The sequence below is a fragment of the Scatophagus argus genome, chromosome 16 (assembly GCF_020382885.2).
Source record: "Scatophagus argus isolate fScaArg1 chromosome 16, fScaArg1.pri, whole genome shotgun sequence".
Lineage (NCBI taxonomy): Eukaryota > Metazoa > Chordata > Actinopteri > Scatophagidae > Scatophagus > Scatophagus argus.
Genome location: NC_058508.1, coordinates 4,926,426 through 5,141,592, shown reverse-complemented (window position 1 = coordinate 5,141,592; position 215,167 = coordinate 4,926,426). Strand labels below are relative to the sequence as shown.

General features: G+C 41.6%; 3 protein-coding genes and 1 long non-coding RNA gene across 24 annotated transcripts; 2 read left to right on the top strand and 2 right to left on the bottom strand.

Moving 5' to 3' along the window:
* The first annotated feature begins 28,135 nt into the window (after positions 1–28,135).
* On the top strand, positions 28,136–162,181 carry nfixb (nuclear factor I/Xb). 19 transcript variants are annotated; one of them, XM_046414852.1, is made up of 14 exons: positions 28,136–29,230; positions 37,763–37,846; positions 67,716–68,247; positions 131,606–131,671; positions 133,486–133,560; positions 134,146–134,266; positions 134,565–134,600; positions 135,268–135,398; positions 138,819–138,893; positions 144,671–144,799; positions 148,741–148,916; positions 150,569–150,716; positions 152,678–152,769; positions 155,884–162,181. In XM_046414852.1, exons 1-14 carry the CDS (start codon positions 29,228–29,230, stop codon positions 155,896–155,898), a joined length of 1,683 nt encoding a protein of 560 aa, XP_046270808.1. In that variant the 5' UTR covers positions 28,136–29,227; the 3' UTR covers positions 155,899–162,181. The 19 variants fall into 19 exon arrangements, with proteins under 19 accessions (XP_046270808.1, XP_046270811.1, XP_046270824.1 ...); XM_046414853.1 differs by lacking the exons at positions 28,136–29,230; positions 37,763–37,846 and adding exons at positions 41,843–42,468; positions 45,673–45,708; XM_046414855.1 differs by lacking the exon at positions 134,565–134,600 and having other exon boundaries at positions 28,141–29,230.
* Positions 162,182–165,881: 3,700 nt separating this feature from the next.
* On the bottom strand, positions 165,882–172,344 carry rad23aa (RAD23 homolog A, nucleotide excision repair protein a). The gene is made up of 9 exons (XM_046414869.1): positions 172,118–172,344; positions 171,016–171,177; positions 170,593–170,795; positions 169,771–169,814; positions 168,548–168,675; positions 167,708–167,798; positions 166,712–166,842; positions 166,309–166,470; positions 165,882–166,161 (listed from the first exon to the last, which is right to left on the bottom strand). The coding sequence occupies exons 1-9, from the start codon at positions 172,181–172,183 to the stop codon at positions 166,048–166,050; spliced, it is 1,101 nt and encodes a 366-aa protein (XP_046270825.1). The 5' UTR covers positions 172,184–172,344; the 3' UTR covers positions 165,882–166,047.
* A 17,590-nt stretch (positions 172,345–189,934) lies between these two features.
* On the bottom strand, positions 189,935–204,107 carry gng13b (guanine nucleotide binding protein (G protein), gamma 13b). Of its 3 annotated transcripts, none has more exons than XM_046416341.1 (3): positions 203,646–204,107; positions 195,652–195,778; positions 189,935–193,517 (listed from the first exon to the last, which is right to left on the bottom strand). In XM_046416341.1, exons 2-3 carry the CDS (start codon positions 195,747–195,749, stop codon positions 193,412–193,414), a joined length of 204 nt encoding a protein of 67 aa, XP_046272297.1. In that variant the 5' UTR covers positions 195,750–195,778; positions 203,646–204,107; the 3' UTR covers positions 189,935–193,411. The 3 variants fall into 3 exon arrangements, with proteins under 3 accessions (XP_046272297.1, XP_046272299.1, XP_046272298.1); XM_046416343.1 differs by lacking the exon at positions 203,646–204,107 and adding an exon at positions 198,653–199,365; XM_046416342.1 differs by lacking the exon at positions 203,646–204,107 and adding an exon at positions 198,026–198,642.
* On the top strand, positions 199,500–201,284 carry LOC124073821. The gene is made up of 3 exons (XR_006845729.1): positions 199,500–199,609; positions 200,503–200,632; positions 201,215–201,284. It is a non-coding gene; the product is annotated as an uncharacterized LOC124073821 (long non-coding RNA).
* Positions 204,108–215,167: the final 11,060 nt, after the last annotated feature.

Sequence of the window (215,167 nt, the reverse complement as noted above, 5' to 3'; positions counted from 1 at the left end):
CTAGATTACATTACTTTGCTCATCTGTTGTACCCAAAGTTTTGTTTTTAACTGGTGTTAAGCACCGTGGGAACCTGGTTCTTAAAATGAGCTTTTTAAAGTTCTTCTACCTTCTTCTTCCTCCTCCTCCTCCTTCTTCTTCTTCTTCTTCTTCTTCTTCCTCTTCTTCTTATTTTATGATATTGAAGCATCCATGCTTCAATTTAACATGGATACTGGTTGATTGACTCAAAATACATGAAGAACATAAAAGTTTTTTACTTTTTACAAATGTTTCAGTCAATTTCAGGACTATTCCTTTCAAAGTATGAGTGGTTCATTTAGGTTCGGTGTACAGGGAACTTCAGGAACTGGGCAAATGTCAAAAGGTCCATAGCTGGTAAATTAATCACTTTCGGAGTTAAGTTTTTGGATGTTTTTCACAAAATATCGCTGTTCACTTGGAAGTATTTGTGAGCAGGTGTGCAAGAAGGGGAGTTTAGACTCATTTAACACTTGTGAACATTAAAGACCACTGGGCAGGAAAATAAACTTTCTTTGGATCTTTTGTTTAAACCTCCTTATCTCCACCGCCTCTTTTTTCCACCTTCCTCAACTTTTAAATGTGATTTCTTTTTAAGAAGCGGAGATAGAACAAATGTGGTTGCTCTGGAGTGCAGCACTTACAGACACAGATGTCATTGCTTTTGTGTCGTGGGAGTGCGCAGAGCTCTCCATCGTCATTAAAGATTTAGGGTTCCCATGGCAGGGGGAGCACTAGGCTGGGGGTGGGGGTGGGCATGACAGAGGCTTAATTTGGCTTAGGAGCGATCTGGTGCCAAGTCTGGGGCTTTAGGGATCACATCAACGTCAGTCACAGGCAAATAGGCTTGTTAGCAGTTAGCCGATAAGGGGATGGTGGCAAGAAGACAGGTCTATTTCTGAGTGAGACTGTGAGTAGGTGGGATGAGTGATACACTAAAACATGGTTAGTGAAGTTATATAGAACATTCTCACCTGAATTCTTTCACTTCCTTAAATGGCATCTGTATTTCCAGATGCTTTCATTTGTATTGCCTAGTACATTTATATTGAACATATCGAATAGCTGCAGTGGGTATCTTCTGAGAGGCTTTGACATTCTCCAAGTCAGACAAGAATAGAACAACACTGTTGCCTCAGTTGTTGGCCAGAGCACATCTGGTCACTGAAAGACAGATCTTTCAGAGGAGGTTAGGCAGAGTTGTGTTGGCAAACGTGTGTGTGTGTGTGTGTGTGTGTGTTTTTAATGTATTTTTCTAGATGTTTGACCTGGGGTGATTTTAATGATGAAAATATAACTTAATGTTGGTTTGTTGACAGTATGTCACCAGGACACCTCCATTTTTGAAAATATATCATCTAGAGTTGAAATAATTAATCAATTGGTTCTTCACATTTGACAATCAATTAACTTTCTAATATTTTTTCAAATAAAAATGCCCAAATGCTCGCTTGTTCAAGTTTTGTAAATGTGAGACAAACCAAACGAAACAGCCTCTTTGCGTTATTTCCTAACATTTTATCGACCGACTAACAAATCCATCAATGAAGGAAATGATGGGCAAATAGTGAAAGTAATGGTTGGTTGCATTCCTGGTGTCATCCATGACTTTTCTGTCACGTTAATACACACCTTCTGATAACAAAAACTAAAGATGTCTTTAAAAAAAATCACCATCAGTGGCCACCAATGTGGAGCATCTAATTAAAAATTGACAACGTCTACATTCTTATAAACACATGCAAAATTCATAGTTAAATGACTGGAAGTCAGTGACCCCTGCCTCACTGCACCCATGTAATCCTGTTCATGATTTTAGAAGTGGTGTTCCAGTGCAGCTGTTTTTAGGAACTTAAGCAGTTCATCATTTTAGCTTCTGTGAACTTGGTATTGAAGATAAATAGTTATTTGTCATATGTTAATTATGTACTTACTTTCTATCCAGATTCTCGCTCTCTCACTCTCTCTCACACACAGAGCCAAGGTTTGGTGATGTCTTTCCGATGAAGCAATTTGCCAAGCCAGCATTACTATTTGTTGACACAAAGAAGAAATCATAATAAATTGAGTCTAAATGAACCACTCTTTTGTTGGCCTGCAACAATGACAGGATTTTACGCAGAATTTTGGCACCAAAAATTAGATTTGTCAGCATTTCCCCAGAATAGGGGATGAGGACAAAATCCAAATAAAAGAGAGCTGAGCCCCAAAATATCTCCATTTCCTGGTAATGACATCAGACTGTGGCTTTACTGCACAAAGTAAGAGGAAAAAAAGGACAAGAAAAAGCCTCCTTCGTAAGACGAGGCAGCGCTGGTGATAAATTACAGCTTTCTGCAGAAGTCACACATAAATGAATAATCTGAAGGCAACTAATGTTGTCCTTGGCAAGATGGCTATAAATTTCCCATAGATAGCTTAAGCTTCCTCATCAACCATATAAACTCTGCACATTTGTATGGCATTACTGATTTCTCAACTTGAGGTTCCAAAAAGGCTATCATGCACACGACACAGAAAAAGGACTGTAGTCATGTACAGATTTTTTTTTTTTTTTTTTTTTTTTTTTTTGCTGGAGTCACAGCTGTGATCACTCTCCCAGCTCTCTGCAGGCTGCTTTTTAAACACCCCAACTACCCCCCCCCCACCACACTCCACATACACACACTAATGTTAAACTTGGACTTAGCCCAATACAGAACTGCCAGTGTAAGCGGTCTTATGAAGGGGGCTGGGGTGCTGCCGTTTGGGAGGTGGATGGGCTGATATGTGTGCAAGGGAAAGCGGAGGGCAGAGGAGGATGGCGAGCTTTCAGTGGGGAGCAGCGGAGTGTTTTACGGTAATGGATGTACCACATGGAGATCCAGTGATGCACTTGGAGCACGACGGGGGAGTGGGGCGGGGTGGGGGATCTCAGTGCCCTGCTGCATTTGAGTTTATGGTAAAAAACGCAGGGGTGGCTGTGGCTTTCTAAAAGATTTATCCACCTGGCTGGAGGGGTGATGAAGAGACGAGGGGAGCAGTGTAGCCACCAGAGAGCTTTTATTTCTGCTCACTTTGCAGCAAAGAGTGCAGTAAAACACGGCAGAGTGAGACTCCCTGGACTCCAGCTGCATTTCCTGCCACATAATGGCCCTAACATTTTAACAAAATTATCTTGCATCACTAATCTTTATATCTCACATTCATGTAAACACGTGAATAGAAACTCATTCCTAGAAACGTACACTCTGGGTTTACATAAAGATTTGGCATTTGCTCCCAGTCTGTAATGGCTCTGGATTCCCATGGCAGTAAACAACTGTGCCACTGTCTGCTTCTGATACATTAAGATTTTTTCCTGCAAATCATCAAATGGTCTTGGGAATTGAACAGATTGTGGTTTATAAAAAATGATCAAATTGACAGGTTTGTAAACAACGACAACATCTCCAAAATGTTTAGTTATGATTGAGCTCATAGTTTCTCCCTTCTCCTTGGGAGTCCTCGGGCCTGTACAGCCCAGCCCAGGGTCCTAATGAGATGATGAATGGCAGCATACAGACTGATGAAGGCTCTCGATCCACTAGTGACTGCTAATTTTAAGGGGAGATTCATCAAATGCGGGCCTGCACTGAGATCCACCTTCATAAAACAGTGCTGGGGTCCAGTGAAGATGAATGGGGGTAATTATCGGCTCTACCTGTTCACAGCCATCCTCCACTTCTCTGCGACTTCCTGGGGTTCCAGGGGCTCGTAATCTGTCGGCATGATGAGCTGATGTTCAAATCAAACTCCTCTTTTTACTGATAGATCTCAATTGAGTTTGAAGTGAGAGATTATTCCACATTATACTAATGCACCCGTATTGTTGCTCTCCTCTGACACAAAATGCCTAAGTGCTACACTGAATGTCTCATTCTGCACGTTGGCACCAAATGATCTAATCACTACTTTCTCCTCTGATACAGACTTTAAGTGCTACTGCTATCACCTGGTCAACAGAGCTATTACTGTTTGCATTTCCAGTTGGCATTGTTGTAAAATGTCATGAGTGTCTATAGAATCTCTTGCCAGAAGCACTGAATAAGCTTTTATGCTGCCAAATTACTAGAGTAGTGACCACTGATAGAGCATTTAGGGGATAATATGACAGAAAATTTTACAGTGCAGGGGTTTCATTTTCCCGTTGGCGCAAAACCAGTGCCACCTTTAGAGATTTCCACCTCGGTTAGTGAAAGATTCGGCAAAAGCCACAGAGTCTGAGGACAAAACGGAACCTCTCCCGAACAGTGATCGGCCAACATATCGGAGTTTAATGTACTGTCTTTCCAGAGTGTAATGTTTTTCCAAAATCAAAAACACAAGAGTTGTAAGAGCCATAATGACAGTGTTAAGTAGTTAACTGAAAAATGTTGTAATGCCCCTTTTTGGGTTGATTGTTTGTGATGTCACAGCCTCTTGGGCGTCAGTTATGATTAAGCAGCCTAAGGAGCAACATAGTTTTTCTTTTTTTGTAACTTTGTTTTTGCTTGTTTAAGTAAAGATTTTTGAACCTGGTCAGAAGATTCATGACTACCAGTCAGTACCAGTGCTGAAGGTTTGCTTAATAGTGGTGGTAAAGAAGATTATTGGACAGATTGCTGCTACAATAGTAAAAGTGTAAGGAATGGGTTTAATTATGTGTTCTAATATAAGCTGCAGACATCAGGGTGTCTTGCTGATTAGCTTACTATCTACGGTAGTAACCAGAGAGACTTTTGACACCAATACATTTTACTTTATGGGGTTTCAGTATATGTTTACAGCAAGCCCTGTTCAAGACTCTCACATCCAGTATTTACCAACTACATGGTCTGGGATGCTATCAGTGTCCTGCCCTGCTCTTTATTCGATTATGTTTGCCAAACGCATCAGCAACCAGTCTTCATCCTAAAAGTCTTTCAAGAGTCAGCTTGAAATGTGAAAAACTCCACCAGAAACAGCATTTTTAATCCTTGTGGCTAGCATTAGCTTAATTAGCTAGTTAGCCACAGCTGATAAAATCTGCCAGTAGCAGATGTCACTTCAGTCAGCAAAACTGACCGAAATGGAAAGTCTTTTGTCTGGTTATCTGTCTGAAGTCACGAACCCATAGTTTCAAAAATACTGACTAAGAACTGTGATGGTAAATATGCCGAGATTATCACTGTAAACTGCTAATGTAAAGAGAGTTGAGTTCCTGAGGCAAACAAAATCCAAGCTACCACTTGACTTAACCCACAACATGATGATCCAGATAGCTCACAATGTATTGAAGCTGTGCAGACTATGACCACAATGTGCTGAGTCACTGCATGTACACGTTTGTAGATAGATATTACCACGTGTATAGACACACAGCTATACGTCTGTCATTTTGGAGATTTTGGGATGGGGAAATCTGCATTACAGAGGAGGAAAGAAAGAGGGCGGGAGGTGCATGTGGCACCAGCCTGGCGCAGACATCGTTCCCATTGCTCCCTTAGCTACGCCGGCGCCATCTGTCATCTGCGTGAACATCTGCAAACCCAAGGTGCCCTTGTCACCCAATGTTAGAGCAGTATGTGTGGCTTTTCCATTAGGGAAACCTGGAGTGATTCACTAGAACAAAACCTATTAAACTGGCTGGTGTAGTGGTGAATCAGCTGGGTTGCAGAGGCACATTAAATAGTAGGATTCCTCCTCAGGCAACACTGCTCGCCTGTCTACTGACTCTGGCTAGCATGACTTCTCATCTACTAACTGACTGACAATTTGGCCCGAGTCTACTGTTTCTTTATGAGCCTCGGCTCCATCGATGTAGGAAGCAGGGGTTCAGAGGGGAGCTGCTCCACAGCCTAAAATCAAGCATAATAAAAACCATCAGTTAATAAAAAAGTTTCAACTTTAAGTGTTTTTTACTGTTCGTACTCCACTGTTTGAACTGTTTTGCTTTGCTTTTCACTATTAGTAAGTTTGAGAGAGCGTGATGATTTATAATACTTCCTAAAAAGTGATAGAAATCATGACAGGTTGCAGCTTTTCCATCGTTCACAAACACACTTTGTTTTTTTTCTTTATAGGGAAGTTTAGAATGTGAGATGTGAGGAGACCGATCGTCCTGTCAGACAAAACCCCTAAAGAGTTCAGTACAGTTAGTCACAGCTGGACTTATGTGAGTTAATTACTGCTGCTGTATGGAGACACTTTATGTCCCTCTTCTTCTACTTACAGTTTTCATACTTGATTCATAGTTGTTTTGGCTGCTGCGAATATGTTCAAGTTTGCTGTCTGTTGTAGTGTAAAATGTTCTTAAATTGGTGGAAAACGTTTCTAAAAACTAGATATAAATTATCCTGACTATTGCGCTTAATGCAAAAGCCATGAATGTTGTGCAGCAATTAGCATGACATCATTATATAGACTGACTCTCAGAGCCCCTGAGCGTCCCTGCTCAACTCCTCCAGATTCTTCCTCTGTCTCTCTGATTCCACGGCAAAACAGATGGCTTCACCCCATCCCCATTTAGAATCTATCTCCTCTCTGTGCACTCGAGGTTATGACCGAAATTGAAATCATATTAGACTGCAGGAGACTTGAATAGCTGTGCTACGTTGAGCAAAATTTGTAGCTACATTTTGGCATCATCCTGATTAAAAATGAACAAAAACAGATTGAAAGTGGACTCTAATATGCTGCATCAGAGTGACTCTAGTGGAGATATTTTCAGACACGGCGAGCCAGTGGCAGATGGATTGCTGTGCTAAGACTGGACAGTGTATTATTCACCACCACAGCTCTCTAGAGAGCATCGCTGTCTATTGCATATGGTGCTGAGCTGGATTACGGCAACAAGATCACAACAATATGCTCATTGTCCACCGTGCAGGGATATAATCTCAGGGATTAGTATCTGATGAAACTGGCCATGGCCTCTCAGGATGATGCAGAGTGATATAGGAGATTTTACGCAAGCCTTCTCTGCGAGCATCCTTTATTGAGCTTCTCTGATCTTTTAGATTCCGCAGTTTTATTTCAGTTGTGCTCCTCTTTGTTTCCTGCGCGTGAAGCTGGATGCAGCAGTGGGCAAAGCTGTGCTTCCCACAGCTGCCTCTCCAAAAGAAATGGGCAAACATACACGAGCAGCATGCTCACCACCATCTGCTGCAGTGAATGAGTGAGGATGCTGCTGTCAAGTTAGTTGTGAATTCAACAGCAGCTGAGAGGACACACTGTGCCCTGACCACACAGAGTGGCACCGCCGCTGCCCGGCAGCCTGGCACAACAGACTCCATCTGACACACTGATGATCACACACACACACACACGATCAGAGCTTGTGGGCCAAAAACACAGAAACGATTTAAATGTAGTGTGAGACTGAAAACCTATTTTTAAATCTTAATTCAAAATTAATGTCAAATAATAGAATTTTCCAGAAAATAAACTACGAAATCAGTAACATATACCTAGATTTAAAGTAATGAGCTATCTGTGGCGTGAATTCCTGCCGGACCGCTACATGACTATATAAGGCTTGTGAACTTGTAACTAAGTCTCCCGTTGCTTCTTTTCTTTTTCTTTTCGTGAATGGAAAAACTGACTTACACTCTTTGTGAACAGGTTATATGTTTTGGAAAGCTTTGCAAACGCTCTGTGAGAAAATGTGCGCTTAAATAACAGAAGAAAGGAGGAATAGGTATCAAGCAGGCAGAGACACTAAGCATACAAAACAGAACCCAAACAAACACCCTGGGAGCCCAACATTCAGCACCGGCCAAGAAGTGCCCGGCGGAGAGAGCTGCCTTTGAAAAGAGCACCTGCATGCTATAAGAGTCTCCAAAACAAAAAGTCTAGCCTCAACAACTCTTTACAGCACTGACAGTCACTGTTTTTTTTTTTACTTTAATGTTCGCTTATTTGCAATTTGTCACCTGGCTTGTTTACTTTTCTTTCCGCTCATTTAGAACTCACCTTTGTCCTAACGGGCTCATTAGCAGCGGCCTCATTCCGGGAAGAAACCAGCAGGTTAAAGGCCCACATTTGTGAACCGAGCGACATGGCTCAGGCGCCGCACTTTAAATGAGGCTTGGCCCCATTTCTCACGGGGAAGCTTCAGAGAGAGGAGCCAACAATGTGTTTTCACTTTTATGTATTTTCATAAGTCATCTAGTTGGCCATTAAAGTTGATATTTTTCACAAGAAATTGCTTTTTTTTTTTTTTCCAAAAAGAAACATGCATGAGCTAAAATTAAATTCCCTTTCTCTGGGGTCGACTGTTGCACATAAGAGTTTAAGCAACATGCTGACAACACATTTCATGCAGCGGCAGGTTTGGATCATGAAACATCATTTTAAAGCCCCAGAGGTTTCCACACCTGGCAACAGCTGTCTCCATGGTCCTAGTTCCCTAATAGACAGCCCTAAAATACTGTGATGTAGTGCACAGATGGTGTAGTGTGTGTGTGCATGTATGGACTGTGAGACAGTTGGCCTCCCCAGTAGACACACACACACACACAAACACACAGTGAAATTAAATTACCACATTACAGCTAATTTTCAGGTCATTTTGAAATGAGAAAACTTGTTGTCTATATTTTTGTCTTAAAAATTCTGTTTACACTCACTGGTCCATTTTTTAAAAAATAATGTTATTTTCAGTTGTCCAATTTTATGTATAAATCAAGAGACAAGACATAACAGAATAACACTGATGGAAAAGAAAAAACATACATCATAAAAAGAAAAACAAAATACATGATAAGGAAAATGGGGGAGCTTAGCTTTACTCATAAAAAATAAAAAATGAATGAAGTAAATAGATGAAAAATAATTATTGCCAATAAACATTAAATTAGGTTCAGGTTTTAATGAGGTGGTCAAGTAAAGCCTCCCAAACATCTGAAACTCTCCTCTGTGTTACAGAGTTGAAGGGCTGTATCCATTTGAACGATAAGAAGCATTTGTTTGAAACATGAAGAGTTGGATGATTCTGATGAGAGTGCCTTTTGTTTTTGCTGCCACCATGCCCTGCATTAATACTTGTGGATGGTTGTGAAAATGGTCACAAAAGACAGAACACAACCTTCCCTAAATGAGCAAGCGACTCTTCAGCACACATAATGGTGATTCTGCATACGTTTGCACCTTAATCTGCACCTTAACTTCACCGTTCTGTTCATGCTGATGAAAGACTGCTGGACTCCATTCCAGAGCTTCCAAAACTGAGCACAGATGCGTGCAAAAATACAGTATGGCACAATTCAAAATATCACGAAGGACCGTAATTCCTGAAAGATGTGGCGCAGGTTTTATTTTCATAGAGTTTTTCTATTGTCAAACACTGAATTTGCTTCACTGTTGAAACTTTGCACTGTGCAACTGTAACGTGAGAAAAAGAAAAAATGTAATGAAAGGAAACCGTGACTGGCGTGGACTTAATATTACAGGACAAAGATAAATATTGAGAGTGAGCAGGACATTGATTGACATTTGACTTTGTAACAGTTCAGTAGAGTTTGAGGACCTCTTTACACAGAGGTTCAGGCTCAGGGTCAAGTGATCCCTCATCAGCACCAGGATGTAAGGGAAAGTTATGTGAGTGAGGAGAGGGTCTGAGTTATGTATTTTAGTTTATTAAAATGCTCAACACTTTCTTTTGTTAGCGTTTTTCTTTCTTTCTTTAGACCAACCTCTTGACTAAAAACACCATGCCCCTAATATCTCAAGACAACAATTATTAGAAAATGATAATCAGGAAAAAGAAACAGGATTGTTATATAAAAGAACTGCTAATAAACTGTAACTACAGTTGCTGAATGAGGGTAAATAAAATTAAACTATCGTTAAATTATTTTTTTTCTTTTTACAAGAAAGTTGAAGGATGACATATAAACTAAATCAGGGAAAGAGAAAATGTTAAAAGTCCGTCTTGTGTGTGTGTGTGTGTTTGCATTTACATGCACATTTAATAGCCAATATTTTCCAAAGATGACACATGAAATCAACAAATTTCCCTTTTGATTTAATTTCTCTTCATTTGTAATTTCTTCCAGGTACCTGGAAGAAATATTGTGTGCCACACATGGGGAGCGTGTCAAACTGATCTGATTGGTGGAATCGGGTGAAGGAGAGAGAGAGAGAGAGAGGTGGGTGAACCGGGACTGTGGAGACAGGAGAGGATCGGATGAGAGTAGACAGACAGGGAGGTAAAACTGAAAGCAGATGGCAGAGCTGGCACCTGTCTTACAGTAAAATCTGTTTGGAGCCGTTTTCCACATGTCTTTTTTTTTTTTTAAGAGCAAATTCTGCGTATTATGCCAAAAAAGACATACTCAGGTTTTAACCCTTTGTGACCATGCCCTCCCTTAGCTTTTCACTCATAATAGGATGCCCCCCTCTGAACGGGAGGGGATACAAAAACCCTCTCAAATCCTTCCACTCTTTCTCACCCGGGCCTTGTAAGCAAACAGAGGGGGCATTCAGAGCAGGAGAGAGTCTCATTTAAAGCGTTAATCTGTGGGCCACATGCTGCACAACAGCAGAGGACCAAATGAGCACCACAGTAACAGACCTGACAACACACACACACACACACACACACACATTCTCACTTATGGGCACATTACATAGACTTCATTCATTTCCTGGAGGAACCACCAGCTAACCATAACAATAAACATTACTTGCCTAATCCCAACCCAAAACCTAACCTCTGCCGAACCTTAAGGCAAGGCTTCACTATAATAGTCAGTGATTTATGATGTGGGGACACATAAGTAAGGCAGGTCCTCACAATGTGACAGTGTGAACAGATTTTTGCCCCCACAAATACAGGAATACGCGTCTACACACACACACAGGCTTGCCCAGGTTAAACATCGTATGTATTTGCCAAGTAAAGTGGGCTGTTCCAGGTGGCTGCATGTATAAGTTGTGATCAGTTTGAACCCTCACAGGTCACCCTCACCATAGTTTTTGAGATTTTTTATTTTTTTTTGAGAATGTTTTTCTTCCCCTGCAGACAGAAAATCAAGTACAAAGTCTTCAAACCTACATTTTGTGTAATTTTGTGTCTGTCAAAGTTATGTTATTCTAATGCTGCTGAAATGCAGACTGTTTTTGCTAAGTCTGCAGCTGCATTATGTGATAACAAAGTAACTTGGACTTTAAATATTCACTGTTGATTCAGCCATCTCAAGCAATTTCAAAGTCTGCAAGTTGAAGATTTTCAAACCTTACGAATGAATGAAAAACAGTTGTGGCCACGTAGAATTGAAAACATTTAAAAATCTATTTGAAACCAAGTATACGTGTATGTTGTGTATGAGGCTAGAACAGCTAAAATCGGCATTTGTTTGTTGAAGTTAAAAGTAATGCTGTGAAATGTATTTGTTAATGTATCATTCTAGTCTTGTTAATGTCAAGTATGGTTCATTTACCAATCAAAGAAGCCTTTACGCAAAAGTTTTCCAGTATGACTCCATGTCACAGATATTTTTCTAACAAACGAGAATTCGCTGGCGTTTTTGCTCAAGACGAAATTGAAACGATTTTAGGATCTCAGTGACTTTGAATAGCAAGGGTACAAAACAACAAATATTCAACTAATACATGATGCATGAATTTATGCAGGCTCTATCATGGATTTCTGCTGCTCGCTCTAAGAAATAATCAAGGCATTATGAGTTGATGGGATTAGTTCATTTTATGGTTGTCAGATGCTAAATGTTACTGCATGCATGACCCAGTATTTTTTGTTTATGTTAGTTTACAAGCCAGGATTTGGAGCATTACATTTTTTTTCCCCTTTTTATTTCCCATTTTGTGTCATGAACCTACCTGTGACCTGATGTTTGCATCTGACCGGCACTTTGATTAAAAAGGAGAACTGGTACTGTTCAGATCAAATAATGATTTTCTTTTTTCTTCGGGTTGATGAAACATAACGTGACATAATAGACAACAGATGGGTGAACAGTGGCATCTACAACCGAACACACAATCACAGTAACAGCTAACACATATGGACATTGCTAAGACTTAATGACAACAATAAGTAGGGCTTTTTGGGTGAGCTATGAGGATACATTATGCATGAATGAATTAATTGTGTCTATGAGTGGTACGATGTGTGTATCTCTCTGTGTGTGTGTGTGTGTGTGTGTGTGTGAGAGAGAATTTCCCATTTTTTTTCTCTAATTTGGACACATGGATTAATGTATGAATTAACTGTGAGTCAACAGCCATTAAACATTAAAGGAAGAGTTCACCCCAAAATCAAAAATAGATTTTTTTTTTTTTTTTAAATGTCGTACTGTTTAACCATCCACATTGTTTTGAGGTCAGCTGCAGAGTTTTAGAGACATTGGTCATAGACATGTCTGTCTTCTCTTGAATATGATGGAAATATATGGCACTTTGCTTGTAGCGGTCAAAGCAGCAAAAAAAAAAAGAAATGCATTTGAAAAACTCAACAGCAATGTCTGTCTTCAGATGTCATGATCCACTCACTCAAGATAATCCACGACTCCTGCTGTGAGGAGAACTACACCATCTCACCGCTCAGAAGGATCCGTGCATGTACTCTTGGAGGCCCGTGTTCGAGATAGCACAGGATCGAAACATTAATTGTGTCTTCCTTGATTGGACTGCAACATCAGTTAGCTTAATTAGCTGCCATCCATGAGCAAATGCATGCTTTCTTCTGCGCCATGATACAAAAAGGAAATAGTTTCTACACAAAAACAACAAGATCCGAATTGCTTTGTGTATCCAGGTCATGATTGCTGTTGAGTTTCTCAAATGTAATTATTTTCTTACAGGTAAGATTTGGGGGTGAACTAGAGGAAATAAACAAGAGTTTGTGATGCTAACTTCATTACACTTGAACTTGGATGACTTTTTAGTAGTTGCTGGTCCTATCATTGTTATTGATTGATTAAAGATTTGTTAGGTGGGGGGACTTTACCTTTGTTTTGGCTTCTGAAAGCAACCGTGAAAAGTTTGACAGCCACTGCATCAACTCATCATGACTCACTGAGTCATGTTTGCAGTTATTGTGCATTATTTAAGCTTGTGTTACCACAAATGCTTTAAACCTTTTCTCCATAACACCTGAGAGCTCCGTGGATGTTTGTAGTTCTCCAAACACACCAGCAGAGTGTGCCAGAGGACCCACATCTGTCTGGTCTCTATTCCATACTTTATCTGCAGCTCACAACTCTCCACACGCTCAGGTCTTAACTCCAACACAAAGGTTGCAGTGAGCCAGAGAGCCTACACCTGTCAGAGGCTGTTGTCACCCACGCCTTTCAACTCTCACCAAAACTTTTATAAACTGAAAATAGCTCCTTTCCTTCCCTCCTCTCACTTTTCTTTTTTTTTTTTCCTTTTTTTTTTTTTTTTTTTCCAAGGGAACCACAAATTGCGTCCAGATTTTCACACATAGTAACTTAGTGTTTTGGGCTATTTGGAGCCGGGACAATTACAAACAAACCTGTATTATAAGCTTTCTGCACTAATGGATCTGACTTGAGAAGACAAGAAAATAAAGCGTTTCTGTTTCCCCCCCTCGGGTTATTTTAGATTGCGGGCTCATTTTCTAATCACAGTGGCCATTCTCTAAGCATGCAGTGCATGTTTCTCAGTAATTTTCTAGCTTTAATGAAAATCTGCACACACCACTGCCCAAACATACACTGCAGATCATTCCTGATTTGCTAACCTTTGACAACATGCTGCTTTTGTGTTTGGGGATGATAAATCATGATCTGAGGAGCAATCTTTTACTTTTTGTAATGCGCTGGCAAACCTACAGATTCTGTGAAAAGGTTTAGCTTTTGTGTGCGTGAGGGTGGGGGGGGGTCTGTGAAACAGATGAAGGAGCAGGTAGAGAAGAAATCAGAAGAAAACAGATTGGAAAGTTCATGTTTATGTTGTAGCGCAGGCTGGCACTGCCCCGTGCAAGAGTTGAGCTTCCTGCTAACGCTGGTGGTGCCCAGAGGTTGTTGCCATGCAACTCAATGTGGCTCACACACACACACACACACACACACATACACATACACACACGTATACACACACAAGCACCAACAATGGTCTGCTTTATGAGGTGTCCACGGATGCCATGGTAACCTCCTCGTTCTGGGCAAGACGGGCAGAGCGGTGTGCCAAAAAAATGCCATGGTTCCTTTTTTCCCCTTTCTCAAACCACGTTGCCCAGAAACCTTTTGAAACTTAATAAGTGAAACCAGTGGGCAGACAAATTACGACGGGAGTGTGTGAGGGAGAGCAGGGGGAGAGGGTCAACTTTGGAGTTCCAGTGTATCCTGTCTCTCAAGCATAAATTTATCCTTGAGTGGAAAAATGATGCTGGGTGATCAGGAATACACAATGGGCTCTGACTATGTGAGTATGTGTACTAGAACAGATGCTATGCAAACACTTCATAGTGCGGATCAGATTTGTTCAACTGGCGCAAAAGTAAGCGTGCGCATTAGGCGTGTGTGATGTATCGGAAACTTTTCTAAGTGATGAACTTCACTACGAATGATCAGCAGCTATTCAGTGTGAGCTCTTTGACCTGTGGTGCGAGCATGCAGGAGGGAATGTGGTGCAGTTACATAACACTGGCCTTTCTACAGAGGTAGCTGGAGCAGGGGACTAAAAGAGCTCCGAAGAGGGGAGTGCGCTGCTCTGTTGGCAGAAATATTTCAGGTGCAGCAGCTCTGATGGAAAATTCAGAGTCGACGGGATGCATATGTGTGCTAGTGTGAGCACCTCGGTGTGAGAGCGAGTCCGTGAGGGGCTGTGAGTGGGGTATGCTCAATCCATTTCCATATTACCTAGGGTCATCTCGGCATTGCGCCCAGTCTGTACTTTTAGGCCCCGCTGAGGCCTGGCGAGATTAAAAACAGGACTGAACCATGACTGAAGGCAGCAATGGATGGATGGAGGAGGGTCACAAAATAGAGCCCCGTCTAGTGCTTTTAAATTCCCTCAAAATAGGGATTCATGCCAAGCGTGGCCCGTTGAGCAGACTATCACACTACAACTGGCTCTGTAATTGCCACTCGTCCTGCACAGCCTCCCCCTTTACTGCCGTCACCCACTACGCATGTAAAACACACAGACAGAGCGCAACACTCATTGCAGGATCACCATTTGGGAATACATGGGATGTTCATAGCAGTCTCCTTCACAAGCTGTCAATGCCTGTTAATGAACCCATACATAAACATACAGGTCTGCATTGTCTGCAGGCTGGCAAGGTAGACAGACAGGGCCGACAGACAGACGTTTGCAGACAGACAAAGTGGACATGGAGACAGAAATTAAAGCAGGGAGACAGATAAATAAAGACTGCAGCATCATGTGTTGGCGAGTGGACAGGCAGAGACAGGCTGGCTGATCAAATAGATACAATGCATCAGATAAAATGTGCCGTTCCATTGGATTGAACACAGAACTCAAACAAAAGGGCAAACTCAATTTTACTCTCAGACGTTCCTTTTTATTTTCTATAATAAGCATGTCTAAATAAAAATCCACAATAATGCAGCCCTCATGTGAAATGACTAACTGTTTATACCACAGAAGAAAATGACTTTCGTTTTGTTTTTATTACGTCCATGAGCAACAGATTTCCCTCTGGCTTGCATGCACACAACGAGCAGAACAGAAACACGCTGATCGGTGAAGTGAACGGTTCTGAAAACAATTTTGGTGGATGTTTTTTTTCTTTTTTCTTTTCATTTATGGAACTGAGTGTGAACAGTCCATTTTTAGTACACGAGGCCAGCCAAAAGATGCCTCGTGGTTTCGTTGTCGATCTACGACAAACCACAAAACAGGTGCAAAGCACTCAAAACACGTAGAGCGGAAAAGCATGGCAACAAAACAGAAAGTGTTTAGATTCATAAGTGAGTCCAGAATGACTTGGACATCTGTTTTTTCCCTCAATATTTTTGTGATAGAACATTTCAATATATCATATTTCAGATGTTTTCCTGAAGTTTTGTTGTTATTTTTCTTAATGGTCTAAAACTGACCTTCATGATAATACTTTTATTATCGCCACATTATTTACACAGCAAGTTCATTTGGCATTGATATAGAAAGTGTATCTGTAATGATCTGTTAAAAACTAAGCTAAAATAGAATGAGACACATTAAAGAGTAAAAGTGAATCTAATACTTTAATTTCATAAAAATCCAGTGGCGAACAGAAAAGTCTTCCGTTTTGATTTGAACATACTGAGTGCTGGAGCGGGAGCTTTTCTGGGAGTTTGTTCCAGATACTGTATTTGGAGCATAAAAAGTGAATGCTGCCTCTCTGTGTTTCATTTTGACTCTGCAGACAGTAAGCAGGCCTGTCCCAGACCATCTGAGGCATCTGGATGCTTCATAATGAGCAGCAGATCAGACATGTGTCAAAACTGCTCAGGGCTTTGGAAACCAACAGTAGTAAAGTCAACAGGAGGCCAGTGTACACACCTGAGAACTGGAGTGATGTGATCCACTTCCTTAGTCTGCCTAGATGACAGTAGGCTGATACCACGGTGGCCTTAAGGTCCATCTTGTTCATGTAATGTTGATGTAGTCGCAAGATACAAAGCTGTAAGGGTCCTAAAGATGCTGGGTGGAGAGAAGGTGGTGTTCAGTCCGTCTGACAGCCCAGACGTTCACTAAATGATCACAGTGTGTCTTCACAAGACCGCACACTTGATGTGGAGGCTTTAGCCCAACTCTCAGCCCGCATATGTCACATCTGCCCAGTAAAAATGCACATAAAAAAAACAGTCGTGTAAAATGAAATATGGTAGTGTGAAATGATCACAGCCGGAACTGATTCAAATATTTTTTTACCCCATAAAAATGTGTTAAAATAACAAATCAATAAATCTATTTGTGTAGACGTAATATTTTAAGATCAGTACTTTTTGCTTCATTATTTTGACAGCATATGTCTATTATTAGGAAGCAGGCAGGTTTCAATGAGTTACTCGGTTCAAGTGATATGACTGAGCACTATCAATGAGAAGAAAGAAGTTAGTGCAAGGGTACACATAACAAGCTTTGTTTGCCATGTTGAGTGTCCAATGAAAGCTCTGCAGTAACCTGGCTCAGACATCTGAGCTTGGCCCAGGGCCTTCTGGAAAATATATATCAGCACAGAGCACAGCTGATAGAAATTTTGACCAATATTGTGACTCATTAAGTTGTTAGGAATATACACACTGAGAAGATATGACCGTGCCACCCGTGTGCAATTCGTTACATGTGTGCGAACGCTCATAGCAGCATGTACTTCGGTATTTGGTACGGGGTTGGTGGCTCGGTAAGTCTGCACATGGCAGCCGGAGCAGTTGGACTGGCGAGGCGAGAGGCACAGCTGCTTGGAGAGGGCTCCGTGGCATTTCTGTGTCCCCTTTCACTCCAAACACACACACGCACACACACACGCACGCACACACCAGAGCATACATACAGTATATACCCACACATACACACACCCTCTCCATCACTCACACCGCAGCAGCATCCTGGTAACAGATAGCTCCTGATTGGTGACTCCATCCGTGTTTTTCCCCTCACTGACTGAGTTTTATATATTTATATTATTTATCAGCAGTCCCAGGAAGAGGATTCTGGCGTGGGAGAGGCAGCGAGGCAGTGTGTGGAATGGCGTGGGATAGGCAGAGTGACCCCGGGCTCAGGTGGCAGCTGTGTTATGACTTCTCTGCCAGGTCATGGTGGATGGTAGGATGGATGCTCCCTGTCTCTCCCTCATTCTGTGTCCATCAATCCGTCTGTCTCTTGTTCTGTTTCTGTTTTTCTGCGCTCATTTACAAGCCGTCTTGTTTTGGATGAAATATCCCTCTGCTGCAGAGTGTGGCATTATGCTGACATGTTGTGCTCGTTGCATGTTTCCACATCTGAAATGACTGCGTTCAGTCACTTGCTGAGTGTGTGTGCAAGGTGTTTGCTGCTTAAGGCCAAAGAATGGATGACTATAGATCAGTCAGTTGACTTGGTTAAGCCCTCTTGCTGAGATTATGATACGGTCATCTGAAAATGATAATGTTCACTTCTTACAGCTCGTGTAAGCCTGAATGAAGTGATGATGGTGATATACATTACAATATGTTTCCATTTTGAATTTTTCTTCAAGCTGTAATAGTGACAGAGATACTTCCTTGAAAACATACTTAGTTTTCCCTCCTAAATTCTAATCACAAGTTAATTTGGGTGATTGACTCCATCAAAGATATCTGGGGCTTATCCCAAAGGAAAGGGGAGTTTTAATTAAAACCTGTTTTTGCCACCAGAGGAAATGATTCAGAATTTTATTAAGGCCATGATACACTTCTGAGTTAACACAGACCGGCACTGTTTTAAACCTTGATGTTTTTTTACCATTAATCCTTGCCTGCTGCGTGATTCAGACATTTTTCTCAGAAATATATTCTGATGGCTTTTTGACTTGAATTAAACAGTATAACTGCAAGACAAAACATCTCAGTCCAAGTTGTGTTCACTGTAAAAAGTAGTTGCTGTGGCTGCTGTCTCCTGTGCGTTTGACCTTCAGCTTCCCTGCGACACAAACATCCACATTTTGGATCAGATCAGAGAGCTAATTTATTCCAGCTTTCACATATTGACAACATCAATCACTCCAATCTCTTGGTAGCAGTTGCGTTATTATTTCCCCTCATGTGGCGGTTGGTGTTGATCACAGAGGTGTCTCGAGGCCTGACACAGTTTGTAAACCCGAGGGTTTCTCTCAGTGCCAGCCTGCTGCGCTCACTGCTATGTAGGGCAGAGATAGACCCTCTGCCTGGGTGGGAATGGGGGGGCGAGAGAGAGAGAGAGAGAGAGAGAGAGAGAGAGATGGGGAAAAGAGAGGGGGAAAAAGGCGGGGGGGATGGCAGCCAGCATAGGGGCCCCATGCAGGGATGCAGGAGATGGAGAGCAGGGAGGAGGGGGTAGAGTGGTTCCAGGGTGCTACAGGGGGCACAGGCTGGGCATGGCTGGCAAAGGAGCATTCCCTCCGTCTGTGGACATGCAGTGTCTCAGCTCCGTGATACACAAAGCCAGGGGGTGCCGAGCAGGTTTCATGGGGATTGTTATTTTCAGAATTTTAGTTGTGTAGACTTACAATTTATTCTGATGATTTGATTGTTTTGGGGGGTTCTTTGTATTGCTGAATTTGTTGTAAGACAACGGCAAGGACACAGTAGGACCTAAACCCATTTCATCTGGCAGTAGAGTTGAGATTGTCCACATTGTAAGGTTGCCATGTAAAATAAATTGATTTAAAAGAGTACTTTAGCAATTAAGCATTGCACTTTCATTACGCTGGCGACTTTTAAAAACAATTTTATAAAAGGACCATCTAGGAGCACAGACATTCAGACTGTAAGTCTCAAGTATGAATCAGTTTCCAAAAACAATGCAACTGAACTGTGCTTTACTCACTTCTTTCAAATGCCACACTTTTTTTTTTATGAAAGTAAAGGATGCATTCATATATAGACAAATAGTTACATATAGCCTGTATAGCAGTATATTAAGAGTTTACTTGAAAACTGTATTTTTTAACTCTTTTTTATTTTTGAAACTTCTTGTGAGCTGCCATGACAAGTGAGTTTCCCAGCTGTGGGATCAATAAAGTTCATTTTATGAAATTGAAGCCAATGTAAATGACATTCCTACGACATCATCAGGGTCATTTTTACTTTAGAAAGCTCTCTGCGAGTAACAAGTAAACTGAACTTTAGGAGTGAAATTAGTGGAATCACTGTTTAAGTCCTGATGAAAATGAGTGTAAATCTATTCTTTGTCTGTAAATTTGTAAAATTTTGTTGTTTCCTTTGTGGATTATTTGTGGATAGTGATCATCAAACAGAGGTGACAGTAGAAACACCTTGGTTCATTTTTCTCCTCATCAGCCATTTCCATGGGTTTCCACCTCGGCTGCTGATATCTGATGTGTAGCATAGGTCTTATGGAGTGAGCACAAGGTTCAGCAGCTCTGGCAAAGAGAAATTTTCATTCAGTGAATGTCAAAAAAAGAAAGGAGAAAAGAGAAGTCAGAAAAAAATGACCAAAGTTTGCATAACAGATGTTTTTTCCTTTCTTCCCTGTATAATCATCTGGTGTCCAGAGGTGTAGCTCCCACTGAGTCACGTCCTCGGTGGAGTTCTGTAAATCTAGGGGGAGGGTGAGGGGTTCAGTTTTGTGATTACATACACATTGCACACCTTTAAAGCTGTCTCTGATTCTTTTAGGCGAAAATATTTCAAATTTGAGCTATTTTAGACCAAAAAAAAAGTCTATCTAGTAGTGTAAAAATGTAACGTAAAGTTTAAAATAATTCAAATAATAATGAACTTTTTTTAACACCCAGAAATTGATTTGAGTTTGGTAAGTAGCATGTCAAAAGTTTCTTGGGTGGAGCTCTGTTTGTTGCTCATTATTTTTGTATTTCTAATTTCCTGCCTACCACTCTACGCTAAACATTAAAGTCAAGTATGTGACATCTCTCCATTCTCACATCTTCTTCACAGGTTTTTGTCTCTTTACTTTCAGATGCCTGTTTCTGCCTCCCTTCCTGCCTCCCTCTCTCCCATCTTCCTTCAATCTGTCTCTCTTTCCATCCCCAGACAGACCCTCCCATCAGCACCCTCCGTCTGGCTCGTCCCCTTCCTTTTCACCCAGATGACCCCGCCATCACCCCGTTCCTTCTGTCTGTCTGGCTCTCCTTCACCCATTTGCCCCGCAACCACTGTCCATTCCTTATTCTGTCTCTGTATATGTCTGTCTCTCCCTTTCACCCCACTGTCTCTTCATCTCTGTCCTCTTTATCTGTTTCTAACAGCGTCTCTTGCTTGCTTTCTCCCTCAGTCTCTCTTTTGCTCATACTCTCCCACTGCACAGATGCCTGGCTTGGTTTGCAACAGCTGTCTCGCCATGTGCCACTACCAAGTGTTGCCTTCGATTGCAAGGCCGAGTAAGGGGGTGGTGGTGGTGGTGGTGGTTTGGGGGTGGAGGGTGCAGAGTGGATTAGTCATGAATATTCATGTTTTCTTGTATGTACTACCAAACAGAAAATGGCACCACAGAGGGAGACTCCACCCATCAAAAAAAGAGGGGGAGGGGCTGAAGGGAGGAGAAAGGATGGAGGAAACAGGGAAACAGGGATGAGGTCGAATAGGGAGAGTCAGGGAAAAGTGATGGAAGACTATGGGAAGCTGAGGCAGACGGAGACAGGGGTGGGGGACCAGACTGAGTGGCAAGGATCCATAAAATGATAGCCTGCTTCAGAAGTGTGAAAGAGGGAGTGCAGTGAGAGGAGAGCATGGGAGCTAGTGCTGGAAATTTAGGAAACAAGATGGGAACATTTTGTACTTTGAGGGCTTTGCTTAAAATCTCATGCTGCAATTAAATATGTATGAAGGAGTTGCAAACAGGCTGGTGAACAATAACAATTTATTGATAGACAACGCTAAGAGTCTGCAGCCGTAGTCGTAGTTTAAGCTACATGCTAACAGGCTCAAAATCACAATGCTAACATGATGGTTTGTAGGTATACAGTATGTTTATAATGTTGTTCACCATCTTAGTTTTGCATTTTAGCATGCTAACACATTAGCTAATTAGCACAGGTAGAGCTAAGGCTGATTGGGATGTCATTAGTTTTATATGTATTTGGTCATAAATCAAAGCATTGAACAAATTTAACCTGATGGTGACACTAAAGAAAAAGTTGGGGTTTCATCATCTGGGGACCATGAATGCAATTAATTTCAGCAATCCATCCAGTAGTTGCTGAGACATTTCAGCCAAAGTGGTGGACATTCTGACAAGCTAGAGCCATGCCACTGAAACCTTGTTGCCTACAAATTATGTTTATATACAACTAATTTGGAACAGCAAGTTGGTTTATAGGGGAAATGTAATCACTGCCCGGACTGAGTTCAGACGCAATGTTTATTTAACAGAATGAAACAATACATTTATGTGCTACACCAGAGTCACAAGGACGGTGGTTGGAGTGGATGGCAGGCGGACAAAGTGCAGGAGTCTGACAGCAGAAACCACAGCTCAAGACCTGACTCTGGACTGTGGTTGGGTTTAGGTAACAAAAGCACATTGGTTAAGGTTAAGGAAACATTGTGTTTTCGGTTCTGCAAAACACATGAAAAACGTTGTCAGTGAATATTTTACTGATATGTTCTGTATCAACATTCAACAACTCGTCATGTGCATGAATTAACAATATTTCCTTGTTATGTTAATAGAAAATGTATTAGATTTATATCTGCCCCATAAACACATTTACTGTTACAATACTTGTTACATACAAATCCAATTTCTAGGAAACTGGGCTGGCCACTAGAGAAACAAAAAATGACTAAAGACAGGTACACAAAAGTAAATCTGAAAAGCAAAGAAAAAAAAATCATACACAATGAGCAAAGTAAATGCATGCATGATGAAATGTGACTGTGGGGACATCCTGGATGAGTAAGTAAAGCGAAGGATGAAGAGCAGGAACCAGAGAGGCACAGACAGGCGGGGAAAAAGAGGGGGACGAGGAGATAGCAGATAAAAGATAGACAGTTGGGGTGAGGGGCAGCAGATCTAAGCGGACTGAGGCTCTGGTGGCTCTTCCTCTCACTTTCATGGAGAGCCAGGAAAGGAGATTATAGCAGCCCTGTTTTCTCCTATGGGTGGTGGGCGGTGGGGTGGTGGTGCTGGTGGTGGTGGTGCTGGTGGAGGTGGGGAGGGAGGGGGACGGGGGGTATCACCCTCCCTTCGTTTCCCTCCTCCCCTCAGACGATGACACTCTCTGGTGGTACCGGCTGGACCCAAACCAGAGCAAATCATATCACTGAGCTCCACTCTGCTGGGGAGGAGTGTGTGCACCAGTCATCAGGATGACAAATGGTGCAATTTGATATAGATTTTACAAAGAAGGAGGGAGGGTTTTTTTAAAAAAAAAAAAAAAAAAAGTTTTGTAATGCATCATAGTGAGTTTGCCTTTGAAGGTCGCTGTGTGGTTTTTACGCTCAACACTCGACCCCTGGCTCGTGACAGAGCCTTTGTGTTCCTTCCTGGGTGCCTCTGAAGAGATTCATTGAGGGTTTGATTTGTGTGCGTCATCCTTCACTGTGCGGTTCACCAAGAGCTTACTGCACTTGAGTAAACACCTTTCTCACACTCACACAGCCCATGCAGCCACTACACACACACACACACACACACACACGTTAGTCTACAATACACAATAATACACCCCAGCTCTCTCTTCTTTTCTCATATACACAACACATACAAACAGTGAGTTAATCAGACCTATAAACCCTCCTTGCCGGTAGAAGATAAGCGGTGTGCTGGTAGCCCTGCCCTCCTGAGAGCAGCACTCCTCTAGCGGTGCCGTGGAGCTGCCTGATAAGGCTGGGGAGTGTGGGATACCCTAAGAGATCCAGGAACACACACACACACAAACACACACTCTCCACTCTGCATCAGTTAGACCCGTCCTCTGCTGGGCCAATCAGAGGTTTGCAAGGGCCTGAGGCTCCACCAATCATCCTTCTCCATCAGCCGTTGTTAATCTCAGCGCTCAGCCTGCAGGTGGACGTTACTTGCATTCATGGATTTGCTGTGCATGTTTGTGTTTAGCAACCAGACCTCCTCAAGCTAATGCAGTCGACTGCAAGAAAAGTGATCAAACTACAGGATCTAGTTTTGCTGCCCGACAATAAAATAAAATGAGCTGTTCCTCCTGCCTACAAGATCTATTATCAAAAACTCAATCGGTGAGAAGAATCTTTGTTCTCCAGTCAGCAGGCTAAACTAAATATTCATATATCTGAAGTGAGCAACTTTAAGTCTAATCCTGCTTAGCAGTGTTTCCCTACCTTGATGTACAAAGGGCCAACACACGTTCTCAAGAGTCTTTTGGTAATTAAGGGTGGTTTCTAATCTACAGTCAACCTGTATTTCAAAGGCCCTTTGGGATTCAGTTACTTTCACAGATGAATCAGTCTATACACTGTGAAATATGGAAATACTGCATTTCAACATCAAAAATGATTTAAAGTCATGTCGTTAAAGGAACCTATAAAATGATCTGTTTCAATCAAAGGCCCAGTCTCTCTCCAGAGCCTTTCCCCCTCTGGCTCGTTCATTGTGAGCGCAGTGATAAAGTGACCGACCATTAAAATCAATGTCATATTGTGCAGGACTGTAACGTATTGAGTGTACCTTATCTCGTCTCAGTATGGTACTTATGCAGTAATGGGAACTTACAATATTCTATCCATAGTGACCTTATTTGCGACTACTGCAAATACATTTACTCATGGCATGTATTTTGGCATAATTTTGAAGCACTTGTACTCCATTTTTACTGTGTCATATTTTAGAGGGAAATATTGTACTTTCTGCTTCATTATGTTTATCTGACAGTTGTAGTTATTTTAAAAGTTTTACACACAAAACATGTGCACAGCTATACAAAAATGATGCATTGGTCTTGGTCTGTAGTTCAGATGTTCCACCTACACAAGATAAAACATTAGAAGAGCATTAAAATGCACTTTAATGTTTTCACAATAATAATAATTGTAATAATAATAATGATAAATGCAGTAATGAAGAGTCAATTTACTTTTGATAATGCATGAAGTGCATTTTGCTGATAATTCTACCTTTTTATGCTGGTAAAATTATGCTTTTAAGATTTTTGTTTGTAGCTGGGCATTTTTTCTGTGCCAATGCTATTTTTACTAGAGTAAAAGATCCCAAAGCTTTAGTTCTATTTTTTTTAACTTGATTATTTATCTTCTTAATTATCATGATATTAATCTATACTATCACAGTCTTCCCAAACGCAGTTTATGTTCATCTTAATGCACTCGATGGTATTTTACACAGTTATTGTACACCAGGGGACTGGACGGTGAGCTTAAGATGACCGTCCAACGTGGTGCTGCGTACACCTGTGTAACGCTGTCCTATAAAACGAGTTTTCTCTGGTTATTTTGTCTAACTTCCCGTGATGTCACCGACGTATTAACTTTGCTGTAATGTTTCCACTCTTCCAAACTTCACCTCGGGATTGCAGCAGTTCTTTCAGTAAGTCAGAGCAGGCGAGCAGCAGCCTATAGCTACATGTCTCCAGCGCGCCTCTAACCACCGTGACACCTCTTCGAAGTTGGCGCAGGTCATATGCGCCTTAATTCAAACCAAAAGAAACGAGAGAATGGCCGTGAGTCGGGCCGGTTCCACTGGCCGTGCCAAGGTCAGCATTCCTCGACAGGCCGTTGCCTAGTGGAACTTTTGTTTCACGGTTTGTGTAAACCTCCAGGGAGAGACGGCATATAGCAGCGAGGAGAGGAGAGACCAAAGAAAGGAGTTTGCAAATGAGCGCAAGCTGGGACGAATTTAGGCTGCGTGGTGCAGACAGGATGTATGGAAAGGTATAGACAAACCTCAGCATGTAGGGAGGTCTCTGTGTGGTCTTTAGATTCACTCACGAATAAAAGAATCACACTATAGGAACACGAAGTGGATAGTTTGGTGACCTTTCAGCCTAATGATATCAGTGACCAGTAATTGTCCGCCTCGTCCCCGTCTAACCAGGCGACTTAAGCGCGTTAAAGGTTTTGGTGATGCTGTCAGACGCCGTGACGCAGTTCAGGGTCAGTGATTTGACGCCTTGATCCTTCCGCAATTATTGTACCCAACGTGTCTGTTCAAGAAAAGATTACTGCACTGTTAAGAACATACGAGCCACATATAATCTTTCTAAACTGGCCATGTGTTAAAACGATCCCGCATTTCATTTCACATTTTTAAAACCCATTTTTTCCCCCAACAAAATAAAAGCATCGTAGAATAACGTCTGGGCAGATTAAATCAACGCAATAATGTATTTAAACAGGCCGCGAGTTCAAGGAAGTACAAAGACAGCAATTATGAGGTCAAACAACAGGTCAAGTCAAAATTAAAATGGACAAAAAGTCTGAGACAAATTCGCATCACTGTAACAAGATGTCTGTATATCTTACAGTCGTTTTATTTCAACATTTTACCTTTTCTCTTCCGTTACACAGAAATTACGTGTTGAGACTTTAATCGCTCCGCAGTTGTAAGCTTGTTTAGGTTGACAACATTTTTAAAGACAGGATGATGTTCACGGTGCACACACGCTCACTAACCCAAAGCCACTTTAACAAATGGTTGTGCTCGAACAGGCCCTAAGATAAATTACAGTGCAGACTCTGCAGTCCTGCAGGCCGCTCGCTTGAAAAGGCCACACACTTGCACACACATTAACATTTCATTTATCAGACGTATTTAAAAAACGCTTTAGTCAGCTTTAGTCCTGCTGCACTGTGACTGAAATCTGACAGAATGTGGGTCTTAAATTCGTTGTCTGATTTTATAACTTAAAAAAATCCTAAAAATCCAATAGATTGGACTGATTAAAAATTACTTCTACGTGCTTATTATTATTATTGTTTTTTAATTTTCGAATTGGGCCCATTTAAAGTCGAAAAATGTGATCAACACATTTATCCCCACCGTCACACAGCCTAGTCTACATTTAAAATATAGAAATACAGAAAGAGGAAAAAAACATTAGATTATTTCTAAGTTACAAAATACTTTCAGTCCAAATTATTTGTCAGTGTGTCGGGGATTTTATTGTTCGCTGTAAAGCCTTTAAAAATGAGGAATATTTTTTGCTTTCTTTTAAACTAACTTGAAGAAACGACGTATTAAGTATAAAAGAGGGCCTGCTGTACAAAATTAAAAGACGTAACAAGTCTGATTTATTTAATTACTCCTTAACTGGTTACTGATTATTCCTTAATGGTCTCATAAAAAAACATCAAATGTAACCCGTTTGCTAAAAACTGACAGGCTGTAGTCAAAAATGCAAAATGGAAAAATAGTTATGTTTGTATTGACAAAATTAAAACTTGAAATACTCCTGTTTTCAGTCAATAGATTCTGCATTCGTAACATTACAACGTAAATCCGATATCGTTTTTAAGCATATAAATGAAAGAGGGAATTTCATGAAGCTTCAGCCGTTTGTGTTACGGCTGTAGGTGCGGAAAACTGAGGCTCCAGTGAATTAAAACATTTAGAGATTCAAGCTGCTTCCCCCTCTCTCTGAAATATCCCAGCATGCCTCTCTGTAAGGACCAACTCTAAGTCCATAAGCTTTTTGTTTGTCTGTTTGTAAAGTGATAAAGTTGAACCAATACAGCCCAAATTGGTGGCAGGTGGGATCCATTATGACAGCGCTCATCATTTTATTGCATGACGTCTGCAGTTGCGCACTTCCGTCAAGTGCTTCGTTCCCCATAAAAGGTCAAAACGCTACTTTAGGGATTTATTCATGACTACAGTGTCTCTTGAAGGGATATCTGGTGAAATGCCATCTCAGTGTCTGGGATAAATTCAGATTTGTGGTCAGTAAAATCCGTGTTCATGAGCCATGCACCTGATCTTTCTAACTGCCCAGACTCATTGAAAAAAAGTGTTCACCTGAACAGAACAAAACGCATGATTTTCTTTTTCCTTTAATAGATTGACTGTGGTTATGATAGTGAGTGCCTGCGGTCTAAGCAGTGTGGAAGTGATGGTTGTGCGTAAAAATCAGGGAAAATATGTCAAAGGTGTTCCAGATCTCTAAAATGAGGCTCCACACATGACAGATTAACGGCTGCTGAAACTTCTCACGTTATTCCCACCACAGCCATGACATAATATAAACCTTTCCAATAATTTGCTGATAATTAAATCAACCGTTTGTCTTAGAGCTTTAACACGCCAGGGTTCGTTTAAACTTCTTTCTAAATAAAAATCCCCAAATTATTTTTGTTTATATTGTAGGTTGTTGTTGTTGTTGACTAGGTAACATTTTACCAACCTTTTAACTGGATCTGCGCCCCTGCTTTTGGCCTAAATATATAATTTGCAAAGCAACGTTTACACTTTCGTCTCCGGTTGTGTTTCACACCCTCCGAAAAAATATTTGGGTTTATCCTAACGTACAGCCGCGGCTGCCTCCCCCACCGCTCCCTAACCTCCGCTCGCTCCCGCCCTCTCTGTCGGCCCCGAGCTGCCCCTACACTTTTGCCGGTGAGAGCTACTAATCCCCTGCGTCCATGGTTTACTCTGAGCCCGTATTTAATTCCTCTAAACCCCCAGCTGCCGTCCTGGTTACTCACTGAACACGACAGCCTGTGAACCGCTCTGGTTATTAATAATTCACCAGCCCTCCGCTCCGCTTCTCCGGCCCCGGCCGCAGGACACCGCGCGTCCTCACTGGTGCGTGCACGAAGTGTTTTCACTACGCGCATTTGTTTACTAAATTTTGGCTGCTCGGTGTCTCACTCGGAAGGTACGCACATTTCACCTCCTTGTTAGCGTGTTCAGCCTAAAGGCAGTCCCGGCTGGCATTGTCCACCAAGTCCCGATAGCCTCATCAACTCTGGTGTGTCTGATGTTGCGACATCCGCACTGCCACATGGTGAGTTTTGATCGAGACACTGTTCTCTCCGCAACTTTCTCCGGACATTGAGGAACAGGTGGGGTAGCACCTCCACGTTTTCATATCAGCAAACCCGGAGCATGCACAAGGAGAAAGCGCGCTGCGTCGTCCCCTCTGCAGGACTCGGGGGCAACAGCTGATCTGGTGAGCGCGTAAGCAGAGTGCAAGCTACTTACTGTCGGTGCACAGCCAGACTCCTGCTCTGTCACTCGGGCTCAGACGGTGATTGTGTCGGTGGCGCAGAGCGCGGTGACTCGGTGGACATTACGGCACCGGGACAGACTGGAGAGAGAGCAGCACGCACTGACAGGCGAGCACAGCCTCGACACGGACGATTTTCATGGAAATATCACGAGCTGGAGGCGAACATAAACACGTAGCGTGAAGAAGTCGGGAAGCAGAAGACTTGGATTATACGGCTCTATCCTCCTTTGCCTTGACTAAGAAGAGTTGACTACAAAAAATGTTTACCGGGCAACAGGCCGTGTATTAGGGCTCTTTTGCTTCCGGTATAAGGCCCAACTGAACAAGAAACCGAGCAGTTTTCTCTCTCCCACACACTTTTTTTTGGAAGCCGAACTTTTTGAGAGTGGAAAATGGGTCTTTGAGAGTGTTGGCACATTTCCCTACACCACAATGGTACGTGCTATGTAAACCAATAATTTGCTCATTTATGCAGTCAGCTTTCAGATTCATTGTAGTTGTCCATAGATTTAATGATACGCAGAAAGAACTTTAAAGTAAAGTTTAGTGGGCTGACTTACCCACTTATAATTCTTGTGTGTGTTGCTATTTACTTATGCAGCTAATGGGTAACAGTCACCAGAGAGTGTGCCAAGTCCTTCCACCTACCTGTATATGTTTGCTCTCACAGTTAGACTCATTATGGTGCTATGGTTATTTATTTATTTAAAATATGTGTATATATATATATATATATGTATATTAATTAGGTGAATTTACCTTATTGCAGTATTGCATGTAGATTTAAAATTATGTTGCATTCAGGAGAACATAACGAACCTTATTATGGTTAAATAATATGTTGCCAAAATTTCTTTCAAACCTCCTGGCCAAATCAGTGTCCAGCCCTCTCATTTCGCTGCCCGATGCCCACTGCCTCCTGCCGTTTTATCCACATGGGGGGACACGACTCCTCTTATTGCAATGGTGTCTGATGTGGGCCTATCTGTGGACTATTTATAGGCACATATATGATACGCACTATCGCAAGTCATACACTGCAAGAGGCGTCCTACAAAAGGTTACATGGTGGCATGTGTAGAGCTCTAAGAGCCAAAATCCCACCTGAAGGCAAAGTTTAACTGAGTTTGAATATTTAGCCACGAGAGGATGAGACTTTTTTTTCAGTGTTAAGTGTTAAATTTGTGCGTAATTACGCACTGCAGTTTAGACCAATTTTGGGCAGGTGATTTATGTGTACAGTTCAGAGAAATCCTGTGACATGACAAAGCAAAAGTTTGCAAACCCTGACCTGGAAATCTGCTCACTTTCAGTATTATTTTAGGATACACCAACATTTGGAATTTTATTTGAGGTTAGAAAGGAATTGACTGCGTTTTTTCATAAGAAAATCTATTATTATTATTATTATTGTTACTATGTCTTGTTTAATCCCCATATGCCCCTGACTGTATATTTGTTTAAACTGGCAAGTGTCTTCCCTGTGAGGTTTTGAAAATATGCATTTGCATTCAGTTCTCAGAGGTTTCAAAATAAGCAATAAGAAGTCTTTTTTATACAGAATTTTGATATATAGCCTGCACATCCTTGACCCTGAGTTTTTTTGTTTTTTTTTTTTTTTTTTCTGGCATGAAATGAGTCAAGTCAGATAATAGTTAGGGGAACCTCCCACATACAACCTTGAAGCTGCTAGATACCAGGAAAGGATCTTATTTGCACATGAATATGGAAGATTATTAGTATGAATAATTATTTGTTTACCAGCATCAGCGCTGACATGGCAGCTGCCCAAGAAGCGCATCAGTAAAAATGATACAGAATTCAGGACAGGCCTCATATGGGATTATCTCGACTTGTTATTCTCCTACTTATAGCAGCAACACACCTCTTTTTTTAAGAAAAAAAAAGAAAATGCTATGTTGTGAATTTGTGCCAAGGATTTCAGTTGCATGTTAGTTTAGTCACCAGAGGGATCTGTCAATCAGTGTCAGGGTTCCTTTAGCTTCCCCCGAGGCTGATGCTCTATCTTTGACACACAAATAACACTTAAACTCTACTTTTCTGTAGAGATAATCTGTAACTGTGGTACTACAGGTTATTGATTTTCCCAGACAGGTCTGTGTTGGAAAGCAAAAATTAAATGAGACCTGTGATTAATGAAACTGTAAACACATTTGGTCTCAAATTATAGTTTACACAGATTTTACACCTCCACAATAAGCCGTATTAGTCATGTTTTAAATATATAGGCATAATAAAAGTATCCTCTGATCTCTAATAGTCGGCATATGTGTGATCTACAGTAAAGGTGCATAAAACATCTACAGGAATCACAGAGTGTAAATAAATAGCTGTTCAAATAGTTGGGGTAATTGTATCCTGTACTGTGTGTGTGTGTGTGTGTGTGTGTGTGTGCAGCCCTCCTCATGATGATCAGTCAAGTGGTTTTCCAGTCTTGTGTGATCTCCCTCTTGGCTGTTGCTGCCAGTGATGTCATCCCTCACTGTATACAGAATATTATGCTATTATGTTTGTCCTGGCCTTGACATTTTCCTGGAAAAATAAATAAAGCTTCAAACGGGCTGTGATACGTTATGTGGCGTGTAAGCTTTTGCCATAGTTTAAAGATGGAAACTCTGATATAAGCTCAAACAGCATAAATATTAGGAGTGAGCTCGGCCTCAGCCCTTTGTCAGGTTGATCGGTTTTTAAGCTGTTGTGACTATTGTAGACAGATAGAGCGGCGCAATCATGTGATGCATTCTTTCACTTAACATTCATGCTGCAATGAATGAATGAAAAGAAAAATATACAAAAAATGTCACTGCTGACTCACAGTGACACAGTGGCCCAAATTGTTTGCATTTACAGTATGTTTTTAAAAGCAAGCAGCTAGTAGAAGCAGAAAAACAAGACTAAAGGGTCACTCTGGTGCTTTAGTACTGCACTTGCATGAATTTGGGGGGACTTATGACAAACAGTTTTTATAAAAAAAGAGAATGATCAAAATCGAAGCAGCAGAGGCTGAGACTGACTTTTGAGTCAGAAAAAAGGGTCCTACAGTTCGCATAATGAAGCTGAATAGCATCATTTATGTAACCTTCCCTACCTGTTCTTTCTAGTTCCACAGATGTTTGAAACCCAGGCTTTCTGACAGATATTTGAAGGGCTTAATTCAATTATAATCCAGATGACATCACTGTGACATCATAAGGCTAATTTTTGTACACTTTAGACAAGGGATGCACTTTTACCCTTGGAGGGGCAAAACTGAAACCTAATGGTGGACAACAGGCCAAAAGCAAACACTTTGTACTATCAGGTGCAAAATGCTGTGAGGATGCCAAGTTTATTGACTGACTTCCTGTGCAAAGTGTCAGTCTGCCCACTGTGCACAGATTATGAAAAGTTATTAATAATTAGGATTCATGTATATTTAAAGGGCATTTTTACCTCACAAAACAAGAAAACTACATAACCATTATAATATATATATATATATATATATATATATATATATATATATATATATATATATATATTGTGTATGTGTATATATATATTTTTAATTACATTTGGCAAAATGAACCTTATGGCAGGCCAACTTTGGCTCACAGGCACCACTTTGGACAGCCCTGCTTTAGAAGGACAACATACTACTGTTTTCAGATGCTGAGTCGTATTCTCTATTGTGAATAAATTGACCTTTATGTGTAAAATCAGTGAAGTGCCCCTTTAATTTCTGGTTAATGTGCATGTCTATAATGACTATTTTCAATCATCATGAGTACTCCTGAAAACACATAATGGCGGACAACGTGCAGTCCAACAAAAACATTAAAGTACACAGGCTGCTCAATACTCCTCTTGTTTTATATTATTTATATTACATCAGCCCTTTTCAGGGTAACATTTGTTAAATTAAGTATGTGAGTATTCAGTCTATTTTTGCATGCATTTCAATCAGAACAGACACTCTCATGGGTACAAAAGCTGTTTTTATGAGTGGTACTTCTTCTTATGGAGCACTGAATCTTGAAAAGTATCAAAAATTACTGTGATTAACTTGTTAGTGGAGAGCACTTTGTGCCAGGTGAGAGCAGCAGGGTCCATTTTACAGCCTGTCTTTATGACTTGTCTCAGTGAGTTTCGTTCAGAGTTTCCTTTAAATAAATGACCTTGAAACAAAGCCGAGGTCTGAGGATAATTTAAGACCCCGCATCAGGTTAGATTTGTTTGCTCTGGAAGCACAACAATAATACATCTGAAGACACTGACGCGTTTCTTTAATTCGTTTTAATAAAAGCACAATGCTAAGATTTTTGAGATGGATATTTTTTGTAGTGTAAAGGAAGCCTCATTTTTTCTCATCAGGCTCGGACTGGTCACATAACACTCCTAACTCTTCCATCTCATTTCTAACCCTGCCTCAATTACTTTATCAAGAGTTAACCCTCACATTCATTGGTTTCACAAGACACCCCAGACTGCACACCAGCTGTGTAACCGAGTAATTTCAGTCTACTTAATTTGGGAAGGTGTTGGTATCTTCTGTCTTCCGAGTTTAAGTTGGAAAAAAAAAATCTAAACAACAATACATGTATTTTCTCTCCTCACTCTCCTCTTTAGGGCCTTAATGAGGAATTAGAGCCAATAGCATTATTCATTAAACAGAGCTTGCCAGCTATTTATCTCTATAACAATATTAGCATATTTGTTTAAATTTTCAACACTTTTTTTTTCTAGCATTCGTAACCAGGTTTAGCATATTTAATAATCTGGCACTGAATGCATCGTACCAAATTGAATGCTGAAAAAGAACCAGTGGCAAGCCCCAGAAACATACTAAAAACCCTTTCTCAACACATACACACACACACACACACTCCTCTAATTACTGCCTCCCCTGCTCCCTGTCTCATTCCTCACCTCCTGAGATACAGGTGTAAAATATCACATTTTTCCAGCATTTCTCCCTGAGGTGGCACTGGCTTGGACTCACACAACGTAAAATTTCCCCTTTCATATTTCCCCCCACACATTTTTTCTACAAACAAGTTCCCCCTCCCATACCTCCCTTTCTTTGATGTGCTTGCCACATCTGCACAGGTTTGTTAGCTTGTTACCAGGTGAAGAATGAGGATACAATTAAGGCTGAATGAATCGGGACTGGGTAAAATGGCTGTTGGGTTTTGCAGTCAAAGTCTCCAATGCTCTAGAAAGTGTTGAGCTCAAATGCTGCAAATATTTAGGATGCTACAGAAGGTAAAGAAGGTTGTTAATCAGTGATTGTGAGGATAGCTGCCTATCATAGCCTGGTGGGTATCCAGAAATAATGGAAACCCAGGGTTCTTTTGTGCTGATCTGTCTCTGTATATGATCAAGAGAATGAGAGAGTCAGGGAAGGTGGGAGACCATATATACATGATCTGATATGTCCAGGGCAGCCAACTTCAGCATTCCGCTTTATATCTGAATTATTTTATATACTTTGGAAAAAAGTCAGCAGTCAGATTGCAGCTGAGGTACTGCAGAGACCAAGACTTATCTTAGTATGTCCCTTTTAGCATGCCTGTGAGTGTACAATGTTCAGTCAGTGGGTTGAACAACCTTGAAAAATAAGACAACAGTTCAACATTTTGGGAGTTTCCTTCTTTGCTTTGTTTTTCAGATTGAGCTTAGCCTAGGTTAGCATAACGACTGGAAAAGGGTGGAAACAGCATACCCGGGCCTGTCCAGAGCAACAACATTTTTCTTGACTGCTTGAAGAAAACAAGCTGTGAATACAAAATAGACATGTGATCACATTTTAGGTTGATATGGCTAACATGTTTGCTAACAGTGGCTAATTTACATCCAGCAGACACAGAGCAACATTAATATTAATTTATAGTCATATTTCTATCCATCTGATGAAAAGCAGTTCAGCAGGTAGCTCTGTTTTAGACTCCACAAGCTACTGAGTGAAATCTGGCTTTTAGTTGCTGAAAGTTCCACCAAGCTAGTCGCTAACTTTGTCTGACATTTCGAGCTGGGCTGGCACTTTAAAGTGGGGTTTTAGTGTTTTGTTTTGTTTTTTTTCACTGCAAACAGCTGCCTGTTGTGATCAAAAATGTGATGAGAGCTGCGAGAGTGAAAACAGTCAATTCTGGGCCAGAAAACTAAAACAATGAGCTAAAAGAGGCTATAAAGCTCTGAGTGGGTGGTCAGAGGATAATTCTCTTTGGGTTTGCCACTGTCTTTAACATTACACATAGCCATGTAGTCCATTTTTCAGATAAAAATACTGATTATAGCTGCTTCCACCTAACTGAATAAGCTGGTTTAAAAATAATAATGATAATTTAAAAAAGCTTTTGATTCCCCCCCCAAAGGTTTGTGTAAGGAATTCGTGCGACTGAATCACAGAGTAACATACAGAGTTCTGAGGTCACAAATGGGACCACTTACTCGCAGACGTGAGATTCATATCAATGTTCTCAGCTTGCTCACGGAAAGAAAGCTTTCAGGCAAATTTCCAAAACTGTTGAATTATCTCTTTAATACATCAGACATACATAATATGGAGACTTGACCTGTTACACTGACCACAAAACCCAATGTTCTCTCCTGTTCTTTGTGATTGTTTGGAGCCATAAAGACATTCCCTGCACTCTGCATCGATAAAATCTGACAACCATTTCAGTGTTGTATTTCACTCAGTCACCAAAAAAGTCAGACATCAAATGATTTCTAGAGGTTTTTGAGTGTTAATTACATGAGACGCTGCGTCTATTCTCGCTTCGGGCTGCCCATATGGATTGGGCATATGCTGCGTATATATAGAAAATCACATATATATATAATTGATACCATGCTCCATAAAAAAAGGGGAAAAGAGGCCAGTGCTGCAGGGAGCTACATCAAACAATCAGTTTCAAACAAATGATGTCCCTCCCTGAGGGCTGGAGATAGAGAAAGATATAACACATAGATTCCAAAATCATTAACTGACCCACATTTTGATCCTTTTATTTATTACTGTTTATTCACCTCGAGCCTGAACTCCATTGTCCGTGCAGCCCAAATCATTTTTCAACTTCAAATGACTAAAACCTGTCAGAAAGAGGCAACTAGAAGTGCCAGTGTGCCTTGTTCTGTGCTGCCCTGTGATTATCAACTAAGCAAAATATATCTTTCAGCTGGTCCGGGTAGTTTAAGAGCTTAACAGAAAGCCCAGGGAGCTTGACAAGGGCACAATTTAGTGGGACAAATGGTTTCAAATGGTTTTCCTCCAGTGTTTCCCCACATATTAATGATGACAGGCCAGAGGTTGGATGCTGAGGCTGAACGCCACGGGTAGTGTTTTCTTAGTCACTTGGATGACTTGAATTCCAACTTTGTTTAACCGAGTGAACGCTTCATGTGGCCCTCGCTAAACTTGAGGCTATCCTAAACAAAACCAGTGTTAATCTTATGTTAATCAATCTGCCTGCTGGACCTTTTGCCACAGCGATCGGGTGAAATCACACACACAGATGCCCTTCCTGTGTTACAGCAAAAAGGGAAAGGGAAAAGACTCGAGCTGTAACCTCTCATTCTGAAGGATATGAATAGCCTGTGTCTCCAGCCGCAGCTTGGTTAGCCCAAGTCTGGGACTTATTATAGTGCTTATGTTTATGCATGTGTCTGTGCATGTATTTGTTCAAGTGCAATCCTGTGTTACAGTGGACGTATGTGTATTTGTGCGCATATGTAAATGCTTAAGTAACATAATGTCTGTTTGAATTCCCTAAAAAATTGTTTATCTCACATGCCAGTTTAAATAGTATAACTTTACATTTTGTTACTGGCTACGAGCAATGTTTGTTCCTGTTTTGGGTCCGTGTTTGTTTCTGCTTACGGTATGCTGAGATATGAGAACGTAAAGTTCTGGAAAATAGGATTATTCCCCGTCTTCTCCTCCATCCAGCAGCTAAACTTAAATCTCCTGGTCTAATTTTGAGTAAAACTTCCTTCCTCTAACTCACAGAACCGCTGAGTTATTTTCATTAACCTAACAATTTTTAGCCCTTGCCTAACAGGTTTAGTTGATTTCCAGAAACAGACATTCAAATTTAGCCTGGTGAAAACCAATTTGTACCAGTTTGGACTTAAAAGTAATAGCCATGGGCTCGCTAACCAGGCAGAACTCCCATCCCCGATCCAGATCCTCAGTCTGTGGTTCCCTCCCGTCCATGTCGTCTGGCCCGGCTGCCTCAATTGACAGCAGAACTGCAATGAACACTCATTCAGAGCCCAAGTCTCTGCTGGCGTGTCCCACGGCATACAAATGAACCACACTGAATAGAAACAAACACTTAGAATAAATACTTTAGCTGCGTCTATCTGTGAATGCAATGTAGGGCCTGTGGTGCAGCCAAGGGCTTGTGTTTGTACATGTGTGTGTGCTCATGTGGCAGATGCATGGCCTCTGAGTCTGTGCCGAATGTGTTTAGTATGTTAGTGTGTGTGTAAGTGTGTGTGTGTGTGAGAATGATTTATGCTCAGCGATCAATGATCAGTGCACACTGACAGAAAAGTGACCATTCAGGTGAAACAGTAAGGGCAGGAAATACCATTGTGTCAGAGTATTCTGTGTGTGTGTGTACGGCAGCTAAACACTATGCTCCCCATTTGAGTGGTGGTAACCGGCAGGCCTCAGGCCTGCACAGCATATGGGTTCAGGCCGACAGCACACATCGTGAACTCTGTGTGTGTGCGGAATTTGCAGATGAAAGACGCTGATTCTCAAGTAGTTATCATGGTGGTGGGACTTGAGGATGATTAATAAATAGATCAGTATAAGAAGCAGCAGGATGAGGAGGATTCTTACAACCAGAGTCTGTGTTTATGGCTTTATAGCCAGCTTTTCTGTATTTTCTGGAATTCCCTCAACATAAAGAAAGTGTCAACTAATGAAAAAATGACTGTTGTGTTACATTTCAGGCAACCGAAACCTTTCTGTTGAACGAAGAACCCTCCAGAGGTCCTGGGATGCCTGAATGCTTTGTAGTATCAGATTCATACAGGGTATGCATTTATTATTATTATTATTATTATTTTTATTATTTCATGTGTTGGTATTAAATGTGTTATTTAAGTCATTACTCATTACTATGACTGACAGTCTGTTTTCATGCTCTTGGTAATTGCACCGCAATCATAATGTCATTCACAGCTCCCTCTACTCAGCTGCAAACCATTACAATCATTATTTCCACACGCACATTTAAGAAAAAAGGGGGCCTTCGCAACTCCACCGAAGCGCCCTCGCCTCACGGGAGTGAAAATGATGACGATAATGTGCAGCATGCCTCGTTGTATAAGAAACCAAAGGAATTGAAAGTTTAAAGAAAGGGGGCAGCTCTTCTGAAAAAGGGAGAGAGAAATTCACCTCAAGAGCGCAGTGAACTGAATGATCGACGTGATATAAAATGGTAATAAAAACAAAGGAGCAGGGACGGGGTGGGGGGTGGGGGTCTGTGGATGACTGAAAATGTGATTGTTAATGAGGTGGGAGCCAGTTTTCTAGGCTGCAGTCTTTGTTTCCCAAAGTTAAGACTTACGCCAAGTCTCTCAGAGAATCTGGGTTGCTACAGTGTATCGTGTGTCTCGGGGTACAGAAATGAACCATTATGGCTGTAATTGAGTAGCACGGCTGCTGGAGGAGACTTTTGGAGAGGGGGAGGAGCGTCGGTGGAGCTGTATTGGATTCCAGGGGCAGCGAGTTCAAGAACATCCACAGGAGGGTGTCCACCTCCAGCTTCTCACCAGGAGGTCTGCTGTGGGGGGCTACGTCTTATATAAAGTGCATCACAGCTCCGTTCTTTCTCTGTCTTTGTGAGTGTGCGTGCATGTGTGTGTGTGTACTTGGCTCACATGTCGGTGTTTTTCTTTTTACTGCAATCTTTTCAGATCCTATATTAAAAGTGAAGAGAAATGAATTTAACACCCTGTTTTGGATCCTAAAGAGTGAGAGGTTGCAGCACCGTTGTTTGCTTTTTTTAGGCCCCAGCTTTTTTGTTTGTAATCTCTTAAAATGAAGAGCTGTCTCCTTGCATGAGGGTGTACTGTAGATATGGGTTAGAGACAGGCCTGATGATGTCAAAGTATCCAGTATTTAACAAGAAAAAAAAAAATCTCCATCTTATCAAGTCATCTCAATAATAGAATCCCCAAAACCTCATTTTCTTAAAACAAGTGACATAAGTGAGATTTTCAATCTGTTTCCAATAGAAATCAACTTGTTTCAAGAGCTTCCAAGAAGTGAATGTCTGTGTGTTGAAACAAGACAGGACAAGGCAGCTTATAGCTACAGAATGAAAAACATGAAGTGTAATTTCAGAAAATATTTAAGATGAAAAAAAGCATCCTTCACCCTGGCTATCACTTCATTCTTTTCACTCTCGTCCTCAGGTTCTCATCAGACAAATTTATATATAGACAGCACCATATGCAATATTTATATATACATATAGATCACTCTTCTGCAAATAGACATCGTATCATAGAATCATGAAATGATCATCGTATAATATCACAGAATCACATCAGAATCGCATCAAGTCAGTTCCATGTTGAACAATTTAGCCTACAGTCTCCTAAGGATAGACATCAAAGGACATTAAAGTCATTATAAAAATGCACGGCCTCATAATCACAATGCTCTAAAATCTAAAATTCACTGCAAATGAAGAAACTGTGACCAGAAACACATGAAACTAATTGATTTAGTCTGGAAAACAATAGAAATAGACCAGATTAAAGATCCCTTCCACGCTAAAAATTCTCTAATGTCTGTCTGACATGGATTTTGCTAAGAAAAAATGCATTATTACATCACCTACAGCACGCACTCCTTCTCCATCTTTAAAAATTGTAGGCTGCATGAAATTTGCAAATGTTTTTCATTTCACAAGTTTAACCTCTGGGCACAAGATGTTTCCTACTTCAGTGTAAAGTCCAGTCTCAGTGTGTGTGTGTGTGTGTGTGTGTGTGTGCGCACATCACTTACGTCTGCTCAATACTGGACCAGGATTGGCTTCCGAACCATTTGTGATGTCATAAATCGTGGTCCTGGGCTCCGCCTCTTAAACATTTACACTTTGAGCAATGAATGTGAAAATCGTGTCAGACTCTGCACACGCATCTTTCTGCACAGTGAAGCTCAGGCATTCAGCTGTAGCAACAAGAAGAAAAACACATCTTTGACTGGAGGCGGACTTTAAAGTCTGAAGTCACATGTTTAATGACTTGGTAAGAAAGAAGTCTTGTGGCCCATCTCATTTGTCTGGTCTCGACCCCCCAGGCTGGGCACCACTTCTTAAAGCACAGAATGTGCACTGTGTGTAAACTGCGGCCCACCATAGCTGACATCTGCTTGCCAAACTTTTGATCATCTCCCATGCATTGTGTGTCCTTTAACACCAGATAGACAGCCAGGTGCGGCATCATCACTTGTTATGATTGTTTTTAGGCAGACTTGCATTTCATATCATCCTTGAACAACCTCTTTTTCAGACCTAAAGCTCCCCTGAAGTAGTCCGCACGAGAATAAATTGCTCATCAACTCCTCTAATCGTTTATCAGCGAGAGCCGCGGTTTTTGTTTAATGCAACTTGTACAACAGCTTCGAGCTGGTGGGTGAAGACATTGCAGCGCTGGCCACTCTGGAGCAGTGGTAAATATGTATATTCGAAGCGTGTGAAAAAGCAGAGCCGCAGCAGACCCACCAACCGTAGCATATGGCTCTACCATGTGTTACTTAATGAGAGATTTACTCACACAGACCACTAAATGTGTGGCTCATTTAAGGAGCCACGGCAGAGGAGTGTTTGCGTGTGTTGCATGCAAGTCGACTCTATAAAGTGGGAGTGGGGGGAAGGGGGGCTGATGCCCGTGTAACCGCTCGCTGTAACCTTTTGCACTTGTGGTGCTTTTAATGACTCCAAGTGAAATGAGAGCAAAGAATATCACTTAAATGTAACATGCAGGTTTTATGAATCAATACACCTGCCTGAACGGAAACCAAAAGGTGTGTGTGTGTATGTGTGTATGTTATGTAGGGCGTGTCCGTATGTGTGTGTGTGTGTGTGTGTGTGTGTGTGTCTCATGTTAATCATGTGTCATTCTGCAGAAAGGAATGCTGGGATTCTAACCTTGTTGAGGACAGGAGGTTAGAGTTTGTGGCATACATACAGTCCTGACCACACACTTTCTCCCTCCCGGCCTGCGTCTCTGGCTCGTGTATCTGGCCATGTGCAGTAATTGGCCACACAGAGCCCAGATCTCTTTGTTTTCGCCCTGCACAGGCTTGCGGTAGACATGCACAAGCAGTAGGCCTCGTAAATCTGTGGGACTCCAGTGTCAGGCCCAAAGTTTCAGCTCCGCTTCTTTACAATGACTTCACTCCCGCCCAAATTCCCAGTGTACCACACTCGGGAGTAAGTCCAAGAGACTTTATTTTATGACTTTTATGTGATATGTGTATCACTCACTGCTGTCTGTGTGTGTGACAGACACAATTTAGTATTCTGATACTGCTCAGAGGCTGTGATTATATATGTCTGTCTTCACTGTTTGCTATTTTTCTAGTGAACGCTGCAGTGACTGTTTGGCTTGGACTCACTTCACTGGTTTTTGAGCTACAGTTGTGGGTTTCCAGACTGGGTCAAATATGGTTCAGTAAATAAATAGTCTTAACTTTACAGCCCTGATGAGATAATGCGTTGATTCAAATGCCAGCAAATGAATTTAAGTATATAATCCAGTGCAAACTTTAGCTTTTAATGCACAAGACTTAAGAGCTGAAATCCTCACATCAGGAGCTGCAACAGAATATTTCATTTTTGCAGCCAACCCAGCCAGCATAACCCTGGTTTATACATTATATACATTATTAATTATTTGGGGAGTCAAATAAGAGACGCTCATCTCTTTGGAGGATGTTCATCTCGCTGCTTCTCACAAGTTCTAAAAAGTTCGCACAGGTTCCTCTGAATATGTAAACTTTTTATTTTATTTATTTTGCCTAGCAGCTGTTACACCGCTTTGATCTTGTTCTGATGAGGCGTTTACGTGTCTCCTTCGAGTCAAAGTGGAACAGTGCAGCCACAAATACATTAAACGCAACTCGTCTACTCGATGGTTATTATTTTCGAATCTGCAACACGCAATGGACGGGTTCGTAACTCAGCAAAATCGTAACATTACCACAGAGCGCGCGGATACAGCCTATAGGCTCCGCGCTGCGCGTCACACGGCCATCAAAGATTAATAATAATAACAAAAAAAAGAAAGATCGATCTCATTTCAAAAGTCAGAAGTTCTGCCGACGTGACCTTGATGAATTTTCAGAAAAAAAAAAACGAGAAAACGAAACGCCTTCAGGGAGAATTCTTTGCATAGAGGAGAGCGATAAACGTCCTGCTGCAGGAGGAGAGGGGAGGGAGATCAAGTTTTTTCCCTGAAAGTTTGTGCAAGCTTTCACTTTCTAGGCGGGGTTACTGTAAGCTGCAGCAGCATGGAGTGAGAGAAACAGGACGGCGAGCGATTGCAATGCAGCACTATACCGAGCTTCCATCCAACTTAAATAAGCTCTCCAATTCTCCTTTCTAAAAATAACCATGTACTCCCCGTACTGCTTGACACAGGTAAATTGTCTTATCTTATTCCATTGTTTGGCTGTAGTGAGGACGCCGGTTTTTATTGCGCTGCCTCTGTCTGCTATTTTACATGTGTTTATTTGTATTGTTTGAGTGTCTTTCTGCTTTGACTCACTCTGAAACTTCACCTCCACCCTCCGTCGCTCGTCCCGCCGTTTGTGCCACAGGAAACTTTGTTGCGCGTTTCCATCGCACATGGTTTTGGAGAGAAAATGGCGCTTCTCCCGAAATGTATTTCATATAAAAAAAGAAGGAGGGGAGCCCAGCAGGAGGAGGGGAAAGCAGAGCGCAGGGACAGACGGACTGTGGACCGGAGTTTAATATTACTGCTGGAAGATTTTTCCAAGTGTCGAAGCTCTTGCAGGAGTTTTTGGCCGGTGAGAGGAGTTGCAGGAGAGCAGGGCGCACACCGCCGCCTTTAGGGCTGCTTTCATGTGGAGCTGAGACCGGGAGAAGCGAGCGTTAGAGCTGCTGCTGCTGCTCTGTGCGTGTGTGTGTGTGTGTGTGAATGAGTGTGTGTGTTATATACTGTGAAGAACAGCACACACGTCCTGAGATAGTGTTTTTTTTTTCTGGAGCTCTGCCACAGCGGTTGACTGTTTTACAAGGTTTTTTGCACATGAATGCAACACGTGTTGTAGTTACTGTACAGGTAAACAGGAGACACAGTAACTACATAGTTTTTACATGTGTTTTTCAGCCCCTGTCTTTTCATGTTGCTGTTGTTTTTCCTGACCTGAGTGTAGACAACATTGTGCTGAATGGCGTTTCATGTCATTTAGACTAGCTTAACAAAATAAATGTCACTGTTTTTTAATGCAAGATTACATCTTTTGACGTCCTGCTGCAGGTATACCCCGTTAAAACCCAGTCTTGCCTTTTGCAAATTTAAAAAAGACAAAGTGCCAGAAGCTTTTAGAAAAATTTTATTAAGTTTATTTTATTTTGTTGTTGCTGTCCGGAAACTTCCCAATATGATTGCTGAGCCTTTTCTTTTAGTGTAACATAAAACTGTGAAATAGTCTCTTCAGGTGTGAGACATCCAAAATAAATGCTGCCTTTTGACCGCTTTTGTCTCGCCCTCTAGTCATACTTGAACTTTTTTTTTTAGTAATGCTTCATCATATTAAAACCTCCATTGTTTTAATAGTTAATCCCAGTCTAAAATATCTGCTTTTACTACATGGAGAGAGAGTGAATAGAAATAATTTACAGGCTGCTTGCAGAACTTTGTTTCAGTGAGCCTCGTGCACCACAGCACTTCAGAATGTAAAATCCAACATGTGTTCCCTTTCATGCTCTTAATCTCGATTCTTTATAAGCTCAAGTGTGCTTTCGTCCAGCAAAATAAAATCCGAAATTTGGAAATCTTTAATGTTTCTGTCCGGCAGACAGAGCTGCTTTTTTCAGGTCTATAAGGTTTCTGGTTCCATCATTTCAGCCAAGCGGTGGCAACGACCAGCCCATGTGAGACAGCTGCTGGAAGTCTTACTCTTACTTGTTTATCCCTCATTGGCTTCATGTGACAGTGGACTGGCAGGGCACATTTGACGTCTAATTCATTCCTGGTTTTTGCAGTGGTTTTATTAAAAGACTTCCTCCCATCATGCGCCTCTGACGGCTGCTACCAGAGGCTGGGAGGATGTTCTCGGACTCCTCTCTCGTGCAGGCACAAGTCTGTTTTCCATTTCAAAACCTTAGCAGCTCGGACCGTAATCTTACCCTCTCGCTCACACCAAAGGGGGAAAAGAGATTTTTTAAATTATTATTATTTTCCCTGAATTCTTCATTTTGTTGAAGAAACTATTAGAGACCAATTAGCCATTTGACTATACGGGTGAAACAGACTGAATGTACCTCAGAAATGTGAAGAAAATGGAACCAGGTCATTAAACTCTGATAACAGACATCACATGCCTGTAGATTAGAATAAGCTGTGTGTATAAGATGGTTTACTTGCAGGTTTATTTTAAAAAGCTCTTCGCTCTGGGTGGTTGCTCCGGCCTGCATTTCAAAGCAGGCCTTCAGAGATGATGACTTTATCTATAAGTGATAAAAAAAAATATCTCTCGCAGCAGATAATCCTTGCACAAAAGAAGCTTTTATTTAGCTACATAAATTTCCCATAATCAACTCTAATTGGCAACAGAAGCTGGTACAGTGTAATGCTGTGCACATGTTGCACATAATGGTGACTTGCAGTGTGTCATTGGCCGGGCGGGAGGACGACAGAAGCGCGTGTGCAGCCCGGGAAAAGCCCCTCACACTCTGTTTTCTTATCGTTTTTGGAGAAATTTGTTCCCGTGTGTGTGTGTGTGTGTGTGTGTTGAGCAGAAACAACTTCCCTCTCCGTGCAAACAACACCAGCAGCCCCTCTCTCCGTTTCTCCTCTCTCTCTCTCTCTCTCTCTCTCTCTCTCTCTCACACACACACACAGGAGTCCCTCGCAGCCCCGTCTGCAGACGGAGAGGCACATTTTGTTTATTTAATTGCTGTTAATAATTAAAAATTCGAGCTTGGACAACAATTGTAAACAATCGAATGAATTATTAACTGTGATAAAAAAAAAAATTAAAAAAGCTTTGCTTGGGAGAGGCAGCGTGCTGAGATGTGACGGACGGTGCGTCATTAGGAGAGGAGAAGACGCGTGTGTGTGTGTGTGTGTGTGTGTGTGTGTGTGTTCATATCGATCTAATTCAGGTATAAAAGTCACATTTATATTCACAGACCTTGAAGTAAAACAGATCATATAAGTTCGTCAAGAGAAGTGGAAGTCAGTCCCACTGCAATGTCTCCTATTTTTCATTTCCATTCGGAGCCTCTAATTTGAGTCAAACAGACATTTTCCTGCTCCGCTTTTCTTTGACATCATTTCCTGGTCTGCCTTTACGTTGGTGACGCTGTTATTGTACGCTTTGTCCGTTTTTTGTTACTTTCTCCAAGCCTTCAGTCTCCGTGTTCCTGCAGGCCGCAATGACGCAGCACAAATCTGCACCTTCAAAACAGGCTTTTTTTTTTTATTGCATTTTTTTGTGTGTTCAGTCGTGCTGTCATGCAGCTCGTAATGTTGTCATCTCAGACTGTTTTCACTGGTGCGACATTTTAACTTATTCCTTCCCTCTGCCCCCCTTCTGCCCGCCTGGACGCTGACCCCTGCTCTCCTCGCCTCTTAACACCCTCTCAACACTAAAGTATTACCCTACTCACCTTCTAAACAATGCCTTAGTGGTAAGTCCTATTTAGTGCCTATTTATTCCGCTTTAGGTGTGTGTGTTTTCATATATTCCATCTTGAGAATTGTTTTTTTTTTTTTGTTGGGGGGGGGGGATTCTCCTGAAGGGCCGCTCACGCTGACCTGCAGCTGCAAACAGCATAAGGGCCCCGCGCAGGAAAAGAGAGAGCAAACCCTCTGATTATTTTGCACACTCACTTCATGAAAAGTTTCTCTCTGTGTGTCTCTGCAGCCTGTTATTGGCAACGTGGTCTGAGCGGACGTCACTTTCCCTCTCTGCAGTGCAGTCGAGCCGCAGCTTCGACCACCTTGTGTTTAAAATGTGTGCAAAAACAAATATCAGATCGGAGTTTTGGAAGACAGACAAAAAGTCGACATTACTTAACCTCTAAGGTAGATTTTATGAAGGCGAGATGCTTTTTCCTGACGGGGTTTTTTGATTCTGCCGTGTTTTAAACAAGGAAACAAGTTATGAATTCATTTGAAAACACCTGCGTTTCGAAAGGTCTCTCCCTCTCTCTCTTTTTATCTTAATTATAATTGCATCATGCAAGCTATTAACTCGCGCTGCGCATTTCCCTTAGGCATTTCGTCTTTTTTCATGCAGCTGCACGTCCCTGTTTGCCTCGGTGCGGGCCAATAATCGGACAGTTCACTATCCGATCTCCTTACTCCGTGACAGTCTGTGACAAATGTTTTCTTAGTCCGTCTCTAATAGTCAGGAGTCCCCTCTGTTTTCAGGTCCCCGTCTCAGCGCTCATGACTTATTGCTGTGTCCTCCCAGTCTGGAGGTTTTATCAGCTCTATATGTTGCTCCAAGAGGATGTATTGTATTTTCATTACGTCACCGTCAGTCCTTATCGCTCATTATCAGCCGTGTTTTCAAAGAAAATATCAAAGAGGAGGGAAAACATGAGGTAGTTTGTTTTATGTGATAATCTGATTAAATTCATTTCGTCAATACCGGGACTTTGAGGCTTTAACTTAACATTTACGCATATTTGGTGAGGTGGCCATTACGCACGACCACCTCTGCTCCTCTCTCTCTCTCTCTCTCTCTCTCTCTTCCCAAGGTCTGCAAAATGAGTTGGACCAGCTGTTCAGAGGATTAAAATCTGATGGAACTGCAGTCTGAATAAACAGAAAATGTTGGATTTTTTCAGAATTAAAGGCACGCACCTGCACACAGACATGCAAACATGCGCTTACAACCTTTGGTGCCATGTCTTCATGCCAATTAGGCCCCTGAGTGCTTATCACTGGAGCAGCCAGGAGTAGCCAGTTTTACCAGTTTTCTTGTTGACTGTAACTCATCTTTAAGAAAAAAAAAGAAAAGAAAAGAAAAAAAAAACATTTTCAAGCAAATCGCTGCGGTTTCATTTCAAACGCTAGCACCAAAGTCACATTGCAAAGGATTAAGAGTTGGTTTCGCTGCCTGTATTCCATTTGTCAGATAGGTATATTGAATTATGACATCACTGTGGGTTTTGGTTCAGTTGCACACAGACTGACTTGTCTTAATTCAGCTCCAGTCTAACTCCCTGATGCCAAACGGCAAGAAGTAGTTCACTTTGCGTGGATATTTGTGTTGAGAAGTGACCCAACAGCCAGTAAAGCACTCTGCTTTTGGCCAGCAGACAGAAGAATGAACTCATGGTACATTTGATTGACATGTAGGGCTGATCCATTGTGCTTGCTTGTAACTGAGTTGTGTGTGCACACGTGGAAGAGGGGAAGACAGGCAGGGAGTATAACGGGTGAAATTGAAGTCCCCGATTGGCTGCCCTGCTGTTTTGTGTTGTGCAGGCAGCACCGGATCTTTTCCCTTCATCACGGGACACCAGGCGGTCATAATGCCAGACGCTTGACTGAGACACCATGTTCCTTTTACTTATTCATTCATACCATGCAGCCAGTTACAGGCTGATCCACTGCAAAAACTGTCATTGTTTTTATAAAATGTAATGTTTTACACAGTGCATGCAAGCTTGGCTCATCTGAGGTGGCATTTTTTGTGTATTTGTGTCCTTTTTGGTTGGTGCCACCAAAGGTCACCAACCTAAAACAAGGAGGCAGCCCTACTAAGACACCCAAAGGCTTCAAATGAGAGCTTTTTGTTATCTTTGCAGCTTCAGAATTGGCAGCATGTCTTGGTTGATCTTCATTCTAACTATTTGCTGTATTTCTGAACTGAGGGGGTTATGAAGGCTTTTGTGATTAATGTCTTTGTCAGTGATATAAATTTTCTGTGTTTATTGTGAGCTGGTGATTGGGGGGGTGGGGGGGAACACCGTGTGTCAGCAGGAGTGAATTTACGGTGATTTTTTTTGCAAAGACATTCCGAGCTCTCTTTAGTGGCGAAGACAAAGACGAGATGAGCTTGGCGCATTTTGGCAGCGGGCGATATAGGTTTGAATTGAGTAGCATGTAGTTTTTATCTCGCGCTGCATGCAGAGAGAGGCAGGACCAACTGCGTCTCATTCAGTATCAGCACAGCTGTCCCAGCATCCGTGGAGAATGGATTCCTACTGCTACTGCCATGGGAGGCTCCAGCCAAGAAGAATGGGAGGATATCCAGTGTGTGCGCTTGTCTTTTAAAAGGAAGGCGAGGAGTGAGAGGAGCGAGTAATACACTGGTGTGTGTGTGTGTGATTTTGCATGTGTGTGTCATGTTGTCTCCACCCGCCTCACTTTTCCTTCCCTCATGTCACCTCTGGCACGGATTAGTCTTTGGCACAACCCTGGCGGTGCCGGCAGCCCCAGCGTGGTTCTGTGGTCGCCGATATGTTGTGCTGTTACCATAGCTACTGAATACACACACACGCACACGCATGCACACACACTGGTGCTAAATTACATAATTGAGCTAGAATATACAGAGGAACACTAAATACTTAGTGTACAATATGAAAGTGGAGAAAGGGAGGAGAGGATGGGGGGAGGTAGTCTATATGGTGGTCGTGGGGGAGGGGGGTTCTCAATTTAGAAACCACCAAGACAGAATGTGCCTTTACGAGAGTGAACCGTGAGCAGAAAACAGACATGCATCGGTGAATATTTGAGAGATTTGTCATAGCTGAATTAGACACCAGTACAGTGTGTTCTTTCCTCCTTTTTTGAGTCATAATTCTTAATAATAGTGGCCATTTGTAACGTTGTGACAACCTTTCTGACGGGGCTGCTGAGGGTATGGTTTTTGTGGTGACACACTAGTGGTGTTTGTGTGTGTGAAAGAATGAGAGAGAGAAATCTGCAATGTTTGGATATGAGAGAGGGCGTGGCACCTTAGGCCTGTACAGATACACCATGAGGCATGCACACATATTTCTTCCTCTACCCTCCTCCTCCTCCTCCACCTCCTGGCCCCCAGCTTGTTTTGAATAGAATATCTGTATCGGTGAGAGTATCAGTGATATATCGAATATCAGGCACCATTTCCGTCACACTTGGCTTAAGCTGGATAGGGCTTCAAGGGCAAAATCTTTGAACTGCAAGGTGGCGTATCATTTCAACTGATGAGTCTGTTGTTGTAATTTGAAGACCTCCTTCAGAATTATTTAAAACAGATATAAATATTCTGCTTTGAATTACATTTATGCCCGATATATTTTTTTTGTTTTACCCCACCAAAAGTCCAATTACCCTGTGAAAAAATCTTAACATGACTTCATCTCCCTCTCTCAAGGTGAATATTGAACCGTGATTGGCTCCTAGACTTGTGGTGATGTCACAGAATCCTGCTCTTGCGTCCACGCCTTGAACTAAGTTTCAACAATTTATTTGTGCCACTAGCGTGAAGCCAGTAGCACAAAACTGTCGTCGCCATGAAGTATTTCAGTCAATAAAGTCACATTGCAGATTGTAACGTGAATAACTGCTGTACATTTCTGTTTAGTTAATTTTGTTCTGTGTCTAGTGCTACAGAAGACAGGCCGAGAAATATGTCTGAGTGCGCTTTGTTCTTGCATTGAACAAATCTGAACTAATGCCAGTATCAACACATGGAGCGATTGTTGACAATAATTCATTCTCTGTTCTTTCTTTTTAACCAACGAGTATGATTTCCGTAAAGACAGGGCTGCATGACATTGACTGTCCAAGACATGTTGTGTTCCCCGAAGGTGAACGTAAAACGGTTTGAACTTGCGACCGGGCAAAACAGGGAGGGTGCAAAGCCATTGTATCGGTCCGTCACAGGTCAGGAAGAGATAGAGAGTTGTCGTTGCGGATCGCTGACGGCCCACTCAAGGTCACTTCTGTGTGGGCAATCTGGGCATGTTGTTTGGCCTGTCCTGCCAGTCTGACTGACCTACATCTCGCTGCACTGGCTAAATATATACAGTAGACCCCTCATTACAAAGCTTCCAGATTAATCTGGATGAAATCTGAGCACCGGTTCACTCTGCGTGTGTGCTTGACTGCAGCCTACTCTCCACAAGCTCGCCCAGGCTGACTTTCCATCTCAGTCAGTCTCTCACATATGCACTCTCTATCCAAAAAAAGGGGAAAAAAAAGGCAGATGCAGGCGTTCACACAAACATGCCACACGCATACATATTATCATCTTGTGAATATGACAGGAGCTGCAGCCACAAGAGGTCTACCCATTCAGAAACAAACCCTCTCTACATTTGGAGTTTACAGTGTGTTTGTTTGAATTCAAGCCTAACTACGTGTAACGCACAAGCTACATTTTGCAGTGCGTCACATAACACACCTGCACATACTTAACCACATGAGGCACAGGTGTGCATTCTTTTGGGGAAAAAAAAACACACACACACCCAGTAGGCTTATGGCTGCACTGCAACAGTAGAGTGTGTGTGCGTACATGTAGGGCAACATTTTTTTGTCTGATGTAAACCCCCAGCACTGTCAGCTGTACCCAAGTAACCCTTCACTGGTCCCCCTGTCATGTTCCAAATTTGAATTGATTTTAAATTGGAATCAAATTGTTACTCAACGCTGTTAATTTTACAAAAGTGAAAATTATTTTTAAATTTTTCATACAGTTGAGTTGTCAATGTTTTGGTTAGTTTGGTCAGGTTTGCACTTATACTGGCCACCTCTTGGAGTGTTTCAACTGTTCAGCCATTTCTCTTGGCTAGTTTAAAGATTTACTTTTAGCAAACTGTTTCGGCTGTCCATCCATCCTTTGTCGCTAGCTAGACATATTTCAACCACTTAGCTGTTGCTTTTAGCTGTTGCAGCTGTTTGGTTAGTTTTAGCTTTCCACTTCAACTGTTAATCAATTAGTTTAGTTAACTATTTACACTATTTTACTTTTATTCCAATTGTCTTTAGACTCCTCTGCTCCCTTGCTGCCTAGTTCTCAAACACTTTAAATTGCAACTGTCCAGGTTTTACTCACCAGGTGGATTTATTTATTTTTTTTGGAAATCTTATTTCATTTTTTGATTCTTAGCTACTCTCCTGTCTTTTCACATGCCATCCAGCAACTGTCGAATTAACCCCTTGGTGCACGATCTGCCTCTGGTGTGGAATTACTGATAGAGGAAGCCAGTAAACAAAGATTCAGTAATTCATCTATGGCTTTCATGTGTTCTATCCATCCATCCATCCATCCATCCTATATTTCCTGACAAAACAAACATCTCAGCACACCTGGCGAAGTCTGGAAAGCTGATTACGCTCATTTGGACACAAAGGACAAAGACTTCATTGGGCTGGAGTTGGGATGTAACAGTGGTGCTGAGGATTGTTCAGTTGTCAGAAGATGACATCACGCAGTGACGGCACTCAGTGTTGTAGGATTCATTAACTTTTCACCGCTTCTTTGGCTTTCCTTTAAGTAGAGGAGGGATAAAGAGGCATTGATTGGCTCCTTGATTGTACCTCAAATTTCCAGAGGCTTTCTTTCATCATCACGCTACATTACCTCATGCTGCAGCAGAAGCAAGATTGTTCCAAGCAGAGTCCTGGATATGAACATGCAGGAGTACAATCCATAATGGCTATTTAAAAGATAAGAGTATGAGCCCAGCAAGGAATACATCCATGACTTAAACTCCGCATCAACTTTCAGTATCCGCTTTTATTTTCTTTTGAACTTGGCTTATAGTTTCTGATTGGGCTTAATAGGCATTTATGGGGTTAATGTTCGAGAGAAAATCTTTTCCTGTCTTGGGGGTGGGTGGAGGAACGTTGACGCTTGGAGGCTTATGAACCCGCAAGTCAAACAGTAATGAAAACAGTTGTGACCTGATTTCAAGAGCCGGGGAAAACGACCTAGAGTAGATGGGGAAGGAGGATTTTAAGTTACAGACAAAGAAACACAGACAATAATATCTTAGAACGACAAAGCTTCTTCACTCTTTTGTCTTTTCCTCATCTTTTCTCGTTGCTTTCTTACTTGTGTTCCTTTTCATTTCTTCTGGCTACCTTTCCTGTCCGTCTGTGTATCTAATTCGGCCACCCTGTCCGGCAAGGAATAGCTGTCACCCCAGGGAACAAAGCCCTAGATCTTGCTCTTTGGAGCAGGAAGCTGGCACAGGGCCAAGGGTGGAAAATCTATACTCGGTTGCATAATATAACATATCTTTACCTCAGATGAACTCTGAGGAGGCCTGGCAGCTGTGAGCAAACAGAGCTGGAGGGCGGGAATTTGTGTGTTATTAACTGACTCTGTGTGGAAGTGTCTGTGTATGTGTTGGGTATGAGTGTTTCTTGTGACTTGTGTTTGCTGGCTGGTGCCGCAGGCCCGAGGCTGTTTGACAGTCAAGCAGAGTACAGTAGAGTCAAATAGACCCTTGTTGAGAGAAAAAGTTAGGACTAGAGTAGAGTTGAGTGGAGGAAGCCAAACTAGGCTCAGAGTTAGACTCAAACACAGCTCTGTGGCTTCTACTTTTGGCCCAGTCAGCCAGTAACTACTATCCCATCTACAGCTGCACCGTGCTCTGCAAGACAATTCAGATATAAACTTTCTGCTCTGTTTGGGCTCCGAGAAATAGCTGCAGGATTAGTGTGCGTTACATGGAAAGTTGTATATTTGACTGGAAAATTCAGCGCAGGATGAGGATTTCATGTCTCTCATAAAATATAAAACACAGATGGGCCAGATTTAGCTTTTCCCCCTGAGTTCATGGAGTGGGACAATTTCTGCTGCTCAGACGCTCTTTATGACAGTTTATGAATTCAGTTCCATGCTGCACTCAACTCTCTTTCTCCTGTTATTAAGACGTCTGGCTTGCCTTGATAGTTGCCGAATCAAATTCTTACAGGAGTCCTTGTTGCGATGTGATCGCCTGCAAATGTAATGGAGAAACAGTGTGCGCCACTCCTCTTTTGTGGCCACAACTCGAGAAGCTACGGCCACAAAAGAAACGAGATGTGGAAGGGACGGACCAGAGAGCGGTCGGCTGTCTGACGTGTCAAGCTGCTGTCAGTCTTTTCGGCATGCACGAAGTCTTGTGAAAAGCTTATTGAAACTAAAACTGGGCTCATTATGGTCATCATCTGGAATAAAGCAAAATCATCTTCACCACCTGTGGCAAGCTTTGGTGGAGAAAAGACTCTTGTAGGCCTTATGGATGGCATATTCACACATTTATTCTATTCATTGTTTTTTTGGTTTTGTTTTTTTTGATCCCCTTCCTTGTTTTTCCTCTCCATCTGCACACCTGAATAGATGTATTTCCAAGGCAGAGTTAGGACTCATATGGGGACCACAAATTGACTGTATATTGCAGCCAGGCTGTGGAGATTTATGATGAAAGCGAATAGGGATGGTGTGGGCGGGTATGCAGAGGTGCATATTATGGTACATTTTTATTTATTTTTTTTTATTACTTGGAGGAGCCTTGAGAATAGTGTAGAGCAGCGAAACAACAGCAGAATTATTTCCCCCTTTCATTTCAGAAAGACAGAAAGATTATAGAAAGAAATACAGTGCAAGGAGAAAAAGAAGGGACAGGAAAGAAGAGAGGGAAATGGGCGGGAATGAAAGAGGCCATAGTCGGTGTATTGTAAATACAGTAGACTGGGGAGCACTCTGTGGCCTTTTATTTTTTCTAACAGCATGATTTGTTTGATTTACTCTCTATCAATCAGCAGAGGATGTGTTTAAACGAACTTGAAGTATATTTGAGAGAGTCTCTTTATAGCTGTGGCTGTTTGTATTCTCCTTTTACTTTCCTTGGAAGCAGACCGTGATTAAAACAGATGATATAGGCGTATTGTATTTCCTAGGGGATTGGAAGGAATGCAAATGCATCATAACCATATTATACTAGTTAGGAGCGGTGCATGGTGCCAAGCCTCTGGATACAGGAGAGAGTAGACGCAGTTACACTAAAGGGAACCGAGTCCCACAAAGAGCCAGAATCCCACAACTGCAACAACATAAGAGGATATCTGACACTGTTGGACTATATTTGACATTTCATAGGATACACACAGTACCAACGTCTTTTCTGCCTAATAAGACAGGTTTTTCCTCTCAGTGCAGAAACTTATCAGAGGAAACCCCCCAGAAAAGTTCTTCTGTCTTTCTGTGTGTGGATGTGTGTCCGAGCGCCGCAGAATCCGTTTGGCATTTTTGTTGTGAGGGTAGCATGTTGCTGGTGGGACTTTGGCCTGCACAATCCCTCCTCTGTTAAAACAATGCAGCAGTTGTCCTCCCTAACCTAATTACTCCCTCCCGGGGGAGAAAGGCAACAGCACCAAATCCCATAGTTAGGAGCTCAGATCTGAGCTCTGCTGTAAGAAAAGGCCTCATTCATTTCCCTCCCTCCTTCCACCACATGCACACACACACACACACTTTCTATTTTTTGCTGCGATTGGGTTTGGTCTGATAGACACTAATTATGCTCTAATATATCCTGATATGTCTCTTGTTATCTGTTAGTCTTGTCAGTGTAACATGTTAGTATTGTTGTAAATGTATTAATGCAGAGAACATTATTACATCATCAGTGATGTTGTTTTGGTGTGAGTTTAGGGTTTACCGATGCACAAAAAAAATGGACCCTGTTTGGGTCAATATACCTGCAGGCAGCACTGGTGTAATACTGCGTCAACAGTTTTATTGTTATTCTCCCAAACTAAAATTCTGACTCATAGGTGACAAGAGTACAGAAGTGCTCTTAGTTAACAGCCGTAATTAACCCAATTGCATGAAAAGATAACACTGACACTGAACAACCCATTGTTTTGGATGTTTTTCTGCTGATGGGTAAAGTACCCTAGTATTTTTACCCGGTGTTAGTGTTATGTTTACTTTTACTGTTGGGTTATTTACCCTAACTAAAATGTGGTCATTTTAACTTAATGTTAGATACAACATGCTCAAAATGCACCCTGAAACTGTCACAAATGTATTGTTAGACATTCAAAGGACTACACTGACCTTAAATAGGGTCAATTTGGACCTGCCGATTTACAGTGTACAAATCAATAGGTTAAAAACTTAGTGCTGAATTGCTGACCCAAACTAAAAAATGCAACATGTGCTTTCCGCTTCATCTTATTATCTAATTATGTGTAAAAAAGAAATAAATTAATTAATTATTTCTTGATCGTACATTCGTCAGTGTGTAATCAAGTAATTTGAGGGAAGTGACCTTAAACATTTAGACTAAAAAAACGAATTTGTCTGTGAGGATGATTCCTTCCTCACCCTCCCTAACCTCCCCCGTCTCTCACCGCTGCTCGCCGTCACTTACTGGTACCGCTTAGGGTTTTGAAAACTTTATTACTGTGACTTCACATAAGGAAGTCCGCATAGGAAGAGGGGAAAGGGATGTGCCTTTGTGTGTGTGTGTGTGTGTGTGTGTGTGTGTAGTGACATTCACCAAAAAGAGCACACGGTGTTAAAGTCTTAATTCTACCCCACCAACCTGTTTGGTTTTGTTTATGCGTCTATCCTCTCTCGGGAAGATTAGTGCAGCCATTGTGTGGAAGCTTGAGAAATAAAGCTTGAAGTTTATATTTGGAGATTGTTGCAATGCTATGTTGTTGGTCTCGACTGTTAGGGTTTAGACATCTTTGTTTATCAGGAAAAAGAAAATTCTGTTTGTTGCCAGTGAGATCAGGCTTTCTTTTTCGAGGGGGACCTGTCCACATGTGGTGCAGCATTGATAAAATGACATTTCTGAGTAGCATTATTATTTGCATTTTCTATATGACAGATTTCAGATGGTCAGAGTGACTCTGTGGCTGTTTTTCTTCAGTCTGTTCCACACTTGGAAGTGGAAGTGTAAGACACCACATGTCCTGGTTTACTCGGGGCATATAAGGAGACAGTAGTGTTTGTGTATGTGTGTCTGGTTGTGCAGTGTTTGTCTTAGGCCGAGCTCCTTTCCTGTGGTGTGTGGGCTCGAATCTGTCCAGCTTGTGTGGACCCTGCGCCCTGTTTGTGCGACTCAACGCTCGCCCTACGGCAGAAGCGGAAGCTCTGCTTTAACGGCATTAGCAGGGCTCTTCCTTCAGCCTCCGGCCTACTGTGTTAACCCTCTCACTGTCCTCATGTTCCCCTTTTAAATTCATTCACCTACATATCTTTTGTTTCCAGTTTACAGATGTTAATTTTATGGAGGAGCCCCAACCTAAATTGAGTTGTCTCAGTTCTCTGTCTTTGTTAACTCTTTATGTGCTTCCAGACTTCTGCTCTGACCTCTGCTTATTGCTGATTTATTAACCTCTCCTCATTCAGCAGCCGTGCCAGTTTGTGAAACCTTCCCATCAGTGGCTGTCACGATTGCCTTTCTCTCACATTTTTAATTCCTTAATTCTCATTTACGCTAGCAATAATTATTAACCCCTCATTATGTTCAGCACTTCCACAGAAACCCTGTATGGGGTTACTGTGAGTTTTTTACCCCGAATTTAGACCCCAGTTGGTACTTTTTTCGGCACAAACCTAATCTTAGCAACATCAAAGTAAATGTAATGACAAATAAATATGGGAAATTCTCCCTCTATTCTTTTATTCTTACTTTCTTTTCCTTTTGCTCTCGCTGCTGTTCTTGATCTTTATTCTGTTCTTTTTTGCCAGGAGATGTCCTTCTTTATCAGGGCTCGTACAGACACATACGACCACACCTCTTTCAAATATTCGCCCCTGGTTTGTGCTTTTTGCCCATGGAGGGCACCAAACAGCGTACAGGCCTACGGGCTGCGCACTTAGCTTTTTGCTACATTCAGGAATCCATACAGACAGGACCTCCGATCATTAGGGTTTAATTAATCACTGATGGCTATGGCTTAAGCTTAAGTTACTTGGCTAATTTAAATGGAAACGTATAAAGATAAAAAAGAATATATAGACAGGAGGCCATAAGGGGGGTGTGCACAGACGTGGAGGGTGAGACAGTGGGGGTTGTGAGTTAGGGATTGCGGCAAAGCATTTGCATAAAGGGCAGGGCAGCATGCCCAATGGTGGAAAAGGTTGGCATCACGCCTTTCAGACTGGCAGAGAGGGAAGACTGGAGAGAGAGAGAGATGGGGGGGGGGGGGGGGGTGTAGTCAATAGTGCATCCCTTGTTCAGAAAGAGGAGGTCCCTAACTGTTGGCAGGAGAGCAGGCTAAATCTCTAGTTTGATTGTGTGCTAGATTGCCCCTTTATTTGTCTGATTGCAAAGCGTTCAACACTGCATTAGCAGCGGGCTTTACTTTCCTGGAGCCTTTATGCAGGAGGGAGTTTTTCTGTCTTGGCCTGCTCGGTGATTGTCACTGCACATATGTCTCTGAGTTTATACTGTGCGCAATCAGCACGTCAGGCAGCTTGAGGAAAGTTTCGGACCTGTGTTTTTTATCAAGTCCACGTTGGTCTCCACCCTTTATCCCCGAGCATCCAGCTAAGGTTAATGGCAGTGTTGATTTAGCTTGATGCCATATTCAGATCTCAACAATTTACAATTTGCACAGAGACACACAGTCAAACACAGGCTTGAAGAGAGAGACAACTGCAGAGAGAAAGCCAATGGCTTTTTTCTTTCTATGTGTGTGTGTGTGTGTGTCTTACCCTCTGTCTCTCAGAGCCACAAAACTGCTGTTCCCCTTATGCTGGCTACGGTTGTGGTGATGTCATAGTAGTATGGAGAGAAAGGGACGATTATTTAGCGTGGAACTGTTATTTCTGGCCCAGCGTCCATAAGCGCTGCATATAGAGTCTTGGCGCTCTCCACATCGCTGGCCACCCGTGGTCATTATGACCACTAAGAGTGTGATGTCTGTTAACTCACTCTCACCACAAACCTTGATAACCCTTTTAATCTGACTCTGTGGATGCTAATTTACAGTGTTGTTACTGTATACTTAAGCACAGGGATTATTATCTGGAGTGAAAAGATTTATTTCTTCAGTCAAACAAACAGATTGGAGTTAAATCTTAATGTGAAATGGAGAAGGATATAATCTCTTCCGAGAAGAAAATGCTTGGCATTTTTTCTAACAGTGATCACAGTATTTCCAAAAACACCAGTTATGTCAGGCTGAATTTTGGGAAACGTAAAATGATGCACAATACATACATACATATAACAATGTCAACATACTCCATTATAAATAAACTCCCTGCCGTCAGATAATGAATTGAAGCGTTAACTATATCTGTCAAATAGATTTTTTTCCAACTTTAATTAAAAGCAAAATTCTGAAAATGAAATATTTTTATGACACAATTAATCAACCACTTATTTCAGGACCAATCAAAAATATGTACCATATATATCATATTGCTTTAAAGGGTCAGTTCAGATTTTCTGAAGTGTGGTTGTATGAGGTTACTTATCCATAATCAGTGTATTAGCTACAGTAGATCTCTGTAGGAAATACACCCCTACCTTGGAGAAGCAGAAGGAGTACTGGAGTAGGGCGTTAAACAGTATACTGTTGTGGACATGGACCTAAAATAAGGTTATCATTATCAGTTTAAGTGCAGGTTGTATTTAGAATATTTTCACCACATTACCTAGCCTCAAACAGCTCTTTCTGACAGGAAACAGAAGTTGTTAAATCGCTCAAAGCCACCAGACTTCTTTGACAGAAACAGTAATTTTCCCTTGTAGAACACAGGTGTTGATGGTCTGTCTCTGCATTGATTGGCCAGTTTGGCAAATCTGGCATTATATTTTAGTTCTCTGTCAGAAATGGCTGTGTGAAGGCAAGGTAAAGACACGAAAATATTCTCAACATAATGTATGTTTTTTCGGTGGGCCTTTTTTTGTTGCTACCCTCATTCATGGCAGTACATTACTTAACTTCTTACTACTGCTACTGCTTCTCCAAACTGGGGGCGTGCTGACAGCCATCTTCTGTAGGTAATACACTGTGGACCACATGCAACCCCACTTCAAAAAGCCTGACTATCCCTTTAAGTTAAGTTATTCTAATGTATTATGAGATAGCTAAGGGCTTTAAGGAGTGCTCATAGTGCGCTTGTGCTCTCTCGTAAATCAGTGTGAACCCAAATGTACCTGGTGAGTGGAGGGTGGAGACAAAGCAGTAATACTACACAAAGCTCAAACCTTACAGGAGCAAGTATTCATTTGGCAAAGTTGAGCAAAATTGAGTATTAATCGTGGAGTTGGTTTTAGAGAACCGGGAGGATGTTTTGGATCTCCTTTAGCGCAACAATACTGTTTACATTTGGGTTTACCTTCAAACGGGCAACAAACACCAGAGTTCTGCTCGAGTGCACTGCTCGTCTCAGGCTTGAAAACACAATCGTGTTGTTTCAGCTCACATTGTTCTTCCAACAGTGTGTGAAAGGCTGTCTTTGGCATTTCACACTCATCTCTTTGAAAAGACGAGTAAAGCCCTACAGCTTTGTTAGGCGGCAAGTTAACACATGAACCTGAAGATCCTTTTCATTTCAGGCCGTGTTGAAATTTCTAATTCCAAGGGATCTTTTCATAAGAGGGGTTATGGTGTAACATCCCTCTGCTTTGAGCCTATTGATAAATCACTGCGCTTGTAATTCTCTGTGATGCATGTCAAACAGACTGTGTAGATCAAAGATAACGTGATCTATACAGTGCAGGCCACCAGGCGACGGCCGATCATATGCTCTTATATGATATGATATCTCACTTCTGTGATGATAAAGTGTTGCTGACGTGTTCATCAAAAATGTACCACCTTCCATCAAACCAAAATAGGAATGCAGGATCAAAGAGAATGAATTTGCTAAATGCATTCCTTTGTTGCAGGCCAGGCGCATCATGTTTACCGATTACAGAGCTGGTTCTTACCAAGGTAGAAAATTAACACCCTCCACCAGCCAGATACTGCTAAAAGCTGGCTGCGGTTTGTAAGTTTGTCTCCTCTACCAGCCACTTTGGCAGGATTATTATTTGGATCTTGGTCGACAAAACCGTGCAAAATCGACTGGTGTAGTTTTCCAACGCATGAGTTTAAATTGCCCAGTTTAAACCTAATGAGATAAGGCAACAAAAAAGGGACAAAACTTGGTCCAGTCAGTGTAGTATCACCATTACTCGGTCTGCACTAGCAGCAGTGTGAGCAGCCGTAGTCTGTTGGCTGGCACAGTGAGAAAACACTCAGTCATGACTGTTGTGGTGCTGAGTCGGCCTGCCCAGGCATGGCCAATCACTCACGTGCACACACACACACACACACACACACGTTAGAGACACAGGGCGGTTCCTTCATCCAACAGCACATTCCTTATAGACAGCGACAGGCAGCTCGGGGGTTGAGGGAAAAGTTTTCCTTCAGTGTGTGTGTATGTGTGTGTGCAACAAAAAAATTAATGTAACCTTAATTTCACATGTGAATCCAGAGATGCACGAGCCTGACATCGGCAGATCCTTATCAATTACCACATGCCATGTTAAGTTTGGGAGAAATATATGATCCTCCACTCCTCCCACACCTGCTCATCAATACTGTTATCTTCATCCAAGAAGATCTGCACGTCTCAGCATGTTGTATAGCTCCTCAAGCACGAACAAATATTATTTTATAAAATCTCTGAAGTGAATCGCAAAAAAAAAACAAAAAACAAAATAGCCTCAAGAGGTTTACCTTGATCTCATTGCTTTTGACACACAATGTCTTTCTTTTCTTCTTTAGACAACAAAGTGTTTTGTTGAATTCATGACTGTGTTGCATGATTTGAAGTGCAAGGTGAATGATCTGCTGGAACCGGACATCCATGTTCAAAAGAAAAAAATAAAACAGAGCAATATTGTAGCTGATATTGGTGTTAGGTGCAGAGGGATAAACCAGGAGCTCCAGAGGTCGGAAAGGGCCCAGTTGGTTTTGCAGTGCAGCCAGGCAGCGGAGCCCCTTTGTGGGACTGGAATGTGCCGTGCGTGCCTCTTCCTTGCCTGGTCCAGCCCCCCCCACCCCCCCACCCCGGGCACGTTAGCACGCAGCCACCGCAAATTGCTTGCAGATTTTTCACACATAGTAACGTGCTGGTTTGTAAACTGGTAGAAGTGTAACCGACACACCGGCGCTGAGCTCTGTGGATCTTTACGCATCACGGCTGCTCTGAGGGACTTTAAAACTGAATCACATGTCTCCCCGTCTAACGATTATCAGGACTGATTACTGTGTATGATAACAACGGAGAGTCTCGCAGCAGGCACTGTAGCTTGTTCTGATTACAGTACACAGTGCTGCTTTCAGTGGGATCAGGCGAAAGTTTTAGATGACACCTGCCATTTAGTAAATCTCCTAAATGGCAATTTCATAAGGCTTCAGAATTTAGTCGAAATATGAGACCAGTTTTGAGTAAAATGGGCTTTTAGCATCACTTCACACTTGAACCTCTTTGTATCTCCTAACTGTGTCTCCACCACCAGCACCTCCCTCCCCGCTCTGGCTCTGGTCTGAGCCGAGGTCAGAGGGTGTCTGCGACAGGCTCCGTCCAGGGTCAGGGACACTCAGCTGGGCAGGAGAGGACAGAGCCGAGCCCCACCAGCACAGGGCTGCGCTAATGAAGGGCCAGGCGGCTTGGAGGCCCTCGGGTTATGCAGACCGTGGTTTAATTGGTCTAATGAGATACAGCTCATCCTCTGCGAGGTCAGGTACCGCACATTGGAGCAGGACAAAACGGGGCAGAGAGGCCTACTCCTGGGTCAGGAAGAGGAAAAAACTTTTATCAGTGCCTCAGTTTGCTGAGCTTTTCTTTGGTTAGGTTACGTATTTATGAGTGATGTAGAAATCTCATATTTGTGGCATTCAGAGGGGTTGAAATAATTTTGTTAAAACTTCTAAATGTTTTCTGGGAAACAAAACATTCAAATCAAGGATTTATCTTAACAAAACAATATTTCACTTTGCCAGAGTTTTGATTATTTGGCTCGAGGATTCGGACTTTAGAGCAAAGCTCACTTTTACCTCCGTCATTTCTTGGAAAGCCAGACAAGATGGGCTGAATAGAAACTAAACGTATTCTTCTAATCACTCTAATTTTAACTATGCTTTTATGTGCTTTCATTTTACAAAGGCCTACAGTTAGAGAGACTTATTTTTTAACTTAATTTATTTGCAACATTGCAGTAAGAAACAAACACACGAAAATAGACTGAGCATGTAACATCATTTCTGCTGACTGATGTGTGACATTCATGTGGACCCCACGGTGTCTACTGAGAAACAGAATGTTCTGATCAATACGATTACATATTTATTAAATTAGATTATTTTTTCAACATCTTTCTTCAGATTGAAAAAAAAATATCAAATGTATAAGTACAGTGACTTTATTTTTAAGGCTATTTATGCAAATTTAAAACAAAATATCAAGATATTATCAAAGATGGACCCTCCTGTGTTCATCTAACTGGAGCTGAAAACGCAGAGTTTCACGGGCGCACTAATGAATCAAACTCTTTGGTTTTTCTTCAGAGTAAAGAGCCTTTTCTCTCCTCTCTGAAAGAGTTAATCTGAAGTTGGCAGCCAGCTCCACCGTCTCGGTCAGACGTGCGGAGAATAGAAAAATAAAGGACTTCAAAATCATTTCTTTTGTCTCGTCATAGGCTGTTAAAATTCAGCTGAGGGCTTCATACAGCAGATTCGGAAAGTGAAATGGACGCCGTGGCAGTGGAAGAGCTGGTTTTGGAGGGTTTTTTTTTTTTTCAGGTGAAAGCACAATATATCAAAACAGCGTATAATTTCATATTTAATTTGTTTTATTTGTGATAATATAAATACCAATCTTATTTTAAAAGTATGACAAAATAGGTGAAACCAGCCTTTAAAGCAGCAAATAGTTTATTTCCCCACATGCGCAGCGGGTCATTCAGGGCCTCACAGGAAGCTGCACCTCATTCACTCCACGCGCAACATTTTTCAGTCCATATTTAAGTCCGTTTCTGGTCTCTTCTGTCGCCATTAATTGACGTCGGGTTTTGGTGATGGCGGGGAGCAAATGTGTCGCTTGCGGGTATGCCAGTCCGTCTTTTATTTATTTATTTATTTCCAGCTTGTTTCAAATTCTTTCTGGCAGACTCCATCGGTGATGTCTTAACTCTTTTTGAAGTAGTATTTATGTTTTAAGTGCCCTATGAGAAGAAAGAGAGAGAGAGAGAGAGGAGGAAGAAGTGATGGTGCATTTTTAATAGTTTTGGCTGTGTTTTTCCGTCTTATTAACGGAGTCTGGATGATATTTGGGAGAATTAGCCAGAGAAACATGTTGCTGGAAAATAATCCTTGACTTTAATTGGGTGAATTTCGGTCTATTAGAGAAGCTCGCGCAGGGACTGTTTGTCCTTTTTAATTAATTAATTACTTCAGTTTAATGCCTGAAATGTGACCCCATAATGTTTCATGTGAAGAGCGGATGCAGATTGGTGAGAGAATTATTATTATTTTTTCCTGGGACCTTTAAGGTGGAGGTCGGTGAGGTAAAACACCGGAAACTCGTGCAGAGCTCTCGTTTGAAGGCGTTTGCTTGTTTAAAAAACAAACAAACATAAAAAAAAAACAAATCGCCGACTCCTAATTGATGAGAAGCCCGAATTAAAGGCCAAGCGCATTTGGTTTTAATTTTACCTCCAGGTAAGAAGATAAAACAACAGGCGCCTGCCGTGTTGCGTTTGTGTTGCCTTCGATAACCTCAGTAAGCGTTCAAACCCTCGGTCAGTGTGGAGCGTAGTGGAGACCAGAGTGCAGCTCACCCACGGAGACTTTGAGTGAAGGTGTCTCTCCCTCCACTTTTGGCACTTTGAAAGCATCAGCATAACAGTTATTCCTGGAAAAGGAGTATGTGGCTTCTTTCAGTCCATGGAAGGAAGAAAAAAGCATTGCTAAGGAAAGTGACTTAAACCCCCTTCTAGTCAAATTCCAGTGACATTTGAATAGTGCTTTATTTGCATTTTGGCAGGTTCACCCAGGAACGCTGAATTTCTGACTGAAAAGCAGACGCATTCAAGTGCCAGTTAAGTTTCCTGATTTTTGCAGCTAAAGCAGGTGGTGATGGAAACAGAAATATATTTAACCCTAATGCCACTTTTCTCTCTTTCTCTTTCTCACACACACGCACACACAGAGACCACAGTGAGATCTGTGGTTTCATTGGCTTCCTTTGTTGTTTTATCTAAGCATGTATCAAACGTCGATCAGTGACACACAAAGCGAGTGGCGATGAATGTGGAGGTGTTTTGTTCTTCCCTCTGTTCATTCGGCTGATGTTCACGACTTGGAAGATGAAGCTGAAATGCATTGTTGGGGTGGTGGTGGGGGGGGGGGGGGGGGGGGGTCGTGAGACTGGAGGCCATGATGTTTGTCAGTGAGAGTGGTGATGTGTGTGTGTGTGTTTGAGTGCCTCTACCTTTGTGTGCATAGTGCAGCTCAGCTTTGGTAAAATGTGAATTCAAATCAGCTCAGTCATTATTTTTAGATTTAGAGTTCCTTCTTAGAGAGTTGGCAGAGTCCGGTCGCTGCTGTTGTGGGCGCTGTGGCTGCGCCTTGTTGTTTTCTTTCAGGCCAGAAATTTATGAATTCATATAATTTGTGAAAAGACTCATTTAGAGCTGTAACTCTATATGAATTCAGTTATCAATTGCTTTCCTCATAATTACAGCAGGCTGTGGGAAATGCCTGCTACATATTTGAACATCTTGTCCTCAACAGATACTAAACTTTGCATCAAACAGAACAAAGGAAAACATCAGATCCTCTTTTTTTGAGGAAAACAGTTGCAGGTGTCAGCTTTGCACACATTCTGTGTTCGCTGACTGCATGTGATTCTAAGTGGAGCAAGTCTTTGGGTGACATTAGAGAGGTGTCGTCGCCTCGGATTGCAGCGTTGGCAGACTTGACGTGATTGTGAACGGCACATGAACTAAGGAATTGTATGATTTCCGTCCACGCTGAATTCTCCTCTTTCCTGTAGTGTTTGTTTGGCGTCGCAAGCCTCCGTTCTCCCGCTCTGTGATCCAGCAGCAGGTGCAACCCTGAATGACATGCTTCACGATGAGGCAACATGGCAACCGTCGTCGTTCACAGACCGAACGGCGGTTCCTCCCGGGAATTCAGGAGGAGAGCGAATTTGGGAGTGGGGATTTCGTGGGACACGTTTACACTGACCATTCATCTGCTGCTTGCAGTGCTGTTCAGTACAGCTGAGGCACATTCTGTTACCTCTGCCTGCTGCCTCCCTCTCTCAAATTGTGTAACCGTTTTTGTATTTTTCCTCGAAATCGTCTCGTCATTGATTTCAGTGTGTGCAGTCGGAGGAGTGTGGCTGCCTGGGTTTGTTTCTCCCTCTTTGTTTGCTGTGGTAAACCCATGAGCAGCTGCCGGCAGTGGGGTCTGGAGGGATTCTGAAGCTGTGTGTCCTCTCTTTGCCATCCTCTGCCAAGGTGGCATTATGCAAGCAGAGAGAAGGGGAGAGAGAGAGAGGAGCGCAGAGCAGGGCGGGGGTTACTGTGTGTGTGTGTGTGTGTGGGGCGTGGGGGGGGGGGGTGAGAGAGACGAGGCGATGGCGGCCATAGTAAAGATGGAGGCAGGCTGCGGGCTGCTGGGATTGGTGCAGGAGAAGCAGGAGAAGGCTCGCTCCCCTGAACTTTGCCTCCGTGTCAGAGTGGAACTTGTCGATTTGGCAAATTGTGCAGCGTCGGACAAGGCTGCTAGCTCTCTTACACTCCCACCTGCTCCCTCCTGCTCTCTCTCTCTCTCTCTCTCTCTCTCTCTCTCTCTCTCTCTCTCTCTCTCTCCCCTCTGTGCGCTCTCTCCCTCTCTCATTGCCACTACACACCACCCCCCCACCACCACCACCACCAACACCACCACCACCACTTCCACCCCTCCCCACCCTCTCCTCTTTCTCTTTTCCCTCCCTTTCAGCTCTTGAAGCTAACGCATTGGCTGGGCTACAGGCATCTTGTTGCCAAATAGGTGGGCCCTACTCGTGTTGGCAAAGACTCAAGCAATGGTTGGGGAAAGAACGCGGAGAGGACGAGAGACGGCGAGCGAGAAACAGAAAGAGAAAGAGAGAGAGTTGGAGAGAAAAGGGGAAAAAAGAAGCAGCACTCGGCTTTGCCAGCGGTCGTATGCGCTCGTCCAACATTGATTCGGCTCTCTATTTTTTTTTTTCTCCCTATTCTGTGCTCTGCTCTCCCTGGCCCCCCCATCTGTGTGTGTGTGTGTGTGTGTGTGAGCGAGCGAGTGTGTGTGTGTGTGTGAGTGTGTGTGAGTCTTGCGCCGGGCCCAGGGATCAGAACAGACACCACTACCAATTATACTTTGCCAAGGATTTTTTTTTTTCAAGGTTCATTTTTTTTTAACTTTTGGAATGCACAAAGGACTGTTTATTTTAAGTGCATCTTTCCCCGCTGTTGAACTTTTAACATTTCTATTTTTACTTGATAATTTGCTACAAGTTTTTATCTGTCTTTTTTGTCATTTTACGCTCTTGTCTTAAGAGCTGCTGGCAGTGTTTCTACTGCAGTGAATTTTCTCCTGGCTAAAATCTTTTTTTTTTTTTGTTTTGTTTTGTTTTGGTTTTAAACTTTGGCCCATTGTCTTTAGCGAGCAGCATATTCTGCTAATTATTACTTTTCTTCTTTTTTTTTTTTTCTAACAAGTTTTTTTCATCTGCTAATTCTCCACACCCTGCCAAACCAGCACTTGCTTTACATTGGGGAGCGCGGGAGGAAAAAAAAAAAAAAAGACTGGTGCAGGAGATTTTTTTTTTCACTTTAAACGCTGTGCCAAATTTATGATGAGAGTGCAAAATGGTAACTACCAGGCCGTCTGTCTTCCTCTAGCAGTGTGGTTTTCTGTGGTGATTTCTGTCTGCTTTCAGTTTGTTGTGGAAATGTGAGTCTGGTTGGAGCTCCCTTGCATGGTAGCAGAGATAGGAAATGGTATGGCTGATCTTTTAGCAGCACATTTCAACAGTGGTCTTGTGGCGGCAAAGCTTGGCGGTGGTGAGCGACCGGTGTGTGGCAACCCTGGCACAGGAGCGCTGTGGCGAGATCTGGGCTTTGTTGCCCAGAGATATGTAGTGAAGGTATTATGGTACAGCAGAATAACTTCTCTTTTCCCAGCAGAACACGGGGAGCACAACTCGGCTCAGCTTTTCAGCTGCTTTTGGATTGACATTTATGCATTTTGCATCTGTTGTCTTTAATGTTGTCTTGGATCTTAACTGTAATTAATCTTAACTCTAAAAGTGCAAATTACAGTTATGATTCTTGTTCTTTTTAATTTCTGCATATTTTTTTGTATTTTATCTGAGTGGTAATAATGATAAAATAATTAGATTAGGACATTTATTTGAATTGCTTTTTTTGGATTTTATTTAATTAAAATTTAAATTAATTTGTAATTATAGTAATTTTTATTTTACTGTCAATGCTAATATAATCACTGTATTATCAAGTATTTTGATATGTTTTCCTTATCACTCCTCTTTTTTTGTCTTTCTCTTTTTTTTAATTAAAATTTGTCTGAATGTTTTAACAGCTTTATTTTAAAGATTCATATTCTCACAAACTAAAAGCCTTCTCAGCCCCCTAACACCACATTTCTTTCTCTCTCTCCCTCTCTCCCTCCTCAGGATGAATTTCATCCCTTCATTGAGGCCCTCCTCCCCCATGTCCGTGCCTTCTCCTACACCTGGTTCAACCTGCAGGCCCGTAAGCGCAAGTACTTCAAGAAGCACGAAAAGAGGATGACCAAGGACGAGGAGCGCGCGGTGAAGGACGAGCTGCTGGGGGAGAAGCCAGAGATCAAGCAGAAATGGGCCTCGCGCCTGCTGGCCAAGCTCCGCAAGGACATCCGGCCTGAGTTTCGTGAGGACTTTGTGCTCACCATCACGGGGAAGAAGCCCCCATGCTGTGTGCTGTCCAACCCCGACCAGAAGGGCAAGATCCGCCGCATCGACTGCCTCCGCCAGGCCGACAAGGTGTGGCGACTGGACCTGGTGATGGTCATCCTGTTCAAGGGCAGCCCCCTGGAGAGCACGGACGGGGAGCGGCTCGTCAAGTCGCCCCAGTGCTCCAACCACGGCCTGTGTGTCCAGCCGCACCACATTGGAGTGACAGTGAAGGAGCTGGACCTCTACCTGGCCTACTTCGTCCACACACCAGGTATGTGGGCACGTTGACACTAGTCACCTGACTGACAAACACACGCACACACATACAGGTCAGTATGCCATGTGTCACACACACTTGAGTCACAGCTTAGACCCTTCCCTTCACTGTGTGCCCAACTAAGCTAACTCCAGGCTTTGATAAATACAGTCAGAATTACGTTATTGACCACCGATTATGACATTTAAAGGGCCAGTCTGTGCGGTATAAAATGTGTTTCAGATAGACGTTTCTATCTGGTTTAAAGAGATTCTGAGAATTTGACAGCCAGGCTTAAAACCTGTGTTTACCTAGAGATATGTTTGCTTTGGTACATTTGTTCAAGTATTTGTGTGCAAATTTGTCTAAATCCAAATGTGCATGTTTTCCGGTGCCATCGGTAAACAAAAGCATCTGCAAACCTGTTTATCTGTGTGTGCATGCATGTGCATACGTGTGTGTGTGTGTGCGTGAGGCAGCTTGTCATGTGTCTGTAATCCATGTGTATGTTACTCAGAGATTGCTGTGTATCAGTAGCAGTGTGGTGTGTGTGTAGTGGTCTGGAGAGTGCAGTGACAGCTGGCCCGGTCCCAGGTAGTTTAGGAGGCAGGGAGAGTCAGCCTGTCTGCAGCCTCAGCCGCCTCAGCCTTACACACACACACACACACACACACACACACACACACACACACACACACACTAAAGTGGACACACATAGGAGCTTTCACTCAAACACAGCTCACCCAAGCTGCCCCTTTCGTTGTTCATCAAGTGGAGACTTTTCTGTTTATGGCAGTGTGGCTCTGCCGCTGTTTGTTTATGAGATGCTTTATTTTTCCATATTTGGCACACGTGTTTCCTGCTGTGACCATAAAGTTAAAATAGAGGTGGTGAAAATATTTTAATGTTATGTGTAAACAAGCCTGCATGTATTCTGCTCTGAGGGCAATTTGACACTGTCAGATGTAATAGTCTGAATGTGCTGTTAGACCGTGCAGCTGTTGAACGATAATCAATAATTTCATTTTCTACTCCTTAGTAAGTTCAGTAATGATAATACTTTTGTGCTATTATATAGCAATACTAAAATGTTAAAGCTAAAACAATATGAATATAAATATAAATTAAAACAAAAGGATTATATTTTTTTCTAGTCAGTTTAAATTATTAAAATTCTGTATTAATTACTGCAGTCTTACTGCAGTGAACACAACTGTTTCAAATAATCCACTTTCAGTGCAAATCCAAATCACTGGCAGCGCTGCGTATTTGAGGTGTGCAGATATTGTTATTCTGTTTTAAAATGTGAAACTGAAACTAAAAAATAGAGCAGATGATGGTGCGTCTGTGACGTTGCAGGTGTCACACAAACAGAAGCTCTTATATTTGTACTTACCTGAAATGTGTCTCATACTTAGTTATTAGTGTCATATTCAGCTTTGAATGCCAGTTGTACCGCTGATACTTCATATTTTCCTCACTACCACTTAACATAGTAATGTGATATGATGTTTAAGCTTTTTCACCATTCAGTTACAGTCCACTTGCCTGTTTCCATGACCCAGGTGTTTGCAGGTAGATCAGGTGTGAACCCTGATTGTCTCATCACACACACACAGTTACAGACCCTTTATCCGCCCTTTACTATTATCCTGGGTCTCTTACCACAGACTGGCATACAGTTACAGGACCTTAATTCTTCTCCTTGGCAGGGAGGAGCAGCGTTGCTCTGTGACAGAGTACCCCTTGCCAGGCTCCTTTCAGCCCAGTGTGTAACTCTGCTTGAGTTCGCGGGGCCTCCGTGAGCGTCTCTTCCTGTTCCACAATGCGCCGTGGCGAACCGCGGCTCAGATTAGCTCCCAGCGCAGCCTGGTGCCCCCTCGGAGTAAAGCCTTTTTTTTTTTCACTCTGTGCCAGAATCCCGCAGCAGCTCACCCCACATACATACCCTAGATCAGCCTTCATCTTACCGATTTGTGTGTTTGTACAACACACTGGTGTTTCTTTTTCTATATTTGTTAACGTTTCAAATATGTTTCAAAGATCCTTTTTTTTTTTTTTTTTTTTTTGGCTGGTTGAGAGCACACCAGTCCCTTAGTTAAATCTAAGCGTTTTTTTTAAATCTTGAAAAGGCTTGCATAATATCCTAAATAAAGAATTGCCTTATTTTGTCTTTATTGCTTGTGTCTAAAAAACCCGAGTACGTTTCAAAAGCCATGTCTGCTGACAGAGTCTACTGTGGTGGGAGGGAGACGGTTTCTCATCCTGGTCCTGCCCTGGCAGCCTGTGCAGCACCTTGTAAGTGTGACTAGAATGAAACAGAGAGAACACTAGGAAACAACTCGAATAAAAAAAACCACTATCCACTTGCATCAGCTCGAATTGCTCTGTTTTCCTGGAGGCAGGCTGGGGTTAACCAGAGTTTACAGAGGACAGGCAGACAGTGGCTCCATTCTAACCTTTGGGGTGGCAGCGTTACAGTTTTATTCTTAGCTCCTCATTCCAGGGTGTCTGTGTCTTGCGGAAGCTATCAGTTGCCAGGCCTGATGATTGGACCGCGGCCGTCTCACCAGCCTGTCCCCGTCGCGGCGTTTTAGTTCTCTTGTCCCACTGATGTCACTGTCGCCAGCTGCAGGAAGGGGAGAGAGGGGGCTCTGATTTCAAACCGCGTGATTGACAGAACAGGAGACACACACACTAACCCCCTCCTCAGTTTCTGCTTCCCTACAGTACAGTATCCATCTCTGCTTTTGTCCAATTATAGACTTGGGCCCTTCCAGGCAGGGCAGCGAGAGGTGGGACAGATCGCAGCCGCTGTACTCTGATCCGCGCTTCTGCTCCTCAGCTGCAAAGAAAGGTCCCACTACTGAGCAAGCCTGATCATTTGCCTTTTGGCAAATACCTGGCTGTGTACATTACAAACAGATCATGATGTAACTGCTGCGGGCTGACGAGAGTCGGCTCCCAAAAAAAAAAAACGCTTTGTGTTTGTGTCCAATTCCGCTGCATCTTACGATGATAACGGTAAAGGCAGGGGGATGTGGAGGAAGTGAAGGAGATCCATGGAGAGAGAGAGAGAAAGGGGACCTGATCTCATCTTTGATCACATGTCTCTCAAAGTCTGGCTCGCCACTTGTGCGCTGAGGGCCTTCCTCCACCTAGAGACTCTGGATCAGGTTGTGTTTTTCAAGCGTCGTGTTCCATATTTGTCAGCCTGACGCAGCCTCATGGTTCCAAGATTAGTCATGTTTGGAGCCCGAGCCGCCTCATGCAGCTTTCATTATTTTAGCTGTTATGATAAAAAGATGTTCCAGAGAGTACAGCCTCCATATCTGTCCTCTGTGCTGGAGACAGATGGACCAGAGAACTGTCCTGGGCCAGGTCTGAAAGCCAGCTGTGTGTTTGTGTGTGCTACACTGCACCACATCTCCATGCTGCTGTTCATAAAATGTTCATTTACCCATCAGTGTGTCTGTGCTCTTAGCTCGCAACGTTACAAATGGCTAAGAGAATGTCTTTTAATAGAGGCGAACAAAGAGGAATCGACAGGGAGACAGACAGCCAGACTGAGAGACTTAACGCCTGCACACAGTGCTAATCCATCAAGCACATCTTATCTGCTTTGTCCAATATCCTGGGCTTCAAAAGGAGGTAAAGTTATCAGATGCAGTTACATAATGAAGGAGAGACCAAACAGGACAGAGTGGCTCTTGTTTTTTATGTACACACCACTATATATACATGTGTGTGGTGGTTTATAGAGGCTGTGCAAGATTATACCAGCAGTAATTCTTCCGTACAGTCAGGTTATGCTGTCCTGGTAGTTGCTGAGTGTTTGCAGAAGAAGAAAAGAGGGAATCGTAATGATTAAAAGAAAAAAAAATCCCTCTCAGTCTCTTCTTTTCCTTGGCTGAGCGTGTTGTGCAGAGCAGAGGTTTCTGGACGGAGAGCAGAATTGTGCTCCAGCGTTCTGGCACCGGTCCGTAACCCGGGCCGACAGAGAAACAGAGAGTGTCGGCGCCGAGGGAGCCGCATTCATCTGGTGTGAAAAACACTGCTGCTCCGACACTTTCAACGGAAACTTTCTTACGCTTTGTTGTCATTTGAAATAATGTGCCCAATAAAGTTTGAGCTTCGGCGAGCCCCTCTCATGGCGGGACAGCGTCAGTGACACCGTGGTGTTTTAATATGCACTGAGGCATCGGGGCCTCCAACAGCCCCAGCTTGGCCCATTTTCAGAGCCCCCAGTTTTTCCAGTTGCTTTTTTCAACGCACGCGTATGTGTGTGTGTGTGTGTGTGTGTGTGTGTGTGTGTTATAGAAGGAAGGAGAAGAAAATAGAAGAGTGGAGCGTGCGGAGTGTAAGGAATTGCTGGTAAACACATTATTCCAGTATGATCGGCCCTCCAAATAAATCGGTAAAAAGACGCAACCCATCTCTCGCAACTTTCCACCACTCCATAGGTTCGGCTGCTGAGCAGCTCTATGGACTTGGTAGAAGGCCAACCTGCTTCATATTCACTGTAATTATCCAGTTTAGTGAATAATACTAGAAAAGATACACAAAAGGCTGAGTATATGATTGAATTAGCTCTAATTTTGAAACAAAGGTCAGGTCTTAGCTTTGCAAATAGACAAATTCCTTGTACCAGAGAGTGCCTATTGTGGGCAACATGGATTAGCTTTATTTCCTAATTTCACTGTACAGTGATTTTTAATTATTTGTGTAATTAAGGTTAATAAATTAATGTTATGGTGTCTCTTTTAGCAATTTAGCAGCTCAGCACTTTTTTATATTCACTGTAGCTGACATTTAACAAACAAAAATGTTTCTGTTTCTCATGAAATTGAATTACTTAATTATGCATTAAAACATTAATGAATATAATGAACACGTGCAATAAAATAAATATGAAGGGTTTATATCTCTCGAGAGTTGCTGCATTTATTGTTTTCCTTTAAAAACAAAAACACAAAAAAACAGGAGCACAAAATAGGCCCACATTTTCCCCACAGTTTCTTTGTGCATTATTTTAACGCTGTCTCATTTCAGTGTGTGAATGTGCGTGACCAGTCCTCTCTTCCTCTGTACAGGCGCCAGGGCCCAAATCTGTGCGTCCCCTTAAAACATACGTATCCTCACGCAGGAGGGGTGACTTGGCTTCTCAGCTGCCTGAGCCGAGGGGCAAAAGAGCAGGAGGGGAGGAGAGGTGAAGACAGCACAGGAGTAGAAAGGAGAGCAAAAGAGATTGTCTTTTCCTGGGCCGCGTCCCAGCAACCAGATTCTGATCGGTCCGCCTCGCGCCTCGTTCCCTCGGTCCAGTGAAGCAGAGCACGGCGAGACTGCCCTGTAATTGGGACAGCTCTTTCCAGACGGAAAACGGGACCGGAACACCGCGACACTGCCGAGTACTGATCCCCCCGTCTTTGTGTGGATTTTTGTTTCGATTTAGACCCATCTCGAATTCAAAAAATTAGCAATTATACGCAAACAAAATCCTCTTATATAAAAAACCCCCAAATAAAATCCTTGAAATGAACACTAATAATGAATAGATGACTAAATATCTCCCTTTGATTTTTTTTTTTTCCTTTGACTTATTTATTCTCTCATTTAATAGTAATAAATGTCATTCGCTACTGTTAGGATGATATTGAGCGCCGATATGAAGTAAAAAGAAAAGCGTAGAATAAAGATGATGCAAAATGCCATGCTGAAAACAAAGAGAGAGGGAGGGCAGATATTCAGGCTAGTGGGGCTGGTTGGCAGCATTTGGCACCCAAAGCTGCAGCTCTGTTTAGAAGGTGCCAGCTTTTCAAACCGACACAGTCTCTGCCAACTTCTCTCCTTCTGATCCTTTTCTTTCTCTCTCATTTTAACATTTTTCCCCCCATATGCTTGTTTTCGCTTAACACGTCTTCCCCTTTGCGCGTAGCCTTACGCCCCTGCCACCACTCCTGTGGTTGCTTTTTCACAGCGGGTTGCCAGAAAAAGCAAGCCGAACATGTAAACGTAGGTCTTATTTTGTGGAGATGTCGGCACGTTGAATGAAATGGCTATCGTGTTACCAGACGTGCGCTTCTTGTTTTGTGTTTTTTTTTCCCTCCTTTCTCCCCCTCTTTCTCCTAAATGTTCTCCACCAGCTTTTAGCAGAGAGCGAACGTTGTCACTCGGTGTGATGGTGCTGCTGTGGATTCAGGTCCAAAACAAAATGGAGGATAAAGCGTTCCTCCTCTCCAATCAGAGAAGAGAATGATTTCTGCATGTGAAAAAAGCAAAAAACAAACAACAACAACAACAACAAAAATAATGGCAATTTAACAGTGCTGGATGATTTCTCCATTTTATATGAATTTCTGCCTTTGTATATTTTTCACTTTTGCTAAATGTCTTCAGGTGTCTTCACAGATGTCCTCATAGGCGGAGCCGGAAATGCTAGTCAGGATTAGGGACTGATGTACGTCATTCAGGGGCCCTTTGGAGACAAGAACGTTGTGCCCTGAGTGATTGGAGAAAGCGTTAAACGCTGGGTGTGGGGGTGGATGGAATTACTCAATAATGATCAGAAAATTAGAGCCATTATTGAGGGAGAGTAAACAGGCCTCTCTAAGTGTGAAAGGCCTCTATTCAGACAGGACCAGGAGCAGGACTCCTTTCTTCCTTTCATGGATCCACCCATGGCCTCGAGAGCCCCGCTTTTGTTCCCTGAAATAACAGAATGAATATATGGGGTCGCAGAGGTGGGGGTCCCGTTCCCGATACTAAGCACAGTATGGAATAAAGCTGCAGACTGTAAGGAGCACTCCATACTTATCCATACTTTATCTGTGTTATTTTGTGCTTATTTCAGTAACACATTTAGCCTCGTCTGGCTCTCCATACTTTTGAACTAACTTGTCTTATCAACAAGTTTGTTTTATGAATGTAAAAATCGTTTATGTTGCTGAATTCATGCTGAGTTCAGAAATTCTGGCAGGCTGTGTTTTAAAGTGTCTTTTGTGTGTCTACAAGTGCACCTGGGTGCCTTTTCTCTGTTATCGTCACTAGAAAAAAAAAAAAAAAAGGACTTTCTAATGCATTCTGAGAGTCAGTAGTCTGGGGAACATGGGTGTAAACTAGGCGCTAATGCGGCTACTTCTGCGTTTGTCGGCGCGAGTGTTCTAATTAATGGAAAATGGATAAATAAATAAGCTCGCCTCCTCTCTGAGCAGCTGAACAGCAAATGCGCCGCTCAGGCGGTTACAAAGAAATGAAGAGAGGGATTTACACTTTGAACAAACCATTGGAGAGAAGAAAGCAGGGAGTGTTTTTGTGTTCTGCTCTTAGATGAGGAAGATTTGACAATATGTGTAACTATGACACTGTTTGCTTTAGATATTTTAATCATGTAGAATTATACATTCAGGGTCGCCATTTTTGTGCTATTTTTTTTTTTTTGCATATCTTTCTCAGTTCATTTGGACTTTGTACAGCAGCATACCTTTACTTATCTCAGTGTTGTATTTTTATTTAATAGCTCATCCTTCTTCATTCTGGTCTCCCTCCTTCGTTCTTCCTCTGAGGACACTCTCCAGGGCAGAGCTCCGTCCAGCTCTGGGCTCCTGCTCAAAAAAATCACCAAATCACCTGACACGTTCGCTCACTTTCTCCGTCTGTTTGCTTTTCATGTGGACGGCCGGCTCCGTTTCACAGGCACAATTCTGGATGGTAATATTCTCATTATACCCGTCAACTGTCAACGCTCGGCTCTCTCGTCTATAATTTCAGACTCATTTGAATTCTTATTGGCAGCTTCGATGCATAAATTTCATAAAAGATAGAAAAACAACACCGTTTTTTTCCCCTCTCTCCCTGGTGAGCAATAGAAATATGGAGGAGATTAGGGGGAAAGAAGTTTATGGAATTGTGTTGTGTTTTTGGATTTATTCATCAGAACAACACTTGTCAAATATTATAGTTTTATACATTTCATATGTTTATATCCTGGAAAAAAAATCTGTGTCAACTTAAAGCTCACAGCAAAAATGATGCTTCAGCGTGTAAACAGCCTTACTGTATCTGAGCATTGATGGCTGTCCAGGGAGGTCGATGAACAGAGTTGCCATGGACACATGGCTTTTTTTCGTGCTCAGTGTACCTTTCCTGGGTGATATCCAAGGAGTGTCAGCGACTGGCCTGCTTGGCACAGTGAGTAGCCATGCAGTGCTGGGCCGTTTCAGTGGCACTCTGGCCCACTGTGTGGGCAACCAGAGCACAGAGCTTTGCCAGAGGAATCCACTCGGATCGCTTTCACTCTATAGAGGGCATCCCCACACTTATCCTATACAGCATAGCTGAGTGACTCTGCTTAGATAAAGTAGTGTCACAAGTAGCTTCTGTACTGACTTTATTCCACCATTCATTTTTATAGTCAGAGAGTGATTTTACCTTCTAAAGAATAATTTATATTCCTCTGAGAAAAAGGATATGAGACTTTCTTGGCATTATGGTATTCTATTTCTGGATATATAAACACTTGTCATTGGGGGTGGACCAAGTACGACATATGAAAATGTCAAATTGTAATTTTGTAGCAGATTTCTCCCTTAATGTTATTCACACATTTTATGAGGCTTAGATCGGTCCAGGGGGCTTACGTGTAAATTTTATCCTGTAAGAAGCTCTAAGTGCCCTTTGAGATTGCAGCTCAGATACTGTTTAAAAAATCAGGAGAGCCTGTGATAGAAAAGAGCCGGGAAACCAGCAAATGGCTTACCCCTTGTGTGTTGTTGACACTGGCTTTACTCCCTCCTGACTTGGGCTTGCACAGATGTCCCAGTTTCCCCCAGGGATCAATAAAGTATTCTGATTCTGATTCTGATGGTGCATAGGTAAGAATAATTAAAGATTTGCTAAATCAACCGTTATGTATGTTTTTTAATTTTATTTTGACCTTATTAAAAGCTAATATGTAGAAAAGCGTTAAAGCATCAACTTGTTCATTTGCCTCAAACTGAGACTGTGCCTTTGAAAAGGGAAACAAAATACAGAAATCATTATAATCCATTGTTGAGGAGAAGCAACTTGTTTAATGTTTGCTATGCGTTAAGTGAGTTCATGTCATTGACAGACACAGAAGGGTCTTCATGTGTGTTTAGGTTCAGTTAGAGAGGTCAGATTTCCTGTTAGAAACTCCCATAACAGAGATCCAGACGCACTCAGTTGGGATTTTGAATGGGTGCAAGTGCATAAAAAAATTCCTGTCCACAGCAATCATAGATAGAAAACAGCCATCCATTGTATCTAACAGCTGGGGTCCGTGAGACCCCACACTGAAGAAAATCTTTCTGTAACAGTTTTAGTTCAAAATCACGTTATATGCAATCCTGTCAGTGTATAATGAGGAAATGTCATGAAGTATCAAACTCACAAAACAGTGTGAAGTATATTTTTTGAGCTGCTGAAGACAATCTGGAGTGTCGAGGACCTCAAACAAAACATTAGGGTAAAGTGAAACATTGAAATATGGGAGTGACAGCTATGAGGAGGTTCACGTGGGCAAATTCAGTTCATGTAGGTGGTCTATTCAAGCCACCATGTTTTCTTCTTCATCATCTGACACTGCTCCACCCCTGCACCTACCTGTAGCCCCTGATTGCTGCCGATGGAGGAGGGAAGAGATTTGTTATTGTCACTCGCCAGTCTCTTTGAGTGCAATCTCAAAGGTACGCTCAGGGAGTGACAGGATATACTATAGTATACATACTATATATTTGCATATTAATACAACCGTTGCATGTGAGTTGGTTGATGAGTTGTTATCATTCATAAACATGAGCCTGCATCCCTTTCCTTTTTCATTTTTTCAAAGGCAATCTGTTTTTCCTCTTAAAAGATTAAGCCTGCATCCCCAGTGGCTCTCTTTAAGTGTGTGAAGTACATTTTTAGGTGTTGCTTGTGTATGTACTCCACGAGAGTGTGTGCGTGCTTCCATGCATATGCTCATGTGTGCTATAGATGCAGGCCAAGCAACAACAAACGCTGTCTGCAGTGGAGCATATGAGTGTCCTCTCTGGACTCACTGAGCAGCTGAACCCCATTCACACCTGAGGCCTGTGGGCCTTGTAGGTACACATGAAGAAAAGCGAACACATTTGCAAGCAACCAGGAACAGAAATGTACACACGTCGATATGACCCAGCTGTCCCGTGGCAGGCCTCAGAGAATTGGCAAACCAGGTCCCAGTTGGGTCCCCCTCGCTGGTCCTTGACGGGGTGCAGTCTGTCACCGCGAAAGTAAGAGTTATAAAACCACATGATTCTCACTCTTGAAATTTAATCAAAATCCTATTTTGCTCAGAAATGATCTGCAAACGATTTAAAACTTGGAAGCTGTAAGGGCTCAATATTACAGTTACACTTATTAGTGGGCATTTTCACTCCCTCTGATATTCCCTCAGCAGCAGCAATACAGCTGATCTACTCCGTTATTCACCCTTTGTGCTGTAACATTTGATTGATGTATTATTAGATGCAGACCACCCTGCTTCTGAGCCCTACTTGAATTTCCATTCTTCTGCTACTCAGCCTCAATGTCGAGGCTCTCCTCCAGCAATCCAAACATACAGGGGAGCGCGCACGGAACTAACGTAAAGACGGAAAGAGAGGAGCAGAGCGAAACTGCGTGTGTGAACGTGTGTTCTGCTTCAGTGGAACAGCGATACAGAAGGTAATCCTAGCCTCGGTGTTTATTTTAAGAGCTGATGATCTAGAGATGGCCATTAAAAGCACAGGGCAAACAATTTAAGAGCAGTAAATCTGAATGGAGGAGAGGAGTGGGTGTGGGTGGACAGGGCAGGAAGGGGGGGCGGGGTTCTTTCCTCCACACTTCTCTGTCTCGCTCTCTCCCTCCACGCAGGAAAAAAAAATATTTGAGATGACAGTGAATTAGAGCAATCTGGCCTTCATTCTGCGGTTAGATTTTTATCTGCGGTTTTGGCCCTGAGAGCATCTCTGATCCCTGCTTTCTTTTTTTCCCTGCCTACTATTTTACTGTTTCTATTCTTTTCATCTGAGTTTACTTTCCCATCTGGCCTGACTGTAAAATGGACCCTAACAAGATACTATTCACACTGAAAAATATCAGAAAAGATCCCCACTACCTGGATCCAGGGTGATTTCCCTAAACACACTGATGTGTGTGACTCCAAGGCCATGTTTTTTTGTTTTTGATACGTTTGTAGAATTCTGTTAATTTTTTTTGAAAAAATGAAACTGATTGAAACTGCAAAATCCTGGCAGCTACATAGGGAAATGTTTATGATAAGAGTCATGGTTCTCCCAGTCAAATAAAGATGGCTTGCACAGAGAGTTGCTGTTTCAGTCTTTAAGCAAACTCCAAGAGCAGCATGCATAAAATCTTCTAAGAATGTACTGTGAGTGTTTACCCTGCATGACCAATGTCACATTCAATATATCAACATCACTTTTAGGCACAAAACGGCCTTCAGTTCAGTTCAGACTTTCAAGACAAATACAAGACCATGATACACATCGGGATGTAGTGGTTCCTAGCCAGGGGTTCTTCTCCTCCAGGATACATTGAAAGACTGCAGAGTTATAGTATCTCTAATTGGCTAAAACAGATAAAAGTATGTTATTGGACAGACAGTCCAAATAGTTAGTTGAACAGAGCAGATAAATGGTGAAATGGCTTAAAGTAAAAATGATTTAAAATAATTATAAAATGCTCAAATAGTGAGCCTAAAGTAACTGATAAATGGACAAAACAGTTAGCTAGCTGTTTTGTCCATTTATTCATAACTTTTAGCCAAGAGTCATGGCCAAATGGGTGAAATAAATGGTATGCTGGATACTGGTGGAGCATTTCAGTTCATCTGCATCTATCCCCTTGCCAAATAGTTGGCTGCAACTGTTGACTGATGTTTGATTGAGGCTGTCTTTTTGGCACTGCTGCTTTCTTTTAACCCAACTTACAAAAAATTGTGGTTCCCCCCTTCTAAACTCTCACCCATATCCTTTTCATTGGGCTTTAGATGTGTGATGAAGTAATCCCAACATATTTTATATCTTAATGCAAAACAAACAAATTACACACATTCTTCCCCCATACTGATTCGTGGCAGTTGTTAACCAAATAAAGCTCCCTTTTCTCTTTTTCTCTTTCCATCTCACTTGTGGATATGTCCTGGCTAGAACTCTTAACTGAAATAGCCTCAAGCACAGAGACTCTTTTGTGGTCAGGCCTTTTTTTCCCTACAAGGTGTTTGTGAAAAAGAACAGGATTTTCTCTCCTGGGCTCAGGTCCCTCCATCGCTCCACTGCTGCCTGTCTGGCAGTCTTTGTCCATGTCTGCTCTGGTAAACAGCCGTGTCCTGCACACACTGTTTATCACACTCGAGGGTGAAACTTAGCTGATTTTATTTTGGACCTGCTCAGATTTTGCTTGGAATATATTTCAACTGTTCCTTGGCTTCATACTTTACAAGCTCATGCTTCTTTTTCTGTTCAAAACCATCTGTACATACATGCTAGCTGTATCGGACATGTCTACAACATTCGATGTGAGGACGTCTACCCAAAGCCCAGTCTGTGGCCTGTTTACTAGGCCTGCATGATATAAAGAAAATCTGTGATGGGCCATAACATTGTTTAATACTGCAGTAATGACATATGACAAAAATACTGACATGTGCATATTAGCTATACAGTTAGCTATAGCTTACTGCTTTAAAGGTACATTGCTAACATAGACCCAAACATTGAACGGCTTATGCTCACTGCATAAAGAAATGAAATAAAATTGGAATAGCCGATGGCAAGCTGGTGCTTCTGATTGGCCAAATGGTGTGAATACAGGCCCATGTATCCAGGGCCCCATCTGATGAGTCAAATGGCACGTATAAATAAAGTAAAGTTTAGTCAGTCTGTTGCAGTGTGTTTATCACATACATTCATATTGCAGTGATAATAATACTGGCAATGCTGTATACAGCAGTTGTTTCAGTGAGCGACCTAATGCTGTGTCTACCTCAGCAGGAAGATACGGTGGGCAGAAAGCTGAAGTAGGGTTGACTAATTGTAAAAACCTTTCACTCAATGCATACAAGAACAGAAGTTTTAATACCACCCTCTACTCTGTCTAGTATTGTGAGCAGGGGTTGACATTGAACTTTTTTCCAAAGATACTAACATCACACGCCAAAGTGGTCAGGAGTGACGCTGACTGTGTGCCCTGACTAATGCAAAATGTATTAGCCTGATCTTGATGCTATAAAATGTTAAACCCCAGACTTCACAGCCCAGTAGAAAACTGCTATAGAGTTACTCTCTATGGGTGGAAACCTTCACCCATGTTGAGCTTCTGGGAACACACCAATGAGGAATGACACAGCTAATGTTTGCCTTTGAGAGCTGATGGAAAACCCCTGCTGTGGCTGCAGTTTTGCATTAAATCTCTTCCTCATTTACCACACCCTATATGATAGCGACTTAACAGCGTATTCCATAGTAAGCAGGAAATTGAGATTTTGGACGCTTATCATCATTTTTGCGTCATCACTGACAGGCGCACACTCACACCAAACAGTAATTTTCACATCTATAAAATATGACGTTGCGCTGTGGGAAAGTGGACAGAACGCCAAGGGCCCTTTTTTCATTCCATTGTGGAATTTTTTAGGGCAACATGTAGTGTTTAAATTTACAATCAGCATTCAGACATTGAAATAAAATGGCAGAGAGTAAATATAGCACATTATGTAGTAAATAGGGTTTGATTTTCAACACACCATGTGTAGCTTTTGAAAGACAAATTTGTCATATTATAAACAGAAGGTTGAATTCATATTAAAGCACCCTCTGATTGCTGTAGCCTTACTTGTTGTGAAATGACCTTCAGTTAATGATGGCAAATGCTAGCAAACCTTCAATAGATATTCCTGTGTAATAAAGTTTATTTAGCCAGTTTGCTGCAGTGAAAAGGGGCTGCTGCCCCATACTCCACCAAGCCAGGGTGTGCTGTCACAGGTCTGACCCTTAATGAAAATGGATGAGAGATAGAGAAAATATTTCCAGAGACTGTCCAATGATGAGCAAGGCTGATAAATGAGCAGCCATTGATCTGTAGAGAGTATTGTAACAGTAGTTTTCTATCCAGTGTGATTGTATCATGTAATGGACTCGTTACAAAGATGGTAATCTCTTCATATACCTCTATTTATACTACTGGCTTTGATACAGGCAGCATTTTACACACACACCTTCAGGTATTTCCATACAATGTGCGCACCAGGAGGATTATTTTCCATGAAATTGTATCCTCTAGGTTGCAGATGAGGGCTGACTGGTGGCCAACACGTGATTATTTTCCTTGAGAAGTTCCTCAAGGAGGTTACAACCTTCTTTATGATAAGATCAAGGCAGAAAAGGGGGGAGCGTTGACAAGCTCTTTAAGTTTCTCTCTAAAATTCTCTTCCATTGTTGTAGTTCATTCACATGTTGCTTCACATAAACCCCCCCCCCCGCAATTCATGTGCTGAATTCCCTTTTGCAGAGGCATAATGTTAATTTTGCCTAGTTAAATGCAAGTATACCATCACCATAAAAGGCTTAGTGGTGGAAAGCTTGTTGAGTTTGTGTTAGACCAGTACTTCCCAACCCGTGGATCAGCACCCTCAAAGCAGTGCCAAGAAAATCAATAGTTGGAGTCAGATAGTAGGATCAATACTTGATTAAATGGATAAGAATGAAATAAGTATTTCTGAAGTACAAAATTTCTCTGTTGTTTTTCCCAAATCATGTTTACTTTCTCTTTAAATTTGCTCTGTAATTCTAGATAGCTTGACCTTTTTCCACATTGCCACGAGAGATCACAAATAGACATAGTGTCACTGTAATGGGTCAGAAACATAAAAGGACTGGTACTGCTGTGTCAGACATAAGTGAAAATATTTGTAGTTTGTGCTCTAACCAGTAAAGTACATATGTACTTACATTGCCTGAGTGAGTAGAGAGCATAATGTAGTCGAAATTAAAGGCTGTGTGTGCACACTTTGTGCCCTGTAGAGTGTTGCTTTGTGGTATGTATGATGTACTGTGCATGTGTCCATGCTGAGAATAATATCACTCGGTTAACTAAGCCATTTTTTAGCACTGACAGAAGGACGCACACGCGTCACGCACAAACACACACACACTCCCTCACTCAGGCGGACATGTGTTCTGCACAGCCTGTCATTACAGCAGCCTTGATGTGGTCACTGGGTGGCAATGAGGCCTCTTATTATTGTCGTTTTATGACAACTTTCACTCTCTTGCTGTATCCTCCCTCCTTCCCTGCTTCTCTCTCTCTTCTTCATCTGTACCCTGATCCTGGCTCTGCCTCCCCCCTTCTTTCCATTCCATTCCCTCTTCCCTCCGTCTCCCACCTCGTCCAAACCCACATCCATTTCTCTTGCTGTTGCAATGGGATGCGTGTTTGTTTTTAGTGTGTAAACCATCCTGACACACATCCCCAGGGCAAAGGGCGGATATAGGAGTGTTTTTTGGTGAGGGAGAGGGGGGCAGTAGACAGTTTGTTCTCCGGTTGCAGGCACTATTCCCAGCTTTGTCGATTGTGGCTGACAGTTATTGTTTTTGGTTTTTCGAATAATAGGGTTGGTAACTGCAGGGTGACATCCAGCTATGACCCGCTAATGAGCATGCTTTGAATATGTTAGTGTGTTGAGGCCTGTGTTGTAATATGTCAATTCAAAGAGACTAGTTTACCCAAGGGCTGGCGTGACATTTGCTAAAAAAATTCCCCTTTTTGCCTTCACACCTCCCCCTCTCCACCTGTCACCCTACTGTTTTGCTTTGAGGATTTATGACATCATGATTTGTTTATTATAGATTTTAATTTATTACTCTATTGACTGAAGTTGAATAAACCAGACCAAGTGAATAGCAGGCAGCCTCCCTCAGGCAAGCAGATACATTGTGAGGTGGTTGGGTTTATGTTGCCATAACAGAGATCTCTGTTAGAGTAGTACACTACCATATACATTAGAGAAAGGTAAAAATAAAATTAACTTTACATTTATGGGAGTTCATGAGACTCTGACAGTTTGAGATGATTCAATAAAGAACAAAAATGTAGAGAATTATGTACAAGGAAATTGAGGTTGCAAGTGTGCATGCACACACACACACACACACACACACATCAACACACTCACGTGCAGAACATTTTGCATGTCGGCACCTTAATTAATGAGGTGTTTGGGAGTTTGGGCCCTGCAGCTCTGTTCGGTAAATGAGTGAAGCGAGTCACCTCGGGACAGCAACAGGTAAATCCTGTTTAGATCAGCCCCAAGGCACTACTTGTTCTTTAATTTGGCTATGAACACCCTCCTCCCTCCCTTCTCTCACCCTAATCACCTCTGCACCTCCTCTTAATCTTGTGCACGCACCGTCTCTTAATTTCTTAACTTGCCTCATTCTGTCTTTATCTTTGTTCTCTTAATGTTCAACTTAACCTCTGCTTATCATGCACACAGTTAGATGCACCGTGCCCACTTTGCTATTCTCCGTCATGTTGCTAAACAGCCTGTTAGGGCGATCAAGGTGATGTGGAGCAGTGGGACAAGGTGACACTGACACTGTTATGCCAACATACAGTGACTCAGTCTGCTTGTATATTCAATGAACCGTCTTCAGGCATTGGATAGGTGTCATATTTGGTTATTGTATTAAATTAAGAGACATATAAGTACAGCATAGTCAGACGTGTGCATTTGGAGTGAGATGGAATCGCTCTCTTCTCCTGACTAGGCAGTCAGCGTGAGTCTGTAATTAGCACATCTAACTTTGTTAGCACTTAATTTCATTTTCTTTAGAAGCCCCATGACTAGTTCTGCTAACAATTCATTAGAGCAAAAGATACAGCCCACATGGGTCGCTGCCGACTCTGTGACACACAGTAGCCTGTTGCCTCTGGCTTACTGTTCCACTTGGAGCACCAGTGGGGAATTTCAACACACTGCTTCCATCTTCTCATCTCCAAAACTGTCGCACTCTGTCCAATTTCTTAAATAGCTGGTCGTAATTGTAGAATTAAATAATTAATTTTATTTAATAAAATTTAAATTTAATAAAAGCTGGTGACTTAACATTAAGTAATCCATATTTTCAGGAAAAACATAATAACGACTTTATTCTGAATTGTAGTGCTAAAATTTCCTATAACTCAAACAATAGTAGACATTCCTTAGAAAACAGAAAGATGCCACTTATCATCAATATAGAAATTGTTCTCATCATCAACTCATATTTCAGAGTTAAAGTTGATTTGTTGTGGCAGCTGCAGTGTGGCCTGTATTTTTCATTACATGTGCCTTTAGAAACCAGCCAAGCACCAATAGGATTTCATCTTTCCTTCCTGATCCATCTGTGCTCCTGGTGTGAGTATAACTTACAGTAGCTTGGAGGGTCTCCTGAGGTCAGGGAGCTGAAAATCACAAAGACATGTGGAATGCTGAAAGTTGGCCAATACAAACAGGCAGGCCTGGCTCTCCATCCGTGCAGAGCTCAACAACCACCAGCTAGCCTACCACCATCCTCTTGCTTGGCTCAGGAGCAACCAAAAGCTTCATGGAGTGCATTTTGACCACTAGGAGCTAGAAAGTATTCAAAATGAAACACCATTCTGAAATAGCCTTTTGCTTATCAATAGCTAATAGCTAACATTTAAAGCAGTTTTAATCACATGGCTTCTTGTATGTACATTAAATAGCGTTGCTTGTGTTGTTGCCGCAACAGAGAATTATAACCTGACTCTGCAGTTTCTCTCAGCTCCGTAGCTCCGTGGAGATTTTTAGGTTTTTTTTTTTTCAGATCATTTCTTTGGTTTTTACAAGCCACAACTACTGTTTTGATTCACTCTCACCACTCTCATGGCATCATTTTTCAGCCAAAGCAGACAGCTGTTTCTTCAAAAAACCTCTAAAAACCCATTGTGTACTAGCTGCTCAGCACCAAACTGCATACAGACACAATTAGTGACTAGTTAGTGAACACATTGGAGCATTTAGCAGCTAAAGGGCCGGGTATTTTCCTCAGGAGTTTGTAGAGAACAAAAACAGATCTAAAGGAAAGTGAGTATTGGACTTAAATGTTTTGAGCAGATGCAATTTGAATGATGTTTCTCTGCTGCTGGATATGCAAATTGCTATCAATGAGTTTGTCATATTAGCTTGACAAAGTGATAATATGTCATTGTCAGTTCTTTCTGCTGCCCCCACGTGGCCAAAAATGTTTAGCGTAACAATTTAGAGTAACTAGTAACGAGTAACTTAACCATATGAAATCAAATTAATTTCATTTGAATGAGAAGCTGAGATGATAATGTGCTATGCTGATATCTTTTAGCACACCTAGATTAACTGCTTTTGTCCTCCATATTTAGGTTCTGCATAATGATGTGGAACTACGCAATGTCAAAGCTAAGGGGAAAAATAATTTATCTTTAGCTAAGGCTAGTTATGGCTGTCTCACCAACCAGCTCCCAGAGAGCACAGTAAGTCCCCCTTTACTGTGTTGTGCTTTCTGATTTCTGCAAACTGATGACAGTAAGCTACTGTAATGAGTGGGACATGAGTTAGTGCAGCTACTTTATTGACTGATGAACAGATGACTCATTGTGATTGGTAACTGTTGAAAACATCAGCTTAATTTGGTGTTACACTGTCATCCATGTGGTTAGTTGCTTGATTTGTGAATTGCCTGCATACGTGTCAAAGAAAACAAACATACATTTTTAAGGTTTAGTTTACAAGACGGTTTCATGGAAGTTACAGACGACACCTTCACCCACAAAACCCAAAGGTTTGCATTTTTCAAACTAAAACAGACTTCACAAGGAGCTGACTGGGTTTTCTTCTCTCATTTACTAATCAAAACCATTATAAGCTTCACCCACAGAGGAACGATCCTCAAGGCTCGGTTTCTCTCCCCGGCACACATCCATAACAATAGAGGGCATTTTGGTCCAGCAGAACTCAGTTGGCTGCATCAAAATGAAGGGAGCAGTTAGGGTTTCACTTACAGAGTCAGAGAAAGAGAGCGAAAGGGGGGAGAGAGAGGCAAAAAGAGAAAACAAACACACAGGGATTGTTGAATTATGGGTAAAGACAGCTGAGGCTAACCAGGTTTGGTTTCCACGGTGCAGTGGGGGGCTTATTGAAAAACAAAATGTCTATGACTCAGTCCTGCTCTCAAGGAGACTCTCAGGCTGTAGACTTTCTCTCCCCAGAAATTCAACAAAAACACATGCAGTTGAATATAAAGGGGAACACCTTCAAAAACATAAAACCCCAGGGTTCAATATGGTCACGAAAATGTTCCACGTATCCTCACTGTTAATGCCAAAAAGGGAGGAGGAGGAGGAGGAGGAGGAGGTGGTGGTGGGGGTGAACGAGAGGAGGGATCTGTCCTCACATTTGCTATCAATTTAGGGCACTGAAAATAAGCACCAGGTTTCACTGGAGCCGAGTAGAACACCAGGAATGTTTTTCCATATAAAACCAAGGGAGGGAGGGAGAAATCGAGAGAAATGGGTCTGGAAAGCGAGTGAGAAAAAGAGAAATATAAGGTTAAGAAAATGGGTTGAAAAAAAAAGTGAGAGGCAAGCAAAAAAGGCAGAGGAAGAAGTTCAATAGCAGCTTGGATCCAGATGTGAAGCTGTCATGATGACCCGTATGACCCACAGATGGACAGTCTTACAACCGAACCTCAAAAAGAGTCTCATATTAAGCCTGTGTGTTCAGTTTGTGATCATGGGGATGAAGTGTTAAAGGTGGCACTCACACACAGATGGAGAGTTCTGCAAACATGTAAAAATGCACATTTATGCACATCTGTGGGCAAACAACAATAACTTGCAAACAGATGTAAAAGCTTTTCTTTTTTCTAAAAGAAAAAAAAAACACCCAACAACCTTGTTTTGTACACTTGCAGCCTTCATTTGAGCGTGTGGCGGTGTCAGTGGGCTTGGTGGAGATGGGAGACTCCCCAAGGGCTCTGATTGGCACAGCAGATGAAGGAGGTTATCTTTTGAGAAGATAATCAATAATTCTAAATTTGAGCAGCAACATGTTCCCAGTTCTGCCTGTGGCACAGTTTAAAGAGATGTAGCCGATGTTGATGTTCGACGTTACACAAGCCTGCTGCAGTGTTTGCTTCATCAGCAAGAGGTTTAGGAAATCCTGTAGTTTGGTGATTCCCCAGGGGATACTCCTGCAGATGCCAGGACGTATGAGGAAAGATTGTAGAGAAGCTCGGGTAATTTAAAGGAAAGGAATTTTGAGTTGGTTCAGAAAATATATTTACATATATAGCATATATTGATCACTATGTGTTGCTACTAAAAGTGTATAATAACTAGTTAACAAGCAAGGAAAGAAGTTTGAACAGTTAGCTAAAAGGGGCATAAATAGTTTAAATAGTTTGCTAAAAGTAAAGGATAAACTCAAATAATTAGTTAAACAATAGATCAGCCGTTGAACTGGTTAGCCTAAAGGAATAAATTAATGGTTCAAATAGGTTAGTTAGCCAAAAGTACGAAGTGAAAGTGATAGATAAATATAAAAATGGTGAAAGTCAAAAAAGAAATTCTTGAAATGGATAAATAACTGAAATAGCGATGTAAAAGCGATGGCTAAATGGTTGAAATAGCAGGTTAAAAGTAATGGATAAAACGATTTAAACCTTCTGCTTCTGTTAGTAAGTTGTTCTGTTACTAAGAAGGTAGTATGAGCCTAAACATGACCAAACCAAGCTAGACACCAACACTTCAAAAGTCTAAAAATATTCTTATAATATCCACTTTTTAAAAATGACATCTGTCAAAGTTCATTTAAATGAACACATCTGGAACAATACCGATGGTGTGTTGATGAAGCAGTACTTCACCTGACGGACTGTGGCGGTACTTCAGACAAAAAGGTTTGGGAATCGCTGCTGTTTACTGATGACGGATACATAAACAGTTTTGAGAACTCCTCCGAACTCTAGACCGATTAATATACAGACGGTTAGGAGTTTGTATACATGAGGTTGTGGGATACAGTGGTCTTCTTTCACAGCGAGTTGGACTCCAGCGACAATCTTAAGTCGAGTGGTTGACCCTCTAACAAAGCTCCTTCACCCGGCTCTTCCCACCAACAAAGTGCTGCTCTTATCCTGATAGAAACAGTTGAAAAAGACTCAGAGTAGAAACAAGGAGGGAGTTAAAGAGAAAGAAAGCGAGAGGGGAGAAAAGGGGGCTAAGAGACAGACCAGATGTGTCTTTTGTTTAGATTTGAACGGAGCGGAAAGGAAGGGTGTAGGAGTTAGGAGGCGAGCTTGCGAGGAAGAGAAAGAGAGAGGGAGAGCAAGTGGGAGTGAGTGGATTTTTCTGGAGGGGAGGACTGTAATGAAACCAAAGCATTCATAGCCGAGCGCCTGTATGTGGGGAGAGGGGGCTGTGCCATACAGTATGTGATTACCTACCAGCAAAACCACATTCATTATACTAATTGCTACAATGGTCCCGGCGGTTGGGGGCTGAAAGGGGGTGACGGCGAGAGGGGCTGCATTGTTAACATTTGTTGGGCTCATTGACTCCAGAATTCATGGTGTCTGTCATTATAGGTTGCAGGGGTATTCTCCAGGGCCTGTATTCATAGACAAACTGATAATCTAGAGGTTGTAGCTGTAGACTTGTTTCCTCTAAATCTCATAGACCCGACATCAGCATTTCCCAGGCCCTACATGCTTAATGCATGCATAACAACACGCCTCCATCCAGGCTGGCTCGCATTAACATGAGTGCGCCCGTTTAGCATGTGTTAGGCATTCAGTCCCTCGAAAAGCAGCAAGACATTAACCAAAACAGAACAGAGAGGCCAAGAATTGAATGACTGAAAGATGAGGCCTTTCCTGCATTTTGCTGCACAAAATAGCCAGGCTTCCAGCAGCTTGTGTCAATATTTCACTCTGTGTGTGTGTGTGTGTGTGTGTGTGCGTGCGTGTGTGCCCAGTGTATGCAGAGCACTCGGAGCAGATGACTGGTATGACAGTTAGAACATGTGCGATGGTGAGCACACAGAGACTCACACAGCTCAAGCTGTTAAGTGTGGAGCCCAAATCAACTCAGTTGGGGATTGTTGCCAGTTGTGATCACCAATATGGCCAGCAGTTGTTTGTGCAACATTTGCAGCACATTGCTGATTTCTTTAGCATGCCTTCACAGGAAATGAAGGACTAAGTGACTAAAATCTTTTCTCCCACCTCCCCCTCTTTCTGACCACACTTGTGCTATGTGTGTGTGTGTGTGTGTGTCTGCTCACAGCCTCTCAGCTGGACCTGCCGCAGACCCTCAGTGCAATAACACTATTACAATCATATATTGTGAGGAACAGCTCTCACCCCTTCCCTCTCCCCCCACCCTTCTCTCCCTTTCTTTCTTGTTCAGCTCCCCTATCAGTCATCCTAAAGCAATGATCTGCATCATGTGTTTTTCCTCTTTGGCTGGAGAACTGGTGCTTTTCAAATTGTGCAGAGAAACTACGAACAGGGACACAGCCCAGTAGGTGGTTGGCAGTCTTCTTTTCTTCACTCTCTACTTCTCTTTATCTGTTTTACTTAGTGCTGAAATAAATACTCAAACCCATTACTTAGAAACACAAAGCAACGTCAGAACGCTAAGAGTAAAAGTCCTGCATTCGACATCTTATTAAAGTACAGAGGTAATGTCAGTTAAACAAACTCAAGGTACTCAAGGAAGAAATTTTGTTCTAAACACATCAAAATTATACTCAAGTACACTACCTGTCTAATTGTACTTAGGTTCCACCACTGGGTTCCCTCTCCCTCTCTCTGTAGCTGTTACTGCTTCGTTGCTTCTCTCTGGGCCAGAGGAGACCCAGGAAGAGTCGGTCTGGCCAAGGTGGCTGCTGCCTGCTCACATAGCCAAAGTAAATGAGCAATCCGCCCTCAGACTGTTGGAAGTGTGTGCTGCAGTTGTAGGAGGCTAAAGATGGAAGGGAATTCCCCGATGTGTAGTGGATCAATGTTGTGCACACTTTCTGTATGTTGATGTATATTTATGTACAAGTTGCGTGTCTCTGTGTGCGCACTTTTGCAACCAGTCAAGGAGATTTACGACAGATTCCCATCAACTGTCAGGTGGTTTTTACATCGGTCAGAAATAGCCGTGAGGCTATGAGAAGAATTGGGGTATCAACTGGGCCAGGACAGGTTTGGCATGGCATCGGCGCTCTGGGTCTGTTTTCTCACTGAAGGTTGACAGCTCATGGATGATATCGCATTTCCTCATGCTGGCACATCACCCTCATCAAACTGCCTCCCCACCCACTCACCCACCGCACTGCATACTCCCTGGGTCAGAGCAGAACCACAGGGGCCTGACTAATCAGACCACACACGCTTAGGCAAACGGAGAGGAGAAAGATGGTGAGACAGGAGTGTGTTGTTTGACATCTAATGCCCTGCAGGGCAGCAAGGAGGAGAGGGCAGGAGAGGGTTTTTTGGGGTGAGTCGGTTTTCTGTACAGGGAGGAAATCGAAGAGCAAGGAGTGGGATGGCTTTCAGAGGGGAGAGGAAGAAAGAGAAAGACAGGAAAACAAATGAAGCACTGCTGGCTATGACCTTAGGGAAAGTGCAAGGCAGGAGTGATTCAGGTACAAGTAACCTCTTGAACTCCTCAAAGTCATGCAGAGCAGCCAAACGTTGTCTCCAAAGTCACAAAACTTTATTTACATTTCTTGTCAAGATCCCAAATTTTCTAAAGATGCCAAATCTGTGATGCATCCAAAGAAAACTCTTCAATCCGTGCTGAACCAAAGAGGCAGAAAGGTTAATCCGCTCAGTCTGTTTTCTTTAAGTCACTGTTGCTGTTTAATTTTTGGATCAATCAGAGCTTCATCAGGCAATAAACAAAAACAAAAATTACATGTAAACATGTCAAAATGACAGCAATACGACTGAAGTGAAAAGCCCAGGGCAGCCACACAGTGTATACGTCATATGAAAACAAACATCAGTGATCACAGATGTCCACAACAATATGACAAGCTGTCAGACTGAACCCTCAAGTAAAATGAAAAATGTTAAAGAAAAGCAACCAAAAAACTGGAGTAACAAATGAACATAATGGGTAGCTGCTTTTTTTCCACTAATATTTTCTCTCCTTTTCTGCTTTTTTCTTTGCGCTGTTCCTTATTATGTATTCTTTATCTTCTTATTTAATTTTCATATCCTTTTTAAACTCAGTTTTGTTTCGATGAGTCATTTATGATATTCTTCTTCTCTTTTTTTTTCCTCCACATTCCACTATTGTCAGTCATCAGTGATTCATAAACATGCTCACCTTAGCCGTACCCAGCGGCTTTTTAGTTCGGTCACCTGTTGCCAACATTTATGTATATACTGTATAATGTGATGTCAGTTTGTCCTGTTTTGTGCCTGACGAGGATCTGATGGGTTGAAATGTGGCACAACACCAGGGCATTAGACTCCTTATTGAATCAAAGAACAAGATTGTGATGATCTAGGCTAGAGTTTACTTGAAGCAATGGTGTAGCAAAGGTCCTGGGTTTAAATATTTCACTCAGAGTATGGCACAAGCTGGTATAGTGTGGAATATGATATTATTTTCAAAGCTAAAGCTGCTTGATAAAGTTACTTAAGGAGAAATAAAAAGGTGAAAAGCAGAAAGTGCAGACAAACCCAGTGTGGTAATGGAGCAGCAGCTTGTCCACGAGGACTTAATGTAACGTGAGGCTCTGGAGCCGTGGTTAGCAGACTCACAGAAACAGAAACAAATGGTGTGCTTGTTTAGTGAGTAGTTTTTAGTGTACATGCGTCTCTGTGACAGCGATGACAGCTGAGACTCGCCCTCCGTGCTCACTCTCTCTTTCTCTCTGTGGCATGGGGGGCTCCCATGCAGAGCGCATTTGAAGTGGCTTCTGGGAGGCCCTGGAGCGTGCCGAAAGGTCAGAGGTTACAACAACTGGGCCTCCCTGGACCTCCCCGCCCCTTCTTACCCCGTTAAACACCCAGATCGCCCCCCATATCACCCCCCACCCCACCCCTCCTGCTTTTATGTCAGGGCCACAGATCACTTCCAGATCCCCCTGACACATTAGGCAAAACTCTCGCTCACTGCTGACAACTTACCATTTGAATGTTGTGTGTTGACTCTCCCAGTATACTCACACACACACACACACACACACACACACACACACACACACACACACACCCTATACCCCACACACTGGCTGTTTCTTCATTAAATTAGAAATGCCTCTTGAAAACAGCCCCCCTTTCTGTCTCAAAGACACACGTGTCATTGTATACACACACATGAATAGGCCATTGTGTTTTTCTCAGGGTGTAACCCACAAGTGTTAACAGAACACATTCTATTACATTTTGTTTCCGTGTGTGTCTCTGTCTGCGTGCTGCGCATGTGGCTTCTCGGGAGGATGTTTTGTCCTCCTCCTCGCTAACAGAGAAGAATCTGTCGTTCGCTCAGCGAGGTGTGAAATTGCACTGTCATCCGCTTCACCTGTCAGAAGGGGGGAGGCACAGTGACTGCGATCCTTTGGAACATTTTTCCTCTCTTTTATTCTGTCACCCTCCACTGTCTTTTCCTCTGTTCTTCTGGAGATCTGTATCTTTGTTTCGCTCAGCAGCATTCGTCGTATCACCCACCATTACCACCCCTTTCCCCTCCCTCTCAGCTTAACATCTGTTTCTAGTAAGGGCCAGAGGCGGGGATGTCGAACTCTTAAAATTAATTAGCGCATTACCAAATGCTTCAGTTAGAAGAGGTCTCGCTAGACCCTGTTACTCACCCCACTCCACAACTCCTAGCTCCTCCCCGCTCCACCAAGCCTACATCTCTTCAAGTCCCAGGGGGCCGGTTTATCACCCAGGACCAATTAGAGTAGGAAGTGAGGTCGCTGACCCTCTGTCAGGCCTCATCAGCTCCCGTGTCACCTGACAGGGGCCATGCCACCACAAGGAGAGAGGGGAGGGGAGGGGAGGAGTTGGGACATCGTGAAGGAGCGTACTCCTGCACTGTGACTGCATTCTTTGTACCTGTGGAAAGCAGGGAGTGTTCATTTATTCATTTCCCCTACTTATTTAATTCTTTTCCTTGTGTGGTTGCCGGAAATATCAAAGAGATGTGTTGTTTTCAGTCTAGCAAAAGAAAAAAGACAGCTCATGTCACATACATAATGTCAATCACCTGTACTCTCAAAAAACAACAAAACCCAAAACTTAAAAATAAAATAAACACAAGCACCAGTAGCTCGGTGAGGCTGCTCTTAGCGGAGTAACATGACAAAACAATGGCTACTGTGTTCACCATTTTAGTTAATTATGTGTCACTATGCTTACACTTGCTAATTAGCACTTAACACAAAGTACACCTGACGCTGATGGGAATGCCATTAGTTTTATTTCATTGTAAACTTAAGAAGTATTCATTTTAGACCTGATGAAAACATGGGGAGATATTAATGTCTGTAAACAAATTTCTTGACAATCTATCCAATAGATAAAACCACAAACGTCATGGGAACTTGCAAAAGTCATCCTCGTGCAACATGAAAGCCTGAGCAAAAGTTTTGTGGAATTAAATTTCATCAATGACTGCCAACACCTTTTACACTGCTAGACTGAAGTGTTTACTGAAATCATGATGCTAATTAGAATCTTTTTCTTTCTTCCATCATGTTTCCGCTGCTGCCCTGCTGCTGTTCAACAACAAAAGGTAAGATACTGTTGCACTGCCTGCCTGCGTGTTTGAATGAGTGTTTCCGACCCCATTTCACATCCTTGTCTCCACACTGATGCATTTGTCCTTGCCTCTATATTCTTATTCTTATATTCTGATGGTATTCTTCCTTTATTTGTTTCAGTATCCTCATTCTAAAACAAATAAACAAAAAAAAAATTTTCCCCACCACTTTTCAAGTTCACTGAGACAGACCCATTAGTCTGTGCACTGCTGACAGCTCGGCATAGAATTTCGTTTATATTAAGTTATTCCAAACAAAGTTACGTTTACATTAAACGTTAAACCTCTTAAATCATTTGCAAAACTGATTTTTGAAAGATTTAAAGTCCCACATTGTTTGCTAGCATCCATGTTTGCTAGCCAGCAGTCTTCTTTCTTAGTGCCTTTATTGGCACATTACTACCTTTCTTTGTGTTAGCGCTGCCAATGATAAGCGGAATAGTGTGAAACAGGCTGGCAGGATGGTGGATTGCATCGCCCATGTGCTTGCCCGGGCATGCACAATACAAACAAAACGGGGGCCCATTACTACAAACATTGCTCTGTAGTGCTATTCGTTGCCAAAAACTCCACACGGCACGTTTTAAGCATAACTTATTTGCCGTAACCACGTTTCCTTTCTCTAACCCTAAGCATTCATTGCCATGTGCATACGTTGAAGTAATAAATAATTCTTAAAACGCTGACACAGATTGATGTTTTGCGGAACAGTCAGTCAGGTACATGCTGCAAGCCAAATGCTTGAAGATTTGTTAGGGAAAAGCAAAAGTTAGACAGCAACACCAGATCAACGTCTTACATGAGTTAAAGTTTGCAGTGTTTCATTGGATGCATGTAGTAACTGGAACCATTTTACAATTACTGTGAGCTAACATTTTTAATTTTGATGGGTTTTATCGCATTTTGGAACAAAGCCCTCCTATTGTCCTATATTCTGTTATAATGGATACAACACAGAAGAGTGTTTCAGGCTCCCACTCCTCCTCTCCTTCTGTCAAGTCTCGACTACAACACCTTAATTTGTTCCCAGACTACATTTTTGTCACCCTCTACACCCCCCTCCCCTTGCAATCATCCATCTCTCCGCCTCCTCCTCTTCATCCTCCACCTTTCCCCTCTCTCGCGTCCAAATTCTCCTCTTCCTACCAGCTCTATCTCCCATTACTCCAACTCCTCCCCCGTAACATTCGGCTTATCTCACCCCATCTCCCCTCTCAAGATCTCTGCTTCTTTTCTCCTCCCTCAGCTGCCTCACTTTCTACCCCTCCTCTTCCTCCCAGCCCAGTTCTGTTTGCGCCTGTTTACCTCCATCGTTCCACCAGATGGTTTGTGTTAAAACTCTACATTTGACAGCTCGGCTGATTTTTTTTTTCTTTCCTGATATTATTTTAACATCGGGGGGATTGCTCAGAACACAGAAGAAGGACAAGCAGGGGGTAAAAGGAAATTAAAATATGAGAAGCCCTGATGTATTAAAAGCAATTATTCCGTCAAGCAAAGGGCAGCAGTCATCACTGGGCCCTTTTTGGTTTGGTTCCCTGTGTTATACTTTTTTTTTTAAATGAAGAAAGGTACATACGTATAATGTAATATTGATTTAAATCACATCTGTTAGGGTGATTTCATCCACCCCCTCTCCCTCTGCTCCATGTCTTTTGGAAGAGAGAAGGGGCCAGGGCTGCCAGAAATAATTGCTTGTTTGCTGGTATTTACTTAAAATCTGTCAAAGACAGAGAGAGAAAAGGAGTGAGTGCATGAGTTTAGAAGGAGAGAAAGAGAGCCCACTTGGCCCCCACACAGATCATTATCTGCTGGTTGTCTTCATGCTGCTGATGAGGAAGTGTGTGCATATGTGTATGTCACTCTCCATGTATACTATACATATTGGTCTTTGAGTCACAGCTGAATAAGATGTTTGAGCATAGAACTAAGTAGTTCTTGGTACAGTGGTCAAGCCTTGATCCAGGACCATCATGCCAAGCTAGGCCCTTTCAGTGGCAAAGATGTGTTTTTCTATAGATACAAAGTAACTGTAAGAAATGTGGTTATACAGTAAACCTTGATTACACCAAGTGATGTGATGTGGTCTTGTTCCTTTCTCCACATGGCTTCGCACGATGGGAGCACTTGAAAAGTGGAGCACTTTGCCTGCCCGAATTTTGTTGTGCTTTTGTTGTTGTTCACTTCTGTGCTTCCACAATGTACAAGTAGACTATGTAGTTAAATGGTTTCTTAGTTGTCTGTTTTTATTTTGATAATCACTTGGATGATCTTGGCTGTTCCTGTGCCGGACTTCCTGTCCAGCTTGATCTTTTCTGTGCAGTCTGATGCGGCTATCGTCAAAAAATAGATGAGGCTTTATGTTTTAAGCAGAGCAGAGTGGAGTCCTGCTTTTGGGATGCTTCTGAAAGCAACTGTGGTGTGAAAATCTATTCCACTCTCATATATCTGGGTGGAGTGTAGCTAGAGCCCGTAGTGGACTAGATTATCTGTGGCTTTAGTTTGGAAACACGGAGAAACTCAATAATTCAAAATTACGTTCAGCTCAAATGTGTCAAGCTCAAAAAAGTAACACGCTATATCTCAGTTATTGTGGTTTATTTCTCAACACAACTTGACGGGAACTCCGTGTCATTTTTACATGCGTGTTTAAATTAAACAAACAATGTGTCAACTTGTACACTTTAAGTTAAATACGTTAATAAGTTCATAGACATTTTCTGGAATTTTGCACAGAGCGGTTTCCCTATTTCCAGTCATTGTGTTAAGCTAGACTAATCACCTCCTGTTCCTTGCTTTAGATAGGGGAGTGAATAAGTGTGTTTCCGAAATGTGGAACTTTTCCTTTCCTTTCCTAAAAGCTGGCGAGTTTGTACACGTTTGAGTCCGTTGAAATGGCTGTCCAGGACCAAATGTCAAGCCTGGCACACGTGTTTGTGTGTGTTTTGTGTGGAGAGTTGACCTCCTTATTGCTGAGTGTTTAATCTGGTGCCATAGCTGTTTGATTTCCCGTCTCCTGGCCGTCTCCTGAGCAGCATTAGTCTGATTATAGTGCTGCTTATTTGGTAGGGAGGCCCTGGTTTGCAGGCCAAATGAGCAAGGCTGCCTGACGTTCTGGCCTCTGCCAACGCACTGTTCCCAGTGTATCCCTCCTCCTCGTCCCCTCCCCTCACACTGCTGCCTTTCCCTCCTTCACTCACTTCGTTCCCTCCCCAAAGAACCACAAACAATAAACCCTCTGTTACATTTAACGTCCTCACGTGTTTCCCTTTCTCCCTCATTCCCTCCCTCCATCCCTCCCTTCTTCTGTTTCTTACTCACTTGTTGCTTTTTTTTTCTCTCCCTCTCATAACATTATAGATGTTTGGGTTCTGTCTTCAGGCCTGTTACTCATCTCTCTTGGGTGTTTGGGGTCTTTTCTGTGGGCTTGGACCATACAGTCGAACAAAGACAGCACACACACACACACACACACACACACTTGGTCAGGCCACTGCTAACTCTCCTACTCCAAGCTGATGACAGCAGTGATTAGCATCTCATAACAGCTTAAATTGTGTGGAAAGTGGGTGTGTTTGTGTGCATGTTAGTTGGTACAATACCCTGACAGTGGCATTACCACTCATCATAGCTCCACAGCTGCAGCAGCAGTGGCACCGGGACAGCAAACAGATTTGGCCTAATCTTCCCCTAATGAGATTGGTCCCTCATTCCTATGTCTTTATGGGAGCAGCAAGCTGGCAGGCAAGCAGGCTGACGCTCTGTAGTTCTTTATGGGAGAATCACCTCTAAGACGGAGCGTAGCTGATGACTAGTAGTCAGTAAATGAAACAAGCAGAGAGCGAGGAAGGCTGTAATGTAGGGAAGGAAGCTGGAGGTTTAGCAGGCTGGAGGTTTGTTAGACAAACAGTCTGTTATATGGGAGCGTAGGACGGCAGTAGTCCAGTGGGTGGATAGAGATGCAAGCAGGCAGGATATTAGTCAGGCAGCAGGTTGGGATGTTAGGCAGACAAACCGCTAATTTGCGGGATGTGGAAGACACACAGGATGGGTCTTTATCTGGTGGTCAATTAGAAAAGAGAACAGTTCGGCAAAGTACAGGTAATTCTCCTCATGGACAGCATTGCTGGTTTCTCAGAGCACTAAATCCATTCACATTTTCCATCCGGTGAATTTTATTCCACAGTATATCGATACCCAAGGTTTAACATCAAGTTAGGTTGTGATTTCAGGGTATGTATGAAAATAGGTGAAGTATGGTTTCCAAAGATTCCACAAAAGTCATGTTGGTTTTTTTTTTTTACTAATCTTGTCTGGATTGACTGGTCTTGTCTTGAGCCTCAGGTGTAATTGTATTTGCCTCTTTATCTGTGATAACAGTGTTGATGTATGGGGCCACCTGCTGGTCTGCTTTACCCTGACATATATTTACATTTACTATGTCTTACCCTATCCTTGTCCTCACCCCAGAAACTCAGAACATTTTTAGGTCTGGGCCGCACACCCGATCACGCTATCCTCACTGGACTTTGGTTTTACTGTATTTTTCTTAGTTGCCATCTCTTCTTCTGTTTTTCTTTCTCTTGCCTCTTGCTTTTGCTCTTTCTGTAACAGAAACACACACACACAGAGCAGTCATAATAGCAGGGTTAGAGTGCAGGCCGACCACTGGACAGTATTTGTACAGAATGCTGGCATATGTCAAACCTGGCTTATTGAACTTAGACCACAGCCTGAAACAGCCCACTGCTTTGCTTCGAGCAGCACAGAATTGCTCTGAGTCCACAGGAGAAATGCACAGACACACACGTTCACAGTTTTATACATGCACAGACAGTATATATATATGCATGCATACATATGCAATCACACACTCTCTCTCACACACACACGCTGACAGAGGTTATTGGGTACGTTCTCAAAAAATAATTACCTCACTTGAGCCATGAGAAGGCTTCAGGCAGAATGAAAAGCAGACAGACTGAGAGAGGGGGCGGTGGTAGGGAAAGACAAAATGTCACATGAGAGAGAGTTTGTGTGACGCATATTAATTTTCATGTAAGCTGATAGGCCCGTTGATGATCAGCTTTCATCTTGTGTACACTAATGACCTTAGCAAACGTACCTAACACATGTTGTTACACATGATTACACAGGCTGGGAGACGGTGCCTTTTTCTGCTTGGGTGTTTGACACAGACACAGTGTGTATGGATCCATTTAATTCAAGACTTCCTGGTGGAGATGTGTGCTATGAGCAGTATTGGGCACCAGCTCATTACTTAGTAATGGTACACATGATTACTTTTTCAGTGAAGTAAAGTAGTGTAAGCGATTACAATTAGAATTTCAGTGCTAACTCCATTTAAGTCACTAATCTTAGTAATGCTCCATTACTGCATGATTTTAGGGATCAGTGTGTTCACTCTCTTCAGGGGAGGTTAATGGAGACTTCTTTCATTTTGTGGACTGGATGAACTAATGAATTATGAATAATTAACTTGGTGCTGGAGATGTGTGGAGGCATGTAGCCTCTACCAAGAGAAGACAACTGCAAATCTTAGTAATAAGAAATACCTTCTGATTACTTGTCTTATTTGTCTTATTATGTTGCACTCTTAGATGGCTTGATAACATTAGCCACTGGTATACATACAGGCTGATAATAATTATTAGGCATTCAGTCATTAAATTTTTCCAAACCATGAGGTGTTTGGGTGTATTATGCCATTGGTAGCTATGTAGCCTCAAATCTTTTAGTTTCAACCATAGTGAGGAACAGACTACAGGTCTGGTCAGCACACTTCTGAACATCAGCTCACATGACGTCAAGTCTCCAGTATATGGAACCCATTACATATGTACATCGAATGTAGTTCTTGTTACGTTTTTCAAGCCACCAACTCTGGTCACGGAGAACTATTTCGGTGACGTTCATGTGCTGTCAGGCCACGATTCAGGCTCTGTTAGGCTCCACGCAGCACATGAACTATGTGTCTTTTCCATTTTTAGAGCATTTGAATGAGGTCCAGTGGTGTATTTACCTCTTAAATGTATGACATCCTTCCTTATCCTCCTTAGCCAAATTTATGAACGGACAGGCAGGATGATGTCCAAAAGATCGTCTTGTTAAAGTACTAAAGGGACACCTCATCCAGTACTATATATCGTCTTTAAGGCCTGTATATGATCCTTAAGGGATGCTTACAGCCCCACTGTGGGTGAAATTAGGCCCAGATAATCATCTCCTTCTGGGCTACAGCCACTCTCAGCATGGCCTGTTTTACACCCCATTTACCAAGAAGAGAGGGAACGACTTGCCTCAGTGACCCATTTGCTCAGAATCTATACAGGCTTTGCTGGTCGAATGGACAGTGAGAGGAGCTTTTCCTCTGCCATTCCTCAAATTAACACCTAAAATTAAGCATACGCAAATAAGCCTGTGAATGTAACAGCAAAGTGTAGGCAGAAAAGGACACAGCTGGAGTTGACCAGTAATGTCTTTTCCGATTAATAGCAGGCTTACAGTAACCGTAAGACAAAACAGAGAGACTGGAAAAAATGCTGTCCTGTCTTGGGAAGTGTCTTTTGCGGCATAACAGATTGCAAGGACTGTTCTACTCTGCTTTCTTCACTCTGTCTGGTTCCCTTTTTTTCTCAATCTATCTCCCCCCCCACCCCAATCTCCCACACTCCCCTGCTCCTCTCTAGCCGTCGTCTTTGTGTCTTAAATCTCTCTTTCCGCCTGATTTTGTCTGAAAGGTGACAGAGGAGGTTCTCGCTATAGATGAAAAGAGGCTCTCTATAGATGAAAGGAGCTGTGTAGAATCAACACATTAGACAACCTTGCTGCTACACTCCCCCTTAAACTAAGAGAATGATGCAACGCACTCTCTCACACACGCATATGTACTATAAAGGGAGACAGAACACTACGCATTAAGATATCTTACCCATGGGAGGAGAGGTACACCAATAAGTAAGGAGATGAATAGTGTTAATGCCTGTTAAACCACATATGTTAGGATCTAATGGGAATAAGCCTGGTTCTTTCCTCCCTCAAAGCCTAACATGAAATATACTTTCCTTTACATTGAGCGGAGATGTGTGTTTTTAAAGTGTGATTTGTGTGTGTGCGCCCGTGTGTGTTCATGCAACCATGCAGACATTGAGTTGTGATGATAACAGAAGGATCAGCGCAAACAGTGTGAGTCCATGTTAACCACAAGAGCAATGAGCATGCATACCATACATGTATGCAAACACACACACACACACATATACACACATACATACATACACAACTCACTGTGGTGTCCTGAGCCTGTGTGGCCCAGTGCTGGGATGTGGAGTGAAGCAGGAAATGTGTGAGCCATGAAGGCATGTGTTTATGCTGGCTGCAGTCGCCCACCACCAGCCAGAGGGAAAACAGACACCAGCACCGCTTCGTTTGCGCTCCATCTCTCTCTCTCTCCTTCTCCTCCAAACCCCTCAATGTGATCTTTTCTCACCTCTGCTTCTCCAAGATCCCATCTCTTGGACCAGTTTCCTCTTTATTTACAGCCTTTTTTTTTTGTTTCCTTCTCATTATTCTCGTCTTTACTTTTCACCACTGAAAAGTGAGTTCAAACTCTATTGTATATTTGAAAAGTGAATTCCTTTACCCACACAAAGCCAGACTTTACAGTTTAAAAAGGGACATTAGTTGTAAGAAAAATCAGTCCCAGAAACAAAAATTACAAAAAACACTCCACAGCAGCAGAAGTAAGCCCAGCGGGGATTCTCAATTGGCTAATAAAGATAAGATGTTTAGATAATGACACTTATAAATAAAAGAGTGAATACTTATTTAAAGACAAATAGTGCAGCGCTGAGGCAGTGTTAATGAAATGAAAATTTAATAACCCCAAATAAATAAAGGCTGACTTGCAGAACTTGGCTATATTACTCCCTGTGGTTGGCTTCAGCCCTGAATCAACAGTTCGCTCTCATCAAGGCAATTTTTCCTCAAGGTTTGGACAATACAGCATTTGGATGGTAAAAAGTCCCGTCACACTGTTGAATGGCTTTCAGTATTTCTCTGTTTGTTAGACAGCTACATTAACTTAATCATTGCCTGATGTTTTCTATACTCTGTGTGTGTGTGTGTGTGTGTGTGTGTGTGTACGTGCAGTGCAGTGACCCAGCAGCAATGTTAGATTGGAATCTGCTCTCTGGTAAGGATAGGTGTTACAGCACAGTGGGGCGGGCTAGTTAATGGAAACAATGGGCCTCATGTAAGAATCATATAAGGGGAAAAAACACATCAGGGTTTAAATATGATAGCAGTTTAATAAGAATAAACACATGTAAATAAAATGAATATTGTGTTCATTGTGACATATTTACAGAGAGGTTGATATTTATGATTTTATTGGTAGGTTTCTGCTCAGCAACTTAAACAATGATTTCAGTTATCCAACAACGTGACATCATCTGCTGTACCATACCTGTCTCTGTGAGGGTCACATCCCCTTGAACATGTCATGTCTAATTTATGGACTGCTTTTTAAACACATTTTTTAGCATCTAACTTCATGTCAAACCATTCAGAATCAGAATTCTTTATTTGTCACATGTGGATGTGCATCCACAGTGAAATGAAACAACAACAATCCTTTTAACAACTGTGCAAAAATACAATTGACATGTATAAATCTACACAAATAATAAGATAAAAGTTAAAAAAAATAGAATAGAATAGAATAAAGTATAAAGTATAAAGTAATTCACTCTTTATTTCTGTCAGAATATGTTCTGATGACATGGCATTGGCAAACATTCTTGATATTTTCTAATTGGTTTTTGGTGCGACTACTGTCACTGCCAAGTAATGTTTCAGGCATTTTAAACCTTTGCAGTAGAAAGAAATGACAGTAAACAAGGGAGTCGGGCCTGTTGTGGTTCGTGATTCATGCCTTTACCCCTCAATCATGGGGTCACTTTACTGTGACTCTGTTTTGCTCATCAAACATAATATCCCGAAACACTCTCAAGTATTTTTTTTTTCCCCAACTGTTTAGCTGCTGTCTTAAAACCTCTACAGCGTTCGGTCCTCTCTGTCCTATGTTGGAGCAGATGTTTGAGTTAATCGCAGCCGTTTTCTCGCCTTTTCTGTCAAGCTGTGACGTTTAGCCTGCACAGGTCTGGAGCTTATGGGGAATGCATGTTTGTTTAAGACCTCTGAAAACAAACAGAAATGCTAAATGAATAAAAATATTAAACCTTTTTCATAAATTACCGCTCTTAACTAAACATATGAAGTGAACCACATGACGTATTGTTTAAAAGCATCTATTCCAAGGCTGGATTTCAGTTATTTACTTTATTACAACTGTCAATCAAGTTTAATTTCTTCTGGAACAGAAACTAGGAGTTCCAGTTTAACTTCTCGGCATGTGGCAGTTTAAGAGGCATTGATTATGTTAATGATTACATCTCACAAATACCAGCCTTCTCTTCTTTAGTGAACCTGACTTGGAACACTCAGATGAGAAAGGCTCACAGGAAAAAAAAAGACTATCTTGATTTCAGGATAAGAACACAGACATTTCTTTCATGAGTCGACAGAACAAATTGGTTTATGAGGTGTTTGAGACTAGGAGGGATGTTTATGGGTGATGATACTGATATTAATGAGCTCTCTGGAGGGACAGGAGGTTAACACAGATTTGAACTAGACTCTCTGCTATTTTGTCTTTCAGATCTCTCCCTGTCACACACACACCACGCTTAGTTAAAAAGCAGTTTTTGGTCCGTCCATATAGTTGGGTGCCTGTGAGAGAACGTCAGAATAACACAGGAGAAATAATTAAAGTACTAAAGTTAGAGGTGAGGGGATTACGGCAGCAGTAAGGTTATTATATTTTTATTCATTCTTTTTAATGAAACTAGTGAGTAACCTTTTGGCACTTGTAGTACTTGCTGGGAGTGCAAGAAACTAACTGAGAAGTTTGATGGTCTCCTTAGCAGAAAGGAGGACTGTGGACATACTGCACAATCACTCTTTCAGTCTCTTTCAGTTCGAGAAAGTTGCCAATTTGGATCAAACATCCCCTCTGTTTTTCTCTTTTTTTGAGTGCTTTAAAGATATACAGCCCAGAAAAACAAAGCCAGCCTCTAATCCTGTACCTACCTGCTCTACCTCTCTGCCTCCCCTCTCTGTTTGATATCATCATTCATGGCAAGCTGCTGATAGTGATAGAAAATTGGTCAATACAGCAATACAGATAGAGATACGGGATCATCAGCAGCTGCGAGGGTCAGCTCAGGAGTCCAACCATGGTCAATGTCAGCGGGATCTGTGAGGCTAAGTCCTAGTGAGCGTGTGGATCCCGGTGATTGAGTGATTGAGCGATTGAGCGCTTAGTGTTTGAGCCTGCGGACAGCCCAAACAAGTTAATCCCCACCCCCACCATCACTAATACCCCCCCACCCCCACCCCCATGCCATCCCTTCGCTAACTCCAGATCTACAGCTGGGGGAGAGGAACGGAGGCAAATTTAGAGGACAGGGTTTTAGTGGGGCTGGTTGGAAAAAAAGCTCCTTAATGATTTAATCAGCGGAGATATTCATTTGCTGTAATACGAGGGTGCCCGCTCAGCTCTGTACACTCTGTGCAGAGCTCAGAAGGCCAGCAAGGTTACGCTGATGTGAACAGGAGAATTTGTGATTATGGAGCTGGATTAAAAGACGACGTTGTGCTTTTTTGATTGGGGACAGAATCTGAGCCAGGGGTCAGGCTAGCTTGTCTGGAAGTGGATGATCCTTTATGGAAAGAGGAGATCCACTTAGAGTTGCAGGCATGCAACCTAAAATATTACCACTGCTTTTTCACACAATCCACAATATCACACAATATTTTTTTTGTGTGGGCATCTTGCCGTCATTTGAATGCAGATGGTAGAGAGGTGAGAGGAAATGAGTGGAGAGAAAAGAAGGCGTCACGCAACAAAGTCCCCCCAGCTGGACTTGAACAAGGATGTTGCAATTATATGGTCAGCATCTTAGATCCCCAACCAGTCAATGTAATGACTGTGTATTGAAAACTGTACAGAATCAAAATGCTTGGTCACATTTTTAGCCTTTTTTACTTATGGGCAATGGATGGCCCCGTGCATGAAAGCAGGCGTAGAATATTGTCATTTGGCTTATCACACATGCATGGTCATGAGTGGATCATATAGCTGGTGAATAAACCATCTAAGTCTATGCGTCCTCTTCTCAGAATAGTGTGTAGGTGGTCTTTATGCTCGGCTCAGAAAGCTTATCTCCTCTGTTTCAGCTGTAAAGCCATAGCTCTTAAAGGTGCTTGTGCCTGGGAGGCCCTTCTCGTCTGACTCTGAAGACTGGAGGTTGTTACATTCGCAAAAACTGTAGACTAAATTGACTACATTGGGATTTATATTACGGGCAAATTTGTCTGAAATGAAGAAAAATGTCTAATTTAACCTAAATTGAGCAGCTTATGAAGTCTGACTGGCAGCACTGCAGTCCATGTTTTGAGATTCACATTTTGCAGTTACCCACCTAATTGCAAATGTAATTGATATCTCTAATTTAGATTTGTCTTAAGCAGAAAAATTACTAGTGACATTTTTAAATCAAATAAATGGGTTTGGCACATTGTGGCAGTGAAGGTTTTGAAATTGCTTTCAGACCATAAAAGGTAAAATGTGTAGAGCATGGTCATGGTCCACAATTTAAAGAAACATTACAGATACATTTGTAAAAACATGATGCACTGCAATTCAAAGCTCAACACAATTCTGTTGCAGTTGTTACTTGGAGGCATAGGAGCACAGAGAGGCAAAGAAAGAAAAACCGGTTGGACTTAGGCCAGACCAGGACCAGAGACATAACAGGCAAGACAGAGGGCAGAGGCCGAGACAAGTCCAAGTCTAAACAAACCACAAGTCTGAGACATCAGAGATAATGAAAAAATGTCTCAAGATCAGAGACTTGAGGGAGAGACTGGACAGTCCTGGCTCAATGCCTGTGAGGACATCTACTGGGCCAGGGTCACCAGTACAGACTATTGACTATGTAAGCAGCACATGAAGTTGAAAAGTAGAGCCCATGTGGAAAATCTCACAGGCAGTGATCATGAAATTGCCACCTGTGTTTCTTCACTGACGTTGATTTTGGCTTTTTCACCCTCATTTAGAACAGTGCTGACTTAACATTTTGATTGGAATAATCAGGGACTTCCTTCGTTCAGTGTTACTATTCCCATTCTGTGGTTCCTCTTTGACTTGGGTTTGCTAAATGAAGGAGACAGATTTTGAAAAGAACCTTGCCAACACGCTTCCTGCAGGTTTAAGGATGAGGAAGAGGTGAAAGAGGAGAAGGAAAGAAGAAGAGAAAAAGGGGAGGAGAGGAAAGACGGGGACAACTGAAATGGAAAGATCCAACTTCTCAGATAGCACCAATTACAGGAACATTCAGGAGCCAGTTTCTGCAGAAAGCATTAGCAGCTATTCCCCAGTCTTTTCCCTCTTTCTTTCCCTCGCTCACTGTGTCTTTTGCTCTTCATCGCTCCTCCATCTTTTTTTTTTCTTTCATTTTATCTTATGATCCCTGTGGGGTTACTGTTGGTGAGGTACTTCCTGCACAGAAGTTTTCCTTCAGTGTGCGAGCGCTCTCTCTTACAACACCCAGGGAGCTATGAACCAACTCTTCATTTGAGAACTCATTCCAGCTGACTTGGGGAACAGTAAGCTACAATACAGTTTTGTTTTCTTAAGCAACAATTCACTGTTAGAGTTCACTAAGCCCCACCCCCATGAATAACTATTGTAACTGTAATGCTAATATAACATATGCAGTGTACAATGGTAACGATAGTTTAGCACTAGAAATAATTTAAGTCCACGAGTTGGTTGTAAGCGCTGTTTCTGGCTGACCTTTTAATGTATGTCAAATTGCACTTAAATATACATGCAGCAGCAGCGTATTATCCTAAAATACTCAGGCCGAAGTTGTGTGTTCAGGCAAAAAGTCAGCATCCTCACCAGTCAATGATCCATACAGAAGGCATTTGATGCTAATTTATCAAAAGAAGCAATAAACAAAATGCAGGTACAGACAGTTGTTTCCTTTTGACACAATCCCTTCGGTTTCCTGCCCTGTACAGAGCTTACTGATGTGTTTGGCAAATGTCATGCTATCGCGGGTAGTGTTTGCTGGGGTTGCTGGAGGATGAACTTCCTCAATTTAATAAAGAGCAGAACAGAGCTGATTCTGATAGCATCTACTTTGGACACAGAAGGAAAATAATACACCGTGCTAGTTGTAAAAGGTATGTTATTTAAAAAGAATACTACAAATCTGTTACTTACCATTCTTTCCTGAATCAATTTACAATAATGCCATGTGTCCAGTGTTGGTGACTTGGTCCCACGTGGTGTGAACAGGCTCTTTTAATATGTTTTTTTTTGATATGTTAATTTGATCTTACTGAACGCATTAATCCAGAATTATCTTTGTACATATTTTTTTTTGTTACACCCGTTCCTCTCTATAACAGTGATTTACTGTTATATAGTAAATCACTGTTAAACATTCATAAATTATAAGTCAGCAAGTAGTTCTGTGCTTTACACGTGTTTAAATTCTTTACATTTATTACTAGAAACTCTCCTGGCTCCAATAAATGGATCTTTGGCTCACTTGACGCTCTGTCTGCTTATCATGGAATAAACTGTTTCAGCCAAAATCATCTTGCTGAGATTTCGTTTGACTTGAATGCATTTTAGAAAAAAAACCCCACATTTTGCCAAAAAAGCAAGCCATTGCTTTAGCATGTAATTCCATCTCGAGAATAGCTTCTATTACATTCAATTTTTAAATCCCACATCACAGCCATTCATTTTGCAGATTGTTCCAAAGGTTCTTGAGATCTTGTGACCTTTGACTCGAGGGATGATGGCTGCTGCAGATGTAGGACAGTGTCTCCATGGCTAATAAATCCAGGAAAAGAATCAGAGGAAGGAGAGAAGAGATGACAGAGAGAGCCCAGAAGACAGTGAGGTTCTCTGATTGCCCTTACTGTATCTTAAAGACAGCACCAGACAGTCTGTGGGACCAATACAGACCAGAGGAGGACCTTGTTAGGAGAGAGATGACTGACATGTTAGTGTTATCTTTCAAGTGATGACCTGACTCTGTTGGCTCAGCATGTTTACACATTTGGGAATACCATATCTGTGCAGGCCACAGAGGTGGTGATTAACTCTAATGACTTAAATTTTCACTTGGGTAGTGTGGTAACATAGGACAGGAGGCATTAGTGCAAGCTCAAAAGACTCATATGAACAAACCTTTGAGTCAGCAGGGATGAGAAAAACTGCCACTGTCGGCTGTGTTGAATGCCCGGTCAGAGGGCCACTCCAGCAGGCACAGTGTTAGACCAAAAATGATCATGCCACAGACAAGAGCTCATTTTGAGTTTACAAGCAAGGGAGCTACAGATCTCTTTTGCTCCTCTCTTTGTCTGCGCTGCTTACTTTTTATTTTTTCAGTCCAGCATTTTTGTGTAGGTGTGGTGAGCAGCCCACATCTGCACTTTTTTCAGACAGCGGAATTTGAAACTAAAGCAAAATATACAGGTCCTTTCATCAAGCCCTGCCACGATGAGGAGACAGAGGAGGAAAAGAGGTAGAGACAGCGAGATGACCATTAGTCTGTTCTTCTCCACTCTAATTTCACTGGAAGATAAGTGGAATCACATGTTGGCAGCAGTTCTAGGGGAAAAGACAGAGCAGAAGAAGAAGAAAAGAGAGGCAAGTTTCAAGATGATGCACAAGATGAGGAGGGACAAATCAGGGCAGACTGAGCTGATAAAAAATAATCTGGTAAAAATAATAACAGTCACACAGAGAGACATACTTTAAGAATATTTGCACTGGTTCATGTTTCAGTCAAATTTGAAACTTGAAACCTGCCTGAGATTCAAAGTCAGCTGTGTTTGCATTTGCTGTAATTTCAAGGGAAATGCTGTTTGCATCCACTTTATTTCGCATTTAGTCAGTGTGGACAAATGAGCAAATCATAGCATACAGGCTGTTATCAGGTGGATGCATGATGGCCCAAAACTGCTTTTTTACATCCAGTAGATACAGGCAACATTAGCATTCATTTTGAGTTGTACTTGTGGCCACCTAATTAATTTGAGTCCTGCATTCACCCCCGCTGTAGTTCTGTTTTGTTCTGCACAAATTGCTGAGGGATGTATTTATGGGACTACTGCTTCCAACAAATTACACAAGTTATGGGGCCGGACAATTAAGCGCCTGTCCAGATGTATGGATATAGTTGAATATATTCCTCAAACCCTCTTTTTTAAACTACTTTTATTACTTTTTGTGTGTAAATTGTGTGTTACACTATCATTGCATTCAAGAGGAGACAGAATGGATTGTTCCAAAGTTTTTGCAGTTATCCCTAATGGTATGATTTACCATGTAGAGACATCAGGGATATAACCAGCTGGAAGCTGTGACGGCAGGTTTTTTGCCCTGTCTTTAAGCATAGTGGTTTGGAACAGGTATTAACACCTTTGTCTGTAGCTGTAGTTGAAGGACATAGTGTGTGTAAGACATTTTCTAGTTCATATAATACACACGAAAGCTTTTTCAAGTTTGAGATATTCTTGAAATTTTCTCAGGCAGCTCAGGAGATTCTAACCTGTAACAAGCCTGAAATGATCAACTTTCGTAACCTATCTCTTCATCGGGCCTCTGCAGTCCATCTGTTGTCAGTTTATCCTGTGCCATGTGACACAAAACTCCACTGATCTCCTGACTTAAACACTATAGCAGCACAATCCTGCAGCTCATTTTACCTGGCATCCCCAGCCATTACACAGCAAGCGCACATTGCAGTCCCTCTTCTTGTCCCTTTCCCTTTGTTCATTGGCCTTTTCTTGAATGACAACCAGTGACAATGGCATTGTGAGTGATCTGCATGAGCAGCATTTGTCCATCCCTTCTTCAACCTACTTCTTTTCCTTCTTCTTCTTCTTCTTCTTCATCACTCATTTTCTCTATCCCTTCTTAAATTTGCGCTGCTGTCAGCCTTCTAATCCAAGGAGAAGTATAATCCAGTCTCTGGTGCCAGTGGTAATGCGGGCTTGATTTCATTATGATGTTTAATGGGCATAGCAACAGTCTGGGTAACGGGGCTTTAAGGCTATATGGGTCCTGCTTTGGAAATGATTCCCAGAGGCATTTTCTAACAATAGTTTCCTTTTCCTTCCTTCTATTCTACATGTTCTCTGTGGACTTGAATTTAGCCCAGACAGTACATCACACTTTAGCCATGTCTCGAAGAGTGGCGATGTCAGTCAGTCCTTTGGTGTACCATTTTGGGAAAATAGCACAACATCTATTCAATGATCATTCTGTTCAGGGAGATCCCCTTACTTTTCACTTAGCGCCACTATTAAGTCAGATTTTTAATTTGTCAAGTAATTTGTTTTATGGCCAATTTACCAACAAAACAAATGGCATTCCCAGTCAGTTTCGACTGTACTTTGTGTGTAGTGCTAATTAGCAGATGATTAACATGCTTGCAAGCTAAATTAAGATGGTGAGCATGGCAAGGATAGTACTTGCTTAATATCTGGTAGCATTGTCATTGTACGCATATTGCTGGCATTAGCATTTAGTTCAAAACACCACCGTACCATAATACTAGCTCACAAAGCAGTTAGCATGGCCATCTTGTTATTTGGATGAAGTTATCATTCATGTTTTTAATTTGTCATTAATGTCAAATAACCTGCTCTTCTGGATGTACTTCTTGCGCCTTCAGCTGACTTGAAAGCTTTCCTTTTGCGTTGGCAGATTCAAAGAAGATATTTAACATTTGCTTCTATTGCAGTCATATGCTTCATACCCTACTTGCCTCCAGGCGTTGCACGCTGAAAAAAGCTCCCTTTTAGCAGAAACTCCTCATGTGAGTGACTCTAAAGCCTGTTTACATCTTCAGACGATGCATTGCATCATGCACCGTGATCATAATGTTAACTGCCTTATCCGCCCCCGCACACATTTTAGATTCATACATGCAGACACACATACACACACGAACCCTTATACACAAAACAAACTTTGTGCGGAAATGAAAATGTAGTGAATTTTAAAGTGAGTTTCTTTAATGGTAGTACTTTATAATGTCTTCTCAGGCTTGGATTTCTGTTTACATGTTTAGGTCTGTTTCCTTGTGCCCCTGGAGGGTTGGGTTGGGAGATGACAGACGATGTAAGGTGGACAGATGATGAATGCAGACTAAGTTTTATTGGATTTCCTTTTTAGTCCACGGTTTTGGCCAGCGCTCTGAATTTTTCTCTCTGAATGCGTTCTGTGTCACACAAACAGCGGAATCACGGAGAAAGAGAGCAAGAAAGTGTACATCAGGGGGCCGGTGTGTCAACGAAGTACGCATCTCATTCTTTCCTCTGATTGGTCCTTATTCCTTCTTTTCTCTTTCCACAACTCCATCCATCCTCTCACACCTCCCTCATTTCCTGTCCTTTCCTCCTCTTTTCTCCCTCCACTAGCCCCCAAAGTCCCTTTTCCTTGCATATCTTCACCCCCACCCAACCCTGTATTTTTTTCTTTCCTTTTTTTCATTTGCAATTACAGTAATATGTAACATCAGGCGCGGTGAGATTTAGGGCTTTACCTTACATAACCCCAGGATTTAGCTGCAGGGTTTTAAGGCTTCTCTGAGCCGCTGAGCTGGGGCAATCGGGCCTCTTTAAAATATTTTCAAATGGCTGAAATCCCCAAAGGGCCTATGAGCATGTAGGGATAGGAAGGCTTTGAGGGTCTTGATATAACGTAACCATCATTATTTTGTATTACCATGGAGCCTGATCCATTTAAAATATAGCCTTCTCTATTCTATTCAGTGGCAGTGTTGGAGGTGGGTTAATAGATGTGGGTCAATACACACACACACACACACACACACACACACACACTTCCACTGACATATTCATGATACTCCTCCACATGCACATACAGTTATATGATGTTAATTGTCTATTTTAGGTTTACAGCAAGAGTAAGCACTCATATATGTTGTTTTTTTATGTGCCTAAATTTATGCTGTTTTCCACTAGATGAATGATCCTTAGTTTCTTTTTACCTCCTGCATACAGGTTTTTACACTCTCTCTCTCTCACACACACACACAGTCCTGCACACTTGCCAAATTGATTTGTTTCCCTTAAAGAGAGCAAGGGGGTAGTTTAGTGTTGAGTTGCAAGTCTGTGTGTGTGTGTGTATATATATATATATATATATATACTGTATGTGTATACTGTGTATACTGTATGTGTGTGTGTTTTTGTTAAGTAAAGCCCTTGGCAAATTAAATTTAATTTGATATGACTTTATATTAAACTGTAAAAGGGTAGGAGGAGGGGCTTTGGGTTTGGCCCCAGATCATCGCGCCAACCAAAGCCTGATTTTATTCCTCCTTGAGGCAGGCCAAACGGACAGGCCGTAAATTTGAAATAATGAACTGCCTGGCTCAACTTGGTGATTCGAGCAGGGAGGGAAGTGAATTGTGGAGAAGAACTGGGTACGACCTGATGGAGGAGTTAAGAGCGAAAGTGGAATAAGTGGAGAAATAACATCTACGGTTAGCGGAGTGTCGAAAAAAAAACCAACAGTTGAAGGTGGAGTGTGCAACAGAGTGCGATCTGAGGACAAGGATTTGCATGGGAAGAAGTAGAAGAGCATGTGTATGCAGAGCTGATGATGGCTTTGATGCTAAGGGATATGCTCGGAGTTATAGGATGTGTAATGTCAGCAGGGTTAATGTTAGTTTCCATGGAAAAGCCTGCTTCTTCAGCTTCTTAGGGCAAATTTTTAATTTCTCCTTGGCGCAGGTCCTGAGCCAGAGGGGGGAAAGTTTTAAGATGTAAAGCCGCTGGGATTAAGCCTGTATGAGGGGAAGACACGGGAGACGAGGCCTGGATGAGCCCCGACAGGGTCGCAGAGACTGCTGCTGACCGGGTTGCTCGATGCTTTCCCGACAGTCAACAAGGGGCTTTGCAGCAGCCCTGAAATGTTGCATGTGTCTTACTGCACACGCAAAGGAGGGATGAGGAAGGGATGAGGAGAAGATGAGGGGAAGATGAGTTGGAGATTAAAGTGAGGGATGGATGTGGAGGCTGATGGTGCTTTGGCAAAGTACAAAACTGTTCTTATATTCAGAGAGTCAGCAGTTGGACTTAATGTCTTAAGTGGAGGTTTGGCGGTTTGAACAACACAATCTTAGATGCACAATTAAAGTTGATAAACAACCTCTGAAGTTTGGTGAGATGTGACTTTTTGGGTTTACACGCAAGTTAAAGTTGAATGAAACAAGTTACTTCACAGCTTTAGTTAGTTTACGTCGACTGAAGTTTATACGACTTTTCTTTTAATGCTTTCATTTAGTCACTTCTCTATCAAGTTTTCATTCCTCATGCGTGCTGCGTTCCCTCGCTCAGCCTAAGACCTCCCTCCTGCTATTTTTCAATCCATTTTACTGGTCTTCCTGTGTTTTAACAGGCTTTTATAACCCGGCTGCAGCTGCAAAAGAGAGCAAGAGAGTTTGGTGGGGAAAGGGGTAGTTAGACAGGGAGGGAAAAAGGGAGGGAGCGGGAACTGAATCATGAAATGAGGACCATATTTCCATACTGCACTAAAATGTGGACTTTCCATTTTTGTAACTAGGGTGCTCTCTCTTTCTGTTTCTTTCCCCTCTCCTTCCTTCTCCTTCTCCCTCGCCCTCTCCGTCAGTTGAGAGCTCTGTGCAGCTGTTCGTCAGTAGTTGTCTGTTTGTTTGTCTCTGCCCGTCTACCCCCCCTCCTCCCCCCCCGCCTCCCCCTCTCTGCCTTTAGCTCATGTGAACTTTGCTTTTCGTCATGCTTTTTCCACTGCAGAGCGTCTCTGCTTTTGATTAAAGTCAAAAAAGCAGCAGATCCTTCTCTCTCTCTCTCTCTCTCTCTCTCCCAACTGTAACTAACAGAGACGCCATTTCATTTTTCTCCCCCTCGCCCCAACTTCTTTTTTCTTTCTTTCTTCTCCCTCTCTGTTCTTTCCACAGCAGTTTGTTTAGGCCACGCGGCCCTGTGAAAACTTCACTGCCAGTGTTTGTTGAGCTTTCCGGCAAGAGCATCTTGAAGTGATATGGCTTCCCCCTGTGTTATGACCATTACAAAACAACGTTTCTTTTGGTGTGATAATATTGCAGGCCACGGCCAGGCCAAAGCTCCGTGCCCTGCCTCCATCCCCTGGTCGCAGCTCCTTAGTAGTCAGCAGTGCCAGCTGTAGAAATAAAATAGAAAATAGAAGTCACTCCCTCGTAACCTCAAAAGCAGCTCCGTCCTCATCCCTAGATTCAATCTCAACCTCAGCCCGAGCACAGCTAGCTTTCGCCACAGTCTCTCCCCGCTCTCATGGCTTCGACCTCAGCATCCTTAGATCCTCTTTCCCGCCCCTGTTGCAGCCACAGCCAGACGCACTATTGCAGCTGAGTGGGCCACAAGCATCTGTTTACAGCTCTCCTTCTGCAGTGTGAGATAATGATGGCCAGATACAGCCCACAGTAAAATAAACACGCTGCCACCTCCCTCCTGCAGGCCTGAGTTAGTGCACATTCTCACTGAGGAGGGTCTGACGGTGGATCCAAACCTTAACAGAGGAGGTCTGGCTCATATTGCTTTTTAGACGTTCTTATAAATACGTTACCTTGATGGTTTTATTGGATGATTGCTCCTCTGCAAAGCCGTAGAACATTCAGAAACATGGCAGCCTCCACGGTCAAAGTCCTCAAGCTCATACAACCTTGTTTTTTTAAAATCAGAGCTGTGTGGAATAGCATGTACATCACAGTCAGACAAGAAAAGAGTGGCATGTATAGAAACAAAGAGTATGTGCTTTAACCTGCCTCATATACCAGATGGATGGGGATTATTGCATTTGATTTGGGTCAAGAAGGTTGACTGTTATGGAGAGTAAGCAAAATTGCATTTTAAATTTTTCCAATGATGAGTTGCTAGCTGCTGCTGCTTTAAAGAATCTAATACTTTGATATTCCTACATAAACATAATATGCGAACAGTCTTTGTCTACTGTTTTATATAGTACAAAATAAAAATGACATAACAGGAGCTGTGTTTTTTTTATATATATATACTAGAATATTCTATAAAAGCAGGGTGGAATATACTGTATATACATACTCTTTCCCTTCTTCCTTCTTCTTTGGGTAAAAACCTGAAGTCCGCTTCTTGGAAGTTCAAACTTAAACTCAATGGAACTTTACTCATCTTGTGATGGTACAGTAACCTTTGACCAGATAGCACTGCTAAGATATTTCTTTCATATTAGTCTTGGCTCAACCCTGGTTTGAAACTGCCTACTAGTTACTAAAAACTTAGGAAAGACTGCAGCCCAAACCAGGTGAATGTTGTTTGTAATGTTCTTGCTTACTCCACATGTAGGAATATCTGTGGTCAGTATTTACTCCAGCAGGCAGTCACATAAAACCATAAATAATTCAAAGTACTTTAACTTAACTTCAACAAGCTGCATGAAAACATCTTAACCTCTTCTTTCTTTCTAATAACAACCACTGTGTGAATGGACAATAAAACAAATCATGTTCATCTGGTCTGCCTGTTAAAGAAAGCTGTATGCATGGATTGCATGAATGTGTGTGTATGTGTGTCTGTACATAGCCTATGTTATGGCTATAAATCCAAGAGTATTTTCTCAGTGAAGCTGACAGGAGGCAGGCAGCGCAGGCGTGGTGACAGCTGAGACGGAGACCAAACCAAAGAGCGGGCTCTGGGGAGCGGGTTTGTTGTGGAGGCCTGGTCTCGACTGAAGGCAGAGCAGCCTGTCACATGTTAATCCAAGGAATACACAGGCATTTGTGTGTGCTTACAGTACATGAAATGTGCTCACACAGTCATACATCCTTGCCCATATGGTTTAAACTTCACGTCGTGCATGAATCACGCGCTCATGGTTGACAGTTGTGCACATGGGCACACGTATACATGCCATTGTCTTTTATCCATAGTGTGTAATGAGAATTGTCACGGGCATCTGTTTTGATGTGTGGCCACACCTGTTCCTCACCTGAATCCACCCACAGACTTAGCAGGGGCCCTTAGGTTCCTCGGGGGCCTCAGGAGCACCAGTACATACACACACACATACATACACACACACGCACACTGCAGGCAGAATGGAAAACATCACATCATCATCTAAACCGGTTCCCTTTCTCATTTCAGCTGTCCAACGTCCTCCTCTCCGCTATCTCTCTTTCTGTCTTCTCATGTCAACCAGCTCATTCTTCTCTTCTCCTTCGCGCTCAATCACTTCAACCTCCCCACCCCCCGCTATTCTCTCCTTCCTTGTCTCTTCTCTCCCTCTGTTTTTCATAAACTTCTGGCTGAGCTTCACCAGTGATCCCAGAGGCGTAGTGTGAAACGCTAGACATTTCTGAGCGACTGCCAAACAGATGCAGGCTCCTCTGGTCTGCCCCTCGACTTGAACATCCTCTCCATTTAATACCGCAGAGCCATAGGCGCAGGGCAGCCATTGCAGGGACATTTCATTCCTTCATAGAGGCAAAACAGAATGACAGGAGTTCCTATTTAAATTAATATACTTAATGGTCATTTTGCTCTGGTATGTTTTGGACATTAGCAGGGATGCAGTGCGTGGAAGGGATGTGTTACTATAGCAGCAGCCTTATTCATCTGAACATTTTGGTGGTATATGTTTCAAATATTTGAGCCTGGATCATCAGTTTCAGTCAACACATGAAATATCACCTCGGGGTCAAAAATGTTTGCAGAAGTATTGAAGATGACAAAGAGTTAGTCAACTGTGAGCTCATCTTACAGAATGGGATTTTGTCTTTCTGTCTTTATGGAATTTTTTCTAATCTTTCCTCTTTATTTGAATTTTTCCTGCGTTTGTTTCCACTCCTGTCGGTGCATGTCAGTTTTCTCAAACAAGGCCAGATTTTAAAATGCTTCACTTGAGCACGCAGAGACTGTTTTCAGGGGTAATAAGGCTGAGTTCAGTGATGCTTATTGATGAATATGTTTTCTGAACTCGCTAAGTGGATTGGCGCTGCTCTAATCTCTTTTCGCCGTGTTGATTCTGATGGGGGGGGGGGGGGGGTTTAAAGCTTTTATCTGGGTTAATAAGTTAATAGATGGATTGATAGATGGTAGGAATAAATCTCCAATTATCAGCTTGACCGGGAGAGAGCTTGAGTGGAGCCATAAGCTGTCCGAACTAGGCTAATCCTGCATGTCCGACATGTATGGACATGCCTTTTAATTCAGTATGCTGTCAGTCTGACACAGGGAACCTGTGAAAACTGTATATTTCCCATATAACAGACTGCAGCAGTGGCCTGCTCTCCAAGCCAGGTCATGCATTGCATGCGTTCCTGTAGTAGGCTTTCACTTGCAGGCCTGCAGATAGAGCCTGGGACTCGCCTGACTGGTTTGCCCTGGTACCCTAGTACCCTGGACCTGAGGGTACAGCTGGTGGAGGCAAGATGCTGCTTCATCCGTCAGCTACCATGTCAGACACAGGAAGGCCAGGGCAGTTGTTTACCCATCTTATCTGGCCAACAGATAAAGCCAGCTCTGACACAGATAGCAGACAGTTCGTATACTCGGACACACACAAAACACTGGAAGAATCACTGGCGCATGTGCACACACGGAAACAAACCACACAAACACACGGCTGCGCTGGGTGCCGCTGACACTTGGGCCGGGTTCATCTGGGGACACAGACTGACAAATGCGACAGGGCGGTGACTCCCAGACAGCTGGTGGTCAAAGGTTGCCTTTCTATCTGTGCCCTCATTTGGCTGATTGTTTTTTCTCAGGCCTCATCTGCTACTCTCGATCTCTTTCTGTGAGTGTGTGTGTGTGTGTGTGTGTGTGTCTCCTCCTCCTCCTCTCTCTTTCTGTCAGCTGAAAGAATAAATCTTCAGTTCATGGTGTAGGTATGCAAATCTGGCTGTTCCTTCCCCAGAAACAGAAATTTTGAACCTCTTTCCGATTTCCTTGGGAAAGCCCCATCATCTCAAGTTTACTGAAGCACTCGTCAATGTTTAGCCACCGTTATTGCTTCTGTGTGTGTGTGTGTGTGTGTGTGTGTGTGTGTGTGTGTGTGTGTGTGTCCATCCGTGTGTATTGTCCCAGATCTTATTTGTTACAGCTTTCCACTCAGTGTCCTTATTTGACATTGATCTGAGAAGTTTAAAGAAGAGCAGCATGAGTCATGCACAGAAAGGACTTGTTGAGATGCAAACACACTCACACACAGGAACACAGCAACACACTCAATGCATATGAAGAAAACCTAACATGTAGACTTGCTCACAAATCATGCCCATCATACACTGTGTCTCCACTGGCATCACCCAAGGAGGATGTGGTGCTTTTCACAGCCATTCATCTCTCCCCTAATTCATTAGTCCAAATGAGCATTTATGCAGAGCACACATTATTTTTACAGGCCTGCTTTATGTGTTTGTGTGGAGTTTTACAACCTCATAAAACACGTCCTCCAAGCCCCAGATAGATTTGGGAGCATTTATTTGCATAGTTCACAAACCCAAAATAAATCGTTAGTATTTTCTGGCCTGGGCCGGATCAGACTGAAGGGTATGATGCAAACAGTGTTGTCTTGTAATTTCAATAATATTTTGTTGACATTATGTTAAATGTGAGAGGAGTGACATAACGCTCCCCTGACATCCGTTTATGATGTGAATACTGCCTGTATACTGGTTAAATGACATTTGCCATGAAGCCTGAAGCCTGAAAGCAAAGTCTGGTTTTGAGTGTCATGTAGTCAAAATGCACATCCACAGTTTACTTAAAGTACTTGCACACACCTTATACCTCCTCATGCACAGAAAACCATCACACCTGTAGGTCAGGAGGACACTTCCATAAAATTAGGGTATGACTTTCAAAAAAAAAAAAAAAAAGACCAAATGAAGCACACTGATACCTTGAATAAAATTCCGTATTCCTAGGGCTTTGAACATTGTTGGGATAATGTAAGTACCCAAGTCAACTGAATATACAACAATGACCTAGTTGTTTTTAGACATTTTAATGCAGAAATGTTGCATATCATACCTTTAAAAGATTTTAAACAATTGAAATATTGTTTGAAATCTGTACATTAATCTCATTTGATGCACAAGAGTGGGATACAATGCATTGCTTTGGCTCGCATTTGCCATATTGTGATATATGTTGAGACTGGAAAATATACACTCCACATTTTTTAAATTCACTGCACCTTTAAACCTGCATTAGTTTGTTTGTAAAGTTGCAGGCTGTAAAGCTAAAGATGCTCACGCTGTGTAGAGCCAAGTGGAGCTGCAGTCAGGTGATGGTTCTCTGTGGGTCACTGTTAGCGACGCCTTTCACATTGCATGTAATCATTTGATTCACTGTTAATCTGAAAATATTACAACCAGTTAACGGTTACTACAAAACACCAGACACACACACACTCAGGACCAGTACCTGCTTTGCCCTGTCAGTTATAGAGATGCACCGACTGACCGACCAGGGACTAGAATCGTCCTGTTTTCAGCATGCTCGGCCTGGACCTGAGAACTGCCGGTCAGTCTTGCTTAACATGCCCAGTTTGAAGAAGAAAAAGTGGCTAAAACTACAGCTAGCCAGAGCTCATTGCCAGATACAAGCCAGTAGCCTCTCCTGTCTTTCCTTGGTCTGAGCAGTGAAAAGACCAAAGCAAGGAAAATGATGAAATTCTCTGTAGTTGAGGATAGCGGCTTTAGAGATCTGATAAATTACCTCAGCTCTGGTGTATTTAGAAGCATAATCTAAGATGATGTAAGTAACTGACACTTGTTTGGTTATATAAATCTGTTGCACCTGTTTGTCAAAAATATGTCAGATAAAGTTGGGTGTACAGCTCATTTTCAGTTAATTGTCATTTGTAGCTCTTTCCAGCTGCAGAGCACTTTATATGGAGAGGAAATTGTAAAGTTTAATTATTTCCTTTATTATGAAAGTAAAATTCTGCATAGAAGAAAAGTTGATTTTTGTTTGTATATGCTGTCAATTATAGTTCTTAGAAAGAAAACATACAATACACACATACAAAAAAAAAATCAGGAATTGGAATCAGCCAAGAAAATTGCAATCGGTGCACCTCTAGTTAGCAGCTCTGTCTTGACTAAAGCAGTAAAACTGCTCACGTGCTCTGAAAGTGGGGAGGTCACAAAATGCCTTGCAAAAGTTCTCAAGGTCATGCTCCCTGTATAGTCCTCACAGTACACACACACACACACACACACACTCTCACACACAAAGTCATGGTCTGTCAGCACACACATTGCGTTCACGGTGATGTGTGTGAGATTTATTAATGGGGGGAAACTATGAGAGTAGTTTGGAACATTTGGCTTGTTACAAAGTGACGGCGCTGCGTCTCGGTGGCTGTGGTGTTTTGTGTGTTTGCTTTTCCTCGTCTCCCCCGTAGCGCCGGGTTTGATCGCGCCTGCTCCCTAGCTGGTGCCCACTGTATGTTGCTTTCACTCCCCCTTGTACCCACCTCTCCTCTCCTCCACTGCTCTGCCAACAAGTCTCTCTTTCTTTCTCATTCCTTCTTTTATTCTGTCTGCTCGTATCTTTCTTGGCGAGGCAAAACGTTCCCACAGCTCTCACGATCCCCCCTCCTCCCCCCCTTCCCTTTCTTCCTCTCTCTCATTCACTTCTTTTTTGTCTTTTTCTTGTCTCCACTTCTCTCCTCTGTCTGCCTCCCCCCCACCACCCTTTTTTTTTTTTTTGCCTTTTCTTCCTATATGCCTGCCCCCTCCTCTTTCTCTAGTCTCTCTCCTCCCGTTCCCTGGCAAAGACTGGCATCACATGATCCTCATTCCCACTTGTGCCCAGAACCCACTACACACACACACACACACACACACACACACACACATATATCACATGGGAAACATGGGAGTACCACAGTGTGGCTCATGTCTTTCACTCAGAGCCTCGGTGCTACACATTTTATATTTATACATTTATACTTTTGTTTGTATGAAAAACTTAATATACACAACTCATCAGTGCAGTTTAAACAAGCCTGTTACTGCCTGAAGTCTGGACTGACTGAATGTTTTTCAGTGTGTGTTTATTGTCCATGTTGACAGCTGTGACTCCATGATGCACACACAAACACACACGTGCGTGCACACACATACACACACAGACATACAGACAAACAGTATTCTTTTGGAAATGTTCAAACCTGACATTCAATATGTCCAATATGAAAATGATTTCTGTTGAAATTTTGAGCTAATTCTGTTGCCACAGTTATTTTGTTTGTTGGTAGGAATATTGACTGAAGCAAAGATATGCCAGAGGGCTTTCAGCTTCGTGCTAAAGCCGTGGCAGCCCTGCTGAAATCTTTCCCACTGCTCTCTCTTCCCCCTGCGAGAGGCATATTTCTTTAGCATGTGTTGCTGTGTTGTGCCCCCACTGCCAACAAGTGACATCTGCTGGCCAAATGGAGCAATGACACCTCTCCATATGCATTTTCAGTTTGATGTGAATATTCGGGTAGAGAGGTCTGAAGCACAAGTAATAGTCTTACCAATAGCCAGAGCTCTGAGCTCAGTATCATATAATGGAGGATTTTTGGGGGGAACTTGCACTTTACTACCATGAGAACAGACAGGATGGTAAAGAGCTATGCCTGTTTCCCTCTTCCTCCCTCCCTGTACATCACAGCTCATCAGCATAGACACAGATAAAAGATAAAAGAAACAGAGCAGAGGGAGAGAGGAAGGGAGGGGGGTGTATGTGGGCAGCCAGCCAGCCGCCCCCCCCACACCCCTCCCTCCTTCTACCCCCTGCCCTCCTCTCTCTCCCATGGTTGATTCCCTTTAGGCCCCTCTCACCCCTTCTCACCCCCCACCCCCACCCCCTGGCTCCCCAGCTCTGTGTGGCGTTGGCACGGAGAGGGCGCAGGCGGCACACAGACGGCCACGCAGATGGGCAACGGGCAATGCAGGGCTGCCTCCCCACACCTGCTCCTTGCTGGCACAGGACTCGGGCCAGGCGGCCACGCAGCGCACACACTCATGCACGCACAAACACACACACACACACGCAAACACAGATGTGCATCTAACGCGGAATTATCTCTCTCAATTTATTGAACTTTCCCACATACAGACACAGACTTGCAGGGAGCATGCACGTGCAGATACTCCCACGAGCTGCTATACATGCTGATGCACACCCATGTTATGTGTCTTTTAAAAGAGAATGCTGTCTCCCTCCTACATTCTGCTGCTCAGCCTGTCAGTCACAGATGTTTACGCGCTTATCTCCAACTGTGCCTCAACATGTGCTCTCCAGAAATTTTTGCACATATACACTATCATAAACATATATAAGACACAATCACACATTCATAGCCACCAACTGATATATTTATAGTCTCACGCCCACACATTCACACTTCAGGACTACCAGCACAGAACCACATTTCACAATTAATCACATCGCCCCATGCTGTGCTGTCACATGGAGTTACATACCAGACATTCAGTGAACTACATAGAGATGCATGATTGTCACTTTTACACTGAATGGGGCGACAAAGACTGATTATATAGACTTGGGTTGATGTTTTAGTGCATCAGAAAGATGCGACTTTGCAAGCCTAACAGCCTACTGTTATTGCCTGTTGTTTTGTTGACACCCTCATAGTGCAAGACGAATTGCCAGAATTTGAAACTGCTGGTTTAATAAGTAGGGTGTGGATGTAGAAGCCAAATAAACTTCCCAGGAAAGCGCCAAAAATAGCGGAGGGGAAAATCCATCCTGAAACAGAAAACCCCAAGCATTATTGCTACAATATTTGAAAGCTTACTCTTTGATTTGTAAGCAAAAATGAGCTGAGCCCTATCGACAGTTAATGGGCCATCACTCCAGTCGCAGAACACTGAGTTCTTTTAGACTGGTGCTGTTTTTCATTATAAACCTGAACATAGACAACATGAGTTGACGTAAGTCACTCAACAACTTTTTTTTTTATTTATTTTTTGCTTGGTAAATCGAGGGTGTAATTTCCACCAGGGATGAGGGTGGACGCATGTCCACCCCACTTCATAATATCCTATTCTTGCCCCCCTCACTTTTATTATTATTTTATTTCAAGTCCTTTTGTTCACTAAAATCTCTCTAAATGTTGCTCTCTAACTGGCAAAATCCAGGTGAGTGAAGAGAAGAGTAGAGAAGAGTTGTTGTCACTTATTGCCATGCTCTGAGACCAGATTTTAATATGACATTTTGCCCTGGGTTTCATCTCTCAGGCTACATACAGTCTTCCCTGCCTTCTTGGTGAAGGTTGTTGGTACTGAGTGGAATTTGGAGGGAATACCTACTGACACTATTTGAGGGTCATAAAGTACTTTCACATCTTTTGCATGTTTTTTAGACAAAAAAAGTCTGTACTTTCTGTACTTTTAGTCATACTACAACTAATGTTATGAATTAGGCTGTAAAGTACAGATTATCTGTCATCTCAATCAAGGGAACAGAGTTTGTACATGAACAATACAAAGGTCTACATTTTTATTGTTTATATTTTCAATTTTATCTCCTACGTTGATTTAAATGTAACTTTAACTAAGAGTAAAGATAGACAGTGAATAAAATTTCATGTTAGGACATGAGCAAGTGAAACTGGATGAGTCATTTGTGTATCAGCTAAAGCAGCTGTTCCAGATGTCTTAAAGGCTCAGCAGGAACACTGTGCAACCACAATGTGATTTGATCACATCCTCTTTTATTACCTTGTTACACTCAACTGTACATTATCTAATGAAACAAATTTCCATGAAATATTCTGGCGCACCTTTGGACAGAGTGGTTTCCTGCCATAACTGTGTTAATTTCTCTGAACCTCAAGGTGGCCACAGTGAGCCGGGGTCATTCCTGGGACAGAGTTACTGTACCATCAGCTACTAGGTGACTGCAGCAGTGTCCACTAAGAACCGCTGGCCTATAAACCAGGGTCAGGGTGAGCTTAGGGTGTAGAAGATTGAAGCACAGGGGTGGGGGAGTGGGGTGTGATCAGTGGGTGCTGAGTAGTTTAAGATAACCGGAAACAGCTCTGGAAATGAAAAGAGTTGTGGAGGGGGGGAGGGGTTGAGGAGGATGAAGGAGGTGTTGGAGGAGGAGGAGAAGAAGAAGAAAAAAAGAGGTTGAAATAAAGTCCAATAAAAGAGCTGAGTGAACATCTGTGTGGGATAGCTGTGGGGATTAGGAGGGTTTCGAACATTTTAAGCGCATTAAAGATTAAAAAAAAGGTCAGAATGTTTAGCAACATACTGATAAACCTCTTAAGTGAAACCCAATTGGGGAGGCTGTTTGGTTTCTTTATCCAGAGGCTGGTGAATGGGGGGTGCAGAGAGTGTGCAGCCAACTCAAACACACTCTTGTGTGTATGTATATATATATATATATATATATATATATATATGTATATGTGTGTGTGTATGTGTGTGTGTATGTATCTATGTGTCTGTATAGATAGATAGATATAGATATACGTATGTGTCAGTCAGTGCACATTGCCTGCATGGTGTCTGCTTCACATCCATCTTCCGTCAGCATGAAGCCATGTATACGTGCTGCGTTATATTTAGTACTGCTGTATTTATGTCTCCATATGCATGAAGTGCAATAGAATCAAGGCTGCCCCCTGCCACATCTAAAGATGTATGGACGCAACAACACATCTGCTGATACCCACATACCCCACCATGAACGACCTACACACCACAACTCTAGGGGGGTTACTGCATGGGAGAGTGAAAGGTAGAAGCAGAGGCGAGACAGACGTGAAGCGGGAGAGAACAGTGGAAGATTTGTCTGCAGAGCTCCGGAGCAGTCGGAGGAAGAGGCCCCTATCATTTGACTGTGAACTGAATCACGTCAGGGTAGCTATCCTCAAATGACACAGAGGGTGGAGGCAGAGTCAGATGGGTCATGGACTGTAGGCTGCAGGGTTTCTGCTGATAAATACACTTCTGGTGGGTCATAAGTGATGACTAAGAGGGATTCCTTTTGTATGAAACCAGACATGTTTTTTTTCTGCGTAGTGTGCCTTTTAATAACGACAGGTGAAGCAACAAATCAAAAAGTCATTTTCTATATTAATATCCCTACCTGATAAATGCACATGTTTTTCAAACTTCATGTCCACAGTTTGGAACACAAGCTTTTGCCTAAAATATTGTTGTCTCCAAACTCAAGCAAAGGCAGCCCTGATGATGCTGCAGCTTAACCAAGCTCCTCCACAGATAATTACAGAGTTCTCCTCATGCCAAGCAAAATCTGGATGTTGAAAATCTGTGGAGTGACCGTTTCTTAACTATTGATGTTTGAGATGATTTGAATACACAGTTTTTTTCCCCTGTTTTTCCCCACAGTATTTTTTCCTCTGTTTTATTCCACCAGGCCTTTTGTGTGTGAAAATTGAGACTAAAAGATCATGTCATGTCAGTACAATAACTAGGAAGCTGATTAGTTGCTTAGCTTTAGTACCTGCACATTAATGCAGTATCCCATGCAAAATTAGGAGATACGTTAGATAGCAACATCTGGACAGCTGCTGTGTGCGTGTGTGTATTTTGCGTACCTTGCATCCAGGCTAAAAATATCTGCCCAGTATGTGTGTGTGTGTGTGTGTGTGTGTAATGAGAACCAGTAACACATTTCCATTTTGAGGAATTGATAGAAAAGTTTAACATCCAAAGCTGTTAGGTTTTATCTCCAGTGCTGGACTGATGATGTTGATTTTATAGTCGGTCATCAGTCTGAAAAATCCCCTTCACTTAGTGCACATTAGATTACGGAGGGCCTGTTTGCTCATGTGTGCTTGTGATGCACAAACAAACACTCTAAGCTGTTCAGTAAATTAGCAACAAAAAAAAAGTGCCTGTGTGAGCAATGTGCACTCTTATATGAATGTGCACACGGTAAATGAGTCCATTAGCGTTGCCAATGGCTGCCTGCGTACTGAGTGAGTGAGCACGTGTATGTAATTTTACATTGAAGTGTCTCTTAATGATTTCCACTTGTGTGTATGTGTGTCAGTGTGTTGTTTTTTTCTGCCTTTGTGTATGATGAATGGAGTGATTAAGTGTGATTTGCAGTGTGTGTACGTTAGCCTGGGTGTGAGTTATTAGCCTCTGTCTGCATCTGCAGTGTGATAAATGTATAGCCAGTGTTAACTCTTGTGTACACACTCCTGGAGTACATCAGCAGTGACTATATACTGACCAAGACACCAAATGAACTGTTTCTCTGTGTGTGAGTGAGTGTGTGTGATTCGAGTGATAGCATGGTATATTTGATGACCTGTGTGTGTCTAAGCTGTATTATCTCTGGCGGGGCATGTGCAGGGGGCCTTGGGGCAACTGTGTACAGGAGATAAGAGAGATTCATCTGTGTTTAAATGTGTGTGTGTGTGTGTGTGTGTGTGTGTGTGTGTGTGTGTGCATGCATATTCCAGTAGTTGTGGATTCAAAGCTCTGTTCACACAGTCACACTGTGAGAACCCGCCTTACTTATGGGTCCCCACATCATAAATATTTGACTGTTAGGCTGAAGACTTGCTTTAAGGTTAGGCAGAGGTTAGGGTTAGGTTAAGGTTAGGGTTAGGATTAGGCAAGTAATGTTTATTGTTATGGTTAGTTGGTGGTTAAGCCTCCAGGAAATGAATGGAAGTCTATGTAATGTCCCCAAAAGTGATGGAGACAAGACTCTGTGTGTGTGTGTGTGTGTGTGCGCACTCAAGAGCATGTACTCTCCTATCTCCTCTGTAAATTGTCAAAACGTGCAGATGCGCTGGAACAACATGTTCTACATGCTACAGTCTCTCGCTCGCAAGTGGAAAAGGCCCAGTCTGTCACTTAGCTTACCAACCCCTGGCAATGAGCCAAAAGATCTGTTTTTCATAGTCCACCCGTTCTGCAAAATTGGATTGTTCCCCAACTCCATTCTCTCCACTCTGTGGACCCATCACTATCAAACAACTCAGCTCCCAGCTGGACGTAGCTGACAGCATTGCACTGGTCGGGCTACAGAAGGTAACTGCAGAGTTGTCAGAGAATCACTGAGTTTATCTGTTTGACGCAAGAGGTGTCACTTTGGAGTAGTTTCTTTAACCAACTGTTTTTCATTAGCTGAGCTGTCAGTTTCGTACTGAGCACTGACTGCCTCCCTCATGAACGTCTGAGAGCGTTTTGTAGTTAAGTATCTCTTTATCATCATAGATTTCCCATCCATGTTTTTAGGAGTGTGTTCATTCTAATATAGACTAATAAAAATTAATTAATTAATTAATTAATTAATTAATTAATTTAGGCCATGATGTAGTTTTTTAAAACTCGCCCTCACAGTGAGACATCTGTTTTACGTTATCATTTTACTCTTCTAGCACTTGTGTCGGTACCCAGTATCTAATTATCTAAGTAATGAAATGTAAGTACTTGTACTTGCTTAGAAAATAGTCTTTTCAGTGCATCCCTTCTTAGGTGGAATACATAATTAAAAATGAAAATGAGTTAAGCAGATAATGGATGTAAATATCACAACAAATCCATGAGGATTAGTATATCTTAAAGTAATAATTAAAAATATTCTTATATGAAAAAATGATCAAATGGACCATTTCGGCATCTTTCATTTCATTGTTCTGGTTTTCTGGCCCACAACTCTGCAGTTTTGGTTCACTCTCACAGCTCTCATCAGCACCATTTTCACATCAACAAGCAGCTGAGTCCTGCACCAAATGGCAAGCCATGGTTAGTAACCAGCTGATGAACACATTGGAGCACTTATCTTCAATGAGCCAAGGTGAAGACCGGGGAAAAAAAAATTCCAAATGAACACTAATGTTGCCTGGTGTGTAAACAGACAGATATTTACAGGTTTGAAGCAGATTGAAGATCATCATTATTGCAAATGAGTTGTGAACCTTTAGGTGGTACCATAGTCATCAGTAGCCATTCTTGACTGGGGACTGTTCTTGACTGACTTTTTTAAAAAATGTTTTAAAAAAAGTTTTGGTAGAGGAGAGTCTAGCATACCACTGACAACTTGTAGAGATCAGCTCGCAGTTTGCCAAGAAAAGTGAAAAGCTACGAAAGCCGAGTTTGAGAATTTGGTTGATAATGTAACTGGAGTGGATTTAACACCTTAAAATGCAGAGAGACTAATATAGTAAAAACCTCATTATAGTGTAGCACAGCGGCCGCTAGTCTGTTTGGTGCCAAGAAATACTTAAACAAAACAACACACTGAGCCCATGCCAGTAGGCTATATTATTATCTTCATTCGAACTAATTGCTAGGCCAAACAGCAACACATATGCACATGCAGCTTCAACAACCACTCATCATCGGGGACTTTAAATGTGGTGTGCCATCCCTGTTGTCATGACAACTAGGCACAGAATTTTGGCTTGGGAACTGTCACATTGTGCAAGAGAGATTTTTCTGAGGCATACAGGTTTAAAAGGTTTTAACGGTTTGTGCTTAAAGTGAAACACATGATCAGGATTGCCTGGGTGAGCCTTCCCGCGATAAGAGAGGCCCCTGGCTTCATTTATTCTTGGTTCATCTTACCTGATCAGACTGTTTGCCTTGAATGAATCTTATAGTTTCCTCTTTCTGTCTTTCCCTATATTTTACGATTAGTGACTGATATCTGTGATCATTTCTCGTTTTTATTAAACTCAAACACTCTGTAACATGCTACTGGGCGTGCAACACAATGCTTGCAGAATTGCAGACAAACATCCCAGTGGTTCTGTCCTCACTCCATTTGCATTGCATGTCCTCTGTAGGTCTTTTTATCTTTAAGACCATTGAGTCTGTGTGTGTGTGAGAGAGAGTGTGCTTTGCAAGTGTGTGTGTGTGTGTGTGTGTGTGTGTGTGTGTGGGTGTGCCGTCAGCTAGCAGGAATGCATGGGTACCGCCAAAGCTAAGATGGCTGCCAAGCACTAAGATGGCTGCCAGGATTCCACAGAGCGACAGCACGAGAGAGAAATAGAAGCAGAGATAGAACGAGTGTGAGAGGAATTGTGGGAGAAAGACATGAAGATGGACTCTCACTCCTGCGGATGGAGGGAAGAGTGTTTCGATAAAAAAGCAGTTCTATCCTTGTGCGTATTTCCCTCTTCTTTTTGGTCCAAGAGTGATGAGGTGGTTTTGTTTGTCTCTTTTTGTTTTCTTGGTTTTGGCAACGCACAGACAGAACTGAATAGTGAAGCAGTTTGCTGGCATTTTGTCCACTAATGCCAACCAAGATTAGGACACTGATTTGGGCTTAGAAGATGTTGAGATTGGGGGGCCTAGTACTGACTGCAAGGGGACCACATTCTGGCTTGTGAGACTTGGCCCAGGATGGCCTTAAAGTTTAGTGCTGTGAGGTAATTGGCCTGAATGATATATAAGATACAGCCATAAAACTCCACAAGGCTGCATTACGCATTTGAAGAAGAATGGCAGCCAGCGTGCCAAACAAAACTAGCTGAAGCAGGCAGCTCTCTGCCCACCTGCACCTATAGATGTTAAGTCAAACACACTCAAGAGATACTATCCAAGCACCTAGAACCCAACAGTGTAAACTTTAATACACAAGTTGCAAGTCAGCAGTGAAGAAGCTTTCTTGATGAACACTACGCCACTTACAGTGTTTAGGCCTATACTGAAATAGTGCATGTCAGAGCTAAAGTCCCTGAAGAAACAGTACAGGAAGAGAGAAAAGTGGTTTTGTCAAGGTAACCACAAACAGGAGGTACAATGTAAACAACGAGCAGAACCCAGAAATGTACATTTTGCAAATACATTTCAGCTTTCAGGTCAGCAGGGTAAAGCTGAGGTTTCTTAAGACATCTAGCACTTTCCCCAACCTACACTGTCTATGACCTTAACTAAAATAGTGCTTGTGTGCATTTGAATGTGTGGAAGTCCCTTAAAGAGGGACAACAAGTACCCCATAAACACTCCAAACAAAAATGATCTTTGATGTGTTTCTGCTAAGTTTGAAAGGTGATTTTTCCCACAGTAAAAGACTCCAGAAGTGAGCATATTAATCTTCTGATTTGCCATTTTGTAACTTTCAACTGAGGTTCAACCTGAGCAGAAATATGCTCCCATCTTTAATCTCAGTCCCATGTCTGTCTCTCTTTAGTGGAAAGAATGAAAGAAGGCACCATTTCCCATTAACTTTCTGATGAGTTCCCTCTGATGCTGTCCTGCCCCCTCACCTTGGGTAGTGTCCAGACATCTGTCCACCGGACTAACCATCTCTGTTTCTGTTTTTTTTTTTTTTTCCTCCTGTCTTTCAGAACAATCAGGACAATCAGACAACTCAAACCAGCAAGGAGACACAGACGTCAAGCCCCCACCAAATGGTAGGTTTACAAGCATGTCTCACGTGGAGGTATGAAAATATTTGACATATCTGTGCCTATAGACAGTCACACTGATACACCAACACACATGCACACACTGTATATGCACACTGGCCCCTACATGCTGGCCTCTCTCTCGCGTCCCAGCAGAGTTAGGTTTAAGTTTATTATGGTAAGGAGAGCTGATGGTACAGTACTGTAGGGGTTGTTCTGGGATTGTGGTGGGCCACTCATAAATCACACTGACGTTATTGGAAGATGGGAACCACATGGCCGCTGCCTAGCTGAGCACTGACCTCATACGCTGTCCCCGCTGTGGTTAACCCCGGGCAGAGATGAAGAGAGACGCAGAGCGAGAGAAAAGTGAAGGGAGTTTGGGTTTCGGTGGGGCTGAAAAGAAACTGAGAGGTGAGAGGGTGAAAAGAACAGGGAGGAGAAAGGGAATGGACAGATGGAGAAATGGATGAAATGAAGGAGGGGACGAAGGGTGTGGATTTAAAGTTCACTCAACACTTGAGCTTGGGCTGTCTTTCATACACACGCCACGTAGGATATTATGGATATGGACATTATACAAGCACAATGTCACACACCTAGCAAATGCATGTCAGTGTTGAGACTGAAGTGTGTGTGCTTTGTACTTTTCTCATGATATGAGAACCAGCTTTGGATAAATGACAATCTGTTGTTTTTGGAAATTTTAGCTAGCTAGCTATTTTACTTAGAAATGTGGGTCCTCAACTTAGATTTAATAATCTTGAAAAGAAGTTTAACCTGGTTTAAGGTAAATATGAATTTGGGGAGTTGGCTCTTAGCTTTGCAGTTTAGCCTTCAGTAACTAAATTTCTGGCAAGCAGGAGGCAGCAGAAACAAGCTGCAAACACAATGTCGACATGTTATCTCTTTTGAAGTTGTGACGCAGATGTTAGCAATCATCTGCCTATTTACACGCTCAGCTGATATAGAGCAGTATAAGCATTCATTTGGGGTCATGCTTCTAGCCGTATAGCAAATAAAAATCTTAATAAAGCTTTTTCGACAAGCAGACAGTGAACCAAAACAGTAAAGTTGTGGGCCATAAAACCAAGTTATATGCTAAAACACTCTAAAGGTAAAGGGCATTGCAGGGTAATAACTCTAGGTTTGTCACAAGAGGGACACCTTTTACCTGCAGCTATTTATGGGATCTACTGTTAATCAGTCTTCAAAGTAAGAATAACATGAGAACAATTGTTTAGGGTAGGGCTAAGATAAAGATTAGAGACATAAATTTGAAGTTAGGGGTTAGACATATGGGTTTAAAGCATAATACAACTTTAGTACAACTCAGCCGTTCTTTTCATTATTTTTTTCCATCATTTCCTGAGAAAGGTGCTTGTAAGGAAAGACGTAGAAGGCTGTGTGCATGTGTGTGTATCCGTCACAGCTCAAAATACTTATGTGCTTTGATATTCCTGTATATGATAGAGACATAGATATCATTATACACAATGCGTTCTATATTATATAGCTGTCTGTGTGGAGATTATAATCACTAGTTGGACCTGATGGGTTGTGTGTGTTGGACTGTCAGCAGTCAAAAAAAATGAACATGTCCAAACCAAGAGGCCTGTTGTATCTTATAAAAAACACATGGTCCTATTGGATGACAACAGCAGTGTGTCAAGCTTTTTCATACATGTGCTTTTCAGCTCGGTCTATATGTGTGCATATACCGATTTGTGTGTGACTGTGTGCACATGTAATTTTATATGTCTTTGGTATATGTGGTTTACTTTCATACACCCTTTTTCCCCCCGCTCTCTTTAACCCAGGCCACTTGAGTTTCCAGGACTGCTTTGTGACTTCAGGGGTGTGGAACGTGGCCGAGCTGGTCCGCGTGTCACAGAGTGAGTCACAATTATAATTTCCCCTGTCAATCTCTTTGTAGACAACACACTCTCCCTGACAGTCCTTGTACATTTCATTTATTGACTTTCATTTATTGACATCTTAATAATTAAATTACACAAGACCTTCTTACACCAAGTAGAAAACTTAAGGGATATATTGCTATTAAAAAGACGAGGTTGCTTTTATTCTGAATTTATTCGACAATAAATTGTTGTCAAACATTGTCTTTGTGTCCAATGTTTTTAATATATTCCTCTGTGCTGTTGCTTTTTTGTTGTCCAAAAAAGACAGGTCAATCACACACTTTTTTTTATTTATTTATTTTTTATAGCCATCAACCATCACATACTGTAGTTTATTTGAACTCATCCCACCCAATGTGTATTAATCCCCTGCTGAAAATAGTTCCCAACAAATCACTTATTTTTTCCTGTTGCCATAATTTCTTTTTATCAAAACTGCAGTATCCAGCTTTTTTATTAACTATATATTCAGCCTCATCTTTTAAAAAAATTAAAGTCATGATTATGATGTAATGTTTGTGTTTGTGTGTGTTTGTGTGTGTTTGTGTGCGCATTCAGCCCCTGTGGCTACAGCAACTGGCCCCAACTTCTCCCTGGCTGACCTAGATAGCCCCGGCTACTATAACATCAACCAGGTGACCTTGGGACGGCGCTCCATTACCTCCACCCCCTCCACCAGGTACACATAGACACAAATACTCAAATTCTACTCTTTTTCTGTACTAATATTCTTCATTTCTTAATTCTATAACCTCTTAACTCTGTTGTATCCTTTATGCTTAGCTTACTCTGCTTTTTGATTGTGGTCTTTCTTTTCCCTTTCTACCCCCCTTTCTCCTTCTTCACTGTTAATCCTTCTCATTCCCTCTCATTTTTCCCACCAATCTGTCCGTCACTCTGCCTGTGTTTGGGTCTTTTGTCTCTGTTAATTCCCCTTGCTCCCTCTGTCGTCCTCTTTCGCTCATCTTACGCTGCAGGACTGAAATGGAGCTTTATGCAAGTCTCCCACGGAGGTAGTTACACTCATTACAGAATATCTCCCTTGATACTAATGCAACACAGACCCCTGCATCACGCTCGTACAAAAGCCACACACGCATGCTGTCACATAGATATGCACATGAGCGCACACATATTCAAACATTTTGGATCAGCAGTGAAACACTGTACGTTCATAACCCCCTTGATTTTATTGGTCCCAGATGTATGAGTCTATAAGAATCTGCAGACACACAAATGTGTTCCAGGATCAACATGCACATTTTGTGCGTGAGGCTGCTTCAGGCCAGTATGGATACAGCATGTTGAATAAATTCTGGCCTCATGTTTGTCTTTCTTTCTCAAGTTGTGTTGTGTTGTCCCCCCTGGCTAAAACGTAATATGAAAACAAAACACTGAAGGAAACCTTGACATTTAGAATTTTTACAACTCTTGATTTCATGCAGACACATGCCTGGCTCCAAGGAAAACAAACACTCACATTTGTCCTCAGATGTCCCATAAATGATATGTGCGCATTCATGAGAGCCCCAAATACCCATTAGTAATGACTGGAAAAGCAGGCTACCATTTAAGTATAGGAAGAATGCAGATTAATCTCAAAATAAAAAGACATCCCTCTAACTCCTTCATCTTTTTCCAGAATTGAGAAATGAATCCCTTTCTTCTTTTTCCTATCAGCTCCAACAAGCGCAAGTCCATTGACGACAGTGAGATGGAGAGCCCGGTGGACGATGTCTTCTACTCAGGCCGTTCCCCAGCGGCTGGCAGCAGCTCTCAGTCCAGTGGTTGGCCTAATGATGTGGATGCAGGTAGTCCCGCAACAACCTCCCCATCAAATTTTCCTGGAGCTGGGCTGAGGTCCACATCAATTCAGACCCACAAAATTTAACTCATTTTTAAATTTGCAGATAAAAATACTTGAGTGAGGCAAAAGTACCTCCTCCAGTGTTTTTTTTTATCATTAGACACTGGCTTTACATTGAGGTTCTAAAGCCCCTGAAAACTTACACCACTCTCATATCTTAAATGCTAATATGAAGCTACTGCCCAACAGCTGGTTAGCTTAGATTAGCAAAAAGACTGAAAACAGATGGAAGCAGCTAGCTTAGCTTTGTCCAAATGTAACAAAATCCACCTATAAGCACCTCTATAAGCAGCTCATTAATTTACATGTTCTATCTTGTTTGTTTAATCTGTACAGAAATTGTAAATTGATATGTTGTGGTTTCAAGGGGGACTAATGTGTCAGACTGTTTCTTGGCCAGCTGCAGTAACTTCTTGGGGTCTTAGGTTTTTGTGCAGATTAAACAAACAAGGTATAACATGTTAATTAGGGGGTTTTAGAGGTGAAGGTATATGGATTTTGTTACGTTTTTGGCTGTACCAGGCGTGCTCTTTGCCTGTGTGTCCAGTCTTTATGCTAAGCTAATTTAAGCCAACCAGCTGCTGTCTCCAGCTTTGTATTTACTGTTGACATGAGAGTGGTTAGATCAATTTTCTTATCTAACTCTTGGCAAGAAAGCAAACATATATATAATATGTTTGTGTACATATACATATATTAATATGTATATTGAACTATTTCTTCAAGTAAACTTGATTAAATAAACAAAGGTTGAAATTAAGATAAAGCATCCTTGGTTATTATTAAGAGCTGAACAGTCAAAAAGTCAGCTAATCTGCTTCATTGTGACTGCGTGGTTGTGGTTTGACCAGATTTGATTTACAGCGCTGGCACCATGACCATAGAACCCTCAAATGGCTTTCCATTTTCATTCAAGTGTTGCGAAATCCTGGACTGTGCATATAAGTACGTCCCCCTTATTTCAAACTAATGAAAACAGTAAAATAGAGAAAACATGAAGAAGTCCATTGCTCATAGTAACAAGCTGATAGAGAAAATAGTTTTGGGGGCCTTTTGGTACAAATATTTTCATTTGTTAATTTTATGACTTGAATTGGACCAGAAGCCACAGCTCGCCTACTTTCACCAACACACTCCTTGCCTCTGTATTGTGTTGACCCTTCTCTCCATCACTTTATCCCCCTCGTCATCCCCAGTCTCTTTCTCACCCTCTTCCATTCACCACTTCCTCTCCACTTACAACCTGTTACCCCTCCCCCAGTGTGCAGAACAGGCCTGTTTGAGGTAGAGGGACATCTTTATGCCATGGCCAGATTATACTATCTCACAAGCAGCAGGGACTTAAAGGGCCAGTTTACCCAAAACATGAACACAAGCATATTTTCTCTGTTATTCCTAGTGGTTAGAACACGCAGGTAGTTTTGGTTGTATTTGCAGAGGTTTTGAGAGTTCTGCTGAACCACCACTCTGGTGCAATGGAAGTGAATCATTTGCAGTGAAACTTCTGAAAAATTTTGTCTGGAAAATCCCATTTCCTGAGAAGTCCACTGTGGACTATTTGCAAACCCCTCCCAAAGAAAAGAGTCCGTGCTGGTGAGGTCTGTCAAATGACACATTACTGTCAAGTTTTTCCAATATAACTTTTTATATGCATACCGCACCTCTGTTGTGACAGGGTGGAGGCAGAAGTGTCATTGACAGATGTCTCCAGATCTCTGCAAATAAAACTGAAAACTGCATGTTTACTAGGTGAAAGTGTGAAAATATGTGTCTATTTTTGTTTTGGCTGAAATGACCCTTTAATCAGACCACAAACTGAATACATTTAACAAATTTATCCCGGTGTTTGTTGTCTGAGTTGTCAGTGAGGAGAGTGGCAGAGATGGATATGTATTTTTTATAAATATTTTGCATTAGCACTAACATTCATTGAGTTTAACCTCTGTGTGTGTGTGTGTGCGTGTGTGTGCGCGCGTGCGTGCGTGTGTGATGTTTGAGAATATCAGAGCCACATGCTTTACATGTAACCCAGATAACTTGCAAACGCCATACAGACTTTTGCTTGTATTAATGTCTATCCCCTTTTGTGTTCGCTAAACTTTACTCTGAGTAAGGTCATTACAGGCTAATTAAGTGGCCTTTTTAGTTCATCACATATCATATGGAACGAATAGTTTCACGTTATGCAAAATATGTCTAGTCCCTTTCTTGCAAAGAGTTGGATGAGAAGATTGATACAACTCGTGTCTCTGTAGATCAGATATGAAGAGATAGCCAGTAGCTGATTATCTTAACTTAGAACAAAGACTGCAAGCAGATCAACAACTGACCATCATGTTGTTTTTACGCTTCGGTTTTTGTAAAGCAACAACATATAAGTTATAAGTACCCACTTCTATTTTTCTTTATAGTAAAATTATGGGGGGATATAAAACAGATCAAATGCACAAAATGTGCCCTCTAATGTCCTGGATCTTTATTGTTACATATATGTTTATATATTTATAGTAAACATATATGTTATGCATTTATAGGTAACCCTTGGGTTACCTAACAGCCAGACTAGGTGGTTCCATGTGTTTCCAGTCTCTGTGCTAAGTTAAGCTAAGCCGAGTGGCTTCTGGCTACAGCCATAAACTCCATGCAGGTGATGAGGTAATTTTATTAGCCAGCTTTTAGTCCTGGTAGGAGTTTGTTACCTCAGGATGAAATGAGGATAGCTTTTTCCCTGCTTCCAATTGTTGCACTAGGCTAATGACAAGCTAACCAAATGCTGGCTGTAGCTTAATAATTATGTGCGGTCAGTGGTATCAATCTTTTCCACAAACTCTCAGCAAGAAAGCCTGTAACTCTTTTTTCAAAAAGGCTTTTCTTTAACATTATTCCCCAGGCACCCTCTGTGTATGTGTTGTCTTCATGAGTGTTGCAGCAAAGCAGCACCGATGTAACCACCCATTTCCTTTTTATATCATAACCACTCATCCTTTGGCTTTCAGCATTTTAACTGTCATCATGGGGACCATGTCGAATGTATTTACAATAGACTCCATGTATGTCTTATGGGTTTAGTATTTGACTTCAGGGATTCTGTTAAATTGCAAAATTTTCATGTATTCTCCAACTTACAGCCATCACTCCCACTCACGTCACCAGCAGTAATGATGTAACTATTTTATAGACACTTGCTGCACTCTATAACACTAAAATCCCCTGATGCCCATTATTGAACTACCTCTCTCTCTCTCTCTCTCTCTCTCTCTCTCTCTCTCTCTCTGTCATTATTTCAATACTGTATCTCTGTCTTTTTTCTCCCCTCCCCTCTTCCATTGTTAACTCTTCCCTTCTCCCCTGTTTGGCCTTTCAGTGCAGCACCATTTGGCCAGTGTGCAGGAGAGGAAGATTAAGCATGAGAGCGATGGAGTGCAGTTTCCTTACCATGGTTAGAACAACATTAAACATTATACTGTGTAAATGTATACATGCTCTCCTTCAGCTCACACCACCCTCAACTTTTATACATCTCTTTCTGTACTTTTTTCAAGTCTGTTTGCACTTCCTGTGAGATCTCTGAGCTGTTATGCATTTTCCATTTGTCCTCTTCTCTTCATCCCTCTCTTGTGTCTCGTTCTCTGGCTATGCTGCTGCTGAGTGGGGTTGTGTTTCTACCAGATGTCTGCTGTTGTCCATTGTGGGTTTACCAAAGCCTTTTGGTAGCCCAGTAGCTTCATAACATCCACTGCCTGTCTGCCTCAATGATGTTGTTGTACATGAAAGAAATCATATATCTAGGAGAATGAAGACATCCCTATTGCATTCAAAAACATGAATTACACTTTTTCTGGCATACACTCTCTAAAAAACAATCCTCTACATTTTAAATGTGTCATTGTGTGCATTATCATATAAAAAAAGAAAACATACTGTTGTGACAAACCACATGCATACAAACAAAGTTTATGAGACGGGTTGAATTTGTCAGCAACAACCAGCTAAGTGCTTTGGGTGTTGTAATTTTGTTGTTGAGCCCCGAGAGAGAAAGCGTTGAAAGACACAGAGGAGGAGGAGGAGGAGGAGGAGGAGGGGGATGTGTGTGAATGAGGGTTTGTTGAGTAGCGGCGTTAGGCGCTTCATCCAGCCTGTTGTTTAGACAGAGCTGTTGAGTGGTGTCCCACCTGCCGTAGGCCTGACTCAACCGTCTCTGAAAGACGGCACAGGAAAAACAACATACGACCCAAACAAACACGACTAAAGGCACTCAGGTGTGTCATCAATGCACAAGGCACCTTCTGTCTCCGAGACATGCTTACTCACTAAGACGCACGCTTACAAATGGCATGCAGATGCGCACGCACACGCATGCACAAAACTAAATTTAAGCTCTGTCTCTGATTTACATTCACACACACATAAACACAGACATGCTCACACACGCACACACACACACACATTCCCTAATCTGGAGAGGAGCAGCGTTCCGGTCCAGATGGTGCCTCCATGTGTCTACAGCGAAGGGAGCTACTGGGTTACAGCAGACATCTGTTCTGGTGATGGTGGTGGTGGTGTTGGGAGTGAGAGATGAGGAGGGGCGGAGGACAGGAGGAGGTAGGGGAGGGAAGTGGAGGGCCTCCGCCTCTGCCTGCTCTGGAGGTGATCCTCTACCTGAATGAAAAGCTCTGAGGCATAGCAGGTGATCATGTAATTCATCATTAAGTCTGCTGTCTCCCGCTCTGCTCTGCTCCGTTCTCTCCTTCTGCCTGCTTGCTGCTGCTGCTCAGTGGTGGGAAAACCCACTACCAACTTTTCAATAAGGATGTGGGATGGGGGGGGCAAGTATTTGTGACGTTGACAAAGAATTCCAGCTAATTATTTGGTGTTATGGGCTGATAATTGTGTAATGTGTGTGTGCTTGTGGTGTTGTTAAAGTGTCCTTGTTTTACCTGAGTGTTTATGAGTGCTAATGATGTGCAAGGTCGGTAATTAATGAGTGACACAACTCTGTTAATGCACATTGTTTCTTGCTTACCTGAATGACAAGTGTGTGAGCTTTGTTCTCTCTTCAGTGTGTGCGTGCTTGTTATGTTTTTGTGCACATGCTAGTAGACCAGTTCTGTGACAGTTAGGGGGTTTGTGTGGTCGCCAGCTTGTTAGCGTGGCAAGACTAGAGGGTCATGGGAGCAATTGGCTGCCAGTCTGCTCATGCAGTGTGCCAGGAGCAGGACACAGAAATAATGTAGAACAAACAACTGTGTGTGTGTGTGTGTGTGAATGAATATGTGTAGACTCACACACAGATTAAGAGAGAGATCAGAGTAACTTCTGTTAGCTTTATCAGACAAAGCTTTCATTGGGCATCTGGGCCTCATTTGCTGCTCCTCACTGAGAAGCCTCGTCGTACCAGATATTTCCGCAAGATACTGACTAATTAGGGAATATCACAGAGCCTAAAAACAATATGTATAATTTAAGGCTGTTTGTGCATCATAAGCTGGTTATAATTGAACTTGTATTGTGGTAGTATGCAGTCGTCGCTATACGTTCCACAGGGGAACTGGAGTAAAACAGGCTCTATTGCATCAATCCATCCAATCCGCAACATGTTGGGCTTCAGTTAAAATGAGACATTTTTCCCTGACTCACTGGCTATCAGGGCTTCATGTGAAATTATACAGCAGTCATAAATAGTGATATAACACTGGATTAAACAGTTTGTTTAAAAGTATACTGACTCAAATACGGTAGCACAGTTTTATGGTACTTTTCTTTAGTGTTTCTATTTAATGTTACTTTATCCTTCTACTCCACTGTGTTTCAAGGGAATTCAGCAAATACTGTAACTAATAGCCATAGTTACTGGCTACTTTGCAGATTAAGCTTTGCAGACGATGACAAAACAGTTGCTAAATTAATAACACTTAAAATACTGTTTTCACGTTATTGTATCAGCAATTCTAATACAACAATATATGTATAATACAATACCTGGAAAATGGCTGCCATTCAGAATAATGAGTAATAATGTTGTTCTTTAGAATGCTTGGCTTTGACTCGACTACTTTTACAGTGTGGTATTACCACTTTCACTTAAACCTTCAGTTACAGTTTTCACTATAAAGGGGTAGCATAAACAAGCTTATTATTACATTTTATGCAATTATGGTTAACACAGTTTATTGTTATTTATTATTATTTTAGAGGGTTAGGGTTAGGGTTAGGGTTAGGGTTAACCCTAACCCTAACCCTAACCCAAACAGCACAGATTGGCATTTATTTTATGTCATGTATTTGGGCAGATGATGTATACCAATCCACTATTCATTATCCTTTTGGCTCTACTTTTGCTCTCTACAGGCTGTAGTTTGGCAGTGGACAGGAACCATACAGTGCGTTGTTAGAGATTTTTCGCGGGAAATGGCTGCCTGCTGTGACTGGAAACGAGCAGTGAAAGTGAACCAAAAAGTTGCAGAGTAGGAAATCAAAACAGTTAGAGTCTGTTCCTATATAGTCCGTCCATTTATGTGAGCCACAGTGAATATAAAAATATTCATCATAGCAGCTGTAAGAAAAAGATCAGAGTATCTTCCACCAGCAGTTCTTCATAGCACAGCATTGCAGCAGCAGGCGTACTCCCCATGCAATAAATTGAATTGGTTATTATATATTACCAAGCAACATTCCAAACACAATATCGGAAGTAAAGTATCGGAACCAGATGGATGACAAGCCTATTTCACTAATGATCTGAACGGTCCATACTTATACTTACTTTTAGTGTTCAGCTGTGCTTCAACTGCGCTTGTATTTCTTTCTCGACTAGGCTTATGACTCAATGATTAGCCAACACCATTATCAATGATCTGCAGTGATATGTCATTGTAGCCAAGAATGCATGTCTGTGCACCAGATATTATACATAAATACTATGTAGTTAACTCCCTTTCTTACCCTTTCTTTTCTCTGAATCAATGGGAGAAAGACGTCACTGTGTAACTTTTCACCCTGAAAACACACAGACTGCCAAAGGGTTGTAAAATCTCGGTGCGAATCATATATCTTGTTATCTTCTTTACGAAATACAACTCAAATATATAACATTTGTACAAAATATATGTATCTCTTCTAGCTCTTCTGGAAAATTGAGTCTAAAGCATATTGAACCCTTCTGGCTTCACACCCTTGTGTGCCTGTAGGCTTCTGTGGTTGTAAGAAAATCTAAAAAAAAAAAAAAAAAAAAAAAAAAAAAGAGATTCTTAGTGTTTAGTGCGCTTTTTTTTTTTTTTTATTCTACCAGTAAATAAAATTTATCTCACCCTGCATATTGTATCCGCTCCTCCCACCTACATGTGTCACATGATGTGCCTAACTGAACATAAGTGCCGGCGCCCACCTTTTTCTATACTTATCGGTGCCCACGCAAGCACAGCTGCGCCCCTGCTGCCTATGAGCATTGTGGGTAAAAAGTGATAAAACATTTCCCAGTGTAGCATTAAAGAAAAGCTTTTCAGAAATCTGCTCTGTTAGACTTTATATGTTTAGCTCATAAAATCTATTTCCACGTCTCTTTGGGCCATGTTGAATTTACCCACGCTTTTATTTGAGTGTATTTGTTTTATATGTGTGAATATTGTGTAGTTGAGTAGTTTATGGGGTTTTGGCTCGCCAGTGTTGTTTATCACTGTATTCTCTCAACCAATTCTGGAGAAAACAAAACATCCAGAATGTTTCAGAGAAAAGTAATGAGGTTTGTGTGTCCTCGCTGATGTACTTTTCTATACTTTCTTCTTCATAACTTCCTCATTATTTTCTGTTTTTATGGATTGCTCTGTTCCAGAGTTTTATTTCTGCATATATTCAACATTGCGGTTCCCAGCAGAGGTCAAATACACCATTTGGAGCTGGTCCTCAAACCCTAAAAGTCTAAATTGTGCCCTTGGATTACCATACATCAAAATAAATTCCCTCTGCACCCACCACACGAGGCCTTGATCACAGAAGAGAGCCTCTTTTATCTGTAGCTCTCACACTTTTGGCCATGTTTCTGGTCCGCTGGTGAGCCTGGCCTATACTTAGTGTGCCCGTTTTTACCAAACTGAGGGATATTACATGCAGTCCGGTAGCCTCAGCCGACATTTATAGACGGGGGGGACACTTTAATATGTTTGTCTATGTGTGTCGGCTGTGCCGTCACTGCTCCTCTCCCGCTTAACTCCATACTTCTGCCGCTCTTCCATCCAGTGTTCGCTGGCAGTTTGCCCGGTGCTCACCACTCAGCCTGAACAGCTTGTGTATGTGTGCGCTAGAGTTCAGAAAGCACCTCTCTATGAAATACTGTACGTTTTAAGGCAGTAACATAATATACCTGACTGTCAGATATGCAGAAGGGCACTATATCTGAGGACTGTTGATGTAAGTTTTGGCATGCTCTTCTGCAGCTATATGTAGCCCTGTAGCTCATGCTGGCATTGGCTTGAAAAAAACGTTCTGCCCCAGATATGAGGCCATCCAGGATGCCATTCATCCTGAAGAGGCAGCTTGTCAAATGCAGTGAGTAGGTTGGTTGGTGTGTTTGGTCTTGGTGTTTCTTTAGCTCACTCTTGCCACACCAGGCTCTGACATCATTGTGGTTTGGGACTAGTCAGATCTCAGAAAGGAGACATCTCTGAATTGTTTTCGTTGGTATTCCCTGTGTGAGTAAAACCAGTGAGTAGGACTTTGCTGTGTTGTTCATACACACCAGTGGTGACCATAGTTGGACCGCCATTGCATTTCCCAGCTCTCCTCTCTCCTGACACTAGCCCCTAGCCAACCCGAGCTCCCCACCCCTTCTCCCTTTCTCCCGTCACCTCCCTTCGCTCTGAACCCCTGCTGCTTCAAAACATGGCCTCTCACCAGACCCTGCCCTCAACCCTCCCCCACCCCCTCAGTCTGATGGATATGGTACAGCCCGCGGACTGTACACAAACATAGAGTACTGGACAGACAGATTGTGAGAAACCATCTGTATGTTAAGCCAATCAACAAATCAATGAATGAATCAATCGATCAGTCCATTGATTTCAGTCAATCATAATCATTCGATTCTTGCAATCAAATTTAAAAGTGCTAAGTTTTTTTATCTTTTTTTTTCTTTTTTTACGTAGAGTCGAAGTAAGAAAAGCAGCCATGTTTGATTAAAACCTCGTCTCTGTTCTGCCATTTTGTTGATCCCCTTTTTGCCAGGACTCTCATCGCCTAGTTCTCTTAAGAAGCCGGGGAAATTCGATTTCAGCGCCCTGTCCTCCCAGACGAGGTCCCCCCGCATGGCGTTCACCCACCACCCACTGCCAATGCTGGCGGGAGTGAGACCAGGTGAGACCAACCCAGCTCCCGATCCCCCCTGATCGCCCCCTCCACCCCTTCCTCCCCACCCTCCTCACCATCTCCTCCTACCCACCCCCCACTTCTTCAGGGCCCCACCTTTTCCCCCTGGCTCAGAGTTGGGAGCATTGTCTTTGGGAGATGAGAGTGGCTGGGAATTAAAAGCTGGCAGGTGCCTTTGCCTCCTCTTCTGACCTTGTAGGGTGCAGGTCAAGCTGGTGACGGCACATCTTGGAAATCTGGGTGTGGTGTGTGACTTTTCTTGGTCTGTCTGGTGGATGGTTGGTGGTCGTGTATCTCTAGATATCATCTACATAGATCACCTTCTTCTTCTTCTTCTTCTTCTTCTTCTGCTTAGAGTGGAAGAACAGGACCGGGGGCTGCCCGCTGCCTATTCTTTCACACCTTTTCATTTGATTGTAAAGCCTCCATAGCCTACTTTGGGAGGCTATTCTTAATGATGTAAACGACCCTTGAATCAATGTGTCCTTTACTCACTGATTCCTGGCTTATCTCATCATGTTTTGTGACCCTTGACAGAGGTGTTTAGAAAATATATTACAGATACAAGTGATGACTAAACAGCACCATTATATTTATTAGTGAATAAAATAACCTTGATGATGTGATACCTGATGTGATCAGGTCATTTTGATTATTTCAGCTTGAAACTTTAAAGAAGAAATTAACATTAAGCCTGACATATGTTGACTTCTGCTGCTTTGATTTTTAAACGTTTCTGGAATCAGTATCTCATGAATACCCCACCTTTCTGAAAGTACAATACTAAATCACTGAGGGCCTTTAATCTGGGTTGGGGTTTTTACGAGGCTGGATTACCAACTAGCCCAAGTGGGCAACTGCCACGGACTCCAGATCTCCAGGTTCACTGTCTGTGTGGCAGTCGGTTTGTGGTAATATAATGATTTGCTGGTTAGTATGGTAGTAGGTGAATATACTACACTGAAGTACAATTTAGACTTAAACTTGTTTTAGGTGATGTCATCCTTACATGGAACATATTCCTATATGCCTGAATGTTTAATCATATTACAACCCAGCAGATCCTGGAGCCTTGTGATATTCCACAATAGAAACAGTGTACACATTGCACAGAGAATGGGAGGAGGACCCCCAAGCAAGCTGATCCAGCCATGGGTCTTTCCATTTCACTGTTCTCTGTCCTCCTTCCTGTCTTTTTTAACTTCTTCTGCCAAATTCATACTGACTTGCTTTTCCTGACAGTGTGGGAACTCCAAATTGATCTCAGTGTGGGTGAACACATTTCTTTATTCATACTGGCAAGGGCAGAAAACAAGACTCTGAGTTGCTATGTGAACCAGCCGATCCTCCACCAGGCTGAAACATCAGATATCAAACAGAGCCAAAGGGGCTCTGACAATAAATCATGTCTTATTTTTATCATTGTGGCAGACAAGAAAAAGAGACTTCCTCTTCTTTTTGGAAAGTGCCTGCTGTGAATTCACCCAGTGAAGGAGCTCACTGGAGATAATTACCCATGTGCTGTAGTTCTGTGGCTGGGCTACATCAAAGGCTTTTTTTAGCCACCAAGCAGATGTGGAGCAATGAGGTTGACCGCCATGTCATTTAGCTCTCCTCCGTGGCTGTTGACAGACCTATGCGTGTTGGGATGAAACTACAGCAAATCGAATCCTCACACACACATATAATGTGCACACAAACACGAGCACACATACACAATATCCTATCCTTGTTGTGGCCAGCAGTTGTGATTTATACGGTTGCAATTTGTTTCTTTTTACACAAACTCTTACAATTTGCAAGCTGGAACTGATCCCACACTGGTGTGGAAGTGCTTACCACATCATCAGCATTGTTATTTGTCTTTGTGGAAGACAAGATCCAAGGGGATTTAGGGGTTGGAGAAGTGGCACTGAAGAACTTTCTAGGGATAGTCACTCACTGTGGTGGTGGTTTTCTTAGTTTGTCCCTCCAGCTACTTTCAGCCTTAGCAGTGATTCACATCCAGAGGTCCTCTGCAGATGCTGGGGGTTACTGCGAGAGTAGCTCAGCTAATTTGAACAAATACAAATCATAATTTCCTTCCATCTATTCATTAGCTCCATGTGCATATCCTTTACAGAGACACAAGGGACTAGCGTCGATCCCAGCTGACACTGGACGAGAGGCAGGGTCATACACAGGGCTGACACACAAGAGAGACGAGACTCACACCCACACCCACGGGCAATTGAAAAAGCGAAGCTCATGGAGAAAACCCACACAGATACAGGGAGAGCATAGAAACTCTACACAGAAAGGCTGACAGTGAGGTGATCACTGTGCTGCCCAGAAATCACAGTTTTAAAAAATAAAAAATATCTGCTATTATATCAGCTGTAACAGCCAAACGCTAAGTGTTGTGATTGAAATCGTGTGAAAACTAGTTGGAAAGCCAGCAGCTGAAATAATGTACATTTTAGTTGTTATTGTTGTAAATAGAAGTTAAGAAGCTATATATTTTGTTTAGAAAGTGGTGTTGAATAAAGGGGTCGCTGATTTCATCTGAGACGGCTGTGGGGCTACATCATACAAAAACAGTTGGGAACCACTGCTCTAGAAGGCAAGGGTGTAGGGATTCCCTTTGATCCCATCATCACCATCACCCTACCCCATCCCCTCCCCAACCTGCCCCCATACAACCACAGTGTTTGGCCTTCACCCAGTCTCTAATGGGATTAGAAGGGGAGTAATGGAAGCAGGGAGACAGCTCCACTGGGGAGCAGGCAGCCTGGCATGGGAGCAAGGTGTTGCTGGGCTCAGAGGCATAGACCCCTGTCTGGGGGGTAATGCAGTGTTTTTGGCACACTCATGAAGTACACTCACAGACACACACACACAATGTATAAGATGCAAGCACCAAAGAGTGTTGGCAGCCCAACATGAGCAGCTGGGGGGCCTGGATAGGATAGGGTGGGTGTCAGACTGGCACAGCTAAGAGGAGAACAGGCTTCTAATACAAATCAAGGAGATTTAGTAATGGATATAGGTCTGACAGAGAGGGCTTTGTGTTTGGTGGTAGGGCTCAACCAACTGCTCCCCCACTCACACCTCACATGTATATTCAGCCCTCTTGGATATGAGTTAAATGCGAGCGCGAGTAAAGCAAAAAAAGGATTGCTTTTATTAAGCTTATTAGCAGACCAGTGCTGATATATTTTACATCTTCACACCTGTCGTATGCACGCACGCGCGCACACACACATCTTCAGATATGAGGCTCCAAACCCCATTAATGGAAAAACATCAACTTAGACATACAGTGTGAACATACAGATTAGTTCTGTCATAGAAACAAAATGAGTCAGATAAAAAAAAAAACAAAACAGCTTTACTGTCGATGGATGCCAAATTGCATCAATGCCAATGAATCACATCCTCAAAACAGCACACAGGCGTGCAAGCATTAAGGCCAGCTAATTTAAGACAGTACTCAATGATCTCTTTGTGCTTTTTCTTTTCACAAGTGCTCCGAATCTGATTTTAAAATGTAGCTCTTGCATCTATTGAATTTGTGCACTTTCAGGTGTGTGCAGTGTTTGCTTGTGTCCGAGTCTGAATGGTGTTTACTTAAATTGTTATGTAGTCTCTGTGAGTGTTCACATATATAAATGCAATGTGTGTGTAAATGGCCTCCATAAAGAGGTGTGGATTTACTGCAGTGATCATAAAACATTATGAGCAATGCCCATAATGGCTGTTAACATGAAATCAGCTTGTTTTGGAAAAACAACATTCCTTTCATGTTTGAAATTTTAAAATCAGATTAAAACTTTATCCGTTTTGTTAGTCACTCAGTATATGTAGGAAAGCAGTGGTTCATGTCTACCTCTCGCTATCTGCATCTTTCGCCACTGGTGTTCCTCTAATACAAATGTCTCTGTTGGCAGGAAGTCCTCGTGCTTCAGCCTCGGCCCTGCACTTCCCGTCTCCCTCCATCATTCAGCAGTCTGGCCCCTACTTCACCCACCCAACCATCCGCTACCACCACCACCCTGGACAGGACCCCCTGAAGGAATTTGTGCAGTTTGTCTGTGCTGATGGTTCGGGGCAGGCCGCCGGACAGGTAAGGCTTGCCACGAGAGAGGAGAAAATGCTTATTTTATAATATTTCAGTATTTTTAAAGATTTTTTATTCAGGTAACTGTGTATGGAGCAAGTAAGTGTCAGCAATTATTGCAGTTATTCTAGAAAAAACAAATGAACTATATTCTTGGCAAAAAAAAATTGTTTATGGAAGCTAAAAAAAAAAAAAAAAGCCATAATAAAACAACTTTTTTTCTTTTTCTTTTTCTTTTTTTTTTTTTTTTGAACTGGCAACTGTTTACCTAACTGTGATATTAAACAACTACTGAATGCGCAGCGTTGACATTTAAATACTCTTAGCTTTGAAACATTTTGAAATATACTAATACTTTGAAATCCATCTGTCTGGTTATATGTGCTTTTATTTGCTCACTTCAAAATTTACAGAAGGTCACATTTTTCACTCATTTGAAGTTTTTTTTTTTTTTTTTTGATAGGACAGCAAGGTCTGCCCTGTTCTTTCAGGCTTAATTAATTCTCAGTATCCAGGATGCTCAAATTTGAATTTTTCATTTTGAATTTTGGTTTTGAAACTCAATTTGACCAAAATGAATTGGAGCAACTTTACTATATGTTGGATGCTCACAAAAAGACCTGAAGCAAAATGTTTAAGGTACATGAAAGTACCCTCGGGACTTTTCAGTGAAGGGAATTTAAATCACACAGAGTCAAAGTAAAATATATCAATACTATATCTGTTTATATTTCATTAGGTAAATTAGTTGCTCATAAAATTCAAATTATTATAGTCTATCTTTGCTTCTCTATGTGTGTGGCTGTTTTTCAAAATAAATAAATAAAGCAATTGTTTGGAGCACATTTACATTTATTCATTGCTGTACAGTGCAATACTTTATGTGACAGTCATTTTATCACATTTTGAGGTATTGTATTCAACATACAGTATAGAGAAATGCACAGAAATACATGTCACAGCAACACAAATGAACACACTGGTCATGTGTTTATTCAGTTGGTCTACAGATCTTTGTATTGTCTTGTCAATGTCATTTTGCCGTTTGCTGTTTCAGACCCCGATGTTCCAACCCCCCTTCCTTTTTTTCTTGCTCCACCCAACCCCTCAGAAGTTACAGCCATCAGCACAAGAGTGCATCAGTCACGAAACACTTCAGTCAAGCATACTCGTCCTGTGTTGTGTCATCGTGTTTGTTTTCATCTCTAGTTGTTCCGATTTTAGTTGGAGTTGGTTGTTTGGTGCTGGTATCGTTGGTGGTGTTGTGCTTGTGTAGACGAGTATTCTCCCATGGTTTTGATTTCTTGCCATCTTCTGGACGAACCCAGTCAATAATTTGCTCACTTCCCTCCTCCACACCTCCTCCACCCACCACGGACCAACCCTGTGGAACCTCTCACCTCAAGCTCCAGCTCCCACTCCTATCAAACCCTGTGGTGATTATTATTTTTCACACCTCCATAAAAGATGCCGTCCACATACATCATTCCTTTGGTTGTTGTTCCCCACCACCTCCTCTCCTTCCTTCTACCATTGCCTCCCCCCCTTCCGTCATGGATATTTTTTTGGACCTGGCCTCCCAAGCTGCGTCCTCTTTTCATTCCGTGTCTGCGGATTGTCGCATGTCGCCCTCCTGACCCTATTTGTGTTGTCTGCAGCCAAACGGGAGCGGCCAGAGCAAAATGCCGGGCTCCTTCTTGCTGCCTCCACCTCCCCCAGTGGCCCGCCCAGTGCCCCTCCCTATGCCCGACTCTAAACCCAACAGCACGCCCCCTGACGGCGGACTCTCCTCGCCCACATCTCCGTGTAAGTGACCCCGCAGAGACCGTTCTCAAAACCAAACCAACAACTAAAAAAAAAAACAAAAAAAAAAGAAATCTGAAATTCCCAACCCTCTCCAGTGAAAAGACCCCCACCATTGTTCTTCTTCCAACTTCGTGCCATCATTGTTCCTGTGTATCCAACATCTCACCTCCCTTAACCCATGGAAGGCTATCGAAGGAAGCACAGGATATACTGTGGAGCTCAGTAGAGTAGATCAAGGCCACCAGAGGTCTGGTGAGAAATCTCTTTCTTAATGGACTTCTGGGGTGGTCATCAGGGTTCTGTATTTGGCCCCATCAGTTTGACTGGCTTTACATATTGGGCCTATTTTGCGTTGTCTGGTGTGGAAGCTGCATCACCAACCCAGTTCTTCTCCTTCTAAATCCTTCTTTTTTCCCCTGCTGGACTCATTAGCAGAACTTGTAAAATAAATAAATAAATAAATAAAAATGAAAAAAAAATGATTTGATCATTATTTGATTGTTACTTTTGAAGAGCACAAATTTAGGGCAGTTAATTTATATGGACTCCAAAACATTCCAGTAGAAATTGGGACATTGGTTGAAAACCTTTATTGATGCTTGTTTTTTGGTTGAGCTGATTGTAGCTTCATGGTAGTTTTTTTGTTTTGTTTTGTTTTGGTTTTTTTTTTTGCTATTTTCTTAAGCTGAATAGGTTGTGTTTTTAAGGTGAAGGGGTGATGTCAGTCCAACCGTGGGGCTTTTCTCACATTACATTTGTCTTCCTCACCTGTGATAGGAGGGGCACTGGATGGAGCACTTAAATTTTTTTTAGCTTTCCTTCAAATTTAGTGTTTACGTTTTACCCCCCAGTCGGCGTCTCAAAGTCTTTTATGTCTTATGTATGTTATTCCAATTCTTAGAACCATGGATGTATACTGTATATGTCCATACACATAAATCTCCCAAATCCTTCTCTGTCTCTCTTCTACTTGTCCTTCTTCCCTTTCCTCCACACAAACAGAGTGACATATGCACAAATCTGCACCACTGCACCCTGAATCCCTCAGTGAGATTCAAATCCTGGAGTCCATAGGGTACCTCAAACTGCCCTAAATTTGTCAGAGACTTTGATGCCAGTGGGTTTTAGCTGTCCCTGACCGATCCTCAGTGTCAGGATTCTGGTGTGCTCAATCACTTCCAACTGAGTTTATCAACAGGATTTAATCACTTGGGGAGATCTAAGTTTGCATACCAGATTTTGGCAGACTTCTCTGTGGAGTTTTAATGACCTCATTGAAATATAGCAGCTTTTTTCATGGTACTAAGTGAATTTATCTGTTTTTGTTATTTAAAGTGATCCAGTGGGTTTACTTTATGATATCACAAGTTAAAGTAGTAGCTTGACACTTTAGAAAGTACACTTATTCACTTTCTTGGTCAGAGTTACCACTCTTACATCTCTTTGATAAATATGAGGTTACAGCCAGCAGCTGGTTAGCTTAGAAGGGGAAATTCGCTTGTCTGGTCGTATCTAAAAGTAACAATATCTATCTCGAAGTATCTCATCATCACTGATAAATGTTTCACTTGTACAAAAAACTGAAACGTATAAAAATGACACATCGATGTTTTATGAAGGATTATGTGTCAGGATTGTGTTCAGTTAAACTTGTTTTTTTTTGTGTGGTCAAACAAACAAAATGTAACAGGTCAATTACTTAACTTAAGAGTTACTGGTAATTGGATTTTGTTCTTTGGACAGAGCGAGGGTAGCTATGTCTTTCTGCTAAATTAAACTAACAGGCTGCTTGCTTTAGCTTTAGCCGACATGAGAGTGGTATCAAGCTCCTGACCTAACTTTTGTTTAAAAAGTGGATATGCATTTTTCCCCGAATGTAACCATTGCTTTAAGATGTTGTAGTAACAGCTGTCTTTGTATATGCACTGATGTCTTCTTTTGTTCTTCTTCTGTTTCTGTAGCATACTCCACGCCAGGCGCCACAGCTCCCAACAGGTTTGTCGGCATCGGATCACGGGACAACAACTTTCTGAACATCCCGCAGCAGACACAGGTAGCAGTTTGGGATATTCTGGCAGTTTTTCTTTCTGTAAATTTATTAACTGTGTGGATGTACGCCAAAATATTTCTTATTCCCTCACTCCCTGAAACCTGCTACAGGATTTCCTCCACATCTTCTCTCACACCATCCCACAGTGCATCATCATCGGTGTGCATTTGTATATCTGTATTTTACAGTATGTGTGCGCTTTACCATATGTGCTCAACTGTTTATTTGGCACATATGGAGCCAACCCTTCAGGCAGCAGGCCTTTTCCCTCGCTGCCTTTTTCACTCCTTGCTGGCACTCCCCTTCTCTACTTCACTTCCTCTTTCTTTTTAGCTTTGTCCTGATCTGCTCTTTCGCCTCCCTCGTATTCATTCCTTCTGTCTCTGCCTTGTATTTTATCCCTTTTTCACCTTCTTCGTTCCTTCCCTTCACCACTCTGCGCCTCATTCATATGCCTCCTCCATTACCGCAGTACTTTACTCATTAGTATCCAACCACACCCACCTGGAGCCAGCTCAGCCCTGCTCCTCAACACATGGAAACCATCTGAAATTGTTCAGCTGATCCCCTCCCTTGCTTCTCTTCCCTCTGTTCTCATACATTTCCTCCCTTTCCATTTCCCCCAGTCCTGATCCTTTCTTACACCCATCTCGTTATACTCAACTGTCTATTCCCTTTCCTCCCTTTCCCCCCTCATTCTGATCTTTATCTTTCTAGATCTACAAATTTTCACACTGTCAGTATTCTTTCTTACCATGCCCTCTTTGTTACCTTTGCTCTGAATAATCAACCTTAATTTGCATAATTCTCTTTTCACCCTGGTATGCTAAAGCCAGCTTAATACACTATGTGTCCAAAAGAATGTGGATACCCAAACATTATATCCATTTGTGACTGCTGAACATCTTGTTCCAAAATCACGTGCATGGCCACGAGTACCATACAGCTTTAACAGCCCCCACTCTTCAGGATTTCTGCTACCTTTTGGAACCTGGCTGCAGAGATTTTCTTCCATTCAGCCTGCTCCCATTGAGATTTATAGTGAGGTCGAACACTGATTTTGGGTGATAAGGTCTGACGTGCTGTGGGGAGTTCTAGTTCCTCCCAAAGGTGTTGGATGGGGATTGAGGTCAGAGCTCTGTGCAGGCCAATTAATTTTTTCCACACCAAACTGGGAAAGTCATTGCTTCAGTTCATGGACACAGTGGCACTGTCATGTTGAACTAGGACAGAGTCTTCTTCAAACTTTTGCCCCAAAGTTGGAAGTACATTATTGTCCAAAATATTGATTGCTGTAGCATGGAGACATCTCTTCATTGGGGAAAAGAGGCCTTGACCAAACCATAAAAGCCCTACACCACTGTAATAAGTGTATGGTTGGGTGTATCATCATATTTTTGGCCATGTAGCGTGTCTTCATGCTCTTCTGAGACTGCTTGTTGATATTCACTACTGAGTGGAACATAATGTCTGAAGCGTGGTTTTACTTTCTGAGGCAGAATCAAAACACACCACATTAACTGCTTGCATCTGCCTCTCAGAAAATGACACAGAAAGAGTAGTCCTTGTTAATATATATATATATATATATATACACACACATGGAAACACAAAGAGCATGTCAGAAGTGTGTATGTGGAGGCAGGGCAGGCTGGAGAATCTCTCACACTGACAACAGTGGGCTTCATGTGCCCTCTAGTGGCAAATGTGAGACACTGCAACCAGGGGAGAAGGGGAAACAAGATACCAATGGGACAGGAAAAAAGGAAGATGGAGGGAATGGAGTGAACCTTATAGAAGTCACGTCCCGGCCGTCTCGTTACCCCCGGCAACCAGACATGATGTCATAGCCAGTTGATTTTGAATTTGAGAAGGGGTTGCTTGAGAGGGGGTGAGGGTGAGGGGCACGAAAGAAAAGAGGGTGGTCACTGTCTGCTGCCAAGGATTTAGGGGGAGTGTTCACAGGAGATAGATGGATTGTGTGTGTGTTTATAAGAGCATACCCAGAAGGAGAGAGAGAGAGAGTAACTAAGAAGGGAAAAGTCACAATACCCAGGGCCTGCTGGGACAGTGCCCAGGAGAATAGGGTGGCTGAGAAGTGCAGGAGGCAGAAGGGGGGTATTCATACGACCTGTTAGAGTCAAACAAAACAAAAGGCCGCTTCCCTGGAGGCTTGGAGTAGTTTCCAAGGCTTGACTTGTAGAATGTTGGCGCACTAGCCTACAGTGCCAGATCCTGCAGGCCAAGCAGGGCAGCCAACAACAGTGACGGTGACCCATTTTTGCTCCCTGCTCACGCTGAGTGGGAGAAACCCAACATGAAGATGGTGGAAGTGGCAGGGAGCGCCAGACTGCTGTCCCCCTGCTGCTGCTGCTTGGCCACTAGTAGCCATACACTGCTCAGCCAAAGTCAAGACATACTGTACTTGACTCTAGAAATGGACTGAATTGATGGTAATTGCTGGGCTGGCGGCCCAGATGACTGTTCTGTCACTAACTGTGTTTAAGAACTGCAATAACTTCTAGTTTTCAGAAGTCAATACAGTGTGCAGAGCAATTTTCATGGAAAAATAACAAAGACGCTTTACGGTACAACACTTCTGGTGGTTTGCATCTGTGATTGTGATTTCTGACGAATTTCCTTGTCACCACATTGAAACCTTGCTATCTATTGCATGGAGAGCAGTGATGTCCAAGGTCCCTTGGGGATAAATTCTAATAACTTCGCCTGACTGTTCATTTAGTGCCATAATCAGAATAAAATTCCAATTTGCGCAATACTTTGCTTTACAATCAAATAGCTACAAAGCTAATGACTTTCCCAGTGTTAACTATGTGTAACATGTTGTTATGAATGACAGTATATTGTAGATGTGCCTAAAAAGTGGCCACTGATTGTGAGCCATCTTTTGTACTGATTCCAAACCAAAATAGTTTCATGTCCATCAAAGCCTTGAAAATACTCAAACTGCAAAAATCACCAAACTGCAGTCTATTCAGTTGTATTCTAATATGTTTTTGTTATTTTGTCCACTACTTGTGTGCTCACATTTACACACGTTTTACTAGTTTTGGCACTAACATGATCTCCATCCCTACCCCCTTTTTTCTTTTGCAGTCTTGGTTCCTCTGACAAGATCTGTGCACAAACCAGCAACTAGAATTCTTTCTTTACAATCCAAAATAGAAAAACAGAGAAACAACCCGCAGGACAACAGCTGTCCTCCAACCAACCCACCGACCGGCCCTGACAGTATGTCTCACCTGATACAAAATATAACCAAGCGACACAGGAAATTACAGCAGCATTACGCTTTTAGAGGAACTCTGGGCTCATTTGCCCAGTCAGAGGGAGGACCCGTTTCGAGCAAAGATGGATAGATGGAAAGATGAGTGGATGGACAAGAGGATGCCAGGATAAAGAAGGGGTAAGGGGACAAACGGCAGCGAGCAGGCATCTCTCCTGAAACCACCAAACCAGCACAACACAGCAGCAGAGCAAGAGGAAAAGGCGGTCAGCTTCTCAGACTTCGTGAGGACGCATTGTGTAATGAATGGCTAAGAAAATCAACTGTCCAACAAAATCAGGTTTCCACAACACAGATTTAACACTTAAGTTACACACCCTCAATGAATCCACAGCCTGATCAAAGCAGAGACACTGTTTGATTTGAAAGCTGCAGTCCATGCTCCTGTGATGTCTGTCATCACCCAAAACATAGTCAAATTGACCATTGCTTCTCTCCCTCTGAACCACCACTGACTCTACAAAGTCCCTTTTTACCCTGCTACTAACTAGAGAGAGACCATGCCAAAACATATCTTGATTAAGGGTTGCACTAGAAGCTGAATCAATTAACACTAATCGTAATGATGTGCACTATTTACCTACAAGGCATGGGAGGTGAACCAGACTTGCCTAATAAGAGTTTTAAAAAGTTAAAAAAAACAAAAAACAAAAAACAAAAAAACAAGGTACAAGACACCTTCACATGTCCTTGACCCCCATCGTTCAGTTTGACAAATCATTGGCCTCCGTTCATTTTTGCATCTCCCAGCGCAATACACACAAGATCACGCAAGCTGTGCCATGACCACAGCGTGTATGCACAATTGAAAACACACACACGTGCAGTTGCCCAGTCAGACCTTTTAGATTGTTTCGTAGGTGGTGGTATTGTGTTATCATATTTTTATTTTCTATGCACACAGTAAGCCCAGCGATCCTATTCGATTAGATATCCAAACATCACACAAACACACACTGAAAATCAGTGTGTGTGTATCATCACTGACAGTTTTCACAACTACAGACAGCAGCTGTTGGTTCCCCCTTTGCCCTCTTGTAATGTAGATGAATGATTTTGTTATCTCTTGTGTGTTCTCTTATTTGAATTTATTCCTTTTGGATTTGTACTATTTTATATTTGTTTTGTATTTGAATGACAGCACCTTATAGAGAAACACAGTCAGAAGTGGGATGTTGAAGCGGTGCAGACAGGGTGCTTTGCTGACCTGGATCAAATAGTACATGCTAAAACATTCGCAAAACGTTTGACATTTTGCAAAATATGCTTGTTTGCTTTCTTTCTCACAGTTAGATGAGAAGATCGATACCACACTCTTGTCTGTACGCTAAATACAAAGCTATGTCAAGCAGCCACTTAGCTTAAGGCCTGGTCTGATCTGTCCAAAGGTGACACAATTCCAGCACCACTAAAGCTATTGTTATTCATGTTCCATCCTTCCTGTTTAATCTATCGAAAAGTAAAGTACAAAAACAACCGTTTGCCCTTTTAATGGGCCATTGAGACCGTGCAGCTGGACACAGTCAAGAAATATTTTACATCCTTGTAAAATGGCAAATTGTCATTTTACTCTTATTGTGCAGAAAGTTTTTATTAGAAAGCTCAGTGGCGGTCGAGACTAAAATCAGTCCTGAATTAAATTGAATTGAATTAAAACAACAAAAGGAGCTGTATTGTTACACCTGTTTTTCTGTCTTTGTGCCAAGCCAAGCTAACCTGCTGCTGTAGCTTCATATTTACCGTACAGACATGACTGTAGTATCAGTGTTTTTGCCTAACTCTCAGCTAGAGAGCTATGTGACTATTTCCCAAAATATCAAACTTTGACATGGTTTGTTTGCCACATGCCCTCCTTACAGACCACATAATGTGGGGTTCTGACAATCAGCTTTTTTTCTGGGAACTTATCTGCTGAACCAAACAGATCAACAAAAAAAAGGAAAGAAAAGAAGGCGCCACGTGCAGTGTTTGACCCAGGTACAGCAAGCGATTGGTGGTGATACATGAGCGATGGAAAAACAGAACCAAGAAGGGAAGGTTGCTGATGATGGGACCCAGAGTAAAAGAGAGAGTAGCTCTTCTTTCTGTCTCCCTAAAGTTTACCCTGTTGTTTACACTCCCAGACGGGCCGCTGCTCCAAGAGCAGAGGGAGCCACACTGCGGAGCAAAATGAATATGTGACATATCTGGCTGGTTTCAGAGAGGGAACGAGGGCCTAAGGCTAGCAGTAGGAGGATCACCCACGTGCCCACTTTTGTTTTGGTGCACACAATAAGAATATCGGTCAATATGGTATCCCCCCCAACACACACACACACACACACACACACACACACAAACACACACAGACACCAGCACTCCCATTTAGCTATTGTGAATTGATGAACCCTTAATGATTAAAACTGCACTAAAACAAACATGCCAGCCAACCTCGTCAGTTTCTGTTTGGTAAGAATAATAGTAGATTGACCACCACTTAATGTTTGACATCAGTGGATGAGTCCCCGATGATGGAAACACACTTGTAGAGCACACAAATCGCCACTTCTTAAACACACAGACTTATAAAGACCACTTACTATTAACGCAAACACATCCCCTGTGCCCGACTGAATTCAAAGGGAAGTCTTAAAAAAAATAAATAGACAATCTGAGGAGGCCTTTACGCTTTTAATCGTTTTATATCACAAGCCCATGCATATTCTGACCGATTCAGTCGTTTCCTGTTAAAATTCACACCATCCATCCAACCTCACAAAATAACTGGACTGCCTGGCCACGTTCTTCACTGCAGGGAAACACAACATAGTTGGCCAACCGACTGGTGACCTTCTCATCAGCTTCGTAGAGAGAACTAGCTCTGCTGAGTAAGACGTTATCGATGGCTAAGGTGATTTCTTTTCTAATCTATGGAAGTGCCTCTGTATTCCCATTATGCAATTTGTCAAACATGAATTCAGGTTCTTTTTCTCACATATAAGCTATAGTGAATGGTGAAAAATTTATGTCAGGAGAGGGGAAAAAAACAGTGACAGCTCACTAGATAATCGCAAGCATCTTTATATATAATACACATATATATTTATAGATATATACATTTTTTTTATTTGCAAGATAAGCTCTGTGGCAGTCTAGTTATTTTTTGAAGCATGGCGTACATCGCACAGTCATAGGATGCATCTCAAAAACCGCTGATTAGAGCTAAAGTACCAGTCTCTCAACCCACTCTCGCTTGTTGAATGACATAAAAGAAAATCCATGGCAAACAACAATAAATACATAGACAGTGATGATAATGTAGTTGAGGATAAAAAAAAAAGAACAGATTAGGATTTGTTGTTTTCTTTCTTGTTTTGATGGGAAGTATTGTTCTTGAAACTAAATGATGTATGTTGATTGAGCCATGTGCAATGCCTTGGTAGAGGAATTGTGTTTGTTTGTTAGCGATTGTTTGAGGGTGTCACGAGAAAAGAGGGAAGACCCTCTAAGGTTTTGTTTTTTTTTCTTTTTTTTCTGGTTTTTCAAGTCCACATGCTCTGGGACTCTAAACACGAGGGCAACGATGAAAAAAATCCCAGTCTTTGTAAGTAAGTTTGGGGAAATTGTTTTTAATTTCCTTATGTTTTTTTTTTCCTTTTATCACTTTTTTAAGAAAAAAAACTTCATTTCTAACCATTTGTTTTCAGAATGTGGGAGGGCTGAAGGAACAATTTTGCAACTCATAAAATATATATCACTATGAAAACTGGTGCTTTCCTAAAGAATAAAGTACATTCAATCTCTATTATACATAAATAATAATAAACAAAATTAAGTGTTATCATAAAAGCAAATTTTAGGAGAACATGCATTATTCTATTTCTCTTTTTGTATTTACCGAGGGGGGAGGGGTTCATTGTATGAAAAGGTTGTCGTGACAAAAGGCATTTTTCCCCCCCAACCTTTACACCATAGCAAAGGAACAGTCATAAGAAGACAAAACATCTTGCAAAACGCTAGACAAGATCTTCCCCAATCTGGGAGATGCACAAGTATGGATTCCCGTTTCCAAGAAAGATGGAAAGAAAAAAAAAAGACCATGAGAGGTGATTTTTGATTTAGTTGGTTCAGTGAGAGGGAATTAGCGGCCTCTGTCTGCTCAGCTGGTCTGCTGTCATCAATTCAAGTGAACCCCCCCCTCCCCTGTCCCCCCGGCCCCACCCCCACCCCCAAATCCCATCTACCACTGTAAATGATTATAAATATTTGTTTGGTGATGTAGTGTTATAGACTCAGAGCATCTTAAAGGTTGTCCCTAAAAAGTGCCTTTTGTTCACAGATTCCATCTTGTAATCCTGAGTGCCCATCTCAAAAGAAAAAAAACAAAAAACAAAAAAAGTCCCCTCCTTCATACTTCTGTATCTTTCTCTTCTTCCTCTTCTTCAAGCTTTTTAAAGCAGTATACATAGTACTAAAGGAAATTGGTGTGATTTAGTTCCTCTTTTTATTGTTGAATAATTAAGAAAAGCATAAAAAAAGCCCAAAAAAAAAAGATATTTTCTGTCTTGCTTCTCTTCCTCTGTATCTTGTCTTCTGTCTATCTTGGACACTGGAGTAGTCTGTAGCCGCGTAACCCCCAACCCCCCCCTCCTCCCCTCCCCTCCTTCTCCTTTCTCCCTTTCTCTTGAACGGTGGGGTTTCAAAAAAAAAAAAAAAAAAAAAAAAAAAGAATACGCAAAGATTTTTTTGTCTGAGCAGAATGCAGTTAGCTCACATGTTATTCTTGTCTGTACGCTTCACATTGTATTACCATACCCATCTTCTTCAGCTTCTCCATTCAACAGCTAATGTAAGTGAACAAGTTACACCACAGGGCTCTGGGCGGTGCTGAGGACAGGGGTCAGGGCAAAGCAATTTGTCCCCCCCCCCCCAGGAGAAGTCAATGACAAATCAACTCGTGGTGGAGAGAGAAAAGCACTCGCGGGAACTTTTGGTTGTGGGCCTAGGCGAGGGAGGTGACCAATAGGACTGCTAGTATAGGCAGGTTTATTTGTAATCCTTATTTGTAATCCTATTTATTTTTTTTATAATTGAATTTGGATTTGCTTTTTGATTCCTTTTCTTTTTTTTTTTTTCGTCATTGTTACTGCGTATCTTAGGCAGCGGGAAGATGTTGCATTGAGACCTTTGAATATGCACCTTTCAAGTGGTTGAATGAGACCAGCTATTTAAAGAAAAAAAAACATGGAAAAAAAAAAGGAAACTGAAAATGACTCAAAGCACCTTATAAGCGGACTGGTTCCACAGCACGGTGACTGAAAGGCTCAGATTTAGCACAATCGTGAGAGATATTAAACATTGCTTCACAATATTGTAATGATTCACCGCCATTCTAAAATCGCAGTGTTTAATAGACATGCCGACCAAAGCGATATGGTTCCAAAAGCTGTAAAAATCTAGAAGAATTTGGTGACTAATAGAGAAAGCACCTTGAAATTCCACCAGCAAAATCAAGTGATTACATATTTTTGTCCTGCAAAAAAAGAAAAAAATATATATATGCAACTTTTTATTTTTCTTGATCAAGCAAATGAAGCCAGCAGCAGTATTATCAATCAAGCCTTGACAAGTGAAAGCGCCACATTTGAGAAGCCATATCAGAGACGAACAGGTTGCAGAGAGCAGAGCATATGTGTGTGTGTGTGTGTGTGTGTGTTTGTGTTTGGTTGAGTGAGGGTGTGTGCAGTGTCTGCCCCTGCACTGTTCGGAGAGCCGAGTCAGACTCTGTGGCCCAACCATCCGCCCATTGTTTTTTTTTTTTTGTTTGTTTTTAACACGTTTTGTAGGGTGCAGGGCTGCGTTTAGTGGTGTGTAGACTAAGCCCCCCTGGCCGGCCTAACCCCTCGCCTCTGGCCTGTAAACATGTCTCCCACTATGAGCGCTCTTCCTCTTCGTTCTCCTCCTCCTCCCCCTTCAGAGCAGAGTCTCATCCTCAGACACACACCCCCCCCAGAGCCCATGGTGAAATGCATGTGTTAATTACAGTTTCTTTTCCATAATAATAATAAAAAACAGTTTGAAAAGAGCAACCCCTTTACTTGATTGAATAAAAGGATGTTCTTGACTGTATCCTGCCTATCTCAGTTGTGATTATTATTGTGTCATTTAAGTGATGGACAAGCAGCCAACATGCCTATGGTTCAGTGACAGTGGTGGAACAAGTAGTCAGATTCTTTACTTAGGTAAAGGTACCAATACCACAATGGAAAAATACTCAAAGTAAAAGTAGTACAAGTAAAAACCCTGCATGTTAAAACCTTTACAAGGTAAAAGTAGCTTACCTAACAAATTAAAAGTTAAAGTGCTAATTTGCAGAAATATGGCCACTTTGACTGATATATGTGACATTATTAAACAGTTCACCCCAAAATGAAAAATGTACATTTTTACCTGTAGTGCTATTTATCCATCCAGATTGTTTTGGTATGAGTTGCAGAGTTTTGTTGAGTTATCTGCCTTCTCTTGATGGCACTTTACTTGTGGTGTTAAAAACAAATGCATCTGAAAAACTCAACAGCAATGTGATGAACTATTTTCTCTCTGCAGGAAAGGAAGCATGCATTTACTGGGTGAGAGGCTAGCTAACGCCACAGCTCGACAAGAGTGCCATCTAGTTCCATTATATTTAAGAGAAGACATCTTTACAGCTGATGTCTCCAGAATTCTGCAACTTATACCAGAACAATCTGGATGGATAAATAGCACTACAGGTAACAGGAGAAATATGTAATTTTGATTCTGGGGTGAATTGTTCCTTTAAAAAAATTAAAAAAGACTAGAACTTTAAACTGGTAATCTAACTGAGCAACAACAGTGGAGAATCTCAATGGGAAATTCATTAACTCAATTTTAAAATGTGGTCCTTATTGCAGGAGACTTTGGAGAAATCGTTGTTCCAAATAGTTCATTTCTGACAACTTGAAGGCTGCAAAGGTGAGCACATACCCATACATTAGCTACATCTGCTAGCCACCTGGAACAAGATACACAGTCTGTTTTCTGTACACAAATTCTAGTGTTTGGCTATTTTAGCTTTTTGTGATTTAATTGTATAAATCCCTTCATTTGATCTTTTTATTGCCAGATGTTGGTCATTGTGTGTAGAACTATCATGTTAACTGTATTTAACATGGGTTTTTGTCTAACTGCCAAGATGTGCAGATAATGTAAACCTGAAACTCTAGAAGTTGAAAAAAATGTGTTAAACCAGTGATGATCATCTGTGCTCCCCGCTGGAATAGCAAGGCAGGATTAAACCCACAAGCAGACCCCTTGTGACCCTGTGAGTATTCGGTTAAAACATTCAGACTGTGAATAAGATGCATGATGATGCTGCTAATGACGCGCAAAGAGTCAAAGGCCTGGAAGGCTGTTGATATTTAATATAGCACAGCACAGTCTAAAGTCATGTCGATGCTGCAGGACAGTCGTCAGTGAAAACTGCCTTCAAACACAGAGTGACTGGAGGCATTGTGTTTTATTGTTTTTACAGTTAATGTCTGTTCATGGACTCACATTAAGCTGACAACCGTTGCAGTCAAAACAAACAGCAGACATCCCCACCTCACAAACCACAACTGAGTCACAAATCATCATGAGTCCTCAAAACACAGCAAGCACGTCATGTGTAGCTGAGCTTCAATATGCATACGTAGCCGTACTGCAGCTACTGCGTGTGTGTTCCCCTGTATTTGTTTGGGGAGGTAAATTTGTGTGCAGAACTGTGAACAAAATCGTTAAGAAGCCCTGTTTCTTGTTAACAGTTGAAACAAATTGGTTTAAATATTCTAATACAAAACTACACCAGTGATTGGCTCGTATTTGGAACTACAAATAACAGGCCACTATGTAGAAGTACCCCCACCTCACTACCGTGACACATTTAGCATCTTTGTGGTGATCTCTTTGAGGTTTATTTGCACATCTTTGTGATTACTTTGTGTACATGTGCTCGTTTTTCATCTTTTTGAAGTTCTGTGCATTTTGACGCAGGTCGATGGACTTTTCCACAAGAAATGTTACAAGAGACACTTTGTGGAGAGGTTCCGATTCAGGGCCCTTGGACCTGTCCACCCATGATAGTATTAGCCAACTTCTTATCACCTCCTGACTCGGGTGCTACTTGTCTTGCTGCAGCCCTTCTTAAGTTGTGCCCAACTAGCAGGACTGGCCATGGGGAAGGATGCTGCATAGTGCCACAAGATTTAGACAACAGGGATGTTAATTTAGCATCATTTTCTTTTATTGAGAATTTAATCTAAGCTTCATTAGAACTCAGAATCAGTCAAATTGAATGTTTGTTTTTTTTTACTACACTTTTTCCCATGTTGGGGAGATAGAAGTACAGTATGTTTACTCTAAAACAAACTTTTCCCAGTTACTTCCCTGAAGCTTTTTGAATGTCTGAAAGCAAAGTCACAAGTCAAAAATGCATTTTTTTTAGACATCCTTGACATGTCTAAATGCGATTGTAGTAACCATAGAACTGTATAAGGTTATTTATCCTCAATGCATTTTTGGGACCTGTTAAGAACTGACTTAAGGAGAGAAGGTGTTACAAGGTACTGATGACTCAGTTACAGATGACAGTGTTAAACCACATGTAGATGCTTTAGACGCCACAAAGCAGTACACAGATTTATGTGCAAATACATCTGAGCCTTACACCTAGGAAAACAAAGAGTCAGAGCATTTCATCATTTTGATCTTGTATTTAACTTGTAAAATGTGTTTTCCCCACATTCTGTGGGGCAAATCCTGGCTAACTAAAGAGACACAGTTTAAGAGTGTGGGCTGTGTTGATAAAAAGGTCTCTCTTTTTCTTCATATGCTGATCAGCTGCATCTATTAATTGAGACTAAATCTACTCCATCTTAGTGATCAATAGCTCCAGTTTCTCCCTCTGTTGGTGTGATTTTTAATCATAATAGTAGATGTTAAAAAATGATTAATTTGCACAGTAGATTTTTATGGGTAGTGTTCATTAGCACCAGAAGCTATCAGCATAGATAAAATACTTCCACAATTGAGTAACTTAAACAATGCAGGCACAGCATTTGCAGGGGCTCTGATTGGCTGCAACCTAAACAGCCACCATGGAAGGGCAGATGAGAGTGGTACAAATTAAAAAGAATAGGCAGATTCTTATTTATAAGTTTAGTTCCCATTGTTTACCCCCAAACAGACTGATAGATCCCAGCAACAACATGTCAGACAGATACACAGGGCAGCACAGTCCAGTCTATCTCTGCCAATTTCATTCTTGGACGTACGTACATGAGGCTTACAGAGGTACATACAAGCAGTTACACACACTGATAATGTTGTCGAAGTGCAGTGAGGAGAATGTGCTTCCATACAATCCCGCTACAGCATTAACGAACTTAGAGAATGCAAACTGATTAATTTTTCAGCTTTAACTTTATCGCATCCACCTGCACAGGCACACAAACATGTATTCACACACAAGCACTCACTCTCATCATAAACCCTTCAGGCCCGCCCACCCACCCCCTCCATTCTCCCTAATGTTCACAAAGCGCATCTAAAATCAAATTATAGATCTCCGCTAGACAAACCCCACACATTCCATTGGAATTCACGTGGATTTTATCATTTTTCCACACTTTTTTTCACCCTCCCGACCTCCCATAAGCCAATTCTGACCTGACCTTCCTGCACACAACCTCCACTTGATGTAGTTTAAGCATGTAACCCCATCACAACCTAACCCACCCGGTCTCCCCTTCCCGTCCCACCCCCATCCCCGCCCCTGCCCACACCCGCCACCCCCTGTTGGCTCTTCCCTCTCCTCCCCTCCTGCTGGGTCAAGCTGAGGTTGGTAGCTGTACAGTAAATTGGGGGTGCAGTCTTTATGCTGAGCCGAAGAGGGGAGGGGTAGGAGGGAGGGGCAGGAAGGCAGTGATCTCTGCTGTTCAGTCATCTTCCAGTCCCTGGTTGAGGAGAAAGTTGGCTGCCAGGTTCTCGTTCTTCTCACAGGCAAAGTAGGCCTGGATCACCAGAGCCTCAGGGAAACCCAACGCTTTTAACTGTTAAAGCAGATAAATAATGAGACGGGATTAATGGGGAGAAAGGCAATATGAAAGGGTGTTTAAAACAACAGATCTGTAACTTCTTATTTCAAAATGAATAGAAAGAGCATCATTTGCGTGATTTACTCTTCATTCATGGCTCACCCTTTCGATGGCTTCCTTCTCCTGAGGTGTAACCTGGATATAGTTGACAGGTGCGCCCTCCTCCCCTGCTGCACCCATCTCTCCGACCTCTGGCGCCTCTCCCCCCTCTCCAACTGGCTCGTTCAACATCTGGATAAACAGCTCCTGATGCTGACTGATTTGCTGGGGAAAGAGACACAAAAGGAAGAGGTAATGCTTATTTATCCAAGTTGTGAATCAATGCTAAGTTCCAATAAATGAAGAGTTTGAGTGAACGAAAATGCACTTATCCAAATGTGGTCAGGCTTACCTTGTGGCAAGAAAGACATTACATAGAAATAACCTGCAGGAATATTAATGAACACTACAACACACCCTTGAGTTTCTCACATGTGTGCCTGGCCTGAGTAGTTCTCCTTGTTACCTGTAGAAGCTGAGGATTCTCCCTGCCTAGTTGCTGGAGGAGAGCTGGTAGCAGAGCAGGGTTCTGCTGGATGGCCTGTCTCATATGCAGAAACTGGGGCTGGGTCCGCAGGAATGCAAGTGGATTTTCTCCTATTGACAAAAAAATAAAAAAAATAATCAATCATTTTCAGCAGCAGACTGAGTCAGTTACATATAGGAATATCCATGTATCCATTTATCAGACATGGCCAACACGTCTTCCTCATCCGTTTGCCAAAACTCACTTTCTGCATATTCACAATGAAATCGAGATGCATGAGCACACTGATTTAAATGCGTTTGCGGTTCATTGTAGCCTGCCTTGTGGTTTCAGTAGTGCTGTCTATAGGGACACGTTACCACCAGCACCAAACAAGTTACCTGATAAAAATTACTCATTACTTTTCGTGAAAGAAGGCAAAAACAAGAATTCCCAAACTAGGCAACAGTTCAATAGTCACATCATTTGCTACATCGCATTTCCATTTCCCAACTTTTTACGCACAATAATAATCTTCTTTCAATTGACTAATCAATTAATAATACTGTACCACTCAAAATAGTCCTAATAAAGAAAATGCCTTTATCCATTCAGAAGGAGGTCAACTGCAACAAAGGTGATGGCAACTACAGCCTTGTTTACACTACACGGAACGGCCTGATTTGACTTGATAGCAAAACATTCAGTAAGCCATATAATGAGCCTGTGCCTGCCAGTGAGGCTGTTACATTTATTTACTGTAGCTATCTGTGAATGTGTCTCGTGTGGAACAGTGTGAAAGGGCAGTCCTGATTTTTGACAAAGATTGTATCAGTCACCTTCATTCATATTGATGCAAGGATACTAGCTGAGGCCTTCAGTCCTTTAACAGGTGTTTTACATTCACATATAAAAACTATGGGAGACTTTTTATTTTTTAAAGGCACAAATGTTGACAGCATATATTTTCAGCCCTGAATGAGTTGTGTCCCTCACCCTCTGCTAAAGATGCTGGGGCTTCCGTGGATAGAGGTGCAGGGGCCTGCGCTGGGGGATTACTCTCCTGGACTGGGCTGCTGGGAATACCCTGGAAATACAACAATACACCTGTCAATCACACACACAAACACACACTCTTTGCACACTGCCAAAGAAAATGGAGAGACCAAAATAGTGAGAGGGACATTGAAGTTAAATAATTGGTCATTTGGTCATTATTACCTGGTAATTCCAACTGAATAAATGTACTTTGAATAGAGCTATACATTTTATTTGTTCTGACCCTGCAAAGACTGTCCCATCAGTGGACAAATGCCTCATAAACCCTCCAGTATTCTCAAAATAACATACCAGCTATTGCCAGTTTTATTAGATAAACCTCGCCTAGTCGAACCAAACCAAACATATCTGTATGATGTAAATTTCCCTCACAGAGCGCAGTGAAGCAAAGCTTTTGTCAACAGGAGGAACAGGCTATGCTTACGTCACATCGTCACTCATTAATTACATCAAGACTAAATCAGGAATCAGAGAGGCACATGCTCATTAACATCATGTTCCTCAGATTTCCAGCCGATTTAGTCATCCTACTCCCAAAATGTGACTTCTCCACAGTATGTAAAAACAGAAAAAGTTGAGTAATGTAAGTACTGTATTTCTATGTAGGAAATTACAGGTTTACTACCACTATCATCTGACATGATGGGCATGAGGCATAACCCTACGTTTTAGAGCTGATATTAAAAAAAGCCAAAGGAGAAGCTGAACATTTGCATAAAAAATTTGACACTGACGCTTGGTGAATCTCAGAATGAAACCATTTAGTGTGTGACTCACATTGAGAAGGTACTCCACAGCTCTGTGGGGGTTGTTGAAACTGGCCCGTAGTGCAGCCACCACCCTCTCCCTTTCATAGCCCATTGACATGATCTCTGTCAGCATGGCCTCATATTCAGCACCAGTCACTGAAAACACAACACACACACACCAAGTTATTAACTCTATTAACACATTTTGCATATTTGCCAATATACACTTTTATGCATGCAATTTCACTGTTGAATGTCACTGAATGAAGAGGAAAAAGGGACATGTTGCAAATTTTCCTAAATCACTTTGTAGATTTAGGTTATGATTTTTTGCTTTATTATATATTTAATTTATAACATTGCAAACCATATGAAGAAAAACTCCACCTAAAATCTGTCCTCATCAAGCCATATTTTACTCCTGTATGCTTGAAACTGAAAACTTTGTACTGTTGCATTTACATTTTACATTTATTCATTTGGTACTTTTGTCCATAGTGAGAAGCCACTGTAGCTTTCTTCTCTGTAAAGGAGAGCAACTATGAACATTTTTCTTGCAATGACTGACCACACTGTAAGCTATTCTAACTGCTGTAACCCTGACCGCACATGAAGTCTCTACAAATGAGCAAGCTACGAATACATGGGATTTTAAACTAAAAATAGATTTTCAAGGATAGTATTCCCTTATTCATGCTACCTGCTCCAAAATTTCCCTGGCTAGACAACTTGTTACCTTTCAAACCTTAAATCATAGCGAGATTACTCTATGCAAAGACCAATAACCAACAAATAAAGAACTGAATCCAAACTTTAAATCATTACACACAGCATACAAAACATGAACAACATGGGCTTTAAGAGCAGCATGACTCCTATTCTTGTAAATTCCCCTATGAGTATGTGCATAATCTATGAGCACACCAAATGGGAATCCCCATTGCTCTCTGCAGCTCCACAATAAGAGACGGCTTACTTTTGTCACAGCCTAAATATAGGAACAGTATGTATTGCAGTGCAGCCTGTAATGTCCTCGACTCACAGCAGTAACCATTTCTGGCACAGCAAGTGCCAACTCCGTTACAAACAAGAAATGCACAACTGCAGTACTGACCCACTAATAACACTGTCAATTGTCTGAAATTGTACATTTAAGAATGAGCAAATACACTGAAACTAGTGCAGCTACACAGCCTTTTTGTACAGCAAAATGATATAAGTAAGTCTGGCCCGAAGTCATCCATTACCTACCAAGTGCTGAGGAGGCATCCAAGCCCTGACCCCCGCCACTGCAGCTGCAAAGGATAAGAGGAACATCAGACAACCTACACAACATTTCTGTAACTCCACGGTGAAAGAGGAAAGCAGCAGAGAAGGCTGACACCTGTATTTAGAAACTGAGTGTTCATTCCATGTAAGTAAATAAATATGCTATATCACAACTAACTTACTGCAATGAAATGAAATTACTTGTCTTAAATATAAAAGAGAATGCTGATTCTCAACTGGTCAACTGATTATTGAATCACAACCACTGAATAAATATTGTTCATATATTCAGAACTTAAGTCATCAGATTATTTTTTGTTATAGTCTCCATTATATATACACATGGGAGAGAGGACACCTGCTCAGTCACTAATACAATAATACACATTATTATGAAAATTGTACACCCATTTTTTGCCACAGAATCATATTAAAAAGATATGAGAACGTTGTTTCAAATTACATTGAAAGCAATCAGAACTTTTAGGACATATAGTCCTATAAAATAGAAGTTCATTTTTAAATAAACAAAATGCTGTTATGGAGTTTCTTTCCATAATAATCCATCTGGTCAAGCATAAAGACAGTTTGCAATAAATGTTTATCAAATAACAGTCAACGATTTATTTTTTGTAATTTGGTTCAGTCAATAAATAAATAAATAAATAAAAACACTTAATAATTTACTTAATTTTGTGTACAGTTGGACGGAGTGGCAGGACATTTTATCTTTTAAAGGGGTAACGGAGTCTGAGGACTTCCTAATTATGTCAAAATCTATATTGTATAATGGACAAGCTCTACCTGGCTGGTTGTTGGGGTTCTGTGGCTGCGGCACTTGGCTCCTCTTTGGCCTCCTCGGTGGGAATCGGGACAGCTGCTGGGGTTGCGGCTGGGGCTGAAGACGGGGTTGTGGTTGGGACAGCTGCTGACGTGGAGCCAGAGTCCTGTACAGGGGGTTTGGGGGCTTCTGAGGCTGGAGGCGAGGCAGCAGCTGCGGGCTTAGCCTTTTGCCGGTTCAAAAGAAGGTGCTGTCAGTCTAGCAACTCAATAGTCTATCATTATACTCAATTAGTCTAATTGTTGATAACAGATTATATCCAAGCTTCATCTAATAGTTTCAACACAGGGGTGTACAGCACAACATGTCATTGTCATTCCTCACGCTAAAACAGCATCACACCATCAAATCCAGTGAGATCTGTAAATATTAGAATAAGATCTCACCTTGGACACCATCACTACAACAAAATTCTTCTCGTCAATTTTGTAGTCCTTGATAGGTGTGTCATCTTGAAGGATTTTTCCAGCGTATATCAGCTTCTGCCCAGATACAGGAAAGTTGTCTTTTCCTCTTTCTGCTTCTATCTTCTCTTTCAAGGCCTTCACCTGATAAAAACAGATTAACCATAATCCATAACCACCAACTTGCAAGCACTTTCTAATGGTCTGATGCTTTTATTTCTACACATTAATATAACAAAGGTCGTTTCATTTGCCTCTATGATCTCTGACCTGCAAGTCATATTCTACTAAGCACCTATTAAGTTAAAAAAAAACTAGATGAACTAATGACACTATATTTTCCAGGCAGGTGAACATCATAGCTGACTGGCATGAGAAGAATTAGAACAATTTATGTGCAGTGGTTTCATTCCGACTCAGTGTCTGAGTCACAGCATGACAGTGCTTATAAACAAAAGTCAAAAGTTACCTGAACGATATCTATGGGGTAACCTAAATATTGTGCCAAATTGAGTAACAGAATCTTATGTTTCCTTAACACTTGCCGTGGCATGATAAAAATGTGATCATGCTAACAAACTTAGCCAGCTTGTTAGTGCGTTACCAGTAAGGCTAATCGTAATTGGCAGTGTCATAGGCGTTAGCATTAGCAATAATAAGCGTAAGGGGCAGCTTGGGTTCATCCCAGAAGTTATGATATTTCATATTGAATTACAGCAGGTACCACTGAAAAGCACTATCAACAAGGCGACCACGACACAAACTTGTAACAAAGAGAAATATGTTTGAAGTCGCAGCGGAATGACTTTGTTAACGAGCTATTCAGCTAGCTAACTGGCTAGCGTTTGCTAGTGAGGTTTCGCGTTGTTTAGCACCCGTTTGATATGTGTTTGTCAAACTGGTAACGTCTGGTAACATTAATGCGTGCTGTTAACAGGCACCATTTGCCGAAACTACGTGAAGTGGTCTTTCCTTGGAAATAACAAATAAAACTCTTGGATGTTCAGGCAAAGTTAAAACATATGTCCCGCAGCTAGCTTAGTAACGTTAGCTAAAGTTAGCAAGATAGCTAAGAGCTACTCACCGTTTGTTCGGGATCTATCTCAATTTGAATTGTCTGCTGTTGCAGTGTTTTAAGCGTGATCTGCATGGTAGCGGTGACTGACGTGGTGTCAGATGTGCTTCAAATGGAGAAACAGTTGCTCGCTAAAGCAGTTAATTTGTTTTTAAAGTTGGCGTTTCTGGTAAGATAACAACTAGCCGAGAAATGTGTGTATCCATGAGCACTCAGCAAATCGCCATCTTTGGTGACAAGTTGGTGGTGCAACGAGAAAAGCTCTGCTGGAAGGTACGAGATCTCGTGCTGTGCTACGCGACTGTGTCAAGCTGTGAAATGCGAATGTCTCACTTGACGAATATATACAGTATTTTTAATTTTATTTTGAATTTACAGAATTACAGTATATTTGATATGGATAATAGTTAAAGATGTAGATAAGGTAAGATAATGTCTAAGAACCATAATTCAACATATCTCTAAATATATGTCTTCATACTGTTTCAACATGTATTATATTGATGTCTCAAATTTGTGCGTTATTTATAGATTATCTACAATTTATATTTTATAAATTATAGTTATAAATATTTATATAGTCCTACTAGCTGGAACAGCAATTTAATACCTCTAATTAGATTATGGTTAGAAAACACACTAGCCTTTCTTCTTATTCTTGCAGATCGTAATGTAATTACCTTTTAGGACAGGTAGTGTACCATCAATTGTATGTTCAGCTGAATGAAGGACTCTTTGCAGGGCCTTACCCTACTGTTTGCTGCTGTTTCTGTACCAGAAAGTGATGTTCCCCTTCGGGATATTCTAAATGGTGCAGGAGTAGAAATTCCATGGTATCTGAGGGACTACCTGACATTTTTTCAAGTGTCTGAGGTCAGGCCTTCGGACTTGTTAATATTAACAGGGGACATAGGTCCTTCCCTGCTTCTTCCCAAGGTCCACTAGCCTTAGTCTTGTTGACGATCAGGAGTAGGTTGCTGTCCTGACAGCAGCTTATCAGGTTTTCTATATCCCTCAGGTAGGCCTTTTCATTGATATCTGTGACACACCTTGTTGAAGTCAAAAGTGGCTACGGATTTGTGTGTGTACAGGTGGTACAACAGGGGCTCAAAATGTGGGGTGTTCAAGTGTTAAGGAAGAGGGTGGGAGAGGTTTGTCTGCCCTCCCTCAACACCTGGGCTCTGCCCATCAGGAAATCTAAGATTCACACACAAAGTGAGGCAATAAGTCCCAGATTCTTTGTGATGCTTTGTGACAAATCCAAAGAGTTGATGTTGATGTTATGAGGAATTAAGTTAAATTGATAATAACTGTAAATCAAAATTCATTCAGTCTCCCTGCCAAAAGAATAAGATAAACTGGAAAGACTAAAACACATTTGCTTCACATAATAGATGGTTGGAGGGTTATCTCTTCACAATGGCACCTGGCAGTAGATGGAATATGTTAGGCAGGAAGGAAATATTTTGCCCTTGAAGTTCAAGTCAAGTGTTTATTTTATTGTCATTTCTTCTGTTCACAGAAGTACAGTATGCAGTGAAACGAGACAACGTTCCTCCAGGGACCAGGTGCTACACTACACTACACTACACCAAAAAGTCAACACAGTACTATGTATATACATGTGTATAAATTCTATACAACAATACATAATACAAACTGTACATAACTGTAGTGCAAACAAACAAAGACTATACATTGTGCAAACAGTTGACACAAAAACAGGAGCAGCACCAACCAGAACACAATTCTGTGTGGAGTGTGTGAAACTGCCATAATGTACAAGTAGCGCAGTTGCTGCAAACAGTATAAGGTATAAAGTGGCAATGTGCAGTGTTGTATAGTGAAAATTGATGTGTTGGAAATAGAAAAGGAGGCAAGTATAACGATTTGAGCAACTTTAGTTGCCCACGCTGACCCATGTCCACCACCAAAAACGCCTACAATGGGCACATGAGCATCAGAGCTGGACTACAGAGCAATGGAAGAAGGCCTGGTCTGATGATTCATGATTTCCTTTTCCATCTTGTGGATGGCCGGGTGCATGTGCGTCCCTTACCTGGGGAAGACATGGCACCAGGGTGCACTATGGGAAGAAGGCAAACCAGCAGAGGCAGTGTGATGCTTTGTGCAATGTTCTTCTTCTTTTACCACGATAATGTACCCTGCCACACTACAAAAATTGACCATCAAATTCTCCCGATCTCAATCCAATCGAGAATCTATGGGATGGACAGGAAAAACAAGTTTAATCTGTGGAGGTCCCACCTCACGACTTACAGACCTTTAAGGATCTGCTACTGATGGTTTGGTGCCAGATACCACAGCACACCTTCAGAGGTCAAGTGGACTCCATGCTTGATGGGTCAGGGCTGTTTTGGTGGAGAAAGAGGGACTTACTGAGCATTAGGCGGATTGTAATAATGTTATGGCTGATTAATGTAGTCTTTAGACCAAAAGAGGTAACATCTATTCAAGGCTACTTCTGTGTCTTAATATCTTAAATGATCTATGACCTGTTGTTGTCTGCAGTTAAAGGACCATGTACACTTGTGCAGCTGTTTTCAATGAAAATGGGTGGGGCTATGCTGGGAATGGACCAATGGGAATGATCGCCCTGCCCTAATAGGTGCAACAAAAATAACAGGAGAGTGGGAATCATTGATCAAGTCCACTCTGTACATGCCCTGCACATTTTGAGATGACATCTCATCCGGTAACTTAAGTGAATGTCTAATTACAAAGGCAAACTATCTGATGTGCTGGTGGAGCATTTGTGCTTCTCAGAAGTCAAAAGTCAATATTTCAGAGTCAGTATTCTCGACTTCATTTTTAAATGAGTCCTAATGCATCTGCTCTGGAAAATGCTGACACCCTCAACAAAGTGATGTTTGTCTGAGGACCTACAGCAGCTGTTTTAACAAATTAGTTGTTGTTTTTTTTCCTTGTTCCTAATAGAATTGATTGCAGTTAAACACAACAATGAGACCATTATGAATGACATATTGATTTACTAGATTTAAAAAAGAAATTAGATGTACCTTACAAAACCTTAATGAAATGATTAGAAATTGGTTCCACAATTTCTCTACTGCTCCCTGCAGAACACCTAATTCCACTTAACTAAATACAAAAATGTATGACACATTTTTTAGGTAATCAGTCTCTTTTTTACTTACAATAACAGGAGATCACTTAGTTTCACCGCAAATTATAATGTTTCTATAAACATTGTGCCACTTGGATCCTGGATATTGGATACTTATATAAGACAGACACTATTTCAATATCATACACACTCCAGTAAACATCGAGCTGAGATTTTGGACATGACACTCACCATCATTTTGTGTTATCACAGACAGGTGTAGTGTCTCATACCTGTTATTTACACAGCTGTTAAAGGTGAAGCACTGCATTGCAGTATTTATTGCACAAAGTAGTGAACTGACCATGGATTTTTTGATTTTTTTTTTTGTGCAATCATGTACACTTCAAATTCACTTTAATAAAGTGATGTATCATGTATTATATATAATGTCATATATACATATCTGTTGTATTAGGGGGATCAGGGAAGACACAAAAAGACTAAGATTGTTCAAATGTCCCAAATCTTTTGTTTGTTTGTTTAAATACAGACTAACCATTGTGATTCTTACTTGTCACCACTGAATGACATCACAGACCACCACATCAGCAGATCTCATCATCATCAGTTTATGGTAACCTGTAATGAATAAAATAAATGAAACAATCTATTTAAATACTGTGTGTCCTGGATAGAAATATCAGATGTAGAACATCCTGCATTAATTTGCAGCAAAATTCTACATTCACAATTCTGCAGAGGAAGGAGAGAAGGGTTTGTTAGGTTACTGCTATTGATCACCAGCCCCAGAAACCACCTGCATCATAATTATGCTCTGTGTAATGTACTTTCAGTCACATCAACACTGAATGCAGTAAGGTAATGATGAACTTCATGTACCTGCTGGCATGGCAAACAAAAATTTCAGCGGTTACTAAAAGTATTTGGGTAGTTTGAACATTTTTAACTGGCAACTAGGGGTTCAACTTAGGGTTCATTCTGTGTCTTATCAAGAAAATATGAAAGGAAATCTTCCACACACTTTATCTGCATACTTCTCCGATGAAGCCAGCAGGGGGCAGAGTTTGACTGCTCAGATGCAAACACAACTGCGGATATCAGCAAAGAGCATGACTGAAAGAGAGGGAGGGTAGACCACCAGGAGGAATAAATGAGACATTTTCTATATAATGATCACCTGAATGTCACTGCGTGTATTTGTTTGAGGTGATACTTAAATCGTTTAATTGGATCCATCCGGAGAACAGGGAGCACCAGCAATGGGTAAATATCATAGATGGGGACAGGTGAATGAGTTCACTCGCTCAAATTTATGCAGCTGCTCACATTGAGAGACATCAGTGGGGAGTGAGATGAAGGTTTGGCCATTCACATGGACATACTGTACATGGTTGTCATTGAATGGACATTTAAGAGTGCATTTTCAAATCCTCCTATCCATACATGTACACTGTGGCAGCTGCTGTGTGAGTGCTGCTATAATAAGATTTAATCCATCAGAATAATAGCCTGTCTGTGTGATTCATTTAGCCATTGTCTGATTTTGAGCCGCATCACCAAATTACACACAGACACACACGCACAAGCACACAATGTAAACATAGTTCGCATCACCAGGCAAAACTCCCAGCAAGCACTGCGACATAAATATTTTATCAGATTACCCCCTGATCCATCCCTTTATGTTAAGTTAGGTAGGGTCTCCTGATCAGTTCTCTACTTTTCTCTTCCACACCTCCCTTCAGCCACATTTGTCTCTTTCTCATTTTCTTCACTGGAATATTACCTTTTCTTATAAGTGGCTCAACCTGGTTTTAAGTCTGGTGAAAGGTTAAGAGGGACACATGGCAGAAGAAGAGGAGAAAGGCCAAAAAAGAAGAGAGGAAAGGGAAGAAAAAATGACAGCGACAGCGGAAGGAAGGAAAGACAGGGTGGAACGCTGATGGGAGATTTTCAGAAAGCGGAAAGAAGTGTGTGTGCGTGTGTGTGTGTTGGGGGGGATTGCAGAAGAAGTGAATCTGTGTGTGTGTGTGTACATACTTTACTTACCTTGTTCAGACAAAAATCTGTTTACACAGTTACACCCAAGGACTCATCTGCCCCATAATGTAAATGATTACATTTTAGGGTGAGAATTGGTTTATGGTTAGGTTTAGGTTTGGGATAGGGTTAGGCAAGTAATGGTTGTGGTTATAGTTAAAGCAAGTCTCCAGGAAATGAATGTAAGTCTATGTAATGTCCCCATGGGGCATGAAAACATAAACTGTGTGTGTGTGTGTGTGTGAGAGAGAGAGAGAGAGAGAGAGAGAGAGAGAGAGAGAGAGAGGATGGTGCCCTAAATGTGTGTTCATCTGGGTTAATTCTCCAGGACAGAACTATTAAAGATTAACAACGAACCACCATGTTTTATTGAGACACGCTGCATTTCTGGGCATATGGCTCTAAACACAGACCTACTTACAATGTCTGTGTTTGTGTGCGTGTTTGTCTGCGGGCTTTTATTTTGTCCAGACAAAAAGACCATCTTTTCTGAAAAGCCATGTCGTGACTGAAGGCATGGCTTTCTGCTGCAGTGCTGCAATACTGCTGTCATACCTTAGTTAGACTGGCCACACTTAAGGTCCTGCTTCATGTATGTCTGCATCTGACTACATGCTCATTATATTGCTGTATTATGTTGTGCTGGGACATTTTAGGTTGCTTAAATATATCTGATCCTAGCACTTGTCACAGATAGTGGATTATCTATCTGTCTTCATTTATTACCAAGATTGAGAGGTTTACAATAAAAAATAAGCTACAGCCAACATCCAGTTGGCTTAGGTTAGCATAAAGACTGGAAACAGGGGGAAACAGCTAACTTGTCTGTCCTCAGGAGACAACTCCACCTAGTAGCACCTTTGAAGCTCACTACTTAGCACATTAAATCTTGTTTTCAAGGGTGGAAGTAACAACTTACATTTACTGTAGTTACTGTAACAGACAGAGTCAGTTTTTTTATGTACACACTGAACTCTTTGAACTGACTCTCCAGAGAACATAAACAACCAATGCATTGCTTAGCAACATTGCATTTGCCTGTGTGTGTGCACACTCACAGGCTCTCTATTTGCTTTCAATTAATATGTGTGTTTGTGGCTGCAGACATGTCTTTGTGTTCTGTGAGGCTATTTAATTTATATATATTGTTTGTTGTACAATGTCCATAGACCTTTTATTTAGGTCAGTGTGTAATTGTCTAAGTTTGGACCTCTTTTCTGTTTGACCCTTAAGGCTGTACTGAGAAAGGTGGCTGTATATACACTATATAGACAAAAGTATTGGGGCACCTGACCCAATAACACCACATTCTAAGTACATTGACTGCCTTGCAGCTCTAACAGCTTCCACCGTTCTGGTAAGGCTTTCCAACATTTTGTTGTGTTTCTGTGTGATTTTTGCCCATTTATGCAGCAGAGCAACAGTGAGGTCATATGATGTTGGACCAAAAGGCCTGGCTCACAGTCTCTGTTCCAGTTCATCCCAATGGTGTTGGATGGAGTTGATGTCAGGGCTCTGTGTGGGCCAGTCAGGTTCTTCCACACCAACTCATCCAGTCATGTCTTTATGGACTTTGTTTTGTGTGTGTAAAATTTCTCTGAACAGTACAAAATCAGACTGTGCAACGGACTTGCTGTGGTTCTTCAGGGGTTATGTACCAGAGTATTTTCCAGTGTCACCATGATTCCACATGATAAGGGCAGGAATTCAGTGCACCTGAAGAAAAGGCCCTTTTGCCAGTCTTTATGCTAGGCTAAGCTAACCAGTCTAACAATGACAGGTTGTATTTTTATGGAAGATTATGTGTCAGACCTTTTCTTGCCACTGTGATGTGTTTGTTATTGATGTGCATACGTTTGAGATATGATCGTTGAGCTGAGAAAAAAAACTGAACAAGCTACATAATCAGTGACTACAAATCTTTGAACTGATCTGAAAGAGGTGATTCCAGTCGGCCAAGGGGTCATTAAAGTCCACCTCTAACTACTACAACAACATCCTGAGAAATCTTTGGTCGTGATTGCATAGTGAAGAAATTGCCATTGTGAATTGTTGCACAACTTACAATCGTCTTCTGTTTAAAAATAACAGTAGTTGAACAAACACACCGGGCACTAAGTGCACACATACAGTAAATCATTTCATGGCCCAAAACAGATACGCACACACACATACAACAACACTCTAGAAAAAAAAAACTGTCTAAAATAACTTTTAATTGCGGTGTTACTGGCAGAGGAGCTGCAGAATGTGTCACTCCTCCTCCTCCTCTCTGTTGTCTCTCTGTCCTCTGAGAGAAATCCTTCTATTCTTCTGCAGGAACACCCCCACAGCACTGTATCATCTGTATGGCCATGATATGTCACACTGCTCTGTGTGTGTGACGGTGTTGTCACCAGTGCAGTGAGTGAGTCATGTATGCATCCCACAGGGATTCTTGTTAATATGAGGCTTTTGAGACCCATAAGGCCTACACTGTTCACACTACAGGCTCACACTCACGGCCTCTATGTCGTTTTTGTGTATTACTGTCACTTCCTGGTAAATTGTGTATTTTCTCCACATTTAATGCTATACACCGACTGCAACTAATAATAGTATTGTGCTGTTTGTCATATGAATAATAAAACCCACAATTCTCAGCTTTACGACTACAACATAAGCTTCCTTTGGACAACCTGTGGAAGTTGTTTGTTTTCAAGAATTTAATATTTGTGATGGTTCAGAACTCACACGTCATGTATTGTTTCCCACATCCTGTTTCAGAAGGAATAATGAGAAGAAAGACAACGTCAAGCTGCACTCACGTGTGCCTCGCCTCTTCATCTCTTCCAGGCAGCTTAGATAAAAAAAGTAGGACTTACACAGAAAGCCACGCACAAGTAGTTTATTTATAAAACCCTAATTTTACGTGGAAATAATCTTCTCTTTAAACAAAGTCTAGACTCGACGTGAGTGATTTTCCTGCCAGTCATGAAGGGATATTGTAGTTTGAGACAAGCTTGTGGTGAACTTTATGTGAGCTTATGAACAATGTGATAGAAATTATCAGTTAAAGATGTGAAGTCATCATTATTTTTTAACTCCACTGCCTCTCTTAATGCTTTCATATTAAATTACTAAGCAAAACCACTTCTTTTTAATATCAGCCACAGTTCTGTCTTTCTCCCTCAACTATTTAAAGAATTTTGTTGCTAGTCAAGACTTGATGTGTATCAGCTATGTGAACAGGACGTCACTGTTGCATCACAAGCAACATGTTAAACTTACAAGACAATCTTTCACAAATGATGTCGTGGCTCCAGAGTGAAATATTTCAGTGGACTGAAAACAATCAGAAAATGTAGCAAAGGCATGAAAGCAATCCAGATCACTGCAGCACTCATAATATACTTTAAACCTTTACTACGCATTCTCTCGCATCTTCTTTTTTTTGTCTCAATCCTTTGAAAGAAGCTGTTTCATGCTGGCAAACAATTTAGTTTGACTTTAAGGATTCAACTTGCAGTATGCCTAAAAGGCTGCAATTGAAGGTGACATCGAGGCAGGCTCATTGTGTCTGTTGGTTGCCGTGGTGATGATGGATGCATGACTCCCACAGTGACAGCTCAGAGACCATGCTGGGTAAACATGGACTCCCCTGAGAGCGGGACAACCGGTAATGACACCACAGAGGAAAAAACACAGACTCTTGCACGCACAACACACACACATATGAATTATCACACACAGGAAACTCGCAGGAGACTCAAGTGCTTTAGTTGTTAACAACTCCTCCAGCATTTCTCCCTCCTTCTCTCCCTCTCCCTTTCTCATTTCTATCTATATCTGTCCTTTATAACCCCTGTCTCAGCCCTACAGTATTCTCCCTTATTCAGCCAAAACTGGGCCACAGAGCATAACCCTATCCCAGCTTTGCACACGCTCATGCACATATACACACACATACACTCGCTCACATGGACACATACTGGCACACAGAGAGAGTCAATGCTAATTAGTTCTACAAACAGGTCTCAGCTGGCTGTGCATGTGTGTGCGTGCTGGGGTGACAGAGGTGCAGTGTGCTGTTAACTAACTAGTGTGTCAGGATTTCTTTTTCTGTCCTCATTTACGGAAATGAAGTTTGCCCCCTGAGTGACCCATATCTCCCGACACAGGGAGGCAAGAGAGAAGGAGGGAGAGATAGAACATTTATGAACCATATCTTTAATTTTATACATCAGATGGGCAGAGGCAGGATTGCACCGAAGTGAGGCAAGGGCGGGACACTGAGACGTAGATGGACAAGACAGCACAGAGAGAAGCTAGATAGATGAGTGATGACTGAACTGTACCAGTTAGAGTTGGACGTCTCCTTGTAAGGCAAAGAGATGAAGCCAAATTCAGCACTCTAAAACAGAAGTCAAATGGTGCATGGCTCAGTGCATGCGTCTTAATGAACCAGATCCTGGATCCCCATATACAGCCATGGACATAATACAGCAGGATTTGAGATATCTCAAATTGAAATCTCTATGCTACCACAGGAGTCAGAAATCCTTTCCTATTTTAGCATGTCTTGGGTTACCAATCCCATAAACCTTGTTGTTCAAAAACAACAACTGAAAGACATAACTATATATATATAGTATATATAGTATATATAGTATAGTATATATATAGATATACAGCTACGATCAGTGACTTGTTCCTTCACTTGTTCCTTGGACATGAACATTGTAGTTTATTTTGAATCAATAACCAGCTCAGATGCAATAAATAGTCTCTAGTGCACAAAATGTGTAAAAGAAATCAAAATAGTCTACAACAAGTGTTTGCAACAACTTCAGTTTCTGTAACATTTTCTAAACTGCAAGGCCTCGTACTTGTGATCAGTTTTTATAATGGAGATGGAGAACTGAAGATACTGTTAGACTAATTCATTGTTGGTTTTGGCCATTTAATGGTTGACAAGGAAAATAAGGAATAAGGTTGAATGACAGATAAGAAATGTTGTTCACTCTTAATGTAAAAGTATAATGAAAAACACACACATGTTCAGAGAATTATCACCATTTACACACTTCTCCCTAATTCTGCTAATCACCTATTTTAGCCAATCGTTAGGGCCTGCGACTTTCTTTGGTCAACTTTCATTAAAGGGAAAAATATTAATCATTTTAGCAAAAGCATAATTGATAATTCATATCACATTGTTCATAAAAGTAGAAGAGCCTTAGCTGACCTGGAATTTTGTCTCCTTAAAAAGCCTGAAAAATGCCATGGTAGCCTAGTTTTATCCATGCCCCACAGTACTGGATTTTGCTAACTACACAAACTTTATTGTTACACAAGATACAGTAATTCCTCTGGACCTTCCCCTGAAGCACAAAGATGCTCATACTTGGTAAAAGGCAGATAAGGCATGCCTGTGGAAAGTTATCAGGATTATCTTGGCTCAGCGACAGCAACATGGGCAGCTGTATAAAAAGGACTCATGGGATGGACTTTCCACCTAAGTTATACATAATGAATACAACATCAACTCAGACTTATTTTTTAGCATAAAGATTTCCGAATCTGTTGACAGAGCTTTATGATATGTGTGGTAGATATTGTCATGGAGCCTGGACACTGTGGTTGTGTGGGGGCAAAAGGTCACAGATGTCAGATCTGTGTCCTGTCTTATAATTGGAAGTGTTCAGAATTTGCTTTACAAGGTGTTGTATAATATAAGTGTATTACACAATTCTGCATATACATCCCAGTATACAATTTTCTGGATGAAGATGCTTTACAGATACTCTCAACAGGAAATCCTCCTGCTACCTCTTTGTATTCCACAAAACGGACAGCCTCCCTGGCGTATCCAGTGGATATTCTCCTTAACTGTTCTCTATCAACAGCTTATTGATCAACCATATTTGTTTCCTGTTGTCTTTGTTTGATTTTCTGTAAAGCAGTGGTGTTTGGCGGTCAACTCTCAGCTTCCAGTCTTCCTGAGCTTCTCTTACCACTTGAATGCACCAAATGGCCCCCATCCCCCAAAGTACATTGTGGTTACTCCTCCCTCCAGTGACCTGACCTCATATGTGATCTGGCTGAGTTGAGCTGTTTGCTGGGTTATTATTGATCTTGCTGCACTGAGCTTGGATTACAGCTGGGTTAATGGGTGTGAAGCTGATGGAGCTTGAAATGTTATGATATTTAACTTTACCATACAGCATCTACATATGGAGCTGTGCATCTTGCTAAGAGGCTGTTGGATTTTCAGGGTCTTTGTTAAACTGTGATTATCTGAACTGGCTGATATTTTTCCTCTAGTGATTTTTAATTAAAACCATCTTTGGTTTATGTTTATAAGAATATTACTTGTACTTTTCAGGTTTGTAGTTACTTTTGTATATGCAGTATATGTGTGTTTTATGTTGGACATTTCATTGCAACATGTAAGTGAGCTTAATATTATCGTAATAGGTGGTGGCAGTGACATCAAGTTGTTGGAAGCCCTTTTAATACTGACTCTATTTTACAGTAGTCCATTACTATTAGGATTTAGTATTTTACGCATGATACCATTTCCATGACTGTGCTGTAAATATGAGCCTAACGTGAGCTCAACATTGATATATCACCTTTGAAGTTGACATGGCAACTCATGGGGGAAATGTATAGGTCGATGCTCCATTTTGTTCGATGGCAAGATGATTACTGCCTTTTTGATGCCAGTCAGGTTCTGTACAGCAGGTTTATAGAGCTCTTTAACAGAAAACAGTTACCCATGGCTGATAACAATGCTAACCAAAGTAGTAGCTGTGTGCTGGACAGATAAACAATCAGTTGAAACTCATTATGAAGCTTCACAGGGCTGTGGTGAGATGCAGATTCAGATATCGACATTCATCGCTGCCATTTTTTTTCTCCACATTGTCATTGGATACATTGTTATTATAAAAACACCAATAATAGCCACATTAAATACAACTGACATAAAACACATCTATTGTAGTCATATACATTGAAGAAGTCATGCAAACAGCATGTTTTCTATTTTAAGTCTGTCATTGTTTCATTGTTAGACCTTCTGTCACACCAAGGTTTTTTTCCCCTGCATGACAGCTGATAGAAAAGCAAAAGTCAAACACTTCTCGGAGGCAGAACAAATGTTCCGCAATAACTCACTGCTGCATGCCACTAAAAGCTGCCCAGAGCTGGCACCGACTTGTAAAAACATTTGAGTTTCTTGACAGCTCCATCTGGATATAGCAGAGTGTTATGAGAGTGTCTGAGCTGCAGCTCTGGTGGATTAACCCTTGCTGTGATAATGAGTGTAAAAGGTAACCTAAAGACGAGGGAATCCACCACTTAGATCAGCGGATCACAACAGTAATCTGCAGGACCAGGCAGGGAGACAACCAGACAGAGACTTACTTAGATCATATCATTTGAGAAACCTAAGGCAGAAAGGGACAGTAAACATTTTGAGCTACGGGAGGTAGAGTCAAGCAGAGACAGAATGTTTTTGAATGCCAAAAATAGCAAAAACATGTCATAGAGAAAAACAAACAGATCTTACAGTTACTTCTGTAAAGCAGTGGCACATGACCTTGACTTAAAAGCTCAGTTTATGTGAAATCAATGGAAAGATTCAACTGAAAATAAAATAGAGCTGCTGTTGCATCTCTTTGACTTGCACACCACTGTGTGATAGCATGATAATACTTGGTTACATTCTCCCTGGCTTGTTAGCAAACTAGAGGTGTACAGACTGATAACATGAAGTGAATTGAGCAGAGAGAATTTGTTCAAAGCAAATTCACATTTGCTTGGCACAAATTATAAAATGTTCCTTGTTGCATGTTCCAATGTTCTGAAACCAACTAGTAAAACAATATGTACTATTATGTGGATTTTCTGTATCCAGTGCTTCAGCCATCTGAACACAGAATGGTGCACTTGCGAGAGAACTTGGGAGGGGGGGTGTGCTGCTTATCTGTGGGAGAAGGTCCCCAAAAGCATGGATTAAAACTCTCAGATTAGATGGCATGTGGTGACCTCAGCAGAACAGAGAGCAGTCGGCCTGGTGTACGTGGTGGGTGTGAGAGAGAGAGATTATCACCACCAGCAGAATGTGCATTAGAGATTGGTTCTGGTTCTCTTTGTATGCGCTGTGTTTGTGCTTGCCTGTGTGTGTGTGTGTATATATGTGTGCGTGTAGTGGTGTTGCGAGTGGATTGTTAATCCTAATCCACTCGTGAATGTACATGCGGAGGACCAACAGGCCATTAGTGTCTGTTTTGTGTGCATGTGTGCATGTGTGTGTGTGTGGGTATGAACACATGTCCTTGCTTACCAGTGTGTATTTAAGTCTACGTGTGGATGTGCACATGCATGCAGTGATGTACTGATATGTGTGCTTGTGTGTATTCTTGTGTGCGTGAGAGTGTAATCTGAGAGTGGATAGGGGGGTTAGAGGGCCATTAACCAGTGCATTAGCCCTGACTGCAGACAGACTGGGGGTGAGGAGACGGGTGGAGTCTATGTGTGTGTGTGTGTGTGCGTGTGTATTGAGGAAAGCTGATGGTTTGAGGATTTCAGGGGGAAAGGGACAATGGGGGTGAGGATTTAGCAGCGAGGGTGAGGGGGATTGAGTGCATTAGTGAGTGCATGTGAGTGTCAGTGTGTGTTGAAGGGATTGAGGGGAGGTGACCCATAAAAAGCAGACAGACACACCCTGAACAAGAGTCAGTTGTCCCATCATCTCCTCTTCCTTTTATTCAATATATATATAACATACAATTTGACATTGAATTAACACACCAAGGTTGAAAATGCATGAATGTAATATAAATGAAAGCTGAGATGTCATCCTCTCTGCATGATTTTATGGAGCTGTATTGCACGCTCTGAAGATCACCAAACAATACCAGTTTAAACTGTCATTTGAACCATTAATATACGAAAGTCTAGGGACTGGTTGAAGTTTTTTTCCCTCAATTTCTGGAGTTCTCAAGATTTCCCAAAATAGTGTAAAAAAACATTGAGACTGCAATTGCTCTCAAGAGCTAAGATGTACGATAATGTTACTTCATTTGATGCACAGAGTACAAACAGGACTGGAGAGACTTATGGGGTCCTGTCATAGTGGGACTGAAAGAAAATTTGTTTTGAACGACCAAAAATTGTTGCTAGTATAATTACTATCACTGGTTGACTACTCAGAATGACACCTATGAAAAATATCCATCCATCCATCCATTTTCTATACCACTTATCTGTCAGGGTCGCGGGGGAGCTGGAGCCTATCCCAGCTGACTACGGGCGAGAGGCGGGGTACACCCTGGACTGGTCGCCAGTCAATCGCAGGGCCAACACACGAAGACAAACAACCACACACTCTCACACTCACAGCTAGGGGCAATGTAGAGTAGCCAGTTAACCTAATGTGCATGTTTTTGGTATTGTGGGAGGAAGCCGGAGTACCCGGAGAAAACCCACGCAGGCACAGGGAGAACATGAAAACTCCACATAGAAGGGCCCAGACCAGGATTCGAACCTGGAACCCTCTTGCTATGAGGTGACAGTGCTAACCACTGCCCTATGAAAAATATGATGTGTTGATATCCAAAAGGACACAGTCCATCCATTTATGTTCTATGCTGCTTATCTGTGCAGGCTCACAGAGAGGGCTGGAGCCTATCCCAGATGACAATGGATGAGAGGTGGAATACACCCCGGACTTATCGCCAGTCAGTCAGAAGACAGACAACCACACATGCTCACACACTCACGCCTAGTGGAAATGTAGAATAGCTAATTAACCTAATGTGTATGTTTTTGGGATTGGGGGAGGAAGCCGGAGTACCCAGAGAAAACCCACACAGGCACAGGGAGAACATGCAAACTCCGCACAGAAAGTCCCAGACCTGGAACAAACCTGGGACCCTGTTGCTGTGACACGACAGTGCTAACCACTGCACCGCTGTGCTGTCCAATTCTATATGTGTGAACAACAAATCTGTGCTGAAATAAGCAGGAGGAGAGCTGGCTCTACTAGCTGTTAGTGGCCAGTCGGCAACAGAGTTCTGAGGTGTGTTTGGTGGACCTAATGGCTTATGGCTAATGGAGCTGAACACAATAGGACTGAGAGTGCCTGTTCAGAGTAACCTGAAGCATTGAAATGTTCATTGCCGTTTAATGTGAGAACACAGCAATTTAACAGTGAAGAAACATACTGAAGTTGGCTATTTTAGCGTACAGTTTGGAGGGAAAAGTCATTTGAATACTAATACTTTAACAGCCCAAAGAAACAACACTTTGATTTGTAGACAGTTTAAATAAAGCTTCTTGGGACAGTGGTAAAAAAAAAAAAAAAAGTTAGTCTGGAGCCCACATGATGATTAAAAAACAACTTGGCTGGGTAATCAGCCTTTAAGGTAATTAAGCTTTAAGTATAAGTTTTATAGTTGAGTGTGAACATTAACTCTTGACAGTGGAAACTGTAATTAAGTAAAACTAGCAGCAAAATTCATGTGTGTATTGAATTAATCAAAGTGTATTTTATTGCTGATTAATTCCACTTTTTATGTGTACGAAGAATATGTTGTACATGAGCTCATCCGAAGAGAGTGAGATAGATCTGCTATCTTCCAAGATGACGCAGTGAATGACTGCCCCAGTGTACACTGTTTTATCCCTGACTTTAACCTGCCCCATAGACATGGCACATTACATTAGCATAAAGTATCATCTAACTTAGTCTGTTTCATTTTGTTGCACATTGAACTTTTTGTTTATACTCTGAACATGCACATTTGTTCAGTCAATATTTTTCCACATTTCACTGATTTTAAACATGGTTTGATTGGAAATTGCAACCAGCTGAACATCCTTCCTCCCCTTTGGTGGCCGCTAAACCAAAAGTTTTGTTTATTTTGGTATTAGTTTCTGTTTTGTTTGTCTGTTCTGTGCTGTAAAAACATGGCAGTGCAACATGGTGGACTCCCACTGTTGATACGAAAGGCGCAGGCTTTTGTCCTTATTGTATTCAATTTCTGTCTCCAAATCCTCTTTAATCCTACACACTGGATCTTTACCTATATCTTTTCATTTTTGTAATGCCAATTTCTATTTTTTTTTTTAAATTTATTTATTTATTTTTTGGTTTGTATTTTACTTTTGCAGCAGGCCTCTTTGTTCTTCCTCTATGTTCTTCCTCTAAATTTGGACTGTTATGGATTACGGCAGCAGAGCAAATTCCCTCTTTGTGAAAACATGCCTTGCAATAAACCTGTTTCTGATTTTGATTCTGATCTGAAACAAGTGGGTTTAATGGCTTACATGCTGTACTCTCCAGCAGTTCAGGTGATATATTTTTTGCTTGGACACACTGGTTAATGTTGTTATATAAATCTTCCTCATAGTACACAGAGGAATAATATTGTGGGAGACGTGCAAGGGATGAGATGCAGAAAATGAGAAAATGGTCAGGATAGACAGAGAAGGAAAGAGAAAGTGAGAGACCAAGAGGCAGTGACAGGGTGAAAAAAGGGAGAGCCCTCCAATATCTCCTGTTTTCTATTATTCATGAGTTACAAGAAGCAGTGGAGGGGAAGGAGAAGAAGAGATTGTAGCTTTCTGTCTTTCCCTTGAGTGTAGCCTTCTATAGGACCATCTGCCTCCTTTCTCTACCTCCCATCTCTCAGTCTCTTTTAGTTTCTCTCCAGGTATCTTGTTCAATCAGTCATTTCTGTCTTCTCTTGCAGATTTGAATTTAAGAGTTTTGCATACATATCCCGGAGGCAGAGCTACTCCAGGAGGCTGAAAAACATAAAATGGAGGTAATCAAATGAAACCCTGGTGGTTGGAGCCAAAGAAATGCAGTTTCTCTGCCAAGGAAACATACTGAAGCCCAGCAAAAGGGAAGAAGAAAGGCAGGAGAAAAAACAGAGGCAGTAAAGGATGCTAAGAATTTGAAGGTTTGAATTTTACTTCTTGAAAACCCAAACAGCCTAAAGCCTACCATGATATCTATAGCTGGAAGACAGCTAGATTTCCTAACCATTTCTTGGAGGATTTAGTCACGTTTTTGTATGAAGGATCCATTAAGGAGAAAACTACCAAGAACTTTCTAGCCTATAGGGCATTAGCAGGCTATATAGTATATTTGCTCTACAAAGAACTTTTCTTGGCTAAGAAACATCAAATTGAAACCCTGCAAAATTACAATAGGCAGAAAAAAAGATTTTGATGGCAAGTACACCACCTTAAAATATAAATACATTTCTTGACAAGCTATGGTGATAATCAGCTGGTAAGCTAGATAACCAGACTTTCCATGACCATGAATGTTATTGTGGTCATGAACATTATTTCTATCTTATTTAGCCAAGTGTTGTGGTCTACGAAGGAGAAACAACCAACTTTAGCCTGCCTCCTTTCTGACTTGTAGTTGTGTCAAGTAGTTCTATTAACATATGCCAAAGCTTTTCTGAGAGGCTGAAATGATTCAAGCCCAGGAAAGTAATAGAACAAATAGGGTTTGATGTTAATGTTTTTGGATTTTGTTTTTTTTTTTTGTTTTTTTCACTTTTCCCAATACATAATTAGATTTCCACACACACCCAATTAAACTTCAGTCTCCAGGATAACTCAAATGTTCACTTGTGCTTCACGTCATAAATATCTTTACCCGTCACCATTTTTTCACGGGTGCCCAACCGGTAAGGCCCATGTGCAATGCTTCACTCCTTTTATGCTAAATTTTATTTTACCACCTGCCCAAGTGAGATGCAAAGTTTTCCAAATGGAGGGGGCATTTTCTTACCCCAAACAAGGCAAAGCTTCTTTAATGTTTAAATATGCCAGTTCAAGATTTGTTAACTTCAACTTGACAACCTGTATGGATGATTTCATCCATGCTTGTTTTAATTATTGGGGCAATATTTCTGTCACTATCACTGCACTGTCACTTCATTGATATAGCCATTTGTCTGGCACTGGCAATGGAGGATGTCATCCCCATTTTCTCTGGTACCTACAGCTGTCACAACACCAAATTTACAGTATTTAAATCATAGATAATGGGAGATGGAACCAGTGATTCAAAGGTCTGGAAATAGGCACCTCCTAGACTTGCAGTTTAAAGTATACACTGCTAAAGCAGGTACATACAAAACACATACAAACCAACCAAAACAACCGAGCTGTCTAAAAATCTTCTACTTTATTCAATAAGATAGATGTTTTTGTAAAACATTCAATAAAAAATGATCTTTAATTTATTGCTCATTGTCATCTTTACACTAGGACTTGATCTGATGCATAATTTTCCCAAAGCACTCTCACAAGGAATATGTTGCTAGATATTTAGACAAGATTTTATGCTGTCATTATAATAGTAATAACATACATACGTACGCACGTTCAGATTATATAAAAACAAACCAAACAAGTAAAATTACAGTTGCTGAACAGAAAACAGACAAGGGACAGGCAGACTCAGGGATCCTCTCATGTACCTTTGGAGCTCGGCCTCTGTGAGACCGTAGGAAACAGCAATTTTGTTAGTTTTCTAATGGTGCTGTGTGAGCTAAAAAGGTTTTGAATCCTAAAATCAAATGAAGGAAGCAATAAACTTGAGTCTAACACTGGGGAATACATGCTGAACATGCCTCTGGATGGCTTCTGAAATGGTTCCATTTGGCTTCATTTTGTTGCATATATACTTACTGTTATCCTAAATTCACAATTTTTCATTCACATTTGTTATTGTGTTGCCCAAATGTATTTTTTAATAATTTTTTAAAGAAAAAAATTACAGCAAATAAGACGCACAGTCTAAGATGCGAGCATATTTGATAAAATCATTATCAATTTTTTAGCTCATCATGGGCAATATAATTGTTCATATTTGGTTTAATACATACAGGAAAATGAAATATTTGCACTTATATCTAATAGAAGCAAAGTCAAGCACTGAGTAGCCTTTAGGGAAATGGGTCATCTTGAAGAAAATGTGTATAATGAGACTCATTACAGTACTGAGGTGATGTGAGGCTCCCCTGTCCCAAGTCATTTAGAGAACCCCACATCCTTGCCACTCCTCCTCTCATACACATACTCACTAAGCAGTGTGTGTGTGCGTGTGTGTTTCGTTGATCTGCTCGGCCTCAGGCCTACCTGTGTGTGTAACTGCATGTGTGTGAATGTATATGTGTGTCTTCACAATCTGCAAAGGAGCCTGTCATCCAAATGCTATCATCCAAATGTATGCACAGTTAAAAAATGCACACATAAACACACAATTACAGTCACATGCACGCACACGCAGGCCAGTTCTGAGGTCAGCTGTGATCATGCCGCATATTTACATTCTTGTTTTAAGGAAACTGTGTACAAGGCAGTAGTAGATGGTGATCTGGCAAGGTGTAGTCGATTTTTTGGTCATTTTCTCTTTTTGTTCTTTCAAGGTGGCATATGAGGAAGAGGGGGTGCAGACATAGGAAACAAAAACTAAGGTGGGAGAAAGTTCTCATCAATGAATAAATAAATAAATAAACAAACTACATATTAATCAATAAGTTATTAAGTTAAAGGGGTCCGTCTGTACATGTGTGGAGCAATAGTGTGCGTGCATGTTTCGTTTGCATGTTGATTGTGTGTGTGTGTGTGTGTGTCATCCGCGGGGGCTGTAGCTAAGGAGAAGAAGGAGCAGTAAACTCGAAACCCTCTCCAGAGGACCATAGCTTCATTCTGCTCTGACAACACAAACAGAGCTGCTATGACACTTTCTGACTTAGTGATACTGCAGAATATAAATGCGATAATCATGCTTTGCTATTTTTGTGATATCAAAAGTAAATATGAAAACTGTAGGAGTCACATTCGGGGAATTCACTGTCATAAATTCATTCAAGGCCTCAGTTGTCCCTATGAGTTGGGAACAACTTTTTTGCCTTCTGATGTTCTAATAAAACACTGACCACACTGAATATGAAACTAGTTTGTTTCAAGCATACTGAAACTTCAGACTACAAATAAGCTTGTGTACGCATAACAAAAATCCTTGGAATTCATCTTATCTTTAGATCTGTAACAGTGCTGTTGTTTTTAATTATGCATAATGAGTTAATAATAAGTTAAACGTTTAGAATCTCAATATGCACCATAAGAACCAATAGGTTAGGTTTTTTCCAGTAAGGCTGCATCACCACATGTGATCTTGCTGATGCATGTAGTTAAGTGTCAATTAAAGTGAATTCAATCACATCTGCATTTAATCCATATGTGAGACACTTGTAATAACGTCTAAATTGAGCAGAAAAGCTTGATGGTGAACAAGAATCTTGCTTTGTTTACATCAAGCAAATTGTATACAGTACAGTCATAGGAAATCTTAAGCTATTAAAACCATGATCTGTAAGCCAATACCAGCAAATCCTTGGTGTATACTGTAGTGCTATAAATGAGCTTCATTTAATCATAAATCATTACGGGATGCTATAAATAGTTTGATAAGTTTTGGTGAGCTGTTAACAACTTCAGTGATATTATTTTGTCATTCACAGACTTGTGCATTCTATTAATTTTCAGTTAAATGTGAAAAATTAGTTTTGGTCTTATGATCATTTGTTTACACAGAACAAACCCAACAGATCTACAGTCAGTCTGGCATTGAGAATGTGACTCTACAGTTTATTTAAGTGATCAAATTGGAAGAAAAAAAAATGCTGCGCTCACAGTGAGACTGCAAATGAAGAGAGAAAGCTTGTGACTAGCAGCTGCATAAATAAGTCATCATACATCCATATAGAGACATGTAATAAGAGTATTGAACATCATCATCATATATCATAGTACTGATGATGCATTGCCGTGGCAGGAATAAACTTGCAGTGAATGTGTGGCAGTCAGGGAAAAAAATCCCAAAGTTTGGAGTGATGTTGTGTGAGTGTGTGTCTCTGTGTGATTTCTTCTGCCCTTGTTGGGATGTGTGTTTGGGAAAGGTGGGAGATATCAGCTGTTGTACATTCACGGTGAGAGGTTAGGGGGTCCTGCCATGGCCTTCACGGGTCGGGTCAGGAGGGTCAGGTTTGGGGGTCATCTGCGGGTGCGTGTTGGTCAGGACGATTTAAGATGAAAGGTTATGGTAGGGTGGTCGCTTTCTTCTAGAGAAGGATGCACTTTCCTTTCTCCACCCATGGGTTGTTCTTCATCAGTTCCGGATTCAAGAAAGGATCCTCTGGGACGCCGTCCTCTATCCACTTTACCAAGCTTTGTGGAGAGAGAGAGAGAGAGAGAGAGAGAGAGAGAGAGAGAGAGAGAGAGAGAGAGAGAGTGACAGAGACATTTTTCAAATTCCGGGGAAAGTTTATTGCCACAATCCATCCTATATTAACTTTTCCTCTTTTCCATACAAGGCAAGAGAGTCAGGGAGAATCTGAGTGACCATAGACCAGAAGTAACTAATTACATTTACTTCTACAGCTACTTTTTGGATCCTTTTTTTCAAAAATAGTTATTTTAGTCTTTTTGTTTAACCAGTGAAGAATATTTTACAGCTGTCCTTTAAGCTTTAACACTTGAAAGTAGCCCTTCACAATATATATCAGTGATGATTAGATGAGTGTAGAAGGAAGGATATGTTATGTAATCTCTCAAGGGTTATAGAGTCTCACTTTATATTCAGTTAATTATCCACAGCATAACTGTACTTTACTTGAGAAAAACTATGCACACTTTCAATCACTGCTACTCCTGTTTTTTTTTTTTTGTTTTTAAAGAAGTGCTGATGAAGCCTCAGATGAAGCCACAGTTTCCATGGCCCTTGATCTGCTGGCCCAGCAGTGAGAGAATGAGACAGACAAAGAGAGTGTGAATGATGGCTGCAGCTTTGATGTGATGTGTGCTGCGGCTGGGACTGTGGCCTTCAAGGCAGCATTAGTTAATGTAGTCATATCACTGTTTTAACATTGTGGTGGAATGACTGCTGCTGTCTTATCCAGCAGATATTTCTTGGCCTCTACAAGGTACCCTTGTACTGGAGCTTTTGAGCACTGGTCATCAATGGCCACTGATTTTTGATTTGAGAAAAATGTAAACCTTACTTTTGGGAAATGGGCTTTTTTCTTATAACACAACAATGCAATAGACATTTGTAATATTTTACTTAACTGTCTCATAAACTCTTGATCTCCACATTTACAGTGTGGTGGCTGAGTGTCTTTAAACAAAAACAAGTTGAAACCTGGAGTATATAATGTGAATTCTGCTGTCTTTTGTTGCATTCCCAGTAATATTTGTTCTTAAAAATGCACTGAAGTAGCAGATCAAGTGATTAAGCTTTGTTTGAGTCAAGATGCAGTCATAAGAACAATCCTTTCCACTCATATCTCAATGATGTTTGATGTGAAAGAGAATTAATTCTTATTATAGTTATAACATCTATTTACTGTCTGTGCTCTTTCATTTGCTTCTATATGTGGATGTCTCTTGTTTTACCAAGAGTATATGAAAACATATGAATATGGGTATATGAAACAGAATGTTATGTACTCCAGAGTCGAGTACAGACACAGCCCTCTGCGCTGAGGACACCTCTGGTTCTCTCAAATAGCTGCGCTGTTTTTGAGAGCTAATCGTCTTCTCTCAGTTTAACTTATATGTAAGATGAGACGAAGTCATCTCGTAGCTCATGTAGTAAATGGCCATAGAGCAAAAGTCATCAGTGCCGCCAACCGCTGATGAACTTCTAAGTCTGTCATAACTTATGCTTTTATTCTAAATATCTCCCCATAGTCTTCACTTAATGATAATTATGTTCCGTCGCATATAAAGTAAGAATATTATAATATCGTTTATTGAAGGAATAGTTTTGTGAAATACAATCACTGTATTGTCAGGAGTTAAGTGAGAAGATCACTGACACTCTCATGGTATGGTACTTATGAAGCTACCACCAGCATGAGCATGACCAGCATAGCTTAGTTTATTTGTTTATTCTAGTTTGTTTGTTACTTTTCCATAGGGCAAGTCTATCTATTTCCCCTGTTTGTCTTCTTTATGCTCATGGCTGCTGGCTGTAGCTTCACACCACTGCAGTGCTATTCATCTTTTCAGCTAACCCAGGGAAAGTGTATTACCCAAAATGTCAAAAAGTATTGATGTTGCTTTGCTTAAAACTGCTGTCTTGTACATTTCTTTGACTTGAATTTTTCAGTTACAAACCCTTGTGTCAACGTTTTCATTTTTCATCACAGTGTCAATTGACTGTTACAAATGTTTTGATATTCTCAGTGTATTTAGCTAAAACAAAGCTGTTTCCACCTTTCAAGCTAATTGTCACACTTGTTTTGAGGGGCTTTAACTGTGCAGATGCTTGTAGAGCTTCTGTGGACTAGCTACTCACTCAGTCACTGTTTTGGAGGACTTCTCTCGTTTGAATGCCAGCTGGTATTTGAGGCTCTCCACCTCCTTTTTCATCTGGGGCAGGTCCATCTCATCCATGGCTGCAGCTTAATGTAGGGCTTCTCTACCTGTGCACAGTGGGGAGGCCAGAGTTGTATTTTTATAGTACATAACACGCATTAACAAATAGTAGGCAGACACTCAATACAACTGTGCCCTGTAGCAAAAACAACAAAGTACATCTGATTTATAAATGCTCCTTTGCGATTCCACCTACAGGAAGGAAGAATAGTGGCTGTTAAATTCAGAGTACAAACAAGTGCTGCCAAAACTGGCAGACCTACTTAACACCACAGGATGCACTGAGTTGCCTTCTATCGTGTCCTTGAGACTGTGCTTTAGGAAAAGTTCCACAGCATTAATCAGGATGCCAAATTGAATTACGCTGGCAACCAAAATGACACTAGTTTAACAGCTCATCAATTTTATGCACATTTTGGTTCATTTTTGTATAGTGCTACATGTAGTTGGAGCATTTCATACCAAAACTCATGACTACAGGCTAGAGTAGAGTTTATAGTCAATACCTTAAGGGATGAAAAACAGAACATTTTTGCTTCTATCCAAAAAAAAAAAAAAAGAGAAATGACAGCATGCACTTCTGCTGCATCCCATTGCTTCCCATTCACTTCCCCTCCCATTCCCACGTGTTGTTATGAAATGTAGTGGTGTCCCAACACAGGACTTAGCTCAGTTAGATGAGTGACCAACCCTCCCCCACACCACACTTTCACACCCTGCCACATTAAGAACTGTGTGATGCAAAGAAAGGCAGTAATTCTGAGTCAGAACACTACTTGTAAGGATGTATTAAAGATAGTTAGCTGTAAGCAAATTGTAGCTACATATAGAGAGCAGACTATATTTAGGACTTTACATAACCCACTGAGGCACTCAGGCACACATAGGTCCACACATTTGCACACGGAGAACATGCAAACTCCGGACAGAAGGACCCAGACTGGGATTCAAACCTGGAACCCTCTTGCTGTGAGACGACAGCGCTAACCACTGCACCACCTTGCCTCCCTTCGTCATATATTTTATAAATAATTATTAACTGGATTTGAATGTGTAACTCAGGATTCTGCAGCTGAGAAATCTAAACACGCCAGCAGCCAACCCTTTACAGCAATGTTATCTTCATTCTCTTCTGCTGCGTCTTTGTCTCCCTCCCTGCCCTCTTCCTCTCACTCCCCACCCACGTTCTGTGTCCACTAAACCCACTCATCACTACTCTTCCCCTCTTGTGTGTGTGTGTGTGTGTGTGTGTGTGTGTGTGCATGCCCCTGTGAGTCATTTGAGGATTCGGGTGAGCCAAGTGCTTGTCTAGTCTGCGCTCAGAATCGATCTCCCTGAAGTGCTTCAGCACAGAAACAACAATGCTATTTTTTAAATTCTTGATATTACGCAATTGTCCTTTATGACACTTTAGTGAGTGAGGGGCCTTGTCAGACAGGAAATAGCAGCACCGATTCAACACCTACTTCACCACATTGTCAGGATGCTAATGATGTGCACAAACCATAACATTTGTTGAATTTTTAGTGAAATGGTCTCAAATTCTCTATCTACTGCAGTTAGAATGGCGGTTGGAGAAATGGGTTAAATATACACTGAAAATAAGAATCTAATAATAAAAAACACATGCTTTTTTCTGAGTATGTCCTGAGAGTCATTGCATATTAGAAGGTGAAAAGCTGCACATTTTATTTGATTTCCTGCTGCGAGTTGCATTATAGAAGATCGATACCACTCTTATGTCTGTGCAGTAAATATGAAGGCTACAGCCTGCCGCCAGTGAGCTCAGCTTGGCATAAAGACAGGAAACAGCTGACATTCTGAAGCAACAAAATTGTCCTACCAGCAACTTTAGAGCTCACTGGTTAACACATCGTTTAGCTGTGTTAGTTAGTAAGCAGGTATAAACAATAACTGGCAATTAATGTTTTTTTTCCTCCTCTAAATGGACACTAAGGAAATTGGATCACAGCTATTCAATCCTCTGTCCAAACATTTCAAAGCCTCAGACTAACATGTAAATGGCTGGCTGATTTCAGCTATTTAAAGCTTTTTTTGTTTGTTTGTTTGTTTTTCCTGAGCATCTCAGTCTGCTGTGATTACTACTTCAAAAAAGTGATTCAAGAGGAGGGACAAGAAGAGGTTGTGGCGGGACAAAAACAGCGAGACTTGGATGGGCAATAAGAATGACAGAGAGACATATGTAATAATTTGTGTGTGTATACGTGTGTCCCTTTGTGAGTTTGAGAGACATGCCAGGTGCAATATTACATGACAAAGTGTGTGTGTCTTACCAATATTAGACAGACAGAGAGAGAGGCAGAGCGATGGCCAGTTCCTGGCTGAGATCAGGTTTCAGCAGCATCCTCCAGAGACGACAGGAAGATTGAATGTTTTTCTCTTTCTACTCCCATCACTCACCATCTCCTTCATTCGTATTTTCCCCTTTCTTCCCTTTCCCACTTTCACTCCTATTTGCCTGCTCTGTCCACTGGTTTCCCAGCCTATACCTCCATTACTGTCTAATTTTCTTTCTTCTACTCTGCCTCATTCTCACACTTTTCCTACTCCTCCTCTCTTGCTGTCTTTCTGAAAGATGGATGCATCAAGTGTTAAGCTGAAAATAACTGCATATGGTCAGAGAGTTCTCCAAAAACAAATGTTTGAATATTGATTTAATGTTGCGTAACTGCAGCACAGCCTTATTCTTTTGGCATGATGTCATGATACAGCATGTGACTCCTTTACAGGGTTTAAACGAGCCATCTTCAAATATTAAAAAGTCACCTACCAACCTACTCATAAGGATGTTAGATAAAGTACCGACCCAGAGCATATAAACTCTGCTAGCAGCAGTTGTCATTTTGGTTGACATCACTGACTGGGATGAGAGTAGCTGGAAATGAGAGTAAAGGACACACCTCTTCTGTTGAGATGTGACATTTAGCCTATGGCGCATTTGTGTAGTTACAAAAGTCAGTGGGATTCTAAACAGGAAACCCAGAGGTTCTGCCTTCACAGTTCAGTTATTGATGTTCTGTATGAGAACAGGAAGCTTGACAGATGTGACAGTACAAATATGGGGCGGGGTTTAGCAAACGGTCATTTGCTGCCTGGATTATGTTCACAGGCAATGTTTTTTTTTTAAAGCGACAGATGTTCTACGTTATTTGTACCACGTGGAAATTGAAGATTTGCATACAGAGCTCAGTGCTTTGAGGGTATCACATTCTGAGTATCATGTGTGGTTAGATGGTGGTTACATGTTTTCATGTCACGTCATGTGTTGACTTAATCAGATTTGAGCCATCATCCAAGCACTTAAGAATTACCATATTTGTTTTTTCTTATCATGCTTTAGTTGTTAGAAGATAATATTGTAAAGAAAAGGATTTTGCCTTAGGTTGTAAAAAGTAGGCACTTGTATGTAATGTATGATAATGTATGAATATGTCAAAGGTGGGGTGAGTGATTCTGCAGAGAGACAGCTGATGGTTGAAGTGTCATTCCAGGTCATCAAATACAGATGTTTTGGGTTTGCCATAACCACGTTTGTGTCCGCAGTGACTTCCCTTGTGTTTTCCTGTGTTTCCTGTTTCTCCTGTGTTTCCCAGTGTTCCTCTGTCTCTCCGTTTGAGTGGGTGTGGCCTGCTTCCTTCACCCTCCCTCCTTCCAGCACTGTTTTTAATGCACACCTGCCCTGCATCAGCCTGGTTAGCCCTGCTCTGTTGTCAGTGTTTTTCCCAGCCAATTAGCTCACCAGTTTTGAGTCCTACTATTCTTTTGTCATCATCTCCTGCATTTGGATCTGAATGCACTGCTCAGCTTGTGAAGGGGTTGGTGTCTTGGAGTCAAGCACTACATTAACAGACCAAAATGTAGGTATTTGACGACCTGGGAATGAGACTCAATAATCGCTTGCCAACCCTTTAAATCAAATGAATGGTTTTAAAGAATGTTCCTCTTTTTTCTCCTCACTAATCTCACTCATCTCTCAGCCTCCCTGTATCCATTACAGTGAGGACACACAGGAGGCCAAAGTGCACAATACAGGGAAGCGGAGCAACACAGCACAGATTATGCCTGCTTGCAATCTGCAGTGACAGCTTCAGTGTCTATTTATTTTATTTTATTTTATTCCACATGCTGCATGTGACTCTAACTAGAAAATAGACTAATAATATATATAATATAAAATGACATACTTATTCTAAATTTCTCAGTTGTGTAGGCTATATTCTTTCCACTCTCTTATCTCTCCAGCATTTACCTTTTCCATTGTCCTGTCTCCCTCTGCTTCTCAAATTACCTTGTCATTTGCTCAGCACCCACTAATGTATCATCAGCATCTCGACCACCAGTTAATTAAAACCTGAAGAAAATTTACACAGCACAATACGTAAACATTTCACTAATTTCACTAAAATCTAAATTATAGTAAGTGGTGCATGTGGCTTGGGGTATAAATCAAAAAGAGAAACTGAGGCAGATTTCCCCTCTGCAGATTTCTCCCTTTGTTCCTTTCATTGCTCTGTGACATCTGTTTTCTGCTGTCTTCCATAGATGCCTTGTTAGTAGGTGCTCCTTGTTCATTTTCACAAACAGTTAATCAATTTCTCTGCACATTAGCAATCTCTGTCATTACTAATAAATGTTCCAAAATAACACATTCCACCTAAACCTGCAGTCACATTTAAAGATGCTGGTGTAGTTCATTGTTAAATTAGCATAAACCAGTCTCATAAACCCTTGTCTGCTTACTGTCACACAGCTTCCTCAAAGGTTCCCTCATTGTACTGAAGAGGGTAAACATGTTGGAAGTCTCTTTTTCCCCTGCCATTCCACCATCTGCGATCAGGACAAACTCCAATGGGTTTGCTTTTTTGTTCACACAGGATGTGGTAAGGATGTGTATGGGCTGCAGCCTGCTGACATTTGACCTCCCTGTTGCTGTGTACTCTGGATATGTGTTTTAACAGAGATAAACTGTGGAAATACACTGTAAGTTGTCCTAATAATAATTTAACGTTGCAGCAGATTAGACATCAGCCAGGGTTTTTCATGTACAACATCGGTTTTTTTTGCATACCCTGAATGAGCAGACGAACAAAATGTGTGCCACTTGAACCCCCATGGCTATAACAATGCAGAAAGTCTAGCGTAATTGGGATCAAAGCTGATATATTGTACATTTTTAATAACAAAAGTCACTGTGGACTGCCAAACACGTATGGCGACTGGCAATAATACTGTGAAATAACAGAATCAGTTCTCAGCAGCACAAGACTACAGCCATGCTAGCAGCTCTGTGAGCTTGTCTTAGGCATGACATCAGCATGCTAACGCGTTCACTGTGATGATGCTATCATGCTGATATACCTTAGCAGATGTAATTTTTAGCATGCTACCATTTGCTTATGAGAACGAAACAGAAAATACAGCTGAGGCTGACTGTAAATTACTAATGTATTTCAACATTTCAGTATAATCAACGTTGATTGAGAGCCCTGAGCAGCAGTGTGTGGTGTTCGGTTGATGGTGTGTATGCAGTGGCGGATATGGAGCAATAAGTCTAAACTGGGACACTTTGCCATGAAGTGAGGTCAGGTTTGCCTCAAGATTATGCCCAAGTATTATGGAAGATGAAGAACAAGTTAATTACATTTGCTTTATTAAAAAACATTCTCTGAGCTCTTCTAATCAAACTTTTTCTGCCTGGCTGACTGAACCTCGGAAATGTATTGTACAATCAAAGAGTGGCTTGTCATCCAAAAGGCTGTTGTGTGTTTGTTTGTTTGTGTGTGTGTCTGTGCGTGCATGTGCTATTTTTTTACAGATATATTTGGGTGGGAGTCTGATGTGGACTGAGGGGTGGTTGTTTTAGGGGAGGGTATGTAGGTCGCATAGTGATTTGGGTCAAAAGCATCCAGAGATTAACCTCTACCCCCTGTCTCCACCGCTGTCTTCCCAGCCCCACACAGTAATGTACGGTCTGTATGTGTGTGTGTTAGTGGAGCAGGTGGCAGTTTGAGGTGAGCTGCAACCAATGCTTAATGTGCTGAATCGCTCTGCTTGACTTGATGATCTATCATGATGGCGGATGTAACAGCTTGGAGGAAAAACTAGGAAACCAAAGGTGAAAGGGACATGAAAAAGAGAGTGAAAGAGGCAAAGATTAAGAGAAGAGGCTAAGACACAAGCAGAGACGCCAGGCAAAGCGACAGATGAAGGGAAACAGAGTGAGAGACTCTTCTTGCCTCTATAGCTACTGCATTGTAAATAGAGACTAAAAATAGAAAGGAACAGGCAGAGCTCCTCTGACCAGCTGAGAGTAGAGACTAAGAAAAAAAGACGAGGCTCCTTGCCGTTGAAACGAGGAGGAGATGCTGCTGTGGATAATGAATGCTAGGCGTTGACACACAATGTTTGAGCTTTTACAACAAGCCAGTCTGTTCTGCACTTCAATAAGCTCTGAAGCGACTGGGAGCAGTCCAGCTGATATCACACCAGTGTGTCCCTGACTACATGGGGAAACATCTCATCCATCAGATCTGATCAATAAAAGCATCAGCGGGACTGGATGGAATAGATGTTTTTCATGTATGTCAGGACACTGTGAGGTCATCTGTTACATATCTGGCCCACCATTCTCCTATTGTGATTATCTCCATCAAAGCTGTAATCGGGGTGTGTTTGTCCCTAAGTCTGTGGGTGTGGCCCCCACAGGGTGAAAAGGAAAATCAGGACCAGGGGAGGGGCCAGAGGGATGGCCTATTGAACAGGCCTGTGGGCTATGAGCCCAGGGGAACCTGAATCAAAACCTCCATATATAGTGGCAATAAACATCTCCTGTTGAAAAGTCAATCAAATGAGCACAAAGAAAAGCAAAATGACCACAAAATCACTACAAAGGGATGGAAAATAAACACAAGAAGATGCAGAACTACAAGAGACAACACATGACCAAAAAAATGATGTAAAGTGACTACAAAGAGATGCAAAACAACCGCAAAGAGACACCAAAAACAACGAGAGATGCTAAATGACCACAGAATGACCAACAAATTACTACAAGTGACACAGCTGTTTTGTGTTTTGTGTCTCTTTGAGTCTGGGTATGTTGCTGCTGCGAGGGTTAAAATGGAGCATTTTACATGTTTTTCTATTTCATAACCTGTCTATGGCTGCAGGGTTTTTGCTGTTTATTGATCATTATGTAGATATTCTTCATATATTGTTATTTAGAATATTTAAAGTTGTTTATTTGACATTTATTTATCAGACTGAATTATGAGTCCAACTTTTAATAATGTACAGGCTTTAAATGTGAGTCTTCACACATTTTGCACATTTTCCTCGCTTCTTTAAGTCTCGGCCCCGTATTTAAAAGTTGCTGCTCAAAGCCGGAGGCAAGCATCCTCTATCCTTAAAACAGGGTCAGGTGAGGCCACAGAAAGAGAGGCAAAAGGAAAAGAAGTGAGCGAGAGAGGAGGAGGATGAAGCGCAGAGTAGAAATGTAAGTTTTATGTAATGTTTGTGGGTTCTGTATGGGCGGGTATTGAGGGGTATGTGTGTGTGTGTGTGTGTGTGTGTGTGTGTGTGTGTGTGTGTATTGGGATGCTGGAGGCGGACAGCACAAAGTGTGAAATCGTCAACCCAAGTTATTGCACTTTGAAATGCACCTATAAATGACTAATGATATACCTGCATGCACAAACTCTCATTTTTGCTTGTGATACATCTGATTCATTTTGATGCCCATTTTGTATCTACTTTACGCAAAATACTGTATTGTTTCAGAAAGGCTTGTAATCAGGATATTAGAGGAAAGCCACTGTGTTGGCACAACAGGCACGGTGAATGACTACAGCCTAATTATATAATGTGGCTAAAAGAGACAGTCGCATCTCTTACCTCACTGATGCGCCGGTGGAGGCTGTTGCTCTTTCCAAGTCTGACCGGTGCAGTTAAACCGGAGGGAAGGACAGACAGTAGAACGAGAAGAAGAAGACAGCTGGATAGAGGATTTTATTTCCCAGCTACAACACAAATAACAGCAGACTTAATGTCCGGATACTTTGTTTATCTCGGGGAGGCGGTGCGCACTCTCTGTATCCACTGGAAACGATCAAGGATAAAATCCGCAATCTCCGGAGTGAAACAGACGATGACGACCAGTCTGAGGCTGTCTGTTGGAGTCTCTTCTTACCCGGTAGTCTGCCCGGTAGTTCCGTTTGTTGTTGCTGCTGAAGGTGCCCGAGAATGAGGCGGGGGGAAATAGGAAGCGGACAAGTTAAACGAGCTGATCCCGTGTGCGCTCCGCCGTTCACTGCCCGCTTCTCTGCTGGGAGTCTCCTATATGAGCACCCGTTTGTGTGTGTGTGTGTGTGTGTGTGTGTGAGGGAGAGAGAGAGTGAGAGGGAGGGAGAGAGAGTTCCCTGAGGATGCGTTTAGAGAGTTGCCCAGGCGAGGCAGAGAGAGGGATGGAGGAGGAGGAGGGCTGTTTGAGCAGGTACTACTGTCAAGGAAGGGAGGACTGCAAACTGTCTTCACCGCGTGTGTGTGTGTATGTGTGTGTGTGTGCCAGACTCTGGATTTCTGCCCTAATATGGACACTTTATATAGCTCCATCAGCAAAAGGCAGATTGAGGTTCTCACCGATAGGATGAAAACTTAACTGGGTGGGTTTGTTTTACTTCACATAAGAGAAATACTGTATTTGAGCCAAGGTAATCAATAAAGGGAATCACATTCTTTTCAAATTGGTTTTGTCTTCTAAGTGTCACTCAAGAGAATCATGTAATATTTAATGACTTTTTATTGTTATTCTCTCAAAACTTAACCAATCGGTTGAGATTAGGGTAATCTTTACCCTTTGTGGTAAAGAAATTACTTCTTAAACAACTGTACAGCCCTAACATTATTACCACCGGCCTAATACTGAGTAGGTCCCATGTTTGCCATCACCGAAGCATGGACACCACTCTATCTCTGAAGGTATGCTGTGGTATCTGGCACCAAACCAGTACATCCCACAGATGCTCGATTGGATTGAGATCTGGATCATTTGGAGGTCAAGTCAGCAACTCAAACTCTTTGCTGTGTTCCTCAAACCATTCTTGAACCATTTTTGTAGTGTGGCAGGGTACATTGTCCTGTTGGAAGAAGCTGGTGCCATCAGAGAATACAGTTTCCGTGAAGGGGTTTAGTGGGTCAGCAACAATGTTTAGGTTGATGGTACTTGTCAAAGTAACATCCACATAAAGACAGGACTCAAAGTCTCCCAGCAGAACATTGCCCAAAGCACCACACTGCCTCCACCGGCTTGCCTTCTTCCCATAGTGGTGGACACGGGTCAGCATGGGCACCCTGACTGGTCTGCAGCTTCACATCCCCATACACAACAAATTGCAATGCAACACACTGTGTGTTCTGATGCATTTCTGTCAGAACCAGCATTACATTTTTTACCAATCTGAGCTGCAGTAGCTCTTCTAATGGATCGGACAACATAGCTTTCCCTCCCCATGTGACCCTGTTGGTGGTTCACTGTTTTTTTTTTTTTTTCTTCCTTTGCCCACTTTTGGTAGGCCTGTGAATATTCTCATTCATCCAGGTCATGGTTATCTCAAGGAAATTCAATCAAACGCAACTGGACTTAGTTATTTGTCTTTGAAGACTGGGAACATCCCATAAGTGCAGTTTTGGGGATGCTCTGAGCCAGACGTCTAGCCATCACAATTTGGCTGTTGTCAAAGTCTCTCAGATCCATACACTTGCCCATTTTTTCTGCCTCCAACACATCAGCTTGAAGGACAAAATGTTCACTTGCTGCCTAATGTATCCCACCCACTGCCAGGTGCCACTGTAACTAGATAATCAATTTTATTCACTGGTATACACATTTTCAGATTATAAATTGCTGCCAAGACCATAAAGCTGATGTTATTCCATTGTATATTTGCTGAAATGATCATATAATATCATTTTAGTTATTTTACAATGAAAATAAAGCAATATTTAGGTAACGCCATGGCGATACCGCATACTGGAACTGTAGGCAATGCACTTTTTGCTTACACTGAGGTGTGAGGAAAATATTTTATACAGAAAAACTATTGTGGTGTGGCACCAAAATATGAACAATTCATATATATTATTCAAGGAGTACACTGCATAACTGCATGGCTTTTTTGTTTTTATATGATCATTGATTGGTTTTAATTGCCTGGCCTGGTTATTAATATTTCATTATGCTTACTCTCCCAGTCAGCTTGGTGAATAATGACTTTGCTACATTTTCGGTAGAAACCTCAATACATGCACATGCACGATGCATCAGTCCAGCAGCATAAAGGGTCAGTTAAAGTGTCAGCTGAAATGTAAGCACTGAGAGCAGCTAAAATTTACAAACAGCAGTTTGCCGTAAACAAAAGAAAACTTCTAGATGGCACCAACAGTGATAGTTCTCATGGATGAAAAAAGAAAATGGTGCCACCAACAAAACCAAATGAAACCCTTAATGAAAAAAGAAGACATTTTAACACTGCTTTTAAGGAGGCAAAATGCAAAAACATATGTATTAACAGGCGAGATATCACTATGATGTATATGTCTCCATTAACAGCATAAAGAAGAAGCTAAAGGACAATGGGAGAATGAAAAAGGGAATTGATTCAGTCACTTTGTATATTTTCAGCCAAACTGTGTGTGTCTAATAGTGACAGCCAGACAAAACTGATGCCTGAGTGGTGGCTGTGTGTATCTTGTCTTCACTTCACATTCAGAGTGGAGCAACAGTCCTTTCTGGTCTGTGTTAATATCTTCTGCAGGCTATCAGCACAGTCTTCTTCAGAAAGAAGTCCAGTCCACACAGCTCTCCTGCTCTGCGCTTCACTTCCGCTCGATAACATCACATTAAATGACTTTCAGCCCAGCGATGTGGTCTAAACTGGCCATCTCAAAATCTGGTCTGCGCTGAATCAGCAGACTGCAGTAAGTTGGCGCCATCTGTCAAAAGACAGGACTCTGGGCCCTCATTTAAATTCTCTGACCGAGATGATGACTCATTGTACTTAACAATTACTTAAGATTTCTATAATGACTTGTTTTAAAGGAATAGTTTGTCATTTTACAAAATAAGTCAATTCTTGGACAAGAAGATTGATACCACTTTCATTATTGGTTTATGTGTTGTTGCAGCTAGTTGACTTAGCATAGCATGAAGGCTGGCAGGGGGAAACAAAAGCCTAGCTTGGTCCAGTCCACTTATAATGACCTCAAACGCTCACTAATTAAACACAAGATTCCAAAATTCAAATTCCAGTGTGTCTCTGAGTGATGTACTGCCTTGTAAGTGCTGCTGTGCACTTAATAAGCACAAGACAACCTCAAACCTGTGCTACAATATGAATAATGATGAGATGAAATGCTTGTATAATGTTAATAATACACGTGGGATAATGTTGTATAAATAATCTAGTTCTGATGTGGACGGTGGATCTTTTGTTTATCAATTCATCTGGTTGCTCTTTCACTCTTCATTAAGTGTAACTCTACTTTTTTTTATTTTGAGTGTTTATTCGTTAAAAGGCAAGACAAGACACACAATAAACGCACAATAAAAGTTAAAGATACATTTTACAAATAGATTTTTCTTTTCAAATTTTCTATAAGTATCACATTAATATTGTTATTGTGGATTCTTTTTTGCCATAATGGTGCAGTGAAAGTATGATACCCAGACAGCTCTACCCACAATAAATGATTTTTTTAATTTATTTATTTTTTTTGTCGTGTTAAACTTAGGTCCAGTATTCACTCTCCTTTTAGCTCTGCTTTTGGTCTCTACCAACCAGTCACGAAATGTGTCTGTCTGCTGTTTGTTGCTGGACAGGTAGTATACAGTCAGCTAACTGTTGCAGCAGAAGTAAAAGAAACTGAACAAAACGGTTGTGGGCTGCAAAACTAAAATAATGAAGCTGAAAGGCACTACATATGTTTACGCTGTGGCTTTTTAATCTTTTGTTTTTTACACAAAGTCAATGTGGTTGACCTGCCTTCTCTGCACTCTAACTAACAGTTAGGCCTTGTTTGGTTGTTTGTTTTCTTACATTTGACTAACCTACTCTGCTGTAATGGGCTACTGGATGCTTGAATTGCCCTCGGGATAAATAAATTATCTATCTATTTATCTATCTATATAAAGGTCTGTGGAGCTGATCGGAACTGCAGAATTGGGTGGTAATTTGTAATCCATTTCACATCATGTGATCCATTGTTAATACAAAAATGTTGATTAATGCTCCTTTAAAACAGATCAAATTTATTAATACCCATCCTTGTAAGCTCTAGCCAAACTTGCATTTACCCCAATTACGGTTTTGAAAATCTGTAACAGGTGACCTAGTTCACTCACATCTGACTTGTTTTTGAGTCTGTGTAACATAGGAGAACCTAGTAGCCTCTGCAGCATTGTCACTGCCACCACACCACACTCACATTCACACCCAGTGATAACAGACATTGCCTCAAGACACTGATCTGGTTTTAGTCCATCAGTTTGTTCGGGAACGTGAATGAATGAATGAATAAAAGTTCTTGTGTAAATGATTGATTTATATTGAGGAGAGTAAATCCAGGATGGAAACTGCAAAAACAGTACTGAGAAACATGAAAAGAAGAGAAATTTAGATGAAAAAATTGAAAGCATGTTATCGACCCTGCCCTCCACCCACAGTAACAGATATTACACTTCACAGGCTCCATTAAGAGCTGTGACAATCTCAGAGGGTAGAGATACCAAGATGGTGCCTAGATGGAATTAGTCCCTTCCACTTCACAGGATCATGGCCTGCCACTCTTTAAAGTCCCCCTGGAAAAAAAAAAATCCATTTCCATTCAGTTGACAGTTGATTTCCTGTACCTGCCGTCACTGTGCAGCTGGAGCCAGGGTGCACACTGGGAGCAAAAGCGGTCAACCACTTACACAAGAGGTGTGAAATGGCCTGGAAATTGGCTGTCTCGCTGTCCTAGAAAAACCTTGAAGAGTGTTTTTTTCCCTGATACTGTTGGTTCCCAAAAAGCAGAAGGCAGGGGGCCCACTTGAGAGCTGTGCTGCTCAGCTTCACATGTACTCACGCTACATTCATGCCATGTCAGCAGAATGGGAATACCAGGAAGACATACTGGTGGTAAGAGTCAGGAGTGTTCACATATCAAAAGTAAGCTGATAAATTACAGTAAAAGTCCTTCTGAAGACCTTGAGAGTCAAGGAGATGAAGAAAGTAACAGTAGACTCTTTGCACAATCATTATTTCAGTAACTCAGATATCTTATGAGAATGGTTGTCTATTATTCTAGCCCATACTCCGTTGTTGGCATCTGACTAAAATTGACGACTCATGTCATATTGCAGTTATGCTGTAACTTTTAGCATTGTTCTTCAACTACATCAGTGCTTTTCAAACTGTGGGGACGGTCTCCTCAAGAGGGCATAGAGCCACTGCCTGGGGGGACATGAATGAATAGACAAAATATGGAATGAAACAAGCTAGTATCAGTATGATTTATGCAGGAAAATAATATTTGACCTGAACCCTTTTTTTCTTCCCCTCTCATTATTAAGGATTGGTGAAACTGTGCGCCCACTGATGTGAACTTTCTCAGCTTCTGAAGGAGGGCCAGAAAGAGTTTGAGAACCACTGAACTGACGCTGACGAAAAATAGTTCTGTAGGTGAACATTGTTATAAAAACAATTAATTCAATTTTCCCCTTTCACTCTTGAATTAGAGATTTCAGTCCTGATGAATTTTGTGCCTGACAATAGACCTTTTTTGTTGCAGGCATTTTGATGTGACAGGTCAAACTATTCGTATTAATGAAGGCTCTGTTCCATTTGAAGCAGCCTCTGTAACGACCAGATGAACACGAACACGTTTTTCTTTCTAAATGGCTCTGGAAACACCTCCTGGGTTTAGGCTTTTGACGAGTTGTTTCTAATCCAGGAAGTCTCCACGCTTTCACCCATTCCCATTAATCTGATGTCATTTATGTTATGACATATTTGATGAATGGTCACAGTCAGTAAAGAGGGTCTGGATAAGATTAGATTAGATTAGATTACACCTCTTTGTGTAAATGTGAATGCTGCTGCGATGTCCCTCTGTATGTGTGTGTTTGGTGTGCTGGGATTTGACGTCCTTCAATAGATTACTGCTGCTCCATTAGAGAAAGTCGACTGCTTTAATGAGACCAGTTCATCAAACATGCTGGTGATCAGGGCTTTAACACGCTGTAACACCAAACACATACACAGTATGATCTAAAAAAATGTACTCATGACAAGTAGAGGAGACAGGCAGAAGCTGTCCGAGCGGAAACATCAATCGAAAGCGTAGCAGTATGACTTAATCTGTTTTGTTAGTGGGATACTGTTTTTAAGTCTAAATGACAAATGACATAAACACAATTTTAATGTTTAATGTCCTTTGTCATTAAACAATGATAGAGGGTAGTGAATTGTTTCATTCGCAAGCTAAATATTAATGAGAATAAAGTTATGTTATTGCTCTTAATGCTTTTAGAATTGTAACAATGTGCTTAGGAGAATAGGTCACCATTTTGGCAGATTTTCTTTCACTCACTGTCTTGCCAAGAGTTGCCAAATTAAAAATATTGATATCGCTCTCATATCTGTATGGTGAATACAGTATGAGGTTACTGCCAGCAGCTGGTTAGCTTAGCTTAGCACAGAGACTGGAAACGGGGGGAAACAGCTAGCCTGGCTCTGTCCAATGAAAACAAAATGTGCCTGCCAGCACCTGTGAAGCTGCTTAACCCAGTTTCCAGCCATTATGCTAAGCTAAGGTAAACTGGGGTTTGATGGGCTGCTTGTGGTTGCTTCATATTAAGTATTAAGTATTACTTTTAGCATTTTAGAAAATGTGAAAATATACCTTTAAACAACTGACAAAAACTCTAACATTACACTCTGTTAAATGTGTCTCCACAAGTCACTTAAATGAGCAGGTATGAACTACAGTTATATCAAGTGTTGAGGTTTTTACTAGACAGTTGAGTTTCTGTGAAGGAAAATCAGGCTGAAGTTTCACTTTCCCTTTCAATATGAACATTATCATTGCTTTTCTCTGTGGGAAGCATTCCTTTGTTTTGTCTGCAAACGAGAAGACTCATTGATGTATAAATCTGCAGCTCCCAGAATATTCAGCAGGAAAAATTAATGGCTTTGATCAAATCCTCAGTGCTGTTCACTTGAACTTCCCAATAAAAGTGCACCTTTAATCACCCAGATTGAGTCTGTTTGCGTGCAGAGAGGTGAAGCATATTTAAAACTGAATACCACACATAGAGATGGGGCAGCAGCGGTGATGTGAGCACCAACAGCACTTAGAGACAAGGTCTTACTCAGCACTGATCATTAATTCATGACACGCATCTCAGATGGAACCTCAGATCTGAAACCTCAGCCCAACATAACTGGAAAAAAAATGTCAAAATGAACAAGAATTTCATACATAGATGGGTAAAGGGTGGGAAAGAAAGAAAGAAAACAACAGTGAAAAGAGAGAAAGGTTCATTAGGACCAATGAGAGTCTGCATTTTTCCTGTTCTCTTTCTAAAAACATTCCACTCTTCTCCATCATGTCCCACAAGGGGAATATTCCATTCCTCTCTGCACTCAAACTTTGAACTCCTCTGACCACAGTCCACATTTGCCAACACCCAACAAATCCAAAAAAAGAAGAATAAAAGAAAATAATTATAATGATGTCCTGATTTGATGAGCAAAGCTGGATGAGGGTTATATTTTTGTTTCATCTGTGAACAGTTAACATAAATAACAGTTTCACTGAATATCCAGCTGTTAATGTGGTTATTTGTGAAAATAGATAAAATCCTACTCTCTCTCCTTTCTTCATCCTCTGTCCCTTTCCAACTCCTGTTGCTTCCATCATCCTGCTCCACTCTTTCACCCAGCACCACCATCAGGAACCCCCACCCCTCCTCCATTGTGCGCCTAGCTGTCTCTCTGTAATCCAGTGTGTCTCTTTGTGGATGTACAGCATGTGGCTCAGCTGCACTTTGGCCCCTAATGGACCCAGTCAATGGGGAGAATTGCCATGCTGTTGTCTCTATCAAGGTCAAGTGTGTGCATACGAGCACGCGTGTTTTTATGTGTGTTTGGTGGGTTGGCGGCCTTGTGGTTTGAGTGTGTTCTTTGTTTGCATGTGTGTTTGCAGAGTATCCATGAAAGGGTGCAACTAATATTATTTGTATTTAATTATCATCTCTGGTTACATTGTGCTTTTATTTAACTTCAACTAACTGTAACTTTTTAACTGTAATGTTTGCTTGACTAGTTTTAATCTGGAGGTCACTCTTACCCACATTTCCCTTGTATCGCTCTTAAGTATATATTATGTATGTTCCTTGTACAGGTACAAACTGAGCCACACCTGTATAGTGCTGCCATCGACCCGGTAAGAGAAGAGAAACTTGCCATTAAGGCCTGTGGTTTTGAATATAAAGTTTTTCCTTGTAAGCTTAAAGTCTAATAGAATTAAAATCACATATATAAGTTCCCCATGGTTGTGCAGAACTTTTTTTGACTTGTCATAGCAGATCTTGCCTTGTTGGGGATGAGCAGTTACAAAGTGCACAGTTTCCTGCACATAATGAGAAGCTATGGGCAGCATATACAGAAACAACTGATATATTAAAACCTTTTACAGTTACTTCATTCAGTGGTTTGTATGTGTGAGAGACGCATTATATGCCATCAGCTGTTTCTTATTAGTGTAAAATGAGACAGTTTTTTTTTGTAGATAGAACACACAGTTACTGTGACTCAGTATAACATTTCAATGTCACATCCAGATCAAGTTTTATGTGTGAGAGGAGGACGAAGACAGAGCTTTGTGCACGCTGTCAGCTGTTCCAGGCATGGTTATCTGCACAGAAGGAGACAAGTGTTTTGTGAATGAATAGCGAACCGACGGCACACAATGAAACATTTAGTAATTGCACATTCAGAGAGACTGGCAGAGATATTTTGTACACACTGTCAGCTGTTTGAGGCATCTTATCAGCGTGAAAGGAGAGAGAGCCTTTTGAAAATGAAGCTGAATCACTCTCTGAGCCTGCTCTGCTGTTATGACCGCCATTAAAACACACTGTGGCAACATCTGCATCAGAGAGACAGAGATGGCTGGCTGCATGTGTGTTGGAGTGTGATTATGAGGGGGATGGAGAGGGGAGTCTTGACAGTGCTGTCCCACACGAAGAAGATAAAAGTACTAATGGCCTGTGCTTCCTCTAATGGAACGCCGAGCTGTGCACGTGTGCGCGCGTGCACACATCAACAAAGCTGCATTCAAAATGTCTCTTATTCATGGCTGCATTACGGCATTCAGGCCTGGTCTTTCTCTCTTTCTATTTACGGCTCCCTCCCTCTCTATGCACATGTGGGCATCTTTTCACATGCACCCACTGTTTCCTGGCTGCAGAGCTGCACGGATCGGCCCCATGTGTTTTAATTCTCTCTTCCCACATACTGCGTATCACATCATATCAAACTGCTGTGAAAGTGAACTGAGGCTGTTGTTTCAGTTGATACCCTGGCTCTGACAACAAAAACATGAAACAGGTCATGAAACACTGTGTACAATTATGAACAAATTAACTGTATAAAACAAAGAGCTAATTTACAATGTACTTTTTTAGTCCGTATATTTACTCAAGTGTGGTATTAAGCCACGTTACTTGTCTGTTATGTGTGTGATTTTAATTCTATTAGGCCTTTTGCTACTTTGTACTTTTATTTCACTACATTTCACAGCAAAATACTGTACTTTTTAATCGCCTAGTTTAAAATAACATGAATGTTCAGTGTTTGTACCACTTCTATGTGCTCATCTCTGAGGCACTTTTTTCTAGAGTCACAGATAACCCTAAATAGAGTGTTTGGGCCAATGCTAGGGCAACATCTGTAATACAGCGCCCTCTTCTGGTGAAAACAAGGTAGCATGAAAGCAGTGTGAGATGAAGTATCCACGTCCTGAAGCACCAATACCACAATACCACGAGAATTAAACGTCCCGGAATCAAAACTTTACCTAAGTAAAAGTATTTTCAGCAGAAATATTAAAAGATAAAAAAATATATTAAAATACTAAATATATACTAAATACTAAAATACTAAAAGTTATACTAAATACTAAAATATTAAAAGTAAAAGTACTCATTGTGCAGTAAAATGTTCCCTGTCAGTGTTTTACCATAATATGTAATGTTTTTGGATTAATATTACTACTGCCTTCATGTGTTGTATTTTACTATTGTAGATGTTTGAGGCTGAGCTCATTTTAACTCCCTAATATACTGCTGGTAGTTTAATCTACAGTGTCTCTGTCCTTTGACAACCACGTGTCTCTGAAAACTCAGCTTTTCATGAGCTCTTGAAAAGCAGCCTGTTTTCAGCTTGGTGAGGAGACATTATCCAGCTAATCCAACAGGGTCTCTAAATTGTTCAGCTGAAGATGTAGCTTGCGTTTTCTCCCTTCTGCTTATCACAGATGTTCAAAAATGTGGAAACGTGAAAAAGTACAATCTGAGAAGTAACCCAAAAGCTGCCTCTGAGAATGTAGTGAGGTGAAAAGTATAGTTATAGTTAAAGTTGCACAAGTACATCAAATTAAGTATTTGAGCAAATTTACAAAGTTACATTCCACCACCACTGCTGCATAAAATAATGAAAAAACACTGTAGTATGTCTCAATATATTTTGATTAAAAGGACAAATTGAGGAAGGAAAAAACTGAGTGAAAAAATCTTCTCACACTCGGCTGCTTGTCTAGTTCATGGTTTCACTGTATTTCTTTCACAGCTTGTTAAAAGAAATAAATTTATCTTGGCTTGACAAATCACCACCTTCCCCACCAAATGTTCACAGTGCGAGGCTATCACTCAGAGTCAGTGACAGAATGACTTCATTTGCCAAGTGCAATAAGTGCACATGAATTTATCCAGATGGGATTGGTGTACAAATGTCAGTAAATAATGAATAATAAATAACACACAATACTCTAAATACACAAAGTACAGAGGAAGGTGCAAATCCCATGTTGATGATGTTCACAAAATAAAAACGTATATCCTTAAATCTGTTAATGTCTATATGGCTTGGCTGTTGATTTCACAGTGAGTTTACAGTGATACTATCATAGTAATCACATATGACCATATCACTTTACTTTTAAAATTTGGCATTGCTATTATTTTCTTATAAAATATTATCAGTTATTGATACTATCTTTGGTATTTGTGTTATGGTACTTATGTAACAGAAAGGAAGTATGTCAGCCAGTGTAGACTAACTCAGTACGTTCACAGACTATAAGCACAACAAAAATTC

What these genes read in the sequence shown, in the direction of transcription:
- nfixb (XM_046414848.1), top strand. Translation starts at nt 66,999, where the DNA reads ATGGTAGCAGAGATAGGAAATGGTATGGCTGATCTTTTAGCAGCACAT. An exon ending in CCCAGAGATATGTAGTGAAG is followed by an intron (nt 67,167 to 67,715) that starts GTATTATGGTAC and finishes CTCCCTCCTCAG; the next exon opens with GATGAATTTCATCCCTTCAT. An exon ending in GCTGGCGGGAGTGAGACCAG is followed by an intron (nt 144,800 to 148,740) that starts GTGAGACCAACC and finishes CTCTGTTGGCAG; the next exon opens with GAAGTCCTCGTGCTTCAGCC.
- rad23aa (XM_046414869.1), bottom strand. Translation starts at nt 172,183, where the DNA reads ATGCAGATCACGCTTAAAACACTGCAACAGCAGACAATTCAAATTGAG. An exon ending in AGATAGATCCCGAACAAACG is followed by an intron (nt 171,178 to 172,117) that starts GTGAGTAGCTCT and finishes TGTTTTTATCAG; the next exon opens with GTGAAGGCCTTGAAAGAGAA. An exon ending in AGAATCCTCAGCTTCTACAG is followed by an intron (nt 166,471 to 166,711) that starts GTAACAAGGAGA and finishes CTCTTTCCCCAG; the next exon opens with CAAATCAGTCAGCATCAGGA.
- gng13b (XM_046416341.1), bottom strand. Translation starts at nt 195,749, where the DNA reads ATGGATGAGATGGACCTGCCCCAGATGAAAAAGGAGGTGGAGAGCCTC. An exon ending in TCCTCCAAAACAGTGACTGA is followed by an intron (nt 193,518 to 195,651) that starts GTGAGTAGCTAG and finishes CTCTCCACAAAG; the next exon opens with CTTGGTAAAGTGGATAGAGG.